The sequence below is a fragment of the Symphalangus syndactylus genome, chromosome X, assembly GCF_028878055.3.
Source record: "Symphalangus syndactylus isolate Jambi chromosome X, NHGRI_mSymSyn1-v2.1_pri, whole genome shotgun sequence".
Taxonomy (NCBI): domain Eukaryota; kingdom Metazoa; phylum Chordata; class Mammalia; order Primates; family Hylobatidae; genus Symphalangus; species Symphalangus syndactylus.
The window spans coordinates 87409087-87697444 of NC_072447.2; the positions used below are offsets into that span (position 1 = coordinate 87409087).

Here is a 288358-nt window from a genome sequence, read left to right on the forward strand (position 1 = left end):
TAGGTTTGATCCTGTCATCGTGTTGTTAGCTGGTTACTAAGGATACTTGATTGTGTGACTGCTATATAGTGCCAATGGTCTATGTACTGAAGTGTGCATGCATTTCTGGTTGCTGGTAATAATCTTTTTTTTTCATATTTAGCATTTCCTTAAGGACCTCTTATGAGGCAGGTCTGGTGGCAACAAATGCCCTCAGTATTTTGTTGTCTGGAAAGAATCGTATTTCTCCTTCACTTACAAAGATTAGTTTGGCTCAGTATGAAATTCTTGGTTGGAATTTCTTTTCTTTATGAATGCTTCTGTTTCCGCTGAAAGGTCTTCTATTAGCCTGATGTGGTTTCATTTTCACATGAAAATGTCCCTTTTCTTTAGATGCCTTTAACATTTTTTTTCTTTCATTTTGACCTCATAGAATCTTATGACTACGTGTCTTGTGGATGGCATATGTATAGTATTTTACAGGGGTTCTCTACATTTCCTCCATTTGACTGTCTGTAGCGAGGTTGGGAAAATTTTTATGGGTGATATTCTCAAATATGTTTTAGAAGTTGCTTGCTTTCTTTCCCTCTCTTTCAGGGATGCCAATGTGTCATATATTTGGTCTCTTTACACATTTCCATATTTCTTGGAGGTTTTATTTATTCTTCTTTATTGATTTTTCTTTATTTTTTAAGGCTGTGTTATTTTAATGAATCAGTCTACAAACTCTGAGATTCTTTTCTCAGCTATGTTGATTCTGGTGTTAATATTTATAATTTTATTATGAAATTTTTGAAGTGTGTTTTTCAGCTCTATCAGTTCAGTGTGGTTCTTTCTTAAAATGACCATTTCATCTTTGATTTCCTGTATTATTTTATTGTATCTCTTAAATTCCTTGAATTGAATTTTGACTTTCTCTTGAATGTTGATGATCTTCATTCCTATCCATATTCTTAATTATATTTATGATATTTCAGCCATTTCACCCTGGTTAAAAGCCACTACTGGGGAACAAGTGTGGCTGTTTGAAGGTAAGAAGAGTCTGAATTTTTGAGTTGCTGGAGTTCTTGTGCTGTTTTTTTCTAATCTACATGGGCTGATGTCCCTTCCTTTGAAGTGGCTGTCCTTAGGATTTTTTTGTTGTTTATTTTGTTTTTTTATGCCCTTCAGTGTTTGATTGTGGCATAGGGTGGGTTCAGTCAACTGGCTTTTATTCTAGTCCAATCCTAGGGCTCGGAGGAGCTCCCTCCAATTTCTGCCTCCATGGCCTCATTTTGTTTTTGTGTGTTCTGGTCCATAAGACTTTCTTAACAGGTGCTGCAGTTGGCAGAGTGGTCATATCCTTGCTGGGTTGGCCTTAATCTGCTGTCTGAGTGTTTCTCTGGGGAACACAGGATTGCACCTGCCTGTTGAGTTCAGGCAGATTCAGGCCCACTGGGCTGGAAGCTCTAGTGGGTGTAGCCTGTCCGCCTATGGGAGCTGGGGTTGGGGGGAGTTGTCCACCCTGTTGATCCAGTATTTCCATGGCTGCACCTCTTGGCAAATTTAGGCAGAATTAGTACCACTGGGCTGGAAGCTCTAGCAGGCATGTATTGCCTGGCTGTGAGAGTTGGGAAAAACATCTGCTGTCCAGGTGTTTTCTGGGACAATAAGAGGCTTCATCAATGGACTAGCTTCTGATAGAAGCAATATCACTGGGCTGGAAAGTCTAGCTAGCATTGCCTGCCTGGCTACTAGCATCAGGGGCAGTCAGGGTCATCTGCTGATATGGTTTAGATATGTGTCCCCATCCAAATCTCATGTCAAATTGTAATCCCCAGTGTTGGAGGTGGGGCTTGCTGGGAGGTGATTGGATCATGAGGGCAGAGTTCTCGTGAATGGTTTAATACAATCCTTCCTTGGTACTGTATATTTAGTGAGTTCCCATGTGATCTTATTGCTTATAAGTGTATAGCACCTCCTCCTGCACTTCCTCCTGCTCTGGCTGTGTAAGATGTTCCTGCTTCCCCTTGGCCTTTTGTCATGATTGAAAGTTTCCTGAGGCCTCCTCAGAAAGACAAGTTGCTATGCTTCCTATACAGCCCACAAAGCCATGAGCCAATTAAGCCTCTTTTCTTTATAAATTACCCACTGTCAGGTATTTCTTCATAGCAATGCGAGAGTGGACTAATGAAGAAAATTGGTACTGAAGACATAGCATTGCTATAAAGATACTTGAAAATGTGAAGGCGAGTCCAGAACTGGGTAATGGGCAGAAGTTAGAAGAGTGTGGAGGGTTCAGAAGAAGACAAGAAGATGAGGGAAAATTTGTTACTTCCTAGAGACTTGTTAAATAGTTGTGACCAAGAAGTTGATAGTGATATGGACAGTGAGTCCAGCCTGAGGAGGTCTCAGACGGAGATGAGGAACTTCTTGGAAACTGGAGCAAAGGTCACTTTTGTTATCCTTTATCAAAGAGCTTTGTTGGATTGTGCCCCTGCCCTAGGGATCTGTGGAACTGTAAACTTGAGAGAGAGATGATTTAGGGTATCTGGTAGAAAAAATTTCTAAGCAGCAAAACGTTTGAGATGTGACCTGGCAGCTTCTAACCACCTACACTCATATATATGAGCAAATAAATGACCTGAAACTGGAACTTATATTTAAGAGAAAAACAGAGCACAAAAATTTGGAAAATTTGCAGCCTGGCTTTGCAGTAGAAAAGAAAAACCTATTTCCTGGTGAGGAAGTCAAACAGGGTGCAAAAATCTGCCCAGATAAATAGGAGCCAAGTACTGCTAGCCAAGACAATGGACAAAACACCTTGAAGGCATTTCTGAGAGCTTCATGGCAGCCCCTCCCATCACAGGCCTGGAGGCCTAGGAGAGAAGAATGATTTCCTGGGCCAGGCCCAAGGCCTCACTTCCCTGTACAGCCTCAGGACACTGTTGTCTGCATCCCAGCTGCTCCAGGTCAGCCATGGCTGATAGGGGCACAGGTACAATTTGGGCCACTGTTTCAAAGGGTGCATGCCATAAGCCTCAGCAGCTTCTATGTGTTGCTAAGCCTGTGGGTTCACAAAGTGCAAGAATTGAGGCTGGGAGCTTCCACCTAGATTTCAAAGGACGTATGAAAATGCCAGGATGTCCAGGTAGAAGCCTGATGCAGGTGTGGAGCCCTGATGAAGAACTTCTAGTAGGGCCATGTGGAGGGAAAATGGGGTTGGAGCTCCCACACAGCGTTCCCACTAGGACACTGCCTAGTGGAGCTTTGCAAAGGAGGTCGCCATCCTCCAGACCTCAGAATGGTAGACTCACCAACAGCTTGCAACCTGCACCTGGAAAAGCCCCAGGCACTCAATGGTGACCCATGAGAGCAGCTTCTGGGGCTGAATCCTGCAATGCCACGGGGTCAGAGATACCTCAGGCCTAGGGAGCCCACCCCTTACACCAGTGGATCTTGGATGTTGGACATGGAGTCAAAAGAAATTATTTTGGAGCTTTAAGATTTAATGACTTCCCTGCTGGGTTTCAGATATGTGTGGGGTCTGTAGCGCCTTTCTTTTTGTTGATTTCTCCCTTTTGAAGAAGAATATTTATCCAATGCCTGTACCCCCATTGTATCTTGAAAGTAACTAATTTGTTTTTTTATTTTACAAGCTCGTAAGTGGAAGGGGCTCTTCTGGTCTCAGATGAGACTTTGGACTTTTGAGTTAATGTTGGAATGAGTTAAGAGCTTGGGGCATTGTTAAGAAGGCATGATTGTGTTTTTCAATGTGAGAAGCATGTGATATTTGGGAGAGGCCAGAGGCAGAATGGTATGGTTTGGATCTATGTTCCCACCCAAATCTCATGTTAAATTGTAATCCCCAGTGTTGGAGGTAGGGCCCGGTGGGAGGAGATTGGGCCATGGGGGCAGATTTCCCTCTTTGTACTGTCCTCACGATAGTGAGTGGATTCTCCTGAGATCTGGTTGTTTAAAAGTGTGTGGCACCTCTACCCTCCCTCTTCTTCCTCCTGTCTTGGCCATGTAAGACATGCCTGTTTCCCCTTTGCTTTCTGCCATGATTGTAAGTTTCCTGAGGCTTCCCCGGAAGTAGATACCACCATGCTTCCTGTACAGCATGCAGAATGCAGAACCAAAAGCCAACTACTCATCTTATCTTTATAAATTACTCAGTGTCAGATATTTATTTATAGCAGTGCAAGAACAAACTAATAAACCCATCCTGACATCAGGATGTTACTTGGGATAATGAGAGGCTATGCCTACTCGCTGAGTTGAGACAGAAGCAAACCACTGGGCTGGAAGCTCTAGCAGGCATTGTCCATCAGACTACTAGTGGAGAGGTTGGGGTCACCCAAGCTGCCATTTGGGTGTTTCTGGGGACAACAGGAGGTTGCATCCTCTGGTTAACACAGAAGATGGACCACTGGGCTAGAATCTCTAGCAGGCACTGCCTGTGGTGTTACCATTGGCAGTGGTGGGTGGGGTATCTTGCCCAGCCATTCAAATGCTTCCTGCGACAGCAGGTTGCTGTGCCTGTGCTGCGTTTAGGCAGAAGCAGGACTGCTAGGCTAAAAGCTGGTACTGAACCTTATCTGGCAAGTAGGAGTTAAGCAGTCTTTCTGCTCACAGGTCCCATGACTATGTCCTCTGTTGGGGCAATGGTGCCAGTGCTCATCTACTCTTGGACCCAAGGCTTGTAGAGGTTCCTTTGAACTTGAAAGTTGCCACCACAAACATCTGGGCGGCTCTTTGCCTTAGTCTAGAAGGCTGGTGGCAGGGATAAGGGAAGGCCAGGGGATTCTCACTTTTCTTGTCTTGCACAGGTCCTCATGGAGAGTGTGAATCTCCCAGGGAGTTCTCACTCACTCACCCTTTCTTATGTTGGAGAGGCTCTCCTGGCTCCATGTTGAGCCCAGACAGGCTGGTTCCCAGCTTTGCTCCTCTCTGCTTTCTGTGTCTGCTGCCATGATGCATGTCAACGTGGTTTCTCAGATAACCAGCATTCTCCCGTAAGCAGGCTATAACATTTATGGCAGATCCATAGAAAGCGAAGGTGTAAACTTATTGTTACCCAGAGAATTATAACCACAATGAGTGATTTATAGAAAGATTGACTTTTGTTGTGGAGTCCACATAACACATGATCTAGATAAGCCCTCTCCTAAGTATTTACAAAGAACCATGTGAGGAGCTTCTCTCTTGTAAATAGTCCTTTGGAGGATACCAGTTACACTGACTACTCACTTATGAACAGGAACATGTAACGCCAGATTCTGTGGGAATATATCTCCAATGTGCTATCCTGTAGGATGTTGAAGGGAGGCCAGGGTGTGTTGGGCAGGGTAGGTGAGAGGTGGTCAAGGCAGTTGAGGCAGTGGTGGTGGAGCCTGAGGTGACCAAGGCGGAGGCAATCATGTCTCTGTATTCTTTTTTTTTTTTTTTATTTTATTTATTTATTTATTTTTTTGGTTTTATATATATATATATTTTTTTATTATACTTTAGGGTTTTAGGGTACATGTGCACAATGTGCAGGTTTGTTACATATGTATCCATGTGCCATGTTGATTTCCTGCACCCATTAATTCGTCATTTAGCATTAGGTGTATCTCCTAATGCTGTCCCTCCCCCCTCCCCCCACCCCACAACAGTCCCCAGAGCGTGATGTTCCCCTTCCTGTGTCCATGAGTTCTCATTGTTCAATTCCCACCTATGAGTGAGAACATGCGGTGTTTGGTTTTTTGACCTTGCGATAGTTTACTGAGAATGATGTTTTCCAGTTTCATCCATGTCCCTACAAAGGACACGAACTCATCATTTTTTATGGCTGCATAGTATTCCATGGTGTATATGTGCCACATTTTCTTAATCCAGTCTATCGTTGTTGGACATTTGGGTTGGTTCCAACTCTTTGCTATTGTGAATAGTGCCGCAATAAACATACGTGTGCATGTGTCTTTATAGCAGCATGATTTATAGTCCTTTGGGTATATACCCAGTAATGGGATGGCTGGGTCAAATGGTATTTCTAGTTCGAGATCCCTGAGGAATCGCCACACTGACTTCCACAATGGTTGAACTAGTTTACAGTCCCACCAACAGTGTAAAAGTGTTCCTATTTCTCCACATCCTCTCCAGCACCTGTTGTTTCCTGATTTTTTAATGATGGCCATTCTAACTGGTGTGAGATGGTATCTCACTGTGGTTTTGATTTGCATTTCTCTGATGGCCAGTGATGAGGAGCATTTCTTCATGTGTTTTTTGGCTGCATAAATGTCTTCTTTTGAGAAGTGTCTGTTCATGTCCTCTGCCCACTTTTTGATGGGGTTGTTTGTTTTTTTCTTGTAAATTTGTTTGAGTTCATTGTAGATTCTGGATATTAGCCCTTTGTCAGATGAGTAGGTTGCAAAAATTTTCTCCCATTGTGTAGGTTGCCTGTTCACTCTGATGATAGTTTCTTTTGCTGTGCAGAAGCTCTTTAGTTTAATGAGATCCCATTTGTCGATTTTGGCTTTTGTTGCCATTGCTTTTGGTGTTTTAGACATGAAGTCCTTGCCCACGCCTATGTCCTGAATGGTATTGCCTAGGTTTTCTTGTAGGATTTTAATGGTTTTAGGTCTAACATATAAGTCTTTAATCCATCTTGAATTAATTTTTGTATAAGGTGTAAGGAAGGGATCCAGTTGCAGCTTTCTACATATGGCTAGCCAGTTTTCCCAGCACCATTTATTAAATAGGGAATCCTTTCCCCATTTCTTGTTTTTGTCAGGTTTGTCAAAGATCAGATAGTTGTAGCTATGCGGCATCATTTCTGAGGGCTCTGTTCTGTTCCATTGATCTATGTCTCTGTTGTGGTACCAGTACCATGCTGTTTTGGTTACTGTAGCCTTGTAGTATAGTTTAAAATCAGGTAGTGTGATGCCTCCAGCTTTGTTCTTTTGGCTTAGGATTGACTTGGCGATGCGGGCTCTTTTTTGGTTCCATATGAACTTTAAAGTAGTTTTTTCCAATTCTGTGAAGAAAGTCATTGGTAGCTTGATGGGGATGGCATTGAATCTATAAATTACCTTGGGCAGTATGGCCATTTTCACGATATTGATTCTTCCAACCCATGAGCATGGAATGTTCTTCCATTTGTTTGTATCCTCTTTTATTTCATTGAGCAGTGGTTTGTAGTTCTCCTTGAAGAGGTCCTTCACATCCATTGTAAGTTGGATTCCTAGGTATTTTATTCTCTTTGAAGCAATTGTGAATGGGAGTTCACTCATGATTTGGCTCTCTGTTTGTCTGTTATTGGTGTACAAGAATGCTTGTGATTTTTGTACATTAATTTTGTATCCTGAGACTTTGCTGAAGTTGCTAATCAGCTTCAGGAGATTTTGGGCTGAGACAATGGGGTTTTCTAGATATACAATCATGTCATCTGCAAACACGGACAATTTGACTTCCTCTTTTCCTAATTGAATACCCTTTATTTCCTTCTCCTGCCTGATTGCTCTGGCCAGAACTTCCAGCACTATGTTGAATAGGAGCGGTGAGAGAGGGCATCCCTGTCTTGTGCCAGTTTTCAGAGGGAATGCTTCCAGTTTTTGCCCATTCAGTATGATATTGGCTGTGGGTTTGTTGTAGATAGCTCTTACTATTTTGAGATACGTCCCATCAATACCTAATTTATTGAGAGATTTTAGCATGAAGGGTTGTTGCATTTTGTCAAAGGCCTTTTCTGCATCTATTGAGATAATCATGTGGTTTTTGTCTTTGGTTCTGTTTATATGCTGGATTACATTTATTGATTTGCGTATGTTGAACCAGCCTTGCATCCCAGGGATGAAGCCCACTTGATCATGGTGGATAAGCTTTTTGATGTGCTGCTGGATTCGGTTTGCCAGTATTTTATTGAGGATTTTTGCATCAATGTTCATCAAGGATATTGGTCTGAAATTCTCTTTTTTGGTTATGTCTCTGCCAGGTTTTGGTATCAGGACGATGCTGGCTTCGTAAAATGTGTTAGGGAGGATTCCCTCTTTTTCTATCGATTGGAATAGTTTCAGAAGGAATGGTACCAGTTCCTCCTTGTACCTCTGGTAGAATTCAGCTGTGAATCCATCAGGTCCTGGACTCTTTTTGGTTGGTAAGCTATTGATTATTGCCACAATTTCAGAACCTGTTATTGGTCTATTCAGAGATTCAACTTCTTCCTGGTTTAGTCTTGGGAGGGTGTATTTGTCGAGGAATTTATCCATTTCTTCTAGATTTTCTAGTTTATTTGCATAGAGGTGTTTGTAGTATTCTCTGATGGTAGATTGTATTTCTGTGGGATCGGTGGTGATATCCCCTTTTTCGTTTTTTATTGCATCTATTTGATTCTTCTCTCTTTTCTTCTTTGTTAGTCTTGCTAGCGGTCCATCAATTTTGTTGATCTTTTCAAAAAACCAGCTCCTGGATTCATTAATTTTTTGAAGGGTTTTTTGTGTCTCTATTTCCTTCAGTTCTGCTCTGATTTTAGTTATTTCTAGCCTTCTGCTAGCTTTTGAATGTGTTTGCTCTTGCTTTTCTAGTTCTTTTAATTGTGCTGTTAGGGTGTCAATTTTGGATCTTTCCTGCTTTCTCTTGTGGGCATTTAGTGCTATAAATTTCCCTCTACACACTGCTTTGAACGTGTCCCAGAGATTCTGGTATGTTGTGTCTTTGTTCTCATTGGTTTCAAAGAACATCTTTATTTCTGCCTTCATTTCATTATGTACCCAATAGTCATTCAGGAGCAGGTTGTTCAGTTTCCATGTAGTTGAGCGGTTTTGACTGAGTTTCTTAATCCTGAGTTCTAGTTTGATTGCACTGTGGTCTGAGAGACAGTTTGTTATAATCTCTGTTCTTTTACATTTGCTGAGAAGAGCTTTACTTCCAACTATGTGGTCAATTTTGGAATAGGTGTGGTGTGGTGCTGAAAAAAAAGTATATTCTGTTGATTTGGGGTGGAGAGTTCAGTAGATGTCTATTAGGTCCACTTTATGTAGAGCTGAGTTCAATTCCTGGATATCCTTGTTAACTTTCTGTCTCGTTGATCTGTCTAATGCTGACAGTGGGGTGTTAAAATCTCCCATTATTATTGTGTGGGAGTTTAAGTCCCTTTGTAGGTCACTCAGGACTTACTTTATGAATCTGGGTGCTCCTGTGTTGGGTGCATATGTATTTAGGATAGTCAGCTCTTCTTGTTGAATTGATCCCTTTACCATTATGTAATGGCCTTCTTTGTCTCTTTTGATCTTTGTTGGTTTAAAGTCTATTTTATCAGAGACTAGGATTGCAATCCCTGCCTTTTTTTGTTTTCCAGTTGCTTGATAGATCTTCCTCCATCCCTTTATTTTGAGTCTATGTGTGTCTCTGCACGTGAGATGGGTTTCCTGAATACAGCACACTGATGGGTCCTGACTCCTTATCCAGTTTGCCAGTCTGTGTCTTTTGATTGGAGCATTTAGCCCATTTACATTTAACGTGAATATTGTTAGGTGTGAATCTGATCCTGTCATTATGATGTTAGTTGGTTATTTTGCTCGTTAGTTGCTATAGTTTCTTCCTAGCCTCGATGGTCTTTACAATTTGGCATGTTTTTGCAGGGGATGGTACCGGTTGTTCCTTTTCATGTTTAGTGCTTCCTTCAGGAGCTCTTTTAGGGCAGGCCTGGTGGTGACAAAATCACTCAGCGTTTGCTTGTCTATAAAGTATTTTATTTCTCCTTCACTTATGAAGCTTAGTTTGGCGGGATAGGAAATTCTGGGTTGAAAATTCTTTTCTTTAAGAATGTTGAATATCGGCCCCCACTCTCTTCTGGCTTGTAGAGTTTCTGCTGAGAGATCAGCTGTTAGTCTGATGGGCTTCCCTTTGTGGGTAACCCGACCTTTCTCTCTGGCTGCCCTTAACATTTTTTCCTTCATTTCCACTTTGGTGAATCTGACAATTATGTGTCTTGGAGTTGCCCTTCTCGAGGAGTATCTTTGTGGCGTTCTCTGTATTTCCTGAATCTGAATGCTGGCCTGCCTTGCTAGATTGGGGAAGTTCTCCTGGATAATATCTTGCAGAGTGTTTTCCAACTTGGTTCCATTCTCCCCATCATTTTCAGGTACACCAATCAGACGTAGGTTTGGTCTTTTCACATAGTCCCAAATTTCTTGGAGGCTTTGTTCATTTCTTTTTATTCTTTTTTCTCTAAACTTCCCTTCTCTCTTCATTTCATTCATTTCATCTTCTATCAGCGATACCCTTTCTTCCAGTTGATCGCATCTGCTACTGAGGCTTCTGCATTCTTCGCGTAGTTCTCGAAACTTGGCTTTCAGCTCCATCATCTCCTTTAAGCCTTTCTCTCCATTGGTTATTCTAGTTATCCATTCTTCTAATTTTTTTTCAAAGTTTTTAACTTCTTTGCTATTGTTTTGAATTTCCTCTCGTAGCTCAGAGTAGTTTGATCGTCTGAAGCCTTCTTCTCTCAACTCATCAAAGTCATCCTCCATCCAGCTTTGTTCCGTTGCTGGTGAGGAACTGCGTTCCTTTGGAGGAGGAGAGGTGCTCTGTTTTTTAGAGTTTCCAGTTTTTTTGGTCTGTTTTTTCCCCATCTTTGTGGTTTTGTCTACTTTTTGTCTTCGATGATGGTGATGTACAGATGGGTTTTTGGTGTGGATGTCCTTTCTGTTTGTTAATTTTCCTTCTACCAGACAAGACCCTCAGCTGCAGGTCTGTTGGAGTTTACTAGAGGTCCACTCCAGACCCTGTTTGGCTGGGTGTCAACACCGGTGGCTGCAGAACAGCGGATTTTCGTGAGACCACAAATTCAGCTGTCTGATAGTTCCTCTGAAAGTTTTGTCTCAGAGGAGTACCCGGTTGAATGAGGTGTCAGTCTGTCCCTACTGGGGGGGTGCCTCCCAGTTAGGCTGTTCAGGGGTGAGGGACCCACTTTAGGAGGCAGTCTGTCCGTTCTCAGATCTCCAGCTGCGTGCTGGGAGAACCACTACTCTCTTCAAAGCTGTCAGTCAGACAGGGACATTTAAGGCTGTGGAGGTTCTCGCTGAGTTTTTGGTTGTCTGTGCCCTGCCCCCAGAGGTGGAGCCTACAGAGGCAGGCAGGCCTCCTTGAGCTGTGGTGGGCTCCACCCAGTTCGAGCTTCCTGGCTGCTTTGTTTACCTAAGCAAGCCTGGGCAATGGCGGGCGCCCCTCCCCCAGCCTCGTTGCCGCCTTGCAGCGTGATCTCAGACTGCTGTGCTAGCAATCAGCGAGACTCTGTGGGCATAGGACCCTCCGAGCCAGGTGCGGGACACAATCTCCTAGTGTGCCGTTTTCCAGGCCCGTTGGAAAAGCGCAGTATTAGGATGGGACTGACCCGATATTCCAGGTGCCGTCTGTGTCCCCTTTCTTTGACTAGGAAAGGGAACTCCCTGACCCCTTGCGCTTCCCGAGTGAGGCAATGCCTGGCCCTGCTTCGGCTCGCGCACAGTGCGCTTCACCGACTGTCCTGAACCCACTGTTAGGCACTCCCTAATGAGATGAAACCGGTACCTCAAGCAGAAATGCAGAAATCACCCGTCTTCTGTGTCGCTGGGGCTGGGAGCTGGAAACCGGAGCTGTTCCTATTCGGCCATCTTGGCTCCACCCCCAAAAATACCAATTATTGCTGAAAGAAATTAAAGAGAACCTAAACAAATGGAAAGACTTACTGTGTTCATGGATTGGAAGATTTAGTATTGTTAAAATGGCAACATTCCTCAAATTGATCTGCATATTAATTGCAACCCCAGTCAAAACACCAACTGCTCCCTGCCTTGTTTTTGCAGAAATGGACAAGCTAATCCTAAAATTTATGTGGAATTGCAAGGGACCCGAAGTAATGAGCAAAGTTGGAAAACTGACACTTCTGATGTCAAACTTACTATAATACTACAGTAATCAAAATTTGTGTACTGACAAAGATTGACATAGGTTAATGTTGCAAAATTCAGGGTCCGGAAATAAACCCATACATCTGTGGTTTATTGATTTTGACACAGGTGCCAAGGCCATTGAATGTGGATAGAATAGTTTTTTTCAATAAATGATACTTGGGCAAATGGATAGCCAAATGTAAATGAGTAAAAATTGACCCCTACTTCACTTCATATACAAAAATTAACACAAAATGTACCAAAGATCTAAATGTATGAGAAAAAAGTATACAACTCGTAGAAGAAAACATATGTGTACATCTTAGTAACCCGGGGTTTGACAAAATTCTTAGATATACCACCAAAAATATAAGCTACAAAAGAAAAAAAATAAATTGATCATAAAAATTAAAAATTTGTGTATCAAAGGACACTATCAAGAAAACGAAAACCATAGAATGGGAGAAAAATATTGCAAATCATATATCTGACAAGGGACTTGTATGTAAAAGATATGCATATCTTAGAACTCAGTGCTAAAGAGACAACCCAATTAAATAATGGAAAATGATTTGCATAGACATTTCTCCAAAGAAGATATACAAATGGCCAACCAGCACATGAGAAGATGCTCAACATCATTAGAGAAATGCAAATCAAGATCATATGATTTGCATCACCTCCAAATCACCCTACTAGAATGACTATAATAAAAAACATGCAATAAGTGGTAGCAAGGACGTGGAGAAATTAGAACACTCATAAATTTCTAGTAGAAATATAAAATGCTGAAGCCACTTTGGAAAAGTCCAAAAATTCCTCAAAAATTTATGCATAGAACTGTTATAAGATCCAATAGCTTCACTTCTAGATATATACTCAGAAGAAATGAGAACATACATCCATAAAAAAAACTTGCACATAAATGTTCACAGCATTATTATTTATAATTGAAAAAACATGCAGAAAACCCAAAGGCCCATCAACAAACATAATGTGGTATATTAACAGAATATTATTCAGGCATTAGAAGAAATAAACAGTAAGTTCTCACTTAACATCGTTGACAGATTTTTAGAAACTGTAATTTTAAGTTAAGCGACACATAGAGAAACCAATTTTACCAACAGACTAATTACAATAGATAAGAGTTAAGTTCCTACCAAATATTTCTGGTCACAGCATCACCAAACTTCTAAAGACTAAAATACTTCTAATATTAAACACTGAAATAAATATAAGCTATGCATACAATTAAGAACAATAAGAACAAGGTAATTATTTACATGCTTATTCCAGTTTACAGTAGTGGATCGCTGCAGCCTATTTCAGCAGCTCAGAAGGCAAGGTGGGAACCCATCCTAGACAGGACTCCAGTCCATCACACGGAACTCACACACACACACACACACACGCACACATACACACTCATACTGGGATCATTTAGGCATGACAATTAACCTAAAATGCACTTCTCTGGGATGTATGAGGAAACTGAAATACCTGGAAAAAACTCATGAAGACATGGTGAGAGCCTGCAAACTCCACAAACAGTGGCCCCAGCTGGGAATCTATTTTCTCATCAAAATTATAACCAAACAGCATTGAACAAAATTAAGACCTGCTGTAATGATACAAATTACAATGGAGATTGACCTGAAAACGTTTTGCTAAGTTAAAGAAGCCAGACACCAAAGGCCACACACATATTGTGTGATTCCATTTATATTAAATGTTCAGAATAGGCAAATCCATAGAGATAGAAGGCAGATTAGTGGTTGCGAAGGGATGGAAGGAGGGGGATAAGTTGGGCGAAAATGGGGAGAGACTGCTAATTGGTGCTTTGTTTCTTATTTGGGTGATAAAAATTCTCTGGAATTAAACAGTGCACAACATTGTGAATATACTGACAACCATTGAATTATATACTTTATTATTTTTATTATAATTAAAATGGTGAATTTTGTTATATTAATTTATGTCAGTGAATATTAAATATTTTCATGAATAACACAATAGAAAAAAATTAAGCATAATATTTCACTAGCTACATTTTTGAAGATATAACAAAACACAATCATCGTCAAAGAGTCTTTTTATTAAGATAAATCCAGTAAAATTTGTGCATTCACATATAATCAAAACTGCCTTTCTGAAATAAACATTTGTATTTATTTTAAAAATGGGAATACAATTTCATTTTTCCCAAGCTAATAATAAAGTTATATTTGGGAAAGATAAGTTTAACTCTTAACATTACATGAAAATAGTTCACCTTCTTTATAAAAGCAACCTGCGGAACAACAAGAATGTTGGATGAAACTCTTTTTTTGGGATCTCTCACTTTATGAAATTATCACATATATAAAAGAGTAAAATTAAAATTCAAAGATCTGACACATAACTTACACAACACGAAATTCACTTGCAAAGTTGAAAGCATATTTTTTTCTATATATTCCACTACTATAATCACAAAATTTATAGATAAATGTTTCATGTTAGAAACTTTATGGCTGATAATCAATATGAAGATGTTCTGAAATTAAATCAATGCCAAAGAAAGGCTGTGTTTATAAAATTTTTGATAAAAATATTTATCTCTATTAACTTTACAACATGAAGGTACATGTTACCAAATTATGAAACTACATAGGGCAGTTTTAAACAATACTCTGCGGCTCCTCTTTTTTTCCATCTTCTTCTTCGATCTCATCTTCCTCTTTTCCTTCTTCCTCTTCTTTTAAATCTTTCTCTTTTCCAGCTTCTTCCTCATTTCCAGCTTCTTCCTCATTTCCACCTTCATCTTCTTTTCCATCTTCTCTCTCTTTTTCATCTTCTTTGACTTTTACATCTTTCTCCTCTTTTTTATCTCCCTTCTCTTTTCCATCTTCATTCTCTTTCCCATCTTCATTCTCTTTCCTATCTCCTGCTTCTTTTCTGTCTTCTTCCTCTTTTTCATCTTCTCCTTTCTCTTTTCCATCTTCTCTATTTCCTTTTCCATCTTCACCTTTTTTTCCATCTTCTTTCTCTTTTGCATCTTCTCCTTTCTCATTTCCATTTTTATCCTCTTTTCCATCTTCTTCCCCCTTTTCATCTTTGTCTTCTTTTCCAGCTTCCCCTTTCTCTTCGTTTTGATCTTCTTCATCTTCTTTCTGATCTTCTTTTTCATTTTTTACTTCTGCTGCCACTGCTTCTTTCTTTTCTCCTCCCTTGTCTGTGGCATCTTCAATATTTTTTTCTTTTACTTCCACAATTTCTTTTTCAGAAGCTGGTGCCTGTATGCATAGTGAAAAGAAAAACAAGATTCTGTCTGTAAATTTAGAACCATTTCCCCTAAATATTTACACTGGATTATATCTATTTCACAGAAAGACTAATACTTCATTTAAAGAAGGTAATTTTCCTGTGAAAGAAGCCTGCTAAATATCACATTATGAGAAAACATTCTAAGAAATGAGATTAACTAAAGTATGTCCACAGAAATATCTACAAATAGATATTTGAAACAATAAATACAGAAACACTTATGAATACTTTTCATTTCAAATATGAAGAAGCACAAAGTAAATACTTAAAGAATGATATATATTTATTCTATATCAGCAATTCTTAATGAGGACTATGCATGTAAACATAATATAGTCCTTGGAAAAATAACATATTTTGTTTCTATAATAATGATATTTGTTTTTTATGTAAAAATTACTTGAAAAGTACTGTACCAGATATTATAAGATAACTTACAAAAGATTTTCCACATTTGCATATGTTTGGTTTATAGATTTGGTGGCTACATCCCATTTTCAGTGTTTTATTACAATACCTAAAAATGTTGTATGCATTAACTATGCAAAATAAGATTAAAAACATTTATATAATGATTTTCTTTGCCATCTACAGAGGAAATAAAAGAATCATAAATTCTGGAAAAGGGATTTACAAATAGCCTGTGTGCTGATAAAAGGAATAAAGATTGGCCTGTATTTAATAAGAAGGTCGTTATGTTAGTACTAAGTCATAATCATCGGCATTGTTCTAGTAACAGCAATGCTAAGCCACTGCTCGCACTACTGGTCCCTCTAAATTCTCATATTTTAAGTTAATTTTATTTTCCTCTTAGATACCATTATACTATAGAACCACTGCTCACTTAATTTTTTCCAACTTGTAAACTAAAAGGCAAATAGGAGTTCTTTCAGTTGTACCCATTGTTAAACTTTCAAATACATAAAACTGTTAACATTAGAAGATACCTCTATAATTTTGGCTTCTCCATTTTTAGCATTTTCATTGTAGTCTTCTTCAACAACTGCTTCTTGCTTGGTTTCAGCAACTGCTTGGGCACTTTTATCTATGTTTTCTTCCGTCATATCACTTTGTGTCTTCATTTTCTGCCAAGCAATATAAAACAATAAAAATAAATATACAATTAACTGCTGTGTTGATTAAATGGTCACAATTATTTTACCAGCTGTTGTAATAATTTATGCAAACACTTTAAAGTATCACAGATAAACCTGGTATCAAAAAAATTATCATATAATATCTTCATTGTAAATTTCATTGTAAGCCTAAAGCAGCATTAAAAATGAACAATGTTCCCTTGATATAAATAAAATAAATTTTCTTTTAAGTTGAGTGACATAGATGAGAGGCAACCAGTTAGAATGCTGACTAGTTGCTGCCAAGGACAAACTGCTGGCATCAGGTTAGATTGATCAATTAATTCCCTCTGACTAGAGAGGGTCAGTTTATTTCTGTCAAGTCTAATTAATAAGGAACAGGGTTTTGTTGATTGTTAAGCCTCCATTGGTAATAATTAAGAGAAATGCTGTTAGTGAGAACAACAATTTAGATATATTTTTAAAAGACCTTATGGTGATATATGTGTTTCCATCTTTGTATCTACAAGTTTGGAATGCCCTGATTCATGACGACTTTACCAAGAAAATTTTTTGCCTACCTGTGTATGTAATAGAAAGACCACTGGATTGAGGGGCCAGAAAACCTGTGTTTGAATTCTAGATTTGCCACTTATGTGATGTGATCTTGAGCAAAGGCATAAGTATCTTTGAGGCTGTTATTTTCATATATAAAAAGAGAGTAATACCACCCACCTCACAGGGAATTATAAGGAGAAAATGAGAAAACACATGAAAAAAATGCTTTAGAAACTGTAATTTGTAATTTAGATATAAGTTATTACTCTTTTAACACATGAGAAACAGAGCCAAGGAGGGTGAAGTCTATGGTTATATAGTATATGTTTTAGTCTAGCCCTACCTTTCTTTTCTTTTCTTTTTTTTTTGAGACAGGGACTCCCTCTGTCGCCCAGGCTGGAGTGAGGCAATCTCTGCTCACTGCAACCTCCTCCTCCCAGGCTCAAGCAATCCTCCCACAACAGCCTCCCAAGCAGCTGGGACTACAGGCACGCCCGGCTAATTTTTGTATTTTCTGTGGTGACGGTGATTTGCTATGTTGCCCAGGCTGGTCTCAAACTCCTACGTTCAAGCAATCTGCCCATCTCGACCTTCCAGAGTACTCAGATTACAGGCGTGAGCCACCACGTCTGGCCTTACTTTTCTTTTTAAAAGAAAATACACTGTCTTTACTGTTTTAAAAACTTGTAAGTTGAATATTTAACCTTACGTAATAGTGGACTTGAAAAGTAAAATGCAGAAAAAAAATAAGCCTTCTTTTCTTTTGTCACCATTAAATATACCAATTACTAAAACTTCAATTGCCCTAAGTTTAGCAATATTTTTTAATGAAGGATTTCATTTATGAACATGATGACAGTTTATACTTTCTTCAACTACAAAGTGATAGGATTAGATGCTCTCTAATGTTTCTCACAGCTTTAACCTTTTATGATTTCAGGAATTCAACCAGTATTCTTATGTATTAAGCAATTAACAGTAAACTAAATATTGAGATTATATCTATTTCTACATGCCTTTAGCCACAACACCAGAGTATGTAAGTCCATACAAAATCAATTGTGTCCATTTAAAATTAACATATGCACATATATCTTACATATATATTATATATATATAATTATATATAATCTTATATACTTTGCCAACTGTAAAATATTATCAAATGTTAGTTACTACTTTTATTACAAAGCACAACTTTGGGGTTACTACTGTTTTCACCTTTTGTTTTCCAAGGGAAACAGTATTGTCACTATATGATAGCAAAGGCATGTACATTTAATCGGCCTATCCAACTGAAATTGTTTTGTCTCTATCCAATGAAAATGTCAAAACACTGTGGGCAATCACAAAACAGGAACAAATAATCCCCACCCAAGGGGTTTACATGTATCATATGATAGAATATAATATATTACTAACTGAACAAAATATAAGCAAAGTAAAATGATCAGCTGTATGCCATTTCAAAAATTATTTTTGAAAAAAAAAACAAATTTATTTCAATATTCTAAGTTGAATATTTACCCTTGAACTTGGTGTTCTTTTGGGCTTCACCTCTGGTGTAATGGGCACAAGCATCTGCTTCAAGTTGTGGGAAAAGAAAAGAAAAGGAAAAAAATCATATTTGAAGAAAGAACGCTAAAAATGAAATCCAACCTCTGAATTAAAATAAATGAGCATTAGGAAAAAAAATACATTTCCTTGGTGTGAAAGCTTTTCTTAAAACTTCAAAAATAAATCGTGTATTGAATATTTTAGGATTCCCTAAATTTTAAAATGACATTTCACAATACATGGGCTGCTTTTTGAAAAGATTACTTACAGCAGACAACCTGGCAGATCTTCTCTTTGGCTATAAGTTAAAAACAAAAATCTGTTAAGAGAATTATGGATACAAAAAGCTAGAATTATTTTTATTGAGGTCAAAATATTTGGTGTAACAATACATAAATATTGTCATTAAAGAAGCAATTGTGAATTTGGTTAGAAAATACAAGAGAAATATGTTTTGATTTTTCCCTCCTCTGAACACTTTATATACTAAGGAAAAAGTCCCAAATTAAGCTTAAGTGGCTAGGCTAAATTAACACAGCAGCTAGTAACAAGGAGCACATTTAGAAATGAAAATATAGCCTTTTCTTGCCAAATGACAGAGCAATTATTTTGCTTAAAAGGAAGAAGTTCTCTCCACATCTGAACAAGCACAATAAGGTCTTAAATTCGAAGAAGCTTGCAGTTTTTAATATTTACTATATATACATTTTTTTCACACTCAGTATATTTTTATTGTGCATTAATTAGATTAAAATTAATATGCATTACCAAAACATTACATTAACAAGGCCATAAAGGTAAACTGAGAGGTTTCTTTAATATAATTGTCGCACAACAATGATTCTCGCTTTGTAGGACATATAGAAGATGGCATACTCTAGGAGTTAGAACAATATATATTCAATGCAACAACAAAAACTATATAGTACTTTAAGAAATGTTTCACATATATGAACAGTCATTTACAGCCTCAACTTTCTAAAGTAAGCAACATGTAAGCCTGTAAAGTACACACACCAAATGATAGTCTAACCCACAAAACACCCAAATAAAATATTAGCACATCTCTATTGTCAAGAATATTTCCTTACCATCATTTCTATAAAAAAAGTGAAAAAGCCTTTTCTTTTATTCTGAATGGCAATTTTAAAAAGTCCTCTCTTCTGAAATTCGGATATATATTTTTGAGAGAGCCCACTGGTATACCATATTGGTACTCATATTGTACAAATATACCAACTAGCATCTATTTTTTAGCTGCTTATGTCAAGTTTATAAAACGAGTGGTTTTTCCTAATAGATGCTAAGACTAAAGAAACTCACCTCCTGCCTCATATCACCTTGACCTGCAGCCTACACAGAGGAGAAAACCACACAGAAATAAGGTCATTGATATAAACACATAAATCAGAAAATACTGCCTGCGGATTACAAATTTCAATATAATTGCTTATTACTTTCTCCTGGGTTCCTGCTCAAGTAGACACGTGTTGTTTCTTAGGAACCATGCTACATACTGCTGTTTTACTAATGTGCACCAAGATGCAAGTGCATGCACAAGACATACTTTTACACAATTGATAGTTAATTTCATCCTTTTGTGTAAATTGCATCTCCTAAAAGCAAACCTTTGTAATTTTGAAATCCACCTGCTTTAGATAATGTAAAAGCCAAAAATGTGGGGGTGGGTCAAATGAAGGCGGAGCTTCATGCAATTTCGCTTTCTTGCCTTATGTTTGCCATGCAATTGTACCTATCTTATCCTCTCCACTGATTCTGGACTATTTTCTCCAAGTTTTGCATGCAAGAATTACAGCCCCCACAGTGTTTTGTGGGGGAGACCTCTTTGTTACAAAGTCAATGCTTTATTCTAAGAAACTGGCCACCGATTTTAAAACTTCCCGCCACTACCTGCTTTAAGGTTACTGTCAGTTCTGGAAAACAGCAAAACCTACTGCACAAGTATAGAAAAGCACAGTGGCGGGAATCTTAGGAAGGGGGGATGGTGATTAGAAACAGTTGTTTTCCCTATCTGAGCAGCCCTTTAGCCTGAGAATTATCAAGCTATTGCACGATTCATACAGCCACAGAGCACGGGGGAATTTCAGTATTATTCCTATGTTTTAGGAATAAGGAAGGCGGACTTGTTTATAGGAATAATCCAAAAACAATCATAATGTCTTAGCACAGTGTTTTACGGTTTTACCAAGCAATGAAACAGCGTTCGATTTCACTTCTAGGGGACTAAGAAAAAAACGCCGAGCGTGAACTTGTTTCCTGTCTGAGAGGAGCCAGGAATTGTGAAGTGAGGGTTTGCAGAAGACCTGTGGAGCTCGGAAGGCTCAGATCAATTCTGCACTACTAAAGTGAACAAATCCATGCTACCCCAACATCAGCAAGTTTATCCAACGCTGTTTCCTTATAATCTTCCCATCTTTAGCTAAAGACCTTGGAAAGGTCCAGCATTCTCACCCCTAAAGTTTCTAATTAGAGCGGTGAATCTCTGTTCTCTAGGACAGTTTGAAGTCTGCGCCGCCTAATGGCACAGGATTACCATTGCATAGCCATCTGGCCTGACAAGAAGTGGAGGAGGAGGGAAGGAAAAAAAAAAAAAAGAAAAAAGAAAACGGGAAGAACAAAGGCAAATACAAGAGAAAGCCATGGCTTTCGTTCCCCAGACGGGACGGTTCCCCGAGAAAAGCCGGTGGCAGAGGAGGAAACTGAAGTATGGTTGGGAGAAGTGTTCTCCAATAGGGTAAGCGGAGGAAGGGGGTTGGGGTAGGAAGCGACAGCCCAGCGCTATGGCTGTTTGTAATTCAGCATGGAGACACCTTTCAAGAGATTCTCTCCTTAAACAAAACACTCCAAAAGTGAACTACCAGTTGCATGCAAGACCATCCTAAACCTTACACCGACTGCTCTTTGCCCTTCTCCCCCTTTCCGTTTCATTACATCACAAAATGGAAGAAGCCAAAAAGCTTTAAAAAAAACCAAACAAACAAATAAATTCTTCCTATTAGGAAATAGGTAACTCAGCAGCTAATTCCCCGTCTGTCTTTCCATCTCACTTACCTTTCTTTTGGGCATTGTTGTAGCTCTCTATAGGAGATCTTAGTCAGCAGAAAAAAAGCCGAAGGCAGTCACTGCCTGACTGCTCCAAGAGCAAATGAGTTTTCAATGAACTAATTGCAGCACGACCTGTACTCTCCTCTGAAAAAAAAAAAAAAAAAAAATCCCTCGTTATTGGCAACATTAAACACGCCAAGACGCAACCAAACTACGTGAATGGTTAACCGGAGTGGGAGCCACATCGGAGTGACAGGCTCTCAGGCCAATAAGGAGAGGCAGCCGGCTTTGAGGGGCGTGGCCCGCGAACTTGCCCGAAGCCCTCGTTCCCTGTCGGCTCTAACCGCTGGTGTAGTGGCGGAGCACGCGAACTTAGCAAAGGCTAAGCGATCAGGAATAAGAACGGCAGGAAAGCCAGAGCTGTCTTGATCAGTTTTTTTTTCTTTTATGTTATAATGACAGGCGAAAGCCACAACAATTGCTTTCTTCACAGCCTCCAAACCCGCCACCCTTCACTATTCCTAGCGGGGAAAGTGCTTTTAAGACCAGTTGAGTCTGGGCTCCGGTCTTTCCCTGCCACCTTTGGCGGGATGGTGTTGAACCGACAGGAACATTCATTCAGAAAGCGCAAAAGAGTGGAGATGTTTCTCTGGTGTGGGAACATCCTGCCAAAGCAGAACTGTGGTGCTGGCAAGAGGAGGGTGCCAAAATGGCGTGTTTTCCGCAGGTGGAGAGTAGCGACAAAACCGGGAGCTATACCGTTATCCTACTTGGAGGGGGTATACGAAGAATTCAGTGGGACTCCGAGGGAAATGTGTAATAGCAGAGGTCTATCCAAATGAAAAACACTGAGAATAGATTTTTAATCTGAAGGTTGCATTTAGTGAAGGGACTCAAGAAGGTGCTATCCACGAAAGTGTTTAGGACTCAGAACCTAGACTAGCATAAGGCGACTGAGGTACTCGCCTCAGGAACAAAATTTAAGCTTGTGACAAAAACCCAGGAGACTAGGATGAGGCGAGTGAGGTGAGTCACGCAAGTGCAGGGTATGATCCTGTCTTTATTTAAATTTTTGATATTTTGTTCATCATGGACTTTTTTGCAAGAATTTTGATATTTAAAAAGATTGTCTAAAAATATTAACTATCTTCATTACTGAGTTTCTAGGCGGCCCTTTAAAATTTTTGCCAAAGGAGAATGTCTCCATAGCGTCACTCTAGTCCTAGCCATATTTAGGTGACTTTCGACTGTAAGAGAGGCTTATAGGTGCCTTTCAGTGTCAGTTTCTGAAACCTAAAGGTTTCAGGGTTGAGGTGGAGATTGATGAATAAATTACTTGGGAATAAATATGATTAAAACAGAGGATCTAATTCCCCACTGCCCTTTCTCAGAGGCGCCTCGATGTGGTTGTTGTAAGAGCTACCTGTTTATAAAAGTTTTCCCAAACAACAACCCAAATCCTTATCCTGGAGGGTTAATCAAAAAAGAAATTTACCCTTTTGAACAGTTACTTTAGGAAAAATTCATCTGTGTTCATGTAGGTTAAAAAATTTGAAATAATCAGTTTAAGACATAAACACTGTATCTGCTACAGAGTGCCAAACCATCCCTTCAGGCAAAAATACAGCCTAACAGAATAACCCATTATAATTATTATATTTACTATTGTTATATTATTTTTACTTTGTTATATTTTTATATTATTATTATTATTATTGCCCATTCTTCCCCAGCACTGATAGTGTGGAATTAAATAGATCAGGTAGAATGAGCCTGCGTGACTGCTGCTCAGTTTCCTTCCCCCAACTTCATACTGCATTCTAATTCAAGTTAAGTAAATCAGAAAGACATTTAAATTGCTTCCTTCGTCCACAGTTATTGGGATAATCCCTAGATGTTCCTGATGTCACTTTTTGCCCTTATGGTAAAAGCATTCCTGAGTGAACCTAGATATGTTTCAATCATTTTATTCTCCAACAGTTAGAAGATAAGCATAAAAATTGATTTTAATATAAGGATTGCCTCATAAGGATAAGAAGAAAAATGAAGGGAATGAAAATGTGTCAGCAGTGGAATGCATCCATTCAACAAACTCTTATTTAGCATTATTTTGTGAGTCGGATTTTGTTTTTGTAGACTAGCTTATGAAAATGCGAAACCCTGTAGCATGCAAAGTTGCATTACACAGCTTCTGTCTTTAAGGAATTTTATAATTTTGTAGGATTGAGCAAACAGATGCATACCTATTTACAAATCAAAGCTGATTGTATTATCTGAATGGTGCAATCTAAATTCAATAATAAAACAGGAGGGAAGGATCTTTTAGGACTAAGGTAACTTGGCAAAGGGTTTGATTGAGGAAGTGGAATTTGGCTTGCCTGTGAACAGTTCGGTAGACTGTTACATTATAGCAAATGCAGAGGCAGGAAAAGTTTGTACTTGTTCAGGGAACATAGTGCCTAGTCCAAGTGGGTTGAAACAAATTATCTTGAGGAGCCTTGGAAGGTAAAGCTTAGAGGTTTGAAGCAAAGCAAAATGTGCAGATCAGTGAGCTCTAAAACTCCTCTTAAATTTGTCAGCAATTTTCTTTTTTGGCCAGTTTTTCCTTCTTGAAGGCTAACGTGTTGCAACTGTGATTTATATCTTATTAAATTGAAAAAATAGTCACGCATGCAAAAGACCATTTTCTAAGTGTGAAACATTCTTCTGTTTCTTGACCCCAATCCCTCATCTCCTCATGTTCTTCCTTCTAACCATTAACCAGAGCGGTCCTTTACATTAGCAAACCTGTTTAGGCTCTTTGCCTTCGCGGTATTATTACCTCTGACTGCAGCCCCATTCTCAAATATCTTCACCTATCAAATGTTTACCAAACTATTTAGACCCAATCCAAATATCACCTCTTTGACAAAAGCCTTCTTCAATCATTTTAGCCCTAAGAAATTCTTCCCTCCTGTTATACAATTTAGATTGTACTACTCATATGACACAAGCAAGCTTGATTTTTCCTTTTTTTCCCAACCACTCCATCAAACTTCTTCAAATTCGGTCAAACTTGTATATACTTATTTCCTTTTGCCTAAATATTTACTCAGCACATCACACTCTACATACCTTCTGTAGAATTTACTACTTTTACAATATATTTTTCTAAAATTGATAAATTATTCCAGAGTAAAAAGATTATTTTTGTGTAATTGTCAAAGTGAGACTTTTTACTGGACTATTTTTTTCTAAGATTATGTTGGCTTGTTTCTCTTTTTAATTTATTAATGACTAGGAAAATTGATTGCCTGACAATTCTCCACAGAATTCCCTAATTTTACCTGGCTATTAAGCATGCCTACTACCACTCCCAAAATTTATAGGAACTGTAACGTGTCCATTTAGTAACCATTTGAAAATGACAGAGGAAGATATGAAAATTTACAGATTAAAGACACCAACATTAAGATGTATTGACAGAGAATCCAAAAGAAAATATTATGTATTTATGAGAAAAGGAATGCTAGACAGCCAAGATAAAACAGGTCTTCAAATGTTCTGTATATTCATAGTTTAAAATTATATATATATATATGATTAATTAAAAGCATTCTAGATACACTACTTTGCATGCAATGGGATCTCAAAAATACTGATTGACTAGTAAGAAATATTTTATTTTCTCTGTTAGAATATCTCTAATTTTGACCTCATGCAACACCATTATTATTCCTGTTGTATTTTAATAAAATAAAAAATTGGAACACTATTTACTATTGTCAGCAAATAATGCAAGAATTCTATCATGTTATTAGAATACAGTGTTTTAGATATTTTTTGTTGGTATTTTCAGAGGGTAAAATAAATACAAGTCTACAGTGAGCCAAATACATCAATACACTTATTTCTGAGCCTTGTTTAAGATTGATATGAGAAATTTATTTGAATTGATGATGCCACTTAGCTGAGACTGACTCTGGAAAAACTGTAATTCTGGTGACCCAAATCTTCCTATGTCCTATGTTTATTTGCAGCAGGCCCAAGACTAATAAAATACTTAATTAAAGAGTGGCCACTGATATGATAGATGGATTATTTTTCCAGTGGTAAAAGTAAATTGAGCTGCTTTCTAGGGGTAAAAGGAATATAATACATTTTATGTTTCTATTTGTAAAATTTCTACCGACTTTTAAAGTAACAATTTAAAAGAATGCTATTTTTAGGCTTTCAGACATTTAAGTTTAGAGGATACTAATAGAGATTTTCTAGTTTCAATACCCTTGGAATACAGATGAATAAACACAAGCCCAGAGAGCTTAAATGACTTGCCAAAGATCATCTATTAAAATTTAAGCAGTTGGCCGGGTGTGGTGGCTCACGTCTGTAATCCCAGCTCTTTGGGACGCCGAGGCGGGTGGATCACCTGAGGTGAAGAGTTCGAGATCAACATGGCCAACATGGTGAAACCCCATCTCTACCAAAAATACAAAAATTAGCCGGGCGTGGTGGTGGACGCCTGTAATCCCAGCTACTCGGGAGGCTGAGGCATGAGAATCACTTGAACCTGGGAGGCAGAGGTTGCAATGAGCCAAGATCGTGCCACTGAACTCCAGCCTAGGTGACAGAGTGAGACGCAGTCTCAAAAAAAAAAAAAAAAAATCAGGCAGTTTTTTTCACTTTTATACTAAAAATTTTATCTATGGTTGTGATATCAGCAATTATGCAGTTTATACAGAAATGTTAATGACTAAATGAAACATTTGGTAAACACGAGTTATGTTCCATCTCTATGACCTTAAAACTCAAGAAGAAACTCTGGCTGTCAACCTACTTCAGATATATCTTTTCACTGATTTGTTGGATCCTCACTCATCTATGATCTTAAACTTGTATTCTCTAGTCAGTTTTCTATACCTCAAGAAAGTAGAAAATTCAGAAGAGAGAAACTACTTTTTACCTTATTCCTTTATTTGTTTTTTGGTCTAAAGTAAGTCTAGTGAATGTGAGTTTTTAATCTTGAACGTCCAAATGCTTGCCCATGTTTTCTTCTTTCTCTTGCCAGCAAAGAGGTTTTCAGATAAAATTGCGGATAAGATTCATTATTGGTTAAATGTTATTTGAAGATTTCTAACATCCAGTAGGTGTCATCATTTACTTGAAAAGGGTTTCAAACTGTCTTTATGAGATTTCTGCTTCCCTTAAATTTATTTATAATACAGTTATTATTTAAAATTAAAAGATTAATTGTATATATTAAGATGTACAACATGATGTTTTGATATACATATAATGAAATGATTACTACGGTCAAGCAAGTCAACATATTCAACAACAAAAAAATTATTGTTTTGTGGTAAGAGCACCTAATATTTAGTCTCTTAGAAAATTTCTAGGGTATTTACTAAATCCTATCTATTGAACTTAATTTATACTTTTGGTATAGTTGATATCTATGTTTTTGCATGAAATAGAAGCCTTTAAAATCTTAATATGATTGGAACGTTTAACCTTCATCCTCAGCTTATAGAAGCACAGATATTAATTCATAGCTTTTAAAATATGGAAATGTAGATTGTGACACTTCTGAAGTTGTGTGGCTATTGTGGCACATTGAAAAAATGACATCTTTAGTTTAAAGCAATTATATTTTCACTTTATTTTAATTGGCCTTAATGTTCAGGCTTTTTCTCCTTAGAAAGTTCACTAATGCTGGTTACTCTTACAAAAAGAAATGAAACAAGAATTCAAGAATTGATAAATGCCCCAGGCTGCCTATATGAGACAAGAGTCTATTTTCAAGAATAGCTCAGTTTTCGGTGTAGTTCAACTGTTCACTAGTGAGGGTTGATTAGAAATAATCACCTTCATGAGAGAACAGTGGTGACCTGTCAAATAGGTTGTGTGTTAGAAACCAACATCTTTATTAAGAAAAATATTTAATTTAGTAAACTGATGTCATTTTAACCAAAAGCTAAAGTTAAATGCCATTTTTTAGATGTCTATAACAATTGATTTTCTTCAGTTTGTGTTACGCTAGGATATTTTTTTCCTTTTCCTGTTTTGGGTTTTATCCATTCACTTAGAGCCTTACTTAACATTTTATAACAAGCTTCATAATACCTACCAATTGTTTTATTTTGTTGTAAATTATTTGAAACACATAGGCCATCAATTGGAGCTTGCTTTAATTTAGACACATTTAAGGTGAGATAAAACGATGTTAAAACCAGCTGTCTTTAATCCTCAAAGTGTAGACATGAACACTCTGATGAAGTAGTAGGGCTCAAGTAGATTTTCTTGCATGGGGAACTGGCAATCTATGCTATTGCTAACATTAACTGTATAGTCCTTTAAGAGGATAAAAGGACAAATGGCTGTTCAACAAAGGTATTAAATTTTAAAATGCTCTAGAATGCACAGCAAAGGTAGAGTACAGGAAGGAAGAAAGAAAGGGAGATTCACTAAGGGGGAATCATTAAAATTTATGTCTTAAGAGTCATATTTGGAGGCATTATATGTGTGTGTGTTCTTACCTGCTAAGGACATGGTGACATTCTCACATTTACTTGTTTTTCAAGAAATCATTCTTTTTGTTTGTTTATTTCTATCCTTTTTTTATTCAGTCTGTGCTCACTTCCTTTGTTAAACAATAGCTGACATGCTTCAATCATTTACATCTACTCAAAACCTAAAAAGATTATATTTTATATTGAAATGAGTAACAATTCAAGCAAATAGACATGCTCAGTTCTCACAAATTTTAATGACAATAGTATAAGTCCACATTTACATATTTTCATTATTTCCAATAAACTAAGCGTATCTTTGGAACTCTTTCCCTTGGTTTCAGGGTTAAATTGCCTAAGTGGAAATAAGATAATTTTTTAAAAATATGCTCTCTAAATAGTTTACTTGTTGGAATATATATTGTTTAGTCTACTTCATATACAGACACATGATCAATTCATGTTTAAGGGAAAATATAATTACTCCTTCAGTTTCCTATTTGTTTTTATGTTCTAGTTTACTTCTAAATTTATTGTAAGATTGGATACCATTTAGCACTGAATTTCTTCTGAATAAGGCCCACACTGGAGATAAAAAAGGTAATAAAATATATATGGTTCATGCTTTTTTGGTTTGTGAGATGGGTTTTGCTCTGTGAAAAATATTAATATTTGTATAGCTCTTGAAAACAGAAACATTGTTTTGTGAGTTTATGCTAATTTTTGTCTATAAAAGGTAGCATTCTATTATATTTGGTTGTCTTAATTTCATCTTTAAAATAACTGTGGTAAGATTAATGTCTTGAATATTAATTTTTGCTTTGTTTACATTTTAAGAGCTTACTCAAGTCTTCGTTTCTTTCAGTCAGCCAATTGCTAATGACTATTTGAAAATTACACTGGCTAGGTTCTTGGAATTTGTGGAACTTGTTTATCAGAGAAGAGACTCCAAAGAGTAGCAGAGAGAAAAAGAGCCATATTGAAGGAACTTTGAACTTTCCAGAAAGCAGAAAGCAGAGGAGGTGACATGATGTGTGACGGAAAAGAGTACCTATTTGCACATAGTGTCCCAGACTATAAAGTGGCTGTGGGATGTCAAATCAGAAAATAGGAATAGTGGAAGAGGGGGTCATTTCTGAGAATGATTGGGAAAGAAGTACTTCACAGACAGGTGGCAAGAACTGGCACTGGAGAGCAGCACCAATTTACACTCTGACACAGAAGCATGCTCACTTCGATACTACAGCATTTAGTAACTGAAAAATTATTCATTTTTAAAAATTGAATAGGTTGAAATAGCTTTTTTTGATTTGCATATCTTTAATTACGAGTGAAGCTGAACATCTTTTCATATGTTTGATGACCATTTGTAGTTCCTGTCTGTGAATTTTTCGACCATATCCTTTCTTTTTCTACTGGATTTTCTCTTTCATTTTTTCAGCTCTTAATAGTGGTATTTTTTTCTAGAGAGAAGACTTTAGCTTTTATGTAGTCTCATTATTTTCCTTTATTACTTCTGGTTGTGTTTCCCTTTAGAAGAGTTTCTCTATTCCGAAGGTATAAGCAAATCCATTTACACTTCTCTTTATAAATTATATAGTTTTACTTTTCATAGTTAAATATTTGTTCAGTCCTCTGGAATTTATTTTGGTTTCAGGAGTGAGTGGGGGATACAGCCTTATTTTTTTGGAAATATAAGCCAGTGTCTCGGCGGCATAGAACTTACCATCTTCAGGTAAGGTAGTTGAGGCTAGAGCAGTTAAACAACTCACCTAAAGTTTCTAAGTAAGTTATTAGCAAAGTAGAGACTAGAAATCTGGTCTCCTACTTAAACTTTTGGCCTGTAATTTTTCCAACAAAGTACGCTGACTCATTGTCACCTTCTCTACTTAATTAAGTACTTTCCTGGCTTGACAGCATTTTGATTTACTCTAACCCAGTAGAAATTAGATGAAAAAACTTTTTAAATTTAAACAATTATCTCCTTGCCACCAGGAAAGTGTGAATTAGAAAATGATTTATTTCCTTGTATAGGGAAGATTTATACCATGAACTTCGGATAGAGAGACCAGGTGTGCTTTAAACTGGTGGTTGGCATAAGTCTGGAAGGTAATGATCATAATGCTATCATGAGAGAGGGTTGGGGTAGGAATGGTAACAAAGTAAGAGGGAAGAACTGGACTTCTTTATATTTTTCTCTTAAGCTAGACCTCACAGAATTACTAGTTGTATATAATTAGTAAGATATGCTTTAAATTAATAATAACAGCTTCCACTTATCAGGATCTTACTATGTATAAAGTACTTTGTTAGGCTTTATATGAATTATCTCTGGTCCTCAGTATACAGATGATAAAGCTAGTAATTGTTGAGTAAGAATTCAAGCTCAGAACAGTTTGATTCCACAGCCTCTGCTCTCTTAATTAAATTTCAGTTCTTTCAACCTTTTTTTTTTTTCAGTAATTCTGCTTTTGAATCTTGGATCAGAAATCTATTATTATAAGAAAACTCAGCATATAAAATTTTGCTAGTGTAATTAATCAGATAGAGAATTAATTATGCTTGGTTTCCTGTCTTGTAGTTTTAAATTTTCAGTTCTCCCTGAGATACCCTGCCATCGTGCCTCCAACTGAGAAATAGCTACTAGATCAATGCTTGTAGAATGTAATTATCCTGACCACAGTTGTAATTCATATGCATTAATTCCACAAATATTAATTGAGCACTACAAGGGTCCAACTTCTGTATCAGGCACTAAGGATACAAAGATTTGACTCTGATTCTTGAGAAGCTCACACTCTAATAAAAATAAGTGTGCTTATAAAAATTACACTGTAATCTGAAATGTGATATAAATGAGATATGTGAAAAACATTATGGGGACCAGAGGGAGAACCAACTAACACTGTCTGAAAGTTGGGTCAGGGAAGAACTTACCGATGAGGCAAAGACAAACAAGAGAGATGGATGAGCATTCTAAGTAAAGGAATTACTAATAATACCATAATTTTTACCCATCCTCAAAAAGTAATATTTTTGAGAACACAGATTTTGTGTGCTAAGTATTTATTTTTCTTAGTACACAGGAAAACAAATACATAACTATTAAAACATTTGCCAGTGTGTCCCCGCAAATTTTCTCGTGGACCACCAATGGTAGTGTATCCACACATTGAGAAGCATTGGTCTATTAGCAATACTGGCATTATTCCCAGGGCTCAGTGCAGCTGTGTGGGTTTTTTATATAACTGGACATTTGCTGTCCATTTAGGCTATGTCTTTCTTAGGCGGTGGTGAATGGATGACATTTCGTTTTTCTTTCTTGACTACAGAGAAGTGGAACACTGCATTGAGTATAGTCAGGTGAACCCCTGAAAAGGACCTGTGTGGGGATTGAAAAGGACTTTATGAGTATCCAGAATGAATAGAAAATATGACCTTGCAGCTTCCATTTTAGGCAAACAAGGGCAGATATGAATCATCCAGCTGATTTGTGGAATACTTTAGCCTCCTTGCTTAAGATGTTGACTATACAAGACTGGCGAAGATATGGCATATATACCATCATGTGTATGTCACATAATTTCACTGACGTATGAAAAAATAAAATTATCTTTATTCCTTCTTGTTAAAAACTCTCAATAAGCTAGGTATTGAAGGAACTTACCTCAAAGCATAGGAAACATATATGACAAACTCACAGCCCACATCACACTGAATGGACAAAAGCTGGAATTATTCCCCTTGAAAACTGGCACAAGACAAAGATGCCCCATCTCACCACTCCTATTCAACATAGTATTAGAAGTTCTGGCCAAGGCAATCAGGCAAGAGAAAGAAATAAAGGGCATTCAAATAGGAAGAGAGGAAGTCAAACTATCCTTGTTTGCAGGTGACATGATTCTATCTCTCAAAAATCCCATCATCTCAGCCAAAAAGCTACTTAAACTGAAAAGCAACTTCAGCAAAGTCTCAGGATGCAAAATCAATGTGCAAAAATCGCTAGCATTATTATACACCAACAACAGTCAAGCCGAGACCTGTCATGAATAAACTTTCATTTACAGTTGCCACAAAAAGGACAAAATACCTAGGACTACAGCAAACTAGGGAGGTGAAAGATCTTTACAAGGAGAACTACAAACCACTGCTCAAAGAAATCAGAGATGACACAAACAAATGGAAAAACACCCCATGATCATGGAAAGGAAGAATCAATATCATTAAAATGGCCATACTGTCCAAAGCAATTTGTAGATTCAATGCTATTCCCATTAAATTACAATTCACATTCTTCACAGAACTAGAACAAAGCTATTTTAAAATTCATATGGAACCAAAAAAGATCTAATAGCCAAGGCAATCCTAAGCAAAAAGAACAAGGCTTTATGCTACCCGACTTCAAACTATACTACAGGGCTAAATAACCAAACAGCATGGTACTGGCATAGACCAATGGAATAGAATACAGAACCCAGAAATAAGACTGCACACCTAAAAATATCTGATCTTTGACAAACCTGACAAGAACAATCAATAGGGAAAGGATTCCTTGTTCAATAAACGGTGCTGGGATAACTTGCTAGCGATACTCAGAAGATTGAAACTGGACCCCTTCCTTACATCATATAGAAAAATTAACTCAAGATGGATAAAGACTTAAATGTAATACCCAAGACTACAAATACCAAATACCACACGTTCTCACTTATACGTGGGAGCTAAAAGACAACATAGGCAATGACATCCTTGAAATATGAACAGGCAAAGATTTTACAACAAAGACACCAAAAGCAATCCCAACAAAAGCAAAAATTGAGAAGTGGGATTTAATTAAACTAAAGAGCTTCCACACAGCAAAACAAACAAACAAACACCACCAATAGAGTAGACAGACAACCTATAGAATGGGAAAAAATTGCAAACTATGCATCTGACAAAGGTCTAATATCCAGCATCTGCAAGGGACTTAAATAAATTTAGAAGAAATAAAACAACACCATTAAAAAGTGGTCAAAGGACATGAACAAACAATTCTCAAAAGAAGAAATACATGCGGCCAACAATCACATTAAAAAAAGCTCAACATCACCTATCATTAGAGAAATGCAAATCAAAACCACAATGACATACCATGTCACATAGTCAGAATAACAATTATTAAGAAATAAAAAAAAAAACAACAGATGCCATGAGGTTGTGGAGAAAAAGGAACGCTTATACAGTGTTTATGAGAGTATAAATTAGTTCAACCATTGTGGAAGACAGTGTGACAATTCCTCAAAGACCTACTAAAGACAGAAGTACCATTCGACCCAGCAATCCTATTACTGTGTATATACCCAAAGGAATGTAAATCATTCTATTATAAAGACACCTGCAAACATTTGTTCATTGCAGCACTATTCACAATAGCAAAGACATGGAATCGACCTAGATGTTCATCAATCATAGATGCGATAAAGAAAGTGTGGTATAAATACACCATGGAATACTATGCAGCCATAAAAAAGAATGAAATAATGTCCTTTGCAGGGACATGTATGGAGCTGGAGGCCATTATGCTTAGAAAACTAACCCAGGAACAGAAAACCAAATACCACACGTTCTCACTTACACGTGGGAGCTAAATGATGAGAACACATGGACACACAAGAGGGGAACAACACACACTGGGACCTATCAGAGGGTGGAGGGTGGGAGGAGGGAGAGGATCAGGAAAAATAACTAATGGGTACTAGGCTTAATACCCATGTGATAAAATAATCTCTTCAACAAACCTCCATGACACACATTTGCCTATGTAACAAACCTGCACCTGTATCCCTAAACTTAAAATAGAAGTATAAAAAGTTATCTTTTTAACTTGATAGCTTCTTTAGATTTTTGTCAGCAATTACTTCAATGTTTCAATTAAATTTTTAAATATAAAAAGGTTTAGGTTTTTAGTAAATTGAATTTCCGTTATATTTTTATTATAATGAGCATAAAAATATCTGTTTGTTTTCCAGGAGTACAATAAATGAACGAATTTATTGATGATGAAACTGAATACATTTAGATCTAGCAAAAAAAGAGTGACACTAGAAAACAGTGGTTGTGAATATTACAAAACTTTTCTAATTTAAACATAGCTCACTAAATACTGAATTTTGGTCTGTTACAAATCATGCTATGTACTGTATTGCCATTTCTCAATTTTGGTTACAAACATCGATTATAGTCAGTTTAGGCCCTTCATGATGAGTTTGGACCCTATCATTTGATTTCATATTGAACTTGAGTGTTCCAATGAGTTTTGGATATAATATTTGGCTTCTTTAATTACTTAATTATTTTAAATTTGTGATGAGAGCTTCAAATTTCATTATTAGATTTATTTCTTATTCATTAATAAGCTTTATTGAGATATAATTTACATGCCATACACTGAACTCATTTAAAGTGTACAGTTCAGTATATTTTTTATGTATATCCAGAGTTGTGCAACCATCACCACAATAGATTTTAGAACATTTAAACCATCCACTAAAGAAATCCCTTGCCCACTGGTAGTCACTTCACATTCTCCCCAACTCCCTCCCCCAAAGTATCTGCAGTTTAACACATTGCTACATTTATGTGGAAATTAAATTAAAGGGACACAGAATAGTCAAAGTACCCTTGGAAAATAAAAATAAAGTCGAAGGACTCAGAATTCTCAGTTTCAAAACTCATTACAAAGCATCATTAAGACAGACAATGGCATAGGGCGAGACTTGTGGATCAATGGAATAGAACTCAGAATCCACAAAGACACAATTACATTTGTGGCCACCTGATTTTCAACAAAAGTTCAAAGAGAATTCCATAGAGTAAAAAATAGTCTTTTCAACAAATGACACTGGAAGAGTGAAAATCAGCATGCAAACAAATGAAATTGAGTGAACTTCTTCACATCATACACACAAAAAACAACTTAAAATAGATGACAGACCTAAATGTAAGAGTGAAAACAATAAAACTCTTATAATAAAACATAAGAGTAAGTCTTCATGACTTTGAGTTAGCCTATGGTTTCTTAACTATGACACCAAGAGCACACTCAATAAAGAAAAACAGATAAATTGGACTTCATCGAATTTAAATATTTTGTGCTGCAAGCAGTATCATCAGTCAAGTTAAAAGACAACCCATATAATGTGAAAATATTTACAAGTAATATGTATGATAAGGGACTTTTATCCAGAATATATAAAGAACTCTTACAACTCAATAAGAAAAAGACAACCCAATTTATAAATGGGGAAAGGATTTGATATGACTCAGTAATTCCACTCCAAGATTCATAGCAAATAGAAATAAAAGCTTACATGCAGATAAAAACTTATACACAGATGTTTGTATAGGCATTATTCATTATAGCCAAGTAGAAAGAACCCAAATGTCCACCAATGGATAAATGGGTAAGTAAAAGGTAGTGTATCAGTACAACTGAATATTTTTCAGCAGTAGAAAGGAATAAGATAGTGATACATGCTACCTCAAAAACATTATACTAAGTGAAAGAACCCAGTAACGAAGTGACTACAAATGATTTGATTTCATATATGTGAAATATCCAGATCAGGCAAATCAATAGAGACAAAAAATATCTTGGTGGTTGCCTGGGGCTGGTAGGGAGGGAGAATTTGGGAGAATGAACAGTAAGTGCTAATGGATATGGGATTTATTTCTAGAAGGAAAAATATTCTAAAAATAATTGTAGTGTGCTATGTTTTGGGTGTGTTTTCTCCCTGCCATAACTCATGTTGAAATTTAATGCCATTGTAACCATGTTGAGAGGTGGGGCCTTTAAGTGGTGATTAGGTCATTAAGCTGGATTACCCTCTTTCTCAGGAGACTGAGTTAGTCCTCAGGAAACTGAATCAGTTCCTGCAAAAACAGGTTGTGTTATAAAACGGGTCAGCCTCCTTTGTCTCCTCTCTCTTAGCACATACCCAATTCTCCTTCCACTTTTCTGCTAAACTATGAAGGAGCACAAGGCTCTCACCAGATGCAGCCACCTGATCTTGAATTTTCCAGCCTCCAGAACTGTGAGCTAAGTAAACTTCTTGTTTAGATAATGTAATGAGTCTCAGGTATTTTGTTATAGCAACAGAAGTAAACTAAGACAGGGTGAATGTTGCATAACCCTGTTATACTAAAAACATAGAATTTTACACTTTAAATGAGTGAATTATATGGTATCTGTATGATTTCTTACTAAAGCTCTTAAAAATAAATGTGGATAAGTGCAATAAATTCCCTTTTTCCTTGTGAGTTTGATAAATTATAGTTGATGATTGAAACAAAAAATAGCATTATCTGATGTTAAAGGCAAATAGTATTTAAAAAGTGGGAAAGGTAAAGGGACCTTAATGGAAGTATGGTTTCCCCACTATACTAAAAGTGGTAAAATGTTGAAACCAGGAGACTGTGATAAGTCACATATGTGTATTGTAATATGTCCAGCAACCTCTATGAAAACTATACAAAATATACACTCAAAAACAAAAACACTATAAATAACTCAAGATAGAATTCTAAAATATGTTCAAATAACCAACAGGAAGGCAAGAAAAGAGAAACAAAGGAATGAGAGCCAGAGGAAACAAACGGAAAACAAATAATAAAATGGCAGACTTAAGTTCTAACATATCAATAATAACCTTAAATGTAAACAGTCTAAATACAGGAATCAAAAGACAGAGACTGGAAGGAAACAAACAAACATTACCCAATGATATACTGTTTGCAAGAAACACTTGTCAAATTCAGTAACAGGGGTAGGTTAAACGTAAAAGAATGGAAAAAGACACACCAAGTAAATACTTATTTTAAAAAGGTAGGAGTATCCAATCAAGTCAACTTCAGGGCAAATAAATTACTAGAGATAGAGGGACTTTAAATAATGATAAAAGGATCAATTCACCCTGAAGACATAATGATCCTAAATGTGCATGGATTAAACAATAGTGCCCCAAAACAAATAAATGAAGCAAATGCATGAAGCAAAATCCGATAGACCCAAAGGGAGAAAGAGTATGTTGAAGTCCCCAACTATATTTGTGGATCTGTATGGTTGGGGACTTCCACATATTCTTCATAGCAACTGATAGAACTACTAGATAGAAAGTCATCAAAGATATAAAAGAGCTGAACAATACAATAAACCAACAGGATCTAATTTATATATATTTAACACTCCACATGAAAACAGCAGAATACACATTTTTAAGCACTCATTGAACATTCATCAAGATATGCCATACCCAGCATCATAAGACACCTCAATACATATAAAAGAAATGATACAGATATGTTCTCTGACAATAATGAAATCAAATTAGAAATCAATAATAAAACAAAACAGGAAAATATCCAAATGCTTCAAAATTAAACAAAACACCTTTATATACCCCATCAGTCAAAGAGAAAGTCTCTAGGGAAACTAAACAATAAAATAAACATATCAAAATATAGGAGATGCAGCTAAAGCGTGATCGGAGAGAAGTTCATAGCATGAAATGATTACATTAAACAAGAAGCAAGTCTCAAATTAATATTCTAATACTTTCAACAAGCTAGAAAAAAGAAAAAAGACAAAGCATGCAGAAAGATTATGAAATAATACAGAGAAAGGGAGAAATCAATGAAGTTGAAAACAGAAAAACATTGGAGAAAATTGATACAATTAAAAGCTGATTCTCAAACAAATTATAAGCTTGATAAACCTCTAGCAAGGCTGACAAAAACAAAAACAGATTGCACAAGTAACCAATATGGGGAATGAAACAGGAGATAGCACTACAGATCTTGCAGTTAATGAAAGGGTAATAAGGGAGGAATATGAACAACTTTACACTCATAAATTTTACCAGTTATAAGAAATGGACTAGTTTCCTAAAAATCACACACTCTAAAATCTCAACCATGATGAATAATCCCTGCTACTAAACACTTAAAACATAATTAAAATAAATTCTACATGATGCCTTCCAAAAATTCAAAGATATAACATTTCCTAATTTTACAAGGCCATTATTAACCTGTTACCAAAACCAGACAAAGATAGTATAAAATAAGAAAACTACAGACCAATATCTATCAAGAACTTAAAAGTAGAAATTTTTGATAAAACTTTGGCAAACCTAATCCAACAATGTATAAAAGAAATTACATACAATGACAAAGTGTGATTTATTCCAGGTATGCAAGACTGGTTGAACATTTGGCTCAATGAAAGTAATCCATCATTTTAATTTTTTTATTTTTAATTGTTTGTGGGTACATATATTTATCAACAAGTGAAAGAAGAAAAATCATGTGATCATATTAACATATATGGAAGGCACATTTGACAAAATTCCACAGATATTAATGATAAAAACTCTCAGCCAGTTAGCAATAGAGAGAAATTACTTCAACTTGATAAAGAACATGTAAAAAATCCTATTGTTAACATCATATTAAATGGTGAAAGACTGAATGCTTTCCCCCTAAAACTGGGAAAGATGTATGCCCTCACCACTCTTTCTTAACACTGTGTGGGAAGTTTTAGCCAGCACAATAAGACAAGAAAAAGAAATAAAAGGTATGCAGTTGGAAGGAAAGGAATAAAATTGTCCCTATTTGCAGATGATATGATTGTTTACATAGAAAATCCAGTGAAGTCTCTAAAAAAACCTCTAGAACTAATAAATGTGTTGAGTAAGTTTGGAAGATATGAGATCAACATACAAAAGTTAATTTCACTTCTATATACTATGAACAGGTGGAAAGTAAAATTAAAAGCACAATATCATTTACAATTGTTACAAAGAAAATAAAATATTTAGGTATATACTTAAAATATGTACAAGTTCTATATGCTTAAAATTATAAACTATTGATGAAGAACATAAAAAAAGAAATGGAGAGACATATCATGCTCACAGGATGAAAAACTCAGTATATAAAAGATATCAATTCTCTCCGAATTGGTCTATGGATTTAATGTCATTCTTATTAAAATTTCAAGCTTTTGTAGACATAGACATAGACATATTCTAAAATTTCTATGAAATGCACAGGTTCTAGAATAGCTAAAGCAATTTCAAAAAGAAAAACAAAGCAGGAAGAATCAGTTCATATCATGTTAAGGTTTACTATAGCCACAGTAATCAAAGCAGTGTGGTTTGGCAGAAGAATAGGTGCATAGGCAACTGATTTTTGGTAAAGGTGCAAACACAAATCAATGAAGGGTAGTCTTTTCAACAAATAATACTAGAACAACTGGATACCCATAGGCAACAGTGAACCTTGACCTTAACTTACACCTTATCTTAAAAACTAACTCACAAAGAGGCAGAGTAAGATGGCAGAATGGAAAGCTCCACCAATTATCTTCCCCGCAAGGACAGTAATTTAACAACTATCTACACAGAAAAAAAATCTTCATACGAAGCAAAAATTAGGTGAGCCGTCACAGTACCTGGTTTTAACTCTGTATTGCTGAAAGAGGCACTGAAGAGATAGAAAAAGCAGTCTTGAATCGCTAATACTGCCCCTCTGCCACTACCACAGCAGAAGCTGCACGGTGCAGGGAGCAACTCCACACTGCAGGAGGAAGAGTACAGCAACAGTGAGGCACTGAACTCAGTGCTATTCTGTCATAGCAGAAAGGAGAACTGAGCCAAACTCAGCTGATGCCTGTCCACAGAGGGAGCATTTAAACCAGCCCTAGTCAGAGGGGAATTGTGGATCCTAGTGGTCAAGACTTGATTTCCTGCAAACCTCATCACGGAAGGCTCCAGCAACCTATGTCTGCAAGTAAACTTGAAAGACAGTCTATGACATAAGGATTGCAACTCTTAGGCAAGTTCTAGGGCTGAATTGAGCCCAGAGACAGTGGACTGGGTAGCTTGCAACCTACTGAGACACCAGCTGGAGCAGTCAAGGGAATATTGGCATCAGCCCTCCCCTAACCCCAGGCTGCATAGCTGGCAGTCTTAAAAGAGACCTCTTCTTTCCGCATGAGGAGAGGAGAGGAAAGAATGAGGAGGACTTTGTCTTCTATCTTGGATACCAGCTCAGTCACAGCAGGACAGGGCACCAGTTGTGAGGTCACTGTTTCAGGCCCTAGTTCCCAGATAACATTTCCAGACATACCTTGAGCCAGAAGGGAACCTGCTGCCTTAAAGAGAAGGACTCAGGGCCGGGCGCGGTGACTCATGCCTGTAATCCCAGCACTTTGGGAGGCCAAGGCGGGCGGATCACGAGGTCAGGAGATCAAGACCATCCTGGCTAACATGGTGAAACCCCGTCTCTACTAAAAATACAAAAAATTAGCCAGGCATGGTGGCGGGCGCCTGTAGTCCCAGCTACTCGGGAGGCTGAGGCAGGAGAATGACGTGAACCTGGCAGGCGGAGCTTGCAGTGAGCCGAGATTGTGCCACTGCACTCCAGACTGGGCGACAGAGCGAGACTCCGTCTCAAAAAAAAGAAAAAAGGGAAGGACTCAGTCTGTCAGCTTTCATTACCCACTAACTGAAAAGCCCTTTGTCCCTAAACAACCAGTAGCGATTACCTGGTACTACATCAAGGCCTTGGGTGAGCCTCTGAGACTTTCTGCCTTCAGGTGAGATTCAGCATATGACCAGCTGTGGTGGATACAGTGCAAAACTCCTTCTGCTTGAGAAAAGCAGACGGAAAAGTAAAGGGAATTTTGTCTTGCACCTTAGTTACCAGCATGGCCACGGGGGGATAGTGCATCAAGCAGGCCCCTGGGATCCCTGATTTCAGGACTTGACTCTTAGTCAGCATCTCTGGACTTGCCCTGTGTCAGAGGGGAGCCCACTGCCCTGAAAGGTGAGTCTCAGGCCAGGCAGCATTCATCACAAGCTGACTGAAGAGCCCGTGGGCCTTAAGAGAACATCAGTGGTAGTCTGGCAGAACTCCCCATGGCCTGGGATGGTGGTAGCTACCAGGAGAGGCTCCTCTGCCTTTGAAAAGGAGAGGAAAGATTGGAAAGGACTGCATCTTGTGGTTTGAGTGCCAGTTCAGTCACAGTACAGTAGAATACCAGGTAGGCTTCCATGGTTTTTGAATCTAGTCCCTGACTCCCACATAGCACCTCTGGATTCACCCAGTGCCTGGGGGAAGTCTTCACCCTGCAGGGAAGGACACAGGCCTGGCTGGCCTTGCCATCTGCTGATTGTAGAGCCCCAGGGCCTTAAATGAACATAGGCAGTAAGTAGCAAGGGAGTGGTTATTGCAAGCTTTGGGAGAGACCCAGTGCTGTGCTGGCTACAAGTCTGACCCAGCTCAGTTATAGTGGTAGTGGCCACAAGAGTGCTTATTTCGCTCCATCCCCAGCTTCAAGTGACACAAAACAGAGAGAGAGAGAGACTACTTTTGTTTAGGAGAAAGTAAGGGAAGAAAACAAATGTCTCTGCCTGGTAGCACAGAATATTCTCCCAGATCTTGTCCAAGGTCATCAAGGTGGTACTTTTACTAGTTTTCAGGAACCAAAGTGTTACTGGGCTTTGGAAGCATCCCAAAACAGATACAGCTTGGAACACAACACCCAAGTACTTTTGAATATCTGGAAAGCCTTCCAAAGAAGGATGGGTGCAAACAAGCCCAGACAATGAAGACAAAAATAAATACCAAACTCTTCAATGCCCAGGCACTAAATAACATCTATTAGCATCAACACCACCCAGGAAAACATGACCTCCCCAAATGAACTAAATAAGGAATCAGGGACCAATCCTGGATAAACATATCTATATGTGAACTTTAGGACAGAGAATTCAAAATAGTAGCTGTGTTGAGGAAACCAAAGAAATTTAAGATAACACAGAGAAGGAATTCAGAATTCTATCAGATAAATTTAATGGACTAAAGTAATTAAAAGGTTTCCAGCATAAATTCTGAAGCTGAGAAATGCAATTGGTATACTGAAGAATGCATCAAAGTCTTTTAATAGCAGAACTGATCAACCAGAAGAAACAATTAGTGAACTTGAGGACAGGGTATTCAAAATTGTACAGTAAGAGGAGACAAAGAAAAAAAGGATAAAAAACCATAAAGCACATCCTCAGGATCTAGAAAACAGCCCCAAAAGGGCAAATCTAAGAGTTATTGACTTTAAGGAGGAGGCAGAGAAAGCGATATGGGGTAGAAAAATTGATTCAAAGGGATAATATCATAGAACTTCTGAAACCAAGAGAAAGGTATTAATATCTAAGCAGAAGAAGGTTATACAACACCAAGCAGATTTAACCCAAAGAAGACTACCTCAGACAGTTAATAGCCAAACTCCCAAATACAAAGGATGAAGAAAGAATCCTAAAGGCAGCAAGAGAAAATAAACAGATAACATATTTAATACAGTGGAGCTCCAATAAATCTTGCAGCAGATTTTTCAGTGGAAACCTGACATGTCAGGAGAGAGTGGCATGACATATTTAAAGTACTGAAGGAAAAAAAACTTTTATCTTAGAATAGCATATCCAGTAAAAATATCCTTTAAGTATGAAGGAGAAATAAAGATTTTTCCAGAAAAACAAAACATGAGTGATTTCAACACTGGACGTGTCCTACAAGAAATGCTAAAGGGAGTACTTCAATCAGAAAAAAAGGATGTTAATGAACAATAAGTAATCACCTGAAGGTACAAATCTCACTGGCCATAGTAAGTAAACAGAAAAACACAAAATATTATAACACCATAAGTGTGGTGTGTATAGTATTCTTGCTAAATAGAAAGACTAAATGATGAATCAATAAAAAATAATGATTATGACAACTTTTCAAGACATAGATAATACAATAAGATATAAATAGAAGCAACAATAAGCTAAAAAACAAGGGAATGAAGTTAAGGTGTAAAGTTTTTATTAGTTTTTTTTAATTGTTTATTTGTTGATGCAAACAACATTAAGCTATTATCAGCTTAAAACAATTGGATATTACATAGTATTTGCAAGCCTCATGATAACTTCAAACAAAAAAATACAATGGATACACAAAAAATAAGAAACAAGAAACTTAATTATATCAGAAGAGAAAATCACCTTCACTAAAGGAAGACAGAAAGGAGAGAAAGAAAGAAGAGAACACCAAGAAACAACCAGAAAACAAATAACAAAATAGCAGGATGAGTCTTTACTTATCAGTAATAACACTGAATATCAATGGACTAAACTCTCCCATCAAAAGACATGGAGTGGTTGAATGAATGAAAAAACAAGACCCAGGGGACTTGCTGGCAAGATGGCTGAATAGGAACAGCTCTTGTCTGCAGCTCCCAGCGGGATTGACGCAGAAGGCAGGTGATTTCTGCATTTCCAACTGAGGTACCCAGTTCATCTCATTGGGACTGGTAGGACAGTGAATGCAGCCCACGCAGGGTGAGCCGAAGCAGAATGGGGCATCGCCTCACCTGGGAAGTGCAAGGGGTCAGGGGATTTCCCTTTTCTAGCCAAAGGGAGCTGTGAGAGACTGTACCGGGAACAACAGTGCACTCCAGCCCAGATTCTGTGCTTTTCCCATGGTCTTCACAACTGGCAGACCAGGAGATTCCCTCTGGTGCCTGGCTTGCTGGGTCCCACCCCCATGGAGCAGAGCAAGCTAAGATCCACTGGCTTGAAATTCTCACTGTTAGCAGTCTGAAATCAACCTGGGATGCTCAAGCTTGGTGGGGGAGGACCATCCACCATTGCTGAGGCTTGAGTAGACAGTTTACCCTCACCATGTAAACAAAGCCACATGGAAGTTCGAACTGGGCAGAGCCCACCACAGCTCAGCAAGACTGCTGTGGCCAGGCTGCCTCTCTAGATATTTCCTCTCTTGGCAGATCATCTCTGAAAAAAAGGCAGCCACCCAAGTCAGGGACATATAGATAAAACCCCCTTCTCCCTGGGACAGAGCACCTGGGGGAAGGAACAGCTGTGGACACAGCTTCAGGAGACTTAAATGTCCCTGCATGACAGCTCTTAAGAGAGCATCAGATCTCCCAGAACAGTGTTTGAGCTCTGATAAGGGACAGGCTGTCTCCTCAAGTGGGTCCCTAACCCCCGTGTATCCTGACTGGGAGACATCCCCCAGTAGAGGCCGACAGACACCTATAGAGGAGAGCTCTCACTGGCATCTGGCAGGTGCCCCTCCAGGACGAAGCTTCCAGAGGAAGGAACAGGCAGCAATCTTTGCTGTTCTGCAACCTCCACTGGTGACACCCAGGCAAACAGGGTCTGGAGTGGACCTCCAGCAAACTCCAGCAGACCTGCAGGAAAGGAGTCTGACTGTTAGAAGGAAAATTAACAAACAAAAAGGAATAGCATCAACATCAACAAAAAAGATGTACACACAGAAACCCCATTTGAAAGTCACCAACATCAAAGACCAAAGGTAGATAAATCCATGAAGATGAGGAAAAACCAGCACAAAAAGGCTGAAAAGTTCAAAACGCAGAACACCTCTCCTCCTCCAAAGGCACAACGTTTCACCAGTAAGGGAACAAAACTGGACGGAGAATGAGTTTGATGAACTGACAGAAGTAGGCTTCAGAAGGTGGGTAATAACAAACTCCTTTGAGCTAAAGGAGCATGTTCTAACCCAATCCAAGGAAGCTAAGAACCTTGAAAAAAGGTTAGATGAATTGCTAACTAGAATAACCAGTTTAGAGAAGAACATGAATGACCTGACGGAGCTGAAAAACAGCACAAGAACTTCTTGAAGCATACACAAGTATCAGTTGCCAAATCGATCAAGCGGAAGAAACGATATCAGAGATCAAAGATCAACTCATGAAATAAAGCAAAAAGACAAGGTTAGAGAAAAAAGAGTGAAAAGAAAAGAAACAGCCTCCAAGAAATATGGGACTATGTGGAAAGGCCAAATCTACATTTGATTGGTGTACCTGAAAGTGATGGGGAGAATGGAACCAAGTTGGAAACACTCTTAAGGATATTATCCAGGAGAACTTCCCCAACCTAGAAAGACAGGTCAACATTCAAATTCAGGAAATACAGAGAACAACAAACATTTTCCTCAAGAAGAGCAACCCCAGACACATAATCATCAGATTCACCAAGGTGGAAACGAAGAAAAAAATGTTAATGGCAGCCAGACCTTAGAGAGAAAGGTCAGGTTACCCACAAGGGGAACCCATCACACTAACAGCAGATCTCTCAGCAGAAACCCTAAGAGCCAGAAGAGAGTGGGGACCAATATTCAACATTCTTAAAGAAAAGAATTTTCAACCCAGAATTTCATATCCAGCCACAGTAAGCTTCATAAGCGAAGGAGAAATAAAATCCTTTCAGACAAGCAAATGCTGAGATATTGTCACCACCAGGCCTGCCTTACAAAAGCTCTGGAAGGAAGTACTAAACATGGAAAGGAACAACTGGTGCCAGCCACTGCAAAAACATACCAAATTGTAAAGACCATCGATGCTATGAAGAAACTGCATCAACTAATGGGCAAAATAACCAGCTAGCATCATAATGACAGGATCAAATTCACACATAACAATACTAACCTTAAATGTAAATCGGCTAAATGGGCAAATTAAAAGACACAGGCTGAAGAATTGGTTAAAGAGTCAAGACCCATCCATGTGCTGTATTCAGGAGACCCATCTCACGTGCAAAGACACACATAGGCTCAAAATAAAGGGATGGAGGAACATTTATGAAGCAAATGGAAATAAAAAAAAAGCAGAGGTTGCAATCCTAGTCTCTGATAAAACAGACTTTAAACCAACAAAGATCAAAACAGACAAAGAGGAGCATTACATAGTGGTAAAGGGATAAATGCAACAAGAAGAGCTAACTATCCTAAATATATATGCACCCAAAACAGGAGCACCCAGATTGATAGAGCAAGTTCTTAGAGACCTACAAAGAGACTTAGACTCTCACACAATAATAGTGAGAGACTTGAACACACCACTGTCAACAATAGACAGATCAATGAGACAGAAATTAACAAGGATATCCAGGACTTGAACTCAGCTCTGGACCAAGTAGACCTAAAAGACATCTACAGAACTCTCCACCACAAATCAACAGAATATACATTCTTCTCAGCACCACATCACACTTATTCTAAAATTGACCACATAATTGGAAGTAAAACACTCCTCAGTAAATGCAAAAGAATGAAAATCATAACAGTCTCTCAGACCACAGTGAAATCAAATTATAACTCAGGATTGAGAAATTCACTCAAAACTGCACAACTACATGGAAACGGAACAAACAGCTTCTGAATGACTACTGGGTAAATAATGAAATGAGGGCAGAAATAAAGACGTTCTTTAAAACCAAGGAGAACAAAAACACAATGTACCAGAATCTCTAGGACACATTTAAAGCAGTGTGTAGAGGAAAATTTATAGCTCCAAATGCTCACAAGAGAAAGAAAGAAAGATTTAAAATCAACAGCCTAACATCACAACTAAAAGAACTAGAGAAACAAGAGCAAACACATTCAAAAGCTAGCAGAAGACAAGAAATAACTAAGATCAGAGCAGAACTGATGGAGATAGAGACATAAAAAACCCTTCAAAAAATCAATGATTCAAGGAACTAGTTTTTTGAAAAGATCAACAAAATAGATAGACTGCTAGCCAGACTAATAAAGAAGAAAAGAGAGAAGAATCAAATAGACACAATAAAAAATGATAAAGGGGATATCACAACCAATCCTACAGAAATACAAACTACCATCAGAGAATACTATAAACACCTCTACGCCAATAAGCTAAGAAATCTAGAAGAAATTGATAAATTCCAAGACACATACACCCTCCTAAGACTAAACCAGGAAGAAGTCGAATCCCTGAATAGACCAATAACAAGCTCAGAAATTGAGGCAGCAATTCATAGCCTACAAACAGAAAAAAAGTCCAGGACGAGACGGATTCACAGCCAAATTCTACTAGAGGTACAAAGAGGAGCTGGTACCATTCCTTCTGAAACTATTCTGAACAATAGGAAAAAAGGGAATCCTCCATAACTCATCTTATGAGGTCAGCATCATCCTGATACCAAAACCTGGCAGAGACACAACAAAATAGAAAATTATAGGACAATATCCTTAGTGAACGTCGATGCAAAAATCCTCAATAAAATACTGGCAAACTGAATCCAGCAGCATATCAAAAAGCTTATCCACCACAATCAAGTTGGCTTCATCCCTGGGAGGCAAGGATGGCTCAACATAAGAAAATCAATAAACATAATCCATCACATAAACAGAACCAAAGACAAAAAGACCACGTGATCATCTCAATTGATACAGAAAAGACATTTAGCTTCATGCCAAAAACTCTCAATAAACTATGTATTGATGGAACGTATCTAAAAATAATAAGATCTACTTATGACAAACCCACAGCCAATATCATACTAAGTGGGCAAAAACTGGAAGCATTCCCTTTGAAAACCAGCACAAGACAAGGATGCCCTCTCTCACCACTCCTATTCAACATAGTATTGGAAGTTCTGGCTAGGGCAATCAGGCAGGAGAGAGAAATAAAAGATATTCAATTAGGAAAAAAGGAAGTCAAATTGTCTCTGTTTACAGATGACCAGATTGTATATTTAGAAAACCCCATCATCTCAGCCCAAAATCTCCTTAAGCTGATAAGTAACTTCAGCAAATTCTCAGGATACAAAATCAATGTGCAAAAATCACGAGCATTCCTATACACCAATAACAGACAAACAGAGAGCCAAATCATGAGTGAACTCCCATTCACAATTACTACAAAGAGAATAAAACACCTAGGAATCCAACTTACAAGGGATGTGAAGGACCTCTTCAAAGAGAACTACAAACCACTGCTCAGGAAAATAAGAGAGGACACAAACAAATGGAAAAACATTCCATGCTCATGGATAGGAAGAATCAATATCATGAAAATGGCCATACTGCCCAAAGTAATTTATAGATTCAATGCTATCCCCATGAAGCTACCACTGACTTTCTTCACTGAACTGGAAAAAACTACTTTAAATTTCATATGGAACCAAAAAAGAACCTGCATAGCCAAGACAGTCCTAAGCAAAAAGAACAAAGCTGGATGCATCACATTACCTGACTTCAAACTATTACTATGCTACAGTAACAAAAACAGCATGGTACTGGTACCAAAACAGATATATAGACCAATGGAACAAAACTGAGGCCTCAGAAATAACACCACACATCTACACCCATCTGATCTTTGACAAACCTGACAAAAACAAGCAACTGGGAAAGGATTCTTTATTTAATAAATGGTGTTGGGAGAACTGGCTAGCCATATGCAGAAAGCTGAAACTGGATCCCTTCCTTACACCTTATACAGAAATTAACTCAGATGGATTAAAGACTTAAATGTAAGACCTAAAACCATAAAAACCCTAGAAGAAAACCTAGGCAATACCATTCAGGACATAGGCATGGGCAAAGACTTCATGACTAAATCACCAAAAGCAATGGCAACAAAAGCCAGAATTGACAAATGGGATCTAATTAAAATAAAGAGCTTCTGCACAGCAAAAGAAACTACCATTAGTGTGAACAGGCAACCTGCAGAATGGGAGAAAAATTTTGCAATCTATCCACCTGACAAAGGGCTAATATCTAGAATCTACAAAGAACTTAAACAAATTTACAAGAAAAAAAAATCCCATCAAGAAATGGGCAAAGGATATGAACAGACACTTCTCAAAAGACGAAATTTATGCAGCCAACAGACATGCAAAAATGCTCATCATCACTGGTCATGAGAGATATGCAAGTCAAAACCACAATGAGATACCATCTCACGCCAGTTAGAATGATGATCATTAAAAAGTGAGGAAACAACTGATGCTGGAGAGGATGTGGAGAAATAGGAACGCTTTTACACTGTTGTTGGGAGAGTAAATTAGTTCAACCATTGTGGAAGACAGTGTGGCAATTCCTCAAGGATCTAGAACCAGAAATACCATTTGACCCAGCAATCTCATTACTAGGTATATACCCAAAGGATTATAAATCATTCTATTATAAAGACACACGCACTTGTATGTTTACGGCAGCACTGTTGTCAATAGGAAAGACTTGGAACCAACCCAAATGTCCATCAGTGGTAGACTGGATAAAGAAAATGTGGTGCATATACACCATGGAATACTATGCAGCCATAAAAAAGGATGAGTTCATGTCCTTTGCAGGGACACGGATGAAGCTGGAAACCATCATTCTCAGCAAACTAACACAAGCAGAGAAAACCAAACACTGCATGTTCTCACTCATAAGAGGGAGTTGAACAATGACAACACATGGACACAGGGAGAGGAGCATCACATACTGGGCCCTGTCAGGGGATGGGGGGACTAGGGAAGGGATAGCATTAGGAGAAATATCTAATGTAGATGATGGTTTGATGGGTGCAGCAAACCACCATGGCACATGTATACCTATGTAACTAATCTGCATGTTTTGCACATGTACCCCAGAACTTAAAGTATAATAATAAAAAAACAAGACCCATTGATCTGTTGCCTGAAATACAATTCACCTATGAAGACACACATAGAGTGAACATGAAGGGATGTAAATATATATTCCATGCCAATGGAAACCAAAAAAGCACAGGAGTAGCTATACTTACATCAGACAGAATAGATTTCAAGACAAAACTATAACAAGAGACAAAGATGGTTACTATATAATGATAAAGTCGCCAATTCAGCAAGATGCTTTAACAATGTTAAACATTTATGCACCCAAACTGGAGCGCCTGGATTTATAAAGCAAATATTACTAGGGCTAAAGCAACAGATAGGTCCCCATACAGTCATAGCTGGAGACCTCAACACCCCACTCTCAGCATTGTACAGATCTTCCAGACAGAAAATCAAAAAAGAAACATTAGACTTAATCTGCACTATATAGACCAAATGATTCTAACAGATATTTACAGAACACTTCATTCATCGGCTGCAGAATACACATTCTTTTCCTCAGCACATAAATGATTCTCAAGAATAGACCATATGTTAGGTCACAAAACAAGTTTAAAACATTTTTTAAAATTGAAATGATATCAAGCATCCTCTCTGAACACAATGGAATAAAATTAGAAATCAATAACAAAAGGAATTTTGGAAACTATAAAAACACATGTGCCGGGTGCGGTGGCTCACGCCTGTAACCCCAGCACTTTGGGAGGCTGAGGCGGGTGGATCACCTGAGGTCAGGAGTTTGAGACCAGCCTAGCCAACAAGAAGAAACCCCGTCTCTACTAAAAATATAAAAAATTAGCTGGGTATGGTGGTGGGCACCTGTAATTTCAGCTACTCAGGAGGCTGAGGCAGGAGAATTGCTTTGAACCCAGGAGGCGGAGGTTGCAGTGAACTGAGATCGCGCCATTGCACTCCAGCCCGGGCAATAAGAGCAAAACTCTGTCTCGCAAAACAAAACAAAACAATAACAAAAATAAAAACAAAACAAAATGAAAATTAAAAATATAAGAGCAGTAATAAATTATTTTGAAATGAAGAAAGCAAAACAAAAGATCAACGAAACAGAAAGTTGCTTTTTTGAAAAGTTAAACAAAATTGATGAACCTATGGGCAGACTAACCAAAAAAAAAGAGAGAAGATTCAATTAAATGGGAAATGAAAAAGGAGGCATTACAATTGACACTGTAGAAATTCGAAGGATCATTAGTGGCTACTATGAGCAACTATATGCCAATAAATTGGAAAATCTAGAAGAAATGAACAAATTCCTAGACAAATACAACCTACAAAAATTGAACAAGGAGAAATCCAAAACCTGAACAGAACAAGTAACAAAATTGAAGCCGTAAGAAAAAGTATCCCAGTAAAGAAAAGCTGATGGTTTCAGTGCTGAATTCTATCAAAAATTTAACTAATACTAATCCTATTCAAACTACTCTGATAAATTGAGGCACAAGGAATACTTCCAACCTCATTCTACAAGGCTACTATTACCCTGATTCCCAAACCAGACAAAGTCACATCAAAAAAAGAAAACTACAGGCCAATATCTCTCATGAATATGGTGCAAAAATCCTCAACAAGGCCGGGCGCGGTGGCTCACGCTTGTAATCCCAGCACTTTGGGAGGCCGAGGCGGGCGGATCACGAGGTCAGGAGATCGAGACCACGGTGAAACCCTGTCTCTACTAAAAATATAAAAAAATCAGCCGGGCGTGGTGGCGGGCGCCTGTAGTCCCAGCTACTCGGAGAGGCTGAGGCAGGAGAATGGCGTGAACCCGGGAGGCGGAGCTTGCAGTGAGCCGAGATTGCGCCACTGCACTCCAGCCTGGGCAGAGCAGGACTCCGCCTCAAAAAAAAAAAAAAAAAAAAAAAAAAAAAAAAATCCTCAACAAAATGCTTCAAAACTGAATTCAACAATACACTAAAAAGATCAGGCCGGGCTTGGTGGCTCACACCTGTAATCCCAGCACTTTGGAAGGCTGAGGTGGGTAGATCACTTAAAACCAGAAGTTCAAGACCAGCCTGGCCAACATGATGAAACCCTAATCTCGAATAAAAATACAAAAATTAGCTAGGTGTGGTGGCCCACGCCTGTAATCCCAGCTACTCAGGAGGCTGAGGCACAAGAATTGCTTGAACCTGGGAGGCAGAGGTTGCAGTGAGCCAAGATCAAGCCACTGCACTCCAGCCTGGGTGACAGAGGGAAACTCTGCCTCTCTCTCTCTCTCTCTCTCTATATATATATATATATATATATATATCCTTGTTTATATTTGAAAAAATATATCCTTGTTTATATTTGAAAAAAACTAAAGACTCCAGAATAAAACTATTAGACTGATTTAAAAATTCAGAAAAGTTGCAGGATACAAAATCTACATACAATCTGAAAATGAGGTTTAAAAAAAATCCCATTTATAATAACCACACATAAAATTAAATACCTAGGAATTAACCAAAAAAGTGAAAGAGCTCTGTAATGAAAACTATAAAATAAGATGAAATAAATTGAAGAGGATACCAAAAAAGGAAAAATACCTCATCGAATCAATATTATTAAAATGTCCACACTACCCTAAGCAATCTACAGACTTAATGCAACCCCTATCAAAATACCAATGACATTCTTCACAGAAATAGAAAAAAAATTCTAAAATTTATAGGGAACCACAGAAGACCCAGGATAGCCAAAGTTATCCTAAGCAAAAAGAACAAAACTGGAGGAATCCTATTACCTGACTTTAAATTCTACAGAGCTATAGTAATCAAAACAACATGGTACTGGCATAAAAACAGACATATACACCAAAGGAACAGAATAGAAAACTCAGAGTTAATCCATACATCTACAGTGAACTCATTTTTAACATAGCTGCCAAGAATATACACTAGGGAAAAGACAGTCTGCAATATATGGTGCTGGGAAAACTGGATATCAGCATGCAGAATAATGAAACTTGACTCCTATCTGTTGCCATATACAAAAATAAAATCAAAATGGATTAAAGACTTAAATCTGACCCTTCAAACTATGAAACTAATACAAAGAAACATTGGAGAAACTCCCCATGACAACAGACCAGGCAAAAATTTCTTGAGCATTATCTCCCACAAGCACAGGCAACCAAAACAAACGTGGACAAATGTTATCACATCAAGTTAAAAAGCTTCTGCACAGCAAAAGAAACAATCAACAAAGTAAACAGACAACCCACAGAATTGGAGAAAATATTTGCAAACTACTCATCTGACAAGGGATTCATAACCAGAATATATAAGGAGCTCAAACAACTCTATAGGAAAAAAAAGTATAATAATCCAATTAAAAATGAGCAAAAGATTAGAATAGACATTTCTCAAAAGAAGACGTACAAATGGCAAACAGGCATATGAAAAGGTGCTCAACATCATTGATTATCAGAGAAATTCAAATCAAAACTACAATGAGATATCATTTCACCCCAGTTAAAATGGCTTATATCCAAAAACAACAGCAAATAACAAATGCTGGTGAGGATGTAAAGAAAACGTGGGCAGAGGACATGAACAGACACTTCTCAAAAGAAGACATTTATGCAGCCAAAAAACACATGAAGAAATGCTCCTCATCACTGGCCATCAGAGAAATGCAAATCAAAACCACAGTGAGATACCATCTCACACCAGTTAGAATGGCCATCATTAAAAAATCAGGAAACAACAGGTGCTGGAGAGGATGTGGAGAAATAGGAACACTTTTACACTGTTGGTGGGACTGTAAACTAGTTCAACCATTGTGGAAGTCAGTGTGGCGATTCCTCAGGGATCTAGAACTAGAAATACCATTTGACCCAGCCATCCCATTACTGGGTATATACCCAAAGGACTATAAATCATGCTGCTATAAAGACACATGCACACGTATGTTTATTGTGGCACTATTCACAATAGCAAAGAGTTGGAACCAACCCAAATGTCCAACAACGATAGACTGGATTAAGAAAATGTGGCACATATACACCATGGAATACTATGCAGCCATAAAAAATGATGAGTTCGTGTCCTTTGTAGGGACATGGATGAAACTGGAAAACATCATTCTCAGTAAACTATCGCAAGGACAAAAAACCAAACACCGCATGTTCTCACTCATAGGTGGGAATTGAACAATGAGAACTCATGGACACAGGAAGGGGAACATCACGCTCCGGGGACTGTTGTGGGGTGGGGGGAGGGGGGAGGGACAGCATTAGGAGATACACCTAATGCTAAATGACGAGTTAATGGGTGCAGGAAATCAACATGGCACATGGATACATATGTAACAAACCTGCACATTGTGCACATGTACCCTAAAACCCTAAAGTATAATAAAAAAAAAAAAAAAAAACTAATTAGACATCTCAGAAAAAAAAAAAAAAAAGAAAACGGAACCCTTGTGGTGGGAATGTAAATTAGTACAACCACTGTAGGGAACAGTTTGGAAGTTCCTCAAATGACTAAAAATAGAGCTACCAAAAATAGAGCTACTAAAAATATGATCCAGCAATCCCACTGCTGGGTATATGCCCAAAAGAAGAAAGGGTATCAGTATATATCAGTATATATATATATATTCTTAAAACCTAACCAAAAAACTCCCTACAACCCATTAGACAATTAGAAGTAATTAAATTAGAGAGTGGCTGAAAGACACAAATAGACATTTCATCAAAGAGGATATCCAGATGGCAAATAAGCACATAAATAGATGTTCAACAATATTAGCAATTAGGGAAATGCAAAGTAAACTACAAAAAGCTATCATTACACATCTATGAAAACAGCTAAAATATAAATTAGAGATATTAGAAAATTCTGGCAAGAATGTGGAGAAATGGATCATGTATATGTTGCAGGTGAGAATGTAAAATGGCACAGCCACTCAACAATTGCCCTCTGGGTCATTTTTCCCTAGAGAGTTAAAACTTATTTTCACACATAAAGCTGTACAGGAATGTTTGTAGCAGCTTTATTCATAATAGCCACAAACAGTAAAAACTCAAATGTCCTCCACTGTATTAATGGTTAAGCTATGGAACATCTATACCATGGAATACTACACAGCAATGTAAAGGAATGAACTATTGCTACATCCAATAGCTTGAATGAATTTCCAGGGAATTAAGTTGAGTGAAAAAAACCAACCCCAAATGATCACATACTTTGTGAATCCTTTTTAAAACATTCTTTAAATAACAAAATTTTAGAAATAAGTAACAGATTGCCAGGGATTATGAATAGGGTAGTAACTGGGAAGGAGCTGGTGTTAGAAAAACACAACATAATGGATCCTTGTCATAATGGAATTGCTTTGTATCTAGACTGTGATAGTGTATATATGAACCTATACTTGTGATAAAATTTCTTAGAACTTAATACACACACACAAACAAATGAGTGCATAAAAATATGTAGAAATGTGAACAAGGTCAGAGGATTGTTTCTTCTAAATAGCCTGTTTGTGATATAGTTTTGAAAGTCATTACCACTGGGGGAAACTGGGTAAAGTATATGGTATCACTCTATAATATTTCTTACAACTCCATATGAATCTATAGTTCTCTCAACAAAAATTTCAGTTAAAAAAATGGATGAGTTTGGCTTATGGAATAGAATTTGTCAACCTGTTCTCCAAAATACTCAATGTCATTTTGTTTTCTAAAAATTAAATGGTCACTGTAGTTATTGGTGTGGTTGGTATCCTCCTGCAATATTTTTGCCTCCAAAGTAGTAATGGCAGCAGACATTGTACTATGTGAATGTGATCTAAATCAAGGTAGGCCAAGGTATGGCCAGAAGTGAAGCCAGGCTAACACATATTAGCAACAGCTACCATCATGCTGATTCACTTGTTATTTAATCAAAATGACTGAGGCCTCAGCCTAAAGTTTAAATCAGAGTTGAAATTCCCAATTCTTGGTCCCTCTATCTAGAGCTCCACACACCTACGGATCTTCCAACTTCAAACTTCAAGTTGTTGGTTAAATATTAGTGTCTCATTGAGACCTTTCTTGATGACTTATTTTAAAAAAAATCTCTGTATTCCCTTTATTTGCTTTATTTATCTCCATAGCACTTATTACTTTCAATAAGCAATTTAATTTACTTATTTATTTGGTTCATTTTTTATCTCCTACTCTAGAAAGTAAGCTCCATAGGGCAAGGATTTTTGTCTACTTTGCTCACCACTGTATCCCAAGGGCCTATCTCATAGCACGTTTTCAATAATTATCTATTTAATAACTGAATAAATGGGGTAACCCTTCTGTCTTCTGTTGACAGATGGCTTCTCTGAAGATTGATTTCTTGTCTTGCACTCTGCTTGTCAGTGAGATTGATAAAGCAGGCACCCCTGAATAACCTGTGGGCACTGATACTATCAGTTGTTTAAGATGAAGCTCGTTGTTCAGGATGCTTCTGATTATAGTTCAGTTATGGGCCTAGAACAATTAAGTTTAAGTACCAACATGAGCATGAGAAGCTCCATGAATTTTTCCACCCTAGTAGATTCTTATAGGTAGTGGGTCTCTCTTGGAAGCAGATTCCCTTTACATGTGTGCAAAGTCTGGCAGGTTTGAAGTGAGTCTGGGTCTGCTGGACCATTATTAAGTTTCCCATTGCCTTGAAATCTGTCAGTGTGTGGGTATATGGGCAGCCAAGATCCCCCCCTAATTTAGATAAAGCTAGAGCAGGATGGCTTAGCTGATTTTATCATTACTGAGCAGCTGCAGCATTTCTTGCCAGTGGGCCTGGTACACTTTTACATAAAGTGGCTGAATTTTCTGCAATAAGGTGTTTTCTGCTAGTGTATTTACTCAGTCATAGCTGGTGCTAGACTGAAACAGGATGTCTAAGAGGTGGATGCAGTTGACCGGGTAGCCTTTCAGCTGTATATACAGATCCCAGGTGACCAGCCTTAGCGATCTATAACAGTTGTTCACATAAAAGTGTCGAAAGCGTTTCCTTGAATGTCATGGTTAGGGCAGCATTATTCCATAGCACATCTTTTACAAAACTGGAACTCTTACACAATGTCTGTCCCCTACCTTGAAAGTATTGGTGTCTCCTCATAAACAAGAAGTCACATACCCTCCAGAGTGCTAATACTATTCTAACATAGGTCTGGCATAAGGACCTATGGACAGAATGACCTAGTCTATATATTTTCCATCAAGTAGGATATTTAAAATATTCTGCCTTCCTCAGAATTATGAGGCCTGAGTTTCCTGGAGTTATATAAAAAATTTTATCAACTGATCCAGGTAAAATAATTTTTTTTTTTTTTTTTTGAGATGGAGTCTCGCTCTGTCACCCAGGCTGGAGTGCAGTGGCGCGATCTCAGCTCACTGCAAACTCCACCTCCTGGGTTCACACCATTCTCCTGCCTCAGCCTCCCAAGTAGCTGAGACTACAGGCGCCCGCCACCATGCCGGGCTAATTTTTTTGTATTTTCAGTAAAGACGGGGTTTCACCATGTTAGCCAGGATGGTCTCAATCTCCTGACCTTGTGATGCACCTGCCTCGGCCTCCCAAAGTGCTGAGATTACAGGTGTAAGCTACCACGCCCAGCCAAGTAAAATGTTTTAAATGGCATTATATACCTGAAAAAGATGTGCAAATGTTGTGTCCTGAGATGTACGAGTAAGACATTTGATTAAAACCAGTAATTCTATAATTGCTTTCTTCCAAAAATTGCTTAGTTACCTTCCAGTGTTGTCGTAATGAAAAGACTGCATACCATCTTCCACAATGGTTGAACTAATTTACATTCCCACCAACAATGTAAAAGTGTTCCTATTTCTCTGCAACCTTGCCAGCATCTGTTGTTTCTTGACTTTCTAATAATCACCATTCTGACTGGCGTGAGATGGTATCTCATTGTGGTTTTGATTTGCATTTCTCTGATGATCAGTGATGTTGAGCTTTATTTCATAAGTTTGTTGGCCACATGAATGTCTTCTTTTGAGAATTGTCTGTTCATGTCCTTTGCCCACTTTTTAATGGTTTTCTTTTATTGTAAATGTGTTTAAGTTGTTTGTAGATTCTGGATATTAGATCTTTGTCAGATGGATAGGTTGCAAAAATTTTCTCCCACTCTGTAGGTTGCCTGTTCACTCTGAGGATAGTTTCTTTTGCTGTGTAGGAGCTCTTTAGTTTAATTCGATCCCATTTGTCAATTTTTGCTTTTGTTGTAATTGCTTTTGGAGTTTTTGTCATGAAATCTTTGCCCGTGCCTATGTCCTGAATGGTATTGCCTAGATTTTCTTCTAGGGTTTTTATAGTTTTGGGTTTTACATTTAAGTCTTTAATCCATCTTGAGTTAATTTTTGTATAATGTGTAGCTAGCACTTGATCCAGAAATCTCATTACTGGGTATATATCCAAAGGAATATAAATCATTCTATTACAAACATACATACACATGTATGTTCACTGCAGTACTATTCACAATAGCAGAGACATGGAATCAACCCAAATGTCCATCAATTATAGACTGGATAAAGAAAATGTGGTACATATACACCATGGAATACTATGCAGCTATAAAAAGAAATGAGACCATGTTCTTTGCTGGGACATGGATAGAGCTGGAAGCCATTATCCTCAGCAAACTAATGCAGGAACAGAAAACCAGGCACTGCATGTTCTCATTTATAAGTGTGAGCTGAACAATAAAAACACATGGGCACAGGGAGGGGAACAACACACACACGGGCCTATGGGGGGGTAGAGTGTGGGGAGAAAGAGCATTAGGAAAAATAGGTGATACATGCTGGGCTTAATGCTTGGGTGATGAGTTGATAGGTGCAGCAAACCACCATGGCACACTTTCACCTATGTAACAAACCTGCACATAGTGCACATGTACCCCAGAACTTCAAATAAAAATAAAAATTAAAAAAAAGAAAAGTCTGCACAATTGCTGTCAGCTCATCTATATCAATATGTGTAGTGCTTCTAAAACTATAGGTTTCATAATATGCCGATCATGTCCTATTTAGGTTGTGGAGAGTTCAGTAAGAGTCCTACCCAGAGGGCCAGAGCGTCTTGGGTGATAAGATGAATCAATAATCATTTGAGCCAGAGGGAGAATTTTTTTATCATTCAAATATTTTTATGCAATTAGATCTTAAGGGAAAACTGTTGAATTTAATATTTCTAGTTATGAAAATAATGCAATTACTTGAAAAATGCTTATAATATTGTTGTAGATGAAGACAGCTCATTCAAAATTGTATTTACTCTATAATCTCAATTCTCAATCCCATAACAACCTTGGTAAAGATATCTTAGCAGGTTTAGGATTTGTTGAGTGTTTCTTGATTCAGGAAAATTTGTGGCTTATTGAAGACATCATTCCAGATATAAGATCAATAGAAATCCCTGAAAATTTACTATCAGTGTATTAACAAGACCATGTGGTAATGTCCAGAGGCAAATAACTTGTGTGCAGACTTCTTTTTTCTTTTTCTTTTCTTGCTTCTTATTTATCTATTTATTTATTATTTTTTATTTTACTTTAAGTTCCAGGATACAAGGGCAGAATGTGTAGGTTTGTTACATAGGTATACATGTGCAATGGTGGGTAGCTGCACCTACTAACCTGTCACCTACGTTTAAGCCCCACATTCATTAGCTATTTTTCCTAATGCTCTCCTTCCCCTTGCCCCTCACCTCACAACTGGCCCTGGTGTGTGATGTTCCCCTCCCTGTGTCCATGTGTTCTCACTGTTCAACTCCCACTTGTTAGTGAGAATATGTCGTGCTTGGTTTTCTGTTCCTGTGTTAGTTTGCTGAAGATGATGGCTTCCAGCTTCATCCATATCCCTGCAAAGGACATGATCTCATTCCTTTTTATGGCTGCATAGTATTCCATGGTGTATATGTACCACATTTTCTTTATCCAGTCTATCATTGATGGGCATTTGAGTTGGTTCCATGTGTTTGCTATTGTAAATAGTGCTTGTGTGCAGACTTTTTGAGTGGACATCTTCAGCCAATCATTCTGTGGAATGTGTTCCTAGTTCAGTCTACAACTTTGGTGTCTTTCACAGAGGACCTCAAGCAAGGGCATATATAATCATCTGCTGGTTGTTTATATCTGATGAGTGATTTCCAACTACTGATAGACAACTATAACATTTCCAGAGTAGAGGATCTTCTGGGGTTAAGTGGCTCCTGCTACCCCATGTCATCCTGGATTGCGTGATAAGGCACCTACCCAGAAGTTTTGGTTACCTAGTATGTGCATGTTTGAACTTGAATTGCCCCAAGAATATTGCCCATTATGTGAAATATGAGCTGTGCTTCCTTACTGATCTGATGTTCCAAGTTGTGATGACTCACCCCTGGACACATGTTAATGAGTGCCCTCAAAATTATTTCTATAAAATAAAGTCTTCAATCAGTCATATAGAAAAACCACATGTAGGAGTTCTGGCCCAACTAACGGCTAGCATTTACTGCCAGATATATGAACGAATAAGCCTTCAAATGGTCCTATCCCCTAGTCTTTGAGTATTCCCAGCTGAGACCTTAGACATTTTGGAGCAAAACCAAGACATTTCTGTTATGTCCTTTCCAAATTCTAAGCCCACAGAATCTGTAAGCATAATAAAATTGTTGTTGTTTTGTGCCTCTAAATTTAGAATGCTTTGTTACTCAATTATTGCTAACTGAAATATAATTTGGTACCTGTAAGTAGAGTGCTGTTGTAAGAAAACCTGAAAATGTGTGGACCAGGAAGCAAAGGAGTACCAAAGACTCTTGAAGAGAGTGATAGAAAAAAGCCTTTAGAGCCTTAAAGGGGCTGTTGGTGAGGGCTTAAAGGAAAGTAAGGAAAAATGGAAGCTCTATGAAAGGGAGACCTTGTTCTTCAGTAGCAGAAAGTCAGCAACACCCTTCTGTGGTAACATGAAAAATAGGATACACCTAGTAAACTTGATGAACTAGCTATAGAGATGTGTAAAATACCAATTGGCTTCTTTTCACTGCATATGATAAAATGCAAAAGGAAAGATATGAGCTAAAGGTTTGACTCTTATTATAAAGAATGCAGTACTTGGTGAGTTTGAATACAATACTATTTCTCCTTCCCAGTCTCTCCATATAGAGATTCTCAAATCAAAAAAAGCTCTAGGCTAAAGATAAAAACCAGATTGGGACTCTTTGTTAAAGCCTCAAAAATATGTAAAGCAGCCCCTCCTAGAACCTTTCAGACAGAACAAAGGCCTTCTAAGGATCTTAAGGACAGATACAGATCTCTTTTTGCTAAATGATGGAGCTTTTAAGTTTAAGGGGGTTATACCACAGCAGCCTCACAGGGAGCCCAAGGTAGAAAAAACAATGGAAATCTCTTATTATGGCTTTTGTCTGATAGAGTGGATTATAAATTGGTACACAGAAAATTTTTCAAGGAATTGTGCAATAGGTTGGACTTAAAAGGATATAGTACAAAATGAAGTGTTTTGGACTTCCAGACTACTACAGGAGAAAACCAACTGAAAAAAAAAAAAAACCACTCAGCTGCAAACATAAGCTTTTTTTATGAAACAAGGAAAGATGACACAGAAAATGGAACCAAGAGACTAGAGGCAGAGTGAGAAGTAATAGAGAGTAGATCTCAAGCAGTAGGACAAAACAAGGAACTGGCAATATGTACTTAGCTATATTTCAGAATTGTTATGAACTAGTGACTGCTGCAGTCTTTCCATCCCCTCTTCCATTTCCATGAGAGGGCCTATGGCAATTATTCTAGGCCTGGTCCCATAATTTTATGTTGAATGTGTAGAGCAGGTAACTTGTAACTTTAGCTTGCATGTCTTCAGGTCAAGAGGTGCTTATGGAACTGTACTCAAAAGAATCAAACCTTAGGATCTTCATCTGCACCTGGACCTAATATAGAAAATGAGACCTTGTAGTTGAGCTGCTGTCATTATGCGACTTAGAGGTTTTGGAGGAGGGAATTAGAATACTTTGAATGTTGGGAGGATATTAGTTATTGTAGCTAGTGGGCAGATTAAAGCAAATTGTAGTTTCCAAAGATGACTACAATGTATATCTCCAATCCCACAGGCTCTTTTGAACATGTGACTTTGACATTTCTTCCATCAAGAAATGGGGTCTGCGTTCCCCTCCATTCAATCTGAGTGTAATTGTGACTTGGTACAAGTAATGTTTTGTGACTTCCAAAGCTAGTTTACTCCATGACTCTTTGGACACTTGTTCTTGTAACCCATTTGCTATACTGCGATGAACTCCAAGCAGCTACATGAAGAAGTCACACATAGGTGTTTCAGCTGACAGCCCCAGCTGAGATCATGACTGATACTCAGCATCATCAACTGCCAGACATGGAAGTGAGTGAAGCTTTATATAATATTAGCCTTCAGACTTTTGAGTCTTCCTAGCTGAGGCCCTAGACACTGTGGTGCACAAACAATCCATCTCTGCTGTGACCTTTCCAAATGTCTGATCCTGATTCAGAATCTGTGAGATTAATAAATCAATTGTTGTATGCCACTAAGTTTGGGTGACTTGTCACATAGAAATAGTAACTGGAACAATACCTGATAGCCAGTTCCCTTGAATCTTAAATCAAGTTCTAGACAGACAGGTAGAATGTTCTACTGGACAGTTCTGGCTGAGGAATTCCATCTCTAGACTTTTGATGATTTGTTTGTTTTAGCCTGGAAACACTACTGATATAGAAAACTCACTACTGCTGGAACTGGGAGTTTGTCAGAGAGATTTATCTATGGAATATATTTAAAAATGTCTAACACGTCAGTATTCTTCAATCTTTCTACCTTCCTAACCTAAGGAATGAAACCTTTTCTCATAAGTAATATTGTCTCTCTATAGAAGTAACTTTTATGTATAAGGATAGGAGGTATATATAATAATCTACAGGGGATAGGATGGGGGAATGTGTACTTTTAAAAAGTCCCTAAATCCTGGAGATTCTTATGAGATCTCCATTTGAGATTCACTGATTTGTACACTAATATCCTCCTGAGATCTGAGACAGGTTGTTTATTGTACAGGCCTTCAATTCTAGGCAGTCAGGGGCATGGCAAAGAACTAAGGAAATAATTATTTTAAAAGTGTCCTTGGAGTGCCACATAAAGCTCTGTAGTTTCATATTTGTTTAAAAGTGGCCCCTGGGTTGAAACAGAAATGTCAGAGATGTGCAAAAGCAGATAGATGCCCAACACAATCAATGCTATTTTAAGAAGCAGCAGAAAACCTGTCTTTATGTGTTACTGTGCTCTTTCCCTAGGTGAATCCCAGTCCCCTCAAATAACAGAGCTATTTTTAAAGTGCTGGGAAAGTCAAAAGTTTTATCATGAAATTTTAGTTCAATGTATTTATTATGTGGTGTGACTCACATCAATTTGTTGCTTGATGGGAGTAAAACTGAATCCAGGATAACAAGAAGAAAGACACAGAATCAGAAAGATAACTGTGTGAGTTTATGACATTTTCCTCTAATTGTTCCTTCCTAATGCATGCTAGCATTTTCAAACCAGGACCACCTCCTTACCCTCACTCTCTCTAATACTGTGTTGCTATGTTTCCCCAACTTTGTTATATTTTGTCAATCTAGGAACTGAGATTTCTTTGTCCACTTATCTTAACTTGGGCCTATGTTATTTATTTTATTATGAATGTCTCTCATTCTTTTTTATGTGACATTCTTTCTTTTTCCTTTCACCCAAGGTCAATGTCTCTCTAATTTCTTGGTTGCTCTATTATCTATTTGTTCAAGGCAACTGACAAATTTGTATAAAAACTAGTCACATGCAGTACCAAACAAAGAAGCTGGAGTAGGGGAAAGGGAAGAATAAGATGCTGTCTAGGATTTCTTTTTAATATTGAAGGTGAGGGGATTGAGAGTTTCAGGGGGTTAGAGGCTTTACAGCAGGGAAGTAAAGCCTTCTGTAACCCTTGTTTTATTATAACCCCCACAGTCTTCCACTCTATCAGCTGAGCTGTGGAAGGGTGCCCCTGTTTCATTATAAAGAAACTCACTAGACTATAACCTCTCTTAAGCTCTGAGATTTTTGTCAGTTTTTTTTAAACTGATGTATCCCAAGTGCCTACAATAGTGTCTGGCATATGAGAGGTGCTTAATGTGAAATTTTATTGAATGATTAAATGCAGCTCACTTTCTATCTGGAAGACAGCATAATATAGTGGAAAGGTCATTGGTTTTGGAATAATCCTTTATCTGACATCAAATATTGAAAGTACCTAAGAATTCAGTATGGGCTACTTTCTCTTCTAAATCTGTATTTTTTCCTTAGTTGTTCTCATCCATTCCCATGGATTCAATTACTGTCTCTAAGCTGATGATGCCTACAATTCTATTTATACCTGCAATTCCATATATTCAATTACCTACTTGACATCTCTGCTGGAATGACTCACAGGCACCTCAAACTCATGATATTTAAAATTGAACTCATTATATTTCCCCCATATTTGCCACTGAGATGAGCTGAATCAAGCCTGCTGTAGTGTATATAACATTGATTGAGGCTAATTTTAGCCTTTTTGAGTCCCACAATATTATTTCCAGCAGCAGACTGATGATAGATCCTTAACAAAACTCCCCTTACTTGTCTTATACACATTAGCTCACCAGAAGTTAGAGACAAAGACAAACAAAGAGCTCTCATTTTCTATTTTCCTCCAGGGCATTATCCTGTAAAATTCCAAGTCTAAGATGTAAGTTAACTTAATTTTGAGACTGGGGTCTCTTCAAGTTCTGAGAAGTTGGATGAAAGCTTGAGAAGGAAGATCAGGGTTATTGCCATGGTATAGTCTCTCTATAAATAGAAGTGTGTAAAAAAGGAATAGCCTACTATGTTTGAATGACTTAAGTAAATGTCAGGGTCAAACGTCAGGATCAGCTATGGATACAAAAGCTACATTATTCTTTCTTGTTCTACGTTTTTTGTGTATTATGATAAATGATTATATCGTTAATGCCCTAAATGCTAATGTAATAACAGATACCAGCTGCAGTTAATTGGTGACCTACTTTGGTTAAAAGTCCTTAAAAACAACAACAACAAAAATATTAGGATCAGGACAGGAGTTTTCAACATCAGCACCACTGACATTTAGGACCAAATAATTCTCTCTCTGTGTGGGGGAGATGGGGACTGCCTTGCGCATTGTATAATGTTTAGCAGTATCCATGCCCTCTACTTACTAGATGCCAGTAGCACCACTGACTCAGTTGTGACAAGCCAAAATGTCTCCAGACATTACTAAATGTCTTTTGAATGACAAAATTGCCCCCAGTTAATAGCGACTGATGTAGGAGAATTGCTATATCAGACTGATGATATGAGAAATCATTTTAAAGATAATTGACTAATGGGATTATTACCAAATTCTTCTTTCCACATATATATATACCTCATCTATTATGGTAATGAGAGAATAAAAAACTGGAAATTTTTCAATGGGCACAGATTATCATGGTTACTACATATGTATACTTTCTATTTATGTATCTATGCATATGCATAGTAAGTCATACATAATTACTATGGCTGATATAAGATACACAGAATGGCTTATCAGAAAGCTAGTAAATCACTCTATTACATTTGTAGAACATGAATCACCAGATTCCAAGAGTTGATAAAGATGAATTAAAAATAATCTTTATCAGTTTAAAAGGATATGTCAGTGGAAAACAAAAGTTTCTGCCACTCCACAACACCTAACGGAAAGGCAGTGGGTTGCATGAACTACCTAGAGGTATAAGTAGTCCTGAATGACAGCAATGCCTTCCGCAACTGGAAGAACATGGACGCTGGCTATTTCAGATCCCAAACCACTTGGGTATAGCCAATTTCAAAATACCTATAGAAAAGCACTAGTTCCATGGTGATGCTATTCAAGAGAGACTCATGCAAAGAACTTTAGAAAAGTTCAAGCAAAGTCTCATACATTCTTGGATTCAATCAGCCCAGCTACATGAACAACAAGGTCCCAAACAGCCATTTCAGTATAACTGCTGGCACTGACTCCCAGAATACCACATCCTACCTTGGTGTTTATTGTCTCCGACAACTTGCTCGTCTTGGAGAGGGGACTGAATACCACTTTCAGAATAGATATCACTAGGCATAAGTGGGTGGTGATGTTCTCTGAGTATCACTTTAGGGCTTCAATCTATGTTATAGGGCCAAGATTAGCAAGAAAGGTGTGCATATGTCATCTCAAGTGTTCCACTTACGGGAAATAGAAACTATCCCCTTGGAAGGAATTAGGTTTATTTGGAATTTCCAGAGTACATGGCACTCTGGGAAGGCAAGCCTGTTTGAAAACTTAGGACAACCTACAGACAGTATCTGTAGTAGCTATCAGCTATGTTGCCTTGCATAAACCCTCGGTGCCTCAACATATGGGGTAGAGGACAGACAGCAAGATGAGCTAAGAGAAAAAGGCCTTCTACATCTTGGGGATTGGTGACTCTTCTATGATAGTGGATTTTAAATCTTCAATTATTTTGACTACTATCCACAAATGAAATACATTTTATGGCTTTATCCAGCAAACATATTTGTGTACACACACACACACACACACACACACAAACATATAACTGAAGCAAAAGTTTCACAAAATAATTACTTTTCTAAATGCCACATATTCTTATATTTATTTTTCTATCTTATACTTCCTTTTATAAAAATACTGTTTTTGACCAACTGAACTGATTTAATAACTTAGTGGATTAAGATCTGCACTTTGAAAAATATTCTTCTAGTGTGACTAAGATTTTACTTTAAGAATGACAAAAGTTAAAAATAGTAAGCCAGGAATTAAGTTATATTTTGCATTGGTCTATGTAAGGGAAGTAGAAACATTTGATTTTTTTATGCATCTTATTTTTCTCAGAGGATATGAGCATGCACTTGTGAGAGCATTAAGCAATGGCTGTGACTATTAAAAAAGAAAAGACCCTAGAACTAATTTAAACCTGGATTTTTTTTTGTTTTGTTTGCCAGGGGTGAATGAAGACATTAAATACACTGTGAAACTACTGCATACTGCAAAAGATCTCCAAATTTGGCAGCCTATCTGGAAACAATCCTTAATGGCAAGCTCATAGAGTTAATGAACAAAGACTTCTTGTTTTTAAAACCAGATAGCAGAACTTGTGGGAGCAGACTCTTGGAAACCAATTCTTTTACCCATCATGCCCCAAATTAAAGGGCTCTAATCACAGTTGCCTAGATTTTATGGAAGAAATGCTTCTCTCTCTATAGGCTATTATGTGAAGTATTCCAGGTGACCTCTATATATGGACTATTATGCAAAGTACTCTAGAGGTAGTGGATACACAAAAATCCAGAACATCCTCTTTATGATTCACAACTTAAAATATTTCATCGGACTTTGCTGTACATACTAGGAAATAGGGGGTGGGGGCAGAGCAAAAGGGTTAATGGAACCAGCACATAACATTCTTATCATGTGGCTATGAAGGTTCTAAAAAATGCCCACTTTGTTTACCTTTTACTTTGGGGTATTTGGTAGGAGTGCTGACTGTCCACAGACCCCTAATTTGGAGTGGCTATTGAGAATGGAGATTTAATAAGCTTGACCTAGCATGTGGGTAAGTGAAGTGAGAAACTACACCTGGAAATTCCCAGATGAAATACCGCTGTGAGTCACAACAGTACTGTCAGTGCTCAAGTTTGGTACCAGGAACTTCAAGATGGGTGATGAGTACTATTGTAGACTTTGCGTCTCCCTTTTCAGTATGAAATGAATGTCAGGGGTACACTTACATCCCATATAGTGGGGCTAAAGTTTGTGGCCACAGCCTGTATAAAAACAGTTGGCAGAAAATAGGATGGATCTAATATAGAAGGTCTGCAAGTAGAATTTATTAACTATAGATTAACTGGGGAGAAGACTTTCTACGTCTGCGAGCCCAGTGCTTGGGAACTAAGACTGATGGATGAGGCTGTCTTTTGCCTAGGAAAAGTTTACAGTTGACTATGTCTCATTTCCATGGGAAACAGAGACACTAAGCTAGAGAGTGAGTTAGAAATGAGATTGGAGTGGCTGTCATCATAAGCAAGGGAATCTGCCTACCCATACCCATAGACTTTGTAATGGACAGTGGTCTTTGAACATGTGGCTTTTCTAGAGAGGCCTCAGGGATTTCGAGAAGAAACAAAACCTGGAGGCCTGTATCTCTAAGGTAAGAGAACAAGGAACTGAAGGGAAAATGCTCATCTTGAAAAAGAGTGCTAATTTACACCAGGAGTAATTTGAAACCTGGATAATAGCCTAGTTTTGTTCTATCACTCTGGTTATCCTGGGGGAGGATGTGATTTGGTATGTGAGAATCTGAGCCTATTAATCAAGCTTACAGTGCCCAGATAAAGAGCTGCTTATTATCCCATTCTTGCAAGAGCCAATTCATGAGTGAAGATATAGACTGTAACATGTACTATAAAGTTTTTATATACACGGAAAAGTATAATAAAAGTTGTAGGGGATATCAGCATATCCTCAACCACTGTTCCACTTAGGCTTTTAGCATGTCTGAGCATACTTGGAGAACTGCTTGAAAAAACAATGCCAAGATCCTAGCCACCTAACGGGCCAAATAACCTTTGTTAAATAATTTGTCCTTAGGGAAGAGAAAGTCACAGAACTCAGGATGAGTTCAAAGACAATTGGCCAGTCCCATTAGACAGAGTGATTCGAATTACAGAATAGGCATATATCACTCAGTTAGATTTGTTACTGATCCAGATCATTTATAGAGATTCATGTTTTAGTCATAGAGGGATATCAAGAAAAACAAAGATATCCCTCCTAGGTAAGGAGAGTGGACATCAGCAGCCTCAGTATAAAAATATTGTCTGGGCACAATGGCTCATGCCTGTAATCCCAACCCTTTGGGAGGCCAAGGTGGGCTGATTGCTTGAGTCCAGGAGCTGTAGACCAGCTGGGCAACATGGCAAAACCTCATCTCTACAAAAAATACAAAAATTAGCCAGGCATGTTGGTGCACTCCTGTAGTCCTAGCTACTCGGGAGGCTGAGGTGGGAGGATGACTTGAACCCAGGAGGCGGAGGTTGCACTGAACTGACAACACCCCACTGCACTCCAACCTGGGAGACAGAGTGAGACCCCGTCTCAAAAAAAAAAAAAAAAAAATGGAGGAGTACCTCCAGCAGCAATAACCTTCAACAGTCATCAGTAGTGAGAGATATCTTAAGAGGCAATGGATCCCATAGCTTCTTTTGGCATAGGAGGCATTACTACAGCAAGGAGAAGAAAATAAGAGTCATTACATAGTAGCCAAGAAGACTGGTTCTCACGGCATCTGAGAGATGCCCATGTCCCTTAAGTACTTGCAAAACTATTTGTGATGCACTGAGTCCATGAATAAAGCAAAGTAGAGCAAGCACTACCTATTTTTAAAACAAATGGGTTCAGAGTCAAAGAGAAATTGTTCGATGATTGTTAACATAACTCTATTTTACATCCATTATTATGTAGCCTGTGAAATGAAAATCAATTATGGTTATATTACTTTTCTAGTAAGAAAATAAGTGTATAAAAGTAAACTGACTATATTAAGAAAACGAATCAAAATCAGGCATAATCAATTTGTCTAGTAATGTTAATTGCCTAATTTATAAAACTATAAGTGGGTACACCCGGGGCATAAAGAGTAAAATCAATGATCCTTCAAATGCTGTCAATGAGGTATTATCAACAAGATATATAGCTGATTAAATATATCAATTATCAATGAGGTATTATCAGCTATCTGGTATTATCAGCTATCTGGTAATATATATAATAGAAAATGCTAACATATCTGAAATTCCCCACTCTATTATCATTAGTAATGATAAATACCACAAGAAAACATCATAATTATGTTGAGCATCTACTATGTGCCAGATGCTTCATTTAAACTATCTCACTCAATCCTTCCAGCAACCCTGCACATTAGGTACTATTATTGCCATTTTGTAGATGGAAAAACTGAGGCTCAGAGAGATCGTGACTCTCTCAGATATACAGCAATTATGTGGTAGAATTGTATTTGCCATCCTGTTCGAACTGACTTCAATCCTGATGTTCTCTCTATTATAATATGCTGTCTTCCAGGGATGTTGATTTTGAGAGACTGAAATGAGTGTGGAAAAATGTATACAGCTGTCACAAGAATAATACATCGCTATTGAGACTCAGGAGAATGTGTTTTTATTTTAACATCTTATTTGTGTACTGTTAGTTCCTTAAATCTTATTTGGTGAATATTCAGTGATTGACAAAAAACACTTTGGAGATCTTCATATGAGAGCTGGGGATTTTATAAATGGACCAACCAAAGGTGATAAGATTTCAGCTTTTATCACAGAAAAACATGCATTTTAGGTAAGTGAGAAGAAAAATGAATAGGACTGAAGTTAACACCTGAAAAGATGACTATATAAACTTCTGATTTTTATAAATATAACTTTCTTTCAAATAGAAACTTTTGAACCCTGAATGTGTCAGGTAGCAGGTCAGTTCTAGTTCTACATAAACTTTCGAAGTCAGTGGAAATGTGTACAGAAATGTGATGCCATGTTTCCAGACTTGACAACATAATTTACTCAGTTATTCAAAAATTCATTGTTTTGAATCACATATTTATGAATAAGAGCCAAAAAGATTACATTTCCTTGTATATTTTTATGTGAGACAGTTAATCACACATAGAAATATCCATGGTTTTCCTGAGTTAAAGGTATACAACTGGAAAATTAAAACTTTTTAATGACTCACCTTTGTTCTCAGGATAAAAACTAAAATCCTTAATGGCCCTAGAAAGTGCTGCATGGTTTAGCATCTGTTTCTCTCTTTGTACTTCATCTCAAGTCACTCCAACCCTTGATCGCTACATTCCAACCACACTGGTTCAGGGTCATTGTACATATTGTACCCAAATTATGATACATTACTGAAATTATTTTGTCCTCCTGTAAGAAAATATTTGAAATAAACGATAAGTATGTAAAATGAAAACTGATAAAATGTTCATAAGAAACAAATTAAAGAATCCTAGATTAATTCCATAAAGTGTAGCTCTATTAAAAACAAATTACTTCTTATGAATCGTGTCTTGATAAAATTAAATGTGCTTGAACAAAGCTAAATATTATTTGCTTGTTTAAATCATCTTTCTTTCCCTAAAAAAAAAAAAAAATTGAGGAGGCTGTAAATCCATTTTCAAAGAGAACACTTCACTCTTTTGGTTTTCCCCTCTGCTCCTTAAATTTATGTACACAATAGAGAGAAAAACAGGGAATGTAGAATAAACATAAGAAACATAAAAACTAAATGTGTGGACATTGTTTGTATGCTGATGAGAAAAAAGTTAGAAAAAGGTATCTTTGAGATAATAGGAAAATTTTAACCTAACCTGGGTATTAGATGTTATCAAAAAATTATCGTTAATTTTGGTAGGTATGGTAATAACAGGGTGGTTATGTGGAAAAATAAGTCCTATTAGTTTGATATGTACTCTGAAATATTAAGGAGCAAACTAACGTAATGTCTGAAATTTGCTTTAAAGTATTCCAGAAAAAAGCAAAGGAGAGAATACATGTAAAGATATGGTTGTTATGTACACTGAACACCCAGAAAAAAACACCCAATGAAAAAAAAAAAAAACTATAAAAGAACAAGAAGGAAACAGTGAATTTTTGTATAATTGAGTGACAGGAAAGACCTTTTAAACTATGGTAAAAAGTCCAGGCCAAAGAAACAAAGACTGATAGTATCAACTACTTTAAAAGCAAATAAACAAAAAATTTACATGATCATAAAACTTACCATGATAAAAAAATTTTAAATGACAGGCTGGGTGCGGTGGCTCATGCCTGTAATCCCAGCACTTTGGGAGGCCGAGGCGGGTGGATCACGAGGTCAGGAGATTGAGACCATCCTGGCTAACACAGTGAAACACCGTCTCTACTAAATATACAAAAAATTGGCCAGGCGTAGTGGCGGGCGCCTATATTCCCAGCTACTCGGGAGGCTGACGCAGGAGAATGGCGTGGACCCAGGAGACGGAGCTTGCAGTGAGCTGAGATTGCACCACTGCACTCCAGCCTGGGCAACAGAGCAAGACTCCGTCTCAAAAAAAAATTTTTTTTTAATGAGAAATGAAAAACTGGAAAAAATATTTGCAACTGATACCACAGATAAGACCTAATCCTCCTACTTATAGAAATTGATGACATATATGAAAAATGCTCAACCTTACTCATAAAAGAGAAATATGGATTAAACTACAATGAAAAAGATTGTTCAGCAATAAACTTCAGGAGGTAAGCACTCTCATATATTTTGGTAGAACAATCCTTATGAAGGTTAATTTTGTAATATTTATAAAAAATACAAATGAATTTGTTCTTTGACTCAACAATCCTACTAGAATTTATGTCTACGGATATACCTGTGTATGTATATATACAAAGCTTTTTATTGGTATACTGTTTGGATTAATAAAATATTAGAAATAAATGTACATCACAGAGAACTGGTTAAATAAGTTATGGTACATTCATACAATGGAGTACTATGCACCTGTTTGAAAAACAAAAAATGAAGACCCGCTCTTTATTTATACTGATATGAGAAGGTTCCAGGATATAGAGTTCAGTGAAAAAAAGCAAGGAAAGGAAGAGTATCTATAGTACACTACCTTTGTAATAAATAAAGGTTGGAAATGAAAATGAAGTATATCATCATTTTCTTGCTTTTACATAAAGAAACACTTGAAGTAGCCACAATATTGAATAAAAGCAGTTAATGGAGGGGGTAGGAGGAGCCATGTAGATTGAGAAAGGATAGAAATAGGATTTCTGAATATAAACCTTGTTATATTGCTTTATTTTGAGACATGTGACTATATTACACATTGAAAACAAGATAAATAAATAACAGTTTAAAAGAGGAAAGTTAGCTCCTCAGTAAATCTTTTCCATTTCTCCCAAGAAGATTTAATATTTCTTTTTGCTGTGCTTCCACGCTATTTCGTGTGTTTTATATATATACTGTTTTCTATAACACTCCTCAGTGAATACTATACTTGTTTCTTATTGGTAATTCCTACAAAGCTATGAACTCCTAAAGTGTAGAAATCTTGTTTTAAGGCACAGCTGTCTCTCTCATAATGAGCACAGTGCCTGGCAAGTGGTAGTTATCCAGTAAACTGTCTTTGAATGAATGTAACCTTTTCAGGTCCACCTTATCTTAGTGAATCTCTTCCCATAACATCTTACTTGTGTCTATTTTATTGCATTTATCGTTATCTTATGTTACAATTACTCACTTAGATTTGTTTGTCTTTATGATGTGAACTCCTGGAGATACGGTATGCGTTAAATTAAGACACTGAACTGAGAGACTTCCATAAAGTTAGAAATACTTTTTTCTGTAATTCCTCCTAAGTTAACAAAAGATATTAATATTATCATATGTAAGATGATCACTCTGTAGTAAAATAATAGTCTCATTATAGGAAAATAAGAAATAAATCTTAAGAAAATGTTTATTACACTTATGTGTTTATCCACAGAGACTTCACACATCATACAGTCCTTTATTAAAGGGTATGCAGAAATCTCCTTTTCCTTTTATTTAATTTACAGAATTTCAAGAATTAATTTTGAAAGACACTCATTTAGACAGACTTCTATCGACTGATAAGGGTAGAATAACACTAGTAAATAGGCGTTTAAAGATGGAAAGAGATATTTTCCTAGAGTACATAAATTCTTTGAATGCGTGAAAGTCCCTTGACCCAGCTGAAATACATTTGTTTATATAGTTATTCATTCAGTAAATATTTTTTGAGCAACTACTATACTAGGCATTCTGAGATACTAAGGAATAAATATAAAGTTTGTCCTCAGGGAGGCAGTATAGCGTAGTAGTTAAAAACATAGAATTAAATACATCTACTTCTGAAACATTGCTTGTCTCTTTACTAGTTACATGACCTTGAGCAAATTGCTTAAATATTATGCCTTAGACTTATCCTCCATCAAATAAGGATAATAATAGTTATTTCATAGGATTTCTATGAAGAGTTAAATGAAATAATGAAAGTACATAAAATACACACTGCTTGGCATATAATGAGTAATTTAATAAGTATTTTAAAGTCTTGTAGTGTAGAAATAGAAGTGTTCTTTTCTGCAACGTATTTTTTTCTAAGAGTAGCATTTATCTGCTTTATAGTATATGTAGTATATGACTCCATTCCAAAAACTTATAAATAGACTCTACATTCACACATGATACTCTTGTCATAATTCTCAAGCAGTACGAGGTAGGGGGGAACAACTTAGAATAAGTAGTGAGAAGATTAGTAAATGAAACTGATGAACAACTATTAGTAATCTTACTAAGAAGAATAAAAGAGGGTTCAGAAGACTGATGATTGAAGAATATGATTTATTTATTTGAACATAAGAGTGGAAGTCTAAGAAAGATTCTAAATGTATTAAAAAGCACTTTGGAAAAAGAAATGGATGTTACTAAAAGTCAATGTGGATTCACTAAGAATGTACTATGCGAAATCAGTGTTACTTAAACTGGTGTCCCTCAGAATACTAAATGTTAATAGAATGGTGCTGGAATTAAAAAATCTGTTCTATGGCCAAATAAATATGGGAAACAGATATTTAGCAAAGTATTTGAACACATAATAATTCTATTTGTGTGTGTGTGTGTGTGTGCTTATGTGTGTATTACTTATCATAATTCTAGACTAACGGCCTATGAAATATGGTTTTGGTTAACTATAGTTTTAAGTTAATTTTCTTTATTTGTAGAGTTACCAGACTTGTGGAAAGGAAAATAAAAAATCATGTTATATTTTAACTTTTATAAGGAGTTTGAAGAAATTTCATAAATGTAAGATGAAAACATGTCTTCAGGATCACTTAAATATATTGATTCCATAACCCTTAAATAAATTTTGAAAATTTATATATCCCAGAGGCTCCTCAGCCACATGCCAAGCAGTCAATCGCCGTAGCTCCCACAGCCTGTTCTCCCAACTCTGTGGCTCCACCCGTCATTATAGGCCAGTAATCTGTTATGGAGCATGCCTTGACCCCGTTGGAGCCCCTGCTTTCCACTGAAGTGCCTTCACCTTCTGCCATGATTGTGAGGCCTCTCCCAGCCACATGGAAGTATGGCTGAATAGGAACAGCTCCAGTTGGCAGATCCCAGCATGATCGACCCAGAAGACAAGTGATTTCTGCATTTCCAACTGAGCTCTGAAGAGAGCAGCGGTTCTCCCAACATGGTGTTTGAGCTCTGAGAACGGACATACTGCCTCCTCAAGTGGGTCCCTGAGCCCTGTGTAGCCTAACTGGAAGACACTTCCCAGTAGGGGCCGACAGACACCTCATATAGGCGGGTGCCTCTCTGGGAGGAAGCTTCCAGAGGAAGGATGAGGAAGCAATATTTGCTGTTCTGCAACCTCCGCTGGTGATACCCAGGCAAACAGGGTCTGGAGTGGACCTCCAGCAAACTCCAACAGACCTGCAGCAGAGGGGCCTGACTGTTAGAAGGAAAGCTAACAAACAGAAAGGAATAGCATCAACATAAACAAAAAGGACATCTACACCAAAACCCCATCTGTAGGTCACCAACATGAAAGACCAAAGGTAGATAAAACAACAAAGATAGGGAGAAACCAGAGCAGAAAAGTTGAAAATTCTAAAAATCACAGGAGCACCTCTTCTTCTCCAAAGGATCACAGTTCCTCACCAGCAATGGAGCAAAGCTGGATGGAGAATGACTTTGATGAGTTGACAGAAGTAGGCTTCAGAAGGTTGGTAATAACAAACTTCTCCAAACTAAAGGAGCATGTTTGAACCCATCATAAGGAAGCTAAAAACCTTGAAAAAAGGTTAGACTAATGGCTAACTAGAATAAACAGTATAGAGAAGACCTTAAATGACCTGATGGAGCTGAAAACCATGGCACGAGAACTTCGTGACACATGCACATGCTTCAATAGCCAATTTGAAAAGTGGAAGAAAGGCTATCAGTGACCGAAGATGAAATTAATGAGATAAAGTGAGAAGACAAAGTTAGAGGAAAGAGAGTAAAAAGAAATGAACAAAGCCTCCAAGAAATATGGGACTATGTGAAAAGACCAAATCTACATTTGATTGGTGTACCTGAAAGTGACAGGGAGAATGGAACCAAGTTGAAAAACACTCTTCAGGATATTATCCAGGAGAATTTCCACAACCTAGAAAGACAGGCCAACATTCAACTTCAGGAAATACAGAGAACACCACAAAGATATTCCTCGAGAAGAGTAAGAGCAAGACACATAATTGTCAGATTCACCAAGGCTGAAATAAAGGAAAAAATGATAAGGGTAGCCAGGGAGGAAGGTCTAGTTACCTACAAAGGGAAGCCCATCAGACTAACAGCGGATGTCTCAGCAGAAACCCTACAAGCCAGAAAAGACTGGGGGCCAATATTCAACATTCTTAAAGAACTAATACATGTTCTAAGATTACATTTACTAATTTAATAAATGTACTAAAATGTTAAAAAAAATTTCAACCCAGAATTTCATATCCAGCCAATTAAGCTTCATAAGTGAAGGAGAAATAAAATCCTTTACAGACAAGCAAATGCCAAGAGATTTTGTCACCACCAGGCCTGCCTTACAAGAGCTCCTGAAGGAAGCACTAAACATGGAAAGAAACAACTGGTACCAGCCACTGCAATAACATGCCAAATTGTAAAGACCATTGATGCTATAAAGAAACTGCATCAATTAATGGGCAAAATAACCAGCTAACATCATAATGACAGGAGGAAATTCACACATAACAATATTAACCTTAAATGTAAATTGGCTAAATGCCCCTATTAAAAGACACAGAATGGCAAATTGGATAAAGAGTCAAGACCCATCAGTGTGCTGTATTCAGGAGACCCATCTCACATGCAAACACACACATAGGCTCAAAATAAAGGGATGGAGGAAGATCTACCAAGCAAATGGAAAGCAAAAAAAAAAGAAGTGGTTGCAATCCTAGTCTCTGATAAAACAGATTTTGAACCAACAAAGATCAAAAGAGATAAAGAAGGCCATTACATGATGGTGAAGGGATCAATTCAACAAGAAGAGCTGACTATCCTAAATATACATGCATCCAATACAGGAGCACTCAGATTCATAAAGCAAGTCCTTACAGACCTACAAAGAGACTTAGACTCCCACACAATAATAATGGGAGACTTATTAACACCCCAATGGCGGTATTAGACAGATCAATGAGAAAGAAGGTTAACAAGGATATCCAGGGCTTGAACTCAGCTCTGCACCAAGCAGACCTAATAGACATCAACAGAACTCTCCATCCCAGATCAACAGAATATACATTTTCCTCAGCACTACATCACACTTATTCCAAAATTGACCACATAATTGGAAGTAAAACACTCCTCAGCAAATGTAAAAGAACAGAAATCACAACAAACTGTCTCTCAGACCACAGTGCAATCAAATTAGAACTCACGATTAAGAAACTCACTCAAAACTGCACAACTACATGGAAACTGAACAACTTGCTCCTGAATGACTACTGGGTATGTAACGAAATGAAGGCAGAAATAAAGATGTTCTTTGAAACCAGTGAGAACAAACACACAACATACCAGAATCTCTGGGACACTTTTAAATCAGTGTGTAGAGGGAAATTTATAGCACTAAATGCCCACAAGAGAAAGCAGGAAAGATCTCAAATTGGCATCCTAATATCACAACTAAAAGAACTAGAGAAGCAAATTCAAATGCATTCAAAAGCTAGCAGAAGGCAAGAAATAACTAAGACCAGAGCAGAATGGAAAGAGATAGAGACACAAAAAACCCTTCAAAAAATCAATGACTCCAGGAACTAGTTTTTTGAAAAGATTAACAAAATTGATAGTTAGCAAGACTAATAAAGAAGAAAGAGAGAAGAATCAAATAGATGCAATAAAAAAGGATAAAGGGGATATCACCATCGGTCCCACAGAAATACAAATTACCATCAGAGAATACTATAGAGACACCTCTATGCAAATAAACTAGAAAATCTACAACAAATGGGTAAATTTCTGGACACATACACCATTCCAAGACTAAACCAGGAAGAATTTGAATCTCTGAATAGACCAAAAACAGGCTCTGAAATTGAGGCAATAATTAATAGTCTACCAACCAAAAAAAGTCCAGGAACAGACGGATTCACAGCTGAATTCTACCAGAGGTACAAAGAGGAGCTGGTACCATTCCTTCTGAAACTATTCCAAACAACAGAAAAAGAGGGAATCCTTGCTAACTCATTTTGTGAGGCCAACATCATCTTGATACCAAAGCCTGGTAAAGACACAACAAAAAAAGGGAATTTTAGACCAACACCCCTGATGAACATAGATGAGAAAATCCTCAAGAAAATACTGGCAAGCCTAATCCAGTAGCACATCAAAAAGCTTATCCACCACAATCAGGACAGCTTCATCCCTGGGATGCAAGGCTGGTTCAAAATACAGAAATCAATAAGCATAATCAATCACACAAACAGAACCAATGACAAAAACCACATGGTTATTTCAATAGATGCAGAAAAGGCCTTTGACAAAATTCAACAGCCCTTCATGCTAAAAACTCTCAATAAACTAAGTATTGATGGGACGTATCTCAAAATAATAAGAGCTATTTATGACAAACCCACAGCCAATATCATACTGAATGGGCAAAAACTGGAAGCATTCCCTTTGAAAACTGGCACAAGACAAGGATGCCGTCTCTCACCACTCCTATTCAACATAGTGTTGGAAATTCTGGACAGGGCAATCAGGCAAGAGAAAGAAATAAAGGGTATTCGATTAGGAAAAGAGGAAGTCAAATTGTCCCTGTTTGCAGATGACATGATTGTATATTTATAAAACCCCATTGTTTCAGCCCAAAATCCCCTTAAGCTGATAAGCAACTTCAGCAAAGTCTCAGGATACAAAATCAATGTGCAAAAATCACAATCATTCCTATGCACCAATAACAGACAAACAGAGCCAAATCATGAGTGAACTCCCATTCACAATTGCTACAAAGAGAATAAAATACCTAGGAATCCAACTTACAAGGGATGTGAAGGACCTCTTCAAGGAGAACTACAAACCATTGCTCAACGAAATAAAAGAGGACACAAACAAATGGAAAAACATTTCATGCTCGTGGATAGGAGGAATTAATATCGTGAAAGTGGCCATACTGCCCAAGATAATTTGTTGATTCAATGCCATTCCCATCAAAATACCAAGGACTTTCTTCACAGAATTGGAAAAAACTACTTTAAAGTTCATGTGGAAACAAAAAAGAGCCCGCATTGCCAAGACAATCCTAACCAAAAAGAAAAAAGCTGGAGGCATCATGCTACCTGACTTCAAACTATACTACAAGGCTACAGTAACCAAAACAGCATAGTACTGGCACCAAAGCTGATATAGACAGCAATGGAACAGAACAGAGGCCTCAAAAATAACACCACACATCTACAACCATCTGATCTTTGACAAACCTGACAAAAACAAGAAATGCGGAAAGGATTCCCTATTTAATAAATGGTTCTGGGAAAACTGGCTAGCCATATGTAGAAAGCTGAAACTGGATCTCTTCCTTAAACCTTATACAAAAATTAATTCAAGATGGATTAAAGACTTAAATGTTAGACCTAAGACCATAAAAACCCTCGAAAAAAACCTAGGCAATACCATTCAGGACATAGGCATGGGCAAGGACTTCATGTCTAAAACACCAAAAGCAATGGCAACAAAAGCCAAAATTGACAAATGGGATCAATTAAACTAAAGAGCTTCTGCACAGCAAAAGAAACTACCATCAGGGAGAACAGGCAACCTACAGAATGGGAGAAAATTTTTGCAATCTACCCATCTGATGAAGGCCTAATATCCAGAATCTATGAAGAACTCAAACAAATTTACAAGAAAAAAACAACCCCATCAAAAAGTGGGCAAAGGATATGAACAGATACTTCTCAAAAGAAGACATTTATGCAGCCAACAGACACAAGAAAAAATGCTCATCATCACTGGCCATCAGAGAAATGCAAATCAAAACCACAGTGAGATACCATCTCACGCCAGTTAGAATGACAATCATTAAAATGTCAGGAAACAACGGATGCTGGAGAGGATATGGAGAAATAGGCACACTTTTACACTGTTGTTGGGAGTGTAAATTAGTTCAACCATTGTGGAAGACAGTGTGGTGATCCCTCAAGGATCTAGAACTAGAAATACCATTTGACCCAGCAATCCTATTACTGGGTATGTACCCAAAGGATTACAAATCATGCTACTATAAAGACACATGCACACGTATGTTTATTGCAGCACTATTCACAATAGCAAAGACTTGGAACTAACCCTAATGTCCATCAATGATAGACTGGATTAAGAAAATGTGGCACACGTACACCATGGAATACTATGCAGCCATAAAAAGGATGAGTTCATGTCCTTTGTAGGGACATGGATGAAGCTGGAAACCAACATTCTTAGCAAACTATCACAAGAACAGAAAACCAAACACTGTATATTCTCACTCGTAGGTGGGAATTGACCAATGTGAACAGTTGGACACAGGGCAGGGAACATCACACACAGGAACCTGTCAGGGGTGGGGCCTGGGGGAGGGATAGCATTAGGAGATATACCTAATGTAAACAACGAGTTGATGGGTGCAGCAAACCAACATGGCACATGTATACCTATGTATCAAACCTGCACATTGTGCACATGTACCCTAGAAGTTACAATATAATAAAAAAATTTAAAAAAGAAAATTTATATATCCTTTCACACATCTTTAACACCAAATCTTATTCATTATTAATTAAAATTTAAATTATTTAAAAATTTTATTTATTTATTTTTTATTTGTGTGGGTACATAGTATGTGCATATATTTATGGGTTACATGATATATTTTGATACAGACATGCAATGCATAATAATCATATTGGTGTAAATGGGGTATCCATCACCTCAAGTATTTATCCTTTGGTTACAAGCTATCCAATTACACTCTTTCAGTTATTGAAAAAGGTATAATTAATTTTTTACCATAGTCACACTGTTGTGCTAGCAAATACTAGGTCTTATTCATTCTTTCTGTTTTTTGACCCATTAACCATCCCAACTTCTCCCTGTCTAGCCACTACCCTTCCCAGCATCTGGTAACCATCATTCTAGTTTTTATCTTCATGAGTTCAATTGTTTTAATTTTTAACACCCACAAATAAGTGAGAATGTGTGATGTTTGTCTTTCTGTGCCTGGCTTATTTTATTTAATATAATGACCTATAGTGCCATCTATGTTGTTGCAAAGGAAAGGATCTCATTCTTTTTTATGGCTGAATAGTAGTCAGTTGTGTATATGTACCACAATATCTTCATTGATTTGTTGATGGACCCTTAGGTTGCTTCCAAATCTTGGCTATTGTGAATAGGGCTGTAATAAACATGAGAGTACAGATATCTCTTCAATATACTGATTTCCTTTCTTTTTGGGTATATACCTAGGAGTGGGATTGCTAGATCATATGGTAGCTCTATTTTCAGTTTTTTGAGGAACTTCCAAACTGTTCTTTATAGTGGTTGTACTAACTTACATTACTACCAACAGTGTATGTGGGTTCCCGTTTCTCCATATCCTTGCCAGCATCTGTTATTGCCGGTCTTTGGATAAGAGCCATTTTAACTGGGGTGAGATGATATCTCACTGCGGTTTTGATACGCATTTCTCTGATGACCAATGATGTTGAGTGTCTTTTCATATATCTGTTTATCATTTGTATGTCTTCATTTGAGAAATCTCTATTCAAATCTTTTGTCTATTTTTGAATTGGATTATTAGGCATTTTCCTACAGAACTGTTTGAGCTCCTTATATATTCTGGTTATAAATTCCTTGTCAGACGGTGACATGGTTTGGTTCTGTGTCCCCACCCAAATCTCATATTCAACTGTAATTCCCAATGTTGGAGGTGGGGCCTGGTGGCAGGTGAATTTGTCTTGGAGTGATTTCTCATGGTTTAACTCCATCCCCATTGGAGCTGTTGTTGTGATAATGAATTCTTGTGAGATCTGGCTGTTTAAAAGTGTGTGGCACTCACCCCCCCACCCCAACCCTCCTTGATCCTGCTCCTGCCATGTAAGACACCTGTTTCTGATTTGCCTTCTGCCATGAGTAAAAGCTCCCTGAGGCCTTCCCAGAAGTAGATGCTGCTATGCTTCCTGTATGCCTGCCTGTGTATATGTACCACAATTTCTTTATCCATTAATAAGACAATTAAACCTCATTACTTTATAAATTATCCAGTCTCAGGTATGCTTTATAGCAGTGTGTGAACTGGCTAATATGACAAATTGGTATCAAGGAGTGTGGCATTGCTATAAAGATACCTGAAATTGTAGAAGTGGAACTGGGTAATGGGAACTGGGTAATGGGCAGAGGTTGGAAGAGTGTGGAAGGCTCAGAAGAAGACAGGAAGATGAGGGAAAGTATGTAACTTCCTAGAGACTGGTTGAATGGTTATGACCAAAATGCTGATAGTGATATGGACAGTGAAGGCCAGTCTCAGGAAGTCTCAGATGAAGATAAGAAACGTATTGGTCACTTTTATTATGAGATGATTTAGGGTATCTGATGGAAGAAATTTCTAAGCAGCAAAGAAATGAACTGAAACTGGAACTTATATTTAAAAGGGAAGCAAAGCATAAAAGTTTGGAAAATTTGCAGCCTGGTCATGTGGTAGAAAAGAAAAGGCCATTTTCAGAGGAGGAATTCAAGCTGGCTACAGAAATTTGCATAACCAAGAGAAAAGCAAGTGCTTATAGCCAAGACAATGAAAAAAAATGCCTTGAAGGCATTTCAGAGACTTGCTTGGCAGCTCCTTCCATCACAGGCCTGGAGGCCTAGCAGGGAAGAATCATTTCCTGAGCCAGGCCCAGGGCCCTGCTGCCCTGTGCAGCCTCAGGAGACTGCTTTCTGTATCCCAGCTGCTCCAACCCCAGCTATGGCTAAAAGGGGCCCAGATGCAGCTTGGGTAACTGCCTCAGAGGGTGAAAGCCATAAGCCATGGTGGCTTTCATGTTGTATTAAGCCTGTGGGTATGCAGAGTACAACAGTCGAGGCTTGGGAGCCTACATCTAGATTCCAGAAGATGTATGGAAAAGCTTGGATGCCCAGGCAGAAGCCTGCTGCAGGGGTGGAGCCCTCATGGAGAACCTCTACTAGGGCAGCATGGAGGGGAAATGTGGGGTTGGAGCAGTGTTGCACCAGTGTGCCCTGGATGTGAGACATTGGGATCAAAGAAGATTATTTTGGAGATTTAAGATGTAATAAATTTCTTTCTGGGTTTCAGACTTGTGTGAGGCCTGTAGTCCCTTATTTTGTATGATTTCTCCCTTTTGAAACAGGAGTGCTTATTAAATGCCTATATCCCCATTGTATCTTGGAAGTAACTAACTTGTTTTTTATTTTACAGGCTCTTAGGTGGAAAGGACTTTCCTTGTCTCAGATGAGACTTTGAAATTTGGACTTTTGAGTTAATGCTGGAATGAGTTAAGACTTTGGGGGCCTGTTGGGAAGGCCTGATTGTATTTTGCAATTTGAGAAAGAAATGAGTTTTGGGAGGGGCCAGGGGTGGAATGATATGGTTTGGATCTTTGTCTTCACCCAAGTTTCATGTTCAATTGTAATAGCCAATGTTGGAGAAGGGGCCTGATGGGAGATGATTGGATTATGGGGGCAGTTTCTCATGGTTTAATAGCACCCCTCCTGGAGCTGTCATCACAATAGTAATTATTGTGAGAACTGGTTGTTTAAAAGTGTATGGCACCTTCTGCCCCCTTGCTCCTGCTCTGGCCAGGTAAGACATGCTTGCTTCCCTTTTGCCTTTCTCAATAATTGAAAGTTTCCCGAGACTTTCCCAGAAACTGAGCAGATGCCAGCATCATGATTCCTGTATGGCCTTCAGAACTGTGAGCCAATTAAACCTCTTTTGAAACAAATTACCCAGTCTCACATATTTCTTTATAGCAGTGTGAGAACTGAGTAATGCAGATGGGTAGTTAACAAATATTTTCTCCCACTGGGTGGGTTGTCTCTTCATTTTATTGATTGTTTTTTTTTGTTTTGTCTTTGTTTTTTGTTTTTTGCTGTGCAGAAGCTTTTTAACTTGATTTTATATCATCTGTCAACTTTTGCTATGGTTTCCTATGCTTGTGAGTTATTACTCAAAGAGATCTTTGCCTAGTCCAATGTCCTGGAGAGTTTCCCCAATGTTTTCTTTCAGTAGTTTCTTAGTTTGACATCTTAGGTTGAATTCTTTAATCCATTTGGAATTGATTTTTCTACGTGGCAAGAGAGAGGAATCTAGTTCCATTCTTCTGAAAATGAGTATCCAGCTTTCTCAACATCATTTATTGAAGTGACTTTCTTTTCCCCACTGTATGTTTTTGGCATCTTTGCTGAAAATGATTTCACTTTAGGTGCGTGAATTTGTTTCTGGTTTCTCTATTCTGCTCCATTGGTCTGTGTGTCTGTTTTTATGGTGTTACCATGCTGTTTTAGTTACTATAGCTCTGTAATATAATTTGAAGTCAGGTATGTGATTCCTCCAGTTCTGTTCTTTTTCTTAGAATAGCTTTGGCTATTCTGGGTTTATTGTGGTTCCATATAAATTTGTAAATTTTTGTTCTGTTAAGAATGTCATTGTTACATTGACAGATATTACATTGAATTTGTAGATTGCTTTGAGTGCTATGAATATTCTAACAATATTAATTCTTTCCATTCATGATTGTGGAATACCTTTCTGATTTTTTTCTTCAATTTCTTACATCAATGTTTTATAGTTTTTATTGTAGAGATCATTCACTTCTTTGATTAAGTTAAACCCAGTTATTTTATTTGTAGCTACTGCAAATGGGGTTACTTTCTTGATTTATTTTTCAGATTGTTTTCTGTTGCCATATGGAAATGCTAATAGTTACTGTATGTTGATTTTGTATCCTGCAACTTTACTGAATTTGTATATTAGTTCTAATAGCTCTTTGGAGGAGATTTTAGGTTTTACCAAATATAAGATTACATCATCTGCAAACAAGGATAATTTTATTTTTCTTTTCCAATTTGGGTATGCTTTATTTGTTCCTCTTTTTCTGATTACTCTAGCTAGGATGTCCAGTACTATGCTGAATATCAGTGGCGAAAGTTGGCACCCTTGTCGTGTTCTTGATCTTAGAGAAACAACTTTCATTTTTTCTTCATTAAGTATGATACTAACTATGGGTCTGTCGTATATGGCTTTTATTATGTAAAGGTATGTTGCTGCTATTCCCAGTTTTTTGAGGGTTTTTATCATGAAGGGATGTTGGATTTCTTTCAAATGCTTTTTTAGCATCAATTGAAATAATCATATGATTTTAGTCTTTCATTCTCTTTATATGATGTATAACAATCATTGATTTGCATATCTTGAACTATCCTTCAATTAATGGGATAAATCCTACTTGGTGATCATGAATGATGTTTTTAATGTGTGATTGAATTCAGTTTGGAAGTATTTTATTGAGTATTTTTGTGTCAATATTCAACAAAGATATTCACCTATAGTTCTCCTTTTTTGATGTGTCTTTGTTTTTTTGTATCCGAGTAATACTGGCCTCATAGAATGAATTTAAAAGTGTCCCCTCTTCTTCTATTTTTCAGAATAGTGTGAGTAGGTTGGTATTAATTCTTCTTTATATGTTTGGTGGAATTCAGCAGTGAAACCATTGGGTGCCAGGCTTTTCTTTACTAAAAATCTTTCTATCATGGCTTCAATCTCATTACTTGTTATTGATCTGTCCAGGTTTTGGATTTATCCATGGTTCAATCTTGGTAACTTGTATTTGTGTAGGAATTCATCCATTTCTTCTAGATTTTCCAATTGGCATATGGTTGCTCACAGTAGCCACTAATGATCCTTTGAAATTCTTCAGTATCAATAGAAATGTCACATATTTCAACATTGATTTTATTTGGGTCTTCTCTCTTTTTCAGAATTAGTTTGACTAAAGGTTTGTTAATTTATCTTTTCAGAACACCAACTTTCTGTTTCATTGATCTTTTGTATTATTTTCTTCATTTCATATTTATTAATTTCAGCTCTGATATCATTTCTTTGAATAATTTTGTGTTTTGTTTGCTCTTGCTTTTCTAGTTCTTTTACTTTAATTTTAATTTTTTAATTTTTAATTTTTTGGGTACATAGTAGGTGTATATATTTATGGAGTACACGAGATGTTTTGATATAGGCATGCAATGTAAAATAAGCACATCTTTACAATAAATTATTAGGTTGCTTATTTGAAGTATTTTTTTATGTAGCACTTATAGCTATACACTTCCATCTTAGTAGTGCTTTTGCGGTATCTCATAGATTTTGGTATGTTGTGTTTCCATTATTGTTTGTTTCAAGCAATTTTTATATTCCCTTCCTAATTTCCTTACTGATCCACTGGTCATTCAGGAGCATATTGTTTAATTTCCATGTGTTTTTATAGTTTCCTAAATTTCTCTTGTCATTAATTTATAGTTTTATTCCATGTGGTTAGAGAAGATGCTTGATATTATTTCAATATTTTTAAAAATTTTTAAAGACTTGTTTTGTTACTGTACATATGGTCTATCCTTGAGAATGATCCATGTGCTGAGAAGAATGTGTATTCTGCAGCCACTGGATGAAATGTTCTGTAAATTTCTGTTAGTTCACTTTGGTCTATAGTGGAGATTATTTCTAATATTGCTTTGTTGATTTTCTTTCTGGAAGAACTGTCCAATGCTGAAAGTCGAGTGTTTGATGTCTCCAGCTATTATTGTATTCGGGCATCTGTCTCTCTTTAGCTCTAATAATATTTGTTTTATATATCTGGGTATTCCAGTGTTGGGTGCATTTACATTAAAAATTGTCATACTTTCTGACTGTATTGACACTTTCATCATTATAGAGTGTCTTTCTTTGTTCCTTCTTACAGAATTTTTTTCTTGAAATTTATTTTGTCTGATATTAGTGTAGCTACTCCTCCTCTTTTTTTGTTTCCATTGGTATGGAATATATTTTTATATCTTTTTGTATTCGATCCATGTGCACCTTTGTAGGGGAAGTGTGTTTCTTGCAGGCAACAGATAATTGGGTATTTTTTAAATCCGTTCAGTCAGTCTATGTGTTTTCACTTGAGCATTTAGTTCATTTCTGGTCAGTGTTATTGTTGATTGTAAGGATTTACTCCTGCCATTTTATTATTTGTTTCCCAGCTGATTTGTGTTTCCTCTTTCTTCTTTCCTTCCTTCCTGTCTTTCTTTTATTAAAGGTGATTTTCTTTGATTGCATGATTTAATTTCTTGCTTTTGCGTGTATCTATTGTATGCTTTTTGATTTGAGGTTACCATGAGGCTTACAACCTTACAAGAGGTTACTATCTTATAACCCATTATTTTTAGTTAGAAACTTTACACTGTTTGAATAAAAAACCTAACAAGCAAGCAAAAAGAAAATTATTAAAAACCATACATGTTGACTTTATTCCTCTTTTTAACTTTTTGTTGTTTCTACTTTTATCTTATTGTACTGTCTATGTCTTGAAAAGTTGTAATTATTGTTTATTTTTCCTTTTTTTTGAGACAGAGTCTCACTCTGTCACCCAGGCTGGAGTGCAGTGGCAAAATCATGGCTCACTACAATCTCTGCCTCCTGGGCTCAAGCAATCCTCCCACCTCAGCCTCCTGAGTAGCTGTGACTACAGGCATGTACCACTGTGCACAGCTAATTATTATTATTATTATTATTATTATTGCACTGACGGGGTTTTGCTACACTGCCCAGGCTGGTCTCGAACTCCTAAGCTGAAAAGATCCACCAGCCTTAGTCTCCCAAATTTCTAGGATTACAGGCGTGAGCCATTGTGCCCAGTCAAAATGTTGTAATTATTGTTTTTGATTGGTTCATCATTTAGTCTTTCTACTTTATATATATATATATACTTTAAGTTCTAGGGTACATGTGCACAACGTGCAGGTTCGTTACATATGTATACATGTGCCATGTTGGTTTGCTGCACCCATTAACTCATCATTTATATTAGTTATATCTCCTAAAGCTATCCCTCCCCCCTCTCCCCACCCCATGACAGGCCCTGATGTGTGATGTTCCCCTTCCTGTGTCCAAGTGTTCTCATTGTTCAATTCCCACCTATGAGTGAGAACATGCAGTGTTTGATTTTTTGTCCTTGCGATAGTTTGCTGAGAATGATGGCTTCCAGCTTCATCCATGTCCCTGCAAAGGACATGAACTCATCCTTTTTTATGGCTGCATAGTATTCCATGGTGTATATGTGCCACATTTTCTTAATCCAGTCTATCATTGATGGACATTTAAGGTAAGAGTAGTTTACACACCACAATCACAGTGCTACAATTTTTTTTTTCTGTGTACTCATTATCACCAGTTTACTTTGTATTTCAGATGATTTCTCATGGCTTATTAATGTTCGTTTATTTCTGACTGAAGTCCTCCTTTGAGCATTTCTTGTAGGACAGGTCTGGTGTTAATGAAATCTCTCAGCTTTTGTTTGTCTAGGAAAGTCTTTGTTTCTCTTTTATGTTTCAAGGATATTTTTGCTGAATACACTATTCTAGAGTAAAAGTTTTCTTCTTCCAGCACTGCTGGACTGTAAGGTTTCCACTAAAAAGTCTGCTGCCCGAGAGTCTTTCTCTCTTTACCTATTCCTGAAGGCCAATAACTGTGTTAAGATTTTCCCCTTTGATGCTATTTTCTAGATCTTGTAGGTGTACTTCATTGTTTTTTATTGTTTTTTATTCTGTCTCCTCTGGCTGTGTGTTTTCAAATAGACTGTATTTTCAAATAGCTCTACCTATTTGTCTCTACCTACCCCCAACCCCTGGAAGCCACTGACGTTTCTACTCTATCCATAGTTTTGCCTTTTCCATAATGTCCCATAGTTGGAATCATACAGTATGTAGCCTTTTCAGACTAGCTTATTTCACTTAATAGTAAGGATTTAAGTTTCCTCTATGTATTTTCATGGCTTAATAGCTCATTTCTTTTCAGTACCTAATAATATTTCATTTTTGGATGTACCACAGTTAATCTATTCATTCATGCACTGAAGGACATCTCATTTGCTTCCTAGTGTAGGCAGTTGTGAATAAAGCTGCTATAAACATCCATGTGCTGGTTTCTGTAGACATAAGTTTTTAACTCCTTTGGAGAAACACAAAGCAGCATGATTGCTGGGTAATATGGTATGAGTATGCTTCATTTTGTAAGAAACCACCAAACTGACTTCCAAAGTGGCTGTGCCATTTTGCATTTCCACCAGCAATGAATGACGTTCCTGTTGCTCTACATTCTCACCAGCATTTGCTGTTGTCAGTGTTCTGGATTTTGGTTATTCTAATAGTTGTGTAGTGGTATCTCATTGTTGTTTTCATTTACATTTCCATCATGACATATGAAGCTGAGCATCTTTTCAAATGTATATTTGCCAGCTGTATAACTTCTTTAATGAGGTAGGTTTTGGTTAAGATCTTTGGCCCATTTTTATTTGGTTGTTTGTTTCCCTATTGTTGAATTTTAAGTATTTGTATATTTTCTTATTGTTGAGTTTTAAGTATTTGTATATTTTGTTATTTGTATATTTTGTAAAACTGTCCCTTATCAGATATGTCTTTTGTAAACATTTTCTCCCAGTCTCTGGCTTCTCTTTTTATTCTCTTGACAGTGTCTTCTGCAGAGCTGAACTTTTAAATTTTATTTGGTAACAGATTTATTAAAGTATAATTCATATATTATACAATTTATTCCTTTAAAGGGTACAATCTAATAGTTTTTATCTGCACTATATTCAGTTATGTAATCATCACCACAACCAATTTTAGGACATTCTCACGACCCCATAAAGAAACCCCATACCCTTTAGTTCTCACCTCCCAAACCCTCTATTCTTTCCAAACCCTCACCACCAGCCTCTAGCAACTACCAGTCTACTCTTTATCTAAATAAATTTGCATATTCTGTGTAAGAAATTTGTTAATTTTAATGATGCTAAGGTTACTGATTATTTCTTTTATGGATTGTGGTTATGGTGTTTTATCTAAAATGTCATTGTTAAACTCTGAGTCACCTAGATTTTCTCCTATGGTATCTCCTAGGAGTTTCATAGTTTTGCATTTTAAATTAAGGTCAGTGATCCATTTTGAGTTAATTATTGTAATGGGTGTAAAATCTCATGTCTAGACTCATTTTTTTTACATGCAGGTATCCAGTTATTCCAGCACCATTTGTTAAAAGAACTATCTTATTAGCTCAATTGCCTTCATTATTAAAGGTCAGTTGACTGTACTAATGTAGGTCTATTTCTAGGCATTCTAGTCTGTTCCCTTGATCTATTTGTCTGTTCTTTCACCAATACCACACTGTCTTGATTTCTGTAGCTTTATAGTAAGCCTTGAAATTGGGTAGTGTCAGTCCTCCAACTCTGTTCTTTCCCTTCAATATTGTTTTATTTATTTTAAATGGTATGTTTAAACATTTTTATTTCCCATGTCTGTTACTAATATGTTCAAATACCATTCTATTTATATATTGATCTTGCAGGCAGTTATCTTGCTCAAACAATTTATTATTTAAAATAGTTTATTAGATTTTTTTTGTATTTTCTACATACATGTGTATTATTTACAATTGGTTACATTTAAATTTATTCCCCTCCAAAAATTATAACTTTATTTTATTTTTCTTCTTTTATATTGCCTAGAATATCTAGCACTATGTTGAGTAGAAAAGGTAATAGCAGGTATTCATGTTTCATTCCCATTGTCACAGGAAGAAGTTTAATATTTCACCACTAAGTATAGTGTTTGCTTTAGCTTTTTATATACCTCTTTTATCAGATTAAAGAGGCTCTTTTTTATTTCTAGTTTGCTAATTTTCAATCATGAAGGGAAGTTGAATTTATCACATTACTTTTCTTCATCTATTGAGATGATCATGTGATTTTTCTTCTTTCTTAAGTTAATGAGGCATATTACGTAGATTGCTTTCCAAGTGTTGAACCAACCCTGAATTCTTAGTGTTGGGAAAGGCAGTCTTGTGTATGCAGTCTTTTGACCCCCATTTGGCCATTTAAAATAGGCATTGGGACTAAAACATTTCCTTAGAAAGAGATAAGCAGCCTACACACCCTGTTCCAGGCTAGAAATATTTTTCTGTTTCAGACTTACTAAGTGTTCTTTTGTTTTACTAAGTGTATGCATCAGTGGCTCTCAGGCATGTCCTAGCTTTCTGTCTTTCAGACTGGGTTGGGGTGGGTGTGGATAAGGGTCCTTCCTCTAAGGCACAAGAAGGGTGTGCTTATCCAGTTGCTCTGTGTTGGTTGCTAGAGGGTATCGTCTAGCCATGGAGGGTACCAACACACGCTATTGAAGCTGATTTTGCTCTGTCTTTTTTCTATGTAAGTAAAGTGCTGTTTCATCCAGGGCTTGACTGCATTATGTTCTCCTTCATGACTCTGATAAAGCAATGCAATGGGCATATGTGATTAGAGTCAATTCCTGGGACTAGTAAGTGATGCCCAATGTTCTGCTTAACAGTTAGAATAACCCAACTTGGTCATAAAGTACTATCCTTTTTATATACTACTGGGTTTGGTTTGATACTACTTAGTTTAGCAACCTTGCTTCTGTTTTTCAAGAGATGAGATTGGCCTGTGTATTCCTTTTCTTGAAATGTACTCATCAAGCTTTGGAATGAACACTAAGCTGCCCTTGAAATGATTGAGAAATATCCTTTTTCTTCTATTATATAGAAGAATATGGGTAAAATTGGCATTATTTATTCTTTAAATGTTTGGTAAATTTTGCCAATGAAACAACCTGGGCCTATGGTTTACTTTGTGGGAAGGTTTTTATTTATATATACAATTAAAAATTTTTCTTATGTCTTTTAGTTCTGTACATATTTTAAACTCACAAGACACTTATTATTATTGTTTTACACATTGCTCAGATTTACTCAGATATTTGCCATTTCTGTTGTTCTTCACTTCTTGCTGCATCTCTTAGCTATAATCTCTTTTATTTTACCCGAAATACATCCTTCAGTATTTCAATTAGTGTGAAACTTTGGTGAATAATTCTCTTCTGTTTATATGAAAGTGTCTTTATTTCACATTAGTTTGTAAGGGATATTTTTGTTGGCTTTAGATTTCTATGCTGACAGTTATTATTTTAGCACAGTTGTATTCTATGCTGACAGTTATATTCTTTTAGAACATTGAAGCCATGTTTCCATTGTCTTCTGCCTCTCATTTGTTCTCATGTACAGTCAGCAATTTTTTTTTGCTACTCCTTTGATGATAATACGTCTATTTAATTTTTGTGTGCTTTTCTAGTCTTTAGTTTCCAGTCACATCTATTTTTTTAGGTAAGATTATTTTCAATTGAGTGCTAGACTTTGAGATGAAAATGTGGTACTAATAATGAGGCTCCAGATGATGCTATCTTTTTTCAAAGACATATAACTTTTGCTTTTGGAGCCTATCCAAGTCACCCTAAAGGTTCCTTTGGAGTCCATTCAAGTGTTGTTTTTCTTGTTTCTGGATTATAGCTGTTTGGAGAAATGATGCTATGTGACTTCCAAGATAAGGTCATAAAAGATGATCTAGTCTCCGCCTTGTTCATTGGGCTGTAAGCTGCAGTATGAGAAGATCAACTCTCCGAAGCTGCCATACCGTGAGAAAGTCATGTGGTGAGGCCATATTCAGGCACTCTAGTCAACATTTACATCTGAGCTTAATGTTTGAATCATCTCAACAAAGGCACCAGACACACAAATAAAGAAACCTCCAAATGGTTTTAGCCTGCAGCCATCAAGTGACTCCCAGCCTTCAAGTCTTTCCAGCTAAGGTCCTAATTACAGTAGAGAAGAGACAAGTAGTCACCTCTGTGCCCTGGCTGAATTCTTGACCTGCAGAATCTGTGAGTATAATAAAATGGTTGCTTCATGCCACTAAGCTTTGGGGTTGTTTGTTACACAACAATGGTAAAAGGAATGAGTGTTCTGGAGGTGTCAAAGGAAATAAGGAAATGAAAATGAATAAAAAGTATAAGATTGGAAGGAAAAAATAGAGCTGCCATTTTTTTATGGTTGATATTATTGTGTAAATAGAAAATGTAAAAGAATATACAGATAAACTATTAATATTCACATATGAGTTTAGAAAATTACTTGATACAAGGTCAACATACTATAATCAATTGTATTTGTATATTGCAGTTATAAACATTCTACCTTTTTAAAAGGAAATATAAAGGGCAATGAATAGTCAGGACACTTCATGAAGAAGACCAAAGTAGGAGAACTTGCCATATTACATTTCAAGATATTTAAATTTATAGTAAGTAATATAGTGTGGTAATGGCACAAGGGTAGACAAATAGACAAATGAAACAGAATACAGACACCAGAAACAGACTCATGCACGTATAATCATTTGATTTTTGACAAAGATGGTATTGCAAAGCAGTGGGAAAAGGGTGTAGTTTCAATTATTGGTGCTAGAATAATTGGATATCTATTTGAAAAAAAATTAAACTTGACATATATCTCAAACTTTACACACAAATCAATTCCAGGTGGATTGTAGATCTAAATGTCAAAAGCACCACAATAAAGCTTTTATAAATAAATGTAAGATAACATTTTCACGTTCTCAGGGTCTGTAAAGATTTCTTTAAAAATTCACAGAAAAGCATTAACCATAAAGAAAAATATTTTATATATGACTAATTAAAAATGTTAAAAAAAAGGCTAGCCTCAGGATAAAAGTTACTTGCAACACATAGGGACAAAAGGTTGCTATTAGGAATAGAGACCAAAGAAAAAAAAGAAAAATAGAAAAAGTTCTTAACAGATATTCCACAAAAGAAAATATATAAATGGCAGTAAATATATGAAAAGATGCACAACTTCTTAGTAATCAGGGAAATGTAAATTAAAACCACTATGAAATACTATTCCTCAGAAAATAAAAGGGCTAAAAGAGAAACAGTGTCCAGAATGAGGACCTTACACTACTTCATACAATGCTAGTCATACCATACTTGGATTATGACATTCAATTCTGGGACGACCTTTTGTAGAAGAGAGAAACTGACAAACTGAAACATATTTAGTGATGCCTCTAGAGATCACAGCATATGAAGAATGGCTAGAGAAACAAGAAATATTAAGTTGGAGAAGAGAAGGCTTCGTATTACAAGGATAAAGATGAGTTTATAATGGGTAATTATTAGAATCAAAGAAACATGAAAGGAAACAGATCTCAGCTTAATCTCAGAAAATAATTTTCTAATGTTTTAAGCTGACTAAAAGCAGAATGGAAATGCCTCTGGAATTTTCAGCTCACTGTAACTGGAGGTGTTCATAAGTAATTTCTGGACAACCACTCTATGGAGTTATTACTGGTAGGATGTGGTAGGGTTTTCTAGAGGGACAGAACGAATAGGATAGGTGTATATATAAAGGGGAATTTATTAAGAAGCATTGACTCACACGATCACAAGGTGAAGTCCCACATTAGGCTGTCTGCAAGCTGAGGAGCAAGAAAGCCAGTCCAAGTTCCAAAATCTCAAAAATAGGGAAGCCGACAGTGCAGCCTTCAGTCTGTGGTCGAAGGTCCAAGAGTCCCAAAGCTGAAGAACTTGGATTCCAATGTTCAAGGGCAGGAAGCATCTAGTACGGGAGAAAGATGTGGGCTGGGAGACTAAGCCAGTCTAGCCCTTCCACGTTCCTTTGCCTGCTTTTATCCTAGCAGTGCTGGAAGCTGATTAGATGGTACCCAGTCAGACTGAGAGTGGGTAAGCATCTCCCAGTCCACTGACTCATATGTTAATCTCCTTTGGCAACACCCTCACAGACACACTCAGGAACAATACTTTGCATCTTCAATCCAATCAAGTTGACACTCAATATTAGCCATCACAGAGGGTTAGACTGACTTCTGAGGTTTTAAGGGGTTTAAAATTCCACCCTATCCTTATCCTGTCTCTTTCTAATGATAACCAAATTTACTCACTCCTCCTCTGGAGTCAGTGATACCTAACGGAAGAGTGGGGCAGTAACCCTTACTCAAACTATCAGAAGATTTTGGAAATAGCTGTTGCTCTTGAGTAGAGCCTTATTTTTCCTTGAGACCATTTACTATTACTGCTCAGGGACAACTCATGAAATGACATTCTATCCCTCTGCTGGAATTCTGTAAAGAGCTAATAAAAATTACATCTCTAAGTCTGGCTTTTCAAAGCCTTGCACATTTTTTTCTATAGCTGAGTGGCGCCCTCTAGTGGCTTTAATCGTGAACGTACCATCTGGGGTGAAATCAGACCTCTGAACACAATACTTCCAGGACTCCCTCTGGTAAGGAGTCAATGTTGCTTCCTGCTGATGCACATCACTACATAGCAGGTGACTGAGACAGGATAAGAATTCTTAAGCATAACACTCTGTTACTTAACCTACCCTATCTCCTCTGCAGATACTCCCCTTCTGCTGGCACTTGAGGAGAACAACAGTATATCCTCCAATGTGTGGTAATTTTGTATGTGATTTACATATTTATGTGTTAATGTGTTGTGTGTTAATGGAGAAAAAATGTTGTATTACTGGTCTCCCATCTGCCAGAGGAGGCAGGAAGGTGGGCACTAGGGCATCATTGAGTGATGTTGGTGGTTCTTTTAAAAATCAAGGCTCTTTGAAGACCACCAAGACTCCAGGCATTCTTATTTTGCAAACGCGAAGATTTGTTTACGCTTTGTGTCCCCATCCAAATTTCATCTTGAATTGTAATCCTCATAATCCCCACATGTCTAGGGAGAGACCAGGTGGGAGGTGACTGGATCATGGGGGTGGTTTCCCCCATGCTGGCCTAGTGACAGTGAATGAGTTCTCATGAGATTTCATGGTTTTTTTGTTTGTTTTTTGTTTTTGTTTTGTTTTATTTTGTTTTGTTTTTTTTTGTTTTTGTTTTGTTTTATTTTGTTTTGTTTTTTGAGGAGTTTAGCTCTGTCGCCAGGCTGGAATTCAGTGGCGTGATCTCGGCTCACTGCAACCTCTGCCTCCCGGGTTCAAGCAATTCTCCCACCTCAGCCTCTTGGGTAGCTGGGATTATAGGTGGCCACCAACATGCCCAGCTAATTTTTGTATTTTTAGTAGAGACGGGGTTTCACCTTGTTGGCCAAGATGGTCTCAATCTCCTGACCTCATGATCTGCCCATCTCGGCCTCCCAAAGTGCTGGGATTACAGGCGTGAGCCACCATGCCTGGCTGATCTCATGGTTTTATAAGGAGGTCTTCCCCCATTGCTCCTCCCTCTTCTCTCTCCTGCTGCCATGTGAGAAGGTCCAAGCTTGCTTCCCCTTTGCCTTCCACCATGACTGTAAGTCTCCTGAGGCCTCCCCAGCTATGCAGAACTGTGAGTCAATTAAATCTCTTTCCTTTATAAATTACCCAGTCTTTGGTATTTCTTTATAGCAGTGTGAAACAGACTAATGCACACCACTTCACAGTGTATCAAACATAAAAATGCAAATGTACTTATAATCCTACTTAAATATAAATATTAAACATATTCTAAAATTTGTATAACTTTGTTTTAAAATTTAAAAAATTTTCAGCCACAAACAATTTATTAAAATATGCTTGACAGTGATTTCTCTGCAGAAACAGGAATTCTGCTTATGTGAGATAAAAATGTAAACTCCAAATTGTTTCCAAATGAAATGAAATTTTTACAAATAGTAAACTTAATATTCAATGAAGTTGACATGATAATGTTTTTCAGACAGTTCATTAAACATTTCTACACCGTAATTTTGTAGTGTTTTGTAGGTAAATAATATTTTAACTTTCTCAAAAGTTTAAAAGTAGGTAAAATTTCTGCTTCTGGAAAAGGTGGGGACTAGGTGATCTGGAACAACTCTCTTGATAAAGGGCATTTAAAATGTTGGAAGGTATTTTATAATACATGAAAAATATCAAAGACCTCAAGAGAAAAGTAAGGAATTATCGGGGCAAGAAAAGAGGATGAATTACAATTCCAAAGAGCTCAGTGATGATAAAGAGTGCTTCTGCTGAGGGGGTATTTGCTGATGAAGAAAATTCAGCTACTTTTGGTGTGGCAAATGAAAATAACTCATCTGGAGACTCTTAGTTCTGAGTGAGGGGTGAGAGCATAGCAGCGTCCACTTGAGAAGGGAAAGGGATGTCATACTACGGTAGTATAAGACAAATTATGTTCATTTTGCAAAATAAAAAAAACAGAAGAAAGAGTCTCCTGTTGCATAGGCCAAAAAGTGCAATAGCAGTAGCCCTGATGTTGGCAATGAGGAGGGTGACTGGATCATGCTGACTTACTTTTGCCTGATTATTTGTACAAAGATTTTGAGTTGTGTCTAGCAAAGGCAAAAGTTGGATAAGTGGAGAGGGCAGAAAAGGTTATGAGGATGTGGGGAGAAGGTGAAGAAAGAAACAGGAAGAGCAAAGGCATGAGAGTGACCATAAGCATGATTATTGCAGCGGGTAGTCAACAATGATTACATACATAGGGAAGTAGTTTGGGGGAGCACTAAGTAAGATTGTATGAATAGTGTGGGCCTAGACTATGGTGAAAATTGTTTAGCAACATAATTTAGGTTTAGTTCGATAGTCAATGGAAAGCTAATTTAAGTATTTCTGCCTACGTTGTCTTCAGTAATATAAGAAAGTGGTGTTTTAGGATGAAAAAATAGCTAACTTTTTCAGTACTTTCCTTCTTCCAGGCAGTGAGTTAACAGTAATAGTTAAGAAGGTGGCCTCTGGAGGCTACCAGCCTCCTGATACCAAAGCCTGGCAGAGACACAACAACAAAAAAGGAGAATTTTAGGCCAATATCTCTGATGAACATCGATGTGAAAATCCTCAGTAAAATACTGGCAAACAGAATCTAGTGGTACATCAAAAAGCTTATCCACCATGATCAAGTTGGCTTCATCCCTGGGATGCAAGGCTAGTTCAATATATGCAAATCAATTAAGGTAATCCATCACATAAACAGAACCAATGACAAAAACCAAACGATTATCTCAATAGATGCAGAAAAGGCCTTCGACAAAATTTAACAGCCCTTCATGCTAAAAACTCTCAATAAACTAGGTATGGATGGAACATATCTCAAAATAATGAGAGCTATTTATGACAAACCCACAGCCAATATCATACTGAATGGGCAAAAACTGGAAGCATTCCCTTTGAAAACTGGCACAAGACAAGGATGCCTTCTCTCACCACTCCTATTTAACATAGTGTTGGAAGCTCTGGCTAGGGCAAACAGGCAAGAGAAAGAAAGAAAGGGTATTCAATTAGGAAAAGAGGAAGTCAAATTGTCCCTGTTTGCAGATGTCATGATTGTATATTTAGAAAACCCCATTGTTTCAGCCCAAAATCTCCTTAAGCTGATAAGCAACTTCAGCAAAGTCTCAGGGTACAAAATCAATGTGCAAACATCACAAGCATACCTATACACCAATAACAGACAAACAGAGAGCCAAATCATGAGTGTAATCCCATTCACAATTGCTTCAAAGCTTCAAAAAGAATAAAATACCTAGGAATCCAACTTACAAGAGATGTGAAGGACCTCTTCAAGGAGAACTACAAACCACTGCTCAATGAAATAAAAGAGGACACAAACAAATGGAAGAACATTCTGTGCTCATGGATAGGAAGAATCAATATCGTGAAAATGGCCATACTGTTCAAAGTAATTTATAGATTCAATGCTATCCCCATCAAGCTACCAATGACTTTCTTCACAGAATTGGAAAAAACTACTTTAAAGTTCATATGGAACCAAAAAAGAGCCCACATGGCCAAGACAATCCTAAGCAAAAAGAACAAAGCTGGAGGCATCGTGCTACCTGACTTCAAACTGTACTACAAGGCTACAGTAATCAAAACAGCATGGTAGTGGTACCAAAACAGATATATAGACCAATGGAACAGAACAGAGGTCTCAGAAATAACACCACACGTCTACAACCATCTGATCTTTGACAAACCTGACAAAAACAAGCAATGGGGAAAGGATTCCCTATTTAATAAATGGTGCTGGGAAAACTGGCTAGCCATATGTAGAAAGCTGAAACTGGATCCTTTCCTTACACCGTATACAAAAATTGACTCAAGATGGATTAAAGATTTAAATGTAAGATCTAACACCATAAAAACCCTAGAAGAAGACCTAGGCAATACCATTCAGCACATAGGCATGGGCAAAGACTTCATGACTAAAACACTGACAGCAATGGCAACAAAAGCCAAAATAGACAAATGGGATCTAATTAAACTAAAGAGCTTCTGCACAGCAGAAGAAACTATCATCAGAGTGAACAGGCAACCTACAGAATGGGAGAAAATTTTTGCAATCTACTCATCTGACAAAGGGCTGATATCCAGAATCTATGAAGAACTTAAACAAATTTACAAGAAAAAAACAACCCCATCAAAATGTGGGCAAAGGATATGAACAGACATTTCTCAAAAGAAGACATTTATGCAGCCAACAGACATATGCAAAAATGTTCATCATCACTGGTCATGAGAGAAATGCGAATCAAAACCACAATGAGACACCATCTCATGCTAGTTAGAATGGCAATCATACAACAGATGCTGGAGAGTGTTTGGAGAAATAGGAATGCTTTTATACTGTTGTTGGGAGTGTAAATTAGTCCAACCATCGTGGAAGACAGTGTGGCGATCCCTCAAGGATCTAGAATTAGAAATATCATTTGACCCAGCAATCCCATTACTGAGCATATATCCAAAGGATTATAAATCTTTCTACAATAAAGACACATGCACACGTTTGTTTATTGCAGCACTATTCACAATAGCAAAGACTTGGAACCAACTCAAATGTCCCAGTGATAGACTGGATTAAGAAAATGTGGCACATGTACACCAAGGAATACTATGCAGCCATAAAAAAGGATGAGTTCATGTCCTTTGCAGGGACATGGATGAAGCTGGAAACCATCATTCTAAGCAAACTATCACAAGGACAGAAAACCAAACACTGCATGTTCTCACTCATATGTGGGAGTTGAACAATGAGAACACATGGACACAGGACAGGGAACATCACATGCCAGGGCCGGTCGGGGGTGGGGGGCTGGGAGAGTGATAGCATTAGGATAAATACCTAATGTAAATGACGAGTTGATGGGTGCAGCAAACCAACATGGCACATGTATACCTATGTAACAAACCTGCACATTGTGCACATGTACCCTAGAATTTAAAGTATAATAAAGAAATAAGAAGGTGGCCTCTGGAGTTTCTGACTCTGGAATGTACTAACTATATGATTTTAGGAAAACTATTTTTCTGAGTTTCAGTTTCTTCATCTGTAAAATTAATGTAATAGTACCCACCTCTTGAGGTTGTTTTAAGGACAACATGTAAAGAGATTAATTTGGAATTAGTATTTAAGACAGATTGTAGAAGGAAAAACCTGTGGGTAGGGAACAGTTAGAAAGCTATTGTAATCACTGAGCCTAGGCAAAGACAGTAAACCACTAGACTGGAGACAGTGGAAAAACAGCAAAGGAAAAGAAGTAGGACAAGCGACTGACTCCTTCTCTCCACTCTCATTCATCTTGCAAATTCCTTTTTTTCTGTTCATTTAACATAATCTGGGAACCTAAAACTACACTTTGAAGTATATGGTCTGTCTCTGGACATTATCAACTGTTTGCTCATTTCCTTAGAGCTACAAATAACCATCTGATCTCTCTCTTCACCATTTCAACATCTGCAATATGTTCTCCCAAATCCCCTAATTCAGTCAGTTAAAAAGCAAAACAAAACAAAAATCATCCATCTTTTTACACAATATTTTCAATCTTTTCTTTGTAATTTCTTCCTTCATTCTTAAACTTGCCAATCAGGCCTCCTGCAAATTCCCACGGAAGCAGGGTTCCCTAATTTAACAAAACACAAAATTCAAAAAGAAAACCAATCCTGCCACTTCTGGGCTTAAAGAAACCTGAAACTTTCCTTCAAAACTCTGCGGCATTGCCCAGTACTTTAGTGCCTAATTCCTACAACGAGCTAAGATGAGAAAAATCACTACGTAATAGGAATCTTAAAATGCGCAAGGCTTTGAGAACATGGGTTTTCAACATACAGCTTGCTCTTTCAGGATCTGTCTTCTTATTTGCATATATTTCTGAGCAGGAAGTTATGCGCAGTACTTTTAGTCTCCGCGTGAAAAGGTCCTTCATGCTAATCTAATTCAATTCAGTTCTCCTTTTTCTTTCTTCTTCTCCTCGCCCTCTTCTCAGGGAAGGAATCGTCAAAAATCAGTGTTTCAACAGATCTCGCGGTGCTATTCGAGATTCCCCTATTTAAAAAAAATAGAATTGATGCAAACAGCGTGTTCCTTCCGGGGTTTTGGGCTGGAACTGCAGCGCTTAGAGAGCCCTGTGGAAGCTGCTAAAGGCGGAGGCGGGGCTCTGGCGAGTTCCCCTTCCACCTTCCCCCACCCTTCTCTGCCAACCGCTGTTTCAGCCCCTAGCTGGATTCCAGCCATTGCTGCAGCTGCTCTACAGCCCTTTTCAGGACCCAAACAACCGCAGCCGCTGTTTCCAGGATGGTGATCCGTGTATATATTGCATCTTCCTCCGGCTCTACAGCGGTAAGGAGAGTGGGGAGTCCACCTTTGTTGTTTTTCTACACACCAGTCCTCTGCTGCCCCAGAACCATTAAAATGCAGAAGTTCCTCTGGCAGCTTCTCCTTCGGAAGACTCATGCATCCCCCACCCCACCCCTCTTCTTCCCTTTTTTCTCTTTGTTGCATCGATTTCATTTTTTTTCCCCGTGGAGTTCAGCTTTGTTTGCTTCGTGACGTTGGGGGGCACATTTCTCCTTTGAAGGAAAACGAAAGCTACCAAGTTTTGGGAGATGGGATATGGTGCTATACGGTCTTTAGGGTTACGTGAAGTCAAGTAAAATCGCACACTGATGAGTTTCAAGAGTGAGGCATTTGGTGAATACGCCCTAAGTACTGAGGCAAGGAGGAGTGCACTTCTGTAAAGGATGGGGGTACACGTGCTGTAACTGGTGGGGATTGAGTGGAGGCCTACCGAGGCATTGTAATTATTCTGGGTGAGTGAGACCCTGGTAATAGAGTTATTTTGAGAGTGTGTAGAAGAAAGTGGTTAACTTGAGCTTAAAGGCCTGTTAGAACTAGACAAATAGGGAGGGGAAGTTGGGAACAATGATGTAAATTTTTTTTTAACTTAATATGACAAGAGATTCAGTCTTCCCCCGTATTGTCCCTTATTTTGACTTTTTCTATTCTTTCAAAATGTTTTACTTTTAAATTTCTCTCACTGCTTCAAATATATTGGGAACTGGATAGGGAGCTCAGTGGCTTCTTGTGTAGTGGCAGGCTGAGTTGCTGCTGCTTCAAATGATAGGACTTTCTCTTTCATGGATTCACTTACTCTTAATTTAGAATAACACATTTTCAGCAGCTGTCCGGAGAATATGATAAACTGGGGTGCAAGACGAGTGTATATCCATGATAAATGAAAGTGCTTCTGCTTTTTACAACTCAAGAGAAAGGCAGACAGTGGCAAGAACAGATACTGTGGGTTCAGGTTGTAGGGTATAGGAACCCCTTCCCTCTTCTTGAGCTTTAGAGCAGCAGCTAATCCAGGTTGTTGTGTGTTTTTATTTTTTTTGACTTGTTTATTTACACCTGAGAGGATGTGGAATGGAAGTGGAAGTTATGTTAAATCACAAGAACCTTGATATTTGAACTTCGTCTTCTCTGGCCACCATATGTGGATATGTTTATGCAATTTTGGAATATCAGAAAATTTAATCTTACATTTTTTGAGTAAGTTTAGGTTGAAAAAAAGAACACCTTTTATATTTCCTTTGGACCTAGTTTTATGAGCCTCTTGCTTTATTATTTTCCATACATACTGTCTAATATTTCAAAGTAAAATTTGAGTTGCTCAGAGTCTCAACTCAATCCAGTAATTGTAAAGTCCAGCTTAATGCCTTCAGTTAAACCCCTAATGAGACTGAACAGATCAGGCAGTTAGTTTTGCTTTGAGAGTCATACAGTTTCAATACTGTTATTTATTCTTTGCTTTCTCCTTCCTCTACCCCTTCTTCAAAAGTAGATTCAAGAAGAAACTGCTTTCAGAATTTCTATTCAAGTAAGAATAACTGCACCTCTCTTTATTAAGTCTTAAGTTTCCAAGAGCCTTAGAAATGGCTGCTGTCTTCTATTATTTCCTGTATTGGACTCCATTTTTTTTTTTTTTTTTTTAGATTTCAACTTTTATTTTAGATTCAGAGGGTACATGTGCAGGTTTGTTACATGGGTATACTGTGCAAGGTTTGGGGTACCATTGAACCTCTCACCCTGGTAGTGGGCGTAGTACCCAATAGGTAATTTTACAACCTTTGCCTTCCTCCCTCCCTATTCTGTAGTCTCCAGTGTCTATTGTTCCCATCTTTGTTGGACTTTATTGTTGAAGACCATGCAAATGGCAGATGTTTATGGTATTTGTATTTTATTTCAGTTTTTTGTCATGGGTTGTTAGAAATTTATCTACTGTAGTAATTATAGTTCATATGAACCTGTCACTCAAAATTCTACTTCATAATGCCAAAATAAATCCTTGCTTTATTATAATATTACAACACTTTTAAATAATACCAAAACAGTGTAAAGTGAGTACTTCTTTGTAACATGAATGGAGTGGTGATTATTTACTTCAGAAAGGCACTTTTCAGTTTGCTGTACTAAAGTTTTCCTTTAAGATTGATGCCTTGTTTGTTTTAATACATAAGTTAGAAAGTTTTGAGCAAATATCCTGATGGAATCCTACAATTGCACATAGTGAGATACTTCAATAAGTGACTAAGTTTAGTTGTCTGAAGAACAGTTAAAAGCTTCTTTGCTTTGAATTGGTCGTAGCTGACTGTTTCTTAATCTTCCTACTGGTTGTCATTAAAAAAAACAATAATAGATGTTATACTGGTTATACTGGGCAGAGTGGGGGATCTGGATCTGTGATAATTGGCAAGACAATGTTAACTTATTACGGTGGCGGGCGCCTGTAGTCCCAGCCATTCGGGAGGCTGAGGCAGGAGAATGGCGTGAACCCGGGAGGCGGAGCTTGCAGTGAGTAGAGATCGCGCCACTGCTCTCCAGCCTGGGCAACAGAGCGAGACTTCCTCTCAAAAAAAAAAAAAAAAAAAAAATAAGTGGCCTAATAGCAAAGAGTAGCACTGGCTTCTTGGAAGTTTAGAAATGAAAACAAGTATGTTGGTCTTTGCAATGGATTTCATTTTTTATTTTTATTGTTATATCATGATTGTGCATATTTATGGGGAACATATGATATTTTGATACATGCACACAATGTGTGATGATCAAATTAGGGTAATTAGGATATCCATTACCGCAAACATTTATCATTTATTTGTGTTGGGAACATTCCAAATATTCTAGCTGTTTTTTCTAGCTATACAGTAAATTATGTTGGTAACTATAGTCACCCTATTGTGCAATTGAACAGTGGATCTTATTCCTTCTATCTAACTGTATTTTTGTACTCATTAACCAACCTCTCTTCATCCCTCTTTCCCCCTACCCTTCTCAGCCTCTGGTAACCACCATTCTACCCAATATCTTCATGGGATTGACTTTTTTAGCTCCCACATGGGTGAAAACGTGTGATATGTCTTTTGTCTTTCTGTGTTATGTCTTAGTTCACTTAAAATAATGTCCTCCAGGCTCATCCTTGTTGTCACAAATAACAAAATATCATTTTTATGGCTGAATAATATTTTATTTTGTGTGTGTATATATATGTGTGCATGTATATATATATATATATATCTCACATTTCCTTTATTCATTCATCCATTGATGGACACTTAGCCACATATCATAGTTATTTTGAATAGTTCTTTAATAAACATGGGACTGCAGATATTTCTTTGATATACCGATATCCTTTCTTTTGGATATATACCCAAAAGTGAGATTGCTAAATCATGTGGTAGTTCTATTTTTGTTTTTTGAGGAACCTCTATGCTGTTTTCCATGGCAGCTCTAGATCATGTGGTAGTTCTGTTTTTTTTTTGGAGAAATCTCTATGCTGTTTTCCATAGCAGCTGTACTAATTTACATTCCCACCAAAAGTGTACTAGTATTCCGCTTTCTCAGTGCCCTTACCAGCATTTGTTATCTTTTTGGTAATAGCCATTTTAATTGGAGTGAGATGTTATCTCATTATGGTTTTGATTTGCATTTCCCTGATGGTTAGTGATGCTGAACATTTTTTCTTATACTTGTTTGCGATTTGTATGTCTCCTTTTGTGAAATGTTTATTGAAATCATTTGCCATTTAAAAAAATTGGATTATTTGTTTGTTTGTGGGTTTCTTTTTTGCTACTGACTTCCTTATATATTCCACATATTAATCTCTTGTCAGATGGATAGTTTCAAAATATTTCCTCCCATTTTTAGGTTTCTCCTTACTATACTGATTGTTTCCTTTGCTGTGCAGAAGCTTTTTAGCTTAGTATAGTTCCATTTGTCTATTTTTACTTTCATTGCCTGTTTTTGAGGTTTTACCCAAAAAATCTTTGCCCAGACCAATGTAATGGACTTCCTGATGGTAACCATAATAATGAGAGTCAGTAGAAACCCTTAAGTATGTCAGATACTATCTCATTTTTAAAAAATAATCCTTTGAATTAAGCACTATGATTATCTCTATTTTTCAGAGAAGGAAATACAGTATACAGGTTCAAAGAGTAAATAACTTTCTCAAGATTACACAGTTGGTAAGCCACAGAGCTTGAATCCAAGCAAGATGTTTGAATCCAAAGAATATGTACTTAACCACCAAGAAATGCATCCTCGCAGTGATTTATGGCAACTAGTAGGCATGAGGAAATGAATTTGAACATGAGTAAGAGGTAGGGGAGGAAGTAAGTCCTGTAAGTGGAAGAAGAGTTGCCTGGGCATGTGCATATAGGGGAATAGAGAAATGGGCAGCTAGTGTGTAGGAGGGATATTGTGTCTGAAAGGGAATGTCTGTAAGTAGGGTAAGTGACTGTTCACCCAAGGCCAAGAAGATAGAGAAGACCTACACAGTTGGAAAGCCTAAACTGCTCTGGTATAGGTCAAGGTATAAAATTCAGGCCTTAATACTGTTTAGTTTGATGGGAACCATTTAACGAGAATGCAGCTTCCAAGTAGTCTGTCTATATGAAGTGATTTCTGCCTGTTCAGAATTGTTTATACATGTCTTAACTCACTGTGATACAGAGGTATATGCCATGTTTTGTTTCTTGAGATTGTAATGCCTTGTAAATTTACATTTAATGGAAAATGAATAGTAATCTCAGAGCCTTTATAAGTTAATAAATTGCAATAACTTCTTAACAAAAATCAACATTGGCCTAGGATGAGAATTGCTAGAGAGATGATAGCTTGGAGAATTTTAACTGGCTTGGGAGTTTTTTTCCCTATACTTATTTCCCCAAGACCCATAATGATCTCCATTTCATGGCATCTATGCATTCTATTTGTGCCTTGGTGTAGAAATTTTAAGATTGTGGGAAATAGATGATTTATTAGGGTTGTAATTGTGAAGGAACTTTTAAAAATTGATGTATTTTATGTAACCGATAAAACAGAAGCTAGTTGTAGCTTGGATTGTCCAAAAATTAAATATACATAATTTTTCTCTATGGTTTTACTCTGCACAATTAATAACAACAGATAAAACAACATTCTTGATTGTGTAATTAGTCACTAGTCACAGTATTTTCTTCATCTGGATAATATAGAGGAGCAAGACACAGTTCTTCATTATGTGGTTCTCAAATAATTGTATTTTAGGTGCAGAATGTTTTGCTGCTCTGTCTCTGTATTTATACATTAAACATTGATTTTGTGTATGCAAGGATTTTTGTCGTATCTTCCAAAGTTTGTTTGAACGTTGTTTAAAGGTGTTCATAGAAGATGTTCACTTAGAAGACTAAAATTAGAAACTGTTCACCAAATGACTGGGACATGCTTTTTGGAGGTCCCTAACAGTGGAAAATGGCAGCTTTCACATGGCAAATGTGGAGACTCAAGATCAGTGTTTTCAAATTGATGCTTAGTATTTGATGGCTGATTTCCTAAATTTCACAGAAACATTGGAAGAATTTGGCCTAAAAAGAGGCTGATCAGTGATCAGTGATGGTGATTCTTGGGCATTTAAAAAGATGCTTAAATGTTGAATGGTTGTAGGGAAGAATAGATTGTGAAAGTTTAGTAAAAGATTAATTATCTGGGCCGGGCACGGTGGCTCACGCCTGTAATCTCAGCACTTTGGGAGGCTGAGCCAGGCGGATCACGAGGTCAGGAGTTCAAGACCAGCCTGGCTAACATGGTGAAACCCCGTCTCTACTAAAAATACAAAAAAAAAAAAAAATAGCCAGGTGTGGTGGTGGGCACCTGTAGTCCCAGCTACTTGGGAGGCTGACGCAGGAGAATGGCGTGAACCTGGAAGGCAGAGGTTGCAGTGAGCCGAGATGGTGCCACTGCACGCCAACCTGGGTGACAGAGCGAGACACCGTCTCAAAAAAAAATCATTATTTGGTGGAAGAGAAAGATAAAATGGACTTATTTCTAGCACAAAGACTAGTTACTTTGTTGAGGAAGAGTTTTGATCAATAAACCCTCCACCAGGGTTAGCCTAGGGAAAAAATAAATGAACCTCAAATGTCAATCAGATTGAATGCTCTCTGTAGCTAATCTTTAAAATCTTTTATGAAATATATATTGTGCAATTAACCATGTATAATTTACAAAAACATTTCCTGCTTTAATGGAATTATCAAGGTTGAATTTTGTACTTCTTACTGATAAAAGTAAACAGATTAAGAGAGAAGCTGCTGGTTAACTATCTGACCATCTGTTTGCTTTCAGATCTACTTTGCGGCCCACTAGGAGACCTTTTAAACCCAGTCTTTAATGACTTTCTTCAATCCAGACCAAGGTTAAACAAAAGTACATTTAGAGAGATGAGGCGGTTCATTTATGATGACTGTTTTTATTAATATGAGAGACAAAGCTGACTTTTTACACTTGGGCAGCAGAGAAGAATTTTAAGCAAGGAGATTTTTTTCTAGCCCAGGTCTTGCATGTTGGTTTCTTTAGGTTTGTTTGAAATCTTGCAGATTGCCAGAACATCAGGCAAAAAATTCAAATATAAGTTTAAAAATATCATAACAAATTCAAAGACTGTATATTTAAAGTATTCAATGACGCTAGGTTTTTTTGTTGTTGTATTGCCCTTTCGTTAGCATAACTAAGTTTTTTTTTTTTTCTTTTAAGACGGAGTCTCACTCTGTCACCCAGGCTGTGGTGTGATGGCATGATCTTGGCTCACTGCAATCTCTGCCTCCCAGGCTCAAGCGATCTTCCTGCTTCAGCCTCTCAAGTAGCTGGGACCACAGACGTGCACCACCAGGCCCAGATAACTTTTGTATTTTTGGTAGAGACAGGTTTTCACCATGTTGCCCAGGCTGGTCACAAACTCTTGAGCTAAAGTGATCCGCCCTCCTCGATCTTCCAAAGTGCTGGGATTACCCATGTGAGCCACCGTGCTCAGCTGCTAAGATTTGACTTTAGTGATAGTAAAGACAACACTTATTTATGCATTGTATATGTCAGGCAAGGTGCCCAGGGCTTTACCTACATTATTTTATTATTTATCTTTACAATAACATTTTAACATAGTAATAACTACTATTAGATTCATTTTATCTAACTGGAGGGGGTATCTCTAAGATCCAGAAACATAGGTACATTGGTCAAGACTGAAGAGCTAGAAATGACAGGGCTGTGATTAGAACTCCAGTTGTTCAGACTTCAGAACCCACTCCTAAACACTGTGTTATTTCCACATCCTCTGTATATAGGTATTGAATAGAAATTGTCAATACTACATAAAAATCCTGTTATATGATTTTGAAATACAATTGCCATTCAAGAGGGGATGATGTCTAAGTAGGCAAATGTGTTCTCATTCATAACCCGTACTCGAGAGTTCTTTTTTAAAAATCAAATGAATTAATCGAGGGCACACTTAAAAATAATATTTGTCTGTACTTTCTTATGCTGGCCTGTGTTAAATACTGAATTTTTATGACTGATTCTCTTCCATGTTATGTGACTATAGACCAACATAATTAAAAGGTGGTTTCTATGATTCTGTAAATCTAAATTAACCAGGAAGGCAGGACTGCTATAACTTGTAAACTCTGGTTTTAGACTCTAGTCCTTGATTGCTGTCCCTTTGGCTTAGTCCTTTTTGGAAATGAGACCCTATCCTAGAGTTAGGGTCTAGCCAAGCCTTTCTGCTTGAGGGATTTCCAAAAATGAGTCAAGACAAATAAAGTTTCACCTTTCAAACACCAGAGAATATCCATCTTAGGTAACATTTACGACATGAGAAAATTTTGTCTGTTTCACCATCACCTTTCAGCCAGTTGTTTCATTATAAGTGCAGCATGTTTTTCTGTTAAAATTATAAGTAAATAAATATTTAATACTAGTTGTATGATATTGGAGACCGTTCTCTTCAGTATGTTATATCAAATTTGATTTAGAAGGAAGACAAGCATATACAATTACTTAATTTATTAAACATATGATCAATCATCTTACTTTAATTTCTCATGCAAATTGTCAGCTTTAGTGGATAATAATATTAAGAACTATAATTCATTGAGTCAGGCACACCGGTAAGAACTTTACATGTAATATTTCATTTTTCTGACAACTCAATGAAGCCACTACTCTTATTATCTCTGTTTTTAAGAAGAGAGGCTCAGAGAACTAGCAAGGTCACAGAGCTAGTAAAGTAGTAAAGCACCCCCCAGGATTGTCTGATTCCACGGCCCATGATCTGAAGCCCTATGCTATTCTGCCTACTTGATGATATTCACTAATACCCACTCTGAATGCAGCTCTGAAACTGATTTACAAGTCATTGTAATACTTCTTTTCTGACGAACTTGAAAAACCATGAAAAATACTTCTTAATTAATTGGTCTACAGCAATACGTGGTCTATAGAAATACTAAGGATAATTCTGGTGGTCTGTTACATCAAGTGGAGAACTTGAGTTTATCAGAGGAGAAAATCAAAGTTATAAGAGCTCAGCATATACTGTTAGTTAGAATGCAGAACATGTACCTTTATCTCAATTTAAGAAAATCATTTTATTGCAATCTAATGAAAAGTAGATAAGATGAATTGCTTTTTGAAGGGATTTTAAAGCTTTTTTAGCTGTAAAGGTGAGATATGTTTTATTGGCTATTGCCTGTGTGATTTGAGTAGGTCATAAAACTTTCTTTGCCTCTCGTCATTCTCACAAGCTAAATATGAGTAACTTAAAATGAAGAGTATCATGAAAGAAAGCTTCTAGAAGTGTGTGATGGTTAATACTGAGTGTCAACTTGATTGGATTGAGGGTTACAAAGTATTAATCCTGAGTAGTGTCTGTGTGGGTGTTGCCAAAAGAGATTAACATTTGAGGCTGGGCGTGGTGGCTCACGCCTGTAATCCCAGCACTTTGGGGGGCCGAGGGGAGCGGATCACGAGGTCAGGAGATCGAGACCATCCTGGCTAACATGGTGAAACCCCGTCTCTACTGAAAATACAAAAAAAATTAGCCGGGCCTGGTGGCAGGCGCCTGTAGTCCCAGCTACTCGGGAGGCTGAGGCAGGAGAATGGTGTGAACCCGGGAGGCGGAGCTTGCAGTGAGCTGAGATCGTGCCACTGCACTCCAGTCTGGGCGACAGAGTGAGACTCCGTCTCAAAAAAAAAAAAAAAATTGAGTCAGTGGGTTGGGGAAGGCAGATCCACCCTAAATCTGATGGGCACAATCTAATCAGCTTCCAGCAAATACAAAACAGATAGAAAAACGTGAAAAAGAGAGACAGGCCTAGCCTCCCAGTTTACATGGTTCTCCTGTGCTGGATGCTTCCTGCCTTTGAACATCGGACTTCAAGTTCTTCAGTTTTGGGACTTGGACTGGCTCTCCTTGCTCCTCAGCTTGCAGAAAGCCTATTGTGGAACCTTGTGATCATGTAAGTTAATACTTAATAAACTCCCCATATATATATATATATATATATATATATATCCTACTACTTCCATATATCCATATATATATATACACACGTATATATATACACACATATATCCTACTACTTCTGTCCCTCTAAGAGTACCCTAATACAAAGTGCTGTTGGAAAGTCATTACTAAAAATAATGAAATCTGATCTCAGACTTTCAGAAAAAACATAATTGGTATTGTGATTCAGGTAAATAGTTTTAACTTCTCAAAAGATGCAATAGTTGGGGTGAAGTATTTTCAGTGAATTTCTACTTAAAACTTCAGACTAAAGGTAGACCTGGCACAATGGCTCATGTCTGTAATCCCAGTAATTTGGGAGGCCCAGCGGGGGACGATCATTTGAGGCTAGGCCTTTGAGACCAGCTTGGGGAACAAAGCAAGACCCTGTCTCTACAAAAAATAAAAAAAAGAATAAAGGTGTTAAATTTAAACTTTCTAAACAATGTTGAGGGTCCAGTCAGGGTTGTTGGTGGTGATGAGACAATTTGCCAGGTAACAAGACCAACACCTAGTGAGTTTTAAAGTGAGCAAAATGGAAGTGTGACAAGATCCAAAGTGAGGACAATTTTATACGGGACTTTGAATTCATGCGATTTTTTTTTTTTGAAAAAGAGGATGTTGAAAGGCAAGTAAAAAATATTGTGAAAAAAATGTGACTAAACATTTACAAATTGCCCATCAGATCAGATTAGTATTTTTTATTTGATTTTTAAGTTAAAGTTGAAGAATGAGTTTTGTTTAGTGTGTGTTTATATCCAATTAGAAATTGTGTGGCTATGATTAGGCTCTGTATGGGGAGCTTAATAGAGGAGTGCATATCTCACTTGGGATTTAATCTGACTCTACCCAAGAGTTGAACTCGAGAAGTAAAGTACACATCCCAGGGGATCCTTATGCTGCCCAAATGCCAGGGACTGCTTGGGACAGGTCCCACCAGACACACAGCATGTGTGTACTTTCCAAAGTCAGTCACTCTAGGTTTCATGAAAACTCAAAGCATCTAATACGATCTCGTCAAAATTATGTCTACATGTCCAAGTGGATTTACTGTAAATCAATGTCTAATTACTTTTTGAAAATTATTCACTTACAGAGATTGAATTGAATTCACTTACAGAAATTTCATTTCATAATATGGTTGAGTAGGAAAGTCTTAGAATTGTACTTTTTCGTTAAAGTATAAAACTAGCGATACAGTGCATAAATATTATATTGCTTAAAATACATGGAGAATGGCTCAAAAGGAGCTATTAGCACAAAATTGAGATTCTATCTTGTGCAACAGCTCATATAAGAGAAGAGATTTTGGGGAAGAAAAAAAGTGAAATTTGAAACCTTGGATTGTCAAAACATGGATTTCTCCAAAAGCAGTTATAAGAAAAAAATAGTTGACTATCTCCCAGTGATTGAGGTAATCATGACCGAATTCTACACCCACACCTCCACAAAGTACCACCACTTGATGTCATACAATTTCTTCAAATATTTGAAGTTGGAATGGTGGGCATTAATTCATGTATGTTTTAGTAAAAATAAATAGCAATTTTTATTTCATATGATTAATGGTTAGTCATTATTCTATGTAAAAGCATATGATAAAAAGATAGATGGCATGTTGCATATAATAGCATTATGCATTTTTCCTAAATATTTCCTTAAGCTTTAGCAATTGCTTCTTAGCAACTGTTTCAAGTTATATAAGGCAGATTTCTGTTCCTAATGAACAGATTTTGAGGCAAGGTCAATATTTTTACAGTATATTTTTTTAACTTCCCTCCTCATTTATTAATGGACCCGTCAAAAGCTAAAAATACTTTGTAGAACTCTACTGTAGAATAATACTATTTCAAAATTCGACAAAGTGATGAGTAGCAACTTATCATCTACCTCTTTCACTTCATATTACACAGAATATAATTATAAACTGGTAAGTTTCTAAATAAATATTTGTTCACATATGAGTGGATGGCCTGTTGAAATTCAAGTGCAAAACAGGCCACCCAAGTGGAGATTTGCAGTTGATAGTTGGAAACGTGTGACTAGAGTTTGGGAAAGATGGTGGATGGAGAGTAGATATGGGAGTCATTCATTTATAGGTGCTACTTCAAACTATGGAAAAGAATGAGCTCACTAGGAAAAAGGAATTATGGCATGAGATGAGAAGAGAGCTGAAAACAAAGACAGGACTTTGCTGAATGTTCACATTTCGGAAGAGGTGAAAGAAACAGGAACAGCAGGAAACACGTGGATTCATTAGGAAAGATCAAGAGTAGCATCTTGTAATATAAACTGTGGTAGGGAAGAATTTTCACGGAGAATGAGCATTGTTTGTTAGATCCATACAGGAATTGTGAAAACTGATAAAAGGTCATTGAATTTAAAATAAGGAAATGATTAGTGACCTTGGAGAAAAGCGGTTTCAGTAGATTGGTGAAAACAACAGCCTGATTAGGAAAGGTTAAGAAATAGAGCAAATAATGAGGAAGAGATGAGTATATAGACTAATATTTGACTAGTTTGGTGAGAGGAAAGGAAAAAGAAGATTGCTGAAAATAGTTAAAATAAAATGATATTATTCCAGAGTTATTAAAAAAGAAGAAAATTAAGTGAACTGGAATTTTTCCTAGAAAAATTCTGTTTGTTTTCCCAGCCTAGATTTATCAGATCATTGTTGATTCTTTAATTTCACCATAGAATCAACTTTAAACTACCTCAGTGTCTAGTGGCTGAAATATTCAACAATTAATATTTGGAAATTGTGACAGAGAGAGAACATGAATATTTGTGATAGGAAAGGATGAAAACAAATAGATATTTTTATATTGTTCTACTTGAGAATGCCCAACAAATAATTTTATCAGACAAATGCGTATTATTTCAAAAAGCATTTTATTACCCTTGTAAAAAATAAGCAGGAAAGTCAAAGTTCTCATAAAAAGTATGAAGAACAGCTGGACAATTTTTATTACCACCATTTATTTGCTTAAATTTAGTAAAGATCAGTTTGATTGTTTAGAACATATTGCTTTTTACACTTTGACTTCTGGCTATGGGATGGATTATTTTAGTCATAAGAAAGTATAACTAATCTAATAGTTCACACTTATTTTCCCTTCTCCCTAATGCCAATCTAGCTTCTATGAGGCTGGAAAGAGTATATGGTTAGAAAATTGGTAGGCAGATCACTTCCTTTAAGATTTCTGGGCTGACTTAAGATCTGGTGAATACTATTCAAGAAAGAAAGTAAAGAAAGGTAAATGGAATTAAATCAGAAGTTTGGGATTCCATATCAATGACATTATTCAATTCTAGAGTAGAGAGTTTATGGAGCTCTGGTTCCATAAACTCTCTCCCCTAGAATTTCATACTTCTACATTCAATACTTTTACATTGAACTAACTTGTTCTTATGTGCACATACATGTACCATATAAACACTTGGCAGAGATGTTCAAGTGCAGAGCCTTGCACAGGGTGGACAATTTGAATAGATTTTGTAGATAGGTCCTGTGCTTGGGAATTATCTTGCTTTCACCCTCAAATTCACTCATTCATTGAGAAAATACTTGTTGCCAGCCACTGGACTAAACTCTGGACCCAGGCTCTGAAGGACGAGAAAAGGCCAGGAATAAAGATTTTCTCAGCCTCCTCCCTGACCCAGAATGAAGGAGAAAGTATGGGGTTGTCAATTTGAGGGACTAAGTTACATGGTCTGCAAATAAGAAAGGAGTCAAGGCAGAGGTACTTTAGGGACTCCCTGCCTGCCTGTTGGTAAGCTGCCTCATAGAAATTAGCATTCTCCTGTCCCCCAACAAGTGTGCAAATATATTCTGCCTACCCTTTCCAGTCACCCTGACAATGATCTTCTTATTGAATGACAGTTCTGAAAAGTGATAATTTATTACTTCAATTGAACTGTTACCCAATTTTCTTGCCATTTCACTAGACAGAAGTGTGGAAAGTAGATCCTAAGCACAATTTGCACTTCCTTTTTATACTGGAACATTCCACAAAGACATGACTATTATACAGTTCTGATTAAAGCCAAATGTTGCAGTCATAACAAATTAAAGATTTGTGGCTTCATTGTCTGTTTCTAACATTTACCCTGGGATTACGGAACAAAGCCCACGAAATTCCCTTTTTTGTTATCTAAAAAATGCCTTTTAGACTTTTCTATAATTCCCTCACCTTGAGATCATCCTAGCTTTGATCTTTTGTGTAAACAATTATGTCTTATAAAAATCTGAATTGTATTTATTCCTTTATTTATAATCTCAACCATTTTCTGTTTGTCACTCTTTCTGCTCTCCTTGGCTTTTTCCCTCTCTTTTCCAAGGGTTATAGGATTCCTGACAGTTTGGTTTGAAGTTTAGTTCAGTATTCTATATATCAATATGCCTTATTTACTTTGTTTTTGTTTTAATTTTCAATTTTTAATTTTTGTGTGTACAGAGTATGTGCACATATTTATGAGGCACATGAGACACTCTGATACAGGCACATAATGCACAATAATCACATCAGGGTAAATAGGGAATCCATGAACCCAAGCATCTATCTTTTCCTTGTGTTACAAATGATCCAATTATACTCTTTCAGTTTTTAAAATGTACAATAAATTATTGTTGACCATAGTCACCCTGGTTGCACTATCAGATAGTAGATCTTATTCATTGACTCTAACTATATTTTTGTACCCATTAACCATCACCATCCTCCCTACCCATTATCCTTCCCAGCTTCTGGTAATCATGGCTCTGCTCTATCTCCATGAGTTCAATTGTTTTAATTTTTAGTTCCCACTAATAAGTGAGAACATGCAAAGTTTGTCTTTCTGTGCCTGGCTCATTTCACTTAAAATAATGTCCTCCAGTTATATTCAAGTTGTCACAAATGAAAGGATCTCATTCTTTTTATAGCTGAGTAATACTCCATTGTGTATATGTGCCACCTTTTCTTTATCCATTCATCTGTCAATGGACACATAAGTTGCTTCCAAATCTTGGCTATTGTGAATAGTGCTGCAATAAACACAGGAGTGCAGCTATCTCTTTGATATATCAATTTTCTTACTTTTGGATATGTACCCAGCAGTGGGGTGTCTGGATCACATATATGTAAGCTCTATTTTTAGTTTCTTTGAGGAACCTCCAAACTGTTCTTTTTAGTGGTTGTACTAATTTACCTTATCACCAAGAGTGTACGAGGGTTCCCATTTCTCCACATCCTCGCCAGCATGTTATTGCCTGTCTTTGGATAAAAGCCATTTTATTTATATATATATTTATTTGTATCTTCTCTCTTATTTTCTTAATCACACTAATGTTCAATCAATTTTGTTTATATTTTCATAAAACCAGCTTTTTTCATTTATCTTTATTTTTTTTGTTTCAATTCCATTTAGTTCTGCTCTGATCTTTGATATTTCTTTTCTTCTGCTGGGTTTGGGTTTGGATTTTGTTTCTCTAGTTCCATTAGGTGTGAGCTTAGATGGCCTATTTGTGCTTTCAGACTTTTTGATGTAGACCTTTAATGTTAGAAACTTTCCTTTTAGCACTGCTTTTGCTGTATCCCAGAGGTTTTGATAGTTTGTATCACTATTATCATCTAGTTTAAAGAATTTTCTGAATTTCCATCTTGATTTTCACTGTTGACTCAAAGATCATTCAGGAGAAGATTATTTAATTTTCATGTATTTGTATAGTTTTGAGGGTTCCTTTTAGAGTGAATTTTCAATCTTATTCCACTGTGGTCTGACAGAACTTGACAGAATTTTGATTTTCTTAGATTTATTGAGACGTTTTGTGGCCTATCATATGATCTATCTTGGAGAATGTTCTATGTGCTGATAAAAAATGTATATTCTGCAGTTGTTGGGTAGGATGTTCTGTAAGTATCTGTTTAGTTCATTTGTTCTAGGGTATACTTTAAGTCAGTTGTTTTTTTTGTTGGCTTTCTGTCTTGATGACCTGCCTGGTGCTGTCAGTGAAGTATTGAATTTCCCCACTATTATTTTTTTGCTGTATGTCTCATTTCCTAGGTCTAGTGTAATTGTTTTATAAATTTGGGAGCTCCTGTGTTAAGTGCATATATATTTAAGATTGTGATATTTTCATGTTGGACTGATATATTTATCATTATATAATCCCCTTCTTTGTCTTTTTTAACTTTTGTTGCTTTAAAGTCTGTTTTGTCTGATATAAGAATAACTACTCCTGCTTGCTTTTGGTTTTCATTTGCATGGAATATCTTTTTCCACCGCTTTATCTTAAGTTCATATGAGTCTTTATGTGTTAGGTGAGTCTCTTGAAGATGGCAAATAGTTGGTGGTTGGATTTTTGTCCATCCTGCCATTCTGTATTTTTTAAGTGGAACATTTAGGCTACTTCCATTCAGTGTTAGTGTTGAGAGATGAGGTACTGTTTTGTCATCATGTTAATTGTTGCATGAATACTTTTTTTAAAATTGTGTTATTGTTTTATAGGTCCTCTGAGATTTATGCTTTAGGAAGGTTCTATTTTGGTGTATTTCAAAGTTATGTTTTAAGATTTAGAACTCCTTTTAGCATTTCTTACAGTGCTGGCTTGGTGATGGGGAATTGTCTCCATATTTGTTTGTCTCCAAAAGACTTTATCTCGCCTTCATTTATGAAGCTTAGTTTCACTGGATACAAAATTCTTGGCTTATATATTTTTTTGCTTTTGTTTACTGAGGTTAAAGATAGTACCCCAATCTCTTCTAGCTTGTAGAGTGTCTGCTGAGAAGTCTGCTGTTAATCTGACAGGTTTTATTTATCTATATCTATATCTGTATATCTGTATGTTTGTGTATATATATATACACAGATATATATATATATCTGTATATATGTACATACACGTATATATCTGTATATATATACATACAGATATACAGATATAGATATAGATATATATACACATATATGTCTGTATATATATATATAGATATAGATATAGATATATCCCAATTTGAAATGAAGAAGTCAATGTATCCATCTTTGCAGATGTTATGATGTTACATTTGGAAAAACCTAAAGACTTCACCAAAAAAATCCCATTAGACCTAATAAACAAATTGTGTACAGTTGCAGGATACAAAATCAACACACAAAAATCAGCAGCATTTCTAAATGCCAGTAGTGAACAATCAGATAAAGAAATCGAAAACTTATTTGCGGGAATAATTGAGGAAAACTTCCCTGGCCTTGCTAGAGATCTAGACATCCAAATACAAGAGGCTCAAAGAACACCCAGGAAATTTGTCACAAAAAGATCATCACCTAGGCACATGGTCATCAGGTTATCTAAAGTCAAGACAAAGGAAAGAATCTTAAGAGCTGTGAGGCAAAAGCATCAGGTAACTATATATGTATTTACATATATATGTAGATTTATATATGTACATTTTTTCAGTCTTCTTGAGTTTCTTTCATCAATATTTCATAGTTTTCATTGTAGAGAGCTTTCACTTATTTAAGTTAATCCCTGTGTAGTTTACTATGTTTGTGACTACTGTGAATGGGATTACTTTCTTGATTTCTTTCTCAGATTGTTCACTGTTGGCATTTAGAAATGCTACTGATTTTTGTGTGTTGATTTTGCATCCTGCAACTGTACATAATTTACTTATTAGGTCTAATGGGATTTTTTGGTGAAGTCTTTAGGTTTTTCCAAATGTAACATCATATTATCTGCAAAGATGGATAAATTGACTTCTTTATTTCAAATTGGGATGACCTTTATGTCTTTCTCTTGTCTGATTGCTCTAGCTAGGACTTTTAGTAGTATGTTGAATAACAGTGGTGAAAGTGGACATCTTTGTCGTGTTCCAGATTTAGAGGACAGCCTTTCAGTGTTTTTCCATTAAGTGTTATATTAGCTGTGATTCTCTCATATATGGCTTTTATTAAGATGAGGTATGTTTCAATCCCCAGTATTTTGGCACTTGCTGTCATGAAGGTATGTTGAATTTTATCAAATGCTTTTTTAGCATCATCTGAAATTATCATATGGTTTTTGTCCTTCATTCCATTGATATGATGTATTACATTGATTGATTTGTATCTGTTGAACCATCTTTGCATTCCTGGGATAAATTCCACTTGGTCATGATGAATGATCTTTTTAATGTGTTCATGAATTCATTTTTTAGTATTTTGTTGAGTAGTTTTGCATCAATGTTCATCAGGGATATTGGCCTATAGTTTTCTTTTTTTGGTGTGTCTTTGTCCAGTTTCGGTACCAGTGTACTACTGGCCTTGTAGAATCAGTTTGGAAGTGTTTCCTCCTTCTTTTCTTCTTCAGAATACTTTGACATAGGATTTGTATTAGTTCTTCTTTAAATGTTTGATAAAATTGAGCAGTGAAGCCCATCAGGTTCTGGCATTTCTTTGCTGGGAGACTCTATTGCAGCTTTGTTCTCATTACTTGTTTTTTGTCTGCTCAGGTTTTGGATTTCTCCATGGTTCAATATTTGTAAGTTGTATCTGTCTAGGAATTTATCAATTTCTTCTGGGTTTTCCAATTAATTGGCATATAGTTGCTCATAGTAGCCTCTAATGATCTTTTTAATTTTTGTGGTATTGGTTGTATTATCACCTTTTTAATCACTGATTTTATTTAATTGGGCCTTCTCTGTTTTTTCTTATTCTGGGCTTAAGTTTGTCCATTCTTTTCATCTTTTCAAAAAACCCACTTTTTGTTTCATTGATCTTTTTTAGTGTTTTTTTTATTTCAATTTAATTTATTTTTGCTCTGCTCTTATTTATTTTCTTCTAAGTTTGGGTATGATTTGATTTTGCTTTTCTAGTTCTTTGAGATGCATCTTTAAGTTGTTTATTCGAAGTTTTTCTAAAAACCTTTGAAGTCACCCTTATAGCTATAAACTTTTATTTTTACTACTTATTTCACTGTATCTCATAGGTTTTGGTATATCATGTTTCTATTTTTATTGGTTTAAGAGATTTTTCAATTTTCTTAATTTCCTCATTGACCCACTGTTCACTCAGGAGCATATTGTCTTATTTCCATGTGTTTGGATAGTTTCCAAAATTCTTCTTGTTATTGGTTTCTAGTTCTATTCCATTGTGTTCAGAAAATATATTTGTTATAATTTCATTTTTGAGGAATTTTTAAAGACTTGGTCTGTGTCCCAACATATGGTCTATTCTTGAGAATGATCTATGTGCTGAGGAGAAGCATGTGTATTCTGCAGGCATTGAATGATATGTTCTGTAAATATCTATTAGATCTATTTGTTCTACAGGTAACTGAATTCTAATATTTCTTTGTTGATTATCTGTTTGTATAATCTGTCCAATGCTGAATGATGGGCCTTGAAGTCTCCAGCAATTATTGTGTTAGGGTCTATTTCTTTCTTTAGCTCTAGTAATTTTTTCCTTATATATCTGGGTGCTCCAGTGGTTGTTGCATATATCTTCTTCACCCCCTTCCTAACTTTTGGAGTTAATTCATGTCACTGCTACAATTAAATTTGATAAGAATCACCTATTATGCCAGAATTTTCAGTGCTGTGGCTGCTCAATGTTTGCCTTTGCCCAACTGTATGGCAAAAAGTCTAAGTGCTAAAGTAATTATTTCTCCTTAGGTTTCCATCAGATTACTAAATAAGTAAAGATAATTTTTGCTCCACCTTTCTCCTTTATCTTTTTCCCCAGTATATTTGTTACAATCCTTACTGCAAACATTTGAACTCTGGCAAAATGGAGTTAATAAGCATAAGAATCCATTTGGGTCCTGTTGCTCTAATGCATAAATTTTGTCCTAGCATCAAGGTTGTTCTTTTTAAAATAGCATTATGGCTTTCCACATTTTACACTGGTGCTTTAGGTGAACTAAAACAATGATATCTAGGTAGAAAGGTCATGGAGTAAAACATTACTCTTTTTTGTTATTAATGTCAATTGTTATTAAGAAAGCTTGAGCATAACACTGAAAGTTCCTTCTCCATTGTATAGAAATTGACTTTTAGTCTGTTCCACCTTTATCACCATCAAACATATTGCAAATAAAATATTAGAAGCATATGTATAGAAGGGATCATGGAAAATCATCTAGTCCATCCATGTAAGGACTGTGAATTGTCCCAGAAATATTATTATTAATTTTATCTTAGTAAATTATCCAAGGAAAGCGATATACAACCTCCTCCTTTGGTAATATGCTGCAGTAATACTTTCTATTCCTTGTTGTCCTAGACCCTGGGTCTAAGATTGCAGAAATCTGACTGACCATTGAAAGACTTCTTTCTTTTTTTATTTATTTTTTTATTATACTTTAAGTTTTAGGGTGCATGTGCACAACGTGCAGGTTTGTTACACATCTATACATGTGCCATGTTGGTGTGCTGCACCCATTAACTCGTCATTTAACATTAGGTATAACTCCTAATGCTATCCCTCCCCCCTCCCCCCATCCCACAACAGGCCCCGGTGTGTGATGTTCCCCTTCCTGTGTCCATGTGTTCTCATTGTTCAATTCCCACCTATGAGTGAGAACATGCAGTGTTTGGTTTTTTGTCCTTGCGATAGTTTGCTGAGAATGATGGTTTCCAGCTTCATCCATGTCCCTACAAAGGACATGAACTCATCATTTTTTATGACTGCATGGTATTCCATGGTGTATATGTGCCAAATTTTCTTAATCCAGTCTATCATTGTTGGACATTTGGGTTGGTTCCAAGTCTTTGCTATTGTGAATAGTGCCGCAATAAATATACGTGTGCATGTGTCTGTATAGCTGCATGTTTTATAATCCTTTGGGTATATACCCGGTAATGGGATTGCTGGGTCAAATGGTGTTTCTAGTTTTAGATCCCTGAGGAATCGCCACACTGCCTTCCACAATGGTTGAACTAGTTTACAGTCCCACCAAACAGTGTAAAAGTGTTCCTATTTCTCTACATCCTTTCCAGCACTTGTTGTTTACTGACTTTTTAATGATCGCCATTCTAACTGGTGTGAGATGGCATCTCATTGTGGTTTTGATTTGCATTTCTCTGATGGCCAGTGATGATGAGCATTTTTTCATGTGTCTTTTGGCTGCATAAATGTCTTCTTTTGAGAAGTGTCTGTTCATATCCTTTGCCCACTTTTTGATGGGATTGTTTGTTTTTTTCTTGTAAATTTGTTTGAGTTCATTGTAGATTCTGGATATTAGCCCTTTGTCAGATGAGTAGATTGCAAAAATTTTCTCCCATTCTGTAGGTTGCCTGTTCACTCTGATGGTACTTTCTTTTGCTGTGCAGAAGCTCTTTAGTTTAATTAGATCCCATTTGTCAATTCTGGCTTTTGTTGCCATTGCTTTTTGTGTTTTAGACATGAAGTCCTTGCCCATGCTTATGTCCTGAGTGGTATTGCCTAGGTTTTCTTCTAGGGTTTTTATGGTTTTAGGTCTAACATTTTCTTTTTACCTCTTTTTTTTTTGTGGTGAAGTGGGAGATCAGATTCTTGAAACTGTGGAAGCAGAGGAAATCAAGCAGCATACAACACATGGAGAGCCAGTAGTTATCAATTTAATATATATTTCCTAAATACCCACTGATAAAATACTCAGCTCTGTAGAGAACAAGGCCTTAATTCTGAAAGAGCTAATTTTGTTTTGAAAAGCTTAAAATAAGTCTGATGATTTTTTTTTCTTTTCTACCTCTCTTCTCTTTTTAGGAAGCATTCTGTGTATTGCTTCTGCCTGTGGATCAGTACAATGTAAGATCATGTGATAAGGAGAATATTCCTATATGAAACTCGAGACGTACTGAATTAAAACTAATTTTAAAATCAGTGTTTTAAGTGTTCTTTTTTTTTTCTTTGAGATAGGGTCATGCTCTGTTGCCCAGGCTAGATTGCAGTGGTGCAGTCATAGCTCACTGCAGCCTCCAACTTCTGGGCTCAAGCAATCTTCCCATCTCAGTACCCTCCCTAGTACCAGGCCTGACTGATTAAAAAAAATTTTTTTTATAGAAACGGGATCTTGCTATGTTGCCCAGGCTGGTCTTGAATTCCTGGCCTCAAGTGATCCTCCAGTCTTGGCCTCCCAATGTGTTGGCATTACAGGTGTGAATCACTGCACCTGGCCAAATTCTTTAATCAATAATTCCCTAAAGCTCAAGTATTGGGAGTTGTTCATTCATGATAGTTGATAGTGTTATAAATGAAGAAAATTACATGGCATGGCTAATGTAATACCCAATGCAACGCTTTAAAAGGTTCAATTTCCAGAAAAATTTTGTCATAAAACTTTGAATTATACTCCTTGTTGTTATAGAAAAAATATCACTGTTTTAGAACTCTATACTTAATGCAGTGACTTTTTAATGTAGTTTAATGCTAACTTGTTAGAAATCTTTGTCATCATCAGTATGCTAATCAACCAGGAAACCCTGTATTGGGGCGTAAAGGGCCTTAGGGAAATGGGTTAACCTTTGTTTCATCCCATTCCCCAACCCCAGTCACCACATAAGAAAGAAATGACCTTAACTCTACTTCCTAGGAATGCTAGTTAGATTTTTAAAATGTGATTAATAGCAAGAGCTTTGAATCTCTTTGAAAGAAAGGATTTTTTTTCATTAGCAGCCCAAAATAATTTGTTAAAACCCTAATGTGACTTCTTTAAAACACAATTTATGAGTCAGGAAGACAAGCTGAGACACAAGTTATGTGCTTAACCCAAAACCATATAATTGGAGGCAATACTAAGAGTAAATCAAGAATAGATACTAGAAGGCATTATTTCAGGTCACAGTTACCCTGTGAGATTAAGATGGTTTGTATTTACTAACTTCATTGTATACAAAAAGTTTATTTTGAGCCTCTCTTATGATTCCAGTGCATTTTTCTTAAACTATATTTTTGGATATAGTATAATAAATGGATTATGAATCATTCTTTGTTCAATCTTTTTTTGTTGTTGTTTTTGTCAATAGTCTTTTGTCCTTCTTTCTCCTCAACTCTGGAGTTGGGAACACTTTTTTGTTTTCCCTAAGTCACTAGAGAAACCATGAAGGAGGTGTTATTTCTTCTTGGAGTTTGCTGATTAAAAGCTAACTCAACCTCAGTCTTTTCTAAAAAAAGGTGATGTTTCGGATAATTGATTGATGAATGATATGTGAAACTAAGATGGCTTTCTCATAAAAACTCTGGACAAATAGAGACTATATTTCACTCAACACTCAGGCCTTCTTTCAAGCCATTCAAGCCTGAGGTAAGCTCTGCCATCTCTAGTACCAATTTTATTTTTTTTTTAACCAGCTCTTTAACCATGGAAAAGCATTTATTTTATCTTTCAACAAAAATAAAATTTGATAAGAACTTCAGTATTAGGAGAATAACTGTTCTAGCATAGAGCAGGAGATTATTTATATATTTTATTTTTAATTTTTATAATTTAGGGGGTACAAATGCAGTTTTGTTACATCGCTATATTACATCATGCACTCATCATCTAAATAGTGTACTTTATACCCAATAGATAAATTTTCATCTCTCACCCCCCTTCCACCCTCTCACCTTTAATAGTCTCCATTGCCTATTATTTATCTCTGCATGACTATGTGTATTCCTTGTTTAGCTCTCATGTATAAGTGGGAACATGCAGTATTTGACTTTCTGTTTCTGTGTTAATTCACTTAGGATAATGGGAAATTGCATCCATGTTACTGCAGAGGATATGATTTCATTCTTTTTTTGTGGCTAAGTAGTATTCCATGGTGTATATTTTTATCACAGTTTCTTTATCCAATCATCCACTGATGGACACGGGTTGATTCTGTGACTTGGCTATTGTGAATAACACAATAGCTACATCCAATTAATTTTATATAATTAAGACTAAGGAAACACAATGACCCTAGTTGAAATGTTAACCAATATTATGGGTCACTACTAATTATATTGTAAATAAATCCCAGTCCTCTGAAAGAAGAATGATACCTTGACCTAAGTGTTGGCAGTAAATTATTTTTTCTTCTGAAGAATGATTTCTTTTTACCTCACATAGCTTTCATTTCTGTGGTGAGAACATTAAACATCTACTCTCATCATTTTTTAATAGTACAATATATCATCATTAACTGTAATCACCATGGTATGTACAATAGATCTCTTAAAGTTATTCTTCCTATCTAACTGTAGTTTTGTGTCCTTTGACCAACAACTCCCCAACCACCTCCCATTGACACCTCTAATAATTATTCAGATAGGTTGTTCCATTGTTAGACAACTCTAGTTAGTACAAAGGATTTAAATTTAATTTAAAATTAAACCAAAATGTGGTTCTTTCTAACATCTACCCGGTGGTTTGGATTTTTGTATTCTGAAGTAAATCTTCTCCTTGCTATTAGAGCACTTCACCTAAGATAAGATCCCTGTCATGTCTCCTTGCAGTTTTCTGAAAACAGCTTTTGATTATCTGTCTAATGATTCAACGTTCCTAATTCTTTCAAACATTCTATATGGTGCATATATTTTATGCCCTTTACAATCTTGGCTGTCAGCTTCTAATTTGAGCCTCCCTAATATTTTTAAAGTGTTTAATCCAAAAGCCTTAAGTGTAAGTCTTCAATGTAGTCTTGGATATATTTATATGTATAGAGAGAGATATATAGGTGTATATATATATATATATATATATAAAATTTTTGTTACGTTTTGTTTATATTTTATCTATTTATTTATTTTATCTATTTATTTATATTTTATTTATGTTTATATTATATTAATATTATATTTAGGGTGCGCCCTAAATGTAATCACAACGGTCTTTTTAGTAGAAAGGCAGAGGGAAAATTTTTGACATAAAGGGAAATAGGAGGTATGATGATGTAAACAAGAGGTTGGAGTGATGTGAGGAAAGAGTCATGAGCCAAGAAATGTAGATGGGCTCTGAAAACTAGAAAAGACAAGGAAAATATAATCTCCCCTAGAGCCCTCAGAAGGAAGGAGTTTTACCACCACCTTGGTTTTAGCCCTGTAAGACTAATTTCAAGCTCTGACCTTTAGAACCGTGTTGTTTTAAGCCACTAAATTTGTGGTAATTTGTTAGAATGACAATAGGAAACTTAATAGAATTGTTGGCTATGCCATTGTCAAGTCATGTATCCTTGTGCAGTTCACTTAACTCTGTCACTGCTTTTGTTCCTTTTAAATAAGGTTGAGCTTAACATCGCCCATATTACAGATCTTTCAAGATTGTCATAAGAATTGTGAAGTTGTATCTGAAATAAATACATTGGACTTTTCTAAAGAATGATATTCTTATGAAAAAATGGAGCATCAAAAACCAGTTACTGAGTCATTGTTTGTTAGACCTGACACCAGTTAGAAACATGGTGGAAAGTTTTCGGTCACTTTATGGATTTGAAATGGCCACATTTTATTTTGATCTGCAGAAGATTTCCAGATCCATTGCTAAAGCGATCAGTTAGTTTCCTATTTAACAGTTGCATTTTTGTATTTTTACTTAAAAACAAAATGTTCTGTTCTGCACAGTTTGTAACCCATATGCCCTTACTTTGCTGGGTCTATTTGAGAACAGAGGGCCTGTCTCATCACTTGCAAAACCTTAGAGTTCAAGTCTGTGCGAAGAATGTGAAAAAATTCTTGTACTGTTGGGACTGTTGACTGCTTCCTAGCCTAAAGGAAATCAGTTGTCTTATGTTTTTACATTTGCTTTAGAAATGATTTCTTTTTTGCTTGCTATCTTGATAAATCTCTAAAAGACATAATGATTCCATTTGCTTTTTAAGTTTTAAATAATAATATTTACTTGCAAATACTTTTAAAATAATATAATTTTATCTATTTTTATTTGTTATTTTATAATTCTTGTAAGCTGAATGTGCTGTTACATAGCCTAAACCAAGAATGGGATAAGTACATTGGTGAACTAATGCCTGAAGTATTAACCCATATGATAACATACTTCATTTCTTTCTTGGATTTCTGCACTGTCTGGTGAATTTACACAAGTTATTACAAAATAAACTGTGACCACGTTGCTTCTTGTTCTCTCATATATTGCAGTTTGTATGCAGTTTTAGACACCAGGGCTTAAAAAAATTATAGTGATTTCATGTAGATATGTATAGTCCTTTTCTAGTGGTGGTTCATGTGAATGGGTTTAAATGGAAAAATGTTCCATGTAAGGAGCCATAGTATTGTCAATTAAAAATATCAAACTCTAATATTTATGAAGAGGTTTATTCTGAACCATATCTAAGTGACCAATGGCCCATGACACAGCCTTCAGGAGATAATGAAAACATGTGCCCATGTTGGTGGTTGGACTCCAGCTTGGTTTTATATATTTTAGGTAGACGTAAGGCACCAGTCAATACATGTAAGATGTACATTGGTTCAGTCCAGAAAGGCAGAACAACTGGAAGCAGGTGCTGGGAGCGGGGACAGCTTCCAGGTCATAGGCAGATTCAAAGATTTTCTGATTGGCAATTGATTGAGAGAGTTACTATCTACAGATCTGGAATCAATAGAAAGGAATGTCTGGGTTAAGGCAAGGGGTTTTAGAGACCACAGTTTTCTCATGCAGATGAAGCCACTAGGTAGCATGCTTCAGAGAGGATAGCTTGTAAATGTTTCTTATCAAATTTAAAGAGCCTATTCTATTGGTAATTTTAAAAGGGAGGAAGGTATAATGAGGCATGACCAGCTCTCCCTTCCCATCATGGCCTGAACTAGATTTTCAGGTTAACTTTGGAATGCCCCTAGCCAAGAGGAGGGGTCCATTTTGATGGTTGGGGGGCTTTGAATTTTATTTTTGGTCTACAGTATATAGTTAATTCACATTACTTTGTTCATATGTTTTGGGTATATAATGTAAATTCATTTCTCAACACAGTGACATTAAGAGCTCTTTGCCACAAATGACTTATAGCTGTGACATATGAGCTATAGCTTGTGAGTTACACACAGCATCTAGAGGGTTCAAAATTCGATATTACTGAAGTTTGGAAATCTTGAGTGTCCTGAGTAGAATGACAGTCCTCTTTTATAAAGAACCTAGAAAATTGGATAGCTCCTTTTTAAGGAATCTGTGATCCATTAATGTCTCTGGTCCCTAAAATTTGTGTCCAGAGGCTATGGAGCAAGTGTCCATGATTAAACGACATGGAGTTATTAGTAATTAAGGAGATTCTGAAATGGGAGAAGTTCCATTATACTCCTTACGGGATGTGCCATGGGGGTGTGGCTCACTTCTTCGGTGGCCTGCCACTCAAACCTCTGTGGGGAGCATGCAGATGGGCAGGCTGTGGGACTCCGACCCCAAAACAGTGTCTAGGGGTGAATGTTTACAGCTGAAGCCCCAGTGGGCATGTGTTACAGTATGCTCTTTCAGTTTAGCCATCTGTAGGTGCCTTGTGTTAGTCAGCTCAATTAGACCCCACTCTGCCTTATCACAAGGACAGAGGGCTTTCTGTATCCTGGGATTTCTTGCCTTGGTGTACCAGAAGAATCGGATCACATGTGAGCTTGGAGAATGATTGCAAGGTTTTATTGAGGTGAAGTAGCTCTCAGCAGAAGGTTAGGGAGCCAGAAGGGAGATGGAGTGGGAAGGTGGTTTTCCCCTGGATTCAGGCTGCTCAGTGGCCGGGCTGTCCTCTGACTGCCCTGGCCAAACTCCATGTCGTTCTGCTGGTTGGTGGCTTGCCAGCGACTGTTGGTGTGCTCTTACACTAGTGTGTTTCTTTCGACATCCAGCTGCTTGTGTGTTCTTCCACCTTTGTGTTCCTCTTGATGTCCAGGCGCTTGTATGCATGCCCAGTAGGGTCTCAGGGTTTTTATGGGCACAGGATGGGGGCATGATGAGCCAAGGTGGTCTTGGGAAATGCAGCATTTGGGCAGGAAAACAGAAATACTTGTCCTCACCTAGGTCTATGGGCACAGGCCCAGGGATGGAGCCCCAGCCAGGGACCACAACCTTCCCTTCCCAGCACTTCCGTGCTCCTCTTCTGTATCAATTCTAGGCATATGTCATAGAGGAAGGGACATTGAACTTGGAGTATGAAGTTCAGAGGTTGAGTGTGAATTCCACCATTCATAGCTGTGTTACAGGTCCCTTCATTTCTGTGAATCTCAGTGACCTCAACTCAAAAATGACTGTACATTATAATACTACTCCCCTACCTATTCCATAAGGTTGTCATAATGAAAAAGATTATATATTCATTATTCAGTTATTCATCAACAAGTATATTTTGAGCATCTTCTATGTGCTTGACTTTGTGCTAGGCCCTGAGGATTCAGCGGTGAACAGGATCGACATAGACATAGCCCCTACTTTCATTAATGTTACATTCTACTGGAAAATACAGACGTTAAAGAAGTAAACACTTAAATAAATATGTAATTATGACTTCTGATAAGTGCCAAGAAGTAAGAGGACAGAGTTTAGAGTGAGAGTGTAACAATAGACTTTAGATAATGTGATCAGGGAAGATGCCACTCTGGAGGTGATGTTTAAACTGAGTTCCAAAGGAAATAAGAAAGAAACAGGTATGTGATGTGCAAGGAAAATAACATTTCAGGCTGAGGGCTAACAACTGAAAAGACCTAGATGAGGAAATTATCTTGGCATATTTGAGGAACACAGGTAATCCCTGGTGTGGCTAGAACAGGCTGAATAATATGCAATAAAATTGGAGTTGAAGTCAGAGGAGAGATCAAATAAAGCCAGTGGTAAACTTTATAAACTCTAAAATCCTATATAAGTTTAAAGTGGTGGTGGTATGATTGACACTACTTTCGTCAATATAACATTCCTGAATTCTTTCATCCTTGTAATGTGTGGCCCCAACTGACTCTTGACGCATGAAGATAAGTCTGTGGATTCCTGTTTTTATGCTTTGACTCTGAGCTAAATTGGGTGAAAGCTGGATTACCTTAACTTTCTTTAAGATAAAAAAAAATCTTAGATTTCTTCTGTAGTTATTTTCCCCCAAATGAGATTTTTCATATCTTGTGGTTCCTAACTGGGTCACTGAATCAGTGCTCGTTAGAACAATATGTTGATATGTAGAAGTAAGGCAAATATGTTCACCAGTTGGTGGTCTGTGGCTCTTCAGGAGAGAAGTCAGAAAAGCCAGGTTGGATTAACCTTGGAAAATGTTCGTGTAGAAATAGATTTAAATATTATTTTAGTAGCAGCCTGTCAGTAAAAGCTTTGTTCACCCTTAATCTCCTAGGAAAACAAAAGCTTCCTCCAATAAGAATGGCACATTTCATCAGACGCGTATCTGAAAAGATGGACTTACAGATAAAGTTCTATTTGTAAATTTGGAGTCAAGGGAACACTCATCACTCCTAACTCAGTTTATCACTTAAAAGAGTTGTGAAATGTGGTGTCATTAGGCTTCTTTTTTAAATAAAGAGAGTTGAATTTTATTTTCTCTATAATGTTAGCCTTTGAGGGTGTCATTATTCACATTCATCACTTTTAGAAGAGAGAAATTAGGATATAATTTTGGATACTTTCTTTTTTAAGTCAATTCCGTCTAAACCTAGTGATCTAAACAACGTAGTAAATTATGTTATAGGATTTTGTCCTTTGCTGGAAAGCAGTTTGGTGCTGTATGTAGCTGATTAGAAGGAGAATTCCTAACTCTTACTAACCAATAGCTATTATCAATTTACCTGAATTGCTGTCTGTTAAATGGTGATGATCAACTTTGTGATTAACCTGTCAAAATTGTGCTGAAAAAATAAATTAAGTATAGTTACAGTCAAAACAGAGTGTCCAATTTGTGCAAAATTAGTGTAAGCTAACAGTTTTCAAAATGATTTATTTATTTTTTAGAATACCACTGTGATATAATAAAAGTAGATACATTTTCTCTTTGTCCCTCATTCTTGGCACAGAGATCCTAAAACCCTTGGAATTTCCTGAGCGATAGAGGAGTGTTTCTTTCAATCACATCTGAGTTTGTACTAATGAGTGACTCTTGGAGGTGGGGAGGTCAGAGAGCTGCAGGATGGAGGCTGGTCACCAGAGGGGAAACCTCCATAGAAACCCCTAAACAACAGGGTTCCAGAAACTTCTGTATTCGTAAACACATCTACATGCTGGGAAGGTGGTGCAAATTATTTCGCAGGTACAGAGGCTCCTGCATTTGGGACCCTTCTGGGACAAGCCATATGTACCTATTCATCTCGTTACTCATTTGTTATCTTTTCTAACAAACTACAGTAAGTAGAGCACTTTCCTGAGTCCTGTGAGTTGTTCTAGTTAATTGTCAATCCTGAGAGCTGACAGTGGGAAATCCTGAAGTTTTAGTTAACCTGTTAGAAGTGTGGGTCACTATGGGATCCCACTTTTGGCTTCCATCTGAAGTGGGAACAGTTGTTTGGAACTGAGCCTTTTAACAATCTAACATTAATTCCACAAAGATAGTGTCAAGAATCAAATTGTGGGACACTCACTGGGTGTTGGAGAATGGAGAACTGGTTGTTGGTGTGGAAAGATGACACATATTTAAGTGTCAGGAAAAAAACCACACCACCATGCTGGCCAGCTAGTTTGCTTTCCAATAAAAGTAAGAATATTTTCCATTTAAATTCCAAGAGTCTTCTTCAGTTCTGGTTTTGTGGTCTTTATCAGCTTTCATAGGTTATAGTGGCAGTAACTCTAAGGAGAACCTTTTGGAGCTCAGTCAGCTTACTCAGGTAGACTCATGGCAAGCCACTAGCAAACACTAGTTGTAAAAGTGGCAGCTTTGGGTCCAAGACTGCTGTAGCAATATTTTCTGGGTGCTATCAAATGAAATTAATAAAATCATTTGTGTGGTACTTAGCATCATTACTAGCACATAGTAGATGCTGAATATATATGCATGTTCACATATATTTATATGCATGTTTTTATGTGTTTATATATATATATATACACACATATATGTATATGTTTGTACAGGTGTGTGTGTCTGCACAGACACTCACAGACACACACCTCAAAACCTCAGTAAAATTGGGGATAATAATACTTACCTGGCTGTTATAAAGTTTAAATGAGATAATATGCTTAGCACAGTGCTTAAAACAGTAACTGTTCTATAGCTTTATTTTATATATGTTTTATTATTATTACAGGTATACCTTATTAAACTCATATTGTCCCTAAAATATTTTACTATGCATAGCACCTAATGCAAGTTATTTAACTCCCTCTGAAATTTAGATCATAAATAGGGGTAATAGTATTACATACACATCACAGAATAGTTGTGATGACTAAACAAGATGAAGTTCTCAATGTAGATCTTGGGATACGGTAAAGATTCAATAAATAAATAGTGAATTAGTGATGATGATGATGATGATGATGATGATGTTGATGATGATAAGGAAGATGATGTCACCTGTCCTCTGGAAAAGAAATGTAGGCTAGCTGCTAGTTTTTCTGAATAGCAAGATTTTACTACTTAGTTGATACTCTCCCAGAATTGCTTCTGTTACTAAATTCAAACTTTTAACATGCCTATCCTGCTCTCCTTTCTCATGCCTTCTCTCTCACTCTCTCTCTCTCAGTCTTGCATGCCAAAGCAAGCTGTTTCTTTGTGAAAGCACCCATGACATAGTTTAGCTTACTATTTTTGAGGTCCAGCTGTACATTTTAATAAACACTTTTCATATTGTGGAATAATGACCTAGTCTTTCCTTCTTAAAACATGTAGGGTAAAATCCTCACTATTTTTATGAAACAGCATCTGATCTTGAACTTTTATGACTCATCTCAGTCACTTCACCTGTATCTTGGCCCTGTCAGATCATGTCTTTATTTAAACTTTTGATATTTTGTTCTTTATATGTTTTTTGCATTAGTTTTTATTTTTAAAACTTTTTTTTAAGTATTTTTATCTTGACTACTGTGGTTTTGGTGCCTTCTTAAATTTCATGCTAGAGATGACTACTGCCTCATTCCTCTCACTGGAGGATGTCATACAACTATATGATGTACAACTATATGATACATATACAACTTGCAATTGTGGGATTCACCTTTTCTGAGTATGAATATGGAAATCTTCTATAATCGTAGTTGAATTTTTACAATTGATTGGAAGAACAAATAATAACAAGAAGCTATCACGAATTTGGTAACACTTTGAAATGAATTTGTATTTTAGTTTAAACAACAGCATCTACACATATTGAAAAAATAGTTGTGTGTTTAAGTGCAAGACTTATTTATTCAGTCTATAGATAGTGCTTTGCATACATAGAGCTTTGTAGACCCTTTACAATAACTCTGTTTCTCCCTCCATATTCTTCATCCCGACAGAGATCTCTGGACCACAGATGAGAAACCACTGCTGTAAGAATTCAGATATAAGGAAAATCAGTTTGCCTAAAATATGTTTAGAGAATATAGGACTTTGATATCCATGAGCATTTGAATACCTTGCCCAAGATTATATATCCAATAACTTAGCAGAGCCAGGATCCATATCCAGGATTTTACATTGACATGACTTTGGCATGAATTTGAAAAATAAGTAGGAGGAAAGGAATAAATGAATGAGGGAAGACATTCTGTTTATTGAGTGCCTTTTGGGTGCCAAGCTCGAAGCCAGGCATTTTGCGTTCCTCTTTCATGTAGTCTATGAAGTAGGTGTTATTATGCCCATTTTACATTTAAGAAAACTGAGTCTCAGAGCATTTGAATACCTTGCCCAAGGTGTTATAGTCAATAGTTTTAGAGCCAGGATCCGTATCCAGGATTTTACATTTTCGTTGTTCGACTAAGACAGGAAGAAGTCAGCTACTCTTAATGCTGGTAAAAAAAAAGTTTGAATTTAAACTGGTAAGTCAGGAGTGCACAGAAATTACAGTTGTTTGTTTTTATACTTTCCTCATTTGGCAGGCCCATCTTAACTGCCTAGATATTTTTAAATGTCCTGTTGAGGAAGTTTGTGTTTTTTTCTAGGCCATCATTCAACAGATTATTTTGTGTTTCATTGATTTACTATTAACATTTACCTCTATTCTCTAGGCTCTTTACATAGTCTAGAATAGTCTGTTTTTCACAGGCTATCTCAAGCAAGTTTCAAAAACATAGATAGTTCCTTTATTGGCCCTTTCTAAATTCTGCAAATTGGATTTTAAAAAGTAGATTCTGATTACAAATAGGTTGCATCAATATAGAAATACCTTGACTTGCTCACTTTCTCAAAGTAATAAGGCAAATGTTAAAAAATCATTTACGCATTATGCATTAATAAAATACAGATGATGAAATGGTTTTCCTCATTTTCTTTTTAGTTGTCTTTCATGATTTTTACAAAGTAAATTTATGAACGGTTCAGTGCAGCTTTTCGTTTTTAAGGTATTAATGATTCTTCCAATGTTTTGATTATTTTGCATTCAAATATGGCCAGGAGATGTGATTGTTAATTACGTTTCTTTATGATTTGTGTTACAGCAAAATGTTCTCCATTGAGTTTTTTGGTGTAACATGGAAAACTTTTCTTCTGTTGTGGAAGTATATGTACTACTGAACAGCAAGAGAACTTATGGAAATTTTAAAGTTCTTAGATGAGGCTTAACTGTGGAAATATTCTTCTTTTTTCAATTCTGTCTCCCACTAAAATCATTAAGGCTCTCTGGGTCTTGAGACATATGAATTCTTCACCTTGACTGTAGGTACCCGTTCATAGAAGTTTACTAGGCATGTTTTAATATCTGAAAGTGTTGTAATTCTGGGTTTTGAGCTATGTCCCTTTCCTTTGCCTTTTAGAATTTTGTGGTTGTGTCTTAGACTAATGCCAGTAGTTACTGTAGATATTTATGAGCTAGCAAGTACTTATGAGACATCTAGTTTTCCATACACTGTAAAGTTGAACAATTTAAAGCACAGATTTCGGATTCAGGATACATGTTTTTAAATCTCATGTAATGGAACAAGCTATCATTTAATGGTGGTTGTCTTGAGTAGATTACTTACCTTTTCCCTCTTCTCAGAGAGTCCCTTTCTTTATCTGTCAAATGAAGGTAATAATAGCAACATCATAGATTTATTTTGAGGATTTAGAGATACTGTTATACGCTTCACACTGTGCTTAGTACATAGTAGGCACTCAATAAAGGTAAAGCTAACAAAATTATGATCAATATTATTTTAATGTTAGCAAAGAAAACATGCTTATGAGCTCAAGGATTTAGGATATAGTATGCCTGGCAGAGACCACTACCAAACTGTCACAAAAAGTAGTTGGTTTTTTCTTTTAGGAAGTCTCAAGGTCTACAACCGAGATTTTGGAAGGGTTGGGGAGAGAGAAAAGGGGTCAGAGAATGTGTATTTTTAATGCTTGGGGTTGCTAGGTAGTTGCCTATCTGAAAAGTGAATATGGAAACTTGCCTCAGTTGACAAAAGTAGAATGTAAGAAAAGGAAAGAGAAATAGTGCCTCAAGCAAACAATTAAGAGCAATAGTTTACCGTTTTCAGGTATGATATATAGACTACCCACCTCTACCCAGAGTATTGTTTTTAATGGAGACTCCTAGGCCCAGGTCTTGACTTTCTGAAGTATATTTTCAGTCCTACTGAGGTTTGAAAATCTCCTGCTATAACAAAATACGGTTGATATGAGTTCAAATTTTTATTTTTCCACTTATTAATTGTACCCATGGCTGCTGTCCTTCCTGTGTTCCACTCTAACTCTGCTTTTACCACTCTAGACTTTTTTCTCCTTGTTATTATATAACTCAATCAACTAACTGTACATATTCAGTTAGATAGTTGTGTAACATGCCATCATTTGGTCTTAAACCATTGGAGTGCTATCATTGGCTCCTCCTACTGAACTTGTGCAGTTTTCTAGCTGACAGCTACTTTTAATTTCCTTACCTCTCATCCACAATGTCTGGTCCTGACATGACTGCCAATTCTTCTCCCTAGTTTCTATGTGGTCTGAGTTACTACCCTGACCAATCTGATGCCCAGATTTGTTTGTTTTCTATAAGTTTACCCAATTTAGATCCCCGATAGTAAACTTAACTCAAGGGTATGGACTCAGATGCAAAACTTCAGTGTATAGAGCCTACAGACTCTATAATTACCCAATACTTCTTTGTGCCCCAGTGCTGATCGTGTCCATACCTAATTTAATAAGCAAGAGCACATGTGCTAGATGTGGAAAAATGGACAAGGATTCTGCATTTTAAGCAGAATCTCAAAAAATAAGCCATAATTTTATTATTAGAGATGAAGACAGAGGACATTCCTGTGAGAGGTAACAGAAAGAGCAAATACATGACTTAGGACTAGTAAACGACTCAGTGTTAAGTTTTCTATAAACATTCCATTGTTTCTCATGGTGCAGTATGAGTAACACCTGCTTCAAAAATCTCAGAGGGTGACTGTTTAAAATTTTATTCATGGGTGCTCTAGACTTATTAAATTTGGATCCATGGGAATGCGACTCAACAGTCTGCATTTTCAACAACAGGTGCACCATCAAAAAACATCAAGTAGCTGTATATAACTAAGGGTATGTAGTTGAAGACTTGAGAAGACTAAGCCATGTATTTCTGAAAGGGCTGAAAACTATATAGTTTAGAGAATGCTCACTTTCTATAAAAAAGTGGCAGTGTTTGGAATTAGCCACACACTATGGAACCAATTACCATTTAAGTTATAATACACAGGATTCTAGAAGAAAACAAAGTTATCTGATCTGAAGTCCAGTAAGTTTTGTTGTGTGTGTGTGAGGGAAGGACGGAGGGAGAGAGAGAGACTGAGGGAGAGAGAGAGAGAGAGAGAGAGACAGAATAGGATGACAGTGCAAGGAGGCCCTGGTGTCGCTTCTAAGTGGCAGGGAACCTTCAGTAAGAAAGCAGGCACAGTGTAAAGACTTGAAACCATGGAAATTAGATAGATTCCAGTGAAGGGTATGGTAGTGAGAGAAAAGTCAAGTAATGTTATTGAATTAAATTCTTACTTGGATTTCCTAAGGAAGAGATGGATCAAGATGGTGAAATAGAAGACTCTACCAATCATCCCCTTCACAGGAACACCAATTTAACAACTATCTACATGCACACACACAAAAGCTTCATCAATTTAACAACTATCTACATGCGCACACACACAAAACCTTTGTAAGAACTCAAAATCAGGTGAGTACTCATAGTACCTGGTTTTAACATCTTATTGGTGAAAGAGGCACTGAAAAGGTAGAAAAAACAGTCTTGAATCACCAGTGTGGCACATAACTCCCTCCCCCACCAGCAGCAGTTGCATGGTGCAGAGAGCTTCTCTGGGTGCTGGGGGAGGGACAACTCAGCACTTGTGAGACATTCAACTCAGTTCTGTCCTGTTAGAGCAGAAAGGAAAACCAGACCAAACTCAGCTAATGTCTGGACACAGAGGGAGCATTTAAAGTAGCCCTAGCCAGAAGGGAATTGTTGATACTAGCAGTCAGAACTTGAGTTCTTGTAAACCTTGCCACAGAAGGTTAAATTGCCCCGGGCCTCTAAGTAAACTTGAAAGGCCGGCTAGGCTACAAGGGCTGCAATACTAAGGCAAATCCTAGAGCTGAGCTGAGTCTAGATACAGTAGACTGGGGGGCACATGAGCTACTAAGACAATAGCTGGGGTGGCTAAGGGAATGCTGTCATCACCCCTCCCTTAACCTTAGGTTGCACAGCTCATGGCTCCAAAAGAAACCCCTTCCTTCTGCTTGAGGAGAGGAGAGGGAAGAGTGGGGAGGACTTTGTCTTGTATCTTGGATACCAGCTCAGCCACAGCAGGATAGGGCACTGGTCATAGTTCCGAGGCCCCTGTTTCAGGCCCTAGCTCCCAGATGACATTTCTAGACATACCCTGGACCAGAAGGGAACCCACTGCCTTGAAGGGAAGGACCCAATCTTGGCAGCATCCATCATTTGCTAACTAAAGAGGCCTCAGGCCCTGAATAACCAACAGTGATTCCCAGGTACCACATCAAAGGACTTGGTTGGGTCTCTGATTGTCGGCTTAAGGTACCCGCTTGGCTGGCCACAGGAGGGTAGAGCATCAGGCAAGCTCTTGGAGTCCCTGATTCCAGGACTTGACTCTTGGATGGTATTTCTGGACCTGCCCTGGGCCTGAGGGGAGCCCACTGCCCTGAAGGATGAGTCCCAGGCCAGCCAACATTAGCTACAAGCCGACTTATCGGCCCTTGGGCCTTAAGGGAACATTGGCAGTAGTCTGGCAGTACTCCCCATGGCCTGTGGTGGCAGTGGCCACGGGGTGAGGCACCTCTGCCTTTGGAAAGTGGAGTGAACAGTAGAAAGGACTACATCTTGTGGCTTGAGTGCCAGTGCAGCCACAGTATAATAGAACACCAAGTGGACTGCTAAGGTTTTTGACTCTATTATCAGCCTCCTGCACAACACCTTTGAATCCACCTGGGATCTGGGGGAACTCACCACACTGAGGAGAAGAACACAGGCCAGGCTGGTTTTGTCACCTGCTAATTGTAGAGCCCCAGGGTTTTGAGCAAACAGGCAGTAGCCGGGGGCGGGGGTGATTACAGCAGGCCTCAGGTGAGACACAGTGCTATGTTTGCTTCAGGTCTGACCCAGTGCAGTCATAGTGGTGGTGGCCACAGGGGTACTTGTGTCACTCTGTTCCTACCTTTGGGTAGTGCAGAACAGAGAGAGAGAGAGAGAGAGAGAAAGAGAGAGAGAGAGAGAGAGAGAGACTCCATTGCTTGGGAGAAGGTAAGGGAAGAGAACAAGAGTCTCTGCCTGGTAATTCAGAGAATTCTCCTGGAACTAGCCCAAAACCATCAAGGTGATACCTCTATGAGTATGCAACAGCCAAAGCATTAATAGACTTGGCATGCCTTCTGAAGCAGCTGCAGCTTGGATCACAAACCCAATTTATTTTGGATATCTGGAGAGCTTTTCTAAGAAGGAGAGGTACAAACAAGCCCAAACATTGAAGATTACAAGAAATACCTAACTCTTTAATGCCCAGATGACAAAGAACATCTACTAGCATCAACATCATCCAGGAAAACATGACCTCATTAATTACTAAATAAGACACCAGGGACCAATCCTGGAGAAAAAGAGATATGTGAACTTTCAGACTGATAATTCAAAATAGCTGTGATGAGGAAACTCAAAAGAAATCAAGATAACACAGAGAAGGAATTCAGAATTCTATCATAAAAATTTAGCAAAGAGATTAAAGTAATTAAAAAGAAACAAACAGAAATTCTGGAGCAGAAAATGCAATGAGGATACTGAGAAATGCATCAGTTTTTTAATAATGGAATTGATCAGACAGAAGAAAGAAGTAGTGGTCTTAAAAACTGGCTATTCGAAAATGCACAGTCAGAGGAGACAAAAGAAAAAAGAATAAAAAACAATGTAGCATGCATACAGAATCTAAAAAATAGTGCAAAAGGGTAAATCTAAAAGTTGCAGGCCTTAGGAGGTAGAGAAAGAGATAGGGGTAGAAAGTTCATTCAAAGGAAAAATGACAGAAAGACTTCCAAAACAGAGAAAGATATCAATAAACAAGTACAAGAAGGTTGTAAAACACCGAGCAGATTTAACCCAAAGAAAACTGCCTCAAGGCATTTAATAATCAAACTTCCAAAGATCAAGGATAAAGAAAGGATCCTAAAAGCAGCAAGAGAAAATAAATAACATACAATGGAGCTCCAATGCATCTGGCAGCAGACTATTCAGCGGAAACCTTACAGACCAGGAGCGAGTGGGACGATATATGTAAAGTACTGAAGGAGAACAACTTTAACTCAAGAATAGTACATCTAGCAAAAATATTCTTCAAACTTGAAGGAGAAATATTTTCCCTGACAAACAAAAGCTGAGGGTTTTCATTAACACCAGACTTGTCCTACAAGAAATGCTAAAGGTAGTATTTCAATGAGAGAAAATAATGTTAATGAGCAAAAAGTATCTCCTGAAAGTATAAAATTCACTGGTAAGAGGAAATACACAGAAAAAACACAGATTATTATATCACTGTAACTGTGGTGTGTAACACTCTTATCCTGAGTAGAAGAACTAAACGATAAACCAATCAAAAACAATAACTACAGCATCTTTTGGAGACATAGACAATACAATAATATGTAAACAGAAACAACAGAAAGTTAAAAAGCAGGTGGATGGTGTTAAGGTGTAAAGTTTTTATTAGTTTTATTTTGCATGTTTGTTTCTTCATGCAAACAGTGTTATTATTATTTGAAAATAATGGGTTATGAGATAGTATTTGCAAGCCTCATGGTAACCTCAAACCAAAAAATATACAGTGGATATCCAAAAAATAAAAAAGCAACAAACTAGATCATATCACAAAATCACCTTCACTAATGGAAGACAGGAAAGAAAGAAAGAAGGAAGAGAAGATCACAAAACGACAAGAAAACAAATAACAAACTGGCAGGAGTAAGTTCTTACTTATCCACAATAACATTTAATGTAAGTGGACTGAATTATCTAATCAAAAGATGTAGAGTGAATGAATGGATATTAAAAACAAAAGCAATTAATCTGTTGCCTATAAGAAACATATTTCACCTCTAAAGATACATATAGACTGATACATATGTACATATACATAGTCTGAAAATAAAGGGATAGAAAAACATATTCCATGTCAATGGAAAACAAAAACAGAGCAGGAATAGCTATACTTATATAAGACAAAATTGATTTCAAGACAAAACTATATGAGACAAAGTAGGTCACTATATAATGATAAAGGAGTCAATTCAGCCAGAGGATATAACAGTTTTAAATATGTATGTACCCAACAGGGGAGCACCCAGATATGTAAAGCAAATATTGTTAGAGCTAAAGAGAGGTAGTCCCTAATAAAATATTAACTGGAGACTTACATCCCACTTTCGGCATTGGACAGATCTTCCAGATGGAAAATCAAAAAAGAAACATTGAAATTAATCTGCATTGTAGACTAAATAACAAGAAGAATGTAGCAAACTATACAAATGTATGGAAATTAAATAATATCCTGCTGAATTACCAGTTCGTCAAAGAAGGAATTAAGAAAGAAATTGAAAAATTTTTGAAATAAATAATAATGGAAACACAACATACCAAAATGTATGAGATATAGCAAAAGCAGTAGTAACAGGGAAATTTGTAGATTAAAACATTTATAGATTAAAAGTTTATAGATTAAAATTAAAAGTTTATAATTAAAATGAAGAAAACAAAACAGATCTGTGAAAGTAAAAGTTGCTTTTTGGAAAAGCGAAACAAAATTGACAAACTTTAACTAGACTAACTAAGGCAAAAATGAGAGATGTAAATACATAAAATCAGACACGAAAAAGGAGACATTACAATTGATACGGCACAAATTAAAAACATTCTTAATGGCTACTATAAGCAACTATACGCCAGTAAGCTGGAAAATATAGAAGAAATGGACAAAATTCTAAACACATAAAACCTACCAACATTGAACCATGAAGAAATCCAAAACCTGAGCCCAACAGTAACAAGTAATGAGATCAAAGTCATAAGTAAAAGTCTCCCAGTAAAGAATTGCCTTGAACCTGAAGGTTTGACTGCTAATCCTACCAAACGTTTGCAGAAGAAATACTTTTAATCCTACTCAAACGTTTTGAAAAATAGAGGAAGGAATACTTCCAAACTCATTCTACAAGGCCAGCATTACCCTGACACCAAAACTAGACAAAGACACTTCAGAAAAAGAAAACTGATGCAAAAATTCTCAACAATGTACTAGCAAAACAAATTCAACAATATATTAGAAAGATCATTCATCATGACCAAGTGGTATTTATTCCTGGGGTGCAGGATTGTTTAACATGCAAATCAATCAGTGTGATACATGGTATCAACTGAGTGAAGAATACAAATCATATTATCATTTTAATTGTTGCTGAAAATCATTTGATAAAATTCAGCATCTCATTATAAAAACTCTCAATAAACTGGGTATAGAAGAAACATATCTCACCATTGTAAAAGCTATATGTGACATGCACACAGCTAGAGAACTGAAAGCATTTTCTCTAAGATATGGAACATGTCAAGGCTGCTTACTTTCACCACTGTTATTCAACATAGTGCTGGAAGTCCTACTAGAGCAATTTGACAAGAAAGAGATAAAGGGCAACCAAACTGTAAAGGAGGAAGTCAAATTATCTTTGCAGGTCATATGATCTTATATTTGGAAAAACCTAAAGACTCCACAAGAAAACTATTGGAAACTGATCTACAAATTCAGTAAAGTTGTAGGATACAAAATCAACATACAAAAACCACTAGCATTTTTATATGCCAACAGTGAACGATCTGAAAAAGAAATAAAAAATTAATCCCATTTACAATAGCCAGAAATAAAATTAAATAACTGGGCGTTAACCAAAGAAGTAAATGATCTAATGAAAACCATAAAACCTTGATGACAGGAACTGAAGAGGGCTCCAAAAGATGGAAATACATTTCATTTTCATGGATTGGAAGAATCAATATTGTTTAAATGTTCATCCTACCCAAAGCAATCTCCAGATTCAGTGGAGTCCATATAAACATTCCAATGACATTCTTCACAAACATAGAAACAACAATCTGTACAGTTATAGGGAACCACAGAAGACACAGAATAGTTAAAGCTATCTTAAACAAAAAAGAACAAAACTGTAGGAATCACATTACCTGACTTCAAATTGATGGTGGTGGTGGTCTGTCTGGAGCAGCCTCTGTGGGGATGCCAGCTACAGTGGGGGAGATGCAGCTGGGGCTACACACTCCGCAAAGCCAGCGGGGGCTGGTAACAGGTGGGAGCCCCATCCCCTACTGAGTTGGCAGGGTGGGAGCCCCATGCTCCTGTGTACAGATGAAAATGCCCAGCCACGGTTGTGAACCCAGGCATCCTTGCCCTCTCAGGGGCCTGGAAAGCCATCCCTGCTTCTGCAGGCTCAGAAGTGCCTTCTCCCTCTCTCTGGCCTCTTCCCGCTCCTGGTGCCTGCTCTTGGGTGGAGCAAAGTTGTGGCCTTGTCTGGGTGTTGTAGCAACCCAACTGGGTGTGTGCATGATTGGGGCGGTGCTGACGCACCAGACCCTGCTGCCTCAGCTTCCTCTGGACTTTGGGCACTGAGGAGCATGAGCGGGATACTGAGGAGGCTGAGGGTTGTTTGGCACAGGCCTGCATGCACCCCTTGGCACAAACAGCCTGGGTGCCATGGATAGCAGAAGGCAGACAATCTCCTGGGTGGAAAGGGGCAGGTTTCAGGTGAAACCCCACCTTCAAGACAGATAAAGTCTGAAATCTGGGGGCCAGGCTGCCAGTTCCAGGTGGAGTCCGTGGCCCAGAGTAATAGCTTATGGTGCTTTTTCTTGGCCCACCCATGGCTCCCCATGGACCAATCAATAATCATTTCCTCCCTGTGAGCCCATAAAAACCCTAGACTCGGCCAGACTCTGGCAGACATTGGGATTACCAGCTGCAGGAAGGAGCTACCCACTTTGGGTCTCCTGAGTGTTCTGTCACTCAATGAAGCTCATCTCCTGGCTGAAACATGCACCCCTGCTCACTATGTTGTGGGCAACAAGGAGAGAAGAGCTGCAGCCCTTTGGGGACCCCAGACTTAGGGGGTCCCCGAGCCAGAGATGTGACATTCTCTTTGGGGCTCTGCAGTTCCTGGCATCTGCAACTTCCAGGCATCACCACGTTCCTCTCATCCAGACACAGGTTGCTTGCAGTGGAAGGCACGTGTGGTACATCTGGTCCAGCCACAGCCTTGCATGGAGCTGGTACCTGTGCCAGTGCCTGGAGCTGCCTGCCCGACAGCAGAAGCCAGCATATCTGGCTGTGCACAGTGTCTGGTCCCCACACTTGCTCACCCACACACCCCTCACATCTCTGCCCCTGGCTTGCCCTTGGCAGGTATGGGATCCAGGCCAGTAGCATGAGCCATGTACAGCGTGCCAAACCGAGTGGGCAGAATAAGCCCAGAAGTTGTAAGTAATACTGAAGCAGAAGGTGCTGCCAGCTACAGTTTTCTAGCCTGCAAAATGACACCCCGAGGATCCCATGACAAAATTATACTACAGAGCTATAATAACCAAAATAGCATGGTATTGGCATAAAGACAGAAGCATAGACCAATAGAACAGACTAGAGAACCCTGAAACAAATCCACACATTTACAGTGAACTCATTTTCGACAAAAGTGCCATGAACATACACTGGGAAAAAGAGAGTCACTTCAATTAATGGTGCTGGAAAACTGGACATCCATACGCAGAAGAATGAAAGTAGACCCCTATCTCTTGCCATATACAAAAATCATATTTAAGTGGATTAAAGACTTAAATATGAGATGTGAAAAGTACTACAAGACACTACTACAAGAAAACACTGGGGGAAACTCTTTAGGATATTGGTCTGGGCAAAAATTGCTTGAGTAACACTGCACAGGCACCAGCAACTAAAGCAAAAATGAACAACTGCGATCACATCAAGTTATAAAGCTTCTGCACACCAAGGGAACAATCAACAAAATGAAGAGACAGCCCACAGAGTAGTATAAAATATTTGCAAACTATCCATCTGACAAGGTATTAATAACCAGAATACTTAAGGAGCCCAAGCAACTCTAGAGGAAAAAAAATCTTATAATCCAATCAAAAAATGGGCATACAGATGGCAAACAGACATATGGAAAAGTGCTCAACATCACTGATCACCAGAGAAATGTAAATCAAAACTACAATGATATATCATCTCATCCCAGTTAAAATGACTTATCTAGAAAGACAGGCAATAAAAAATTCTGGTGAGGATGTGGAGGAAAGGGAACCCCCATACACTGTTGGTGGGAATGTACATTAGTACAACTAGTATGGAGAACTGTTCGTAGGTTCCTCTAAAAACTGAAAATAGAGCTACCACATGATTCAGCAATTCTACTGCTGGATATATACCCCAAAGAAAGGAAATCAGTATATCAAAGAGGTATTCTGCACTGCCATGTTTGTTGTAGCATTCACAATAGGTAAGATTTGGAAGCAGTCTAAGTGTCCATTGACAGATGAATGAAATGTAAAGAAAATGTGGCACATATGCACAGTGGAGTACTATTCAGTCATAAAAATGAGATCCTGTCATTTGCAACAACATGGATAGAACTGGAGATCATTATATTAAGTGAAATAAATCAGGTGCAATAAGGCAAATGCCATGTGTTCTCACTTATTTGTGGAATCTAAAATTCAAAACAATTGAACTCATGGCCATAGAAAGTAGAAATATGGTTACCAGAGATTGGGAAGGGTAGCGAGGGGGTCGGGAGGAGATTGGAATGGTTATTGGGTACAAAAAAGTTGGAAAGATTGAATAAGACCTACTATTTGATAGCACAACAGGGTGACTGTTGTCAATAATAACTTAATTGTTAAATCTTAAAATAACTAAGTATAATTGTATTGTTTGTAGCATGAAATTATAAATACTTGTGGGGATAGATACCCGATACTCTATGATATGGGGATAGATACCTAATTCTCTATCATGTGATTATTAACATTGCGTGCCTGTTTCAAAACATCTCATGACCCCCATAAATATATATACCAACTATGTGCTTATAAAAATTAAAAAAATAAGTAAATTCTTACTTGATTATATTTATACAGGTCTTTTACATATATTCTAATATATTTACATTAATAATCAATAATTTATGAGGGTAAGAACTCATGTCCCTCTTTTGGACATCAGGAAACTGAGGCCTTGAGGATTTACGTGGTTTGTTTACCACCTTATGTCTAATAGGTCAAGTAGCCAAATGGTGAACCAAATTTGACTTAGAGTCCAGTATTATTGTTAATACACCACATTGTCTCCCTCACCTATTGAAATGATAACAGTAATAATGACAACTGACATTAATTGAAAGCTTACCATGTCAGACGTTTTTACAGCACTTTACTAATTTATTTAGTCATCTTTATTGAGTTCTTTTTTTCTACCAAAGTTGGCTTTCTTTCCTGACTTCTAAAATCCTTGTATCTAACATATGTCTCTTCCATGCAAATCTTCACAATTCTTTAGGAAACACAGACCAAAAAATGTAGGAAAAAATCCAAGAAAAAGGAGTGCTAGGGGGGACACATAAATTATGGAACTGGACAGATTATGTTCATTTGGGACTATGTTCATGTAGTTGTCTCTGCCCATCAGTTATAGGGCTGTAATTAAGTAACAAGACATCACCTAAGCTAACATTTAAAATGTTAGCTGACAGGGTACATTTCTATGAAAAATTTTAGCTGAGCCTCCTATTTTATGAACTTTAGGTTATTATGCCAACATGCGGCATGTAATGTCATGCTTGTTGCCCTAAGGTGTATTTATCATCTTCGAATTGTTTGCTTTCTCAAACTAGACAGGCAGAGAAGAACAAAAACCAGTTGTATATATTAATATATAGTCAGCTTTAAACTTAAACCAATTCTAAATAGATTTCTAGTGGCTCATGAATCAAGTGTCTGATTAACAGCTTTAAGAAAGATTCTTTTTTAATTTAATTTTTTTATTATACTTTAAGTTCTCAGATACATGTACAGAACGTGCAGGTTTGTTACATACATATACACGTGTCATGGTGGTTTGCTGCACCCATCAACCCGTCATCTACATTAGGTATTTCTCCTAATGCTATCCCTCCCTCCACCCGCCGACAGGCCCTGGTGTGGTGTGTGATGTTCCCCTCCCTGTGTTCATGTAAAAGAAAGATTCTTTCGTGTCCACAAACAGAGGTCATTTTAGAACTTGGGGGTAGGCAGAGGAAGAAAAACCTGGAAGGTGTCAGATGCTAGCAGAGCATTTTTGCCTACTTCATTTCTTTGCATCCCTCTTTTCTGGTTTAGTTCTTGGGCCTGAAAGTCAATATACTCTGCTTTTCTTCAGTGAATGTCTTCTGATTTAGAACTAGGCCAAAACAGGCTTTGATTGAAAGATGGAAATACTGCTAGTAACTGATTTTACAGTGATTACAGCATCAATAGAATAGATCTTGTCAGTATTCTTGTGAGAGTACTATCCAAATGATGCACTGTGGTTTAAATAAGGCTTTCTGCTCTGAATAGGCCTGTACTTAAAAGTATTTATTGAGTACCCACAATGTATAAGGCACTCTGTTCTGCATTCTGAGGCACACAAACATAAATCAGATGTGAGACCTGCCCTTGAGGAGATTCTGTTATCTAGTAGGAATAACAAGACTTTTATGTGAAAGTGTATTTTTTCACATTTCACATCATATTTCACAAAAATCTATAGATTTCTAAAGATTTCTTCCTTTGCACACAATGATTGGTTTGGCAAGCTTGCTTTTATGTAATAAGAGATCTTAAAATGCAGAAGCAGTTGTATCAGCAGGTAACTGTGGGAGTAGAAAAGAGAAGTACATTGCATTAATTTACTGATTGTTCATGCCTCACTGTGTGAATAACCATTATATTTATATTATAAATTAAAACATCTTAACTTGTAAAGATAGAAATTACAGAATATGTCTTGTTTTGCTGCACCATGTTAGTTTTCTTTTTGTTCAGATAGTTCTGTCTGTTACCATTTTATGGTGTCCAGTCCATCATTGATGGGAACCTAGGTTGATTCAATATCTTTGCTTTTGTGAATAGTACTGTGATGACTATGCAAGTACATGTGTCTTTTTGGTCGAATGATTTTCTTTTGGATATATACCCAGCAATTAGATTGCTAGGTCAAATGTTAGTTTTGTTTTAAGTTCTTTGAGAAATCTTCAAACTGCTTTCCACAGTAGCTGAAATAAATTATGTTCGCATCAACAGCATATAAGCATTCCCTTTTCTCTACAGCCTCGCCAGCTTTTTGACTTGTTAATAGCAGCCATTCTGACTGGTGTGAAATGGTATCTCATTGTGGTTTTGATTAACATTTCTCTGACGATTAGTAATGTGGAGCATTGTTTTATATGTGTATTGGCCGTTTGTATATCTTCCTTTGAGTAGTGTCTGTTCATGTCTTTTGCCCATTTGTAATGGGGTTATTTTGTTTTTGCTTGTTAATTTGTTTAAGTTCCTTATAGATTCTGGATATTAAACCTTGGTCAGATGTGTAGTTTGTGAATATTGTCTCACCTTCTATAGGTGGCCTGTTTACTCTGGCAGTAGTTTCTTTTGCTGTGCAGAAGTTCTTTAATTAGGTCACACTTGTCAATTTTTTTTTTTTTTTGCTTTTTGCAATTGCTTTTGATTAATTAGTCATAAATTGTTTCTCAAGGAAGATGTCCAGTATGGTTTCCTAGGATTTCTTCTAGGATCCTTATAGTTTGATGTCTTACATCTAAATATTTAATTCATCTTGAGTTAAATGTTGTACTTCATGAGAGGAAGGGGCCCAGATTCAATCTTCTGCATATGGTTAGCCAGTTATCCCAGAAACGTTTATTGAATAGGAAGTTCTTTCCAGTTGCTTATTTTTCTCAACTTTGTCAAAGATCAGATGACTGTAGGTGTGTAACTTTATTTCTGGGTTCTCTATTTTTTTTTTTATCTTAGTCAGTGAGACTGTTTTAGTACCAGTACCATGCTGGTTTGATTATTGTAGCCTTATAGTGCAGTTTGAAGTCAGATAACGTGACACGTCTGGCTTTGTTGTTTTTACTTAGGGTGTCTAGGGCTACTTGGGCAATATTTTAGTTTCGTATGCATTTTAGAATAGTTTTTTTCTAGTTCTGTGAAGAATGTTATTTGTAGTTTGATAGCAATAACATTGAATCTGTAGATTTCTTTAGGCAGTGCAGCCATTTTAACAATACTTTTCTTCCAAATCATTAGCATATAATGTTTTTCCATTTGTTTGTGTTGTCTTTGATTTCTTTTGGAACTGTTTTGTAGTTTTTGTTATAGAGATCTTTCACATTTTGATTTGATGTGTTCCTAGGTATTTTATTCTTTTGTCCCTATTGTAATGGAATTGCATTGTTTACTTGGCTCTCAGCTTGGATGTTATTGTTGTATAGAAATGCTACTGATTTGTGTATATTGATTTTGTATTAGAAATGTGTACTGAAATAGTTTATCATTTCCAAGAGGCTTTTGGAAGAGTGTTTGGGGTTTTCTAGGTGTAGAATCTTATTGTCTGTGACAAGAGATAATTTGACTTCTTTTCCTATTTGGATGCTTTTATACTTTCTCTTGCCTGATTGCTCTGGCCAGGGCTTCCAGTACTATGTTGAAAAGGAATGACAGTGGGCATCTTTGTCTTATTGCAGTTTTCAAGAGAAATGCTTCTGGTTTTTGCCCATTCAGTATGATGTTGGCTGTTGGTTTGATATAGATGACTCTTTATTTTGAGGTATGGTTCTTTGACACCTAGTTTCTTGAGGGTTTTTATCATGAAAAGATACTGGATTTTATTGAAAGCTTTTTCTGCATCTATTGAGATGATTATATGGCTTTTGTTTTTCATTCTGTTTTTGTTGTGAATCACATTTATTGATTCGTATTTCTTAAACCAATCTTGCATCCCAGGAATGAAGTCCTGCTTGATTGTGGTGCATTAACTTTCTGTTGTGCTGTTGGACTCAGTTTGCTAGTATTTTGTTGAGGATTTTTGTGTCTAGGTTTATCAGGGATATTGTCCTGTAGTTTTCTTTTTTCATTGTAACTTTGCCAGGTTTTAGTATTAGGGTAATGCTGGCTTTTTAGAATGAGTTAGGGAGATGTCCTTCCTCCTTGTTTTGGGAATACTTTCAGAGGAATGGTTACAAGTTCTTCTTTGGTAGAATTTGGCTGTGAATCCATCTGGTCCAGGGCTTTTTTTTTTGGTTGGAAGCTTTTTTTTAAAATTACTGCTTCAATTTTGGAACTCAATATTGACCTGTTTAGGGTTTCAAATCCTTCCTGATTCAATCCTAGGAGGTTGTGTGTTTCCAGGAATATATTTATATCTTCTAGATTTTTTAGTTTCTGTGCATAGAAGTGTTCATAATGGTTCCTGAGAATCTTTTGTATTTCTGTGGAGTCATTTGTAATGTCACCTTTGTCCTTTCTGATTGTGCTTATTTGAATCTTATGTCTTTTTATCTTTGTTAATCCAGATAGTGTATGTCTGTCACCAGGTTTTATATTGTACCATGCAGATAAACCTACAAGCCCGTAGATGGCACTTACAGGTAAGAGCTGGCTGCACTCGACACAGCTAGGTATATACTTGATTCTTGTTTATTGAGAGATTCTTTGTAGAGGGCCCTGCTGTGCCACGATTTCAGCAGACCAGGCTGGGGCACCCAGCAATGGCCCACACAGACTAGTTCCAGGTCAACAAGCTGGCCCTGGTGGCAAGTCTCATTGTCCAGAAGAGACAGCTGCTATAGCAGCTCTCTTCCCTACCCAGACTTGTGACAGGGCAGAGCACAATTCCAGTTCCTACTGCTGAGGCACTTTTCATAGTTTTGGCTGTGGAGACCCCCTACCTAACTCCAGAACAGAATTTCCAATCTCTGGCAAGGGACTAAAATGCCTGTGTGGTTGTGCCACCAGGTTGCCAAAACATGACTGGCTTTTATGCACCTGGATTAAAAATGGCATCCTGCTCTTAGTCTTGGGTATGGGAAAATATCCGCAGCTTTTCCTGGTGTCTTTCCCTCACGGTGTCTTCAAGCCACTTCCCATGTTAGCTCCAGTGGTTGGGAGAAAGAAAGCGCTGTCCATTGGCCTGGGTTGCTTGGATTCTCAGTGGAAAGGTGAATCATAGGGGGAGGCTCTCTGCCTCTCTCATGTACTTTAATCACTTTTCTTTTTTCTCACTTTTATCAGCTGTATGCCATCACAGGGGCCGTTTGCTGACATTCTTCTCCCAAGGAGCTGGGAGGTCCCTCACAATTCTGGTGGATTCCCATTTTCCTTCTTGAATTAAAGCTCACAGAGTTTATCTATATGCACTGTGGTGTTATTTCCAAGTGGCTGAGGCATGCTGTAATACACTGTCTTGGGAAAACAAAACAAAACAAAACAAAAAACAAAAAAAAATCTTAGCTATCTTTATTGCTCTTCCTCTGTCACCTAGAACAAGTGTCAAGAAAAGTCTCAGCCCAATAAATAGTTGTTAAATGAGTGCTTGATTGAATAATTCTTAATTCTTAATCTTTCCCAACCAATGGATCAGTGAATCTCATTAGTTATTTTAATAATGTCTCTTAGAGAGTAAATTTCCTCTGCATTTTTACAATTTATATCTTCCACTTGACCCTTGTTCTTTCAGACCTAGATTGAACAATAATTTCTTAACTACAGTCTATTTTCAACCTATCTTGCATACTTCTATTATACTAATTTTCCTGTTTTCCTTGTCCCATTGTAATGCTTATAACACACACATTTTATTAGGAGACCCATGAACCCCGTTAACAATCCCTTTTATAATGGAACTTTGCAATTAAGCATTCCATTGCAGAATATCTTTTGTGTCTGCAAAGTTTTACATGCCTATAGTTTCCCTTCTTATGTAGTATTTTTGTCTTCTCTTGTAGTCCCCAGAACACTGCTGGGCCCAGAATGAGTACTTAATAAATTCCTGCTGTCCTGACATACAGACAGTTATCCATTTGTGTTTTTGTGAAAAAGCTAAACTCTTGCTGAACAAAATGATTGAAAGAAACCAGAAAGTAACTATGAAAGTAGTTAGGAAGAATATCGGTGAATGGAAATTTTAATCTTAAAAACTAGTGCTATAAAGGGGTAATACAAAGGAATTTTGGGGGGAGTAATTAAACCGTTCCGTATGGTAGTTACATGACTCTATGCATTTGTTAAAATTCATAGAAATGTACAACAAAAAAGTGAATTTCACAGTGTATAATTTAAAATAAATTTTAAAAATATTTTTAATATAATGAAGGTTTTAACTTTTTTTTTTTTTAATGCAGTATACTAAGCAGCATCTTGTCTCTGTGTTCTGGAGTTATGGACTTGCTTTTTCTTTCTTAAAAATAGTTTCAACTGGCCGGGTGCAGTGGCTCATGCCTGTAGTCCCAGCACTTTGGGAGGCTGAGGTGGGTGGATCACGAGGTCAGGAAATCGAGACCATCCTGGCTAACACGGTGAAACCCCATTTCTACTAAAAATACAAAAAATTAGCCGGGCGTGGTAGCAGGTGCCTGTAGTCCCAGCTACTCGGGAGGATGAGGCAGGAGAATCGCTTGAACCCGGGAGGCAGAGGTTGCAGTGAGCCGAGATCCGAGATCTCGCCACTGCATTCCAGCCTGGACAACAGAGTGAGACTCCGTCTCAAAAAAAAAAAAGAAAGAAAAAAGTCTTAGCTGTAATGATAGGTGATTATTTCCCTTCCTAGTCTCATGCATGATACTTTGGTATAACCCAAGTTTGGTGTTGTACTCCATCCTCTTCTTTTTCCTTTTCCACATTTAAAAGAAATTATTAAGTATAGTTGATGAAATTATACCTTCATTGATATACAGTAGCCTGATTTATATAAAGTTTGCCAACTTCAACTATTTTTTTTCTTCTCAGAACAAACTTTCAAGGCCAAATTCTTGTTCTTCATAAAGCACCCATAGGTGCAATAAAAATGCAGAATTTAGACCTTAGTTTAAGTTTTTCTTTTTCTCAGCAAATATTATTCACAGTCATGAGCCATCTTTTCTGTCAATTGTACTAGTAGATAATAGGCACTAGACATTGAATGTATCCAAATATACCTGGTCCCTCTGTTGGGTGGAAAAGCTAGAGAGCTTCATTTTGTGACCTGATACCCTGCTGAATAAGCAAAGATGATGGAAATTTCCTTTCCAGATCACACCATTTTATGAAAATGACTTCTTAACCAAGAAGTTATTGGGGTTGGTGAGGCCCCTATTCTGTGCTAGGCTACATAGAAAGATTACTACAATATATCAGACATTTTGATAGAAAAGAGCTGTTCTTTGAATGGAAAATTTTAACATTACAAATAAATTCCATCTGTGTCTGTGCATGTAGTAGTTACAAGAAATTTTCTAGCCTTAACTTTTGGTCACACTGGCTACACAATGTTGGGCTAAGCAACGCTGGAATTTCCAGACCTTCATTAATCATACCTGCATGTAGGTGAACCCCAAAATTATATGGACCAAAAGTTGTGATAAGAATTGTACTCTGTTTAGCAGATGTGTGTTTATTTAGGAAATGAATGCATTCAGCACAGCCTCAAGGAAAATATATTCATAAATACACCATCAGGTAGAGAGTTAAAAAAATATTGCTTTAAGTTATACCATAGCTCCTAATCTTAAGTTTGTGATATTCGTAAAAAATCCTGCTGATTTTTAATAAAGACTGCATAATTAAAGAAACCTTCTAAGACTTTTCACAAGTCAAAGGACACCCAGCTCTCTACTCATTATCATAAACTAAATTGGGCAATCTGAGACATTTTATGAAAATTATTTGTATTTTAATGGATTTTATGCAATACCATTTGAAAGATATTTTTGATTTCAGTTCTAGACTTGAAAAGAAATGAATGCTGGAAAATGTATTAGACAAAAATATTCATTAGAATAACTGCTTAAAATATGTTTTTAACTGTTCAAGGAATTTTATATTTTAATACTATAGTTTTCCATTTATTAGTTTAAAGCCACTCTTTTTTTTTTTTCATTGGCTTGACTAGTTAGCTTCCCCTTTTCAATTTTTAGGATGAAAAATTTCCTAATTGTTTAACAAATTACTGTTATTATTTTTTTATTTATGACTTAATTCTTTAATTTCCTCTTGTATAATATGGTGGTAAAGATCATGGGTTCTAAAGTTGAGCTGTTTAGTTTGAATCTCTGTTCCACCATTTTCTAGCTGTGTTCTCTTGGGCAAGAAAGTTAAACTGCTCTGAGAACTGTTTTCTCATTAATTAAAATGAGACACAGTGCTTAGTGTCATGTCTGGCATAGGATATAAGTATGTAAAATGTATACTTGTCACATATATTTCACTGAAGTATGGCAAATTGAATTTTAATGTCCCACTAAACTGTAAACATTCTAAAACAGAAATAGTATTTTCTACTTTTTTGCTCCCCGAAAACTGAGGCTGTGGAACCAGAACTAACCTACAGGATTTTGGGGGTAGCTTCCACTGCTAGGATATTTCATAGATACATGAACTGAAGAATATGGAAAAAGTATTAATCATTTTTAAAATTGCTACATAGCAGCAATCTTTTTAAATTATTTCTTAACACTTCTACTTGTTTTTATACCAAGAAAAATGGAATTATTTATATGGAATTCTACATGTTCTGGAAGGCTGGGAATATTTAGTGCTTTTTTTCTGTTCCCCTAAAAAGATAGTCACTTAGGTGTTGGTCTGTTTCAAATCTAATGTTAAAAAGTTGCAGTATTCTATGATGAAGAATCATTAACAAATATTTATCATGTAGATATTTTAAAATATCCATAAATGTTTACAGAAACTGCATCTATACCAATAAACAAAGAAACATTCCTGAGATATTACCTGAGATATACCTGAAACATACCTGAGATGTACTGAAGCTCAGAGATGATTAGTAACCTCTTTAAATTTTATAGAGGTTATAATGGGCATAATCCAATACCCGTTTGCTGTCAATTATACCTGTTTGCCAGTTAGTCAGATGCTCAGGCAAATTAGATATATTTCAATAAATTATCTATTGTTGATCACTAAGTGATACTTTAGAATAAATCATCTAAGATACTTTAGAATAAATCATTCCACTTGTGCATATGAATGCATCATTTTAATGGAGAAAATGTATCTTACTGTCTCACCATGGAAACCGGCTTATAACTGAACTTTGCTTTTTAGTAAAGGGGTATTCAGTCTTTTGGCGTCCCTGGGCCGCATTGGAAAAAAAGTTGTCTTGGGTCACACATAAAATACAGTAACCCTAATGATAGCTGATGAGCTAAAAAAAAATTCCAAAAAAATCTCATAGTGTTTTTGAAAAGTTTATGAATTTGTGTTGGACCAGATTCAAAGCCATCCTGGGCCACATGTGGCCCGTGGGTCCCGGGTTGGACTAGCTTGTTTTAGTATATGGCTTCCCACTGGATCTTAAACAGGTTTTAGCCACATTTTCAGTAAGCAGTTCAGCATTTTTAAAGATCAGTGGGTAAAATGAGTATTTGAATTTCTACAATTTTATTTCCTGTAAGTTATACTTACTACTAATATTGATAAAATTAAAACGAGAAAAAAGCAGTTCTGCTTACACAACATTTGAGTAATAACACCAGACATCAGAGTTCTTTTTTCATACGTTTTACTTTCAATAAGGATTCTGACATGTTATTTTCTTTTTTCAACTTGAATACTATTAGATTTATGTCAATAAGTGATTCTCTGAATCAGGATCAAAATGCTTACGGCAAAAGCGTGTTCATAGAGTGAATAAATGCTTTGCAGCTTGTCTATACTTTAAAATGAGGCCATGGTTTACTTTTTGTCTTTTGGTAAATATATGGAGATTTGCTTTTAGAGTGAAAATAGGTAAATATGTAATGTGGATCACAATAATCGATTTCACAAATAAATAACCCACTTAACAAGAGAGTGATGAAGGAATTGTATTATCATCCCTGGAGATGGAAGAGTTCAGTCTGGCTTGATGGATTATTTTTGTTTTTTTCTGTTTGTTTAGTTTTTGTTTTATTTTTTTGAGACAATCTTGCTGTGTTACCCGGGTTGTTACCCAGTGGCTTGGTCATGGATCACTGCAGCCTCAATTTCCTGGCCTCAAGCAAACCTCTCACCTTGGCCTCTCAAAGTGCTGGAATTACAAGCGTGAGCCACTTTGCCGGGCACTTGATGGATTCTTCAAGCATCCATGACTCCTATTTTTAATTGAATTGTTATACAACTTAACACCCACAATTTTCTGTTCAACCAGGTGGTGAAATTACAGGCTTTAATCACCCAACACAACATTTGATGTTCAGATGACCTTCCTTTTCAAAAATCTGTAAGACAAGAGCTGGACACTTTATAATAGTCAAAATAACTTGTAAATGGTAGATGTTGGCATACGATTTTTTATTGGTCTCTTGCTTTTTTGCACATCTTGTGAGTAGTGGCACTGACTGCTTTTGTTCTGTATTATCTTTTCAAAGATGCAAATATCCTTGAAAGATACAGTGTCTCCCTTCAGAGCAAAGGGTAGATTTGCTTACTGCCCAGTATAAAGGATTCAGATTATGTATCCTTTCCGTTTGTATCATCATGTAGAAATTGAGGATCAGGAAGCAGGTAAAATAAAATGCTGATACTCTGATTACTGCTGTATCTGTGGCCCAGGGGTCTCATGTTATCTGCCAGCATCCTTAAAACTGTGGCAGGCTTACAAGTTAGTTTACAAGTAGGGTAAAATCTCAGACCCCACCATTCTTGACAGTAGTTCTTATTTCCGGACATACTGTTGTTCTTGATAGTCATAGTTCAAATAACTATGCTAACAATTAATTGCACAGAAATTCAGTAATGAGTCCATAGAATTATATGACCCAAGCCCCTTTTATTTTAGCACCTTTCGTTTACTAGTTGCTTAACTTCTTGGATCATTTGATTCTGGTCTTATTTAACCAATTAGGTAATATATGGCAGTTGTTCTCAGCTGGGCAGTTTGGAACATGCTTTTTTGGCTTGTGTCTGAGAGTACATTCATAGTGCTTTCTGGTATGTTCATCTGGGGCACACCGCTGTGGCTTCAGACTCGTTCTTCTTCCTATGGCAAATAAATTTGTTTTGGTGGGTAAACAATTATCTAAGTTGCTGGGCTCCCTTGAAAGAAAAGTGTTTAATTTCCTTTGTAATGAAATCTTATCACTTTACCAACTATAGAGGAAAAAGCCCAGTGCTACAGCTAACATAGTCTGAAAAGGTGGTATTTGCTTTTATTGTGTGTGCTTTCTTTAGTCATGGGGAGCCCTTCAGGTATGATGATTACCATATGGACCCACGATCAGTGACAGATGTTTAACAGTTATTTTCGCAGACCAGCCTAGAGAGAGTGACCAGGGAAATGCAGTATTTTTGTGTGTGAAAGTAACTTGATCAAGACTTATCTACCAACTGAGTCTGTGCAGCCTTGAGGAGGCATTGATGTAAACAGATTTTAGATTGTTAAGCAACATTTATTAATATACATTGCTCTGTGGAGATTCTTACAACTTCTTTCTTAATTTATTTTTTTTTGAGATGGAGTCTCGCTCTGTAGCCAGGCTGGAGTGCAGTGGCACGATCTCGGCTCACTGCAACCTCTGCCTCCGGGTTCAAGCGATTCTCCTGCCTCAGCCTCCCCAGTAGCTGGGACTACAGACGTGCGCCACCACACCTGGCTAATTTCTGTATTTTTAGTAAAGACGGGGTTTCATCATGTTGGCCAGGATGGTCTCGATCTCCTGATCTCATGGTCCACCCCCCTCAGCCTCCCAAAGTGCTGGGATTACAGGCTTGAGCCACCGCGCCTGGCCACAAATTCTTTTAAAAAGCAAAATTGCAATCATCCTATGTTTGTGGAAGGCCATTTAAACTCTTTTACCCTGAATAGACTGTAACTGAAGGTTAGTTTTGAAATGGGTGGCTATGTTTAACTTTTCAGTGTGTAAAAAATAAAGGCATGCCTATTTGTCTCATTATATGAAGTTAATAAAGCATGCTATTTAGTTAGACAAGGGTTTCATTGTTTTCAAAGCTGATCCTGTGATGTAAAATTCTGACAGAATTTTCTGTGGAAATTACCCAGTTATATAATGTGTACCAAGGTTTGCTATCTTCTGCTGTTAGACATTTAATAGAATAATAATTATTAAGGATATACAAAATGAATTTATATAAGTTGAATTGGGGCATTGTGTGCCATTTCAGTGAATTTGATCAATATACCAAAGGATTATGATTCTTTCCTGCATTTGAGGGCTTGCTTCACAGTGAGTGTTAGGTTGCGATTCTGTCAGAGTGATGCCGTTAGCAATAGGTCAGACCTCTCTGAATAATTTTCTGTTTTGCTCCCCTTCTTTCACTTTATTTATAGTTCAGTTATTTATGGTTGTCACTGTAATAACACTTTTGAGTTTAAAAAAGCCATTGCCTTAAAATATTTTTGTTGTATTGAGAGAAAATTTGGTTCTAACAAAGAGACGTTTTACTGGGATGAAAACACAGAAAGGCATATGTAAAAATAGCTTTTTTTCCCATTGGAAAAATAAAGGGAAGTGAAGAAATACATTTATTTCAACCTAGAATCATTAGGAGTTGCATTTCTGAGAATTTTCATGTGTGTTTCTATGGGTATTATTGGTCTTCTTCATAGAATGATTTGGGGGACTTTCAGAGATTATGTCAATAACTTCCTTACTCCTCATTATTTCACAATGTTTTTGGTTTTCCCCCTTTTAAAGAAACAAATGTTGTTGGATTTTTACAGTGAACACTAGCTAAGTACTTGAGTAGGTTTTGAGTATAGGGATTGAGGTTCAGATTTATTTAACTTTAGAACATTTTCTACTGCTTCAGATTTATCTATTCATTGAGAGAGATAATGCTTTTGCATTTGAAACAATTTAATAGGTGCCAAATACTGCAGCCAATCTAAGAAAAAGAGCAATTTTACAATTTGGCAGGATGTTCTTTGATGGGAATTGACTTAGAGCTCAAGAAATATATTGCTTGACAGTATTTAACTGCCAGTCAACTTTCTTATTAGATTCTCTTACTTTAGAAGCTCCTTTTTATGGATCATTATCAAGATATAATTTCTTACTTTGGTCAGCCCTTTTTCTGAGCACAACACTTTTGGAGTTTTGCTGTAATTCAATAAATTGTTATGTCTTCTTAAGTTTCTCAGGGAGAAATTTACAGTCTCCCAGTGATCCTTCACACATTTACTGGGCATACAAAGCAGCCTATCTTGTTTCTCAGAGCCCCACGATGTGAGTGAGGAAAGTCATTAGGCTTCATTAATGCTCAGGCATCAGCCCAGCATATTGTAAAGTACTTAGCTGATAGTGCTACCTAGCAACTATATTGCTTTCTTTAAACACTTTATCATCCTTATTTGTTGTTTCTATTGATATTGACAGCAGTTTAAGAAACATTTTATTGAATTGTGCAGATACAGTTTTCTTATGTTTGATCCCAAAGTCCAGTTCTTCATTTACATACCTTCACTATTATACTGCCCTAGGAAGACTTTCCTATATTATGGTTGATGCATTATTCTGTCGTTCATTAGTTTTAATAGCTTGAGGGGAGGGATTTTCTCTCAACTCTGTATATCTCTAGTTCCTTATGTATATTTAAAATACTAGCTACCAATCCTTGAGCACTTATTATCATTTATTTATTTGTTTATTCTCTACATATTTATAGAATACCTGCTATGGATCAGATATGATAGCGGGCACTGGATAACATGATCAGCCATGAGAGAGCTTATAATTAACAATCTAGCTTATTTTTTGACAGGCAGTGCAATAGGCACATTGCATCTGTTATATATAATTTTCTGTGCAACAATTCTGAGAGGTCGGTATTATGACTCTCAACTAATGGATGAGGAATTTGAGACTCAGAGAAGTTAATCAACTTGCTCAGTCACACAGATAAATGGAGGATCTGAGATTCAAATGCAAGCCAGTCAGGTTCTGTATTAGTTTTCTATGCTGTGTAACAAATACTAAGTGCTTAGTGGCTTGAAACAACACACACTTCTTACATCACAGTGCCTATGGGTCAGGAGTCCTGGCACAGCTTAGCTGAGTTTTCTGAAAGACTACAATCAAGTTGTCAGCAAAGACTGACTTCTCAATCTGATGGCTCCACTATGGCAGAATCAATTTTCAAGCTCATGTGAATGTTGGCAAAATTCATTTCTTTGAGGCTGTAGTGCTCATGGCATTTTGCTTCTTCATAGCCAGAAAAGGAAAGACCCTAGTGTGAGTCTTCTAGAAAAAGTCTTTTATAACATAACATCATCATTAGAGTGACATCCTATTACCTTTGCCAAATTCTGTTGGTTGGAAGCAAATAGCAGATCCTACCCACACTCAAGGGGAGGGAAGCATATAAGGGAGTGAACACCAGGAGGTGGGGAACATGGTGGGGCCACATTAGAGTGGGTCACAGGTTCCACAATCTGTAATCGTTCCACTATACCATGCTGCATCTAGTAAGAGCTCAATATCTATGAATTGATTTTTAAAAATTCTGTAAAGCTATATAACACTATTAGAAAAGTTTAGGGGTAAAATCCTCATAATCTCACGATCCCAACACAGTTCAATGAGTCTCCTGAGCAAGGTGCTAGGTACTCATGCCTGCTGTCTCTAAGCCATCATAATGATGGTGTTTGAATTCCTGTTAGTCTTTAAAAAATATACACAATTCTCCTTTTTACTGCTGAAATCAGAGCAAATACATTATTCTCCAGAATTCCTTTCTCACTTTTGATATCATTAACATTTTTTCTTGTTGCTGAAGAATTGTATAGCTGTCAATTTCAGAGTGCTCACAACATTCTTTCAACTGTCCATGCCACCAAACATTTATTTTATCAGATCCAAATGATTGGATATGCAGGCAACTTTCAGTCTTCCACTACTGAAAACAAGTAAATGTACAACAACAGCAGAACACAGTTGCATAACTACTTCAGACTCAGAATTCTGCCATCTTTTGGATTATTTACTTAAACTAGGAATCCAGAAGTGAAATTACTGGATCAAATAACATGAACATTTCCATGGCTCTGGGTGCATGCTATCAAAATATTTCTGATTTTATTTGACTGACTTAATTAACAGCCTTCAAAATTGCCAAGGCATATGATAGTGCTATTAGGAACTCTGTGATCACTGGAAAGACAATATCTTTACCTGTCCTAAATCAAGGTGTTTTGGTTGAGAGAAGTGGGGAGAATTACCTTCTCTTCATGGCCATGGGCCATTTCTAAGGGTCTTATTCTACCCTGGAGTTCAAGTGGAAGACATGGATACCCTCAGGATACTGCCTTACCCTTCATATCAAATGAAGTCATGTCTATGGATATTTTTCCTGGTCACAGTGTAGGACAGTGCCTTTCCTACAATGGATCAGAGGCTATTCTCACAGGACATTTGGGAAATCTGTATTTCCTTGTGTACAGGGACAGATTGGACTAATTTATTTATTCAGATGCAATACTCTGCTATTTTATGTATCCACTTTAGCAGCACATTTTACAGTAGGGTTTTCTGCAGTAGAAAAGTAAAAAGAAGAAAAGCTAATGTTATACACAGTAGACGGGCTCATAGTTTTCATCCAGTTAACACTAACAAGAACAGATTAATTGATTATTACTTTTCTTGTGATTCAAGAACTGATAGTTTGGAGTTCAGAGTTACAGTCTTTTTTTAAAAGTATCTGTTGTGAGCTGGAGAATTTAGCTACCAAATTTGGTTTGCATATGCCTGCCCTGTGACCTCACATCAGCCTGTTTGAAGGTTTGTGTATTTTTGCTTATCCTTATATGGGAAGGCTGCCTGGAGAATCTGTCTGACCAAAATTAGAAGCACTGTAGCATTTGTAGGAAGTGTGGTTTTAGGATGTGGATTGTCTTTGCTGCATAGAGAAGGTGGTGAGTTGGAGAACATCTTACGGACTATAAAATAATCATCATTTCATAGCTCTTAATGGTCCTTATAACTAGTCAGATTCCCTTGATTCTCTAGATTCTTGAACTTGTCCCCTGACAAAGTTCCCCTAGAGAGAATTGAACTCTCTGTACCGAACAGAAACTCACTGTACCGAATTGGTAATGGTAGTGATAAGGGCAGGAAAGTGGAGGCTGGAATGAACTGGTTTGTTTGCTTTCAAAATCTTAGTGTAAACTCTAGTCAGAAATTTTTGAAATGGAAGGTCAATATATGCTAGGCTAGCACTTGTCATAAATATTTAGTTTTGGTACTTGCTTATGACAGTGTGATTTGTTTCAAGGAAGGCTTTTGCTTTAAGGGCACCTACTCCCAAAGCCCCCGGAACAACCTAAAGTACCTGTTCCTCTATTTCCCTTTTATTACTCATTTTCTGTAGCCAACTATGGTCAAAAGCCACTGACACTGTTGTGGAAGCACTGTTGTGGAATGTTCTTAACTTCATACTTTATTTGACTAAATACATGAAAACAGTTTCAAATGGAGATAGGACTTTCTTTTGGTAAAGTCATTGTAATTCATATGAATCATTGCTTCTTCACAGAAACTTTTTCTTACGAAATCTTAAAGATCCAGGAGGCTTTTATTGCTGCTGGCATGTTTCTTTGTTTCATTATCACATAATCTCAGATTGGGAAAGGACAAAATGATTACCTAAAAAAACCTACGGTGTATAAAACCTTCAGAATACTCAAAATAACCAGCAGGTATTCTTGTTTTTTCTTAGGCCAAACTTTAGAATTAAGCATAATACAAAAGTATTATGAGTCATATCTGCACTCAAGGAGGCTTCATTAAGTTGGCAGACAGTCTAATTAGCATGAGACAACATACATTATAGTGAGTGATTTTGTTATTCATATGCTTAGTGTTTAAATGGTGCTTTTTGGTGTGACAGAGCATGGGTAACTGTGTAACTTGGAGCACGTTCCTTAATCCATCTGAGCATTTGTCTCTTTGTCTATGAATTTGGAATGAAAATAATAACAACTGTCTCGTAAGATTATTGTTAGAATTAAATAAAATAAGCACGTAAACAGCTTAGCACAGTGCCTGGCCCATAGGAAGCATTTAATACATAATAATTATTGTATTATACTTTACAATACAATTATATCTGCAATGCAGAGAGAGACTTAATACATATAGAATTCCATAACCCATTGCTAGCACACTCTAAAGTGGGGTCTGTGTCTCACTGTTTCTTCTTATAAGCCCAGCCCTAATATACCCACTTACCTGTAGCAGAAAGAGGCCAAACTTTAAGGGCTCGTTAGATTCCATCATTAAATTATCTACCTATATGGAATTTGTGACCTTATAATTACAATTAAAGTTCCTTCAGACCATAACTACTATCTTTATTTTATTTTTACTTATATCGGGGTAAGAATAGTGGCCATTAGGCTCAATGTGTACTCAGGGACTATAATCTTGGTTGAACTATAGCTCCTAACATTATTAGGCAGGAGTCGAACACTGATCCTTCCCTAGAAGCAGAAGATCTTAGAGTTGAAATTGGGTATTCCATTGATTTTGTTTATAATGATGTAGAGATTGATTAAATTGTGTACATACTCATTTGGATAAAAAAAGGAAACAAAATCACAGTCTGGTAAGTAGAAGTTAAATTTAAATTATTTAGCAAGAACACATCAAAAGTGATATTCTTTGTAAAAGATTGTTGATCTTCTATAAAAATCTCTTAAGAAAAAAGCCACATAAAATATCATGAGGCTAGACAGTGAAAAGTAGTGGAACACACTTAAGATTTCGAGTTAGGGATATCTAAGTTTGAATTCCAGCCCTGACACCCAGTTGCTTTGTGACTGTGGCTAAATTTACTTAAACTTTTTGAATCTCAGTATTCTAGTCGTAAAATGGAGATAATAATATCTACCTTGCTGGGCTACTATAACTATTCAATGAAATAATATATGCAAAGTGCCCACTATAGCTATTATCACTTAATTGACCTTCTACAAATGGTAGCTCTTATTGATATGAATTATAAGAAGACAGTATCTGTCTTCCAGTATTTTCAGAACACAGCCTCAAATTGAAATCCTCCTGAATTTGGAAATAATTACAGAGCACCTTCTGATAGCCTAAAGTGTCTCTCTGTGATGGAGGAGCCCATAACATATGTGCGGTCAGAGCTCTAAATCTTGTAAAAATTTTGTGCTTCAATCTTTTTGTGTTTTGGTAAAGCAGATGCTATCTCTTTACCATAGGATATGCTAGAAGGATACTTTGTAGGGCTCTGGGCATTTTTGAGGACTCTTTCTTCTGATCAGCTTTCTTCTAGGATTTGGAGAATAAGGAAGTACTTTGCCAGCTGGGAATGGATAAGAATCTGTATGCAAACAGTAACTATGAACAATGCCTCCCTGTATTCAAATCCTAGGTAAAAAGAATGCATGTAGGCATATTGTACATTCCACAGGCATTAGTACTTAAAGGGTGGGAGGAATATCTGGCATCAAAAAAGTGGCTAAAAACATAAGTAAACACCACTAATAAATGGAGTTTTCTCCAATAAATTTGGAGAACCCATCAATTTAATTTGGTACATGAGATGTTTAATCCAGGAGATTTATTTTGAATAAATATTTCCAAATAAGAGTCAAACCATGAAAAATCCTGCCCAGTCAGCCTCAAAGACTGATGTATATTACTTTTTAATAAGCTGTCATAGGTTGCTGATTACAGCCACCTTACTTTTCTCAAACTTCCCAGAAACTCTAGAAAGTATGGTCAGACTCCCACTATGCAGTAGGAGCTTTTATAAAAGCACCTTGACTACTTGAGTGTAGGCTGGATTTATTGACTTTGTTCTAAATATACAATGAGGAAAAGGGATAAATGGTGCAGAACTCTGGCAGACACTACTATAACCAGTTATTCAAGGTTAATATCACCATCAATAAGTCAGTTGCTATAATATGCCCTGTGACATGATGTGATGAGAAAGGCATTTCTTCTTTGTGGTATTTGTCCCAAATATCCATAACCCCAGTATAATTACCAGAAAAACATAAGACAAACTTGACCTGAGGGACATTCTACGAAATACTTAACCAGGGCCCCTCAAAACTGTCAGGGTCACAGGAAATAAGAAAAGTCTGAGAAACTCTTACAGCCCAGAGGAGACTAAGGAGACATGGCAAACAAGTGTATTGACACACCCTGGAAAGGAACAGAAAAAGGACATTATTAGAAAAGCTGATGAAATCCAAATAGGCTGGAGTTTAGTTAGTAGTATCATACCAATGTTGGCTTCTTAGTTGTGACAGATGTACCACTATGAAGTAAGATGTTAACAACAGCACAAACTGGGTGAGTGATATATGGAGACTTTTTACTATATTTGCAACTTTTCTGTAAATGTAAATTGCATTCAAGAATTAAAGTTTATTATAATTAAAATCTAAAAACATTGGTGCTGGATTTAAAATAAAATTGTGAGATCAATCAGTTTTAGTATCTACTTTGTGTCCAGCCCTGTGATGAGCACTATATGGGGAGACAAAAGCAAAAGGCGTAGTCCCTACCTCCAGATAGCTTATCAACTAACTGAAGAGATGTGACTTTGACATGTGAAATGATTGGCAAATATTGGTACTCTTTGATTAAGCTCCAAACTAGGTGGTAAAAACTGCAGGAGGTCAGATGGAGTGGCCACAGAGAACTTCACAGAGTAGACCTGGAAGAATAGATTAGAATGGCATCAGTGGAGAGAGGGGAGACTTGCAGATGAAGGGAACAAAGTGGGAAAAAGCACTGGAGTGTTGGGCATGACGTGTTCAGAGGAGAATAAAGGCAGCCTGATCTGATCTGAGAGAGAGGGGGCTGCACACTTTTACAGAGGCAGATGAAGCCGGGCCTCATTATGCGGGACATCGAAAGTTAAACAGTCAGAGAGGGTAGGGGTTGGAACCGGCCACAGGGAACCTCAGTAGCAGTTGGGTAACTGTATGTGTTTCAATTCTTTGAATTTCAGCCTTTGGCCAAATTTATGTCTGTCATATATTAATCAGCTAAAAACTGTCTTAGCATGTAAGTTTGATAAGACTATGGGGGGACGATTTCACCTGCAAGAGGTGAAAGTATAGCCATGCCCACTTTCTGGATTGAAAAGGCTCTTTCTTAACCAAATGAAATATCACTTCTGAATAATCTCATGTATCCAGACCTTTCTTGTCTGGAACTTTTCTCCATCCATGCTGTTTTCCATAGTCAGAAGGAACTTTAGTCCCTTTATTGTTACTGACTCAGTCAAAGCTTGTTTCTGCTTTCAGAAGAAATACATTGTAATTAGATCGTTTCGCTCTTTAAAAAGTTCGTTGGGCAGTTTTTTTTTTTTAAGTGATGGGTGCAGTGTTTAATAAGAAAAATAAAAAGAACAGAAGGGGTCTGATGCCTTTGCACTATCTTGTCTTTTTTTTTTTTTTTTTTTTGTAAATTTGAAGTACAGAAATTATATCTTCCACACTAACTTTGCCCACTCAAAACTATTAGGTAACCAAACTCTTGACAAAGCAGAGGCATGTGCTGTATTGTTCTCGGTGTGGTCCAGAAACCAGAGGCCTCGTGGTGTTCTACTCAGTTCTCCTGTGTGCATGCTGCCTGTGTTCATGCAAGCTCACATAATAGGGGGTTAGGACTTCGTTGAAGTCAGTTTAGGCTGGTCAAGAGAAAGGAGATTATAATAACTAGGAATTCATGTTCACACATAAGGGATATTTAGGACAGAATATAAGATGTCTCAACCTTTGGTGTCTTACTTAGTTACATAGTTTAGAAGGAACTCGCTCATATGTCAGTCTCCAGCTGAATTTGGAGTATATCTAGTATATCCCCCCCATGGAAGTAGTGTACTGTAAGTAATGAAAAACAAAACAAAACAAAAACAAGGCTTTGTAGTCAGCTAAATTTAGACATGTAATTTAACTTAAAGACCATTAATAGCTCTGTCTTACTGAGCAGGTTTCTTAACATCTCTGAGCCCGTTTCCTTTGCCGTGAAATGGATAGCCACCCCAAAAAGGGTTTGATATTCAGAAAACACTTAACAAGCACTCGACAAATGTTAGTCTTCTGTCCGTAAACGATTTTATCCTGTGCATATCTCACTACTAACATACAGTAAGGCTTGGAAATTTCCTTTTGGGGTTACCTGGGGAGGCTTTTTCTATTCCTTTATTATGTGACCCTCTGTTAGAATATATATAAGGGCAACTCTAGGCAAAATTCTGAGACAAAGAAACTTCACTGTCTTCATTACCTGATTTACTCTAGGCGGTCCCTCCCTCTACTTCAAATATGCTCACCGTCTGCCCTTTCTGTGAAGACCAAAGTAGGGAATCAGTAATGGTAGAGTTTCAGGCACCGAGAGTAGAATTGCCTTTAGGGTAGGATGTCACTCTCAGTGCTCCTTATTTCACAGCCTCATGAAGCCATCCCTGAAGAAATGGGAAACTGACTAAATAATGTTCTTTCTGACTCCAGAAAAAAGTATAGACAGATAGTAATTCCAGATAAAAAAAGAAGTGGATAAACTTATTCAGAACTGATTTCATAGTCAAGAAGAAAAACCCTTTTAACCCAGAAACTGGGAATAACTGTATTTTTTTTTTTTTTTTTTTTTTTTTACTGTTAACACCTGAAGACATAGCAGTTTTTGAGAAACATCCTTTAAGGATCTACTTACTTTTCACACTACACTCTATTCTCGGGGATCTAGAACTAGAAATACCATTTGACCCAGCCTTCCCATTACTGGGTATATACCCAAAGGACTATAAATCATGCTGCTATAAAGACACATGCACACGTATGTTTGTTGCAGCACTATTCACAAGAGCAAAGACTTGGAACCAACCCAAACGTCCAACAACGATAGACTGGATTAAGAAAATGTGGCACATATACACCATGGAATACTATGCAGCCATAAAAAATGATGAGTTCATGTCCTTTGTAGGGACATGGATGAAACTGGAAAACATCATTCTCAGTAAACTATCGCAAGGACAAAAAACCAAACACCGCATGTTCTCACTCATAGGTGGGAATTGAACAACGAGAACTCATGGACACAGGAAGGGGAACATCACACTCAGGGGACTGTTGTGGGTTGGGGGGAGGAGGGAGGGACAGCATTAGGAGATACACCTAATGCTAAATGACGAGTTAATGGGTGCAGCAAACCAACATGGCACATGTATACATATGTAACAAACCTGCACATTGTGCACATGTACCCTAAAACCTAAAGTATAATAATAATAAAAAATAAAAAAAAATTTAAAAAAAGAGAAAAAAAAAAGAAATTATTTAGGCCTTAACTTGTTTTTAGAAAAGGTACTGCAGGCACGACTGTGGTAGAAATGCAACTAAAAAAGAAAACAGAGCAGAGTTGTTTTTTTTTTCTTTTTCTTTTTTTTATTATACTTGAAGTTTTGGGTTACATGTGCAGAACGTGCAGTGTTGTTACAGTTAGGTATACACGTGCCATGGTGATTTGCTGCACCCATCAACCTGTCACCTATATTAGGTATTTCTTCCCATGTTATCCCTCCCCTAGTCCCGCACCTGCCACAGGCCCCACTGTGTGATGATCTCCTCCCTGTCTCCATGTGTTCTCATTGTTCAACTCCCACTTATGAGTGAGAACATGTGGTGTTTGGTTTTCTGATCTTGTGATAGTTTGCTGAGAATGATGGATTCCAGCTTCATCCATGTCCCTGCAAAGGACATGAACTCATCATTTGTATGGCTGCATAGTATTCCATGGTGTATATGTGCCACATTTTCTTAATCCAGTCTATCATTGATGGACATTTGAGTTGGTTCCAAGTCTTTGCTATTGTGAATAGTGCTGCAATAAACATATATGTGCATGTGTCTTTATCGTAGAATGATTTATAATTCTTTGGGTATATGCCCAGTCATGGGATTGCTGCGTCAAATGGTATTTCTAGTTCTAGATCCTTAAGGAATCACCACACTGTTTTCCACAATGGTTGAACTAATTTACACTCCCACCAACAGAGTAAAAGCGTTCCTATTTTTCCGCAACCTCTCCAGCATCTGTCGTTTCCTGACTTTTTAATGATTGCCATTCTAACTGGCATGAGATGGTATCTCGTGGTTTTGATTTGCATTTCTATAATGACCAGTGATGATGAACATTTTTTCATATGTTTGTTGGCTGCATAAATGTCTTCTTTTGAGATGAGTATGTTCATATCTTTTGCCCATTTTTTGATGCAGTTGTTTGCTTTTTTCTTGTAAATTTGTTAAGTTCTTTGAAGATTCTGGGTATTAATTAGCCCTTTGTCAGACGGATAGATTGCAAAAAATTTTTCCCATTCTGTAGGTTGCCTGTTCATTCTGATGATAGTTTCTTTTGCTGTGCAGAAGCTCTTTAGTTTAATTAGATCCCATTTGTCAATTCTGGCTTTTGTTGCCATTGCTTTTGGTGTTTTAGACATGAAGTCTTTGCCCATCCCTATGTCCTGAATGGTATTGCCCAGGTTTTCTTCTAGGATTTTTATGGTCCTAGGTCTTACATTTAAGTCTTTGAGCCATCCTGAGTTGATTTTTGTATACGGTGTAAGGAACGGGTACAGTTTCAGATTTTTGCATATGGCTAGCCAGTTTTCCCAACACTTTATTCAGTAGGGAATCTTTTCCTCATTGCTTGTGTGTGTCAGATTTGTCAAAGATCTGATGGTGGTAGATGTGTGGTGTTATTTCTGAGGGCTCTGTTCTGTTCCATTGGTCTATATATCTGTCTTGGTACCAGTACCATGCTGTTTTGGTTACTGTAGCCTTGTAGTAAAGTTTGAAGTCAGATAGTGTGATGCCTCCAGATTTATTCTTCTTGCCCAAGACAGTCTTGGCTATGTGGGCTGTTTTTTGGTTTCATATGAAGTTTGAAGTAGTTTTTTCCAATTCTTTGAAGAAAGTCAGTGGTAGCTTGATGGGGATAGCATTGAATCTATAAATTGCTTTTGGCAGTGAGGCCATTTTAACGATATTGATTCTTCCTATCCATGAGCATGGAATGTTTTTCCATTTGCTTGTGTCCTCTCTTATTTCCTTGAGGAGTGGTTTGTAGTTTTACTTGAAGATGCCCTTCACATCCCTTGTAAGTTGGATTCCTAGGTATTTTATTCTATTAGTAGCAATTGTGAATGGGAGTTCACTCATGATTTGGGTCTCTGTTCGTCTGTCATTGGTGTATAGGAATGCTTGTGATTTTTGCACATTGACTTTGTATCCTGAGATTTTGCTGAAGTTGCTAATCAGCTTAAGGAGATTTTGGGCTGAGACGATGGGGTTTTCTAAATATACAATCGTGTCATCTGCAAACAAACAATTTGACTTCCTCTGTTCCTATTTGAATACCCTTTATTTCTTTCTCTTGTCTGATTGCCCTGGCGAGAACTTTCAATACAATGTTGAATAGGAGTGGTGAGAAAGGGCATCCCTGTCTTGTGCCAGTTTTCAAAGGGAATGCTTCCAGTTATTGCCCATTCAGTATGATATCGGCTGTGGGTTTGTCCTAAATAGCTCCTATTTCGTTGAGATACGTTTCATTGATACCTAGTTTATTGAGAGTTTTTAGCATGAAAGGCTGTTGAATCTTGTCAAAGGCCTTTTCTGCATCTATCGAGATAATCATGTGCTTCTTGTCATTGGTTCCATTTATGTGATGGATTATGTTTATTGATTTGCGTGTGTTGAACCAGCCTTGCCTCCCAGGGATGAAGCCGACTTGATTGTAGTGGATAAGCTTTTTGATGTGCTGCTAGATTCGGTTTGCCAGTATTTTATTGAGGATTTTCACATCGATGTTCATCAGGGATATTGGCCTAAAATTCTCTTTTTTTTTTTTTTTTTTTTTTTTGAGACGGAGTCTTGCTCTGTCACCCAGGCTGGAGTGCAGTGGCGCGATCTCGGATCACTGCAAGCTCCGCCTCCCGGGTTCACACCATTCTCTTGCCTCAGCCTCTCCAAGTAGCTGGGACTACAGGCGCCCGCCACCACGCCCGGCTAATTTTTTGTATTTTTAGTAGAGACGGGGTTTCACCGTGGTCTCGATCTCCTGACCTCGTGATCCACCTGCCTCGGCCTCCCAAAGTGCTGGGATTACAAGTGTGAGCCACCGCGCCTGGCCTAAAATTCTCTTTTTTGTGTGTGTCTCTGCCTGGCTTTGGTGTCAGGATGATGCTGGCCTCATAAAATGAGTCAGGTAGGATTTCCTCTTTTTCTGTTGATTGGAATAGTTTCAGAAGGAACTACACATGCAATAAAGCTCCTCTTTGTACCTCGAGTAGAATTTGTTTGTGTATCTGTCTGGTTCTGGACTTTTTTTTGGGTGCTAGGCTATTAATTATTGCCTCAATTTCAGATCCTGTTACTGGTCTGTTCAGAGATTCAACTTCTTTCTGGTTTAGCCTTGGGAGGGTGTATGTGTCCAGGAATTTGTCCATTTCTTTTAGATTTTCTAGTTTATTTGCGTAGAGGTGTTTATAGTATTCTCTGATGGTAGTTTGTATTTCTGTGGGATTGGTGGTAAATCCCCATCATCATTTTTTATTGCATCTATTTTATTCTTCTGTCTTTTCTTCTTTATTAGTCTTGCTAGGGATCTATCTATTTTGTTGATTGTTTCAAAAAACCAGCTCCTAGATCCACTAATTTTTTTTGAAGGGTTTTTTTGTGTCTCTATCTCCTTCAGTTCTGCTCTGATCTTAGTTATTTCTTGTCTTCTGCTAGCTTTTGAATTTGTTTGCTCTTTCTTCTCTAGTTCTTTTAATTGTGATTTTATGGTTTCGATTTTAGACCTTTCCTGTTTTTTCTTGTGGGCATTTAATGCTATAAATTTCCCTCTACACACTGCTTTAAATGTGTCCTAGAGATTCCAGTACATTGTGTCTTTGTTCTCCTTGGTTTCAAAGAACATCTTTATTTCTGCCTTCATTCATTATTTACCCATTAGTCATTCAGGAGCAGGTTGTTCAGTTTCCATGTAGTTGTGCTGTTTAGTGAGATTCTTACTCCTGAGTTCTAATTTGATTGCACTGTGGTCTGAGAGGCAGTTTGTTGTGATTTTTTTTAACACATTTGCTGAGGAGTGTTTTACTTCTAATTATGTGGTCAATTTTAGAATAAGTGCGATGTGGTGCTGAGAAGAATGTATATTCTGTTGATTTGGGGTAGAGAGTTCTGTAGATGTCTATTAGATCCTCTTGGTCTGGAGCTGAGTTCAAGTCCTGGATATCCTTGTTAATTTTATGTCTCATTGATCTGTCTAATATTGACAGTGGGGTTTAAAGTCTCCCACTATTATTGTGTGGGAATCTAAGTCTCTTTGTAGGTCTGTAAGAACTTGCTTTATGAATCCGGGTGCTCCTGTATTGAGTGAATATATGTTTAGGATAGTTAGCTCTTCTTGTTGAATTGAGCCCTTTGCCATTTTGTAATGGCCTTCTTTGTCTCTTTTGATCTTTGTTGGCTTAAAGTTGTTTTATCAGAGACCAGGATTGCAACTCCTGCTTTTTTTGCCTTCCATTTTCTTGGTAGATCTTCCTCTATCCCTTTATTTTGGGCCTATGTTTGTCTTTGCATGTGAGACAGGTCTCCTGAATACAGCACACGGATGGGTCTTGATTCTTTATCCAATTTGCCAGTCTGTGTCTTTTAATTGGGGCATTTAGCCCATTTACATTTAAGGTTAATATTGTTATGTGTGTATTTGATCCTGTCATTATGATGCTAGCTGGTTATTTCGCCTGTTAATTGATGCAGTTTCTTCATAGCATTGGTGGTCTTTAGAATTTGGCACGTTTTTGCAGTGGTTGGTACCAGTTGCTCCTTTCCAAGTTTAGTAATTCCTTCAGGAACTCTTGCAAGGCAGGCCTGGTGGTGACAAAATCTCTCAGCATTTGCTTGTCTGTAAAGGATTTTATTTCTCCTTCACTTAGGAAGCTCAGTTTGGCTGGATATGAAATTCTGTATTGAAAATTATTTTCTTTAAGAATGTTGAATATTGGCCCCCACTCTCTTCTGGCTTGTAGGGTTTCTGCCAAAAGATCCACTGTTAGTCTGATGGGCTTCCCTTTGTGGGTAAGCCGACCTTTCTCTCTGGCTGCCCTTAACATTTTTTCCTTCATTTCAACCTTGGTGAATCTGATGATTATGTGTCTTGGGGTTGCTCTTCTTGAGGAGTATCTTTGTGGCGTTCTCTGTATTTCCTGAATTTGAATGTTGGCCTGCCTTGCTAGATTGGGGAAGTTCTCCTGGATAATATCCTGCAGAGTGTTTTCCAACTTGGTTCCATTCTCCCCGTCACTTTCAGATACACCAATCAGACGTAAATTTGGTCTTTTCACATAGTCCTATGTTTCTTGGAGGCTTTGGTCATTTCTTTTTCCTCTTTTTTCTCTAATCTTGTCTTCTTTATTTCATTAATTTGATCTTCAGTCAGTGATATCCTTTCCTTCTGCTTGATTGAATCAGCCATTGAAGCTTGTGTATGCTTCACGAAGTTCTTGTACTGTGGTTTTCAGCTCCATCTGGTCATTTAAGCTCTTCTCTACACTGGTTATTTTACTTAGCCATTCATCTAACCTTTTGTCAAGGTTTTTATCCTCCTTGCGATGGGCTAAAACATGCTCCTTTAGCTTGGAGAAGTTTGTTATTACAGACCTTCTGAATCCTATTTCTGTCAACTCGTCAAACTCATCCTCCATCCAGTTTTGTTCCCTTGCTGGCATGGAGTTGCATTCCTTTTAGAAGAGGCGTTCTGGTTTTTGCAATTTTCCACTTTTCTGCTCTGGTTTCTCACCATCTTTGTGGATTTATCTACCTTTGGTCTTTGATGTTGCTGATCTATGGATGGGGTTTTGGTGTGGATGTCCTTTTTGTTGATGTTGATGTTGATGCTGTTCCTTTCTGTTTGTTAGGTTTACTTCTAACAGACAGGCCCCTCAGCTGCAGGTCTGTTGGCGTTGGCTGGAGGTCCACTCTAGACCCTGTTTGCCTTGATATCACCAGTGGAGGCTGCAGAACAGCACATATTGCTGCCTGATCCTTCCTCTGGAAGCTTCATCCCACAGGGGCACCCACCTGTATGAGGTGTCTGTTGGCCCCTGCTGGGAGGTGTCTCCCAGTCAGAGTGCACAGGGGTCAGGGACCCACTTGAGGAGGCAGTCTGTCTGTTATTGGAGCTCGAACACCATGCCGGGAGAACTACTGCTCTCTTCAGAGCTGCCAGGCAGTGAACTTTAAGTCTGGAGAAGCTGTCAGCCGCCTTTTGTTCAGATATGCCCTGCCCCCACAGGTGGAGTCTAGAGAGGCAGTAGGCCTTGCTGAGCTGGGGTGGGCTCCGCCCAGTTCGAGCTTCCCTGCCACTTTGTTTACATTGTGAACATGGAACTGCCTACTCAATCCTCAGCAAAGGCGGACGTCCCTCCTCCCACCAAGCTATCCCATGTCCCAGCTCAATTTCAGACTGCTGCGCTAGCAGTGAGCAAGGCTCCGTGGGTGTGGGATCTACCAAGCCAGGCATGGGAGGGGATCTCCTGGTCGGCTGGTTGCGAAAACATTGGGAAAAGTGCAGCATTTGGGCAGGAGTGTACTGCTCCTCCAGGTACAGTCACTCACAGCTTTGCTTGGCCAGGAAAGGGAAATCCTATGACCCCTTGCACTTCCCCGGTGAGGCAACACCCCACTCTGCTTTGGCTTGCCCTCTGTGGGCTGCACCCACTGTCCAACCAGTCCCAGTGAGATGAACCAGGCACCTCTGTTGGAAATGCAGAAATCACCTGTCTTCTGTGTCAATCTCACTGGGAGTTGTAGACCAGAGCTGTTCCTTTTGGCCATCTTGGAAGTGATCTTCTTTATCTTTTAGCGGGAATAAAATAGGAAATCTTAGATTATGCTTTAATGCTGCCATATCTTGGAACATCTGTCACGAGAACTCTAGGGAGCCAGGGGTGGAGGTGAGGAATGATAAGAAAATTCTTATTAGACATTTTAACCAAGACTTGTTTCTTGTTGGTAAAGAGATATGAATTACAGGTTTCACATGTTGGATTGTGATCAAACCACTTTTGGAAATATTGCAAACAGACAAGCTGAAAAAAAAAAGTGTATCTTGCTGTGGTTATACCCTGAAATTGATCAAGAAGAAGCCAATGGTGGCCAGGCACGGTGGCTCATGCCTGTAATCCCAGCACTTTGGGAGGCCGAAGCGGGCGGATCATGAGGTCAGGCGATTGAGACCATCCTGGTTAACATGGTGAAACCCTGTCTCTACTAAAAATACAAAAAAAAATTAGCTGGCATGGTGGCAGGTGCCTGTAGTCCCAGCTACTCAGGAGGCTGAGGTGGGAGAATGGCATGAACCCAGGAGGCAGAGCTTGCAGTGAGCAGAGATCGTGCCACTGCACTCCAGCCTGGGTGACAGAGTGAGACTATCGCCAAAAAAAAAAAAAAGGAAGACAATGGTTTAGGAAGTCATGGCAATATTCATTTAAGAATAGACACAGATCTGTTTGGTTACTGAAAGACTACACAGTGGCAATACTGCACTCACTTATTGCCAAACTGACTAACTGGGGTTTCAGATTTGATGTTCCTTTTAGATGTATTTTGTAAGTAATTTAGTAAAAGACTGAATTGGCAGCTTTAAATGCTATTTGTTCACTCCTCGTCCACTCCACTGTTAAATCATTTGACACAGACTAGGCAAAGACAGGCTCATTACTTTTCTTTTTTTCTTTTTCTTTTTTTTTTTTTTTTGAGATGGAGTCTCGTTCTACCGCCCAGGCTGGAGTGCAGTGGCGTGATCTTGGCTCACTGCAAGCTCCACCTCCTGGGTTCAGGCCATTCTCCTGCATCAGCCTCCTGGTAGCTGGGGCTTCAGGCACCTGACACCACGCCTGGCTAATTTTTTGTATTTTTGGTAGGGACAGGGTTTCACCGTGTTAGTCAGGATGGTCCAGAACTCCTGACCTCGTTATCCGCCCTCCTCGGCCTCCCAAAGTGCTGGGATTACAGGCGTGAGCCACCGTGCCCGGCCCAGGCTCATTACTTTTCTAAAATGAAGAGTGGCCCTTCCTAGGGTAGCATTTGAAATAAATGGAGCCAAACGGAGGGAGACTCCGTATCTGAATTTCTCTTTCAGGAAGTTGACTGAGTCAAAAATTATAACCTGTTTGAAAAAAGACAAATACACATACACACCACGATTTATTTATAGAGTTCAATTATATGTAATAATTTAGTAGGAGAAATTGTGAGCATCCATTTAGAAAGTTTCCAAGTTTATTTTGTAATACTGTACCTTCATTGTTCTAGTTCAATATGCTGTCACCTTTGTGAGCTCAGTTTTTACCATTGGCCAGTTATATTAAATTTTATTAAGCATGTCATCCTTTCACCAGAACTATAGATTGTATGCAATATAGAAGGATTAAAAATCTAACATTTATGCTCTCCTTATTAAGCTTAGTCTAAGTGGCATTGCTAATAGCAATAAATGCTTGTTCTCTCTTCTCTCATTGGCGTTGCCATTCTCTTGGCTCCTCTCACCTAACAACCTTGTATTGTTGTCTTAGCTTCTTATTTAAGCTATTGTAATTGAACTTTTAAATATATCTATTTCTAATCTCTCCCAATAGATTGTAATGTTAGGAAGGGATCACGCCTATGTAGCTAGTTTAGAGAGTCTAACAAAGTTCATCGAGAGTCACTTAAGAGACACTCAAGAAATATTGTTGAATAACTTCTGACAATCATTTTATATTTTAGCACATCGTAGTCAAGAACTTCTGTCAATGTTAATTAACTGTTAGTAGAGAAAGTGTGATAGAGGTTGATCATAAAAAAAGGCAAAATTCCCACTTTGGTTAAATGTTTTTTTTTTTGGGAGGTCGACACTTTATTTTATAAAAGGGGTATTTTCCCATTTGAAGCATCATTGGTGAAGTTTTGATCTTTTTTTGGTATTTACAACATTCACACTGACACCTTCTAAAGCAGAAACTTTGTCACTCTCCTTTCTTTGAAAGAAACTTGACCCTTAGCATGACAGAAAGGGAGCTTGCTAAGGCTTGTGGGAAGACAACTGTTTACTCCAGGAAACAATTGTTTAATGTACCTGCTCTGTGTCTTTGGAGAGAAGAATACCCTGAATCTCAAAAATCTAACATGTGGACAGAAATGACTTGGAATTCTTTGGGTAGAGGTGAGGGGTGTGGTTTACTGTTTGAAAAATATTTAAATTCCTGGACAGTGTATTGTCCGCTTGCAAATGCATTTATTTGCTGAAAAGGGTATCAATAGCCTTTTAACTCCAAAGTCATTTTTATCCTGGAAGAAATTTAAATTTTATTTCTAAATGAACCCTTGTGACACCTATTCCTCTTGGTTCTGGCAATATATGGTTTTCAGTCTCATGTGTTCACTGTGTCCCTTTATTTTAAGTCCTATTAGGGAAATTAGGAAATTACCATCACCAGATGCTCCCTTATAAGGGTGTGTTATAATGAACATGTGCCTATAAGTGTATAACAAAGACAATAATTGGCCGGGTGCAGTGGCTCATGCCTGTAATCCCAGCACTTTGGGAGGCCTCGTTGGACGGATCATGAGGTCAGGAGTTCGAGACCAGCCTGACCAACATGGTGAAACCCCGTGTCTACTAAAAATACAAAAATTAGCCGGGTTTGGTGGTGTGCGCCTGTAATCCCAGCTACTCAGGAGGCTGAGGCAGAAGAATTGCTTGAACCCGGGAGGCAGAGCTTGCAGTGAGCCGAGATCACGCCACTGCACTCCAGCCTGGGCGACAGAGCTAGACTCCATCTCAAAAAAAAAAAAAAGCAATAATTATTTATATATTAGAAATATCCACTTGAGTGCAGGATTTTGAAGCTGCAGTGAGGCAAGCTCATGAGACTGCACTCCAGCCTGGGTGAAACAGCAAGACCCTATCTTGGAAAAAAAAATTAAGGGAATAGTTTCCTTCTTGGAAATAAACTTAATGTGTGAAATTTTGGACTTGAAAAGTTGATCAAGTTAGGAAACAATTTTTTTTAACTTTCCCTGAAGATTCAAAGCTGAACAAAAGTTCATATTTGACATGGCAGAACCTATTAGCAAAGTGTGATTATGGCCAATTCAGCTTTATGGAGATGTAGAACACACTAGTAGGTATGTGTACTTGTCATCAGGAAGTCTCAGGGCATGGGAGAAATACTTGGTCATTACTCTCCAACTGATGGCTGGAGAGTAATTACTTCAGTGAAGGTACACTATCATGCCTAGTGATACCAGGCCTGGCGACCATTTTAACTTAGCACAGTGAGTCATGTTCTCAACAAAGTAAGCATTCAATAAGGTAGGAAAAGCCTCAAAAAATAATTTATCTTAAAGGTCCTCTGCTCATGCAAATGTGACTGATGACATTCTGCCAGGGTCATGTATGTAAAATTCCTAGCATGTCTCTTCACGCATTCAAAAAAAAAAATCTGTTGGAATGCAAGTTCCCTCAAAGTATGGGGTTTTCACATGTTGCCTGGGCCAGTCTTGAATTCCTGGGCTCAAGCAATCCTCCTGCTTCAGCCTCCCAAAATGCTGGCATTACAGATGTGAGCCACCGTGCCCAGCCTTGAAAGTACAGTCTTAATGGGACATCTTTATAGCTACTCAAATTTGTAAATATGCTAATGATCGACAAATTACTTGACACACTTTACATTGACTGAACCCACCTACTGTACCTCAGAGGTTGAAACCATTGATTTAATGGAACCTTTAATCAAGTGCATTAGTCCACTAGACACTCCTATTTATTGAGTTTTACATTGATTTTTCTCAGTTCAAAAGAGGGCATATATTACATTTAGGAATGAAAGTTTGATTTTATAAGCCAATTAAAAAACAGAATTCCCATTAGAAAAATTACCTTGTAGCAAGTTTTGCTAGATTCTAACTGATCTTTAAAGAGGGACATTCAGTACTCTAATCTAAATAGCATTGAAAACTTTCAGTTTCTATGGGGAGAAATTGAGAATTATTTTCCTGAGGTTATGTGATGATAGAGAAAATTATTTAATCACAATCACAAGCAACTTAGAAAGACAAAAACACAACATTTATGCATATATGCATGTATGTGGGGGTAGATGGAGGGGTGTAAATCCAGAGAGGAACTTGACTGTATGTGAGTTTCTTATTTTGCATTTTTATTCTCATTGGCGGACAGATTTATTTTTCTTTATTTTTTGATGACAACACTCCATGTGTCTTTTTAATGTGATTCCATGAAGAAACTTGCTTATTGATTACGGTCCTATAGCTCAGAAATGTTAAGTTATGGTTTTAAATATGAGTTAATTACCATTGATGTGTGAATTCAGGTTCTAAAAGAAATGCATATCAGAAGAGAAACTGAACTGAATAGTATTAATTTTACTGTTTTCAAAGCTCTCTCCTAGCTATGATAAGGAGACAGAATACATGTGCCATCTCTACCTGGTTATCTAGATGAACATATTAGGTTGGTGCAAAGGTAATTGCAGTTTTTGCCATTGAAGGTAATGACCAAAACTGCAATTACTTTTGCACCAACCTAATACATGATACACATAAAAGATACCTTAGCAGCACATGATAAGAGCTAATGAATGGGACAGATATATTGCAAACTTTATAGTTTGTAGGATTAGCTAATATCTTCTTCTTCAGTTTCTGTTTTGAACACTGAAAATTGAGACTTGAATGACTCTTGAAGCTTGTGTGGTTTGTCAAGGTAAGATTCATTTCTATTGCATATACAATTCTCGTTAAGATGGGAAGCAGACGTGTCATTTGGAAAAACTTTCTAGAAAGGCTGAAACTAAGAGAGGCTTGTAGAGTATCAGAAAACATAACTTTTCACTACACATAATTTGGAGTTAACTGCATTTTTAGATATTGATATGCATCAGTTAGTTTTGCATGTACATCATTAAATAATGAGAATTTTCTTTTTTTTGTTTCTTTTGATAAGATGTGTATTTTTAGAGAGTGTTCATTTGTTTTTATACATATCAGTATTTCCAGCTATTTCATATCAGTATTTCCACCAAATTATGAGAAACTTAACAATATCATCTAGAATTAACCATCCAAGACAGATCTATTAAAATAAAAAATTAGAAAAACAATGACAGCATTAATCACTCACCCTTGTTATTTTAGTTCTCACAGCAAGATGCTTAATGGTGTTTGCTGACCTCAATGGAAAAAAAAAAGAGAAAGTCAACTTGATAAAAGGACCAGTGGACCAAAAGCTCTTCAATACACTTGTGAGGCATTATTAACAATACAATAACAAAGAGGGAAAATCATATAACTTCTGTGAAACCACAGTCTTTGTTCTGTCTGAATTCATTTCTGCCAGCTCACAAACATTTGACTTTTGTTGAATTTGGAAAATACGGTTTCTTGTCCTTTGGGTCCTAGATTAAGAAGAAACAACAAGATGTGCTTGGTTTCCTAGAAGCCAACAAAATAGGATTTGAAGAAAAAGATATTGCAGCCAATGAAGAGAATCGGAAGTGGATGAGAGAAAATGTACCTGAAAATAGTCGACCAGCCACAGGGTACCCCCTGCCACCTCAGATTTTCAATGAAAGCCAGTATCGTGGGGTAAGAAAACAATTTAAATTCTTGTTTATTGTAATAGATTGCCCCAAATCTATCCATTATTTTCACCTCTGCCTCCAAACCTGCATATATATAGTCATATCTCTTGCATGTAGTCATTTGTCCTTTGCATCCACTCAAAGGCTGGATGTAGACAATGGCTACATTTTCTAAATATGTTTGCCATTGATTATGCATCACAGCCAAATTTAGGAAAGTTTATTTGTTACTTTTTGAGAATGCGTTGTGGCTTATAAGATGACAGTAGGAATCCCAACCAAATTTAGTCATGTGAAGATTCTCTTGCATTCCCCAGGTTGAAACCTCTTAGCTGTTTGGTTGCTTTTCTGGTCATGCATCATGGACATCTCATTGCCTTTCTCAAAACACAGCAAAGATTAACTGTTCTTCTGGCCTTGGGCATGTCTAGCTAATATCTAGTCTACTGTGGGCTCTGAGAAAATCTCAACTTAAATGAATAATGGAACAGAAATATGGTGAATGGAAACAACAGTGTCTGACCAGAAATAAACATCTTCTTACTGGGAAATAGGTGGCTGTTTTGCATGGTGGAGGAAGCTGCAGGCAGATTTAAATTCCATGTGATGTGGAATAAATCATTCTGCAGTTTTTGTGACATAGAATAACATACGTTTCAACCTATATTAAATAAGATCTGGAAGCCTTGCCTCTTCATTACTCTTCATTCCTTCCAGAATTCTAGTATTACGGAAGATAGTCTGTCTGTCCCCAAGGAGGTAGATGATTCTGTCGACCAGTCAGGTCATTCTGAATAAATCTCCTTTTTTTTTTTTTGAGATGGAGTTCCGCTCTTGTTGCCCAGGCTGGAGTGCAGTGGCGTGATCTTGGCTCACTGCAACCTCTGCCTCCCAGGCTCAAGCAATTCTCCTGCCTCAGCCTTCCAAGTAGCTGGGATTGCAGGCATGTGCCACCACACCTAGCTAATTTTTGTATTTTTAGTAGAGACGGGGTTTCTCCATGTTGGTCAGGCTGGTCTCAAACTCCCGACCTTAGGTGATCCGCCCGCCTCGGCCTCCCAAAGTGTTGGGATTACAGGCATAAGCCACTGCTCTCAGCCGAATAAATTTCCTTTTTTTAATTGGTTGCATATTGCTAATTCATCTTACCTTCTTTTCATCAAGGACTATGATGCCTTCTTTGAAGCCAGAGAAAATAATGCAGTGTATGCCTTCTTAGGCTTAACAGCCCCACCTGGTTCAAAGGTATGATACCCTTTTTTTCCTGCTTTATAGGTCATTTTAGTGCTGCTGAACTTTTTTAATCAGTAAGATTTTCATTTTTGTTAAGTATTCAGATTAAGTCAGAGACAGTCCTTTATAGCAAAAAGTGCCTTCTCTGCATCCACTTAATTCCTATTAGGGCAGAAAGACGTGTGTAACCAAATGCATAAACTATGTGTTTAGCAGGTAGGTAGAGTGACTTCCCCATCAAGCTGCCCACGGGAGCAAATTTCTCATTGACCTACTCATAAATAAGTGCTTAGCCATTTTAAAGCCTTCATTATTCCAGCTGTCCTGCATGGTTCTACATCGACAGTAAGCATCTGAGTTCATGGTAATCTCCTTGGCAACACTTATTGTCTTTGTGTGAGAGCAAATGATAGAGTCATCCATTCAAGTTAATTAAGAGCATCTGCATTGCAAAACTGGTCACTAAATTGCTCGCCAAATTTGAGGCTTTTTTCCTGCCAACGCAAATTAATTTTTTAAGTGGCAGCATTTTCAGGAGAGACCAAATAAAGAAAGCAACAATAAAATTGTCTGTCTAGTGAGATGTCCCCAAGCTATCAACTTTAAACATACCTTTGCCTTTTATAGTAGTTCTTCACGCAAACTGCCTTAATCAAAATGCGTGTCTCTTGCTCTATCATTTTATGTTTTGCTCTTAGCAACTAACTGTATGTTAGACAGATTCTTTGAACTCCAATTCCCTCTCCTATTTTTAAAGGCTGTGTTATTGTCTGTTTTCACTAGACAAAAATTTACTAGTACTGTGTTTATGTCATTGTGAAATGGTTTTCTTGCTGAACTTTCTTTTCCTGTGGATAAAATGTTATATTTTAGGCTTTGTATAATTTGAGCCATAAGAAAAGTGAGGTAAGGCACTTTTCTTTAAATAAGATAGTAAAAGGACTAGATTGCAGCATCTGCAATCCAGACAGAGCAGTATCTGGAGGCTTGCACTGTGAATTTTAGCCCCAAACAGACTGCAAGAACAAACCAGCAATCCTGAGAGGACCCACAGACCCTCTCAAGGAAGTGGACTGCTCCTGTAGGACTCAGGAGATACCCCAAATACTGTGAGTGCCCCAACTGAGGAAGTGAAAAAGGGAGACCCTCCTCTCCCGAACACATACCCTCACTGGAGAAACTGTAGGTCTGTTTGCGGGAGAAGTTTCCAAATTTACCTGGAGCTGAGTCAAGTTAGAGAGCCCAGCGAAATACAGGGGTAGAAGAAGCAACAGGAAGGCCCTAGGATCTCGCTGGGTCCCCAAGCAGCTCATTTCTTCCAGGCACCACAGGGATCCATCGGGAGGGTGGCCAGAGGAGCAGGGGTTAAAACTCCACAGAAAGAAGGAATTCTCTAGCCAAATTGTGTAACAATTCGAACAGGGCAAGAAGCCTCCTGGCCAGAACTGGGGGGAGGGTGCAAATCTCACTTGCAGACTTCACAGGCAAGGTAAGAACCCTTTTCTTTTCTTTCGCAGCTGGGAGGTGGATAGCCTTGGGCGAATTTTTAAGACCCTCTTGCCCTCCACCTGGAAACAGACTCAGGGCTGTTGGAGGGGGACTTGGTGGAAGTGAGACCAACCCTTCAGTTTATAGGTCATTTTATTGCTGCTGAACTTTTTTAATCAGTAAGATTTTCATTTTTGTTAAGTATTCAGATTAAGTCAGAGACAGTCCTTTATAGCAAAAAGTGCCTATGACTTAGTTGAATGAGGCCCATGACTGCTGATTTTACGGGACTTCCCTGACAATCTGCGTGACTCAGCAGGGGAAGCCATCCTAGGTATAGAACTCCAGTGACCTGGGAATCTCACCCCCACCCCTCACAGCAGCCACAGCAAGACCCACCCGAGGAGAGTCTGAGCTCAGACATGCCCAGCCCCTCCCCCACCTGATGGTCCTTCCCTTTCCACCCTGGTAGTGGAAGACAAAGGGCATATAATCTTGGAAGTTCTAGGGCCCTGCCCACTGCCGGTCCCTCTCCACAATACTACAGCTGATGGTTTCTGGAAAGCGCCACCTCCTGGCCAGCCAGCCTAAAAATAGAGCATTAAACCACCAAAGCTTAGGACCTTCATGGAGTCCATTGCAGCCTCCACCTCCTCCACCAGACCAGGCGCTGGTATGCACGGCTGAGAGACCCATAGGTGGCTCACATTGCAGGACTCTGTGCAGACAACCCCCAGTACCAGCCCGGAGCTGGGTAGACTCGCTGGGTAGCTAGACCCAGAAGAGAGACAACAATCATTGCAGTTTGGCTCACAGGAAGCCACATCCATAGGAAAAGGGGGAGAGTACTACATCAAGGGAGCACCCTATGGGACAAAATAATCTGAACAACAACCTTCAGCCTTAGACCTTCCCTCTGACAGAGCCTACCCAAGTGAGGAGGAACCAGAAAACCAACAGTGGTAATATGACAAAACAGTGCCCTTCAACATCTGCAAAAAAATCACACTAGTTCACCAGCAATCTTCCAAATCAAGAAGAAATCCCTGATTTACCTGAAAAAGAATTCAGGGGGTTAGTTATTAAGCTAATCAGGGAGGGAACAGAGAAAGGCAAAGCCCAATGCAAGGAAATCCAAAAAATGATACGAGAAGTAAAGGGAGAAATATTCAATGAAATAGACAGTTTAAAGAAAAAACAATCAAAAATTCAGGCAACTTTGGATGCACTTTTAGAAACACCAAATGCTTTGGAAAGTCTCAGCAATAGAATTGAACAAGTAGAAGAAAGAAATTCAGAGCTCGAAGACAAGGTCTTTGAATTAACCCGATCCAACAAAGACAAAGAAAAAAGAATAAGAAAATACAAACAAATCCTCCAAGAAGTCTGAGATTATGTTAAACGACCAAACCTAAGAATAATTGGAGTTCCTGAGGAAGAAGAGAATTCTAAAATCTTGGAAAACATATTTGGTGGAATAATCAAGGAAAACTTCCCCGGCCTAGCTAGAGATATATACATCCAAATACAAGAAGCACAAAGAACACCTGGGAAATCCATTGCAAAAAGATCTTCCCCTTAGGCACATTGTCATCAGGTTATCCAAAGTTAAGAGAAAGGAAATAATCTTAAGAGCTGTGAGACAGAAGCACTAGGTAACCTATAAAGGAAAACCTATCAGATTAACTGCAGATTTCTCAGCAAAAATCTTACAAGCTAGAAGGGATTAGGGCCCTATCTTCAGCCTCCTTAAACAAAATGATTATCAGCCAACAATTTTGTATCCAGTGAAACTAAGCATCGTATATGAAGGAAAGATTCAGCTCTTTTCAGACAAACAAATGCTGAGAGAATTCGCCATTATCAAGCCACCACTACAGGAGCTCTAAATCTTAAAAGGAATCCTGGAAACACATCAAAACAGAACCTCTTTAAGGCATAAATCACACAGGACCTATAAAACAAAAATACAAGCTTGAAAGCAAAAGCAAAAAACAACCGTGAAAAAACCTAGAGTACACAGGCAACAAAGAGCACAATGAATGCAATGGTACCTCACATTTCCATGCTAACATTGAATGTAAATGGCTTAAATGCTTCACTTGAAAGATACAGAACTGCAGAATGGATAAGAACTCACCAACCAACTATCTGCTGCCTTCAGGAGACTCACCTAACACATAAGGAGGCACATAAAGTAAAGGGGTGGAAAAAGGCATTTCATGCATATGGACACCAAATGAGAGCAGGGGCAACTATTCTTATATCAGACAAAACAAACTTTAAAGCAACAGTGGTAAAAGAGACAAAGAGGGACATTATATAATGGTGAAAGACCTTGTCCAACAGGAAAATATCACAATCTTAAACATATATGCACCTAACACTGGAGCTTTGAAATTTATAAAACAATTACTAATAGACCTAAGAAATGAAATAGACAGCAGCACAATAATAGTGGGGGAATTCAATACCCCACTGACAGCACTAGACAGGTCATCAACACAGAAAGTCAACAAAGAAACAATGGATTTAAACTATACCTTGGAGCAAATGAACTTAACAGATATATACAGAACATTTTATCCAACTGCAGAATACACATTCTATTCAATGGCACATGGCACTTTCTCCAACATAGACCATATGATAGGCCATAAAATGAGCCTCAATAAATTTAAGAAAATTGATATTATATCAAGCACTTTCTGAGACCACAGTGGAATAAAACTGGAAATCAACTCCAAAAGGAACCTTCAAAACCATGCAAATACATGGAAATTAAATAACCTGCTCCTGAATGAGCATTGGGTTAAAAACAAAATCAAGATGGAAATTAAAAAATTCTTTAAACTGAATGACAGTAATGACACAACCTATCAAAACCTCTGGGATACAGCAAAGGTGGTGCTAAGAGGAAAGTTTATGGCCCTGAATGCCTACATCAAAAAGTCTGAAAGAGCACAAACAATCTAAGGTCACACTTCAAAGAACTAGAGAAACAAGAACAAACCAAACCCAAACCCAGCAGAAGAAAGAAATAACCAAGATCAGAACATAACTAAATTAAGTTGAAACAAAAAAATACAAAAGATAAATGAAACAAAAAGCTGGTTCTTTGAAAAGATTAAAATTGATAGACCATTAGCAAGATTAACCAAGAAAAGAATAAAGAAAATCCAAATAACTTCACTAAGAAATGAAACAGGAAATATTGTAACTGACACCACTGAAATACAAAAGATCATTCAAGGCTAATATGAACACCTCTATGCACATAAACTAGAAAACCTAGAAGAGAATGGATAAATTCCTGGAAAAATATCACTTTCCTAGCTTAAATCAGAAAGAATCAGATACATTTAAAAGACCAATAACAGGCATCAAGATTGAAATGGTAATTTAAAAATTACCAACAAAAAAGTCCAGGATTAGACTAATTCACAGCAGAATTCTACTAGACTTTCAAAGAAGAATTAATACCAGTGTTTTGGACTCTATTCCACAAGATAATGAAAGAAGGAAACCTCTCTAACTCATTCTATGAAGCCAGCATCACCCTAATACCAAAACCAGGAAAGGACACAACCAAAAAAGAAAACTACAGACCAATATCCTTGATGAACATAGATGCTAAAATCCTTAAGAAAATACTAGCTAACTGAATCCAACAAAATATCAAAAAGATAATCCATCATGATCAAATGGATTTCATACCAGGGATGCAGGGATGGTTTAACATACACAAGTCAATAAATGTGATGCACCACATAAACAGAATTAAAAATAAAAATTACATAATCAGCTCAGTAGATGCAGAAAAAGCATTCAACAAAATCCAGCATCACTTAATGATTAAAACGCTCAGCAAAATCGGCATACAAAGGACATACCTTAATGTAATAAAAGCCACCTATGACAAACCCACAGCCAACATAATACAGAATGGGGAAAAGTTGAAAGCATTCCCACTGAGAACTAGAGCAAGACACGGATGCCCACTGTCACCACTTCTCTTCAACGTTGTACTGGAAGTCTTAGCCATTGCAATCAGACAAGAGAAAGAAAGGGCATCCAAATTGGTAAGGAGGAAGTCAGTTGGTCACTGTTTGCTGATGATATGATCATTTATCTTGAACACCCTAAGGACTCCTCCAGAAAGCTCCTAGAACTGATAAAAGAATTCGGCAAAATTTCCAGATCCAAGATTAATATACACAAATCAGTAGCTCTTCTATACACCAACAGTGACCAAGTGGAGAATCAAATCAAGAACTCAACCCCTTTTATGTTAGCTGAAAAAAAAAAAACCCCACTTAGGAATATACCTAACCAAGGAGTAGAAAGACCTCTACAAGGAAGACTGCAAAACACTGCTGAAAGAAATCATAGATAACACAAAAATGGAAACACATCCCATGCTCATGGATGGATACAATCAATATTGTTAAAATGACCAAACTGCCAAAAGCAATCTACAAATTCAATGCAATTCCCATTAAAATACCACTATTATTCTTCATAGAAAAAACATCCTAAAATTCATATGAAATCAAAAAGTGATTGAGAGGGCCTAAAATGGGACAGAAGTTTTGGAAAGGAAAAGATGGATTTAGGAGCCTCTCTCTACCAAAAAAGAAAAAAAGTTACAGGATTTAAGAATTAATGAGTTGTTTGTGCCTATAAAGACCCGAGCAGGATTAAAGCTAGCCATGGGATCTCTAACCTTGGTGATTGGGAAATGAAGCAAAGGTCATGGAGGAAATAGAAAAGTCAGTGATCCAGGGAAGAAGTTAGCATTGGAAAGAGCATGTGGTGTTCTGAGGGTGGATGGAATTAGGAGAAAAGAATAAAAATAAAGAGAAATTTTAATGTCTGGGAAGGTTAGGGAAAGTCAGATTTGAAAGTATAAGGCAGGAGGAAAACTTACCCGCAAGGAGTGAGGGGAAATTTGAAACATCCCTGAGGAGAATTGAACAGAGTCAGTTGAAAATTGGCTAGGGAATAGGCTAAGATCATAAATAAATAAATAAATAAATAAATAAACAAATAAATAAAAAACAGCTAAGCAGGGCCCAGCAGTAGTTAGAATTGATGGGCCCATAGGAAGCTAGACATCTTGGTTACCATGTCTCTTCCATCATTGCTTAAGCCCGAGAGTAGGAATAGAGTAAAAGAATAGTGAATATTATGAAGGATGGGCAAGAAGGACCTGATAGACTGGGTTAACAAGAATAGGTGTGGTATTGACAATGAACATGAAGGGTGGATTGGTGATAGGGAGATTTTGAATTTTGGTATTTAATAGGTTTTTCCAAGACTAGAAGTGATCCATTTCATGTCAGAATAATATTTTTATACTTCAGCTCAATTTCTAGAGTTTTCCCCTTTAACAGGACAATAAGCCTTCAACAAAGAACCAGATGAACAGAAAGTATACTAAATAAGAAAGACAACTAGTTAACGAACATTGAAAAAGTGAATTGATAATAAAAGTTATATGATAAAATGAGATAAAATGTTTAGCTGTAAAGTCAGCAAAACTAAAACAAAATGGTAATAGTGCTGAGAAGGGTAGATTGAAACAGTTGCTGTAATACGTTGCTGATGTTGGCATAAATTGGTACTCCTTTTTGAAAACCAAAATGGCAAATACGCGTCAAGGATCTCAAAAATATTGGTACACCTTCACCCAGTGGCTTCACATTGGGTATTATAATCAAGTGAAATAATCCTGTGCATGGAAAAAGCTTCATAGATAAAAATGTGAATAGAAGTGTTAATTATAATCTTAAAACTTTGAAAACAAGTTAAATGCTTAACATATTTAACAAGAGGTTCAACCAAATTAATTCATGCATTGAATGAACTTTATGGATAAAATATGAATCAAAGTATTATACTGTGTCTAATTCTGAACTTTAGAAACTAGTTAAGTATCCAACAATAGTGTCAATAAAAATAGTTTATCTACTGAATGAACTTGGGCTGTCATGAAGAAAATGAAAGTTTGTGAAAACATATATGTAAATGAGCTACAGAATTATTTTGAAAGTAAGGTTAATATTCTAATTACATTTAAAATGTATGGATAGGACAAAAAAAGAGACTGAAAGGTAGTTAATATGCATTTTCTCCTATTCTCTACTTTTAAATAATTATCAAACATACTCTTTGCATTGAAAAAATAATTGAAACCAATGCACTGGAGAGCTTGATATTGAAAAGTACTCTGCGTCAAATATTTCCATAAGGCAAAGAATCCTTCTGTGTAAGACAAATAATTGTTGTATTCTTTTTTATATTTGATTGTTTAAAACGAGGTATGTATTTGTCTACTATGATTTACTCAATTTTGTCAATATGAAACATTTCTTAGTACTGGCATTTCTTACTTTAAAGTGGAGATGATGGTTTTGAGATATGAAATAAGATCATTGATATTTTTACTACAAAATAAATATTTGGTGATGCTTGTGCAGAAAGGAAAACGACTCTATTGGCAAAGGCATGTTCACTTATGTTGAAAGAATAGAGGGTGTGAGTCAGAGAAATGTGCTCGTTAGATTTAGTTGGATTAAACTGCTCCAGGGAGGAGCTACGGAGTCTGTCTCTGCTGTGAGATTTGAAGCAATCCTATTTATACTGAATTCATCCTATTTTTACTACATCTCCAAGAGAGACTGCATGTTCATAAACTTAGCTGTGGTATTGATTTTAGCTACTAGGCAAAAAAAAAAGGAAAAAAAGAGAGAGAGGGGAAAAGCAAGAAAGAAGGATGGATGCCTATAATGGACCAAACACTGAGATAGGCACCTCAGGTACATCTCATTTTATCTTTCCACCATCTCTTTATGATAGATATAATTAGAAGCACTTTAGAGAGGATAATTTAAGTAATTTGTCCAAGGATATATAATGATTTAGTAGTAAAGCTGAAATTTTAGCCCAGGATTATCTGATTTAAAACCAATGCCTTTATGGAATGATGTTTACGTTGGGAATACGGAGGAAGAGAACATTATATGCTTGCTCCTAAAGCTCTCTGTTTGATTAGATGACTCATTCTACAAATACTGACAATTTGCTTTTAGGCACTAATAAAGAGTTCAGATAAATTCACATATTTGATATATTAAATAAGATTAGAAAGGCAAATAATTTACTATAACTTTGATGTGTTCTAAAGACAAATTATAAAGAATTTTGAGATGAATTTTGTTCTGGATTTCTATGCCAGTGATTTCTCCCATTAAAAATGATAACTTAGAGCTGCAGAATTTATGACAAATTATAGGAAAGATTGATAGTGTGTCACTTTAGGGAAATAAACTTCTTTCCCTATACTTGTAACTAGTATTAATCCAAAATACTTGTTACAAATCGAAATGAAGAAAACAATACAAAATGAAAGAAAACGTTGGTATTTTGAAAAGTTAAACAAAATTGACAAACTTTTAGCCAGACTAAGAAAAAAATGGAGAAGATTTAAAAAAAAATCATAGATGAAAATGAGACATTACAACTTATACTGCAGGAATTCAAAGGATTATTAGTGGCTACTACAAGCAATTATATGCCAATAAATTGGAAAATCTAGAAGAAATAGACAAATTTCTAGACACATACAACCAAGATTGAACCATGAAGAAATCCAAAACCTGAACAGACCAATTACAAGTAAAAAGATCAAAGCCATAACAAAATGTCTATCAGTAAATAAATGCCTGGAACCCAATAGCTTCACTGCTGAATTTTACCAAACATTTAAAGAAATGCTAATACCAAACACTGCATGTTCTCATTCCTAAGTGGGAGTTGAACAATGAGAACACATAGACACAGGGAGGGGAACATCACACACCGAGACCTGTCTGTGGGTGGGGGAGTAGGAGAGGGACAACATTAGGAGAAATACTTAATGTAGGTGACGGGTTGACGGGTGCAGCAAACCACCAGGGCATGTCTATACTTACGTAACAAAACTGCATGTTCTGCACATGTAACCCAGAACTTAAAGTATAATAATAAAAAAGAAATGGTAATACCAATTTTACTCAAACTATTCTGATAAATAGAGGAGGAGCGAATGGTTCCAAAATCATTCTACAAGGCCAATATTACCCTGGTGCCAAAATCACACAAGGACACATAGAAAGAAAGAAAGAAAGAAGGAAGGAAGGAAGGAAGGAAGGAAGGAAGGAAGGAAGGAAAGGAAAGGAAAGAAAGAAAGAAAAAGAAGAAAGAAAGAAAAATAAAGAAAAAAGAAAGAAAATACAGGACAATATCTCTGATGAATATTGATACAAAATTTTTCAAAAATATATTAGCAAACAGAATTCAGCACTATATTAGAAAGATCATTCATCCTGACCAAGTGAGAATTTTTTCTGGAATGCAATGATGGTTCAATATATGCAAATCAAACAACGTGACATATTATATCAACAGAATAAAGGATAACAACCATATGATCATTTCAATTGATGCTGAAAAAGCATTTGATATAATTCAACATCCTTTCAAGATAAAAGCCATCAAAAAGACTTAGTATAGAAGGAACATACTTCAACACAATAAAAGACTGCACCACAACTAGTATCATACTGAATGAGCAAAAACTGAATGCCTTTTCTATAAGATATGGAGCACTACATTGATGCCACTTTCACCACTGTTAGTCAACATAGTACTGGGAGTCTTAGCTAGAGCAACCAGCCAAGAAAAATACCTAAAGTTATCCAAACTCAAAATGAAGAAGTCAAATTATCCCTGTTTGCAAATGATATGATGTTGAATTCAAAGAGTTTTAAAGACTTCACCAAAAAACTGTTAGGACTGATAAACAAATTCAGTAAAGTTGCAGGATGCAAAATCAACATACAAAGTCAGTAGCATTTCTATATGTCAACAACAAATAATATGAAGAAGAAATATAAGAAGTAATTCCATTTACAATAGCCACAAATAAAATTAAATACCTAGGAATTAACTTAACCAAAGATCTTAAAGTTTTCTACAATGAAAATATAAAACATTGATGAAAGAAATTGAAGATGACACAAAAAATTGAAAAAATATTCCATGTTCATGGATTGAAATAATCGATATCATTAAAATATTCATACTGTCCAAAACAATCTGCAGATTCAATTAATATAAAAATATCAATGACATTCTTCACAGAAATAAAAAAATTCTAAAATTCGTAGGTAACCACAAAAGACCCAGAATAGCCATAGCTATCCTAAGTGTAAAGAACAAAACTAGAGGAATCACATTACCTGACTTCAAATTATAATACAGAGCTATACTAATCAAAACAGCATGGTACTGGCATAAAAACAAACACATAAACCAAGGTAACAGAATAGAGAACCCAGAAACAAATCCTCACACCTACAGTGAACTCATTTTTGACAAAGGTGCCAAGAACATACACTGGGGAAAAGAGAGTCACTTCAATAAATGGTGCTGGCAAAACTGGACATCCATATGCAGAAGAATGAAACTTGACCCCTATCTCTTGCCATATACAAAAACCATTTCACAATAAAGACTTAACTCTAATACCTCAAACTATGAAACGACTACAAGAAAACACTGTAGAAACTCTCCAGGACATTGGTCTGGGCAAAAATTTCTTGAGAAATACCCCAAAAGCACAGGCAACAAAAGTAATCATTGACAAATGGGATCATATAAGTTTAAAAAGTTTCTTCACAACAAAAGAAACAATAAACAAAGTGAAGAGACAACCCAAAGAATGGGAGAAAATATTTGCAAACTACCCATCTGACAGGGGATTGGTAAAAAGCATATATGAGAGGCTCAAACCACTCTATAGGGGCCACGCATGGTGGCTCACACCTGTAATCCCAGCACTTTGGGAGACTAAGATGGGCAGATCACTTGAGGCTAAGAGTTTGAGACCTGCCTGAGCAACAAGGTGAAACCCCGTGTCTACTAAAAATACAAAAATTAGCCGGGAGTAGTGGCACAGATGTGTAAGATCTGTAAGACATGCTTCTCAGGAAGCTGAGACACGAAAATCACTTGAACCCAAAAGGTGGAGGTTGCAGTGAGCCAAGATTGTACCACTGCACTTCAGTGTGGTTGACAGAGTGAGACTGCCTCAAACAAACAAAAAACAACTCTATATGAAAAATTCTAATAATCCAGTTAAAACGTAGGCAAAAGATTTGAATAATCATTTGTCAAAAGAAGACATACGAGTTGCAAACAGATATGAAAGTGTGCTAAACATCACTGATCATTAGAGAAATGCAAATAAAAACTACAGTGAGATATAATCTCACCCCAGTTAATATGGCTTTTATCCAAAGGTCAGGCAATAATACATGCTGGTAAGGATGAGGAGAAAAGGGATCATTCATACACTGTTGGTGGGAATGTAAATTAATACAGCCACTATACAGAACAGTTTGGAGGTTCCTCAAAAAACTAAAAGTAGAACTACCATATGATTCAGCAGTCCTACTGCTGGGTATATACAGTAAAAAAAGCAAATCAGTATATCAAAGAGATATCTACAATCTCATGTTTGTTGCCACACTGTACACAATAGCCAAGATTTGGAAGTAACCTAAGTGTCCATGAACAGATGAGTGGGTTAAGAAAATGTGGTACTTATACACAATGGAGTAGTATTCAGCCATAAAAAAGAATGAGATCCAGTCATTTGCAACAAAATGGAGGGAATTGGAGATTACTATTTTAAGTGATATAAGCCAAGAACAGAAAGACAATCACCACTTTCTCACTTACTTGTGGGATCTAAAAATCATGCAATTGAGCTCATGGAGATAGAGAATAGAAAGATGGTTACCAGAGGTTGAGAAAGGTAGTGGGAGATTGAGAAGTGGGGATGGTTAATGGCACAAAAAACAGAAACAATGAGTAAGGTCTAGTATTTGATACCAAAACATGAGGACTATAGTCAAAAATAAATTGTATACTTTAAAATAACTAACAATATAATAATTATGTTGTTTATAAAACAAATGACACATATTGGAGTTACGGATACCCCATTTACCCAGATGTGATTATTATCCATTGCATACCTGTATCAAAACATGTCATATACCCCATAAATATATATACCCACTGTGTACATACAAAAATTCAAAATACAAAAACACAACAAAATACTGGCTACGTAGCAATGTTAGGTCCTTAGAGGAAAAAGGATTTCATGTTAGGTCATTTTTGCATTATTATACAACTGCTTCTCCAACTATGTCTGCTATGTCTTTGAGGGGTCTTAGTATAAATTATTTTTTGAGTTATGTATAGAAATTCTTGAAAGCTTGTTCTATAAAATGAAGCAAGACGCATACTGTGACTTTAAGATATATTCATTTTGACATCCAAACACTGTTAAAGCTTCAGAAGAACTTAGGGACTTTTCCTTTTTTGACTAGGCATTTACAAAGGTGAGTGTATTAGTTCATTCTCACACTGCTATAAACAACTACCCAAGACTGGGTAATTTATAAAGAAAAGAAGTTTAATTAACTTACAGTTCCACAGGCTGTAAAGCAGACATGGCTTGGGAGGCCTCGGGAAACTTACAATCATGGTGGAGGCAAAGGGGAAGCAAGCACATCTTCACTTGTTGGCAGGAGGGGTGGAGTTAGGTGCTACACACTTTTAGACAAGCAGAAATAAGGGGATGGTGCTAAACCATTAGAAACCACCCCCCATGATCCAATCAGCTCCCACCAGGCCCCTCCTCCAACAATGAGAATTACAATTTGACATGAGATTTGGGTGGGGATGCAGAGCTGAACCATATCATTATGCCTCTGGCCCCTCCCAAATCTCATGTCCTTTTCACATTGCAAAATACCATCATCTCTTCTCAACAGTCTTCCAAAGTCTTAACTCCTTTCAGCATTAACTTAAAAGTCCAAGTCCAAAGTCTCATTTGAGATGAAGCAAGTCCCTTTTTCCAATAAGCCTGTAAAATAAAAACAAGTTAGTTAGTTCCAAGATACAGTAGGAGTACAGGCATTAGGTAAATGCTCCTATTACAAAAGGGGGAAATTGGCCAAAACTGACAAAATTGCTCTATGTAAGACTGAAACCAAGTAGGACAATTATTACATCTTAAAGTTTCAAAATAATCTTCTTTGACTCCATGTCTCACATCCAGGGCACACTCATGCAAGGGATGTGATCCCAGGGCCTTGGGCAGCTCTGATCCTACAGCTCTGCAGGGTACAGCCTTGGCAACTGCACTCATGGGCTCGTGATGAGTGCCTGTGGCTTTACCAGGTCCACGGTGCAAGCTGTGAGTGTATCTGCCATTCTGGGGCCTAGAGGCAGTGGCCCCTTTCTCACAGTTACACTAGGCAGTACCCCAGTCTGGCCTCTGTGTGGGGGCTCCAACCCCACATTTTCTCTCAGCACTGCCCCAGTAGAGGTTCTGCATGAGGGCTCCATGCTTGCAGCAGACTTCTGCCTGGACATCCAGGTATTTTCATACATCCTCTGAAATCTAGGCTGTGACTCCCAAGCTTCGACTCTTGCCCGCTGTACACCCACAGCCTTAACACCATGTGGAAGTCCCCAAGATTTGTAACTTCCATCATCTGGAGCAGTGGCCTGACACATATCTGGGGCCCTTTTAGCCATGACTGTAGTTGGAGTGGCTGGAACATCAGTTGCCATATCCTGAGGCTGCACAGAGCAGTCGAGCTCTGTGCCTGGCCCACAAAACCATTTTACTATTGTAGGCCTCTGGGCTTTTGATGGCAGGGGCTGCCATGAAGGCCTCTGAAATGCCCTGGAAGCATTTTCTTTGTTGTCTTGGCTATTAACATTCAGCTCCCTTTACTTATGCAAATTTCTGCAGTCAGCTTGAATTTCTTCCCTGAAAATGGGTTTTTATTTTCTACCATATGTTTAGGTTTCACATTTTCCAAACTTTTATTCTCTGCTTCCCTCTTCAATGTAAGTTGCAATTTCAGATCATTTCTTTGTGAATGTATATGAGCTATGCTGTTAGAAGCAGCCAGGCTACATCTTGAACACTTTGCTCCGTAGAAATTTCTTCCACCGGAGACCCTAAATCAGGGATGTCCAATCATTTGGCTTCCCTGGGCCACAATGGAAAAAGAAGAATTGTCTTGGGCCACACAAAATACAATGACACTAGTGATAGCTGATGAACTAAAAAAAATTGCAAAAAAAAATCTCATAATGTTTTAAGAAAGCTTATGACTTTGTGTTGGATCACTGATATGGTTTGGCTCTGTGTCTGCATCCAAATCTCATCTTGAATTGTACTCCCATAATTCCTATGTATTGTGGGAGACACTCAGTGGGAGACAATTTGAATCATGGGGGCAGTTTCCCCCATACTGTTCTAGTGGTAGTGAATAAGTCTCATGATCTGATAGTTTTATCAGAGGTTTCTGCTTTTGTATCTTTCTCATTTTCTCTTGCTGCCACCGTGTAAGAAGTGCCTTTCTCCTCCCCCATGATTTTGAGACCTCCTCAGCCATGTGGAACTGTAAGTCTAATTAAACACTTTTTTTTCTTCCCAGCCTTGGGTATGCCTTTGTCAACAGGGTGAAAATGGACTAATACAGTAAATTGGTACCAGCACAGTGGAGTGTTGCTGAAAAGATACTTAAAAATGTGGACGTGGCCAGGTGCACTGGCTCATGCCTGTAATCCCAGCACTTTGGGAGGTCGAGGCAGGTGGATCACTTGAGATCAGGAGTTCAAGATCAGCCTGGCCAAATGGTGAAACCCTGTCTCTACTAAAAATACAAAAAGTAGCTGGGCATGTTGGCATGTGCCTGTAGTCCCAGCTACTTGGGAGGCTGAGGCAGGAGGATCACTTGAACCAGGGAGGTAGAGGTTGCAGTGAGCCGAGATTGCACCATAGCACAACAGCCTGGGTGATAGAGTGAGATTCCATCTCAAAAAAAATGTGGAAGTGACTTTGTAACTGGGTAACAGGCAGAGGTTGGAACAGTTTGGAGGGCTCAGAAGAAGACAGGAAAATGTGAGAAAGCTTGGAATTTCCTAGAGACTTACTGAATGGCTTTGACCAAAAGCTTGGTGATGATATGGACAACAAGGTCCAGGCTGAGGTGGTCTCAGATGGAGATGAAGAACTTGTTGGGAACCGGAGCAAGGTGACTCTTGATATGTTTTAGCAAAGAGACTGGTGGCATTTTGCCCCTGCCCTAGGGATTTATAGAACTTTGAACTTGAGAAAGATGGTTTAGGGTATCTGGTGGAAGAAATTTTGAAGCAGTAAAGCATTCAAGAGGTGACTTGGGTGCTGTTAAAGGCATTCACTTTCATAAGGAAAGTGGAGCATAAAAGTTTGGAAAATTTGAAGCCTGACAATGTAGTAGAAAAGAAAAGTCCATTTTCCGAGAAGAAATTCAAGCTGGCTGCAGAAATTTGCATAAGTAATGAGAAGCCAAATATTAATCCCCAAGAAAAAGGGGAAAATGTCTCCAGGGCATGTCAGAGGTCTTCATGGCAACCCCTTCCATCACAGGCTCAGAGGCCTAGGAGAAAAAAATGGTTTTGTGGTTCAGACCCAGTGTCCGCATACTATGTGCAGTCTACGGACTTTGTACCCTGTGTCCCAGCCACTCCAGCCATGACTAAAAGGGGCCAAAGTACAGCTTGTGCCATGGCTGTGGTGGGCACAAGCCCCAAGCCCTGGCAACTTCCATGTGGTGTTGAGCCTGTGGGTACACAGAAGTCAAGAATTGAGGTTTGGGAATCTCTGCCTAGATTTCAGAGGATGTATGGAAATGCCTGGATATCCAAGCAGAAGTTTGCTACAGAGGTGGGGCTCTCATGGAGAACCTCTGCTAGGGCAGTGCAGAAGGGAAATGTGGAGTTGGAGCCCCCACACCGAGTCCCTACCGGGGCACTGCCTAGTAGGGCTGTGAGAAGAGGGCCACTGAATGGTAGATCCACTGACAGCTTGCACCATGTGCCTGGCAAAGCTGCAGACACTCAACACCAGTCTGTGAAAGGGTCTGGGAGGGAGGCTGTACCCTGCAGAGCCACAGGGGTGGAGCTGCCCAAGACCATGGGAACCTACCTTTTGCATCAGTGTGACCTGGATGTGAGACGTGGAGTCAAAGGAGATCATTTTGGAGCTTTAAGATTTGACTGCCCTGCTGGATTTTGAACTTTCATTGGGCCTGTGGCCCCTTTGTTTTGGCCAATTTCTCCCATTTGGAACATCTGTATTTACCCAATGCCTGTACCACCATTGTATCTAGGAAGTAATGAACTTGCTTCTGATTTTACAGGCTCATAGGCAGAAGGGACTTTACTTGTTTCAGATGAGACTTCAGACTGTGGAGTTTTGGTTTAATGCTGAAATGAGTTAAGACTTTGTGGGACTTTTGGGAAGGCATGATTAGTTTTGAAATGTGAGGACATGCGATTTGGAGAGGCCAGGGGTAGAATGATATGGTTTGTCACTTTGTTCTCACCCAAATCTCATCTTGAGTTTTATTTCTATAATTTTCACCTGTTTTGAGAGGGATTTGTTGGGAGATAATTTGAATCATGAAGGCAGTTTCCCCCATACTGCTTTTGTGGTAGTGAATAAATCTCATGAGATCTGTTGGTTTTGTCGGTTTTCACTTTTGCATCTTCCTCATTTCCTCTTGCCGCCTCCACTTAAGAAGTGTCTTTCACCTTCCGCCATGATTCTGAGGTCTCCCCAGCCATGTGGAACTGTAAGTCCAATTAAATCTCTTTTTCTTCCTAGTCTTGGGTATATCTTTATGAGCAGCATGAAAACAGACTAATACAGCCACATTCAAAGCTGTCCTGGGCAGCATGCAGCCCACAGACCACAGGTTTGACAAGCTTGCCCTAAATCATCTCTCTCAAGTGCAAAGTTCAACAGATCCCTTGAGCTGGAGCACAGTGTCACCAGTCTTTTTGCTGAAGCACAGTAGTTGTGACCTTTACTCCAGTTTCAAATAAGTTCTTCATCTTCATCAGAGACCACCTCAGTATGGACCTTATTGTCCATGTCACTATCAGTATTTTGGTCATAACAATTTAACAAGTCCCTAGGAAGCTCCAAACTTTCCATCATCTTTCTGCCTTCTTCTGAGCCCTCCAAATTGTTCCAACCTTTCTTCCAAAGTTGCTTCCACATTTTCAGGTATCTTTATAGTAATACCCCACCCCGGTACCAATTTTATGTATTAGTTCATTCTTACACTGCTCTAAAGAACTTTTTGAGATTGGACAATATATAAAGAAGAAAGAGGTTTAATTGACCCACAGCTTCAAAGACTGTACAGGAGCCATGGATGGGGAGGCCTCAGGAAACTTACAATCATGGCAAAGGGTGAAAGGGAAGGAAGCACGTCCTGGCATGGTGGCAGGAGAGAGAGGGAGAGGTGCTACACACTTTCAGACAAGCAGCAGTAGGAGGATGGTGCTAAACCATTAGAAACCGCCCTCATGATCAAATATCCTCCCAGCAGGCTGCTCCTCCAACACTGGGAATTGAAATTTGACGTGGGATTTCGGTGGGGACACAGAGCCAAACCGTATCGATGAGTCAGTAGTATATTTCATTATTTTTTTAAAGGATATGAAGAATGAATTTTGGTGTCATTCCATATTTTCATCTTTCCTTTACTTTTGCCTTTTTTGGGTAAAAAATCTAGTGTCTCTTTTAGCTTTTCTCCCTTCTTTTGCATGTAATACTGGGACTCATTTGGACAGTATCAGTCCTCCAGAGACTGTCAAGTATTGATTTAGTGACAGGTGTTTAGAATGTTGTGTGCCACGCTTGATTTCTACAACTTAAGTCTGGTGTTTCCTTTTCTGGAGTCAATCTTGCCACTCATCTTTAGTTCAACAAACTTTCCTTGAAGTTTATTTTGTGTCAAGTATTATGTTGAGTGCCAGAGCACACATGTAGGTAAGAGTTCCTATGCTAGAGGTGAGTACTTCACTATCCAGAGGAGAAGGAAGGCAACCTGATTTTTTGGTGTGTATTCCATCATAAAACATGAAAACTACAATATTTTAATGGATAGCACATTTAATGGATAGCACAATTTAAACCTTAATTAACCAAAACTCAACTAATTTTAAACTTAAGTAACCATGTTTTTGTATACTCAATTTTCATGAAAAAATCACACAAAAAGGAAACTAGCTGACTGTTTTTAAGTAAAATATCAATTATAACTGTATATCACTTGCTTTCATGGAAGTATTCCAAATCATCAGGAATGATGAGGTAGTCTTTTTGTATATCTGTTTCTAGAAATCTGTTTGTATTATATAGTTTTTCTATTAAGAACTTTTTAAGAAATCTCTTCTGGGGGCTTTTGTTTATTCTTAGTAGTTGGAACTAATGTAGTCTAACTAAAATACACATGCGTGTCTGCTCTGTGATGTTTAAACTTATCTGTTTTGTTTGTTTTTCATTTCAGGAAGCAGAAGTGCAAGCAAAGCAGCAAGCATGAACCTTAAGCACTGTGCTTTAAGCATCCTGAAAAATGAGTCTCCATTGCTTTTATAAAATAGCAGAATTAGCTTTGCTTCAAAAGAAATAGGCTTAATGTTGAAATAATAGATTAGTTGGGTTTTCACATGCAGACATTCAAAATGAATACAAAATTAAAATTTGAACATTATGGTGATTATGGTGAGGAGAATGGGATATTAACATAACAGTATATTAATAAGTAGATATCATAGAAATAGTGTTGTTACCTGCCAAGCCATCCTGTGTACACCAATGATTTTACAAAGAAAACACCCTTCCCCCCTGCTGCCATTATTATGGCAACTTAAGTGTATCTGCGACTCTACATTAAAAAGGAGAAAGAGAAATAACCTGTGTCTCATTCCTAAGTTGCCTCATTAATTTTCGTGAACAAGAATATGTACCTTTTTGATGCTATGTTATTGTGATTAAAAAGTACTTGCAGGTAATGTTTATGATATGTTAAACATTGTAATTTCCTATCGTAATTATAACATTCCCATTCTTTTGTAGATGAAACTTCTACATATTGAACCATAGATTTTCTGAGCTTCTAAATGTAGCCTTTCATTGCGCATTTCAGTGATCAGAATAGATATCTTTCTACATGCACAAAAGCAATAGATTCATTCAGTGGACAAGTTCCTTGTTTAACTACACAGCTATGATGGAATGATATATCCAAGTTCCCTGCCTCAGTGAAATATGCATATGTATATCATGAAAGTGGGATGCCAAGTAAGCTTAAAATGGCATTCTCTAGCAAAGAGATTAGACTTTTAAATAACTTATTTGGCGATCATTCCCAAGATTGGTTTCCCTTGAGTTTTTGCTAAAACAAATCTTAGTAGTTTTGCCCGTTTAAAACAACTCACAATCGTAAATGCTACTATTCCTAAGATATCTTACCTTTTTATTTCAGTTTAGCCATGTATTGTATGAGTGTATTAGTCTAAGCAGTGAGAATTTTTCTATGCCTCTATTCCAGCAAAAAGTAGAAGTATCCAATAAAAAGAGCAAGTTTTAAAATATTAAGTCTGAAGACTTCTGAAAAGACAAGAAACATGGCCTAAATAACCAACACAGATTTATATAGTAAGTTTCACACTACTTTATTACCAAAAGCAAACACCTCTTACTTTAAACTACATTATCATATATATCTATTGTATGCTGGTCTTTACTTTTCGCCAAAATCAACATATAATGAAGAGATTCCTTTGTTTCATGAGATTCAAACTTGATGCTATGCTTTAAAATAAACTCAGTACTTTTAGAAACATAACTTATGTGTTCTTGGAGTTTATATAATAGTAATTTTAGATGAGTAATGTCTTTTTTTAGAGGGTTGGGAATGCAAAAAGAGAAAACAATAGAAAGAAAACTATTTGAATGCAATTCAAGGTTTTTGTTTTCTACGTTTTCTTTTTAGGGCTTTTAATCTCACAATACACATGAAGTCAAATGAACAATTTTATTGGGTTTACAAAAATATGGCATAAAGAACTCTAGAGAAAACAGGGTGCTTTGTAATACACTGGAACACGCAAAAAAAGTTTTTTAGTCAATATTTTCTCCTAAGCTTTATTAAATGTTGCTGATAATACTTGCAATATTTTATGTGGTCATTTTAACTTTTATTTTAATGTCAAATAAGTTAACACTGCCAAAACAGGCATTCTTTAAAAATAGATGTATTTTTGCCATGTTTATATGACTTAAAATTAACATAGTATATTAAAGTAAAAGGTTGAATTGAGTCTTCCCAAACTGAAATATTTTATTTTGTCAGCTGAGAAATATGTTTTGTAGATACAAAAATGCAAGTGAAATTCTGAATATGAAGGTGAGTTTTATTTAAAAAAATCTTCCAAAATATTTGGCTGGAAAATATAATCTTTGCTACTTGTTATATTACATTCAGATTGTTTCTGTTTGTAAATCAGACTTGTTTATTTGTTATGTTCAGTTATTCAGCTGGTTTGTTCTTGGGAATATTTGACTCTCAGGAAGATTTTCATTTTCACCAAACAATGTAAATTGGATGTCGATTGCATTGTCAAATGTCAACATTTCTTTGGGAATCTGAGTGTAGGGGTAAACAGAATTTTAAAACAGAAGTCGTTAATTACTTGCTTGGGAAAATTTAAATACAGAAAATTTTGGTGAAGTCAGATTTCATTGCACATATTCCATTCATTCAGCCGAAGGAAAAATGAGGATTCACATGGATTTTATTACCCAGTTGTGGATGCTGAAAAATATTGAAAGGTTGACATTGGTCTAATCTTTTTAATGTAAAATACATATTTCTTTTCTTTTTTGAAGAATTCCAACAAAACTGATTAAGAAACATTCACATTTGATTAATTTGAACCTTCTAGTCTTCTGCTCCCACCCATCATTCTTCCCCTGTATCTATTATCACCTTCCTTTATTTAGCAAACAAAATTTTGAAATCCTTTGTAAAGAGTACTATAATGTTACCATAATTCCTATTTTCACACAATTGTCTTTTTAACATCTTTACTGAGATATACAATTCACATACTATAAACCTTGCTCATTTAAAATGTATAAGGCAGTGGCTTTTAGTATATTCACAGAATTGTGCAACCATCACTACAATTTAGGTTTAGAATGTTTCATCACCCAACAAATAAACCCTACCAAATAGCAGTCACTCCCCGTCCCCCACTCCGTCAGCACTATACAAACACCAACTTACTTTGTCTCTGTGGATTTACCTATTCTAGACATTTTATATAACTAAAATCTTACAATATGTGGTCTTTTGTGGTTTGTGTCTTCTAGTTACCACATTTTTGAGTTTCCTCCATGTTGTAGCATGCATTAGTACTTCACATGTTTTATTGAATAACATTCCATTGTATGGATAAAAGCACACTGTGTTTGCTCATTAAGCGGTTGATGGACATTTGGGTGGTTTCCACTTTTTGGCTGTTATGCATAATGCTGCTATGAGCATCGGTGCACAAATTTTTTGTTTGAACACCTGTTTTTGTGTCTTGGATATATATGTAGAAGAGTTACATGATTGTTCTGTATTTAACAATTTGAGGAACGTGAGACTTTTCCAAGGTGGCTTCACTATTTTACATTCCCACCAACAGTGTATGAGTATTGTTCTTATTTCCCCAATTTCTGGCCAGTGCTTGTTGTTATTTATCCTTTTGATTACCGCCATTCTGATGACTATAAAGTGGTTTCTCATTGTAGTTGTGACTTACATTTCTCTGATGGCTAAATATGTTGAGCATCTTTTTATGTGATTATACCCACTTATATATCTTCTTTGGAGAAATGTCTTTTCAGATCCTGTGTCCATCTTTAAATTGGGTTATTTGTATTTTTATTGTTCAATTTTAACAGTTCCTTATATATTCTGATTACAAGTCTGTTATTATATATGTGGTTTGAAAATGTTTTGCCATTATATGGGTTGTCTTATTTTCTTGAGGGTATGCTTTGAAGTATGTAAGTTTTAAATTTTGGCAAATTCATCTTTTTTTTGTTATTGCTTATATTTTGTTTTTGCTAAGGAAACATTGCCTAATCCAAGGTCATAAAGATTTACTTCTCTGTTTTCATTTAATAGTTTTACCTTGTGCACTTATGTCTGTGATCTATTTTGAGTTACTTTTTGTATGTGATATGGGATAGGGATTTAAGTTCATTCAGTTGTCCAAGCACCATTTGCTGAAATGACCACTCTTTCCCCATTAAATTTTCCTGGCAGCTTTGTAAAAAATAAGATAATCATAAATATGTAGTTATATATTTGTTAATTTAATGATTTTAACAAATTATAATTGCATACAACTAGAAGTAGTGTGATGCTATTTTATATAATATATATTATATATGTGTATATATGCACAGTGTGAAATGATTTAATCAAACTAATTAATATATCCATAACCTTACTTTATTCCTACTGTTCAGATGCAACTTTTTACTGTTTGACCAACATCACCCTATTCCACCCCACCTAGCCTCTGCTAACCAACATTGTTTTAGATTCCACATATAAGTGAGACCATGCGGTATTTGTATTTCTGCATCTGGCATATTTCAGTTAGCATAGTGTCCTCTACATTCATCCATGTTGTTGCAAATACAGAATCTTCTTTTTTATAAGGCTGGATAGTATTCCACTGTATATGTGTGTGTATATTATATATATATGTAAAATATAAATATATAATATATATATAATACACACACGTATACAGTGGAAATGTTATATAAGAAATACATAAACATATATAAAGGAACATATATAGAGAACATAAGAAGAACACATATAAAGAACATAAAAAGAACATAAGAACATAAAGAACATATATATGTTCTTTATGTTCCTTTATATGTTTTTATAAACAGCATATATTCTTTAAGATATTTTATAAAGAACATATATTCTTTATAAAAGACATATATAAAGGAACATATATAAAGAAAATGTTGTATATATATATATATACACACACACACACACGCACATATTTTCTTTATCCATTCATCCATTGATGGACACTTAGGTTGATTCCATAACTTGTCTATTGTAAATAATGGTGCATGTAAAGGTATATTTTGGGGCATTCAATTCTATTTCTATGGTTTATATGTCAGTGTACTATAAGTGTACCTTTGCCAGTTCCACAGTTTTGATTTCTGTAGCTGTGTAGTACATTTTGAAACTTGGAAGTGTGAGTCCTCCAATGTTGTTCTTTCTTTTTAAATTCTTTTTTTCTTTGGCATCCCTTGCATTTCGATATGACTCATAGGATCAGCATGTCAATACCTGCAAAAAACCCAGCTGGGATTTTGATAGGGATTCTGTTGAATCTTTAGTTGAACATGGGAAGCAGTGTCATCTTTACAATATTAACTCTTTTAATTCATAAGCATGGATGTCTTTCCATTTAATTGCATCTTTTTTCGTTGCTTTCAGCAATGGTTTTTAGTTTGCAGAGTTTATACTTCACCCTTTTTTGTTAAATTTATTTCTAAACATTTTATTCCTTTTGATGCTGTTATAAGTAGAATTATTTTCTTAATATTAATTTTGGTTTCTTCATATCTATCCAGTGTACATAAACACATGTGACTGCTGTATTTACATATGATTTTTGTATTTTCGTTTTGTAACTTGCAACATTGTTGAATTGGTTTATTGCTTCTCATAGGTTTTCTTGTAGATTCTTTAAGATATTTTATATATTAATACAAAATCCTGTCATCTGCAAAGGAAGAAACTTTTACTTCCTTTCTGATCTGGATATATTGTATTTCTTGCCCGATTGGCCTGGTTAGAACCTCGATTACAATGTTGAAAATAAGTTTCTAGAGCATAAATCCTCATCTTCTTCCCGATTTATTTATTTACTTATGTCAATCTTTTGCCGTTAAGTGAAATATAAGTTTGACATATATTTTTTCCACATTTATTAAGCTAGTTTTACCTAAAAGCTCTTTTTTTTTTCTTTTTACTTTTAAAGTAGGTTCAGGAGCTACATGTGCTTTACCCATTTTTACATGGGTAAAATACATGTTAATGGGGTTTGCTGAAGGAATTATCCTGTCACTCAGGGAGTGAGTTTAGTACACAATAATTAGTTTTTTAACTATCAACCCACTTCCGCTATCCCCTCCAAGTAGTCCTCAGTGTCTGTTGTTCTCAGCTTTGTGTCCTTGTATACTGAGTGTTTAGCTCGCACTTATAGTGGGAACATGTGATATTTGGTTTTCTGTTCCTGTGTTAGGCGGCTTAGGATTATGGCCTCAAGCTGCATCCATGTTTCTGCAAAGGACATGATTTCATTATTTTTATGACTGTGTAGTATTCCAGGGTCTATATGTACCACATTTTCTTAAATCCAGGCCACTGTTGAAGGGCATCTAGGTTGATTTCATATCTTTGCTGTTGTTAATAATGCTGCAATGAACATATGGGTGCATGTATCTTTTTTGTAGAATGATATATTTGCTTTTAGATGTATATCCAGTAATGCGATTGCTGGTTTGAATACTTGTTCTGTTTTATGTTGTTTAAGAAATCTCAAAATGGCTTTCCACAGTGGCTGAACTAATTTACATTCCCACCAACAGTGTATAGGCATTTCCTTTTCACCACAAACCTAGGCAGCATCTGTTATTTTTTGACTTTTTAATAATAACCATATTAACTGGTGTGAGATGGTATCTCACTGTGGTTTTGATTTGCAAATCTTTGATGATTAGTGGTGTTGTGAATGTTTTCATATATTTAATAGCTCCTTTAAATACTCTTCTTTTGGGAAGTGTCTGCTCATGTCCTTCGACCATTTTTTAAATGGGGCTATTTGGTTTTTGCTTCTTGATTTGTTTCAGTTCCTTATAGATTCTGGATATTACATCTATTGTTGATAGTTTCTTTTGCTCTGCAGAAGCTCTTTAGTTTAATTAGGTATCATTTGTCAATTTTTGTTTTTGTTACAGTTGCTTTTTGGGACTTAGTCATAAAATCTTTGCCAAGGCCTATGTTGAGAAAAGTATTTCCTAGGTGTTCATTTAGCGTTTTTATAGGTTGAGATCTTATGCTTAAATCTTTAATTCAGCTTGAGTTGATTTTTGTAAATGGTTAAATAAAGGGGTCCAATTTTAATCTTCTGCATATAGTTATCCAGTTATCAAAGCACAATTTATTGTATAGGAAGTCCTTTCCCCATTACTTGTCATTGTCAACTTTGTCAAATATCAGATGGTTGTAAGTGTGCAGCTGTATTTCTTGGTTCTGTCTCCTGTTCCATTGGTCCATGGATGTGTTTTTGTACCAGTATTATGCTGCTTTGGTTACTTTAGCCTTGTAGTGTAGTTTCAAGTTGGTAAGTGTGATGCTTCTGGCTTTGCTCTTTTTGCTTAGGATTGCTTTGACTATTCAGGCTCTTTTTTGGTTCTATGTGAATTTTGAAATTGCTTTCTATACTTCTGTGAAAAATGGCGCTGGTAGTTTGACAAGAATAGCATTGAATATATTGATAGCTTTGGGCAATATGGCCATTTAAATGATATTAATTCTTCCCATACATGAGCATGGAATATTTTTCCAATTGTTTGTGTTGTCTCTATTTCTTTCAGCACTGTTTTGTAGTTTTCAATGTAGAGATCCTTCATGTTTTTGTTTGGATGTATTCCTAGATATTTTATTCTTTTTGTGGCTATTGCAAATGGGATTGCATTACTGATCTGGCTCTCAATGTGAATGTTATTGTCATATAGAAATGCTATTGATTTTTGTACATTAATTTTGTATCCTGAAACTTAACTGAAGTCATTTTTCAGTTCTAGGAGCCTTGTGGCAGACCCTTTAGCATTTTCTAGCAATAGAATCATATCATCTGCAAAGAGAGATGGTGTGACTTCCTCTTTTTCTATTTGGGTGCCTTTTATTTCTTTCTCTTGCCTAATTGCTCTGGCTACAAATTTCAATACTGTGTTAAGTAGGAGTGGTGAGAGTGGGCATCGTTGCCTTGTTCCAGTTCTTAAGGGGAATGCTTCCAGCTTTTGCTCATTCAGCATGATGTTGGCTGTGGGTTTTTCATAGATGGCTGTAATTAGTTTGATGTATGTTCCTTCAGAGCCTAATTTGTTGAGGATTTTTAGTATGAAGTGATGTTGTATTTTATCAAAAGCCATCTCTGCATCTATTGAGATGATTACGTGGTTTTGTTTTTAATTCTATTTTGTGGTGAATCACATTTATTGATTTGCAGATGTTGAATCAACCTTGCATCCCGGGAGTGAAGCCTATTTAATCATGAGAGGTATTAACTTTTTGTTGTGGTGCTCAATTTGGTTGGCTAGTATTTTGTTGAGGATTTTTATGTGTATGTTCATCAGGGGTATTGGCCTGAAGTATCCTTCTATTATTGTGTCTCTGCAAGGTTTTGGTATCTTAATGGTGCTGACTTCATAGAATGAGTTAGGGAGGTGCCCATCGTCCTTGATTTTTTGGAATAATTTTAGTAGGATTGGTACTAGCTCTTCTTGGCACATTTGGTCAAATTCAGCTGTAAATCCATCTGATCTAGGGCTTTATTTTTTGCTTGGTAGGTGTTTTTTATTACTCATTCAATTTCAGAAGTTGTTATTGGTCTACTCAGGGTATCAAGTTTTTCAATGTTTGGAGGCTGTGTGTTTCCAGAAACTTACCCATTTCTTCTAGGTTTTCCAGTTTATGTGCATAGAGGTGTTTGTTATAGTCTCTGATTATTTTTTTTTCATATTTTCATGGGGTTATTGTAATGTCACTTTTTTCCATTCTGATTGAACTTATTTTTATCTTCTCCATTTTTTTCTTTGTTAATTGAACTAGCAGACTATCAATCTTGCATATTCTTTGAAAGAACAAACTTTTGGTTTTGTAGATCTTTGTATGAATTTTTGCATCTCAGTTTTATTTGGTTTTCCTCTGATTTTGGTTATTTTCTCCTGCTAGCTTTGGGGTTTGTTTGCTCTTGTTTTTCTAGTTCCTCCAGGTTTGATGTTAGGTTGTTACTTTGAGATCTTTCTTTTTGATGTCTTTAGTGCTATAAACTTACTTCTTAACACTGCTTTAGCTCTGTCCCAACAATTATAGTATGTTGTGACTCTTTTTTCATTAGTTTCAAATAATTTATTGGTTTCTCCATTAATTTTGTTTTTTTACCCACAGTCATTTATAAGTGCATTGTTTAATTCCATGTAACTGTATGCTTTTGAGAGATCTTCTTAGTATTGATTTCTATTATTGTTATACTTTGGTCTTAGAATGTGGGTGATATGGTTAGATTTTTTTTTAATTTGTTGAAACTTGTTTTATGGTCAAGCATGTGATCAATCTTAGAGCATGTACTGCATGCAAATGAGAAGAATGTGCATTCTGTTCTTATTTGGTGGAGTATTCTGTAGATGTCTGTTATATCCAATTGTTCAAGTGTTGAGTTTAAATCCAATATAACTTTATTAGTTTTCTGCTTTGATGGTCTGAAACATTGTCAGTGGGGTGTTGATGTCTTCTAATATCATTGTGTCATAATCTACATCTCTTCATAAATCTCTATGTACCTGTTTTATGAATCTGAGTGTTCCAAATTTGGGTGTATATATATTTAGAATAGTTAAGTTTTCTTGTTGAATTGAACCCTTTTTCATTATGTAACGACCTTCTTTGTCCTTTTAAATTACTGTTGGTTTAAAGTCTGTTTTATCTGATATAAGAATAGCAATCCCTGCTTTTTGTTTTCTGTTTGCATGATAAATATTTCTCCATCCCTTTACTGTGGACCTGTGGGTATCATCGCATATGAGATGGGTCTCTTGAAGACTGCAGACAGTTGAGTCTTGCTTCTTTATCCAGCTTGCCACTCTATGCCTTCTAAGTGGGGACATTTAGCCTGTTTATATTCAAGGTTAATACTGATGTACAAGGATATGATCCTGTCATGTTGTTAGCTCATTTTTATGTAGACTTGATTATGTAGTTGCTTTATAGTGTCTGTGGCATATGTATGTAAGTGTGTTTTTGTGATGGTAGGTATCTTTCTTTCATTTCCAAGTTTAGCACTCACTTAAGGACGCCTTTTCAGGCAGATCTAGTGGTAACAAATTCCCTTAGCATTTGCTTCTCTGAAAAGGATTTTATTTCGCCTTCACATATGAAGCCTCGTTTGGTGAGATATGAAATTATTTGTTGTAATTTATTTTCTTAAAGATGCTGAAAATAGGCCCCCAGTCTCTTCTGGCTTCTAACGTTTTTGGTGAAAGGCTCACGTTAGCCTGGTGAGGCTCCCTTTATAGGTGATCTGATCCTTCTCTCTAGCTGCATTTACAATTTTTCTTTCACATTCACTTTGGAAAATCTGATGAGTCTGTGTTTTGGGGATGGTTGTCTTGTATGATATCTCAAAAGGGTTCTCTGAATTTTTTAATTTGCATGATGACCTCTCTAGTGATGTTGGGAAAATTTTCGTGGACTGTGTCCTAAAATATGTTTTCAAAGTTGCTTACTCTTTCTCCTCATTCAGGAATACCAGTGAGTTATAGCTTTGGTCTCTTTACATAACTCTATATTTTTCAGAGATTTTGTGCATTTTCAAAATTATTTTTTAAATTTTTGTTTACTTGCATTGATTCAAAGAAGTGGTCTTTGAGCTCTGTGATTCCTCAGCTTGATCTATTCTGTTGTTAATGCTTCCAATTGTATTATGAAATTCGTGTACTGAGTTTATTATAAGAAGTTCAGTATGGTTCCTTCTTAAGATGGCTAGGTCATCTTTCAACTCTCGCATTATTTTACCATTTTTCTTGTTTGGTTTCAACCCTTTGTATCTCTTTGAGCTTAGTTTCCATCCAGAGGCTGAATTCTGTGTTTGACTTTTCAACCATTTCAATCTGGTAAGAACCATTGCTGGGGAGCTAGTGTGATCATTTGGAGATAAGACGACACTCTGGCTTTTAGAGTTGCCAGAGTTTTTGTGCTGGTTCTTTGTCACCTGTGGAAGCTGATGTTCATGTATTCTTTGAAATTGCTGTCTTTTGGATGGGGCTTTTTGTTTGTATAGTCTTAATTTCTCTTGAGTGTTTGTGGTGCAAGTTAAATATGGTCAATTGGCTTCATGTCTGGATGCTTTTAGAGGGCCAAGGCTCACCTCGTCACTCTTGGACTGCTGCTTTTACCCTGGGGGACTGGGACTGAGCCCGTAGTCTTGTTATCTGGCCCCTTGAGACTGAGAACCAGCTGTGCTGGGGGGGTTGAGAGTCTCCCAAGTTGCTGGTAAAAGCATTCTGTTGGGGTCAGAAGGTGAAAGTGCTCCATCAGGTCAGTGGGGGTTGGTTGGTAAAAGCACTACGTCAGGGCAGTGGGGGCAATAGTCAGTCACAAGCACTCCCTCAGAGCGGCAGGGAGCCACTGGCTAAAGGGCTCCAGTGGGGCAGTGGTGGGGGCGGGGGCACTGGGGACAGCACTCTGGTGGGATGATGGGAGGGGCCCACAGTGAAAGCAATCTGGTAGTGGTCACCTGCAAAAGCCCTCTGGTTGAGCAGTGGTGGCTTCACTGTGTGCCCGCTCCCATGGTGAAGTGGACAGGGGGCACTTAGATCAGTTTTGCCCTTGTTCTGTGGGAAAGACTGCCCTGCTCTCTTCAAGCCCTGTAGTTAACACAGCTGAGAGCCATCTAGAGGAGTATGGAGAGCATTGAGGAATGGGCAGCTATGGCCATGTTCCTTTGCAGCTATCCCCATGGCAACTCCCTGGGCTCTGTCTGTTCCAACTCTTTGCGCAGTTCCTCCTTTCAATTTATAGGTCCATAGGAGTCATGGGATTTCCTGCAGTTAAGATCTTGTAGATCTGTGGTGAGAGTGGGTTACTCCACAGTTAGTTCATTCACCCCTACCTTAGGAGCCTTTCAGGGCCAGGAATGAATTTCAGTGCTTGGCAGCCCAGTGCAGGGTTCGCAGCTTCCTCTCTCTTCAGCCCCAATTTCTATATTTTTCTCTCTACTCACTCTCAGTGTATTTTCTGAGACGATTTGTTTGGAATATGCTGTTCTACCCTATATTCTGGTCTCTCTCAGTGGGAGAAGCTCATCCTGGCTGTGTCTAGTAGAGCATCTTGTCACAGTCTTTTGGGTTTTCCATAGATGTTCTTTATCAGGTTTAAGAAGTTCGATTCAATTTCTAGTTTGTTGACTGCTTATCATGAAAGTGTTGGGTTTTGGCAAATGCTTTTTCCTACACTTATTGAGAAAATTGTGTTTTCTTTTTATTCATTTAGTATATTACATTAATTGATTTTCATATGTTGAACCAACTTTGAATTTCTGAAAATTCCACTTGGCCATGGTGCATAATCTGTTTTATATATTGCTGGATTTTGGTTTACTATACATTTTCATCAGGATTTTTGCATGTTTATTCATAAAGGGATATTGATCTGTCATTTTTTATATCGTGATATATTTTTATACTTTTGCTATCAGGTTAATATTGGCCCCAAAGAATATATTGTAATGCTTGTTCTGCTCTTCCATCTTTTGGAAGAATTTTCAAAGGATTGGTGTTAATTTTTCTTTAAATATCTGGTAGCATTTACCAGTAAAGCCATCTGAACCTGGACTTTCCTATGTGGGAAGTCACTGGATTACTAATTCAGTATCTTTACTCATTACATACCTTATTAAGTATTCTATTTCTTTTAATTCAGTTTTGATAGATTTTAACATTTTCCAACTACACTAGTTCATACAATTCCCTTATAATCCTACATATTTCTCTATAGTCAGTAGTGATGTCTGCTTTTTTATTCCTGATTTTAGTAATTTTAGTATTCTCTCTATTTTTATTGTTCTATCTAGCTAAAGGGTTGTCATTTTTGTTTATCTTTCAAAGAACCAAGTTTGGGTTTTGTTGATTTTCTCTATGGGTTTTCTGTTTTATATTTTGTTGATTTCCCCTCTAATCATTAGCTTGCTTTTGTTTAGTTTGCTCATTTTTTCCAGTTTCTCATTAAAGTGGGAGTGAATGTATTGATCTGAAAAATTTCTTAAATAAAAATATTACACATATACATTTTCCTCCAAGCACTTTTTAAACTACATCCTATAAGTTTTGTTATATATTGTGTGTGTGTGTGTGTGTGTGTGTGTGTTTCTTTTATTTATATCAAGGTCTTTTCTCATTTTTTTCTTTAACTCACTGGTTAGGAATGTGTTTTTATTTTTTATTTATATTTTTAATGTTTTTAAATTATTATAATTTTTTCCATAGGTTATTGGGGAACAGGTGGTGTTTGGTTACATGAGTAATTTCTTTAGTGACTTGTGAGATTTTGGTGCACCCATCACCTGAGCAGTATACACTGCATCCAATTTGTGGTCTTTTATCTCTCACCCCCTTCCCACCCTTTCTCCCCGAGTCCTCAAAATCCAATGTGTCATTCTTATGCCTTTGTATCCTCATAGCTTGGATCTCACTTATGAGTGAGAATATTGAGTTTTGTTTTTTATTCTTGAGTTACTTCACTTAGAATAATAGTCTCCAGTCTCATCCAGGTTGTTATGAATGCCATGAATTTATTCCTTTTTATGGCTGAATAGTATTTCATTATATATATATATATATATATATGTAATACACACACATATATATATTATATATTAAATATATATATATTTTATATATAAAATATATATATATTTATATATATATATATAAAAATCACAGCTTCTTTATTCACTTGTTGATTGATGGGCATTGGGTTGGTTCCACATTTTTGCTGTTGTGAATTGTGCTGCTATAAACATGCGTGTGCAAGTATCTTTTTCGTATAATGACTTATTTTCCCCTGGGTAGATACCCAGTAGTGGGATTGCTGGATCCAATGGTAGTTCTACTGTTAGTTCTTTAAGGAATTTCAACACTGTTTTCTATAGTGACTATACTAGTTTACAGGGGTGTTCCCTGATCACCACATCCATGCCAACATCTGTGTTTTTTTATTTTTTGACGATGGCCATTCTTGCAGGAATCAAGTAGTATCGCATTGTGGTTTTGATTTGCATTTCCCTGATCTTTAGTGATGTTGAGCATTTTTTTATATGTTTGTTGGGCATTTGTATATCTTCTTTTGAGAATTGTCTATTCATGTCCTTAGCCCACTTTTTGATGGAATCATTTGTTTGTTTGTTTGTTTGTTTCTGATTTGTTTGAGTTAATTGTGCATTCTGGATATTAGTCATTTTTCAGATGCATAGATTGTGAAGATTTTGTCAACTCTGTGGGTTGTCTGTTTAATCTACTGACCATTCCTTTTGCCATACAAAAGCTCTTTAGTTAAGTCCCAGGTATTTATCTTTGTTTTTATTGCATTTGCTTTTGGGTTCTTGGTCATGAAATCCTTGCCTAAGCCAATTTCTAGAAGGGTTTTTCCAATGTTATCTTCCAGAATTTTTATAGTTTCTGGTCTTAGATTGAAGTCCTTGATCCATCTTGAGTTGATTTTTTTTCTTATAAAATGAGAGATGAGGATCCAGTTTCATTCTCCTACATGTGGCTAGCCAATTATCCCAGCACCATTTGTTGAAAGGGGTGTTCTTGCCCTACTTTATCTTTTTGTTTGCTTTGTCAAAGATAAGTTGGCTGTAAGTATTTGGGTTTATTTCTGGGTTCTCTTTTCTGTTCCATTGGTCAATGTGCCCATTTTTATACCAGTGCCATGTTGTTTTTGTGACTATGGCTCTATAGTATAGTTTGAAATCAGGTAATGTGATGCCTCCAGATTTGTTCTTTTTGCTTAGTATTTCTTTGGCTATACAGGCTCTTTTTTGGTTCCGTATGAATTGTAGGATTGTGTTTTTTTTAATTCTGTGAAGAATGAGTGTGGTATTTTGATGGGAATTGTGATGAATTTGTAGATTGCTTTTGGCAGTATAGTCATTTTCACAATATTGATTCTACCCATCCATGAGCCTGGGATGTGCTTTCATTTGTTTCTGTGATCTATGATTTTTTTCAGCAGAGTTTTGTAGTTTTCCTTGTAGAGGTCTTTAACAACCTTGGTTAGGTATATTCCTAAGTATTGTATTTTATTTTTTTGCAACTATTGTAAAGGGGATTGAGTTCTTGATCTGATTCTCAGCTTTGTCACTGTTGGTGTATAGAAGAGTTAGTGATTTGTGTACATTAAATTTGTATCCAGAAACTTTGCTGAATTTTTTAAATCAGTTTCAGGAGCTTTCTGGAAGAGACTTTAGGGTTTTCTAGGTAAACAATCACGTAATCAGCAAACAGCAACAGTTTGACTTTCTGTTTACTGTTTTGGATGCCCTTTATTTCTTTCTCTTGTCTGATTGCTCTGGCTAGGACTTCCAGCACTATGTTGAAGAGGAGTGGTGAGAGTGGGCATCCTTGTCTTGTTCCAGTTTTTAGAGGGAATGCTTTCAACTTTTCCCCAGTCAGTAATATGTTGGCTGTGGGTTTGTCCTAGGTGGCTTTTATTACATTGATGTACCTTATATGCTGATTTTGCTGAGAGTTTTAATCATAAAGGATGCTGGATTTTGTTGAATGCTTTTTTTGCATCTGTTGAGATGATCATGTGATTTTTGTTTTTAATTCTGTTTATGTGGGGTATCACATTTATTGACTTGTGTATGTTAAACTGTCCCTGCATCCCTGGTATGATATCCACTTGATCATGATGTATTAACTTTTTGATATGTTATTGGATTCAGTTACCTAGTTTTTTTTCTTTAGGATTTTACCATCTACGTTCATCAAGGATATTGGTCTGCAGTTGTTTTTATTTTGTTTTGTTTTGTTTGTTTGTTTGTTTTTGGTTATGCCTTTTCCTGATTTTTTTTGTTATTATTATACTTTAAGTTTTAGGGTACATGTGCACAATGTGCAGGTTTGTTATGTATGTATACATGTGCCATGTTGGTGTGCTGCACCCATTAACTCATCATTTAGCATTAGGTATATCTCCTAATGCTATCCCTCCCCCCTGATTTTTGTATTAGGGTGATACTGACTTCATAGAATGATTTAGGGAGGGTTTTCTCTTTATCCTGTGGAATAGTGTCAATACGATTGGTACCAGTACTTCTTCAAATGTCTGGTAGAATTCTGCTGTGAATCTTTCTGGTCCTGGCCTTTTTTTTTTTTTTTGGTAATTTTGTAATTACCATTTCAATCTTGCTGCTTGTTATTGGTATTTTCAGAGTGTCTATTTCTTCCTGCTTTAAGCTAGGAAGGTTGTGTCTTTCCAGCAATTTTTCCATCTCCTCTAGGTTTTCTAGTTCATGTGCATAAAGGTGTTCATAGTAGCCTTGAATGGACTTTTGTATTTCTGTGGTGTCATTTGTAATATCTCCTGTTTCATTTCTAATTGAGCTTATTTGGATTTTCTCTCTTCTTTTCTTGGTTAATCTTGCTAATGGTCTATAAATTTTATTTATCTTTTCCAAGAACCAAGTTTTTGTTTCATTTATCTTTTGCTTTTTTTTTTTCAGTTTCATTTAGTTCTGTTCTGATCTTTGTTATTTCTTTTCTTCTGCTGGATTTGAATTTGGTTTGTTTTTATTTCTCCCGTTCCTTGTGGTGTCCTCTAGATTCCTTGAGAATCTAAATTCCTTAGGTTTCTGTTTATGCTGTTTTAGACTTTTTGATATAGGCAGTTAGGGCTATGAACTTACCTTTTAGCACCACCTTTGCTGTATCACAGAGATTTTGATAGGTTATTTCATTATTGTCATTCAGTTCAAAAAATTTTGTAATTTCCATCATGATTTCATTTTTGACCCAATAATTATTCAGGAGCAGGTTATTTAATTTCCATGTATTTTCATGTTTTTGAAGGTTCCTTTTTGAGTTGATTTCCAGTTTTATTTCACTGTGGTTTGAGAGAGTGCTTGATATAATTTCAATTTTCTTATATCTACTGAGGCTCATTTTGTGGCCTATCATATGGTCTATCTTGGAGAAGTTTCCATGCACTATTGAACAGAATGTATATTGTCCAGTTGTTAGGTAGAATGTAGTGTATATATTTGTTAAGTCTATTTGTTTCAGGGTATAGTTTAAATCCATTTTTTTTTGTTTTTGTTGACTTTCTGTCTTGATGACTTGTCTATAGCTGTCAGTGGAGTATTGAAGTCCCCCACTATTATTATTGTGTTACCATCTATCTCATTTCTTAGGTCTATTAGTAATTGTTTTATAAATTTGGGAGCTCCAGTGTTAGGTGCATATGTGTGTAGGATTGTGATAGTTTCCTGTTGGGCAAGGCCTTTTATCATTACGTTATGTCTGACTTTTTCTTTTTTAACTGCTGTTGCTTTAAATTGTGTTTTGTCTGATATAAGAATAGCTACTTCTGCTCACTTTTTGTGTCCGTTTACAGGGAATGTCAGTTTCTACCTTTTTACCTTAAATGTATATGATACCTTATATGTTAGGTGAGTCTCGTGAAGGCAGCAGATAGTTGGTTGGTGAGTTCTTATCCATTCTGCAATCCTGTACATTTTAAGTGGAGCATTTAGGCCATTTACATTCAATATTAGTATTGAGATGTGAGGTACCATTACATTCATTGTGCTATTTGTAGCCTGTATACCTTGGTTGTTTATTTTTTGTTTTAAGTTGTGTTTTTGTTTATAGGTTCTGTGAGATTTATGCTTTTAAAATGTCCTTTTTTGATGTGTTTCCAGGATTTGTTTCAAGATTTAGAGCTCCTTTTAAAGCAATTCTTGTAGTACCTGCTTGTTAATGGCAAATTTTCTCAGCATTTGTTTGTCTGAAAAAGACTTTTTCTTTCTTTCATTTATGAATCTTAGTTTTGCTGGATACAGAATGCTTGGCTGATAATTGTTTTGCTTAAGGAGGCTGAAGATAAGGCCCCAATTCCTTCTAGCTTGTAGGGTTTCTGCTGAGAAATCTGCTGTTAATCTGATAGATTTTATAGGTTACCTGGTGCTTTTGCCTGATAGCTCTTAGTATTCTTTCTTTAATCTTATCTTTAGATATCCTGATGACCATGTGCCTAGGTGATGATCTTTTTGTGATAAATTTCCCAGGTATTCTTTGCACTTCTTGTATTTATATGTCTAGGTTTCTAGCAAGGCTGGGGAAGTTTTCCTCTATTATTCCCCCAAATATGTTTTCCAAACTTTTAGATTTCTCTTCTTTCTCAGGAATGGCAATTTTTTCTTAAGTTTGGTCATTTAACATAATCTCAGACTTCTTGGAGGCTTTGTTCATATTTTCTTTTTTTTTTTTTGTCTTTGTTGGATTTGGTTAATTCAAAGACCTTGTCTTTGACCTCTGAAGTTTTTCTGCTTGTTCAATTCTATTGCTGAGCATTTCCAGAGCATTTTGCATTTCAATAAGTGTATGCATTTTTTCCTGACATTTTGATTTTTTTATTTATGCTATCTCATTGAATATTTCTCCCTTCACTTCTTGTTTGTTTTTAATTTCCTTTTATTGGGTTTCACCTTTCTCTGGTGCCTCCCTGATTAGCTTAATAACTAACTTTCTAAATTCTTTTTTAGGGAAATCAGGGATTTCTTTGTGGTTTGGATCCATTGCTGGTGAGCTAGTGTAATTTTTTTTGGTAGTGTTAAAGAACCTTGTTTAGTCATATAACCAGAGTTGGTGTTTTGGTTCCTTCTCATTTGGGTAGACTCTGTCTGAGGGAGAGTCTAGGCCTGAAGGCTGTTGTTCAGATTCTTTTGTCCTACAGGGTGTTCCCTTAATGTAGTATTCTCCCCATTTTCCAAGGAATGTGGCTTTCTGGGAGCCGAGCTGTAGTAATTGTTATCTCTCTTCTGGATCTAGCCACCCAGCAAGTCTACCAGGCTCTGGGCTAGTACTAGGGCTTGTTTGCACAGAGTCCTGTGATGTGAACTCTCTGTGGGTCTCTCAGCCCTGGATACCAGCACCTGCTCTGGTGGAGGTGGCAGGGGGGTAAGATGGACTCTGTGAGAGTCCTTGGCTTTGGCTGCTTACTGCACTATTTTTGTGCTGGTTGGTCTCTTGTTGGAAGGTGGCACTTTCAAGAGAGCATCAGCTGTAGTAGTATGGGGAGGAACATATGGTGGGTGGGGCCCTAGAACTCCTATATGCCTTTTGTCTTCATTTACCAAGGTGGGTAAGAAAGTACCATAAAGTGGGGGCAGGGCTAGGCATGTTCGAGCTGAGACACTCCTTGAGCAGGTCTTCTTGTGGCTGCTGTGGGTGAAGTTCCCAGGTCAATGGAGTTATGTTCCTAGGAGGATTACAGCTGCCTTTGTCATGCATGTTGTCAGGGAAGTGGGGGAAAGCTGTCAGTCTCAGGACTCACCCAGCTCCCACTCAACCCAAAGGGCCAGTCTCACTCTCACCAGGCACTCCCCAACAACACTGAGTCTGTTTCCAGGCACTGAGCCGTCGGGGCTGAGAACTTGCCTCAGGCTACTCACCTTCCAGTTGCGAAAGCAATTAAGGCTTTCAATCTTCTCCTGCCTGTGGAGTCTGCACACCAGATTCACGCCCTCCCCTGATTTCTGGCCAGGAGACTTCTCAATCAGTTCAAATTGTTAACAGTGTTGAGCTGGAGGTTTCCTTCTCCCTGTGCTCTTTTCCCAGTGCCTCTGACTGCCCTCCCTAAGGACCCCTGTGAGGCAGGGCAGAAATGGCTTTCTAGGGGACCCAGTGAGCCCACAGGCATTTTCCCACTGCTTTCTCTACCCTGTGTTTCTCTCGGCTCTCTAAATTGACTCAGCTCCAAGTAAGGTCAGAATCTCTGTAACATAGACCTTCAGGTTTCCCAGTATTTGGGGTGTCTCCCTACTCCTGCAGGAACAATCTGCTTTCTTCAGAGGGCCTGTGGGTTCTCTTGCCTTTCCTAATGTATTTCTGCAGTTGTTATGGAGCAAAAGTTTACGATGTAAGCCTCCACACACTGCTCTGTCTGTCCGAGTGGGAGCTGCAATCTAGTCCTGCCTTCCATCTGCCGTGAGTCTCCAGGAATGTGTTTTTAAATTTCTACTTCTTGTGAATTTCCTAAATTTTGTTCTGTTCTTGTTTTCTAATTTCTTTTCACTGTGGTTGGATAGCCTATTTCATATGAATCCAGTCTGTTTAAATTTATTGATTCTTGTTTTATTGCCTAATATGTGATCTACCATGCAGAATATTTTGTGTACACTTGAATGAGTACTCTGATAGTGGCTGGAGCATTCTAAAGATGACTAATTGAAAATGGGGTATTGAAGCCATCAACTATTATTGTTCAGTTGGCCACTTGTCACTTTAATTCAGTCTGTTTTCTTCATTTACTGTAGGGCTCTTTTATTAGGTGCATTTTTTTAATTTTTATTTTTTCGGGTATATAGTCGGTGTATATATTTATGGGATACATGAGACTTTGATACAGACATACAATGTGTAATAATCACATCAGTAAATAGGGTATCAATCACCTCAAGTTTTTATTTCTTTGTGTTACAGACAATCCAGTTATACTCTTTTATTTTTAAATGTGCACTAAATTATTGTTGATTGTAGTCACCCTCTTGTACTATCACATACTACATCTTATTCATTCTATCTAATTATATTTTCGTACCCATTAACCATCCCTAAGTCTCCCCTCCACTACTATTTCCAACCTCTTGTAACCATCATTCTACTCTCTATCTCCATGAGTTCAGTTGTTCTAAAGTTTAACTCCCACAAATAAGTGAGAACAAGTGAAGTTTATCTTTCTATGTCTGGCTTATTTCATGTAATGTCTTCCATTTCCATCCATGTTGCTGCAAATAACAGGATCTCATTCTTTTATGGCTGAATAGTACTCCATCATGTATTTGTGTCACATTTACTTTATCCTTTCGTTGTTGATGGACACTTGGGTTGCTTGCAAATCTTGTCTATGTGAATAGCGCTGTAATAAACATGGGCGTGCAGTTATCTCTTCGATATACTGATTTGCTCTCTTTTGGGTATATACCTAGCAGTGGGACTATTGGGTCATGTGCTAGTTCTATTTTTAGTTTTTTGAGGAACCTGCAAACTGTTCTCCATAGTGCTAGTACTAATTTACGTTCCCACCAACAGTGTGCAAGGATTCCCTTTTCTCCACGATCTTGCCAAAATTTGTTATTGCCTGACATTTGGATAAAAGTCATTTTAACTGGGGTTAGGTGATATCTCATTGTAGTTAGTTTCGATTTGCATTTCTTGGTTAATCAGTGATGTTGAGCATCTCTTCATATGCCTGTTTGCCATTTGTATGTCTTCTTTTGAGAAATGTCTATGCAAATATTTTGCCCAATTTTTAATTGGATTATGAGATTTTTTCCTATATTGTTGTTTGAGTTTCTTATGTATTTGGATTGTTGATTCCTTCTGAGATGGAGAGTTTGCAGGGTTTTTTTCTCCCATTCTGTGGTTTGTCTCATAATTTTGATGATTGCTTCCTTTGCTGTGCAGAAAGTTTTTAACTCAATGTGATCCAATTTGTCAATTTTTTCTTACATTGCCTGTGCTTGTGGCGGTATTATTCAAGAAATCTTTCCCCACTCCAGAATGTCCTGGAGAGTTCCCCCAACGTTTACTTTTAATGGTTTCATAAGTTGAGGTTTTAGATTTATTTAATTCTTTAATACATTTTAATTTGATTTTTGTATATAGTGAGAAGTAGGGGTCTAGTTTCACCCTTCTGTATATGGAAATTCAGTTTTCCCAGCACTGTTTATTGAAAAGACTGTATATTTTTGGCACCTTTCTCAAAAATGAGTTCACCACTTAGACACTGTTGGTTGTAGGAATGTAAATTAATTCATCCACTGTGGAAGGCAGTTTGGAGAGTTCTCACAGAACTTAAAACATATCTACCATGTAACCCAGCAATCCCATTATTGGGTATAAACCCAAAGGAAAATAGGTCATTATACTAAAAAGATGCATTTACTTCTATGTTCATTGCCATACCATTTACAAAGGCAAAGACATGGAATCAACTTAGAAGCCTATCAATTTTGGACTGGATAAAGAAAATGTGGTATGTATACACCATAAAATACTACACAGCCATAAAATAGAATGAAATCACTTCCCTTGTGGCAACATGGATGGAGCTGAAGGCCACAATCCTAAGTGAACTAATGGAGGAACAGAAAACCAAATACCACATATTTCACTTATATGTCTTAGCTAAACATTGAGCATACATGGAAGTAAACACTGGATGCTTGGTGGTGAAGAACTGAAGATAATTGGTCCTGTATATGGGAGCCTTTTTTATTATTATTATTATGGCAGCCTGATTTTCGTAACGTGTTGATTGAGCACAATCATAGTACAGTAGTAAATAACCTCCCCTTCTTCCTGGATGAGTGAGCAGATGATTCAATATTGATGATAGCATCCTTGAACCATATCGAAGTAGGAATGTTTGGTTACTGCTTTGGTCTGAAATGATGCTCTGTTTTGGTTGTGCTTCAAAGCTTTGAGGTGCTACTTGAAATCTCCTTTCTTTCATGGAGCTCTGACCAGTTAAACACAACAGATTGGATAAAATACTATTTAGATTGTGTCTTGCTTGTCTCCATTCTATGATCTTTGTATGAATCCAATGGTTTTGTTTTTCTCTGTTTCTTTTTTTTTAACAGTTTTTAGCTGATGTTTATGAAGAATAGTAACTAGCAGCTAATGAAAGGAAATGCTGTCTAAGAAGATACATTTCTTTTTTTTATTATACTTTTAAGTTCTAGGGTACATGTGCACAATGTGCAGGTTTGTTACATATGTATACATGTACCATGTTGGTGTGCTGCACCCATTAACTCATCATTTACATTAGGTGTATCTCCCAATGGTATCCCTCCCCCCTCCCCCTACCCCACGACAGGCCCCGGCGTGTGATGTTCCCCTTCCTGTGTCCAAGTGTTCTCACTGTTCAATTCCCACCTATGAGTGAGAACATGCAGTGTTTGGTTTTCTGTCCTTGCAATAGTTTGCTCAGAATGATGGTTTCCAGCTTCATCCATGTCCCTGCAAAGGACATGAACTCATCCTTTTTTATAGCTGCATAGCATTCCATGGTGTATATGTGCCACATTTTCTTAATCCAGTCTATCATTGATGGATGTTTGGGTTGGTTCCAAGTCTTTGCTATTGTGAATAGTGCCGCAATAAACATACGTGGGCATGTGTCTTTATAGCAGCATGATTTATAATCCTTTGGGTACATACCCAGTAATGGGCTGGCTGGGTCAGATGGTATTTCTAGTTCTAGATCCTTGAGGAATCACCACACTGTCTTCCACAATGGTTGAACTAGTTTGCAGTCCCACCAACAGTGTAAAAGTGTTCCTATTTCTCCACATCCTCTCCAGCACCTGTTGTTTCCTGACTTTTTAACAATCACCATTCTAACTGGTGTGAGATGGTATCTCATTGTGGTTTTGATTTGCATTTCTCTGATGGCCAGTGATGATGAGCATTTTTTCATGTGTCTGTTGGCTGCATAAATGTCTTCCTTTGAGAAGTATCTGTTCATATCCTTTGCCCACTTTTTGATGGGGTTGTTTTTTCTTGTAAATTTGTTTGAGTTCATTGTAGATTCTGGATATTAGCCCTTTGTCAGCTGAGTAGACTGCAAAAATTTTCTCCCATTCTGTAGGTTGCCTGTTCACTCTGATGGTGGTTTCTTTTGCTGTGCAGCAGCTCTTTAGTTTAATTAGATCCCATTTGTCAATTTTGGCTTTTGTTGCCATTGCTTTTGGTGTTTTAGACATGAAGTCCTTGCCCATGCCTATGTCCTGAATGGTATTGCCTAGGTTTTCTTCTAGGGATTTTATGGTTTTAGGTCTAATATTTAAGTCTTTAGTCCATCTCGAATTAATTTTTGTATAAGGTATAAGAAAGTGATCCAGTTTCCGCTTTCTACATATGGCTAGCCAGTTTTCCCAGCACCATTTATTAAATAGGGAATCCTTTCCCCATTGCTTGTTTTTGTCACGTTTGTCAAAGATCAGATGGTTGTAGATGTGTGTTATTATTTCTGAGGGCTCTGTTCTGTTCCATCGGTCTATATCTCTGTTTTGGTAACAGTACCATGCTGTTTTGGTTACTGTAGGCTTGTAGTATAGTTTGAAGTCAGGTAGCCTGATGCCTCCAGCTTTGTTCTTTTGGCTTAAGATTGACTTGGCAATGTGGGCTCTTTTTTGGTTCCATATGAACTTTCAAGTAGTTTTTTCCAATTCTGTGAAGAAAGTCATTGGTAGCTTGATGGGGATGGCATTGAATCTATAAATTACCTTGGGCAGTATGGCCATTTTCATGACATTGATTCTTCCTATCCATGAGCATGGAATGTTTTTCCATTTGTTTGTGTCTTCTTTTATTTCATTGAGCAGTGATTTGTAGTTCTTGAAGAGGTCCTTCCCATCCCTTGTAAGTTGGATTCCTAGGTATTTTATTCTCTTTGAAGCAATTGTGAATGGAAGTTCACTCGTGATTTGGCTCTCTGTTTGTCTGTTATTGGTGTATAAGAATGCTTGTGATTTTTACACATTGATTTTGTATCCTGAGACTTTCCTGAAGTTGCTTATCAGCTTAAGGAGATTTTGGGCTGAGACGATGGGGTTTTCTAGATATACAATCATGTCATCTGCAAACAGGGACAATTTGACTTCCTCTTTCTTTACAGAGCTGTCATACCATCCTTTGGGTTCTCTGCTGGAAAAGTAGAGTCAAGCCTCAAATAACGCCTTTTTAATTGTATCCTGTAGTATTATAGATGTAGGAGAGTACTGTATGATACCTCTGTGAATGTGAAATATCTTGTTCCTGCTTTATGATACATCGTAGTGACAGTGCTTCATCAGATCTGTGTTTAGTGATATTATTCCAGATTTTTTTTCCAGATGATGATTCAGAAGCTAATTTAAAAAATAGTGCCAAATAGCACAAGAAAAACAGAACACTGCTATTTGCTGGAGTTTTGTTTTTTACCTTTTCTCCCTTTTTTAATGGGGTTTGCTAGATGTCTCTATAATTGTGTTCAGATGACTACAGAACCTGGAAAAGCTGTTGCTGCTACTGATGCATAACATAGTTATTATTGATCTATCTGTCTATATTTGTGTATTATATATATATATATTTGTATTTTTTGAAAGTTTAGCTGTGCTCTCAACTTTGAAAAATGTATTACATTTTATCGTGTTGAGTTGGCATTGTGCAGAAATTAACAGTCATATTGATCTAGAAACATTAAATTTAATGTTTTCCATTTGTATGGGGGTAATTCACTGTATTAAGTATGTGAGGTCTGATCTACATGAGTTTCCTTATACGAACTAATATGATCTAAATAATGAAAAAAAATGAGTTCACTTTAGTTGTATGGATTCATTTCTGGGTTGTCTATTCTGCTTCTTTGTTTTATGTGTCTGTTTTTATGCCAGTACCACACTGTTTTGGTTACTATAGCTTTGTAATTTGAAGTTAGGTAATGAGATTCCTCCAGTTTTCCTCTTTTTGCTCAGGATAGCTTTGGGAATTCTGAGTCTTTTATGCTTCCATATAAATTTTAGGGTTTTTTTTCTACTTCTGTGAAGGATGTCATTGGTATTTTGATAGGGTTGGTATTGAATCTGTAGATTGCTTTGGGTAGTATGGGCATTTTAACAATGTTGTTTCTTCCAATCTATGACATGGAATATCTTTCCATTTTTTGTGTGTGTCCTCTTCAATGTCTTGCATCAATGTTTTATAGTTTTCATCACAGAGATCTCTCACTTTGGTTAATTTTATTACTATGTACTTTATTTTATTTGTAGCTATTGTAAATGAGATTACTTTAAATTTCTTTTTTTCAGATTGTTTGCTGTTGGCATATAGAAATGATACTGATTTTTGCATGTTGATTTTGTATTCTGCCACTTTACTGAATTTGTTCATCAGTTCTAATAGTTTTTTTTGGTGGAATCTTTAGGTTTTTCCAAATTTAAGATCATATTATCTGCAAACAAGGATAATATGACTTCTTTCTTTCCAATTTAAATGCCCTTTATTTGTTTATCTTGTCTGATTTCTCAAGCTAGGACTCCCAGTACTGTGTTGAATAACAATTGTGAAAGTGGGCATCCTTATCTTACTCCCGATCTTAGAGGAAATGCTTTCAATGATATAGTTTTTATAATTGTTGCATCTTCTTCATGAATTGACTCTTTCCTCATTATAAAATGTCCCTCTTTCTCTCTAAATAACTTTTATTGTTAGTTTAAAATCTATCTTTTGTGATATAAGTATAGTCACTCATCTTATTGTTGTTTTTCATCCTTTCACTTTCAACCAGTTATCTTTGAATTTAGTGTGTGTGTCATAGAAAATATAAAATTGGATGTTGTTTTTTTGTGATGTTATCTGCTTTTAGATTGGATTGTTCAATCTGGTGACATTAATGTTATTATTGATATAGTTGGATTGACATCTGTGATTTTGCTTTTCATTTTCTGTCTGATGTCATTTTTGTTCCTTCTTTACTGTCTTCTTTTAAGTTAATTGGATATATTTTTAGTTTAACCTTTTAATTCTGTTGATTATGTTAAAATTTCATTTTTAGTTATTTTCTAAGAGTTTCTGTCTAGGGCTTACAATACACATTTTAATTTATCAAAATTTCCTTCAGATTCATGTTAACTTAATTTCAGTGAAGTATAGAATGTTTACTCCTATAAACTCTATCCCCTTTTACCATTTTCATGCCATTATAATTATACATATGGCATCTATATATATTACAAATCCATAAGTACATTGTTTTAATTATAACATTATATAGTATGTCTTTTAAAGAGACTATGAGAATAGAGCAGAACACAAATATAGAGTTTTTATAATATGTATATTCTTATTTACCCTTTTGGCTCTCTTCATTTATTTCTGTGGAACTGAGTTACCACCTTCTGTCATTTCCTTATGACAGTACTGCTCTATGCCCTTAGGTAAAACTTCCAGAAATCAAACTTGCGTTTTAAATAATTTTCTTTGTTGAATTGTTTTGTTGTATCAAAGACTGCCATGTTCCTCACTCTTCCATTGCAAAAGCTCAGCATGGTTGCCTTTTACAATAAAGCAAATCTTATTTCCTGTACAAATTTAAAAGTTTTGACATACAAAATCATTTAACTGACTGAGATTTTAAAAATCTTTGAGCTTTTAATTTGTGTTACTACTCGAGTAATGTATTGGAAGGGGCAGAGAGACAGTAATGGGCACATGTTTTTAGCACTTTCATTTTCCTTCTCCTACTTTTGAGTAAAGTACAATGGCTATAGAACTTGTATAGAACACCTTTCTCTTCTCGCTTTTTTTATCCAAGTCCCAATTGTGTTATTGTGACTGGGCATCATGAAAGTTGTGCACCTACTCTGGGCACTCTGCTAGGTACTCTGCATACATAATTTCACTTAATCTTCACAATAGCCCTGAAAAGTAGGTACGAGGGTTAATTTTATGTGCCAGCTAGACTATGATGCCTAGTAGTTTGGTCAAACACCAGTCCAGATGTTCCTGTAAAGGTGTTCTTTAGATATGATTAACATTTAAATTAATAGACTTTGTAAAACAGATTACCCTTCATAAAGGTGAGCAGACCCCATTCAATCATGTGAAAGCCTTAAGAGAAAAAGGTTGAGGCCCACTGCGGAAGCAGCAACTCTGCTTCCAGACTGCTTGCAGACTCAAGACTACAACATAAACTCTGGAATTTTCAGCCGGCCAGCTTGCTCTGCAGATTTCAAACTTGCCAGCCTCCACAACTGTGTAAGCCACTTCCTTAAAATGTATCTTTTAAATTTTCTTATATGAATCTCTCTTTTCTTTCTCTCTTGCTATATATGTATATATAGACATATATAATAATACAGATAGAAGTATATACATATCTATGTATATCTACATAAATATGTATCTTTTTTGATATGTAGACATTGATCAATATACATAGATACATAGATACATGTCTTTATAGATGTATAGATATCTATATGAACATAGATATGCATATAGGACATATACGAACAGAAATATAGCTATCTATTCCTATATATCTATACCCATAGATATATAGATATCGATATTTATATATATAGAGAGAGAGATTTATATATATGTAGTCATTTACATATCTATCTGTTTATCTGGAGAACCTTGGCTAATACTGTAGATATTATTATCTCTACATTTTTGATGGAGAAACTGAAATTATGTAACCTTCCCAGGGTTACACAGCTGGGAAATAGCAGTTCTCTAAATATTCATAACTCTAAAATCTGTGTTTTTGCCACTCACTGCCATGCCTCTTAAAGTGAGGCTGAAAGGAACTGTTTTTCCTGCCTCTCTCTACCCCTAAATTCTCTTTAGATGACCATATATAAAATAAATACATTCCTGAACACTGACTATAAAGTCAAATTCTTGGGCACAAACACTTTTTTTTATTTACTTAAATTTAAAAATTACATCCTGGTCTTACTGAATGCTGCAGTTTCTGTGGCAGCAGAAAGTCTAAACTTTGAAATAGAATTTTAAGGCAAATACTACAAGCAAGTAACTTAGATAAACAAATCAGAGAAGGTACAGATTTTACCTCAACTATTTATCTTGTATAATTTTAATTTAGCTCTTTATTCACAAAGCATTTTGATACTTATATTGGTTTTATCAGCTCCATCAATAAAAATAAGTCAAATGAAGAACTGGACTGACAGTTTCTGGACTGGCTTGAAGAGGTGAAGTCAGTTAAAATAATCAAACAGGTTTGTTTATGTTGATGATACTTGAACGAAATAGTGGATAGTTTTATTTCCTTTCAGTTTTTTTACTATTTATATTGGAAATATGTACAGATCACATTTCTCTATTTCACATCTCTCTATTTCTAACTTAGTAAAGTGTTAAGTGGAAGATTTGGGTAAGCATGTGTTTATTAAATTTATAATAACTAGCTTGGAGTGGAGGTGGGAAAAACACAAATTAACATCTGGTTTAATGACTGACTCCTCAGCAAATGGGACAACAGTCTACATGGTTAATGGCCAATGGACATTTCAACTCAATTCTACTGTTTTTTGTTGTTTCCTACAATGTATCTCCCACCATGCTATGCTTTGGGAATATATAATTAAGGAATAAGACATTTTGGGTCATCAAAAAACTCAGTCTTGAAATCAAATTCTCTACATTTTGTAATGTTTAAGTTGTAAAGTGCTACTGTCAATAGTAATTATAATTATTCACTGATTTGACCCATATTTTTAATTGTATACTATGTAGCAGGCACTTCGTTAGAGAATGAGAATACTATTATGAACAACACAGTATGCCTACTTTTAGAAACTGATTGCTGTGGTTTGGATATGGTTTGTTTGTTCCTACCAAAACTGATCTTGAAATTTGGCCTCCAATGTGGCAGTGCTGAGAAGTGGTGACTAGTGAGAGGTGTTTGGATCATGAGGGATGACCCATCATGAATGGCTTAGTGCCATTCTGACAGTAGTCAATGAGTTCTCTCTCTGGTGAGACTGAATTATTTCTTATGGGAATGGATTAGTTTAGTTCTCATGGAAATGGGTTCATCACCTCAAAAGTGGGCTGTTAATAAAGCCATAATGCCCTTTGGGTTTTGCCTCTTTGTACGTGTCTATTTCCCCTTTGACCTTCTCTGCCACGTTATGACCACATAGTATGAAATCCCTCATCAGAAGCCAGAGCCATGCCCTTGAACTTCCCATCATGCAGAACTGTGAAGTAAATAAACCTCTTTTCATTATATATTACTCAGCCTCAGATATTCTGTTACAGCAACACTAAATTGACTAAGGCATAAAATTGATACCGAGGAGTGGATTGTTACTATAAAGATACCTGAAAATGGGGAAGTGGCTTTGAACTGGGTAAAGGGCAGAAGTTGGAGGAGTTTGAAAGAGCAGGCTAGAAGGAGATGGTATTGCAGCAATGGGAGCATTAGGGTGCTTTTGGTAAGTACTCAAAAGAAGACTAAAAAAAATGAGGGAAAGTTTGTAACTTTTTAGAGATTGGGTAAGTGGTAGTGACTAAAATTAGACAGTAAAGGACATTCTGATGAGATTTCAGATGAAAATGAGTATTTATTTGAAAAGTAGAACAAAGGTCACTCTTGTTATAAAGTTGCGAAGAATTTGGCTGCATTATGTCTATGCTCTACAGCTTTATGGAAGGCCAAACCTAAGAATAATGACCTAGCATGTCTGATGGAAGAAATTTCTAAGCAGCAAAGTGCTCAAGAATTAGTGTGGTTACTTTTAATAGCTTATCATTAGTTAAGGCAGCAAAGGAATGACCTAAGAGCCAGAATTTATAATTAAAAACCAAGCAGATCATAAAAATTTGGAAATTTCATAGGCTGGCCTTGTGGTAAAGAATAAAAGGGGATTTTAAGGAGAGGAATGGAATCAAGACTGGCTGAGCAATCTGTTGCTAAAGAAGTTAGCATGGCTAAAAGGGAGACAGGTGCAAATAGTCAAAACAATTAGAAGAAGGCTACACTGGCATTTGAAGATCTTCCTGGCTGTCCCTTCCAACACAAGCCCAGGGGCCTGGGAGGGCAGAATGGTTTTCTAGGATGAACCTGGGGCACCACTGCCTTACATCAACTCAGGATGCTGCTCCCCAAATCTCAACCCCTCTGGGTAGAGCAGCCATCACTTTAACAGCCTCAGGTATGGCTCAGGCCACTGCTCCAGAGGGCCAAGGTAGTAAGTCTTGATGGTTTCCATATGGTACTAAGTCTACAAGTGCCTAGAATGCAAGAGTCATGGAGGCTAGGTGGCTTCCACCTAGATTTCAGAGGATGTATCTGAAAGCCTGGGAGCCCATCCAGAAACATGCTACAGGGTGGAGCTACCGCAGGAAATCACTACTAGGGCACTACCTAGTGGAGCCATAGGGGCAGAACCACTACTGGGCCCCCAGAATGGTAGAGCCACAGGCAGTGTGCAATACCAGCTAGGAAAAGTCACAGGCATTCAACTCCAACTTGTGAGAGCAGCCACGTGGGCTACATCCTGGAAACCTATGTGAGCAGGTCTTCCTAGGGTCTTGGGAGCCCACCCCTCACACCATTGTGCCCAAGATGTAGGACATCCATGTCAAAGGAGATTGTTCTGGAGCTTTAAGATGTAATGTAATCCCAGCAGTTAGAAAGGCCAAGGCAATAGAGTCACGTGAGCCCAGGAGTTCAAGACCTTCCTGGGCAACATAGGGAGACCCTGTCTCTGTGAAAAGTAAAACAAATTAACCTGGACATGGTGGCACACACCTGTTATCCTAGCTACTTAAGACGCTGAGGTAGGAGGGTCAGTAGGGTCCAGGAGATTGAGGCTGCAGTGAGCCATGATCGTGCCACTGCACTCCAGTCTGGGTGACAGAGCAAGACTCTGTCTCAAAAAAAGAAAAAAAAAGGATTTAATTCTGCATGTCTGCCCTGCTGGGTTTCAGATTTACCTGGGGCTTATCATTTTTCTTTTGGCCTTATCATTTTCTTCATTTCTCCCTTTTGGAATGGGAAAGTCTACCAAATGTCTGTCCCACCATTATATCTTGGAAGTGAATCACTTGCTTTTTATTTTATAGGCTCATAGCTGGAAGGAACTTGCCTGAGTCTTGAATGAGACTGGATTTTGGACTTTAGAGTTAATGCTGGAACAAGTTAAGACTTTTGAGACTACTGAGATGAAATGACGTATGTGAGAAGAACATGAGTTGAGGGGGAGGGGAAGAATGCTTTGGTTTGGATAGCATTTGGATGATTGGTTTGGTCCCACCACAACACGTTGAAATTTGGTCCCCAGTGTGGCAGTGTTGGGAGGAGGGGCCTAGTGAAAGGTGTTTGGGACATGGAGGAGGATTCCTCATGAAAGGCTTGGTGCTATTCTTATAGTAGTGAAGGTTCTTTGTCATTTATTAATGTGCTTTACATTTATTTGATGTGTTCCTTGCTTTTTATATTTAAAGTTTGTTACATTGTTTAGAATTGGAATTTAAGAGATCATTTGGCCCAGGGATATAAAATGTCTTACATAAAAGCTTCCACACTTATTCCCTTGTCCGTGCCAGATACTGTTTAAATGATTATAGTGATCTTTCCTATGGAGTCTCAGAATTCTTCTGAACACATTACTTTAGGAAGATGCTACCAATCATTAGATCTGGCACAGGAGTTAAAACCTATTTGCTACTTCAATCTAGTCTAGACAACCTCATTTTACCAACAAGGAAACTGAAATACAGAAAAATCAAATGATACCCCAGGACTCAAAACTTGTAACATGCAAAGGAAGAATAATTCTGGTGCTTCTTACTCAATCCAGTGGTATTTCTACTATATGTCTTTTAAGGTCATCTTGAAAGAGAAATTTTATGAAGTAACAGGAAAATTACTATAAAGTGCACACTTCAAGATTTTCTTGAAAAACGTGCATTTCTGTTTTCAATGCTAAACAACCCTGGTTATGACTAGTGTCTTAGAAAACACCAGAAAGAGTTCTTTATTTGAACAACATATGATATGAGCCCAGTATGAAATATTTGTAAGTAAAGCTTTTCTGAGTGAAATAAGTGTGTGTGTGTATTTGTTCTCTCCCCCACTCCATCTCAAGCACCAAGTAACTCTTGGGACCCCCTAAGCCTTTTTAAAGAACAGTTTGAAAGCCATTACACTCGAGGAACAAATGTTTCTGCCTAAAGGAACTGTAAATATTATATATTCATAATTTAAGGTATATTTTTTCAACTCAGATACCATATCTATTTGTCAAACACAAAGAGTCATAGACTGATATTTCCCTGAATTATGCCAATGGACTTCATATATATGACAAACTAGTGATTCATTTTTAATTTACTTGATTAATAAGCAGATTTTATTTTGGATCGTTAAATCAGGCAAGTGATACTACAGGAGACTATCTATGGATAAATAAGGCAAAATAATTGAAATATACTTTACTATTTATCCTTTGGGCTGCTACCATTACAAGCACTTATTCTGTGTTAGATATGTTGTACACAGTGCTATTATTTTTCAAAATTAACCTGAAATAAAGTCTCAGCTCAGTATTCTTGACATAGAAGGGAGGGAGTCAGAAAACTCCAGGTCCCAAATGTTCTTTAGCTTGTCACACCCTTCACACACACGCAGTCCGAAATAATGTAAAGTAGCCTTAACTTGAGTCATTTATTTTCAACCCATTATAATCATGACCTTCAAACTTTTTGGTTATGATCTCCAGTGAGAAATGTACCTTAAATCATGACTCAATAAATAAGTAAATATAGATCTATAAGTATATAAGACTTTATCTACATCAGTCACTATATAATATTCATAAGCATGTATATCTATCTCCCCATACATACTGTAATTGGAAAACAAATTTAATGAAACTTCTTTTTTCTTGTCCTACTTTCTCCAGTGTAGTTAGGAGTAGCCTGTCAATATCATTATACCCATTAGTTTGGCAAAAATGTCCTAAGCTGTCAAATACATGGTAACCCAGAACCTTGCCTTTATAAGTATTTGATTAGAAGTATCCAATGGTCAAATTTTGCATATCCCTATTGACCCATCATGCCATGGACAGAGTGCCCTGTTTACCACTTGAAAGAGAGTCTTTAATGTCTTTAATTTGATTAGAGAAAAATTTCCAGATAACCCAGAACCAAACCCGAAAATTCATCTTTAAGAAATCATCATATATACCATAAATATATATAATTTTTATTTATTGGTTAAAAAATAGATGTCTCAGCCAGAGGTAAAATAAAACATAGAAAAATGCAGCCTTGCCAGCATCTGTTGTTTCTTGACTTTTTAATAATCGTCACTCTTACTGGCAGGAGATAGTATCTCATTGTGGTTCTGATTTGCATTTCTCTAATGATCAGTGATGTTGAGCTTTTTTTCATGTTTGTTGGCTGCATATATGTCTTCTTTTGAGAAGGTTCTGTTCGTGCCCTTTGCCCAATTTTAATTGGTCGCTTTTTTTCTCTTGTAAATTTGTTTAAGTTTCTTGTGAATTCTGGATATTAGACCTTTGTTAGATGAGTAGATTGCAAACATTTTCTCCCATTCTGTAGATTGTCTGTTCACTCTGATGATAGTTTATTTTGCTGTGCAGAAGCTCTTTAGTTTAAATAGATCCCATTTGTCAATTTTTGCTTTTGTTGCAATTGCTTTTGTTGTTTTTGCCATGAAATCTTTGCCTGTGCCTATGTCTTGAATGGTATTGCCTAGAATTTCTTCTAGGGTTTGTATAGTTATGGGTTTTACTTTTAAGTCTTTAATCCATCTTGAGGTGTTTTTTAATAAGGTTTAAGGAAGGGGTCCAGTTTCAATTTTCTGCAAATGGTTAGCCAGCTATCCCAGCACCATTTATTAAATAGGGAATCTTTCCCCATTGCTTGTTTTTGTCAGGTTTGTTGAAGATCAAATGGTTTTAGATGTGTGGTCTTATTTCTGGGATCTCTATTCTGTTCCATTGGTCTATGTGTCTGGTTTTTGTACCAGTACCATACTGTTTTGTTTACTGTTGCCTTGTAGTATAGTTTGAGTCAGGTAGCATGATGCCTCCAGCTTTGTTCATTTTGCTTAGTATTGTCTTGGCTATAGAGGTTCTTTTTAGTTCCGTATGAGTTTTAAAGTTTTTTTTTCTAATTCTGTGAAGAATGTCAGTGGTAGTTTAATGGAAATAGCATTGAACCTATAAATTTGGGCAGTATGGCCATTTTCAAGATATTGATTCTTTCTATCCGTGATCATGGAATGTTTTTTCATTTGTTTGTTTCCTCTCTTATTTCCTTGAGCAGTGGTTTGTAGTTCTCCTTGAAGAGGCCTTTCACTTCCCCTTTTCACTCCATTTCTAAATATTTTATTCTCTTTGTAGCAATTGTGAATGGGAGTTCATTCATGATTTGGCTCTCTGCTTGTCTATTGTTGGTGTATAGGAATGCTTGTGATGTTTGCACATTGATGTTGTATCCTGAGACTTTGCTGAAGTTGCTTATCAGCTTAAGGAGTTTTTAGCCTGAGACGAAGGGGTTTTCTAGATATAGGATCATTTTTTCTTTTCCATTTTAACAATAGCCCTTTTGACTAGTGCAAGATGGAATCTTATTTGGGGTTTGATTTGCATTTCTCTATTGATTAGTGATGAGGAGCTTTCCATCATATGCTTATTGTCCATGTATATGTCTTCTTTTGAAACATTTCTGTTCATGTCCTTTGTCCACCTTTTAATAGGGTTGTTTGATTTTTGCCTTTTTTTTTGATATAGAGTTTTACTTTCCTGCTTAGGCTGGAGTACTGGAGTGCAGTGTTGTGATCTTGGCTCACTGCAGCCTCCACCTCCCCGGGCTCAGGTGACCCTCCCACATAAGCCTCCTGAGTAGCTTGTTCTACAGCTGCAGGCCACCACACATGGCTAATTTTTATATTTTTTGTACAGACCAGATTTCACCATGTCCCCCAAAATGGTCTCAAACTCCTGGGCTCAAGGGATCCTTCCACCTTGGCATCTCAAAGTGCTGGGATTACAAGCATGAGCCACTGCACCTGGACGTATTTTGCTTGTTAATTTAAGTTCCTTATAGATTCTGTATATTAGACCTTTGTCTGGTGCATAGTTTGCTAATATTTTCTCCAATTTAATAGGTTGTCTATTTACTCTGTCGATAGTTTCTTTTGCTATGCAGAAGCTCTTTCATTTATTTCGATCCCATTTATAAGTTTGTATTTCTGTTGCAATTGCTTTTCACATCTTCATGAAATATTTGCCAGGTCCTATGTCCAAACTTGTATTTCCTAGGTTATCTTCTACCTTTTTATAGTTTTAGGTTTTACATTTAAGTCCTTAATTCATCTTGAGTTGATGTTATATATGGTGTAAGGAAGGAGTCCTGTTTGAATTTTCTGCATATGGTTAGTCAATTATCCCTGCACCATTCATTGTGGCTATTGTGAATGAGATTGTGTTCTAGATTTGGCTTTTTGTTTGGATGTTGTTAGTATATAGGGATGCTACTGATTTTTATATACTAATTTTGTATCCCAACACTTTACTGAGGTTGTTTATCTTATCAAGGAGCTTTTGGTCAGAGACTCTGGGGTTTTCTAAATATAGAATCATATAATCTGCAAACAGGGATACTTTGACTTCCTTTTGGATGACCTTTATTTTTATTTTTTTTCCTCTTGCTTGATTACTAAGGCCAGGACTTACAGTACTATGTTGAATAAGAGAGTTGAGAGATTGCATCCTTTTCTTGTTCAAGTTCTCAAGGGGAATGCTTCCAGTTTTTGCGCACTTAGTGTGATGTTGGTTGTGTGTTTGTCATAGGTGGCTCTTATTATTTTGAAGTGTGTTCATTCAATGCCCAGTGTGTTAAAGGTTTTTAACATGGAAGGATGTTGGATTTTATCAAGTTCCTTTTCTGCATCTATGAGATGACAATGTCATTTTTGGTTTTAGTTCTGTTTATGTGATGAATCATATTTATTGATTTGTGTATGTTGAACCAACTTTACATCCTAGGGATCAAGCCTACTTGATTTTGGTGGATTAGTTTTTTTATGTGCTGCTGGATTCTGTTTGCTAGTACTTTGTTGAGGAATTTGTGTCTGTGTTCATCAAGGACATTGGACTGAAGTTCGTTGTTGTCGTTGTTCCTCTGCCAGGTTTTCGTATCAGGATAATTCTGGGCTCATAGGATGACTCAGGGAAGAATCTCTCCTCCTCAGTTTTTTGGAATAATATCAGTAGGAATGGTACCAGCTCTTCTTTATTCATCTGGTAGAATTTGGCTGTGAATTTCCCTGGTTCTGGGCTTCTGGTTAGTAGGATTTTTATTACTGATTCAATTTCAGAACTTGTTGGTCTGTTCAGGGTTTCAATTTCTTTCTGACTCGGTAGTCAGAGCCTGTATGTTTCCAGGAATTTATTAATTTCTTCTAGGTTTTCCATCTTGTGTGCATACTTGTGTTCTTAGTAGTCTCTGAGGGTTTTAGTATTTCTGTGTGGTCAGTGATAAATGTCCCCTTTGTCATTTCCAATTGTGTTTATTTGGCTCTTTCTCCTTTTTTATCAGACTAACTAGTGGTCTATCTATCTTATGAGTTCTTTCAAAGAACCGGTCCCTGGATCCGTTTATCTTTTGTATGTTATTGTTTCCCAATTCCTTTCAAGTCAGCTCTGATTTTGGTTATTGTCTTCTTCCTGCTTTGGTGTTGTTTATTCTTGTTTCTCTAGCTCTTCTATGTGTGATGTTAGATTATTAATTTGAGATCTTTCTGACTTTTTGATGTGGCTGTTTACTGCTATAACCTTCTCTCTAAACACTGCTTTAGCTGTGTCCCAGAGATTCTGGTATATTGTATCTTTGTTTTCATAAGTTTTAAAGAATTTCTTGATTTCTGCCTTACTTATATTATTTACCCAAAAGTCATTCAAGAGCAGGTTATTCAATTTCCATATAGTCATATGGTTTTAAGTGAATTTCTCCGTCTTGATTTCTAATTTGATTGTACTGTGGTCTGAGAGATTCTCTGTTATGATTTCAGTTATTTTGCACTTGCTGAGAAGAATTGAGTATGTGATCATTTTTAGAGTATGTGCCATGTGGTATTGAGAAAAATGTATATGCTGTGGTTTGGGGTATGTCTTTGTTAATTTTCTGCCTCAGTGATCTGTCTGATACTGTCAGTGGGGTGTTACCATCCCCCACTGTTATTGTGTGGGAGTCTCTCTTTAACAGTCTCTAAAAACTTTATTAATCGTGCTTCTCCTGCACTGAGTGCATATATATTTAGGATACTTAGGTCTTCTTGTTGAATTGAACCCTTTACCATTAGGTAATGCCCTTCTTTGTCTTTTTTGATCTTTGTTGGCTTTAAGTCTGTTTTGTCTGAAATTACAATTGCAGCTCCTTCTTTTTTCTGTTTTCCATTTGCTTTGTGTAATTTTCTCCATCCCTTTACTTTGAGCCTATGGGTATTATTGCATGTGAAATGTGTCTTTTGAAGACAGCATACCATTAGGTCCTACTTCTTTTTACAGCTTGATATTCTGTGCCTTTTAATTGGTACATTTAGCCCAATTATATTCAAGTTTAATGTTGACATGTGTGGATTTGATCTTGTCATCAGTTTGTCAGCTGGTTATTACCCAGTGTTTTTTGTGTGGTTGCTTTATAGTTTCAATGGTCTATGTATGTAACTGTGCTTTGGTAGTGCTTGGTAATAGTCTTTCCTTTCCATATTTAGCACTCATTTAGGGGCCTCTTTTAAGGTAAGTCTTTTGCTTACAAATTCCCTTAGCATTTGCTTGTCTGAAAAGGATCTTATTTCTCCTTCACTTATTAAGTTTAGTTTGGCTGGATATGAAGTTATTGGTTGGAAATTATTTTCTTTAGGAATGTTGAATATAGGTCCCCAATCTTTTCTGGATTATAGGGTTTCTGATGAAAGATCTGCTGTTATCCTGATGGGGTTCCCTTTGTAGGTGACCTGTCCCTTCTTTTAGGTGCCTTTAACATTTATTCTTTCATTTCAACCTTGGAGAATCTGATGACTAGGTATTTTGTGGATGGTCTTTTTGGGTAGTATCTTGCAAGGGTTCTCTGCATTTCCTGAATTTCAATATTGGCCTCTCTAGAGAGGCAGGGGAAATTTTCATTGACAATATCTTGAAATATGTTTTCCTAGTTACTTGCTTTTTCTCTTTCTCTTTCAGTGATGCCAATGAGTCACAGATTTGGTCTCTTTACGTAAGCCCATATTTCTTGGAGGTTTTGTTAATCATTTTTTATTCTTTTTTCTTTACCTTTGTCTGACCGAGTTAGTTCAGAAAACCAGTCTTCAAGCTCTACAATTCTTTTCTCAGCTTGCTGTAATCTGCTGTTAATATCTGTGATTTCATTATGAAATTATTTTAGTGTGTTTTTCAGCTGTATCTGATCAGTTTGTTTCCTTCTTATAATGCCATTTGGTCTGTCAGCTCCTGTATCTTTTTATTCTAATCCTTAGATTCTTTGGATGGGGTTTCAACTTTCTCCTGAATGTCAGTGATCTTCATTCCTCTCCATATTCTGAGTTCTGTTTCTGACATTTCAGCCATGTCAGCCCTGGGTAAGAACCCTTGCTGAGGAAGTAGTGCGATCATTTGGAAGGAACAAGACACTCTGGCTTTTTGGGTTGCCAGAGTTATTGCACTGTTTTTTTTCTCATCTGTGTGGACTGATGTTCCTTTCACTGTGGTGTAATTCGAGTACAGTCTATTGACTTCTTTTCTCGATATTTTCAGAGGACCACAGCTTTGTGCAGCATCCTTATTTGTTGCTGAGTTATCTTCCTTGGCTTCACAGGGGGTCATAATAGCAAAGTGTTTCTGGTGTTTAAATGTGGGCTGGATCCAGTAGATAACACTTAAGTGTAATGACCAGCAGGTAGGCTCTTGCTCAGCTATGTGGCTCCTATGCATTTCCTCACAATTGCAGCCATTCTCCCTTTCACTTCTTTGAAAGTGTGGACTCCTCTCTCACTTGAGTGCTGACTCCAGATCTTGACTTGGCAGTCCAGAGCTGCACACTGCAGCCCTGGGGTGAACTCAGGGTTTATGTTTCTTTCCCAGCTTCCATCCAGCGGGGAGAGGGACCTTGGCAGTGACTGTGGCAGAGAGCTTTTTACTTGTTTCTTGGGGATTCACCCCAGAGAAATGCAGAGCTACTGTCAATAGGTGTGACTGGCCTGGGGTGGGGAGGCTGCATTGTAGGCCCAAGCTGGAGAGCCCTGCCTGATGATGAGCAGTGGCTGGGGGGCTCATGGGGAGACAGACTGGCCTCTGTTCCTTAGGGCAGCTGCTGCTTGTTGAAGGTGTGGTTAAAGCATGCAGATTCTTTTTTTTTTAATACTATGACAATATCTTTATATAATAAAGACAAAATATAAATATTTTAAAATAATCAAAAACTGAATTTGCTACTAGCAGACCCTTATTAAATACGTTTTTTTCTTTTTATTATTATTATTATTATACTTTAGGTTTGAGGGTACATGTGCACAATGTGCAGGTTTGTTACATATGTATACATGTACCATGTTGGTGTGCTGCACCCATTAACTCGTCATTTAGCATTAGGTGTATCTCCTAATGCTGTCCCTCCCCCCTCCCCCCACCCCACAACAGTCCCTGGAGTGTGATGTTCCCCTTCCTGTGTCCATGTGTTCTCATTGTTCAATTCCCACCTATGAGTGAGAACATGCAGTGTATGGTTTTTTGTCCTTGCGATAGTTTACTGAGAATGATGGTTTCCAGTTTCATCCATGTCCCTACAAAGGACATGAACTCATCATTTTTTATGGCTGCATAGTATTCCATGGTGTCTATGTGCCACATTTTCTTAATCCAGTCTATCGTTGTTGGACATTTGGGTTGGTTCCAAGTCTTTGCTATTGTGAATAGTGCCGCAATAAACATAAATGTGCATGTGTCTTTATAGCAGCATGATTTAGTCCTTTGGGTATATACCCAGTAATGGGATGGCTGGGTCAAATGGTATTTCTAGTTCTAGATCCCTGAGGGATCGCCTCACTGACTTCCACAATGGTTGAACTAGTTTACAGTCCCACCAACAGTGTAAAAGTGTTCCTATTTCTCCACATCCTCTCCTGCACCTGTTGTTTCCTGACTTTTTAATGATCGCCATTCTAACTGGTGTGAGATGGCATGCAGATTCTTTTCTCATTCCCCAGTCCAAGGGCAGTAAGGGCAGTACCATTGGCAGCAGTGCAGAGGTGCTTTCGGTTGCCTCTGGAAACTCCACCTCAGAAATATGAAGAGCCATTGCTACTGGGAATGTTCAGCCAGGAGTGGGGCAGCTGTGCGGCTGGCCTTTGGTGAGGGCCCCACTTGGAGAAGAGTGGGTCTCACAGGGAGAAGAGACTGGGCTCCTCTCCCTGTGGGGTGACTGTGTCTTGCTGGAAGCACGATCAAAGCCCTCAGGCTCTGTTTCTTCTTTAGTCTGAGGGCATCAGGGGCAGACCTACTGCTGGATTTCGGTTGCCTCTATGAGCCTGTCCCCAGGGAAACACAGAGCCACTAGAGGCGGGTCAGGATCACAGTGGCTCTATGCTCAGCAGGAGTGGGGTGACTATTCTGTGGTTCTGAGTTGAAGGCCCTGCCTGGTGAGGATTGGGGGTTGGAGGGTCACAGGGAAGAGAGACTGGACCTCTCTCCATATAGTGGCTATGGCATGCTGGGGGTTCCAGCATAACAGTCAGGCCCTTTGTTTTTTCCCCAGCCCAAGGGGACAGTAAGGAAGCTTACAGTAAGGAAGGACAGTAAGCAGCTGCAATAACAGAGCGGCTGTGAGTTGTTTCTGGAATTTTCTCCTGAAATAAATGCAGAGGCACCACTGACTGAAGTGTTGAGGCAGGGGCAGGGTGTGCTTGGTGCCTAGGTAGAGAGGCACTGCTCAGTGAAGAGTAGCAGAAGTGGTGGACCAACATGGAAAACAGTCTGGCTGCTTTTCCTTGACACAGCTGTGCTATGCTAGGGGTATCCATTACGCTCTAATCACAGTGTACCCTCCCAAGCCTGAGGGCAAAAAAAGCAAGGGCTGCAGAGAAGCAAAATTGCAGCCTGCCTTCTCCCACAAGAAGCTCTGTTCCAGGGAAGTGCAGAGCTGCTACCAGCCCGAGAGCCCAGGCAGGGTGTGGCTGGGGTCCCAGGTCCCTAGCCGTTCCCAGTGAGTAGTAGCAGGGTGGGGGACCCACATGGAAGGCAGTGTGACCACTTTTCCATAAGGCAGCTGCACTGTGCTGGGGGGTCCAAGTTAGCCCCTAATCACTGCACACCTTCCTGAGCCTGAGGGCAACAGGAATGAGAGTTGCAGAGCAACAAAAATGGCAGCCTGCTTCTCCCTCTGAGAGCTTTGTCCCAGGGAAGTGCACAGAGCTCTTGGCCTGAGAACTTAGATAGGGCTGGGGTGGCCTCATTAGCATCCCAAGCCAGTGGTTCTTATTCTGCAAGATGCCATGCAGGTGAGGCCTCCAGTCTGGCCCTGCTCAACCCCATGGATTTGGCCCCTTTCCTGGGTGTGTCTGAGGGAGCCTGGCCTCCTCCACTGCATGAGCTGCAGCAATGGATCCAGGGTTCCCAGGGATCCAAGGCTTCTGGAACTCCATGTGTGCCTGATCAGCAGCTCTGCTAAGAGTCCCGGTAGCTCTCTGTGTTGATCTGGAGGCCTGGGGGTGGGGGTGGGGGTGGGGGTGGGGGGTGGGAGGTGGGTGGTAGGGATGGGGGCTCACGAGGCATCTCCTGAGCCCAGGGATGCCATTCCCTGGTGAGTTGTGCTGTCTTACTCTTCTCCGTTCTCTGTGGATTGTTTTGTTTCCTTGATGAATCCCATTTTGTCCACCTGGATGTTCCAATTGAAGAGCTAGTGTTTATTTGCCACTCTTTCATCTCTTCGTGAGTGGCGCACACTAGCCACTTCCAGTCAGCCATTTTGCCACACCCAGAGGGACCATGTTTTTTAATCCATTCTGCCAATTTTTGCTATTGATTTGAGAGTTTAATTCACTTACATTTAGAAGTAATTACTGATAAATAAAACTTCTGACATTTTTGTTTTTGTTTTGATAAATTTCGTACCATTTCTGTCCCTCATCTCTTCATTAGTGCTTTCATTTGTATTTTCTTTTTTATTATATTGTAGGGAATTTTCATTCCCTTCTCATTGCCTTTCACATATATTTTAAAAATATTTTCTTAGTGATTACCATGGGAATTATAATTCACATTCTCAATTTATAACAATGTAGTCTTAATTGATATAACCTTATCTTCAGTAGCATATAAAAACTTTGTGCCTATATAGCTCTGTCCTCTCCCCTCTTTATCTTGTTGTTCTCATCACAAATTACATCTTTCTACATTGTGTAATCAATAACTGGTTTATTTTTTATGCATTTGTATTTTAAATCAAGTCTTGTCTTTTTAATGAAGTCTGGTGTCATTTCATTTGAACCCAAATGACTCCCTTTGACATTTGTTATATGGCAGACTTATTGGCAATAAACTGTCTCAACATTTGTTTAGCTGGGTATGTCTTAATTTATCCTTCATTTTTGAAATATAATTTTTAGGATTCTTGCTTGACATGTTTTGTTTTTCTTTTAACACCTTAAATATGTTATCTCACTGCTTTCTGGACTCCGTGGTTGATGAGAAATTGGCTGTTGTTCTTATTGAGGATTCCTTGTATTCCATGATTCACTTCTCTTGCTGCTTTCAAGATTCCCCTTTTGTTTTTAGCTTTTGACAGTTTGATTATAATGCATTTCTTTGTGAATCTCTTTGAATGTATCTTACTTAAAGTCTGTTGAGTTTTTGGATGTGTAGATTCATGTGTTTTATCAAATTTGTGTTGTTTTGTTATTTCTTCAAATAATCATTCTGTTTCTTTCCCTTCTGCATTGCTGTTCTCATTATGCACGTGTGTGTTGATTTTCTTGGTAGAGTCCCACTAGTCCCTTAGGATCTGTTCGCCTTTGTTCATTTTTTTCTGCCTCTCAGACTGGATTATTTCAATTGTCTTGTCTTCAAGTCTGCTGATTCTTTCTTCTCCCTCTTAAAATATGGTTTGAATCTCTAGTATTTTTAAAATTTTAGTTATTGTAAGCGTAATAATTTCACTTTGGTTCCTTTTTTATAGTTTCTCTTTATTAAAATTCTCATTTTGTTCATATATTGCTTTCTTGGTTTCCTTTAGTTCTTCATTCATATTTTCCATTAGCTCTTTGAGTGTATTTAATACAATTGACTTAAAGTCTTTGTGTAGTAAGTCCAATATCTGGTCTTCTTCAGGAATGATTTATTTTTTTCCTTTGAATGGCTATACTTTTTTGTTTCTTTGTATACTCATTGTTTTTCAAAAATTGCACATTTGACTATTATAATGTAGTTACCAAGGTTGGTTGTTCTTTATTCCTGAAGGTTACAGTTTTTCTATTTTTCTATTGCAAAGATTGTATTCACTGAACTTGTGTTCACTGAAGTCTCTAGTTCGATTAGCTTCTGTTCAGCTTGTGTTTTCTGAGATTTTCTTAAGATCCAGGAGTTAACAAACACATACAAAACACCACTCTGAAGCTTTGAGTATTGGCTTTGTGCTGTGGCAAGGCTTTTAGGCTTAGCCAAGCCATTTGCAACTCCGACATAACCTTCATTTTCTGCTTGCCTTGAGTCTAGATATTAGCCAGAGGTGAAATCTTAGGGTCTTCTCAAGCCTTTTCTGAGCATGCATTCTGTCCTTAGCATTAAGTCCATTTTTAAATTCCCCAGTATATAGGAGGACTTTTGAATGCCCAAGTTTCCCGAAGAAACTTTCTCCTCAGGCTTTCCTACCAAGATTTAGACAGTGTGTTGTATGTATAGGTCATAATCATTTGCTTCAGGTGGCTATGGGTTTCTTATTCACCTTACAATGTTTTCAAGCAGTGCCCACTGTTTTTCCACCTCGAGTGAGTTAAGTACTTTTATATGTGTGCTATATACTGTAGTATTTTCTGCTGTTTTATTTCTTTTTCTCAACAAGGCCACTAGCATACTACTAGATATTAATTTCACACAACCTCCTTTCTTTTCAAAGTCTCTGCATTACAGAATTAATATAAAAGATACTTGGGATTTGAGAGTGACTCTTGCCTTATTCCACTAGCTTTCACCCATAGTGCAACCTTAGGAATATGCCTGTGTCCATCCTTTATCAGTGTAAAGGGAAACCTTTTCTTCTTTCAACCTCAACCATGATCCTAGATATTTTAATTCTCTTCTGCTTTTATTTTGGGAAATGGCAGTTGCGGTATATATTAACTTCCTGTGAATTCCGTAACGAACTATCACAAATCAAGTGGCTTAAGACAATGGAGATTTATTCTCTCACAGCTCCGGAGGCCAGAAGTTTGAAACCAAGCTATCAACATTTCTACATTCCCTCTGGAGACTCTAGAGGACAAAATGTTCTTAGTCTGTTTTGGCATCTGTTGGTTTCTGGAAGTGCTTGGCATGTGGCTGCATCACTCCCATCTCTGATTCCATGATCCAAATGCCTCCTCTTTCTTCTCCTCTCTGTCTAATCTCCCTCTTCCTTACCCTTATGAGGAAAGTTGTCATTGGATTTAGGGTTCACTTGGATAATTAAGGGTGATCACCTCATCTCAAAATCCTTAATTACATTTACAAAGACCCCTTTTTCCAAATAAGGTAACGTTCACAGGTTCCAGGGATTCAGATGTAGACATCTATTTTGGGGGAGAGGGGTCACCTTTTTACCCACGACAGGGGATTTAGGAGAAGAGAAAAGACCTTCCCAGTGGATGGTTGTCAGGGTGTTGTATATGCAAAATTAGTAGATGTTTTTATGCCACCCAGGTTAACAGTCCTATGGGAAGCTCCAAGGAATGTTATTATGCTAAGTGACAATCCTCAGTTTTTTTAGTCCGTGTCTGAAAGCTGGAGGAATAAGGCGTTAATGGGGGAAAAACTCATTTGTATATAGTATGCATTGTCTTTACTTTAAAGGAGAAATGAACTTTAAACTGTGAGTGATTTGTCTGTTTCCCTCTACTTATTTGTCATCAGGTTCACAAAGGTCTCTAATCATTCATTTTCTGAGTTTGAAGATTCTATATCTTCTGGCTCACACTTCACATCTTTTAGCATCTCCTGGAGTGGAGAAACTGAATATAGAGACAGGTGATGGACAGTTTTTATATAAAAATAGATATCTGACCCATAACTTGCAACATCCAACCTAGAAAGCCAAATCTTGAACTCTGCAGCAAACCGTTCATGAAATCAAACCACGGCCTCTTTGAGGTCAGCCTCAAACAGCTAGTACTTGGTTAATAATTGCCAGCTTCCCTAATTTTTGTCCCTACAACCAGCTGAAGACCAATTGGAGAAAGCCAACTATGCTTCTTTAATCAATCATGTAAGATGCCTTGCTTCTAGTTAGCCTGCATTCAGCTTCCCCGTGCCAACAGCTTCCAATCAGGGTGTATATAAAGCTTTTCCTTTTTCTATGCCATAAAGACTTCCCAGTTCTTTGCCTTCCTTTCAATCTCTGCAAAATGCAAGTGATTGTGGCTCACTCCTTTGCTATAGCAAACTGAATAAATAGTCTTTAATTGTTCTCCTTTTTGGTGGTTTTCATTTATTTCCACAGGAGGCGTATGAAACTGTGGAAGGCTCTCTCACTCACTGAAATGGAGCTGTAGGGCTCTGTGAGGCTTCCCTGAACCCCATCATCCTAGACTCTCACTTAGGCACTGCAACTCTGCAGTTGTGTTGCAATGAGAGGCTGCCAGTCTTCTCTGGCTAGACTTTGGAAATGAGATACAACAGTCATTTCTGCTTTCTGGTTCTCCTAAAATTAGCTGAGAGATTTTTGAAGAGTCTATTCCTCCATCTCCCTGGGGGTTTTGGGTTTTGAGTTTTAACCATAAGAAGGGACTTTTTTTTTTTTTTTTTTTGATATGGGACTCTGTTGCCCAGGCTGGAGTACAGTGGCAATATCTCGGCTCACTGCAACCTCTGCCCGCTGGACTCAAGTGATCCTCCTGCCTCAGCCTCCTGAGTAGCTGAGACTACAGGTGCGTGCCACCATGCCTGGCTATTTTTTTTTTTTTTGTATTTTTTGTACGGATGGGGTTTTGCCATGTTGTCCAGGCTGGTCTCTAACTCCTGGACTCAAGTGATCCACCTGCCTCGACTTCCCAAAGTGGTGGGATTACAGGCGTGAGCCACCGTGCCCGGCCGGGACTTCTTTTTTAGGGAACCGTACTACTGACTCATTTTGTTGCTGCCTTCTCTCTTTTCAGATCCTCCCTCCTCTTCCTGTAACCCCATTGTGTAGGAAAGGCCTTTTATTTTGCGTCTGTAATGGGTTCAAGACCTGACATTATCACTTATTAGCTGTGTCATCTTGTGCAAATTACTAATTGGCGACTCATTTTCCTCCTCCATGTAGTGGGGCTAACAAATAGTACCTGCCTCATAGGGTTGTGAGGATTACATGAGGTATATAAAAAAAACTTTAGTAAAGTGCCGGGCATATAGTAAGTGTTCAAAAGTTTTGGCTTTACTTTTAAAGTAGACAATAGTTCTAAACTTTTATGAGGGGTGTGATAGAATTAGATAATTAATGTCATCTGGGTCATAAAGAAGAATGGAGTTACATTCTATTAGAGAAGGAAGATGTCAAGAAAGGCCTCATAGGAAAGTTGTACTTCAAAGATCAATGATTACTGTCAAGCAGATGGTAGGAGGAAGCAAGACTGCAAGTGTCTGCAAAAAGGCAAGGAAATGCAAAGGTGATGGTGATGCATGGTGGAGAAGGATGGATGTAACTGAGAGGTGGAAAAGAATGATCTACAGATGCCTGTTTCAAAGAATGAGTATAGAGGCATATTGATCAATAGATTTCAAAAATTACTGTTTAAGAAGCACCTGGAGCTACTCATTTAAAATTCAACTATCTTGGCCCCAGCTTTAGGGTTCTGCACTCCAGATGAATTCTAAGGGACGTGAATTTCCTACACCAAATGCTGAGAAACTTTCTGTTGCAGGCTATGTAGACTTGATTAAACTTATTTTTAAAAAGACTCCTTTAATGCCATTGTTCTGAACCCTAGCTGCCCATTAGAATCATTAAGAGTGTGATCCAGACATTACAGTTTTAAAAATTCCTTAGAAGATTTCAGTGTTCAGCCAAGGTTGAAAAGCACTAATCTAGCAGCAGTGTGGAGGGCAGACATCAGAAGAGTAAAATTAGAAATAGGAGGTTGGTAGATATCATTGCAGTAGTGCAGGCAAGAGTGATGAGGACATGAACAAAGGCAACAACTGGAGAAGTAGAGTGTGACTGAGATGTTGAGACTAACCCATCTAGGGCTTGGTGATTCGTTCCATATGGGGGTGAAGGAGTGCGTGATATTAAGGATGACTACCAAGTTTCTGAGTTGGGATTTGAGTGGATGGACTTGCCATTCAACATGATAGGACAACTGGAGAAGAAACAGATTTGGAAGAAGACTATCATTTTATAGTGGAGGTGGGGGCAAGGGAGAGGTGACCTAAAATTATTGTTATTCTTTAGTATTGGTTCCTGGATTTCAGTGTACAAGAAAAATCACTTGAGACCTTGTTAAGAATATAGATTTTTACTCTGTTCTCTATTTTCTTTTTAGGAGGACTTAGAATAAGGCCAGTGATCTGTTTTTTCTTTCCTTTTTTTTTTTTTTTGAACAAATAGCCCCAGTATGGTATTTAAAACTCAGTTAAGTGTACTAAGAAATATTTACCCTCCCTGTGTCCATGTGTTCTCGTTGTTCAACTCCCATTTATAAGTGAGAACATACGGTATTTGGGGCCTGTCAGGGGAGGATGGCAGGGGTAGAGCATTAGAGAAAAGAGCTAATGCATGCTGCGCTTATATGCCTAGGTGATGAGTTGATAGGTGCAGCAAACCACCATGGACATGTTTCCCTGTGTAACAAACCTGCATGTCCTGCACATGTACCCTGGAACTTAAAAAAATAATAATTTTTTTTTTAAAAAGAAGCACTTACAAAATAAAACTGAAAGCAAATTTAAAATTATACTGAAAGTATATTTCATGCCTATAAATGGATAGTGATTCTTAAAAGTTTGATTATGATAGACAATTTACAATGTTTTTTACACAGCTATATAAAATATTCACAGTGTAATGAAATAATTTTAATGCGTGATTGAAACAGGAAAGGCCCATGTGTCAAAATGGTTATGTTAGTGAAAGAAAGAGTTCTGTTTTTATAGTTTTAAAAGTAACTGATATATATGGATGTATATGTGGATCCATACCAGTAAATGTCTCTTGTATCATAACTACCCATTCATTCCATCTTCAGGAATTTCAGAATCTCTTTATTCTCCTTTGCTTTGTAAAACATTTCAAAATCCTAAAAATAATTAATTTGTAACACTACTGCTGATAATTTTTAATTATGAAGTTATTAAGTTCAGGTATCTAGGTTAAGTTTGCTAACTATTTTGCTGGACCTTTGCAAACCTCTGCCAGCTGTTAGAAGAAAAATTTCCCCAGAACACCAGTCATTTCATATTATAATGTATGGTGAAAACTACTGCATAAGTATCCCGAAACAAGTGGCATGATATATTTTTCTTTTATGATAATCTTTTTATCAAAAGTACAAATTGTTTTGTCTTCAGAGACATAATTAAGTTATTCTGTAGATAGGTAAATCTGAATCTCATACCCCATAAATGTAATATTTCCCCATGTATATGACCTTAAGATGTCAAAATAAAATAACAACGGACATTTACTCTTACTCCACGATATTCTTGACCATTGAATATCTGAGGTGGTAGAGCCTTAAGGGTAGAAAGCTTTATTCTCATTTACTGGAGTACTTTAAAACTGATAGAAACATCTATTAATTCATATTTTATATTGTAAGTCTCTAAAATTTTAGTAACTTCTTCCTGTTTCTGCTTCACCTAGATAGACAGAGGGAGAGAGAAACAGAAAGATGTTAATCTGCTGGCTGGTCCCAATGTTTTTATATTTTTTTCATTTTCTCTGTCCATTATATTATGGAACAGGAACAGCTTTTAACGGTGTAATTTTCCTTGAGGAGCACAAGTTAGATAACTTTCTTGTGAAATCATATATATACACACATATATGTAATATATAAATATATTAAATAGGTGTATTTGATATATAACATATATTTTATTTTTCATCCTCCCATGGGTTTTATTTCTATATTTAGGCATAGTTTCTGATTGTGATTTGGAACTTGTAGTATGTTTTCCTCAAATTAGAAAACCTGGTATCATGTTCATTTTCATATATATATGAAGAATTTTAGTGGGGGCAGAGAATCCCTGATGGGTTATAAATATTTACCAGATTGATTTCATACCACACTTGAAGTGGTAAGAACATTCTGCTAACACCTGAGGCAGCCTTTGCACTCCTACTGCATTAATTTATGCTAATATCTATGGCAGCTTTGTGTAGGAAATGGACATGATACCAGGTTTTTAAGTTTGTGGAAACCATACTACAAGTTCCAAATTATAATCATGGACTATGCCTAAATATAGAGATAAAATCCACACGATGGAAAAATAAAAGAAAATAAATACACAAGGGGATTAATATTTACAAATATGTGAGTGAATAAAAGTGGTCAGTTCTTGCTATGTTCTCTCGTGTGAACTGTAAGATTTGTATCATCTGTTAACAGACTGTTTTTTTCCATTGTCTTTCCGCCTGAAACACATATAACTGCTAAAGTAAAAATAGTTGGCTGTCTTTTAAACATATTTTTTTAACTACAATTTTAAAAATAAGTACAGCATGAATGTTAGATAAAGGTTGAGGTTTCTGTGTTTTTGCACAACAATCTTAGGCCATTTTGTCACATAAAACCTCTAATGCTAGCAGGAGAAAACATATGTGAAAGCAATTTGAGAGGTACAAACCCCAGTTTATTCAAGTGGGATTCCTGTGAAAGTCAGTGGGCTTTTTGTTTAATGACTTGCAAATATTCTAGCCATGCTTAAGAAACTCTGCCTATTTCCAACAGACAGCAGAAAAAATTCTGAAGTTCCAAAATTCAGCATTTCGACCTTATAAGTCTTCTTAGATTTTGAGGTTGCAAAAGCATGCTGAATGTGACATGTCACATTTTTGTAGTAGTTTTTCAAAACCTTTTCAAAGGAAACCATTAAGAGAAGAACAGCCTAGACCAATGTTATTCTGCGTGTGATTCACAGACTGGCAGCATCAGCATTACTACTCTTTAAGTCTACAAAATCAGACTGACTGGGAGCGGGTCTTAGGTATCTGCTTTAACAAGTCCTCTAGATGATTTTTTTGCTACAGTTCGGGAGTCATGGGCCAATAGTTGGGTGAATCTTTTGCTGCACCCATCATGGTCTTTATTTATTAAATTATTCTCTCTTATGGATGCTTAGTACCATACTTAATAACATAAATCACAGTGTTAGAAACAACAGCAACTAGTCAAATGGTCCATACTTTTCTTTTTCTTTCTTTCTTTTTAAATCTGTATAAATGTATAGGGTACAACTGCAGTTTTGTTGCATGGGTATATTGCATAGTGGTGAAGTCGGGTCTTTTAGTGTGTCCATCACCTGAATAATGTACATTGTACTCATTAAGTAATTTCTCATTATCCACACCCCTCCCACCCTCCCATTCTTCATAACTTTTTAAAAACAGCCTTTTGCTATCGTTGTTTCTTAATACCCAAGTGAAATCACTAATCTACCAGACCAGGTTTTATGCAACAGCAATGCACTCTTTCTAGGCTGAGATCAAACCTCACTCCTGTCTGCAGTTATCATGGCGTCTGGCACATAGCAATCATGTAGAGTGTTTGTCAAGCATTTATAATCATCTCCACATCCTTCAGTTTTCATTCTTCTCTAAAAACTTTGCAGAATGACGTTCTAAGTCATATAATCGTCCGTCTTTAACTGTGCTATCCAATGTGATAACCACTAGTCACATGTGACTTTTGTGTTATTGAAAAGTCGCTAGTCCAAAATGAGATGTGCCATATGCGTGCAAATCCATACTGGATTTTGAAGTCTTAATGTGAAAAAAGAATAAGTAACATCTTTTAAAAATATTGACTACATATTGCAATGACATTTTGTAAATTTTGTGTCAAATAAAATTTTAGTATCTTTTTTAAGTGGCAACTACAATTTTTTTAATTTGATATGTGACTCATTATATTTCTGTTGGAAGGCATTGTTCTATAATATTTATTTTATCCCCGTCAAAATAATTCATCTAAACTTTAATTCATCTAAGAAATGTCTCATCTATGCAAATACAATTGCTTCTTAGAAATCAACAACCAGTTTGCCCTTCTTTTAGGTTGCCTTGACTTCTTGGATGATTTTGGCCATTCACTCACTGACATTTTTCCTCTCCTGTACTAAACAGGATTTTTTTACTTCTTCCATTTGAAACATCTGCAAAATTATTGGAGGACCTTAAGATGGTTGAGCTCAGAATACTGAAACCTCCCGGATCATTCCGTTCTAAAAGCACAACCTAAGTGAGGGCAATAATCACTTTCTCTGTTCTTCCTTGCACCCCCCACCTTTGAAAACTTAAGAGTTGAAGAATAGAAGGCAGAAATGGGCTGATAATGTCTTAGCACAATCTTAAGTCTTCACTCCTACCCACTACCCCCACCCCACTGGCTGAGGTTCTTTTCTTCCCACTCACCTCCCTAGAACCTGACATGCTGGTGTAATAGACTTTAATGGAACTCATTGTTTCCACTGAGTCTACTTTGCAGAAGCAACACAGGGTCAGCCTCTTCACCACTGCTTCAGGCTCAACTCCCATACCCAGCCCTGCCCTTATCCTTGGCCATTGGTAAGGGCCAGCGGCCCATGCGCTCACCATTGGCTGGGAAACAAGTGCCTCTGTAGCCTGGGCAAGGGTCCATTCCAGGGAATGCTGGTGAAGAGAGAGTGGAATCCCCACTGGCTTGGGGGAGTGGTCTGGACACCTAGGGATGATAAACTACAGGTAAGTCCTCTTCTATTGTCTCATCTGCGAGGCTCAGGGGAGGGGGAGAGGGAAGAGCAAATTGACTCTGCAATCCTGCTGCCTTTTCTCCCCTTCCATGCTTGGGAATGGAGGAGAACATGAACTTTCCTGCTGTCAACTGCGGCCACACTTGAAACACCTAGACACCTGAGGGAGAAAATGGCCAAAATAAAATGTAATCAGTGAAGAAAAGATAAATAAAAATCACGTTGCTTGTGCTTGTAGGGACAGAGCAAATGGTGCCTGTCAGGACATGACCACTTTATCAACTTTTGTTATCTCTTAGCACAGGGAAATGCCTCCATTCTCCAGTCCTCTTCCCTTCTTGAGGGTGTGCGTTGTAAGCTGCCCTTTCCTTCTAGGAGTTGACCTTTTGGTTTCTGAAATAGCAGGTTCAGTTGTCCCTGCCTGTCCTACACTTCCTCTTCCTTTTTCCTGTATAAAAGGGACCTCTGTCTTAAATACTTGCTTCCTCTTCAATATGTTCATATCTCATTTTTTCAGCCTTTATTTTTTATTGTAACCTTGTAAAGTAGTGGAAAATAGGAGCAATATTTACAGGATTTGGGCAGTTTGCCAAATGTGGGGAATGGAAATTGAGAGTGAAGGGCCAAAGAACCTCAACTCCAAACTTTTGAGTTAGGCACATTTATAATCTATGGCTCTACCACTTAATAACTATGAATCTCAGGTAAATTACTTCCTCCAGTGTCAGTTTCTTTATTGTTAAAAAGAGGGCAGTGATACCAACCTAAAAGCATCATTGCGAGGATTAAAATAATTGAGTACATGAAAGTGGTTGATAAACTGTCTAACACATTGTAGGTAGTGCAGAAAATGATAATAAGTTTTGTTTATGATAATAAGTGCCACACTCTCCATATTGCTCGGGAGCACATGCATGAATAAGACAAAGCGTTTACCTTCAAGGAACTCACAGAGTGATAACTGCTAAGATGAAGTAAATACAATTAAGAGAAACCAAAACTAGGCTAGGTGGGTTAAGGCATGTATCTTTAAAGCACTGAAACCTGATGGATGTATATAGTCTGCCAGGAAATTATGAGAAGGAAAACATTTCAGGATAATCCCAACTGGCAGATTTGCTGTGAAGATTAAGAGTAGAAGTTTCCTAAGAACATCTTTCACTTATGAGACACTCAATAAATTGTGTCTATGCTTATTATTAATTGATGGGTGATCAGAAGCCACTGAAGATTTCAGAAGGTTTGTGAGAAAGGTAGACCAATCTAGGATGACAATTGGATTGGAAAGAGGCAAGGTTGGAAGCAATTACAACAATCCAAGAATGAAAAGTCATGACAGAAGTGAAAAGGCAGATATTCTGAGGACAGGGCATTGCTACAACTTGATTGAGCTGGAGGTAGGGGTGAGGACGGCAAAAGAGGTGGGATATAACATATAAAGGAGTCTATGTTAGAAGCAAAAAGTGTTCCATTTTCCCAACACCTCACCAGCATCTCTCATTTTTTGACTTTTTAATAATAGCCATTCTGAGCTTTTACACTGTTGGTGGGAATGGAAATTAGTTCAACCATTGTGGAAGACAGTGTGGTGATTTCTCAAGGATCCTGAACCAGAAATGCCATTTGACCCAGCAATCCAATTACTGGATATATCCTCAAATGAATATAAATCATTCTGTTATAAAGATATATGCATGCATATGTTTATTGCAGCACTATTCACAATAGCAAAGATATGGAATCAACCCAAAACCCATTAATGATAGACTGGACAAAGAAAATGTGGTACATATACACCATGGAATGCTATGCAGCCATAAAAATGAATGAGATTATGTCTTTTGGAGCTGGAAGCCATCATCCTCAGCAAAGTAACACAGGAAAATAAAACCAAGCACCACATGCTCTCACTCATAAGTGGGAGCTGAAGAACGAGAACACATGGACACAGGGAGGGGAACAACACGAACTGGGGCCTGTCATGGGGCAGAGGGAGGTGAGCATCAGGACAAACAGCTAATGCATGTGGAGCTTAATACGTAGGTGATGGATTGATAGGTGCAGCAAACCACTGTGACGCACATTTACCTATGTAACAAACCTGCACATTCTGCACATGTATCCCAGAACCTAAAAAAAAATAAAAATAATAATAATAACAATAGCAATTCTGACTGGTGTGAGATGGAATCTCATTTTGAATTTGATTCTCACTTCTCTAATAATTAGTGATATTGAAAATTTTGTCATATGCGTGTTGGCTGGGTCTATGCCTTTTGAAAAATGTCTGCATCCTTTGCCTGCTTTTTGATAGGGTTGTTTTATGCGTGTTACTTTGTTTAAGTTCCTTATAGATTCTGGATATTAGACATTTGTTGAATGCATAATTTGCTAATATTTTCTCCAGTTTAGTAGATTGTCTGTTTACTCTGTTGATAGTTTCTTTTGCTGTGCAGGAGCTCTTTAGTTTATTTAGGTTCCTTTTGTCAATTTGTGTTTCTGTTGCAATTGCTTTTGGCATCTTGGTCATAAAATCTTTTCCAGGTCCTTTGTCCAGAATGGTATTTCCTAGGTTATCCCCTAGAATCTGTATAGTTTTAGGTTTTACATTTAAGTGTTTAATCCATCTTGGGATAATTTTTGTATATGGTGTAAGGAAGGGCTCCAGTTTCAGTCTTCTGCAGATGGGTAGCCAGTTGTTCCAGCACCATTTATTCGATAGGGAGTCCTTTCCCCATTGTTTGTTTTTGTCAATTTTGTTGAAGATCAGATGGTTGCAGGTGGGTGGCATTATTTCTGGAGTCTCTATTCTGTTCCATTAGCCTATGTGTCTTTTTTCTTGTACCTATATCATGCTATTTTGGTTACTGTAGACTTTTAGTATAGTTTGAAGTCAGATAATGTGATGCCTCCAGCTTTGTTCTTTTAGCTTAAGGTTGCCTTGGCTATTCGGGCTCTTCTTTGGTTCCAAATGAATTTTAAAGTAGAGTTTTCTAATTCTGTAATGAAATTTGTGTTTGATAGGAATAGCATTGACTTGGTTGTTTCATAAGAATAGCATTGAATGTGTAAATTGCTTTGGGCACTATGGCCATTTTAACAATATTGATTCTCCCTACCTATGATCATGGTATGTTTTACCATTTGTTTGTGCCATCTCTGATTTCATTAAGCAGTATTTTGTAATTCTTGCTGTAGAGGTTTTTCACCTCCTTGGTTAGCTATATTCTTAAGTATTTTATTCTTTTTGTGGCTATTTTGAATGGGATTGCATTCTTAATTTAGTTCTCAGCTTGGATGTTGTTGGTTTATAGGGATGCTACTGATTTTTGTACATTGATTTTGTGTCCTGAAACTTTGCTGAAGTTGTTTATCAGATAGATCAAGGAGCTTTTGGGCAGAGACTATAGGGTTTTCTAGCTATAGAATCATATTGTCTGCAAACAGGGAAAATTTGCCTTCCACTCTTCCCAGTTGGATACCTTTTATTTCTGGCTCTTGCCTAATTACTCAGGCCAGGACTTCCACTACAGTGTTGAATAGGACTAGTGAGAGAGCATATCCTTGTCTTGTTCCAATTTTCAGTGGGAATGCTTCCAGCTTTTACCCATTCAGTATGATGCTGGCTATGGGTGTTTCATAGATGGTGATTATTATTTTGAAGTATTTTCCTTCAATGCCTAGTTTGTTGAGGGTGTTTAACATGAATGAATATTGAATTTTATGGAAGACCTTTTCTGCATCTATTGAGATGATCATGTGGTTTTTACTTTTAGTTCTGTTTATGTGGTGAATCACATTTATTGATTTGTGTATGTTGAATCAACCTTGCATTTTAGGGATGATGGTGGATTAGCTTTTTGATGTGCTGCTAGACTTTGTTTACTATAATATTAACAGTATTTTGTTGAGGATTTTTGCATCTATGTTCATCAAGGATATTGCCTTCAAACTTTCTTTTTTTGTTGTGTCTCTGCAAGGTTTTGGTATCAACATCACGCTGGCATCATGAGTTAGGGAGGAGTCCATCCCCCTCATTGTTTTTGAAATATTTTCAGTAGGAATGGTACCAGCTCTTTTTTATGCATCTGGTAGAATTCAGCTGTGTTTTCGTCTGGTCCTGGGCTTTTTTTTTGGTTGCTATGCTTTTTATTACTGATTCAATTTCAGAACTTGTTATTGGTCTGTTCAGGGATTCAATCTCTTCCTGGTTAAATCTCGAGATGTTGTATGTCGCCAGGAATTTATTTCTTCTAAGTTTTCTGGCTTGTGTGCATAGAGGTATTCATAGTAGTCTCTGAGGGTGTTTTTTTTTTTTTTCTATTTTGGGGGTATCATTGGTAATGTCCCATTTGTTGTGCTGATCGTGTTTCTCTCTTTTTTTTTATTAGTCTAGCTAGCAGTCTAATTTCTTTCAAAGAACAAACTCCTGGATTCGTTGACCCTGTGTATGGTTTTTCTTCTCATTTTTCTTCAATTTAGCTCTGATTTTGGTTATTTATTTTGTCTTCTGCTAGCTTTGGGGTTGGTTTGCTCTTTTCTCTCTCTTTTTCTTCTTCTTCTTTTTTTTTAAATAGGTTTCATTATGTTTCCAGTGTAGGATTGTGACATACCTCCTCATTTCACTGTGAGCCATTCCCTTGACTCTAAGCTAAATTAGTGCACTATTTCTTATAAGAGGGTATCTTTGACAACCTAAAATAACTAGGTTACTATTGCATACAAAATTATAACCTACTCTATAGTATGTTTGTGATAATCATTTATAATGGTAAAACTGTAAAACAAAAGCTGTATTGACAATTGTAGACAAAAATGCGAACTACATAGATATTTTGCTTATGCTGCCTAGTCTACTTTGGCAGTTTGCATCTGGGTGTAAAATCATTCTAAAAAATAGGTAAGACATTTGTGAGGCTGGGAAAATACATTATAAAGAAGGTAGTAAAGATTTTTCTTCTCCTTTTGTGTGTATAAATGTTTTATTATTATTCAAGTAATAGGTGAATACATGCTTATTTGTACAAGAATTCAAACCATGTGTAAATATATAGAGTAAAAAGTGAAAATATTCCTTCAGTTACCTCCTACCACTCTCCCTCCAGAGGAAGCTACTATTAAGAATTTGATTTGTATCCTTTTCCGCCAACATGGTTACACATATTAAGGTAACTAAAAGGGAGAAAAAGTCAGTTTAACAAAGAAGTTAAGCATGCTTTCTTTGAAGCTGGGCTGCCTGGGTTAAAACCCAGACTCTGTTACTTAATGTTGTGTGATATTAGTCATGTTATCTAATGTCTCTGTGCCTGGGTTTCCTCATAGGTAAAATGGGGATACTAAGCACTTCATAGACATGTTATGAGGATGTCTTTAGCATGTGTGAAGTATTTAGAATAGTGCCTGGCATATAGTGCACACAATTCATCATGGAATCATGATGCATATATTGTTTCACAACTTGTATTCTGTACACATAGGGGAAATGTAGTGTAGCCATTAAGAGCATAGATTCTGGTTCTGAATCCAATTATCAGGTGCAAATCCTAGTTCTATCATTTACTAGCTTTATGACTGTCAGGAAGTATATAACCTTCCTTTGTCTTTGTTTCCTCTGTAAAATGGGGGTAGTAGCTTTAGCTCTAAATTAAGTACTATATGTAGGACATTTAGAATGACTGACATGTAGTAATTACTCTGTAGATGCTTATTATTATTATGTCATTGAAATCACTCAGTTTATTATTTCATGTTATAGATACATTATAATTAATTTAACAATTTGTAGTTGATGGTCATTTAGATTACTGCTAATTATTCATTGTTACAAAATATTCTGGTATCCATACTTTAACTAAAAATGGAATTACCATTTGACCCATTAGACCCACTGCTGGGTATCTGTCAGAAGAAAAATAAATTGTTATATCAAAAAAACACCTGTACTTGTGTGTTTATCACAGCACTATTCACAATAGAAAAGTCATGGAATCAATCTGACTGTCCATCAGTAAATGATTGGATAAAGAAAATATGGTATATACACACAATAGAATACTACCCAGCCATAAAAAAAAGAGTGAAATCATGTCTTTTGCACAGCATGAATGGTGTTTGAGGCCATTATCCTAAGTGAAATAACTCAGAAAGAGAAAACAAAATACCACACTTTCCCACTTACAAGTGGGAGCTAAATGGGTGTAAATGAGCATACGGAGGAAAATAATAGACACTGGAGACTACAGAAGGGGGCAGGTTGGGAGGGGCATGAGGGTTGAAAAATTACCTGTTGGGTACAATGTTCACTTTTCAGGTGATAGGTATGCTAGGAGCCTAAACTCCACCACTGCGCAATATGTCCATGTAACAAACCTGCACATGTACCCCATGAATCTATAAATATTTTTTAAAAATTAAAATAACCTTGTCTCTACCTTAACTTGTATGAAAAAAAGCTAGTGCTATTAACATTTTCCCATTCTCATTGTCACTGAAAATTTGAATAAACATTTTCAAGATACTCTTTTGGATCACTACCATACCGTACATGTGATCAATCCATGTCATTTTCTTATTAGTTTGGTTCAGCCACAGGGTATGAGTGGAAAGCAGAACAATTTGTGTGGTTAAAGCTTTATTTTTGAAGAGTAAATGAAATATGAGAACTAAATGAGCCAAACAGGACTTCTTCTGTGTTTGTACTGTTGGAGTCTCAGAAAAACAAATCTTTAGGTATCCTGATATTTGAAAAAGGTAAGTCTAAAATCTTACATATTTTGGTTCTTTTTAAATTTTCTTCACAGAAGCCTTTAAATATGAATATAAGTGCATTTCCTGGAAACAGTTATAACAAACAGTGTTGTCTTATAAGAGGAAAATTGTATCTTGAATCAAGTCTGCTTTTTTCTTTCATGCTTTTATAGTTTTGAGAAAATTGGAGGTGTAAAGATTGCCAGTTGCACTAAAGAGCCACACAAAAGTCTGCAATAAGGTGCTAAGTAAGATTTTAATACAAAAGAAGAGAAGAGAAGAAAGTGAGGAGGAGTGGAGGGAGGGAAAGGGAAAGAAAAATAAAAAAAAGATTGATAATGAAGTTGACAAACCTATTTACATTTACATTATTTTTTAAATTGACAGATAACATTGTATGTTTTTACTGTGTACAACATTTTGGAGTGGTTAAATCTAGCTAATTAACATATGCATTATCTCACATAGCTCTCACCACCGAAATGATAACTATTCATCTACATTATTCAAAAAGTAAAGTGGCTATATTTATGTTTTCAATCAACAAATTTGCAGGAGTCCAAACTGTATATAAATTTCCACATCTTATATACATTCTAAGGTATAGTAATTTACTTCAATCTATGACTCAAATGACATTAATTAAAAAGGATAGTTAAAACCAATTCCCTGACAGCAGCCTTCATTTTAAGTAGACTCTTTGAAGATAGAAAGTTTATCATTTCTAAATAAACCCTTAAAGATAGTTGAATATAATAATTATACATTTGTATGTTTGTACTTCTAACACTTGCATGTGCACCATATAATATTATACTGACAATAATCCTGTGAAGAGTCATTAAATGATGTGCAGTATCATCATTTAATTGCTGAAAAATTTGAGACCGCAAAACGTTAAATAAATTAGCTTATGTTAAAAGTTCATGGCAGAACGGAAACCCAGGTTTCGTTATTCCTGGTCCTATTTCCTAACCTTTGAGCAACATGGCCTCCCTAAATTACTTTTGTTTCACATAGGAGATATATCCTTATTTGACATTTTTAATGTACATTGCCTTAATGAGTTATTTTATATTACAGGAATATACTAGAAACTTACTTTGTAAAACTTGTCTAACGAACTGCTTGGAGAAGCCTTCCTAATTGATCTTCTGTACAAATAAGAGAAATATGCAAAATTTTGTAAACCATTTATATGTAAGAAGACTGAAAAGGAAACTTGGAAAAAGAAGATTTTAGATAGAGAAGAAAATTCACTTTCCTCTGCTAAGATGGAAAATCAAGAAACAGCTAGGAAAGAAAGTATAACAGAGCAAAATGATGACACAGATCAAATAAAATCTGTGGATAAGACAACTGTAGCAAAATGCAAAGGTATTACCTCTTCCAGGAAATATGTCAGTTGTGTTGCCCATTTCAAAGAGAGAACAACATGATCAAAGACAACTAGATTTATATAGATCCTGGTTGTGTATGAGTATTTGCCATAATGATCCTGACCTACAGATTGGAGGTGACGACGTGAGGAACGTGTGTGATTCAGGCTGCTTTATGGAACACACACATAATGATGTTTTTAATGGTCCCCTTTTGTTTTCAGTTGGTAGGCCACTGGGTCATTCTCCTGTCATTGAGCCTCTAGAGACATTACGTACCTCAAAATTATTGAATGTGGATGAAAGCCAAGAAAAAAGTCTGTTGTTTCATAAACAGCCCCTCTCTAATTCTATGCTTAATACTTATATGGAAAGAAAGGTGGACTAGCTCTGCAAACAATTATTGGAAGAAAATCTGACCAGATGCCACTCTATAACCAATCTTATGGCTTCCAATTTGCTAATGAATAAGGTAAATTACATCAGCTTTCAAATCTCTCAAGAGCAGAACACTGAGTTATGGAAAGCTCAGGAAGCTGCCCTACACTCTACCACTGTGTAATCTGTGTAACATTTCTCCTGGGAAGAGTTCTTAATTCAGTACCCCTAACTTACAAATATCGAACCAGACAAGTAGGGAACTTCTGTCACATCTACAGTAGAAAACAAATGTAGGTTGTTTGGACAGACTTAAGAGACTGCAATAACAAGAGTTTTCTCTAGCTTATCATGTCACATCTAGCCTTCTTTGGGGTGTGGTTATTATAGTTTTTGAGAAATGATTTGACCCATGGTACATCTGAATTCTTGTAGGAGACAACTATAGTAACTACGTTTTAGAGTGCAAGTTCTTAATGTGTTGATATTTTAATAGTTGCCGAATTAAACTCTGTATGTTTTTACCTATTTAATTGTCACTGGCACCCCAAATCAATTACCTCAGTGTCGCACAGCTTTATTTACAACAAAAATGGGATGAGGAGTGGATTATTGCTCTAAGATGCTGAAGGACCACTAGAAGGTATATCAGAGAGGGACATTTATTTCCCTACAAAAGTGCATTTATACTGACAATCAAAATAGTCTAGGGGAAATTATGATATGTAGTTATGGATATGGATATCTATATCTGGATATCTATATGTGGATATCTATATATCAAGATTGAGTATGGGGACATATAAAAGGAAATACTTTAAACAAAAGTCAAATTTAAATGACGTTTGAAAGAAACATGGAGGGACGACTTAAGGAAAAATGGAAAATTTGTAAGTACCATTTATATTGAAACTTGGTGCTTTGGAACTTTCCTAGAATGAGCATTAACTGTTTTATATCACTGTTATCTCTGGTTGTTATTAGAGATGGGAGGAAACAAAACACACAGGTAGAGTGAAGAAAGTAGAGAACCACCGTTTAGAAATAAAAAGACTCTCAGCAACTTATTACACATCAGATTATCCTCAATCATGATCCTGGCTTAGAATGAAAGGCAGCAGTTTATTATGGAAATTTTCGGATCTAAATTAAATAAATTAACAAAATATATCTAAAGTAACAGTATAATTTATTGCAGACTTGGAAAGAAGACTCCATACTTTTAATAGAAATAGGAAAATGATCGACATGCACTTCTGTGTTGTAAAATAAAATGGTATTAATTAGTGTTATAGAATTCTTATGATTGCATTATGCATTAATAAGATTTGTGCATTGACAATCATATATTCCCTTCCAATTTTTTCTTGGATCTTTGATTAACTCTTGTAAAATGTGTCACTGTAATGCCCTAATAGCTCGTTCTTTATGATCACACAATACTTAGTTTATTTTCACCCACTTCAAATGTATATGATCTAATAATAGTAAGTACCCCTGATTTGTCTTCTGTTTTTCTCTTTATTGCTCCCTTCCACACCATCCTCTACCATAACCATACCAATCAATTTTTATCATTCAGACATTTGATTCTGAAGAGACAATGAGTAAGAGTTTAAAGTAACTCGGTATCTTTAGATACTGAAAAAAAGTTGTATGTATATTGCCTTTTATGTTGTTAAATTTCGGCATTTTAATAGGAGAGTTACTAAAATTATGAAATATTAAAGTTAACATTTACAAAAGTGAATTAAATGTCATGGGACAGTATTACTAGTGTGGATTGTTTTCTTAGGTCCAGTAATATGTATTAATACTTTATGAAACCGATATATTCATAAAGTGTTGAAATTACATAGTATCATATACAAAACCACAGTATTTAGTATATATCAAATTTATAAATGTATTTAATTACACTCTCATATTTAAAATTTCCCCCTCTTTATCTGTGTCATCAAAATATTTATCATCTAAAGATACTCACTTATGGTTAAAATGGTTTAAAAATATAATGCAATTCTTAAGTAAGGAAAGATGATGAATTTGATGTTACGTTTTATCCTGACCTCATACCTACCGACTTCAGTGCTTGAATGAAATATGCATATAACGTTGTGATTTAGCATAGTTTGGCTTTAAGTAGTCATTCTTCATTCTCTTTTTCACCATGGGTATTATTTATACGACCATAATGTTCCCTTTCAAAACATTTTTTGAAATGTATGGAATAATAAATTTCTTTTTGTCTCACATTTGCAGAAGTTGAAAGTATTCGTTTTGTGCTTCTATGAGTATACGAAATGTAAATGATTCAGTCGCTGGGGAAGATCATCATGTTTTCTGGTAGGAAAAAAGTCAAGGAGTTTATGAAAGATGCTGAATACAATGTTGCTCCCTGCTTATATAGATCAGTTTAATTTACATCCCGTCTTTGGATTTCAGGTCACTGTTGTGGGTCCCAAAGTAGATTTGACCAAGTCTCAGGTAGTTTTCTGTCAAGAGTGTCCTTTAAACATCAACACCTATTTAAGAGATACAGTCTATACTGTACTCCTGGAATTTTCAGGCTCATTTTGTCTGATAGGTTAGTCCTCAAAAGAAGCCAGTCTCTCCGAGGTTATTAAGACTGGACCTAACACTGTGATGGTCCATTCAAGGTTGTAAGCAGACTTTCTGGGTCTTACTAAAACTTGTTTTTGGAAATGGAGAAACAAAGTAAATAGTTCCTGCTTTGGGGATGGAAGTATCAAATACCACGAATTTATCTTCCTGTTAAAAAATTAAAGCAATATATTTTTAAAAATATTTTACTTTGAAGAGGTAAATGGCTAACTTAGCATTATTGCATAACGTATGCATGGATGCAGGGTGGAGAGGTGACTTGATGAGAATTAGTGTGTAGGATAAACTGGAATAATTGTGTACTTAAAGGAATGATTTTTTTTAGTCAATGCAGAAAGAAATCAACAAATTAATATCAACAGATATCTATTAAATCAAATTAAATGTGGTTTAATGTTTTCATAACTAGTCACTTGCATGGAAATTTAGCCAATCAACTATGTATGTGTGAAAATCCATGAAAAACGAAATAATAATTTGAAAGCAAAATAGTTATCACAGTGTTAAAATTAAGCTAGGTGTCCTTTTATTACCTAGGGGCAATTTGCAGCTTTTGGTCCCCAGTTACATTGTTATGTTCTTTTCCTCAAGGTCTAGTAAATTTGTAAAAATGGCCTTATTATTACATATTGGTTCAGTATTTGTTAGGGTATAAATACACACCATCACTTGGAGTTTTATGAAATAGCCTCTAAATAATTAAATTTACGATCATATCTGTAAAGTGATGTGAAACAAATTAAGGTATATTGACTGTAACTTAAAAAATACTGAATCATTGTTATGGGAAGCTGTCTTTTATTGTTCTGCTATTTCTATTTAAAGCTGAGAAACTTGTAGCTTACAGAATTTCTCTATAGTTCTGTTTCTATTTCCCCAAATGAGTTGAGGCAGTTTATTACTAGAAAAATAAATTGTGAAAGACCTTGGTTTTATCTGAAAGTGACCAAAGTCTTGTCCTGAATATACTATTTATCTTTATTTTTCTTTTTTTTTTGAGATGAAGTCTCACTCTGTCTCCCAGGCTGAAGTTAAGTGGTACAATCTCGGCTCAGTGCAACCTCCACGTCTCGGGTTCAAGCGATTCTCATCTCTCAGCCTCCCGAGTAGCTGGGATTACAGGCACCCGCCACCACGCCTGGCTTGGCTTTTCTTTTCTTTTCTTTTCTTTTTCTTTTTTTCTTTTCTTTCTCTTTTTTTTTCTTTTCTTTCTTTCTTTCCTTTTTTAAATTTTTTGGATAGAAGGGGTTTCATCATGTTGGCCAGGCTGGTTTCAAACTCCTGGCCTCAAGTGATCCGCCCGCCTCAGCCTCCCAAAGTGCTGGGGTTACAGGCGTTAACCACCACGCCCGGCCTATGTGTGCTAATAATTGTAAACTGAACCCATTTCTGCTAAATAGATTTTGAATAGAATTGAAAAAGTTTAACAACTCAGGATCCCAGGGACTTGTGTGGTTCTACCTCTTTCATTTAAGGGTTCAGCTTTACTTTAGGGAAGTCATGTAATTGTATAACATCCTCGTAGTCTTCTGCTTAAGAGAAGCTTAGAAATTGATATTATAAGGGTTTTAATGATATGGGACCAGCTTGTGTCTGTAGCAGATCTCCAAGGCCAGTTAAAAACCAAAAAGGAGTTCTCAGATCTTTCTGTCTTTCATGTAGAAATATCTTCAGAACACTCCATATATTAAGAAAAATTGATTAACTCTTCATGTATTAAACAAATATTTACTGAGCACTGTGATAGGTAATAGGAATAAACGGTGAACAAAAATGATGCAATTCCTGTTTTTCACTGAGCTTATAGTCTAGATGATGTAAAAGCAGAGAGCAATAGTAAATCATCGCAATCCAACTTTAGGGATATGAGAAGTACAAGCACGCAGCTCTAGATCATTTCACACTGGTAGTTCTGTCAGCTTGTTCTGTTCATAATCTAGTCTGAATCTTGTATCCAGGACTGCTATTTTGCTGCGGTACACCAGTGTGGCTCTGATGGCCATTAAACATGTTGAACTGTTTCCATAGCAGCTGATATGAAGCTGCTGCCCCCAACCCTCCAAATCCTCCCATCATGAGAATCTTGGCAAGTCTGGCTCCTCCCTCTGGACCTTTGTATCTTCTCATGATCCAGCATCTGCACAGACAAACATGGAGCCTCTAGTACTCAGCTCCAATACTACCTGTGGTACTTCCTGTCCCTATGAGTTGTTAAATATTTTGAGTCTCATTTCTGCTTGTATGTACTTCAGTATTGAGATTCCCATTTCAAAATCCTACTCAATATCACTAGTATCCCTAGGCTTGGGCCCTACTTTTTTCATACGGTTTCTAAGTAAATGAAGACCTATTCCAGAACCTCAAACTTTGACTGGACCTTCCTCACTTTTACTCACCTTTCTTGATTCTTTTTGCTTTGTTTTCAATCTTTATTGCTGTGTGCTTCTTTAAGGTCACTTGCTTCTTGATATACTATACAAATGAAGGTTGACATGGAATTATTTATTGCCTGACACCTGTTGACGAAATTAAGTGATCTGAGAGGACCACATTTTGGATGCTGGATATTGATTATCCTGAGCATTTATTCCTGCTTTATATGTCAACTAAAACTTAAAAACTACTGATAGTGCATTGTGCTTCATAAAGAAAGGTATTTCTGTTTCAAACACTGAGGACTTATACTTTAAGGCTCAACTATAAAAAAGTGTCCATGCCCTGAGAAGACCTGTCTATGTGAAGTTTTCTAAATGAGCTTTGCCCATGAACTGAAAATTTTATTACCTATTAAATGGCTATTTAGCAGGGAGCATGCTGCTATTATTCATTGTCATTCGGTGATAATAATAGTTACCATTTGGAGTATCTATTATGTGGTACGCACTCTACTAAGAGCTTTATTCACATTATCTCAATTATTTCAACAACCCTATTATATTATTACCCTTATTTTAGATAGAAGGAAATTAAAATTGAGAAAAGTTAAAAATTTGTCCAAGATTATGCAGCTCATCAGGGTCAGTATTCAAATGAAGTTATTTTGACATCAGAACCTCTGCTGTTAACTAGGGTTGCCAGATCTATCAAATAAAAATACAGGATACTCGGTTAAATTTGAATTTCAGATAATCGACAAATTATATTTTAGTATAAAGTACGTCCTCATGCAATATTTGGGACACACTAATACTAAAACATTATTTCATTATTAATCTGAAGTCCAAATTTAACTGGGCATCCTGGCAACCCTACCTTAAAAACTACCGTATACTTTTCCCAGGGTTATTAAAAAAACAGAGAGAATGTGCAAGATAGAGAGGGAGTAGTAGAGCAGAACATGAAGGCAGTTGGTGGAGAATTGAGGGACCCAACGAAGGAGGTAAAGACCAATAATTCTGGAGGCTATAAATACAAGGTACCATTTATAGAGGCATTACCTTGAAGGAGAGCTTGGGAGAAAGATTTGTCTTCTAGGGACTCTATAGTCTGCCAGAGATTTTTTTCTCCTGTGATAGGTGTGTAGAGACATCCCTGTTTCAATCCTGTTACACAATTGAATCATGTAATGAAACAGGTGGAAAGAGAGCTGAAAGAGCAAAGAATGCATAATGAGAATATTTATGTTTTAATAATGTTGCAACTCAGCCACTCACTAACTGCCTGACAAGACACACTGTTTCTCCCAGCCTCAATCTCCTCATCTGGAAAATGAGGATTAGCAACACTTGCCCCAACTATATCGCAGGAATTTTATGAAAATTAAAGGGAGGTGAGAAGACTTGGTAAGTGGTAAAACATTCTACTAATATAAATCCTTTCGATAAACATCAGTACAATTCTAACAAATTAATTAATCATCATGTTCAAGGTTGGGATGGGGGAAACATTTATTTTTTGCCAACCTAAAAAATACTTTGAATAAATCCCTTCTGATTACTTAATAGGACCATCTGAAAGTAAAATAAGAGATGAGAGTCCACACAAGCTGCTACTGTTTACTGCTGGGAGTGACAGACTTGTGTGTTCTACAGGGATAAATGAAGAGAAAGATTTCTCTGGCTGTTTCCAAATGTTTGAGAAACTTTATAGGATTTTGATTTAAAATAACATTTCTGAACATAAATAAATAAATATTTCTGATAGAGGAGGAAATTTAATCTGGATGATTTCTAATGAGAAATCATATTGTAAACACTGGATGAGAGAAACATAAACTTTTAAGTTTAATTTACAGTACTTTCTATTACACTAAAGTGTAGAGAGACTGGTGAGAACCTTTGTGGAAGAGTTATGGTAGGTTTCAGCAGCAAAGGCTGTAGCTGTAGTAGTTTATTTTTCTAAGTGAATGTAATATTGGCAAAGATTAGGATATCACGTAAAAGAGAGAGCTGACCTCATACTGTCAAGGAAGCATGAGAGCAGCACTGTATATTTGGTAAAATTTGACTTCTAGCTTCCCCATCCTAGATCCTTTACCTAATAATAATAATAATAGTAATAAAGTTATAAATAACAGAGACTTTATCATTGCAATAGATAATTCACTACCTTGTAAGGATAATTCACTCACCTTATACGGTGAGGACAAAATGGGTAGTGTAAGTCAAGGGTCTCATATGATATTGGAACCCCTTGAAGACTCAATAAATTGTCAGTGTCATTGTTATTTTTATTATAATTATCATTATTCCCATGTTATATATGAAGAAATTGAGGTGTGTTCCATCCTGTGACTTGAGGTACTCAATAATTCAGTTTTTCCATAATCAAAAGCTCATGCCCAGATAAAAGTCATTTCTAATTGAGTGTGACTATGTCAATGTTCTTTCTCCCAGAAAAGTCTGCCTTTATAAACCTAAATTCTCCATGTGTAACAACAGGTTCTGTTCTCTGAAAAGGGCATTCAGGCTTCAGCCAGAAACGGTGTGGGATGAGAATTTGAGTCTCCCATGCTAGTTTCTCAAAATTCCACTACCTATATAACCCTGAATCTTTTTAGGTCTTAAGTCAGCCCTATGGGGGTAACAGTGTTAGTGCCATTCATTTGGCACATTATGACTTGAAGCTCAGGAAGATGGGGGTAGAGGGTGTGAAAGCAATAGCCAAAGATCTAATAGAAGCAAAATAAAGGAGGTATTTATCATGAAGATCTTTGGAAGATCTTTGTCTTCTAATCATGGATACTGTAGAGTTCTAGGACATCACAGATATAAAGTCATGTTCCAGAATAAATTTACTCTTAAAAATCCAGGAAACTAAACCTCTCTCTTCTTTCTCTCGCACATACACACACAAACACGAAGTAGCCCACTGCATAAAACAGGCATTGGAAGAGAAAGAGTTCCTCTGATTGAAAGAGGAAGAATAAAGATTCTGCTCCCTCTTATCACATTTAGGCAGCCATTGAGGGGAATCCTTAAATAACAGTTTGAATATTATTGGTCTAATATAACACTCTTATAGATGAAAAAAATGATCCCCAAAGAGAGGGAATGAAATTTCCCAAGGAGTTAGTGAGTGACCAAACTGGCATTGGTGCCTATGTCTTCTGATTCCCAGTCTAGCTTTCTTTTTGCTTTTTAAATTGAAGTACCAGGTGTTTATATGCTAGCAATGTGATGATTTCATAGACCTATGCTGCTGCTTTATCATTTTGAGAACAGAATATGACTGTGATCATCAACATCATTATTAGCATCATCACCGGCAGCTGTAAGAAAGTCTATCCTGTGGCATGCATGCCAAAAATGTTTTGCAGGCTTCTGTATAGTGGAAAAGCTTGCTTCCCAATGGTGCCATAAACTGCTGCTCCAGGCCTCCAAGCACCACAGTGACCATTTGTCACATAACCACTGGCAGTCACTCATCATTTCGCATCTCCCATCCCATCCATTATTCTTAATGGATCCGTAGATCCATTAAGAATAAACGTGGAGGTATTTCATATGATGCGATTATTATGTTTTCCATGCTTATATCAAAGCATCTCATGTACACCATAAATATGTACACCTACTAAGTATCCAAAAAATTAAAATTAAAAAATAAAAGAATAAATGTTGTTACACTGTGTATTTTATAAATTTATTCTATTTGGGGAGGGGAGAATTTTTTTCAAAGGGAAATAACAACATTGGATGTTATCGTTTTCCCATTGTTTTAATTTTACTGACTGAGCAGTGGTGATGAAATAATCAAAATGAGCAATTGAGAGTTCATACAATGAATAGGAAAAATACTAAAATGCAGTGACTATAGAATCTCCCTAAGAGGAAAGAAAAGCTATTAAAAATGAATCTGACTGCCATTATTTGTTTGAATAAAGAGTTAAACATTTTCTCTCTTCTCTCCTGCCACTTCAGACCATTAAAACTGCTCTTTAATATATAAAAATATATAGGGCATCCATTTCAGCAATGCTAACATCCAAACAAAGAATAACAAAATACATCTCATTACCTGTTACATTTAGTAATCTAGATGTTCCAGACTATGAGAACTGATAGCTGACTTATACAGAGCAGTGGCCAAGCTAGCCAGTGTGAAGAGCCCTAGACAAATAAAAATCTCAGGAAGGGCTATAAATTTTTATATGGTCTACAGAAAAATAGCAGGTTTATAGAGTGATATATTTCTTACAGCTCACTTCTCAACATGGGATCTACTTCAGAAACACATGAGAAACTGAGATAAATTTTATTGGCCTCATCCCTGATCTACTAAACTTGACTTTGAGGTTTGGGCTTGGAAAAGTTATCTAGTTTCTAATACAGACATTTGGTGAAAAAATTCTGACCTAGATTAACTCCTTCACTGTAAAGATAAGGAAATGTAGAGTAAGAAAGAGTAAATGACTTGCTGAAGGTAACTTTTTTTTCCTTTTCACCTGTATCCATGAACAATGAATGTTGGAGCCTGAGGGAAGTAAGTGGTACAGAAGGGTTCCCCATTCGAGGGAGTTGCATATTCTAAATGAGAAGATAAGATTAGGAAACATTAAACAAGTAGAAAATAATTCAAGACAATTACTTTTTTTCCTGAAGAGGTTGGGGGTCTCGGTGAGGAATTGGGAGACCCAATACTGAAGGACATAGATGGATACAGGGTCATCCACCCTTGCTTTGCAGAATCTCTCATACAGCATTTCATGGGAAAGATTAGACTCTGTTGAAGTGCAATGTGACTTGGAAATGCAGGTGTGATTTTTATGCTTTTTTAAAAATGTATTTTAGGTGCAAGAGTACATGTGCAGGATTGTTATGTAGGTAAACTGGGTGTCATGAGAATTTGGTATACAGATAATTTCATCACTCGTGTAATAAATGTGATAACCAATAGGTAATTTTTTTGTGATCCTCTCTCTCCTCCCACCCACTACCCTCAAGTGGGCCCCAGTGTCTGTTGTTTCTCTCCTAGTATCCATGTGTTCTCATTGTTTGGCTCCCACTTATAAGTGAGAACATGCAGTATTGGTTTTCTTTTTCTGTATTACTTTGCTTCAGATCATGAACTCCAGCTCTATCCATATTGCTGCCAAAGAAATGATCTCATTCTTTTTTATGGCTGCATAGTATTCAGTAGTGTATATGTACCACATTTTCTTAATCTAGTCTACTGTTGATGGACATTTAGGCTGATTTTATGTCTTTGTTATTGTGGAGAGTGATGCAAACATACATGTGCATGTGTCTTTATGATAGAATTATTTCTATTCCTTTGGTTATATACCCAGTAATGAGATTGCTGGGTTGAAAGGTAGTTCTGTTTGTAGCTCTTTGAAGAATTGCCACACCGCCTTCCACAATGGTTGAACTAATTTACACTTCCACCAGCAAAATAAGTGTTCCCTTTTCTCCACAACCTCTTCAACATCTGTTATTTTTTGACTTTTTAATAATAGTCATTCTGACTGGTGTGAGATGGTATCTCATTGTGGCTTTGATTTGTATTTCTCTAATGATTAGTGATATGGAGTAGTTTTTCATGTGCTTGTTGGCCGCATATATGTCTTCTTTTGAAAAGTGTCTGGTCATGTCCTTTGCCCACTTGTTAATGGGGTGGTTTGGAGGGTTTTGGTAAATTTGTATAAGTTCCTTACAGTTTCTGCATATTAGACCTTTGTTGGATGCATAGTCTGCAAATATTTCCTGCCACTGTGTAGGTTGTCTATTTATGCTGTTGATAGTTTCTTTTGCTGTGCAGAAGCTCTTTAATTAAATTACGTTTGTCAATTTTTGTTTTGTTGCAATTGCTTTGGTGTCTTCATCATGAAATCTTTGCCAGGTCCTATATCCAGATTGATATTTCCTAAGTTATCTCCCAGGATTTTTACAATTTTACGTTTTACATTTAAGTCTTCAATCCATCTTGCATTGATTGTTGTATGTGGTGTAAGGTAGGGGTCTCGTTTCAATCTTCTGCATATGGCTAGCCAATTATCCCAGCACCATTTACTGAATGGGGAGTCCTTTGCTCTTACAATTTTTCACACTTAGAATAAATGTTAAAAGTATCCTGTGAAAAGTCTATAAAAGGCTTAACCTGAGCAGGCGAGCCGTTTTCTGGCTTCATCTTTAGCATTCATTAGACACAATGCAAAAACTTTTGGATGATCCCCCAAAATCGCATACTTAATACCCTTAAAACATATAAGACAAGGAACGTACCTAATTGTACTGGATTTGATCCAAAATGGTGCAAGACTTGTTAAAGAAGCATAATGGAAGGGAAATAAAACTATGCGCTATTTTTCTACGAGTAAGGCAGTGTTGTCTTCCTTTAGGAAGATGTGACTAGGGCAGAAGAGAAAGAAAAGGATGTTGGAGTCTCATGTGTGGAAAGAACAACTAATTATAGGAATAGTTCCTCAGTTGGAAAGGACAGAAAAACACAGTTCTGAGGAACAGGTACAGAAGCCAGAAAGAAGGCTTCTCTGAGAGAATTTTACAAAGTAATCAAGAAAATAATGATAAAGTTCTGAATAATTATTTTAGATTTCCTGCTCTCCATTTAAACTTAGACTGGCTTGGAACAGTTAGCTTTTTAAGGTTTCTTTTTCAGCTCTATTATTATCAGGGGAGGCAGAAGAGAAAAAAGAACATCAGATGTGAGGTCAGATTAATCAGGCTCACATTATAGATTGCCTATTATCAGAGCTTGTGGGAGTCACTGCCTCATCTGTAAAATCAGGTTACTACTTTTGCTGCTTATACCTCAAAGGAATATTGTGAAAATTATATATGCATATATATTGATAAATATATACTCTGCATATATAAAAATATATAATATGTAAATATACTCTGCATATATATATTATATATATATATATATATATATATAGTGTTTGGAGGTGCTTTGTAAACCAACAGTAAAGTCTGTACAGATGTCAAAATATTATTCATGCAGTTTTTTTAACTTTCTTTCCCTCCTGCAAATTCCAAAGGTTCTTAAGTTTCTTGTAACTCATTCTAGAGATTGAAGTAAATATAACAATAGTGATGATAGTAACAATAATGTAACATCTATTGAGTGCTTATTATGTGTCAAGCAACATTTGTAGGTGATTTACCAGAAATAACTAATTTAATCCGTATGATGGAAAATTATATTTGAGGTTACAATTTTCTTTGTACACCAGAAAACAGATTCTAGGTTGTTGTCTTTGTCTTCTGGGGCTGCTATAATAAAATAACATAGATGGATGGCTTAAACAACAGACACATATTTTCTCACAGCTGTGGGGGCGAGAAGTCCGAGATCAAGGTGGGAGATTCCGTTCATAGTAGCTTTCAGACTACCACCTTCTCATTGTATCTTCATGTGGTGGAGAGAGCTCTGGTCACCTTCTCTTCTTATAAGGATACTAATCACATAATGAGAACCCTACCCACCTGACCTCATCTAACTCTAATTACTTCCCAAAAGTTCTGCTTCTGAATATAGCATATTATTGGGTATAATTATAACATATAAATTTGGGGGAGATACACTCAGTCCTTAACAGTTGGAAATGAAGATGTTAGATTATGCTGTAGTACTGACTAACTTCCAGAGATGTTGTTACTGAAGATACCCCCAAATGTGCTAATCTTCATCAAGCATCCTATTTTCTCATGAGAGTCTCCTATCTTCCCGAGTGTTTATGCAAACGCTCCTACCATAATAGTTCTTTGACTTCCAGTCCATTGATACCTCTGACATTTTCCTTTATGGTAGCCTCCTTCTATTTTCACTTTCCTTCCCATCTATTTCAGATTTCATGAACCATTTATTCTATCTTGAAAAACAGGCACTACTTGTGAAAAGGTGGTCTGTTGTATTCGCTTTCTCCTAAATTCCTTTATAACCCACAGCTTTTGTGTAAGCCAGGGAAAGATAAGGGTGTTTGATCTGTGTTTAATGTGTGTCTTAGCCTCTACACTATGCCTGTCTTGTTTCCTGTTACAACTTCCAAGCCTAGCATGGTGTCTGGTACATATTTATCAAATGAATGAATAAATTAATCATACCAGAATTAGGACCAGCTTATAGGCATTCGAGATAGATTTTGGATCATTAAAAAAATATTCGAACAATTGGAACAGTCCAAAATAGAATGGGCTGCATTGTGAATTCTGACTTTTTATGTCACTGAAGATATTCAGGGAGGGCGTAGGTACAGTTAAGGAGAGTGCATGAGACCAGGTGTTTTATAAAGTCTTATCCAGTCCTGGATTCTGTTATCTGGAAATACAACTTGCATAAGGGACTAGAAGTTCATTCATGAAAGAAGAAAATATGAGTAGTTTTTGATTACACATTTAAATTTGATAGTAAAGTTTTAAAATTTGTTCTACTATATTAATAGAATTTATGCAGGAATTCTGACTTTCATAAGCCATTTATTCAAGTGTTCCAAAAGTCATTATTTTTCTATAACCAAATTTCATTTCAACCTTGAGTTTTGAGTCCACCTAGTGGCTGAAATTTGCTATTAATCAATTCTGGGTAAGCTCAAGTAACTTTAAGCTTTCTCAGTTATTTTAGGGCTCAAATTCAGTCTAACAAGAGCTTGTCCTCACCTCATCCTCTTTCCCCAGCGTGGCATAAACATTTCCAGCTGCTCAAATAGTATCATGGCATCTGCAAGGAGGCACTCAGTCATTAATGTCTGTCCATACTGGCATCTGCTAAAGCGTGGAAATCCATCTCTCTTTAGCTAATGTTTTCCCTATGTTAGAACCTGCTGAGATGGCTTCAATTACATATTTTATTTGCCCAAACTACACTTCACCTAATCCCCCACCCTCTGCAGTATTTACTTCTCAAGATCAAAATCACAACCCGTCAGGATTTCTCTCTTTTTCCCTCCCTCCCTCTCCCATCCCCTCTCTTGTTGTACTTCATCGTTTTTTGGTAGTATGAGAAAATATAACTACCCCTTTATCATGCTGTGCCATGTGAAGTTCCCTCCATCCCTGTTAACATGTTGATGCAGGGAAGCTACTGTCTTCCAGGATTCTAAGTCTAAAGAAGGACGTATGCACCCTCATTTTTCAGATATTCTGTTCTCAGAGCCCTTTCTAAGAAACCATAGCTGGAATAAGACTGTATTATTGTCTGTGATGCTTCACCTCCCTAGTCTAGCCTATGAACCTCATAGGCGGAAATACGCTCCTTATGCCAGCTTCTCAACATTTTTTTTTGAGACAGGGTCTCACTCTGTTGCCCAGGCTGGAGTGCAGTGGCACGGGGTGATCACGGCTCACTGCAGCGTCAACCTCCTTGGCACAGGTGATTCTCTCACCTCAGCCTCCTGCGTAGCTGGGACTACAGGCATGTGCCACCACATTGGGCTAATTAAAAAAAAATTTTTTGTAGACAGGTTTTTTCACCATGTTGCCCAGGCTGGTCTGTAACTCTTGGGCTCAAGGGATCCTCCCTCCTCTGCCCCTCAAAGTGCTGGGATTATAGGCATGAGCCACTGGGCACAGCCAAGACTATTATTTATAGTATAATTTTGGCTACTGATGCCCAGAGTATTTTTTAATAACAGATTTATAATTCACGCACCATAAATTACATCTGTTTCACTTTAAAATGTACAATGTTTGTTTGTACATTTTTGTTTCATTTGTTCTTAGTATGGTCACAAAGTTGTGCAATCATCACCACTATCTAATTTCAGAACATTTTTGTTACCCCAAAAATAAACTCCATGCTCATTAACAGGCAGTTCCTATTACTCTCTCCTCCAAGTTCTTGGCAACTACTAATCTACTTTCTGTTTCTGTGAATTTGTCTTTGCTGGACACTTCATATAAATTGAATCATGAAATAAATGGCCATTTGTGACTGGCTTCTTTCATGTAGTATGATGCTTTCAAGTTTCATCCATGTTGCAGCATGTTATAAGTACTTCATTCTTTTTATGGCTGAAAAATACTTCGTTGTGTGAATATACAAAATTTTGTTTACCCATGTATTGGTTGATGAGCATTTTGATTTCTAACAGTTTTTTTGTTATTATAAATAATATAGTTATGAAGATCTGTGTAAAAGTTTTTGTGTGGGTATATGTTTTCATTTATCTTGGTTATATATATAAAAGCGGAAATGCTGGGTTCTATGGTAACTGCATTGTTTAACTTTTTGAGGAAATGCCAAATTGGTTTTCTGAGAATTCCACCATATTCCGTTCCAATCAGCAATGTTTGAGCATTCTAATTTTTCCACTCTATCATCATTTGTTATTGTCCATTTCTTAATCATAGCCATTCTAGTCAGTCTGAAGTGACATCTCATGGTATTTTGATTTGCATTTCCCTGATGACTAATGATGTGGAGCATTTTTTCATGTGTTTGTTAGCCTTCTGTATATCTTTCCTAGAAAAATATCTAAAAATTTTTTTCTTACTTAAAAATTGAATTTTTTGCCTTTTTGTGGTTGAGTAGTAATAGTTCTTCACATATTCTGGATACTATACCTTTATCAGTTATATAATTTCTAAATATTTTCTCCCATTCTATGGATTATATTTTCACTGTCTTGATCATGTCCTTTTACACACAAAATTATTTAATTTTGAAGTTCGATGCATATATTTTTTCTCCGGTTACTTGTGCTTTGTCATGTCTAACAAGGCTTTGCCAAACCCAATATAACAAAGTTTGCACTTATGTTTTCTTCTGAGTGTTTTATCATTTTAATGCCTATATTTAGGTCTATGATTCATTTTGAGTAAATTTTTGTTTATGATTTGAAGTAGGAGTCCAACTTGTTGTTTTGCATGAGAATATCTAGTTGTTAGGGTACTATTTGCTGAAAAGACTATTCTTTCCCCATTAAATTGTCCTGGCACCCTTGTCGAAAATCAATGTACCCTAAATATGAAGGCTTTATTCTTATATTCTTAACTCCATTTCACTGAGCTATATGTTTCTCTTTATGCCAGTACTATACAGTCTCGATTGCTTTAGTTTAGTAGCAACCTTTTAAAATCATAAAGTATAAGTCCTTTAGCTTTTTCTTCTTTTCCAAGATTTTTTTGACTTTTTTCAGTGTTAATAAATTTTTATTAGAACACAGCCATGTCTATTTCTTTACATATTGTCTATGGCTGCCTTCATGCTCCAAAGACAGAATTGGGTAGTTGAAATGGAGACCATGTAACTTACAAAACTAAAGGTACTTACTCTCTCCTCCATTACACACATAATTTGCTGGCTTCTGTCCTACAAATATATTTCTTCCAAGGCTATAGATTATATAGTTTTTAAGTGTTACAAACTTATTATATTACAGTTCTGTAAGTTAGAGATCTGACACAAGTCTCACTGGGCCAAAATCAAGGTGTTAGCTGGACTGTGTTCCTTCTGGAGACTCTAAGAGATAATTTATTTTGTCTTTTCAGGCTTCTAGAGCTGCCACATTCCTTGTCTCATGGCTCCATCCTCCATTTTCTTTTTTTATTTTTAATTTTAAAAAATGTACCATCGTTACCATTTTAAGTATACAGTTCAGTGGCAATAAATACACTTATGTCCTTTTTTGTTCCGTCCTATTCCACTCCCCTCTCCTCTTCTGGCCTCTGGTAATCAATAGTCCACTTGCTACCTCCATGAGATAAACTTTTTTAGTTCCTATTTATGAGTGGGAACGTGCAATATTTGTCTTTCTGTGCTTGCCTTACTTCACTTAACATAATGGCCTCCAGTTCCATCAATTTTGTTGCAAATGACAGGATTTTATTCTTTTTTTACGACTGAATAATATTGCATTGTTTATGTATCACGTTTTCTTTATCCATTCATCCACTGATGGGCACTTAGGTTAATTCCATATTTTGGATATTGTGAATATTGCTGTTTTGACTATTCTGAGTCCTGTGCACTTCCATATAAATTTAAGGATCATCTGGTCAACTTCTACCAAAAAAATGCTATCCAGGATTTTGATACGGATTGCTTTTCAATTTGGGAGTATTGGCATGTTAACAACATTAAGCTTTCCAATCCATGAATGAGCTATTGTCGTTTTCTTTATTTAGGTCTTTTAAAATTTCTTCCAACAATGTTTTGTTATTTTCAGAAAATAAGTTTAGAAATTCTTCCATTAAATTAATTCTTATTCTTTTATTTTTTATAATATTATAAATAGAATCTCTTTGTTAATTTTACTTAGAGATTATTCACTGCTAATGTAAAGAAACACAATTTTTTTTTTCAATATTGGTCTTGTATTCTGCAATCTTGTTGAAGTTCAATCTTGTTAAAATTGTTTGATTGTTTTAATTATTATTTGGTGGATTCCTTAGGATTTTCTATTTACAACATACTGTCATCCACAAATAGAGGTAGTTTTACTTCTTATTTACAAGCTGTATTACTTTGTTTTTTTTTTCTTAGTCAAATTGTCCTGGCTCAAATATACCTGTTTGTTGGCATATGGTATATTGCATTTCCTTATCATCTTTTCTATTTTTATAAGTTCAGTAACAATGTTCACCTTTTATTCCTAGTGTTAGTAGTTTGCATCTTTCCTTTTTTTCTCTGTCCATGTTGATAAAGTTTGGCCATATTTCTTGATGTTTTCAATGAAAAAACATTTGCGTTTGTTGATTTTTCTATTGTTTTTATTCTCTATTTCATTTATTTATATACTAATATTTATTATTTCCTCCTCTTGGTTGGTGTTTAGATTGTTTTTCTATTTTTAATTCTTAAGGTGGAAGGTTAAGGTATTTGTTTGAGATCTTTATTGTTTTTGGAATATTAAAATGAAGCCTTTCCTTTAAGCTTTAGATTTCACGTATCTTAGTGTTTTGGTGTGTTGTGTTTTCATTTATATCAATCTACAGATATTTTCAAACTCATTTTGGGATTCCTTCTTTAATCCATTGGCTATTTAGGAGTGTGCCATTTAATTTCTACATATTTGTGAATTTCACAAATATTCTCCTGATATTTATTCCTAGTTTTTTGACCCCAACCCCCCTCTCACCCTCCACCCTCCAGTAGGTCCTGATGTATATTGTTCCCTTCTTTGTGTCCATGTGTACTGTTTAGCTCTCACTTACAAGTAAGAATATGCAGTATTTGGTTTTCTGTTCCCGCGTTAATTCTCTTAGGATAATAGCCTCCAGGTCTATCCATGTTGCTGCAATAAACACAATATCATTGTTTTTTATAGCTATGTAGTATTCCATGGTGTATATGTACCACATTTTCTTTATCCAGTTTACCATTCATAGGCATCTAGGTTGATTTAACGTCTCTGTTATTATGAATAGTGTTGCAATAACCATATGTGTGCATGTGTGTCTTTTTTTTTTTTTGAGACGGAGTCTCACTCTGTCGCCCAGGCTGGAGTGCAGTGGCGTGATCTCGGCTCACTGCAAGCTCCGCCTCCCGGGTTCACGCCATTCTCCTGCCTCAGCCTCTCGAGTAGCTGGGACTACAGGCGCCCGCCACCATGCCCGGCTAATTTTTTGTATTTTTAGTAGAGACTGAGTTTCACCGTGTTAGCCGGGATGGTCTTGATCTCCTGACCTTGTGATCCGCCCACCTCGGCCTCCCAAAGTGCTGGGATTATAGGCGTGAGCCACCGCGCCCGGCCACATGTGTGTCTTTATGGTAGAATAATTTATGTCCCTTTGGGTATATACCCAATAATGGAATTTCTGGGTCAAATGGTAGTTCTGTTTTAAATTCTTGGAGAAATTTCCAACCTGCTTTCCACAGCGGCTGAACTAATTTACATTTCCTCCAGAAGTGTGCAAGCATTCTCTTTTCTCTGCAACCTCACCAGCATATGTTATTTTTTTGACTTTTTGATAACAGCCATTGTGATTGGCATAAGATGGTATCTCGTTGCAGTTTTGATATGCATTTCTCTAATGATTAGTGATGTTGAACATTTTTTCATATGCTTCTTGGCCGCATGTATGTCTTCTTTTGAAGTGTCTGTTATGTTCTTAGTCCATTTTTTAGTGGAGTGGCATTTCTTGTTGTTGTTAATTTGTTTAAGTTCCTTATGGATTCTGGATATTAGAACTTTCTCAGATGTATAGTTTGCAAATTTTTTCCCCATTTGGTAGGTTGTCTGTTTATTCTGTTGATAGTTTCTTTTGCTATTTAGTTTAATTAGGTCTCTGTTTTTGTTGCAATTGCCTTTGCCGTCTTCATCATGATATCTTTGTCAGGCCCTATGTCCAGAATGGTGTTTTCTAGGTTTTTGTCAAGGGTTTTTATACTTTTAGGTTTTACATTTAAATCTTTAATCCATCTTGAGTTGATTTTTGTATATGGAGTAAGGAACCTAGTTTCTATCTTCTGCTGCCAGTTATTTCAGCACCATTTATTGAATTAAAAAGTCCTTTCCTCATTGCTTGTTTTTGTTGACTTTGTCAAAGACCAGATGGTTGTAGGTGTGCTGTTTTATTTCTGGGTTTTCTCTTCTGTTCCATTGGTATATGTGTCTGTTTTTTTTTTCGCCACTACTATGTTGTTTTGATTATTGTAGACTTTTAGTATAGTTTGAAGTCTTATAATGTGATGCCTCAACATTTGTTCTTTTTGTATGGGATTGTTTTGACTATTTAGGCTCTTTTTTAGTTTCATATTAATTTTAAAGTAGTTTTTTTCTAATTCTGTGAAGAGTTTCATTGGTAGTTTGAGAGGGATAGCATTGAATGTGTAAATTGCTTTGGACAGTATGACAATTTTGGTAATATTGATGCTTCTTATCCATGATCATGGAATGTTTTTATTTGTGTCACCTCTGATTTCTTTCTTTTTTTTTTTTTTTTTGAGACGGAGTCTCACTCTGTCACCCAGGCTGGAGTGCAGTGGCGCAATCTCGGCTCACTGCAAGCTCCGCCTCCCAGGTTCACACCATTCTCCTGCCTCAGCCTCTCCGACTAGCTGGGACTACAGGCGCCCGCCACCATGCCCAGCTAATTTTTTGTATTTTTTAGTAGAGACGGGGTTTCACCGTGGTCTCCATCTCCTGACCTCGTGATCCGCCCGCCTCGGCCTCCCAAAGTGCTGGGATTACAAGCGTGAGCCACCGCGCCTGGCCAATGTCTGATTTCTTTCAACAGTGTTTTGGGATTCTCATTTTAAAGCTCTTTCTCCTCCCTGATTAGCTGTATTCTTAGGTATTTTATTCTTTTTTTGATGCCTATTGTGAATGAAATTGTGTTCTTGATTTGACACTCAGCTTGCATGTTCTTGTATAAAAATTGTAGTCAATTTTGTACATTGATTTTTATCCTGAAACTTTGCTGCAGTTGTTTATCACATCAAGGAGCATTTGGGCAGAGACTAAGAGGTTTTCTAGGTACAGAATCATATCATCTGAAATCCATAGATATTTTGACTACCTTTCTTCCTATTTGGATGCCTTTTATTTCTGTCTCTTGCCTTATTTCTCTGAGTAGGACTTCCAGTACCTTGTTGAATAGCAGTGCTGAGAGAGGGCATCCTTTTCTGTTCCAGTTCTCCAGAGGAATGTTTTCAGCTTTTGCCTGTTTAGTGTGATACTGCTCCGAGACTGTCATAGACGGCTCTTATTATTTTGATGTATGTACCTTCAGTGCCTGGTTTGTTGACGGTTTTATTTTTTAACATGAAGGGATATTTAATTTTATTGAAGTCTTTTCTTCCTCTTTTGAGATAATTTTTTTTTTTTGTTCTGTCTATGTCATGGATTACGTTTATTGATTTTTGGGCATTGAATTGACCTTGCATCTCAGGGATGAAGCCTACTTGATCCAGGTGGATTAGCTTTGTGACGTGCTGTTGGATTTGGTTTGCTAGTATTTTGTTGAGGATTTTTGCAACTGTGTTCATCCAGAATATTGCCATGAAGTTGTGTGTGTGTGTGTGTGTGTGTGTGTGTGTGTGTCTGCCAGGTTTTGGTATCAGAATGATGTTGGCCTCATAGAATGAGTTAGGATTCCCTCCTCAATTTTTTGGAAGAATACCAATAAGAATGGTACCAACTCTTGTTTATACATTTGGTAGAATTTGGCTGTGAATCTCTCTGGTCTTGGGCTTTTTTTTCTGATTGTAGGCTTTTTATTACTGTTTTGATTTTGGAACTCATTTTTGGTCTGTTTGTGTGTCCAATTTCTTTCTAGTTCAATCTTGGGAGGTTGTACATTTAAAGAAATTCATCCATTTCTTTCAAGTTTTCTAGTTTGCGTGCACACAGTTATTTGGCATAGTCTCTTAGGGTTTATTTATTTGTATTTCTGTGGGATCAGTGGTAATATTCCCTTTGCCATTTCTGACTGTGTTTATTTGGGTTTTCTCTCTCTTTATTAGTCTAGCCAATGGTCTATTAATTCTATTTATTCTTGCAAATAACCGACTTCTAGTTTTCTTGACTTTTGTATGTTTTTATATCTCAGTTTCATTCAGTTCAGCTCTGATTTTAGTTATTTTTTGTCTTCTGCTCTCTGAGGTTGTTTTGCTCTTGTTTTTCTAGTTCTTCTGCTTGTAGCACTAGATTGTTAATTTGAGATCTTTCTACTTTCCTGATATAGGCATATAGCACTGTAAAGTTTCCTCTTTACTCTGCTTTAGCTGTTTCCCAGGAGTTTTAGTCATGAAATCTTTGCCCATGCCTTTGTCCTGAATGGTATTGCCTAGGTTTTCTTCTAGGATTTTTATGGTTTTAGGTCTTATGTTTAAATCTTTAATCCATCTTTAGTTAATTTTTGTATAAGGTGTAAGGAAGGGGTCCAGTTTCAGTTTTCTGCGTATGGCTGGCCAGTTTTCCCAACACCATTTATTAAATAAAGAATCCTTTCTCCATTGCTTGTTTTAATCAGGTTTGTCAAAGATCAGATGGTTGTAGATGTGCGGTGTTATTTCTGAGGCCTCTGTTCTGTTCCTTGGTCTATATATCTGTTTTGGTATGAGTACCATGCTGTTTTGGTTACTGTAGCTTTGTAGTATAGTTTGAAGTCAGGTAGCATGATGCCTCCAGCTTTGTTCTTTTTGCCTAAGATTGTCTTGGGTATATGGGCTCTTTTGTGTTTCCATATGAAATTTAAAGTAGTGTTTTCTAATTCTGTGAAGAAATTTAATGGTAGCTTCATGGGAATAGCATTGAATCTATATATTAATTTTCCCACTATTGCCATGTTCATGATATTGTTTCTTCCTATCCACAAGCATGGAATGCTTTTCCATTTGTTTGTGTCTTCTCTTATTTCCTTGAGCAGTGGTTTGTAGTTCTCCTTGAATAGGTCCTTCACTTCCCTTGTAAGTTGTATTCCTAGGTATTTTATTCTCTTTGTAGTAATCGTGAATGGGAGTTCACTCATGATTTGGCTCTCTGTTTGTCTGTTATTGGTGTATACGAATGCTTGTGATTTTTGCACATTGATTTTGTACCCTGAGACTTTGCTGAAATTGCTTATCAGCTTAAGGAGATTTTGAGCTGAGATGACGGGGTTTTCTAAATATACAATCATGTCATCTGCGAACAGGGACAATTTGACTTCCTCTGTTCCTATTTGAACATGCTTTATTTCCTTCTCTTGCCTGATTGCCCTGGCCAAAACTTCCAATGCTATGTTGAATAGGAGTGGTGAGAGAGGGCATCCTTGTCTTGTGCTGGTTTTCAGAGGGAATGCTTCTACCTTTTGCCCATTCAGTATGATATTGGATGTGAGTTTGTCATAAATAGCTATTATTTTTAGATATGTTCCATCAATCCCTAGTTTATTGAGTGTTTTTAGCATGAAGCTGTGTTGAATTTTATTGAAGGCCTTTTCTTTTTTTTTTTTTTTTCTTTTATTATTATACTTTAGGTTTTAGGGTACATGTGCACAATGTGCAGGTCTGTTACATATGTATCCATGTGCCGTGTTGTTTTGCTGAACCCATTAACTCATCACTTAGCATTAGGTATATCTCCTAATGCTGTCCCTCCCCCCTCCCCCCACCCCACAATTGAAGGCCTTTTCTGCATCTATTGAGATGATCCTGTGGTTTTTGTCATTGGTTCTGTTTATGTGATGGATTACATTTATTGATTTGCGTGTGTTGAACCAACCTTGCATCCCAGGGATGAAGCTGACTTGATCGTGGTGGATAAGCTTTTTAACATGCCTCTGGATTCTGTTTGCTAGTATTTTATAGAGGATTTTTGCATCAATGTTCATCAAGGATACTGGCCTGAAATTTTCTTGTTTTGTTGTGTCTCTGCCAGGTTTTTTGGTATCAAGATAATGCTGGCCTCATAAGATGAGTTAGGGAGGAATCCCTCTTTTTCTATTGTACCAGCTCCTCTTTGTACCTCTGGTAGAATTTGGCTGTGAATCCATTTGGTCCTGATCTTTTTTTTGGTTGATAGGCTATTAATTATTGCCTCAATTTGAGAACTTGTTATTGGTCTATTTAGGGATTCGACTCCTTCCTGGTTTAGTCTTAAGAGGGTGTATGTGTCCAGGAATTTATCCATTTCTTCTATATTTTCTTATTTGTGTAGAGGTGTTTATAGTATTCTCTGATGGTAGTTTGTATTTCTGTGGGATCAATGGTGATATACCCTTTATCATTTTTTTATTGTGTCTATTTGATTCTTCTCTCTTTTGTTGTTTATTAGTCTGGCTAGCAGTCTATATATTTTGTTAATCTAAGTATTTCATTTTTGGGTACTAGTATAAATGTTATTTTAAAATTCGGATTCCACTTGTTCTTTCCTAGTATATAAGAAAGCATTTTTTTCATAAATTTACATTGTATTTTGTATCCTTGCTAAAGTTACTTTTTAGTTTTAGGAGTTTTGTTGTTGTTTTTGTAAGTTCCTTTATATTTTTTACAGAGACAATTATGTCATCTAAGAACAAAGACTTCCAATTCTCTCTACTGTTTATTTCCTTTTTAAAAATCTTGTTGCATTAGCTTGTATTTCCAGTATAATGTTGAAAAGGAGCAGTGAGAGGGTACATCCTTGCTTTGTTCCTGATATTATTAGAAAAGTTTCTAGTTTGTTATCCATGAACTATGATGTTATTTGTAGGATATTTGTACATATTCTTCATCGATTTGAAGCTCCCCCTTATTTCTAGTTTGCTGAGGGTTTTATTAAATAATGACTGGGTTTTGGATTTTGTCAAATCTTTTTTATACATTTATTGGTATAATCATGTGATTTTTTTTCTCTAATCTGTTGATGTGACAAATCACATTGTTTTTCAAATATTGAACTAGCCTTGCAAACCAGAAAAAAATCTCAGTTGGTTGTGGTATATAAGTATTTTTATATGCTCTTAGCTATTATTTGCTAATATTTTATTGAGAATTGGTATTAGGTATTTTGTGAGATATATTGGTCTGCAGTTTTTGTTTTGTTTTTGTTTTCGTAATGTCTTTGTCCAGTTTTAGTGCTGGTAATCCTGGCCTCATTAAACAAGTTAAGAAAAATCCTCTCTCCTTCTATCTTCTGGAAGAGATTATAGAAAATTGATATAAGTTCTTCCTTAAATGTTTGGTGGAATTCACTAGTGAACCCATCTATGTCTGAAGCATTCTATTTCATAAGGTTATTAACTATTGATTCAATTTCTTTAATAGTTCTAAACCTATTGATACAATCTATTCTTGTGCCAGTTTTGATGGATTGTGTCTCTTGAAAAATTCGTTCATTACATATAGCTTATCAATTTTGCAGAAATAGAGTTTCTAATATTTCATTATTATCCTTTTAATGTCCATGTGATCCATAGTGATGACCTCTCTTGCATTTATAATATAAGTTATTTGTGTCTATTCTCTTTTTTTCCTTAGGTCAGCTATAGACTTGTTGATTTTTTGGATCTTTTGAAAGACTCGGCTTTTGGATTTTGATTTCACTATTGATTTTCTGTTTTCAATTTCATTGATTTCTACTCTTTTTTTTTCTATTGCTTACATTGGATTTAATTTTCTTTTCTTTTTGTTTCCTACAGTGGAAACTTAGAAGACTGATTTTAGATACTTCTTTTTTTTATAATACATGCATTTAATGCAATAAATTTCCCTCATAGTGCTGCTTTCATTACATCTCAGGTATTTTGATACGTTCTATTTTCATATCCATTTAATAGAAAATATTTTTACATTTCTCTTGAGATTTCTTCCTTGATCCATGTGCTATTTAAAATTCTATTGTTTAGCTAGACATTGTGGTGCATGCCTGTAATCCCAGCTGCTACTGGAGAGGTTGAGGCAGGATGACCACATGAGCCCAGGAGGTCAAGGCTGAAGTGAGCTATGATTGTGCCAATGCTCTCTAAACTTGGGTGACAGAGCAAGACCCTATCTCTCTAAAAAAAAATAGCATGTTTTTAATCTCTAAGTATTTTGGGAGTATGGGTTTATAAACATTGCATTATGACTTAAGAGATGAATTTTATCTATTTTAATAATATAGCTCTTGTCATAAATATCTCTGATTCAATCCTGATCTCTTTTTGGGAAACGTTTGAGTACATTTTGACTTCTGTTTGGCCCACCTCTATGCGTGTGTAGAAGTATGCTCATATGCCTGAAGAAACAGCATATGTAAGGAGAGCCTAGGCCCTGTGTTGAGCCAGGAGGGGTGTATGATGGTATGAATTTGCAAATACAGTTATGGGCTTGCAATAAATATCACATCACTTAGTTAAAAAAATCAAATTAAAGTTGATTCTGAGGCTCCTTCCTAACCAAACAATTTTAGTCACTGGGTGTTGCATGTGTATGTACACACATGTACGTGTGTGTGTGTGTGTGTGCGAGAGAGAGAGAGAAAGAGAGAGAGAGTATACGAGGACCTTTTCCCTCCTTTAGAATCTCACAAATATCGTAGGTTGTATATGGTTCCTGGAAATCTTGTCCTTTGTTCATCATAAATGCTATTGAAGTGTTCATTGTCTGAATCGATATGGTACCTTGAAGACCTACTGTATTTCCATCCAAATTTAGCATGGGTATTTGCCAAGTTTGGAAGCTGTTGTGGCTAAAATTCAGCTTCCCTAGGTGTTTTCACTCGATTATATCCTTACTCCTACCAGATCATGCCATTTTTCCAAGGCACTCAGAGAAAACAGGGCATAGGTCCTCTGCTACTTGTGGAACTCCAATTGATAATCTCCTTTCTGGTTTTGGGAAATTCCATTCTCATTTGCTGCCCTTGCTTCTCTCTCCTCAAAATCATACATCCTATTATTTGTTTCCAAGCCAAATCACCTCAGGTTTCTGGGGGAAAAAAAAAAACTAAGAAGGTTTAATTGTCTGAAAGCAACTTCTTTTTTCAGTACTGAATTTCATCCCTCCCCTGATACAAGAAGGAACAAGGAAAGGAAAAAATACAGTCAGAACAAAACACATATGTTTTATTCTGGATTGCCTTGAAAGCTAAGCCTTATTCAAAAGCTTTGCATGCACATAGTTTGTTTGCAAAGTTATCTCAGATAGTGGTGGTGAAGAACCAGGGAGATTGAAACATGACAGAAGAAAAATTCATTATCATTATGCAGAATCATGTTTGCTGCTGCTGTGGATAACTGATGTTCAGTCTGGATGGACTCTTGTGAGGAGACATATAAAATGCACCTCAGAATGGTTTGCCTCAAGGATATTGTCTGGCCATTGACCTCTGATCTGTATTTAGTCGAGGATTGGGCTATTGGGTGTTAAATCTTAGTAATTTTCCTACTGAGCATGTGTG

General features: G+C 37.0%; 2 protein-coding genes across 7 annotated transcripts; one reads left to right on the forward strand and one right to left on the reverse strand.

Annotated features, from left to right (window-relative positions):
• Positions 1-13950: 13950 nt before the first annotated feature.
• HMGN5 (high mobility group nucleosome binding domain 5) lies at positions 13951-101109 on the reverse strand. Of its 6 annotated transcripts, none has more exons than XM_063635342.1 (8): positions 100930-101109; positions 94257-94436; positions 21446-21583; positions 19697-19726; positions 18642-18671; positions 18344-18397; positions 16130-16267; positions 13951-15151 (listed from the first exon to the last, which is right to left on the reverse strand). In XM_063635342.1, exons 3-8 carry the CDS (start codon positions 21458-21460, stop codon positions 14537-14539), a joined length of 882 nt encoding a protein of 293 aa, XP_063491412.1. In that variant the 5' UTR covers positions 21461-21583; positions 94257-94436; positions 100930-101109; the 3' UTR covers positions 13951-14536. The 6 variants fall into 6 exon arrangements, with proteins under 6 accessions (XP_063491412.1, XP_055122977.1, XP_063491414.1 ...); XM_055267002.2 differs by having other exon boundaries at positions 18344-18400; XM_063635344.1 differs by lacking the exon at positions 19697-19726.
• SH3BGRL (SH3 domain binding glutamate rich protein like) lies at positions 100966-202020 on the forward strand. Its single transcript, XM_055267005.2, has 4 exons — positions 100966-101439; positions 180291-180476; positions 181637-181717; positions 200680-202020. The coding sequence occupies exons 1-4, from the start codon at positions 101395-101397 to the stop codon at positions 200710-200712; spliced, it is 345 nt and encodes a 114-aa protein (XP_055122980.1). The 5' UTR covers positions 100966-101394; the 3' UTR covers positions 200713-202020.
• Positions 202021-288358: the final 86338 nt, after the last annotated feature.

Excerpts from the sequence above, each read along its gene's own strand:
- HMGN5 (XM_055267002.2), bottom strand. Across the intron at positions 18,401-18,641 it reads GATCTGCCAGGTTGTCTGCT|CAGATGCTTGTGCCCATTAC; the intron begins GTAAGTAATCTT and ends CACAACTTGAAG. Across the intron at positions 15,152-16,129 it reads GAGAAGCCAAAATTATAGAG|GCACCAGCTTCTGAAAAAGA; the intron begins GTATCTTCTAAT and ends CTATGCATACAG.
- SH3BGRL (XM_055267005.2), top strand. The coding sequence starts at position 101,395 with ATGGTGATCCGTGTATATATTGCATCTTCCTCCGGCTCTACAGCG. Across the intron at positions 101,440-180,290 it reads CTTCCTCCGGCTCTACAGCG|ATTAAGAAGAAACAACAAGA; the intron begins GTAAGGAGAGTG and ends TTTGGGTCCTAG. Across the intron at positions 181,718-200,679 it reads CAGCCCCACCTGGTTCAAAG|GAAGCAGAAGTGCAAGCAAA; the intron begins GTATGATACCCT and ends TTTTCATTTCAG.